The sequence below is a fragment of the Lampetra fluviatilis genome, chromosome 25, assembly GCF_964198595.1.
Source record: "Lampetra fluviatilis chromosome 25, kcLamFluv1.1, whole genome shotgun sequence".
NCBI classification, from domain to species: Eukaryota; Metazoa; Chordata; class Hyperoartia; order Petromyzontiformes; family Petromyzontidae; genus Lampetra; species Lampetra fluviatilis.
In genome coordinates, this window is record NC_136299.1 from 8,761,490 (window position 1) to 8,972,835 (window position 211,346).

At 53.7% G+C, this 211,346-nt stretch overlaps 3 protein-coding genes across 4 annotated transcripts; all 3 read right to left on the bottom strand.

Annotated features, from left to right (window-relative positions):
• Positions 1-31,229: 31,229 nt before the first annotated feature.
• On the bottom strand, positions 31,230-145,924 carry LOC144941770 (nidogen-1-like). Of its 2 annotated transcripts, none has more exons than XM_078868197.1 (23): positions 145,751-145,924; positions 143,014-143,254; positions 132,689-133,045; positions 127,588-127,826; positions 109,570-110,554; positions 102,765-102,852; positions 101,496-101,651; positions 100,631-100,900; positions 100,096-100,296; positions 86,423-86,520; positions 85,657-85,798; positions 81,154-81,288; positions 80,367-80,498; positions 60,658-60,801; positions 59,878-60,006; positions 58,964-59,203; positions 58,130-58,299; positions 56,912-57,038; positions 55,635-55,806; positions 53,452-53,609; positions 52,648-52,771; positions 40,202-40,308; positions 31,230-35,190 (listed from the first exon to the last, which is right to left on the bottom strand). In XM_078868197.1, the coding sequence occupies exons 2-23, from the start codon at positions 143,242-143,244 to the stop codon at positions 35,069-35,071; spliced, it is 4,527 nt and encodes a 1,508-aa protein (XP_078724323.1). In that variant the 5' UTR covers positions 143,245-143,254; positions 145,751-145,924; the 3' UTR covers positions 31,230-35,068. The 2 variants fall into 2 exon arrangements, with proteins under 2 accessions (XP_078724323.1, XP_078724324.1); XM_078868198.1 differs by lacking the exon at positions 145,751-145,924 and adding an exon at positions 145,175-145,308.
• An 8,728-nt stretch (positions 145,925-154,652) lies between these two features.
• Positions 154,653-161,181, bottom strand: LOC144941773 (guanine nucleotide-binding protein G(I)/G(S)/G(O) subunit gamma-2-like). Its single transcript, XM_078868206.1, has 3 exons — positions 160,903-161,181; positions 158,412-158,574; positions 154,653-157,551 (listed from the first exon to the last, which is right to left on the bottom strand). The coding sequence occupies exons 1-3, from the start codon at positions 160,911-160,913 to the stop codon at positions 157,423-157,425; spliced, it is 303 nt and encodes a 100-aa protein (XP_078724332.1). The 5' UTR covers positions 160,914-161,181; the 3' UTR covers positions 154,653-157,422.
• Positions 161,182-166,623: 5,442 nt separating this feature from the next.
• On the bottom strand, positions 166,624-186,934 carry LOC144941620 (uncharacterized). The gene is made up of 16 exons (XM_078867939.1): positions 186,916-186,934; positions 186,559-186,647; positions 184,617-184,790; positions 184,218-184,303; positions 181,326-181,405; positions 180,574-180,656; positions 179,177-179,465; positions 178,506-178,670; positions 177,810-177,872; positions 177,452-177,523; positions 175,768-175,939; positions 174,266-174,481; positions 172,121-172,174; positions 170,962-171,029; positions 169,185-169,830; positions 166,624-166,658 (listed from the first exon to the last, which is right to left on the bottom strand). The coding sequence occupies exons 3-16, from the start codon at positions 184,742-184,744 to the stop codon at positions 166,624-166,626; spliced, it is 2,157 nt and encodes a 718-aa protein (XP_078724065.1). The 5' UTR covers positions 184,745-184,790; positions 186,559-186,647; positions 186,916-186,934.
• Between the last annotated feature and the right edge of the window lie 24,412 nt (positions 186,935-211,346).

The window sequence follows — 211,346 nt, forward strand, 5'->3', positions numbered from 1 at the left end:
CTCCCGGCGGGGGCAGCTGAAGCAATGGGGGGTGGAGGGGGAGAGTTCCTTAACCCTTCTCCCCCCCCCACCCCGGCAACAGCTGATTAATAATAAGAACGGGCGAGACCCCATTGATTGGATTAATTAGGCACCATCGCAGATGTTGCGAACCTTTTAGACGCGGTAATTGCCAAACGGCACCGCCTCTGTCGCCTCCAATTACAAAATAACCCTGGCCACGTGCTCGCAGTGACGTAATACGTAATGTGTATTTTATTTCTTTATGAGTATTATCATCGGCAGCATCAGCAGCAGCATCGTCTTCGTCATAAGAACCATCATCATTATTGGTTCGGCCCTGGAGCTTTTGCACACCCAGAGGCCTTTGACCAACAACAAAAAAACCACTGGTTAATGTCGCCAGGAATCCACCCCCCCACCTCTCTTTCCTCACTCTCTCGTCAGATCTCCGAAGCTGAGCAGGCTTCGAGCCTTGGCAAACCTATCCACAGCTCCAGAACATCATCACCAGGCCGAGGCGCACAGTCTCATTCGCAAATGGAACATTTAAGAAACACCGTGGTGTGACTGTGGCCATGCTTCAAGTTTCAAGTTCATTTATTCGGCATAACCCTGTGAGCCATTCGGCTCTTGAATCGGGTGCAACCGCAACAAACAAAAAAAACATGAACAAGAAAACATCTTAAAGTGAATATGTGACTAAGTGCAAACAGAACATCCAAAAAAAGACAGCAAAATATTGCAGAAAAAACACTGTACACCAACGCTGTGTGCAAAAATCCCAGTGGGATGCAAGTCAAACAACAACAACCACAAGACAACTTAGATTAAGGCCATCAGTCCTACTCGGTACTACAACAAACAAACGTGGCCAAACCAGTAAACTTTTCGAAATCACCAAAATAAAGCAATGAAACAGTGATCATAGGAACTGACGGAATTTTCACAATAAACGACAAACAACATGGACTACCAAAACCCTGCAGCCCAAGCTATGGGACAGCACAGTAAACCCACAGAGACACGTAGACACCCACAGAGACACACACAGAGAGAGATGCATTCAATACAAGGCACGGTGGTGCGATTGTGACCGCATAGAGATGCGTAGGTCACGCTCCTTCAACGTAGACTTTTGACTATTAAACAACTTTTATTGCCGCCAGCAGCAAAAGCACTGGAGGCGATTTCAATATGAAATACACAAAGTCACCAGCAAACAAATGAAAATAAACGCTACAAATCGACGCGCTGTGGCGCTAAAAGCACCGCGCACAATACAAAAGAAAAGTCACGTGGTGGTGGTGGTCATCGCGCACGCCACGGTGACGAGCGAGCGCTTCAGAAGGTGAACATGAGGATGCCTTCAACGTAGAAGGAGGAACAGCAAGACGACACGAATTCTCTCTCTCTCTGCTGAAGCCCTCTCTTCGTGGCCAGCAGCTGCAAAAGTCGCGGCAGACCTCGAGATTGTCATCGAGCTCCTGAACCAGGTTGCCGTGCGTAAGAATAGAAGAGAAATTTAATATTTTCGATTTAAAGCTTTCGTGAGCGCAGGGATTCATCTTCTTGGTTCTTTCGGTAAAGTCACGTAGAATGGAAATAATAAAGTAATAAAAATAAAACATAATAAAATAATTCTCACGACGTTTCGGCCACAACGCAAGCAGCCGTCCTCAGGTGGAGAAGACAGAGTCTGAATGACTCTGCCGTTGTGGCCGAAACGTCGTGAGAATTATTTTATGTTTTATTTTTATTTTTTTATTATTTCCATTCTACGTGACTTTACCGAAAGAACCAAGAAAATAAATTCAATCTTGATTTGAAGCTTTCGTGACTGCAGGAATCCATACTCTTTGGTTCTTTCGGTAAAGTCACGTGGGTAGTAAAATAAAATAAATCACCACAATCATTATTGGTTCGTGACTTTACCGAAAGAACCAAAGAGTATCGAAGATAAGTCGTTACTCCAGACGGCCACACGGTGTTATTGGCGAAGGTGTTCATGTGTTTTCGTCCCCTTCTCGTTTGTCATCCGTGCACCACTGCAATACGCGACAGCATTGCCACCAGACGATTACAACGTCAGTTCAAACACGTCGTATCCATAATAGAGATTTTTGGGTTTGTGTCGCGTAAATATAGATGCGTCGTTAAACCCGCCACCACCCGACGCAGCCCTTTAGTAAGGTTTGTCACGTAAACAGAACGTGCTAATTCGTTACTAGTTCAGCACATCGCTTGTGTGTTGGAGAGTAAACTCACAACATTTACCATCCGACTACGACGTCTCGGCGGTAATTACAACCAGCCTCATCAGGCGGCAGCCAGAGTTGTGTAAATAACAGGCTGTGTCGGGTGGTGGCGGGTTTCACGACACATTTATATTTACGCAGTGTAACCCTCCAAAAAAGACTGTATTGTGGATTATAACACAACACAGTAAGAGATTATGGAAGTGAAATTAGGGGGGTATAAAGGTTAAACTTAAAACGATGAAAACATTTTTATTTTACCAGGTAACGCCCACTGAGCTGTGTAGATCTCTTACAGAAGCGTCCTGGCCACAAATGAGAGCCCAAAGAAGGAGCTCATCACGTGGACATTGACGGTAGCCAAATACATTTCGATTTAAAGCTTGCGTGACTGCAGGGATTCATATTCTTGGTTCTTTCGGTAAAGTCACGCACGACAAAAAATCCACGCGACCACGGGGACGGACACGCAAACTCCAAACGTACAGGCATCGTCAGGGTCGGGAACGAACCCACGACTTCCTGTCAACCAGGCGAGGTAGTTAACATCTCGCTTGGCTAGGCGCTCAAACCAGAGCGCCAACAGCACCCACGGTCCGAGACCACAGCAGAGATGGGAGTCGAGGAAGAGCAGCAACTAGCACGACATCCACCTCGCTCTCGCGGCTGATCTCAACCGCTCCATCTCCGCGGGCGGACGTTCTCTTTGGGAAGAGTCGGGTTTGTTATATATATTAGATTCTATAATATATATGTATTTATTTTAATTCTTCCCGCCACAGCATGCAAGGGATGGGATGGCGATTATAGCCATCGGCCATTAGCGTCGCCCAGGGAATGGTGATGATGCTGGCTGGTTCGGCACCCTCCGACTCAATTGCATTAGAGGCTAGGCATTTGGATGAGTGTAATGACATCTGGGGCCGGGAGGAGGGTGAGAGTGAGGGCTGGTTGTGGGGGAGTAATTACGGAGCCAACGAGGCTGTCATGTCAGGTGTGGAGTGGAGATATGGGGGGGGGGGGGCGGGAGATGGAGGAGAGAGAGGGGGTGGGGGCAGAGAAGGCTGGTGTGTGTGTGGGGGGCATATGCTTACTAACACAGGATATATAGATGCATGCGTGCACGTTCATTCACCACACCCGCAGACAGTGATGGATTTCAGCCGGAACATGCCGGAACGATATTCATATAATTATCGTTGATTACGCCGCGTCTCGCCTGATTTGTCCTCGTGATGCTTGCGGTGGTGGTGTCGTGCGGGGTTGTGTGCTGTGCGGTGGTGGGGTGTGTGGTGGTGGTGTGTTGTGTGGTGTGGTTAGGTGAGCGGTGGCGTCGGGGTTAGCTTCGCTGCGCTACGAAACCGGCGATGCGAGTTCGATTCCCGCTCACGGTCAACACCGGTGACGATTATCGAACCGGTCCTGGGCCCTCCCCTAGGTCGACTCGGCCTCAATTGAGTACCTGGTGCGGTGTGTAGTAAACATCGCCACTGGGGTGTGGTGCCACCCACCCCCCCCTCGTGTGCCGTGCCGGCCTTCATAGGTGCTACTCGCTAACAGCACTTGCCCAGACAGTCTGTTAAGGCTATACGGGAGATCTCTGTCTTTGGTTTGTTGTGCGGTGGTGGTGTGAGTTTGCTGTGTCTGCAAAACTAAATACGTTGAATGGTGGTTTTTCGTTGGAGGTTATCGGTTTCATTCATAATACCAATAATAGATTAATGGATAGACTCTAGTGGTAGTGCCTTACGCCGATAATTATACGTACTCGAAGACAGCCGACTAACTGCGGCAGCGCTCCAGATAATATTGAGTGGGAATTTAAGGCCTCAATATACACACGAGGATATATGCGGTCACACACAGGCTCGCACACATGTACAGGACATGCAACGGCTTTACCCCGGCGCTTAACTCTCTTGACGGTTCTGGGCCAAATGCTAGAAATTCCACATTAGTATGATGGCGACCGGGACACTCCATAGAACAATCACCGGCGAGTATCCACGAAATGGCACGAAATGTAGATACTTAAGTAGAGTGGTTCTTCTTATCCCGGGGTGCACGCAGACCCTGGTGAGATGCGAGATGCCCTTTCTGGCGGATGCGAGACACGGCAAGATTTGTTTTAGAAGGCAAATCATCGAAGCACAAATGAAACACGGGCACGTAAGTAATAACAACTTCCTTTGTTTAAGCAACCTATGCGTTTATTAACATTATGGATTTTCTTAACGCAAGGGCGCAGTAAAGGTTCAAGCACCACTGCCCTCGAGGGATGATGATCGTTGAGTGAGTGGACCGTTAGCCGGGTCCATCCTCGGGTCTTAGAGCGCCATCCGGTGGCATTAAGCGGTGAATCAAAGTGATTTTTACCTCCACCTCTGCAAGGTATCGCAACCACCACTAATTTGCAAATGAAAGTTTTCGCAGTGAGGGGGTGGCTCTGGAGGGGGTTGGGTGGAGGGCGATGATTGCCACTTATCGTACCAAAAAATAAGTAACATTAAAAAAAGTTTTTTTAAAACACGCTTTAATTAAATGTACCGTACTAGTAATGGGAGAACTTCACGATTCCAGAAGTGGCCCCGATGCTTTCCATAACGTAAGGGAGCGTGGCCATTTACAGCCAACGTCAGTTTACCGTGGACAATTAGAGCCAAGCCGAAACATTACATGTAAAAATTATGTTTTTTTTAGAGCTCATCAGGTGCCTCCGGCATTAATACTGATTCTGGGCTGGCGCGTTACAGCTGGGGCCGTGTCAGTCACCCCCCTCCCCCTCTATACGTCGCCAGGAGGCGCCACGGCATCGTTGAATGAACACGGGGCCGCTGTGATGTGGACGGATATTTAACACTAAAATACAGAGGCCACTCTCACTCTGAACTCCCCCCCCCCTCTCATCTATAGATCTCTAAATCAGCTGAAGCCTCCCGTGAACCACGTGACGTCTGTATGAGGCCACTCCCACTCTGAACCCCTATCCGAGAGCCGCATGGCTCACAGGGTTATCTCCAAATATATAAAAGGCAAAGTTGTGATTGTGTGTCTGTGCAAAATGTTTAGCGTACTTCCCGACATGCAACAAACTTGACATTTGCCATGCGGGTACTTTCCAGACTGTCCACCATGCAATAATTATAAAAAATAAAATTTTTAGGGGGGGGGCTCAATAATGCATATACTTTTTGCACGGCAAATGAGCTGTAACGTCAAATCTGTCACGTGACCCGCGCATGTGGAAGCGTAACGCATTGTAGTGTAGTGGTTAGCGCGCTGCGCTACGAACCCGGCGACACGAGTTCGATTCACGGCCACCACCGGTGACGATTATTTGAACCGGTCCTGGGCCCTCCCCTAGGTCGACTCAGCCTCAAACGAGTAACTGGTGTGTTAACATCGCCACTGGGGAGACAAAGGCGGCCGGGTAGTACAGCTAGTACCTAATGAATGAAACTGCTCTGTGCTGCTGCTGCTACTACTGCAGTAGCGTTGAGGCGCTGATGCAGCCTCCTCCTCCTCTCTCTCCTCATCTCAGAATCAGAGTATGGGAGGAATCCGATGAGCCATGAAGCGACTTGTTTCACAGATGTGCAGTAGGGGGGCACGGGGTCCGAACGTTACGACAACAAACGCAACACAACAAACGCAACAACAACAACAACACGATAGGAGTGCACAGTCTAGGAAAATTAAACAAATCGTTTAAAATATATGTACAAATAAAACAACAATTATATTCTTGGTTCTTTCGGTAAAGTCACGTAGAAGAGAAATAATAAAACAATAATTTTTTTTATTGTTTTATAATATAAAACAATAACATTGCATTGCTTTTATAAAGCAATACAATTTAATTGTTTGATATTTTTATTATTTCATTATTTCCCTTCTCCGTGACTTTACCGAAAGAACCAAGAATATAAATCTCTGCAGTCACTAAAGCTTTAAATCAAAACAGCAATTGTTTTTTTGTTTATCTTACCATGTAAAGCCCACTGGAGTATTAACTTACAATTTAGAAGCGACCAGATCACAAATGGTAGTTAAACAAAGTGGCAGAGGTGTGGACTCGAGTCATGTGACTTGGACTCGAGTCAGACTCGAGTCATGAATTTGATGACTTGCGACTCGACTTGGACTTGCATAACAATGACTTTGTCCCACCTATGAGATGTGGACTCGAGTCATGTGACTTGGACTCGAGTCAGACTCGAGTCATGAATTTGATGACTTGCGACTCGACTTGGACTTGCATAACAATGACTTTGTCCCACCTATGAGATGTGGACTCGAGTCATGTGACTTGGACTCGAGTCAGACTCGAGTCATGAATTTGATGACTTGCGACACGACTTGGACTTGCATAACAATGACTTTGTCCCACCTATGAGATGTGGACTCGAGTCATGTGACTTGGACTCGAGTCAGACTCGAGTCATGAATTTGATGACTTGCGACTCGACTTGGACTTGCATAACAATGACTTTGTCCCACCTATGAGATGTGGACTCGAGTCATGTGACTTGGACTCGAGTCAGACTCGAGTCATGAATTTGATGACTTGCGACACGACTTGGACTTGCATAACAATGACTTTGTCCCACCTATGAGATGTGGACTCGAGTCATGTGACTTGGACTCGAGTCAGACTCGAGTCATGAATTTGATGACTTGCGACTCGACTTGGACTTGCATAACAATGACTTTGTCCCACCTATGAGATGTGGACTCGAGTCATGTGACTTGGACTCGAGTCAGACTCGAGTCATGCATTTGATGACTTGCGACTCGACTTGGACTTGCATAACAATGACTTTGTCCCACCTATGAGATGTGGACTCGAGTCATCTGACTTGGACTCGAGTCAGACTCGAGTCATGAATTTGATGACTTGCGACTCGACTTGGACTTGCATAACAATGACTTTGTCCCACCTATGAGATGTGGACTCGAGTCATGTGACTTGGACTCGAGTCAGACTCGAGTCATGAATTTGATGACTTGCGACTCGACTTGGACTTGCATAACAATGACTTTGTCCCACCTATGAGATGTGGACTCGAGTCATGTGACTTGGACTCGAGTCAGACTCGAGTCATGCATTTGATGACTTGCGACTCGACTTGGACTTGCATAACAATGACTTTGTCCCACCTATGAGATGTGGACTCGAGTCATCTGACTTGGACTCGAGTCAGACTCGAGTCATGAATTTGATGACTTGCGACTCGACTTGGACTTGCATAACAATGACTTTGTCCCACCTATGAGATGTGGACTCGAGTCATGTGACTTGGACTCGAGTCAGACTCGAGTCATGAATTTGATGACTTGCGACTCGACTTGGACTTGCATAACAATGACTTTGTCCCACCTATGAGATGTGGACTCGAGTCATGTGACTTGGACTCGAGTCAGACTCGAGTCATGAATTTGATGACTTGCGACTCGACTTGGACTTGCATAACAATGACTTTGTCCCACCTCTGCAAAGTGGCATATCATTCTGAAATGTATAGCAGACAAATAATCTGCTGACCTTCATCCGTTCCCTCTCCATCCCATTAATCGTATTTCCCACTCCTCCTCACTTCATCTCTCTTGCCTGCCACGTTCCCTCTCCCCTTTCCCACCATCGCATCACATTCTGGACTCGCCTCACCTCCCCGTGGTGGTGGTGGTAGCGAGATGTTAACTCCCTCGCCTGCTATACAGAAGGTCGTGGGTTCGATCCCGATCCCGATCCCGACCCTGATGCCTGCTGTATATTTGGAGTTTGCAGTGTCTCTCTCCCGTGGTCGCGTGGATTTTTTTTCCGGGTCCTCCGGTTTTTCCCTCCATATTTAGAATCAACATCACGCGTTTAGAGTCTTTGGCTGCTGTCCACGCGATAAGCCACTTCCTTGAACTATTATTTGTGGCCAGATCGCTTCTGAATAAGAAGCTACATAGCTTCAGTGGGCCTTACCTGGTCAAATGAAAACTAGTTTATAGTTGAAATACTTTCCTTTAACCCAGCAAAGTCTCGCTGAGTTTCAAGGCCAATTTTCATCAAGGTCCTGCGAAACGATAATTGTGCCGCTTCACTTGTTCTTTGACACACACGGAGTGTTTGTGCTTTGTTTGTTTGCTTCGTGCAGCTCGTATAGCCGGGGTTGGTGGATCACGCGCGGATTAACGACTGACACCCACCATCCAACCCTGCTCTTACTACCAATGTCGGCCAGTAGGTGGCAGTACAGCAAGCGGGTTGGCTGCTACCGAATACACGCCCCGGGAGAGCAGCCACGGCAGGTAACTTATTCAAAACTATTTTTTTCTTCTTTATTTTACAAAGTACGGCCCACGGAATTAAATCTCTATCTTTCAGAAGCGACCTGGCCACAAATTATAGCTCAAGGAAGTGGCTTATCATGTGGAAATGTATTGTACTCTTAGGTTTTTTCATACTCTTAGGTTTTGTCGGTATAGTCACGTAGGTAAAAAATTGAAATTAAAATTAATAAAAGTAAAATAAAATAAAAATAAAAAATCACGACGTTTCGGTGGAAAATCTAGAAATGTATAGTGGCAGCCACATACTCTAAACTCGTGTCGATTCCAAATGTGGAGTGGAAACCCGGAGGACTCGGAGAAAAATCCACGCGACCACGGGAAGGGAGATAGAGACACCGAGCGTAAGGGTCGGGATCGAACCCACGACCTCCTGCATACCAGGCGAGGTCGTTAACATCTCCTAGCAACCGTAGCGCCGAATGGCCGGGCTCCACGTGGCATTTCGTCTCGGTCTTCCTACCCCCCCCGGGCCTCCAGGAATCTCTGGGCAGCCCTGGCGTTTGATGATGACGATGATGATGATGACGATGATGGTGATGATGATGACGACGATGATGATGATGACGATGATGGTGATGATGACGACGATGATGGTGATGATGACGACGATGGTGATGATGACGACGATGATGGTGATGATGACGACGGTGATGATGATGACGACGATGATGGTGATGATGACGACGATGATGATGACGACGATGATGGTGATGATGACGACGATGATGGTGATGACGACGATGATGGTGATGATGACGACGGTGATGATGATGACAACGACGATGACGACGAGGATGATGATCATCATCATCAGCAGCAGCATCGGGGCTGGGTGGGGCTGCTCGTGTTGGATATGATTGGCCGCGGCAAGAGACAAGAAGATCGTTCCCACGTGTGTCCTCCAAGAGAGAGCAAAGGAAAATGTGGAACGCGTTATCTTGGCCTCCGGGGTGAACGAGGAGAAAGAGTTCAGTGTTTAGTAGCGAAACCTGATGAGCATCTGCTTGGGGTCGGGGGTGGGGTAGGAGGGATAGGGGCTGGAGGGGAGGAGGGGTTGAGTGGTGGGGGGGGGTGACTTTTACAATCTCGAGTCTACGTGTGCGAGAATGAGGCGCCGTAGTGGCTAGGAGATGTTAACTACCTCGTCTGGTCTACAGGAGGTCGTGGGTTCGATCTCGACTCTGACGCCTGCTGCTATATATTTGGAGTTTGCGTCTCTGTCTCTCTCTCTCATCATCATCAGGGTGGCTAGGAGATGTTAACCACCTCGCCTGGTATGCAGGAGGACGTGGGTTCGATCCCGACTCTGACGATACCTGTATATTCGGAGTTAGCATTTCTCTCCCCTCGTTGGTTGCGTGGATTTTTCTCCGGCTCCTCTGGATTTTCTCTCCACATTTAGAATCAATGTCAAGGGTTTAGAGTACTGCAGTCGGCTGCTTTAAATGTCAACATGATTAAGCCACTTCGTTGAGCTATCATTTGTGGACATGTCGCTTCTGAAAAACAACTATATAGTTCAGTGGGCCTAACCTGGTAAAATATAAAAAATAGTTTATAATTTGCGGTGTAGAATTTGGCTCAGGATATATACATGGTGCTTCAAAAAAAATGTTAACACTTATATGGGACTGTCGTTTAAAAAAGAAAAAAATAACGTATAATACACAGTAACATGATAGCAAATGTATGTTAACAGCTTCAAAAAGAATAGGTTTTTTTCCCTTTTTTTGGCAACAAAACTGAAACCTTTTTTACGAGGAATCATGTCTGCATTAACCACAATACTTGTTGTCAGAATGCAAACAAAAAACACACTGATGTATAAGCTGTCTCTGGTGTGGACCAATCAGTTTAAAGGACAATGCATATATTATCAGAGTGTGTTTTTGTTAGCATTCTGACCACAAGTATTGTGGTTAATGCAGACATGATTCCTCGTAAAAATGGTTTCAGTTTTGTTGCCAAAAAAAGGGGAAAAACCTTTTCTTATATTTTGGTACTGTCAAAGGAGGTCTCATGATATAAAAGCTTCAAAAAGTCAAAGGGTCTCCACTTGTTCGCCATCGTTGTCAACGCGTGCCTGGAATCTTCTCCAGGTGATCTCCAGAGCCCGGAGGCACATCTCTTGTGAACATTTCACGGAGCGTTGTTTTTTAAAACGGCTTATCGGCAAACTCAGAGCGCAACTTCGTATCATCGTCTCGATCGTCTCACAGTTCCCAGCTGCAGTTTGACGTTTAAGCGTCAGGGGGGGGGCAGGGGCGGGGAGGTTGTGGGCACCCCGTGGGCAGCTGTCTCTGCACAAGTGGACAATGAGCCTGCCAGTACATTATGAACATAATATCACGTAGGCTTGCGCGACCAATATCATCGCGTAATGTATATAAATAACCCAAACGGCAATGGATATCCATTGTCATTTTTTGCATTCATGAATCCCCCCCCACTCTATTTAAGGGACGAAACAGGCGGATTTCTCCACAAATTTGGCTGTCGCCTGATGGAGCTGGTTGTAATTACTGGCGAAACGTCGTTACTCAGATTGTACATGTTGTGGCTTTGTTCTCCAACACGCTGGTTAGTGCTGTACTAGTACACTACACTATACACTCCACACTAATGCTGTACTCGTAACGATTTGGCACGTTCTGTTTACGTGACAAACCTTACTAATTGTTTGTGTCGGGTGGTGGCGGGTTTAACGACACATTTATATATTTACGCGATCAAACCCCCCTCCTAAAAAACCCAATCTGTATTATGGATATTTATTTATAATTATTTATACCATTTTGCCATTCCACTGCTGGATGAAGGCCTTCCACTCACCATGTCCGTCCTTGCAGTGGCTTGCCCCCCCCCCCACCTCCATCATCATCATCATCAGACACGCTATACTCTATCCACAGCTGGATGATAATTCCCTCCAATTCCATCGCTCAGCCATCTCTCACGGTCGCGCGACGCAACGATCCATCCAGCCCGGGCACGCGAGCTCACGCACGTGTGCGTGTGCGCGTGCGTTGAACTTCTTTCGCACCGTACGTGGCCCTCATCTCGCTGCCGCCGCTCCGTTTGGCAGGGTTGATACGTGCAGCGTTGAACGAAGTCGAACGGACTTACGTACGTTCGTCTCGACTACCTGGCCATCACCATCATCATCACCATCATCATCCCTTCTGCCCATGACGCTTTCCAAAGGGCAATGTCTCCGAACGCACGTGTCCTCTCGTCGCCTCGTCTCTCGGTGTAATTCCAAGCATGTTCCCCACCCCCCGCCCTCTCATTCTCTCATTATCCCGATGCTACTTTGGACATTTTTCATCCCTGTGTTGATGTTCTTCCATTTCCTTTGTCAGGTTCCCGTCGGCGTTGTCCGCCACCCATGTGTCATAGACCGGAAATGTTTCATTGATTAAAAGTCAACAGCCTCGTAATCCCGGAGCCCGATATTTCACGGTCACCTGCGCTGCATTATTACATTTCTTTTTTGCTGGAGAGATTAATGTCGTAAACAACGGAGGGTCATCACACGGGATCGCATCGCGTCTCCACGCCCCCCCCCCCCAGCTAGAACCAGTGGTGGAAATTCCACGTTCTTATGGCGGGGGGTCGAAGGATTTAATCCAGGGGTCGGCAATCAAAATAACCAGAAGAGCCACTTGTTTCGATTTCGGTAAAACAAAAAAACCCCTCGATATTTCCAGAGCCGCGCGATGCACTGCGCGGTGAGTACGAGACGGTGGTGATCCTTAATAAATAATTAAATCAAGTCACTAAGCAGCAGTCCTGAATAGAGCCTGCGGGTCCCGAGACCGCAGCTTTCCGAGCAACCCTGGCTCTGACAGAACGACAACCATCGTTGACTTTCCCCACAAAGTGGTCGCCACTTTATCGACCCTCGACGGATGATGTGCTTTGTTTGTGCTTTGTTCTCACCACTGCCAACGCAGCAGCAGCAGCAGCAGCGGCGGCGGCGGCGTCACGGAATAATTCACGCGAAAGACGCGCTCGGAAGCAGTTTGCCCTGTGATGGCAAAGCGTTTAAAGCGATTTAAAGTAATTCGCCGAACAGATGTCGACTGCTGCTTCGCCGCGTCTCCAATGGGACCGTCCCGAATGATGTTAAGGAACGCACCGGGCAGACGGTGGCCGCACGCTGCTGATTACATCCCGAGAGGTCGAAACCGGTGCGGGGGTTCGACTGCCGGGACGCATTTACGCGTCGAGTCCGTGCTGTCAATCGACCGCTGGGTGAGAGTTTCCGCATCCCGTACTCGGTTCCCCTGCCCCCTCAACCCCCCTCCCCCCTCCACTGTCGCTCACCCCGTCTCCACCACCGCTCCCCCCCCACCCACCACACACACCGGTCGCGTGGGTCAAGGACGCATATTTAGCCATACTTCACCACGCCGGTCAGCGGGATGGTGCGCGACTGCGATTGGTCGCGGTCGCGGGAGGGGCCAATGCACGCGGGAGCATAGAAGTGCGGTGCAGCAATTGATGTTTAGGAACGGGCTGCTTGCGTCGGAAATGTGATGTTTTGTTTTCTGTGTGGATGAGAACGCACACACACGCGCACACGCGCAAAAAAAAAAAACTGACCTTTTCCAGTTGGGATATCAATCCGCACGCTTCCCATTGCACGATATTTATGCATGGGCACGCCTGTCGACACGGGGCCCCGTTAATTCCACCCACACACACACACACAAATATTTGGTTACCCACGCCAGAATTTCCATTTTAATATTACAAAGGAAAAGGTTCCCCGCACCCACTCCCGTCCATATAGCCTTAACAGACTGTTGGGGCAAGTGCTGTTAGCGAGTAGCACCGACACGGCGCACGAGGGAGGGGGGGAGGGGCGGCCAGCACCACGCTCGGCCGCCTTTGTCTCCCCGGTGGCGACGTGTACCACACATCGCAGCAGGTAGTCATTTGAGGCTGAGCCGACCTAGGGGAGGCGCAGGACCGGTTCAGATAAGATGGCGACCTGCGTTGGTTGTTGTGAACGGGAATTCTAACTCGGGTGAAAGGGCACCCCCAGTGGTATCTGTCCCTGTGGGGCACGGTGCGACTCACACACCTGGCCTGCACGCTTGGAATTAGTCTGCCAGTCGTGGGAAGCGATGATGATAGCAGCTCTATGGTCTAGCATAGGGGGTACCGCCAGTGGCAGCTGTTCCCGTGTGGCACAGTGCCACTCAGCACATGGCCCGCAAGCGGGGCATGAGCCTGCCAGTAGGGAGAAGTCATGATTGCTGCTGCTGCTACTGCTGCTGTGTAAAATCCCAATCGAGTAATCTGGCGGTGTCATTTTCCAATTTGGCAAAAGTTGGATTCGGCCGCCGGTACGTAATGGCTCACTCTTGGGAGCGACATTCAGAGAAGGTCCTTAACGCCAACCGAGAGTGAAGCAGACAGAGCTTAGCCGTATTATTACGGTTAATACACAAACCGCAGGGCGGCCGCTGGATTCTAAAACTAAAGTTTCCAAGTCACGTGGAAATAAAATAATTAAATAAAACAATTTAATTTTTAAAAATGTGAAAATAATAAAAGCAAAAAAACTATTAAAAATAGTAAAATAAAATGTAAAAATCTTTAAAAATAATGAAAGCAAAAAAACCCATGACGTTTCGATCGCAACACAAGCGGTCTTCATCAGGCGGAGAGAAAAGAGGGGGGGGGGGGGGGCAAGCCTCCAAATGCAACTGCTTCTAGGGTTTTCCAAAGTGAGTGGGCGGGGGACGAGAGCTGGGAGGATGAGAGACCGTGCAGCGCGAACAGCAGGGGCGGGGCAGCCAGTCAGCCAGCCAGCGCTAATGCAGACAGCTTGTGTTGTGATCGAAACACCGTGGGGTTGTTGTTGTTGCTTTTATTATTTTCAATTGATTTGTATTTTCTTTTGATGTTTTTTTTCTTTTTTATTGTGGGTTTTTGCTTTTATTATTTTCAAAAAAAAATGTGTAATTTTTTTTTTCTATCTACGTGACTTTACCGAAAGAACCAAGAATATATGAATTCCTGCAGTCACGAAAGTTTTAAGTCAAAATCGAAAGTGTTAAAACTAAACTCTCTTTGTATTTTACCAGGTAAGCCCCACTGAGCTATGTAGATCTTTCGCAGAAGCGAGCTGGCCACAAATGGATCGCTCAGCGAAGTTGGCTCATCACGTGGATACTTCGAGCGGCCAAATACTCGAAACGCGTGACTTCGTTTCTAAACGCGGAGGGGAAAAAACCGGAGGACCCTGAGGAAAATCCACGCGGCCACGGAGAGATGCGAGAAACACCGCAAAAACTGCAAATATACAGCAGCAGGCGTCAGGGTCGGGACCGAACCCAAGACCTCCTCCACACCGAGCGAGGTAGTTAACATCTCCTAGCCACCGTGGCGAGATGTGAACGAATCCGTGAACCTGCTTGTACCCACAGGTTCACGGATTCGAACCGCGTGAACAGCTGCGCAACGACAAACGGCGGACATGGCTACCACGTGGGGCCGAGTCACCATTCATGTCACCTACCCCACATAACACGTGGGTGTTTTATTTTTTAAACCTGCTATGAAGAGCCATTGGCCGAAACGTCGGGCCACGTACGGTGCGAAAGAAGTTCAACATGCGCACATTTGTAAAACAAAATACTAATCCCCGTTTGAGGCAGCTTGGTTATCGAGAAATGCATTAAGTTATATATATATTTTTTACGTGTGTTTCGTATTATTCATGTCATCATGTTCCAGTTTTTTCGCTTTCCCGCTGCAGTGAAAAGCAACGTCTTTATGTCCTTTTGTAGAGCGGTTTGGCGTTTGTTCGCGGGCTATCGCCTAATGTGTAGGGTGCACGACGTATCCTCTCCCATTCCCATTCAGAATCAGGGCTCCGCTATTCGTCGAACGCAGAGAGGAACAATCTGCTATTCACAGCATGCGCATTAAGCCCCCCCACCACCCCCCCTCCCCCTTGTCTGCTCATGTGTGCAGGCAATATATTATTCATGAAACGTCGTTATTGCTTGTAACGCACAGGATTGTCGTTCCTAACACTGCACGCGTTGTGTGCGCGCGTGGCTTTCTTTTTGGGCGTTCTTGTTGTTATTGTTGTTGTTGTTATCATCCGTCGTCAACAAATAGCGGGATTACATTTACAGCCAGTGGCCGAGTGGGAGAGACGAGCGGAATATAGAATGAAGACGAGGCCAGCGCGTGCGGGACACACAGCAAGCGGCATTATTAATAACGGCAGCAGTAACAAGACACCCACAAACAGCAATAGCAGCAACATCTTCTTAGGTTTTTTCGGTAAAGTCACGTAGAAAGTAAAATAAAATAAAAACAAAATTCACGACGTTTCGGAGGCAACACAAGTCTCCGTCATCAGGTGGGACCGTCACAGCCAGATTAGCTGTATCAAGTGAGGCAATGATTCAAGATGTAATCCCTTAAAAGCGAGTTGAGGGGTGAGGGAGAGGGAGGGGGGAGCTCATCAGACTATGGTAGCCAATGAATGGAACGTATCGGGAGGGAGGGGGGGCGAGGCCAAAAGGGTGGGCGATGGACGTGGAAGCGCTTGTGCGCAAGCGGCCAATTACTGCACACGCCAACACAATGGAGCGATTGTGCGCAAGCGGCCAGCCACTGCACCTGCCAACACAATGGGCAGAGAGGAGGAGGGGAGGTCTAATACACATGATAGACAAAAGAACGAAAATGATTATGGGTACAAACTTAGGGGGAGCTCATCAGACTATGGTAGCCAATGAATGGAACGTATCGGGAGGGAGGGGGGGGGCGGGGGGGGGGCGAGGCCAAAAGGGTGGGCGACGGACGTGGAAGCGCTTGTGCGCAAGCGGCCAATTACTGCACACGTCAACACAATGGAGAGAGAGGGGGAGGGGGGGGTCTGATACACATGATAGACAAAAGAACGAAAATGCCCATGTTTATACCAATGCTGGCTGAACAATGAAGAGAGTACTGTTAAAATAACTGGGGATGTTAACACTCGGTAAAGTACAGTAAAATAGTGCCTGTCAGATAAGATGGTCCAAAAAATTTGTGATTAAGTCTTTTTTGCGTGGTTGATAACATCTTTCCAATGATTACTAAGTTTGTACCCATCATCACGGTTGAAATTATGTCTGTGTTTGTATATTTGTATGGCTTCGTGTACAAACCTTTGATGGTAGCCCGGAGGTTTGCAGAGAACCTTGGTCTCGGAAAAGACAATTTCATGAGAGCCCGCCGAGTTGTAGCAATGATCGGCAACGGCCGAAGAATCAGTTCTGCCGTGTTTCAGATCTGACTTGTGCTCGCGGACACGATCAGCAGCAACAGTTGCGTTAGCCCGTGTAGCAACAGCGACAATGGTAACAGCAGCAACAACAACGACGACGTTTTGAGGAGCTGTACGACCAAGCGACGATTTAACTCCCACCACGATTGACGGCCTTCAGCCAGCAGTGGAGAGAAAATGGCTGGTTCTGAATTACACCTCCACCCCCCTCTCCTCTGGGTGTGCCGCGGTGGTGAGATGTTAACTATCTCGCCTGGTATGCAGGAGGTCGTGGGTTCGCTCCTGAGCCTGACGCTTGCTGTATATTTGAGGTTTGCGGTGTCTCTCTCCCATCATCATCATCACGGTGGTGAGATGTGAACTACCTCGCCTGGTATGCAGGAGGTCGTGGGCTCGATCCTGACCCTGACGCCTGCTGCTGTATATTTGAGGTTTGCGGTGTCTCTCTCTCTCATCATCATCATCACGGTGGTGAGATGTGAACTACCTCGCCTGGTATGCAGGAGGTCGTGGGCTCGATCCTGACCCTGACGCCTGCTGCTGTATATTTGAGGTTTGCGGTGTCTCTCTCTCTCATCATCATCATCACGGTGGTGAGATGTTAACTACCTCGCCTGGTATACAGGAGGCCGTGGGCTCGATCCTGACCCTCACGCTTGCTGTATATTTAGAGTTTGCATGTCTTTCCCGGGGTTTCCCTCAACATCTAGCATCAATTTCGATTTAAAGCTTTCGCGACTGCAGGGATTCATATTTTTTCTTTCGGTAAAGTCACGTAAAATGGAAATAATAAAATAATAAAAATAATACAAATAAAACATAATAAAATAATTCTCACGACGTTTCGGCCACAACGCAAGCAGCCGTCCTCAGGTGGAGAACAGGTCTGTCGAGGAGACAGACCTGAGGACGGCTGCTTGCGTTGTGGCCGAAACGTCGTGAGAATTATTTTATTATGTTTTATTTTTATTATTTTATTACTTCCCTTCTACGTGACTTTACCGAAAGAACCAAGAAGATCTAGCATCAACATCGCGCGTTTAGAGGCTTTGGCTGCTGTACATTTCCACAGGACGATGATGATGATGATAAGCCACTTCGTTTAGCTGTTCATTTGTGATCGCCAGGTCGCTTCTGAAAACCAGCTCGACAGCTCCGTGGGCCTTACTTGGTCAAATAAAAATTAACCCGTAAAAACAAAGTTTTTCACTATAAATCCTTTATATGCGTGGCGGCTAGAGTCCTCTCGTCCTCTGGCTTGAGATGGCTGCCACCTATGGGTCAGATGATTGCCTGCCACCATTAAGCAATTGGTAATTAAATATAATTTATTTTTTCCTAAAAAGTGTAAAATTTTTGAATTTTTTTTCACGAAAATACATTGTCACGCACAACGAGTCTGTGTGCAAAATGTCGGCTCGATTGGATCACGGGAAGTGGGTTAAAAAACGACCGAAAGATTTGCACGGCCGTAAGCGCGCAAGCAAGCAAGTGAACTTAATATAAAGGATTTAAAAAATTGTTCATCACGAAGGCTTTCGCGACCAATATCATCGACGATATAGGATTTTGTTGGGGTTAGATGTGTCGTTAAAGCCGCCACCACCCGACACAGCCAATTAGTAAAGGTTTGTCACGTAAACAGAACATGGATATGTGTTACTAGTGCAGCACACCGGTGTGTCGGAGAGCAAATCCACAACGTTTGCTGTTAATGTGAATATTATTGAAAATAAAAAATAGTTTATAGTTTTTAAAATATATTTTTAAATGGTGCATGTTGTATATATATACACAGTACTGTACATGTGTTAAGAAGGAAACACCAATAACACCATCATCATCAACACCGAAGTCATTATGCAGAACAGATCCAGTGTCATTTGCATAATGATCCTCACTTTCCCCTCCAGCGAGCGGTGAGTGAGCGAGTGACTGGGAGCGAGAACGCGAGGGAGCACCCCTCCTGCTCCCCCCTCTCTCTCTCCCGTGCGTCTCTGTATCAACACGTGTGTTGAACTTCTGTCGCACCGCACGTAGCCAAATCGTGCTCGTCTATGGGTCTCTGTGTGAGTCTATGGGTCTCTGTGTGAGTCTATGGGTCTCCGTGTGAGTCTATGGGTCTCTGTGTGAGTCTATGGGTCTCTGTGTTAGTCTATGGGTCTCTGTGTGAGTCTGTGGGTCTCTGTGTGAGTCTATAAGTCTCTGTGTGAGTCTATGGGTCTCTGTGTGAGTCTGTGGGTCTCCGTGTGAGACTATGAGCCTCTGTGTGAGTCTGTGGGTCTCTGTGTGAGTCTGTGTGTCTCTCAGTGAATCTATGGGTCTTTGTGTGAGTCTATGAGTCTATGTGTGAGTCTGTGGGTCTCTGTGTGAGTCTATGGGTCTCTGTGTGAGTCTATGTGTATCTGTGTGAGTCTATGTGTCTCTGTGTGAGTCTATGGGTCTCTGTGTGAGTCTATGGGTCTCTGTGTGAGTCTATGGGTCTCTGTGTGAGTCTGTGGGTATCTGTGTGAGTCTATGGGTCTCTGTGTGAGTCTATGGGTCTCTGTGTGAGTCTATGGGTCTCTGTGTGAGTCTGTGGGTCTCTGTGTGAGTCTGTGGGTCTCCGTGTGAGTCTATGAGTCTATGTGTGAGTCTGTGGGTCTATGTGAGTCTATGGGTCTCTGTGTGGGTCTATGGGTCTCTGTGTGAGTCTATGTGTCTCTGTGTGAGTCTATGGGTCTCTGTGTGAGTCTGTGGGTCTCCGTGTGAGTCTATGAGTCTATGTGTGAGTCTGTGGGTCTCTGTGTGAGTCTATGTGTCTCTGTGAGTCTATGAGTCTCTGTGTGAGTCTATGGGTCTCTGTGTGAGTCTGTGGGTCTCCGTGTGAGTCTATGAGTCTATGTGTGAGTCTGTGGGTCTCTGTGTGAGTCTATGGGTCTCTGTGTGAGTCTATGTGTATCTGTGTGAGTCTATGTGTCTCTGTGTGAGTCTATGGGTCTCTGTGTGAGTCTATGGGTCTCTGTGTGAGTCTATGGGTCTCTGTGTGAGTCTGTGGGTATCTGTGTGAGTCTATGGGTCTCTGTGTGAGTCTATGGGTCTCTGTGTGAGTCTATGGGTCTCTGTGTGAGTCTGTGGGTCTCTGTGTGAGTCTGTGGGTCTCCGTGTGAGTCTATGAGTCTATGTGTGAGTCTGTGGGTCTATGTGAGTCTATGGGTCTCTGTGTGGGTCTATGGGTCTCTGTGTGAGTCTATGTGTCTCTGTGTGAGTCTGTGGGTCTCTGTGTGAGTATGTGGGTCTCTGTGTGAGTCTATGGGTCTCTATGTGAGTCTATGGGTCTCTGTGTGAGTCTGTGGGTCTCTGTGTGAGTCTGTGGGTCTCTGTGTGAGTCTATGGGTCTCTGTGTGAGTCTGTGGGTCTCTGTGTGAGTCTGTGGGTCTCTGTGTGAGTCTGTGGGTCTCTGTGTGAGTCTGTGGGTCTCTGTGTGAGTCTGTGGGTCTCTGTGTGAGTCTGTGGGTCTCTGTGTGAGTCTGTGGGTCTCTGTGTGAGTCTGTGGGTCTCTGTGTGAGTCTGTGGGTCTCTGTGTGAGTCCGTGTGTCTCTGTGTGAGTCTATGGGTCTCTGTGTGAGTCTGTGGGTCTCTGTGTGAGTCTGTGGGTCTCTGTGTGAGTCTGTGGGTCTCTGTGTGAGTCTATGTGTCTCTGTGTGAGTCTATGTGTCTCTGTGTGAGTCTATGGGTCTCTGTGTGAGTCTATGGGTCTCTGTGTGAGTCTATGGGTCTCTGTGTGAGTCTGTGCGTCTCTGTGTGAGTCTGTGGGTCTCTGTGTGAGTCTATGTGTCTCTGTGTGAGTCTATGTGTCTCTGTGTGAGTCTATGGGTCTCTGTGTGAGTCTATGGGTCTCTGTGTGAGTCTATGTGTCTCTGTGTGAGTCTATGTGTCTCTGTGTGAGTCTATGGGTCTCTGTGTGAGTCTATGGGTCTCTGTGTGAGTTTATGGGTCTCTGTGTGAGTCTGTGGGTCTCTGTGTGAGTCTATGTGTCTCTGTGTGAGTCTATGGGTCTCTGTGTGAGTCTGTGGGTCTCTGTGTGAGTCTGTGGGTCTCCGTGACGTAGCCCAACCGTGCTAATCGGCGGTGCGGTGGACGGGCAACAAACGAAACACGTGATCGATGAGACAAACGTCGGACAAGACGCCGATAAACAACAACAGCACGGGAGAGATGCGCTGATGGGGGACGGGGGGGGAGCTTTGTTATGATGGGGGGGGGGGGGGATAAATACGTCACGTTCTGTGGTAAACCAGGAACCCGAGCAAACGAATCCTACGCTTCTAAATAAGCTTAAATCTGTCCCTCCACATAAAACATATATAATTAGGGGTATATTTTGCACACATCAAGTCAACCACAAGGCCACCTCTGCAGCAGCAGCATTGCTTCAACGCAAGCAAAACAGCTCTAGGACGGGTTTCGACCACACGGCGTCTCATCAGCAAGGAGGCAGACTTCTCGTTTGCTTGGCTTTGCTCGAAACTGATCAATGCTCACGGTGAACTGCCAGGCGCTTTGGGGCAATGCGACAATGCACTATCAGAGCATTTATAGCTCGGAGTGAGCAGCTGTGTAGCTCTTTGTCAGAAGCGATCTGGCTATCACGTGATGATAGCTCAACGAAGTGGCTTATCGTCGTGTGGAAATTGTATAGCAGCCGTCAAAGAGTCGAAACGCGTGTTTCCAAATGCGGTGGGGGAGAAAAAAAACCGGAGGACCCGGAGGAAAAATCCACGGAGATCTACTGCTGGATGAACGCACCCCACTCCCCTCCCCCCCCACGCCGTGTCGGTCCTCGGGATTGTTTGACCATACTTCACCACGCTGGTCGAGGTGTGCACTTGGGTCGAGTTGGTGAGTAAACTTGAAACTCGAATTGGTCACCGTGACAGCGTCTCTACCTCGAGCCCCGTGGTTCTTAACCTGCGGGTGCACGCACCGCCTGGGGGTGTGAGATGCCCTCTCTGGGGGTGTGAGATGCCCTCTCTGGGGGTGTGAGATGCCCTGTCTGGGGTGTGAGATGCCCTGTCTGGGGTGTGAGATGCCCTCTCTGGGGGTGTGAGATGCCCTCTCTGGGGGTGTGAGATGCCCTGTCTGGGGTGTGAGATGCCCTGTCTGGGGTGTGAGATGCCCTCTCTGGGGGTGTGAGATGCCCTCTCTGGGGGTGTGAGATGCCCTCTCTGGGGGTGTGAGATGCCCTGTCTGGGGTGTGAGATGCCCTGTCTGGGGTGTGAGATGCCCTCTCTGGGGGTGTGAGATGCCCTCTCTGGGGGTGTGAGATGCCCTGTCTGGGGTGTGAGATGCCCTGTCTGGGGTGTGAGATGCCCTCTCTGGGGGTGTGAGATGCCCTGTCTGGGGTGTGAGATGCCCTCTCTGGGGGTGTGAGATGCCCTGTCTGGGGTGTGAGATGCCCTGTCTGGGGTGTGAGATGCCCTGACTGGGGGTGAGAGATGCCCTCTCTGGGGGTGTGAGATGCCCTGTCTGGGGCGTGAGATGCCCTGTCTGGGGTGTGAGATGCCCTCTCTGGGGGTGTGAGATGCCCTGTCTGGGGTGTGAGATGCCCTCTCTGGGGGTGTGAGATGCCCTCTCTGGGGGTGTGAGATGCCCTCTCTGGGGGTGAGAGATGCCCTCTCTGGGGGTGTGAGATGCCCTGTCTGGGGGTGTGAGATGCCCTGTCTGGGGTGTGAGATGCCCTCTCTGGGGGTGTGAGATGCCCTGTCTGGGGTGTGAGATGCCCTCTCTGGGGGTGTGAGATGCCCTCTCTGGGGGTGTGAGATGCCCTCTCTGGGGGTGAGAGATGCCCTCTCTGGGGGTGAGAGATGCCCTCTCTGGGGGTGTGAGATGCCCTGTCTGGGGGTGTGAGATGCCCTATCTGGGGGTGTGAGATGCCCTGTCTGGGGGTGTGAGATGTCCTGTCTGGGGGTGTGAGATGCCCTCTCTGGGGGTGTGAGATGCCCTCTCTGGGGGTGTGAGATGCCCTCTCTGGGGGTGAGAGATGCCCTCTCTGGGGGTGTGAGATGCCCTGTCTGGGGAGTGTGAGATGCCCTCTCTGGGGGTGTGAGATGCCCTGTCTGGGGGTGTGAGATGCCCTGTCTGGGGGTGTGAGATGCCCTGTCTGGGGGTGTGAGATGCCCTGTCTGGGGGTGTGAGATGCCCTGTCTGGTGGTGTGAGATGCCTTGTCTGGGGGTGTGAGATGCCCTGTCTGGGGGTGTGAGATGCCCTGTCTAGGGGTGTGAGATGCCCTGTCTGGGGGTGTGAGATGCCCTGTCTGGGGGTGAGAGATGCCCTGTCTGGGGGTGAGAGATGCCCTCTTTGGGGTGTGAGATGCCCTTTCTGGGGGTGTGAGATGCCCTTTCTGGGGGTGTGAGATGCCCTGTCTGGGGGTGTGAGATGCCCTCTCTGGGGGTACGAGATGCCCTCCCTGGGGGTGAGACACATGGCCAGATTGTGTTTTTAGAAGGTAAAGGATCGAAAAACACAAATTGAGTACGGGCACGTAAGTAACGACTTACTTTGTTTCATCAAACACTACGTATGTATTAATATTATATATTTATATATATATAGATTTTGAGAACCAAAGGGGTGCAAGGCTGCAGTCAAGGTTGAGAACCACTGCTCTGGAGCAAGGTCAAATTGTGCCAGAGTTCAAATGTCACGAGGTGTGTGAGCGTCACTTTTCAATCGCTCACCGTCGTTGGGTGGAGTAGAAGGGCAACATCGGTGGCAACAGTGGTGGCAGCAGTGATGGCAGCAGTGGTGGCAACAGGGGTGGCAACAGTGGTGGCAGCAGTGGTGGCAACAGTGGTGGCAGCAGTGGTGGCAACAGTGGTGGCAGCTGTGGTGGCAACAGTGGTGGCAGCAGTGGTGGCAGCAGTGGTGGCAACAGTGGTGGCAGCAGTGGTGGCAGCAGTGGTGGCAGCAGTGGTGGCAGCAGTGGTGGCAACAGTGGCAGCAGTGGTGGCAGCAGTGGTGGCAGCAGTGATGGCAGCAGTGGTGGCAACAGTGGCAGCAGTGGTGGCAGCAGTGATGGCAGCAGTGGCGGCAGTGGTGGCGGCAGTGGTGGCAGCAGTGGTGGGAGCAGTGGTGACAACAGTGGTGGCAGCAGTGGTGGCAGCAGTGGTGGCAACAGTGGTGGCAGCAGTGATGGCAACAGTGGTGGCAGCAGTGGTGGCAGCAGTGGTGGCAGCAGTGGTGGCAACAGTGGTGGCAGCAGTGGTGGCAGCAGTGGTGGCAGCAGTGGTGGCAGCAGTGGTGGCAACAGTGGTGGCAGCAGTGGTGGCAACAGTGGCAGCAGTGGTGGCAGCAGTGGTGGCAGCAGTGGTGGCAACAGTGGTGGCAGCAGTGGTGGCAGCAGTGGTGGCAGCAGTGATGGCAGCAGTGGTGGCAACAGTGGCAGCAGTGGTGGCAGCAGTGATGGCAGCAGTGGCGGCAGTGGTGGCGGCAGTGGTGGCAGCAGTGGTGGCAGCAGTGGTGACAACAGTGGTGGCAGCAGTGGTGGCAGCAGTGGTGGCAACAGTGGTGGCAGCAGTGATGGCAACAGTGGTGGCAGCAGTGGTGGCAACACTGGTGGCAGCAGTGGTGGCAACAGTGGTGGCAGCAGTGATGGCAGCAGTGGCGGCAGCAGTGATGGCAGCAGTAGTGGCAACAGTGGTGGCAACAGTGGCAGCAGTGGTGGCGGCAGTGGTGGCGGCAGTGGCGGCAGCAGTGGTGGCAGCAGTGGCAGCAGTGGTGGCAGGAGTGATGGCAGCAGTGGCGGCAGCGGTGGCGGCAGTGGTGGCGGCAGTGGTGGCAGCAGTGGTGGCAGCAGTGGTGTTGGAGTCTGCACGTCCTCTCCTCGTGCTCTGCCACAGGATTCCTCTCCAGCTTGCACCCCCCTCCTCCTCTCCCCCACCCATAGCTAAACAATAAGACGTACAAACTTTGTAATAATGGTGAATGAAAAAAACAATAAGAGTAGCTTTACCCTTTTCTGGAAATAAAACACGTGTGAAGATATTGATACTGGCAACAACAGCAGCAATAAAAACGACCCATATATATTGTAACCGGTAGTGACCAAAACAACATCGGCAATTTAACACGCAGGAGGGCTTTCGCGAACAATATCATCCATGATAGAGTTTTTTTTTGGGGTTATATCGCGTACATATAGAAATGTGTCGTTAAAACCCGCCGCCACCCGACACAGCCAACTCGTAGGGGTTGTCACGTAAACAGAACGCGCCAATTCGTCACGAGTCGCACGTTCGCTTCCGTAATATAAAGTAAAAGTCGTGGGTGCGTCTTGTCGTAATGATGATGATTATTATTTTAATGTATAAAGCGCCCTCAAACAACCGTCCTCAGGGCCCTACTGATCCGGTCAGTGTCTATTACGTTCAAGGTATTTACATGTTCAGATTTGTAATGACCTCCTTTGGATGGACGGTGGCCACAGATTCTGGGTTGCGTCTTGACTGTTCGGATCGTCCATATCATCCGAGGAGAGAGGACGACTCGTAGAGAGTCAGAGAGAGAGAGAGCGACTCGGGGAGAGTCAGAGAGAGGGCGACTCAGAGAGAGAGAGGACGACTCAGAGAGTTGAGAGATGACGACTCAGAAAGAGAAAGAGAGAGCACGACTCAGAGAGAGGGAGAGAGAGAGGACGACTCAGAGAGAGGACGACTCAGAAAGAGCACGACTCAGAGAGAGAGAGAGGACGACTCAGAGAGAGAGGACGACTCAAAGAGAGAGAGAGGACGACTCAGAGAGAGAGAGAGAGAGGACGACTCAGAGAGAGAGAGCACAACTCAGAGAGAGAGGACGACTCAGAGAGAGAGCACGACTCAGAGAGAGGACGACTCAGAAAGAGCACGACTCAGAGAGAGAGAGGACGACTCAGAGAGAGGACGACTCAGAGAGAGAGGACGACTCAAAGAGAGAGAGGACGACTCAGAAAGAGAAAGAGAGAGCGCGACTCAGAGAGAGGACGACTCAGAGAGAGGGAGAGAGAGAGGACGACTCAGAGAGAAGACGACTCAGAGAGAGAGGACGACTCAGAGAGAGAGAACGACTCAGAGAGGCCAGTACCACGCCCGGCCGCCTTTGTCTCTCCAGTAGCGATGTTTACACTCCCGACAGCAACAGCAGAAGCAGCAACGACAGCAGCAGCCACAACAGCAACCACAGCAGCAACCACAGCAACAACAGCAACAACAGCAGCAACAGCAACAACAGCAACACAGCAACAACAACAGCAGCAGCAGCGTGCATGCAGCATAGCCTACAACACTTGGCCCGGCTTTAAAACAAACACACAAAAGAATTCGAATCGATTGGCGAATCGAATCGTGACAGTTGTTTTTTTAACCGAGGAGGGGGGTAGAGAGAGAGAGGGGGGGGGGTGTTTGAAAGCATCGATCTCGCTCGATGAGCTTCAGGCGTCTGTGGGGGTGGCGGCGAGGACTTTTATTCACAACGAGCGCTGCCTGCGATTACAGCTTCGCCAAAAAAAAAGGAAAAGAGGCGATGCTTGTTGCTGGCCGCTGGGCGTTTTGGGCCCAGCAACCCGCGATTTAAACAAAAGCACGTGCTCAGCGAGTCCCCGGCGACTCCCCTCTCTCTAATCTCTCTCCGCCCCCACTCCTCAAACTCTCCCTTTGATCCCCTCCCCCCTCACCCTGCACCCTACCGATCCGCATCACGTTCCTCCCATTGCCCCTCCCACCTCTCATCTCTCTCACCATCTCTCTTCCAATCTCACGGCGATGAAGTGCATGAAGTACGCACCGCATCGCACGTGTTCATGTTACAGCCCGAGCTTTGTACCGTGTGTATGGTGAACTCCTGTCGCACCGTACCGAGTCAAACACGTGTGAGTCTGTGGATCTTTGTGTGAGTCAATGAGTCTCTGTATGAGTATATTTGTCTCTTTGTGAGTCTATGGGTCTCTGTGTGAGTCTATGGGTCTCTGTGTGAGTCTATGGGTCTCTGTGTGAGTCTATGGGTCTCTGTGTGTGCCTATGGGTCTATGTGTGAGTCTATGGGTCTCCGTGTGAGTCTATGAGTCTCTGTATGAGTCTATTGGTCTCTTTGTGAGTCTATGGGTCTCTGTGTGAGTCTATGGGTCTCTGTGTGTATGTATGTTGAACTTCTTTCGCGCCGTACGTAGCCAAACGCGCTAATCGGAGGTGCGGGGGCGAAGACACTAAACTAAATACAACAAACAAGCAGTTCTAAAGAAAAGAGCTTTCAATCGAGATGAAGCTTTGCTCAATCCACTGTTGGATGAGGGGCTTCCCCACGCCGTGCAGAGTAGTGGAGGGTCACTTGACCATACTTTAAACTATGAAACATGTTTTTATTTTACTAAGTAAGGCCCCACTGAGCTATGTAGCTCTTTTTCAGAAGCGACCTGGCTATCACAAATGATAGCAACCAACGACTCGAAACGCGTGACGTTGATTACACTGGTCAATACACTTTTTATGGCATAAGGTATTCCAACGGTTTTAAGGACATTTTCGGGGTGCTGATTCCAAATCTGGCATCAGTTTTTGTCTATCACATCAGGTTTTTGAGATATCAAATATTGCATTTTCAATAAAAACTGCGGAAGAAAAATATTAAATAAATGCGGATATCTACATAAAATGATATTATAAACATACAGCACCATATTTTAACACTAAAGCAGTCACTGACTCGCAACAACTTGCAATCATAAGTGACAGAGTTAATTTCGGGTAAAATCAATGAAAATGGGCTATGCCGATAGCATAACATGAGATGTGATAGAGCAAATCTGAGATCAGATTTGGAATCAGCACCCTGAAATTAGTCTAGAACAGCTGCAAAAGTCCAGGCCAGAAAAACATGTTTTCTTTGTTGACCAGTGTAATCAATGCGGAGGGGGAAACCGGAGGACCCGGAGAAGAATCTACGCGACCACATGGAGAGAGACACCGCAAACTCCAAAATATACAGCAGGCATCAGGGTCTGGATCGAACCCACGACATCCGAGGTAGTTAACATCTCGTCCCTGACGTTGGCCGTGGTCGGGAATCGAACCCGGGTGGTGCGTTAGCTACGGCGCCGTCGCTCCGTCCACACAAAAGACTAAGGCAAAGATTCCCGTATAGCCTTAACAGACTTTAGGGGCAAGTGCTGTTAGCGAGCACCTATAAAGGAAGGCACGGCACACGACGGGGTGGGTGGCCAACACCACGCTCGGCCGCCTTTGTTTCTCTAGTGGCGATGTTTACACATCGCAACCAGGTAGTTATTTGAGGCTGAGTCGACCTAGGGGAGGCCCAAGACTGGTTCAGATGATCGTCATTGGTGGTGGCCGTGTGCGGGAATGGAACCCGGGTCGCCAGGTTCATAGCGCAGCGCGCAAACCGCTACACTACCGCTCCCCAGACACACACACACACAGACACACAAACATCGCTTGAACAACACACATATTCATAATACAGTAATCGTAAAAAAAACGCGTAAACTAAAATCTAGAAACCAGGGTGTCATTTCAAATTAAATTCGGAATGAATACGACCACGGGAGTGATTTATGAGTGCGGGCATTGCGCGTGAGTCTTGAATACAAACCCAGGGTGCATGGGGAGGAACGTGAGTAGCAGTAGAGTTTAATTGCGTTTCGAATGGATAAGAATCGAAGTATCATCTTCCCTTGGAATAGCCCCGAGGCGCCATTGGGATGCAAAGTCCCTTCCAATTCCAAGCGAGGGCTTTGTGCGCCGCGGTGGTGAGATGTTGACTGCCTCGCGCGATATACAGGAGGTCGTGGGTTCGATCCCGACCCCGATTGCCTGCTGTATATTTTGGAGTTTGCGGTGTCTCTCTCTTTCTCTAATCATCATCATCACGTTGGTGAGATGTTAACTATCTTGCCTGGTATACAGGAGGTCGTGGGTTCGATCCCGACCCTGACGCTTGCTGTACGTTTGGAGTCCGCGTGCCTCTATCCCCGTGGTCGCGTGGATTTTTCTTCGGGTCCTCCGGTTTTTCCCTCCACATTTAGAATCAACGTTACGCCTTCAGAGTATTTGGCCGCTGTAAATCTGCAGCACGATGGCAAAGGGGCAGCCCTGCAACTGCCGGCTTCACGGCAGCGGCTGGCCGAAGGTCTCGGCCCCAGCTAGAAAGATCCAACTCCCCCCCGCCCCCCCAGTCTCGCTCACCCCATGAGATTACTTAGATTTCGATTTAAAGCTTTCGTGACTGCAGGGATTCATCTTCTTGATTCTTTCGGTAAAGTCACGTAGTAGGGAAATAATACAATAATAAAAATAGAACATAATAAAATAATTATCACGACGTTTCGGCCACAACGCAAGCAGCCGTCCTGAGGTGAAGAACAGGTCTTCCCGACAGCCCTGAGGACGGCTGCTTGCGTTGTGGCCGAAACGTCGTGAGAATTATTTTATTATGTTTTATTTTTATTATTTTATTATTTCCCTTCTACGTGACTTTACCGAAATAACCAAGAAGATTACTTAGATTGTTTTTGCTGCTGTCAATTTCCACGCGTTGACGGTTATTCCGGCTGCTGTAGAGATCCAACGTGACAAGCCACTTCGTTCAGCCGTCAATTTTGACGGCTCGGGTCGCTCCTGAAAAAAGGAGCGAAACGTAGCTGAGTGGGGGGCCTTACCGTTTGTAAAATAAAAAAAGCAGAATAGTTGAGTTTGTCGTTTTTTGGTCCCTGCGTTAACGCGAGGGAGAGGTGGACATGCCGATACGGCGATGGAATTCGGCCTACTGATGAATCACCGATTCACTGCGTTGGTTACCACTCCGTAGCGAGTCTCGACCATCAGACTTTCTCATCCCCCCTCCGCCCCCCCCCCCGGCCGCCGCCCCCCCCCCCCCCATTTAATTACGTAGACAGTAATATGCAATGGGTAAACATTTTTTTATAGTGTTAGGGGGTAAATTAATTGGCGGTCACGAGACATCTGGACCGCCCTGTACATCGCCCTTCTCCATCGCGCCCTTCGCATCTCCCACATCTCTCATCCCCCTCTGTCGCTCTCCCCTCACATAGCCCCCACTCTCATCTCCCTTCGTCTCTCTCTCGTCTGTCTCTCTGTGGAGACGAGAGGAGAGGAGAGCGAGTGAGAGAGAGGGGGAGAGAGTGATAGTTCTCCCCACCCCCTCTCTCAATACCCACCACCTCTCATCTCCCTCCCCCTCCCTCCCACCCGCCCACCTCGTCATCTTTCTTCATCATCCCAGTGTCTGAGAGACACCCCCCCCCACTCCCCCCGCACAAAAAAAGCTTTAATCGAAATTCCTCCCCGTGCTCTCTCGCTCGCTCTCTCGCTCTCCACGCGCTTAAGTCGAAACGCGCATCCTGTAGGCGTGGGCCACTCCTAGGTCACCGCGGCATGAAGGGAGCAGCTGCTTCGCCGTTTTCACGGTGCCCTGTTAATGGCATCGACGCCGGGCGGGTTCGGCACGGGTTCTGCACGGGCTCGGCACGGGTTCGGCACGGGTTCGGCACGGGCTCGGCACGGGTTCGGCACGGGCTCGGCACGGGCTCGGCACGGGTTCGGCACGGGCTCGGCACGGGTTCGGCACGGGCTCGGCACGGGCTCGGCACGGGTTCGGCACGGGTTCGGCACGGGCTCGGCACGGGTTCGGCACGGGTTCGGCACGGGCTCGGCACGGGCGCGCGCCGAGGGTGGTGGTCTCGAATCTACGGGCAGTCACCTCGCACGCCCAATTCATAGTTACGCGATCGAATAACGTTGGTCGCCGAAGGCCTACGTGTCAAACGCCGATGCTGTGCCCGACTTGATTGATCGCTCACTGACGCGTGTTGAGCTTCTTTTGCATCCGTACGTACGTAGCCCAACCGCGCTAATCGGAGATGCCCGTACAATGCTGTGCGTTCGGCCTTGCCCAGACCACCAGCTCGTCACTGGTGTCGTTGTTGTTGGTGGTGGTGGTGGTCGTGGCGGCGGCCTTCAGCGGGGAATCGAACTCGGGTGGCCCGGTTCGTGACTCCGCCGCGCTAACCGCTGCACCACCGCTCCCCATACCAACACAGCCGCCATTCGCCGCTAAGCGTCACCGCGGCGCCTGTGCCAGGCTAGGTGCACTTTGAGGCCGCGTGAAGTGTCGAAGGCTCGCTGACAGGAGGTCTCGGGACAGACCGAGAAGGTGCCATGGTATTGGCTGACTGAGATGACCGGTAGATGCGCACCAGCTGTACCCCCGTACCACAACCACCGCCATCACATCACCACCAGTCACTTGCATAGGCACACAAAACTCCAACACGGCACGTATTTCATATCTTTAATTTTTTTTTAAATGGCACTTTGATACGATAGAACACACCATAACGCAAAGGGGAAAACCACATAAATGTCACTCATTGTTACATACCGTATACGTGTGAATAGAGAAAACACGGTCCTTACTTTGTAGTACTTCACTTGACAGCACCGTTGTGTCAAGATCAGCCGACCAATTTGACGATTCAATGCACGAACTTGGGACGTTCACGTGTTTTCGGTTCGTTTTGACGTTGGTTTGGTGCAGCAATAACACGACCAGGGAGTTCACGCAGCTCTGTCTCGTCTCTCTCTCTCTCTCGCGCTGCTGGTCTCTCGGCAAGCTGACAGCAATGTACATGCAATGTGTGTGGCGGGGTCACATGACACATGACATGCATGCAAGGCAAGATGGGTAAGGGTTGCCACCCATTTTTGTCCACTGCAGACCAAACCCGGACCTCATTTCCCAGTCAGTACTTGGGTTACATTATTGTTATCGACACTGCGCGGTCGACTGTGATAAGGTTGAACTCGGCAACACTGATCTCGGTTACAAATCAATTCGTGCAGTCAGAACCGTCCCTAGGGTCACGGCGAATCGGGGCGACTGCCCCGGGCCCCTAACATTGGGGTCGGGGGGCCCACGCAGTCTGATTTGCCCCGGGTCCCATACCTCCCCCCACCCAACCCCATGGACGGCCCTGACTGTGTTAACCTGTCCGGGTCAAAGCCGGACAGGTGGCAACCGAGCGGCACGCCAAAATTAATACAACTTATCAATTGGTGGGTGGGTGAGTGAGTGAGTGGGTGAGTGAGTGAGTGAGTGGGTGAGTGAGTGGGCGAGTGAGTGGGTGAGTGAGTGGGTGGGTGGGTGAGTGAGTGGGTGGGTAGGTGAGTGAGTGGGTGAGTGAGTGAGTGGGTGAGTGGGTGGGTGAGTGATTGAGTGGGTGGGTGGGTGAGTGGGTGGGTGGGTGGGTGAGTGAGTGGGTGAGTGAGTGGGTGAATGAGTGGGTAGGTGTTGTGCATGGTAGAGATGCCACCTTAGCCACTGTAGACCGAACCCCGGCAATCTACGTCTCAATCAGCACGAGCGGCGAATTACCAAAACGCGTGCAGTAAGACGCAGTTTGAACACAACGGCGTGAGCAGATCTCGGTACACAGTATGCTGATTCCCGGACTGTGGCGGGTCAGACCGGGACAGGGTGGCAACCCTTAACGATGGGAGCTGTTCCCCTCCATCGTGTTGTTGAATCCATCACATTTTGACCACAGACGATTCGCCACATTTCCTTCACGTGTGAGTTATGGTCGAGATGTGCTTATTACTAAATATCCTAGCAATACTCTTTCGCTACACCACTACGATCTATCGAACGAAGTATCATTTTCATAGAGTCTCTCAAATAGCACCCGAATTAATTCAGCTCAATAGCTTTGTAAAGACACGCCACCGCTGACCGTAGAACAACGTCCTCACGCCGGCTGCACAGCGCACTCGCGACAACCACACGAAGGAGGTTCGATTTCCCGGCGCGGCAGTTTAAAGAGCGATCGATTTTATTAAATCCACCCCCCCCCCCCCCGCTGTGTCTGTCCACCCGACACTTATCTGCGGCAATACCACAGTCGATCGACGATTGACAGTTTCGCGTGTGGTGGTGGTGGGCAAAGTGTGGGTAACCCCCCACGCATTCCCCAATGTATCCGGCCAGCGTGGGAGAGTTAGACCAAGTTACGCTCCCTCCAGAGAGGAAGGTGGAGGGTTGGTGTGGGGGAGTGCAGTGCCGGATTATCCCCGCACTTTCAAGGGCCCCGCGCTAAATGCTTTCAAGCTATCAATTCCGGTTCAGCGATTCTGCACTTGCTCTATTACTATAGTACTATACCGCCTTCGACTTTTACGAACGACTGGGTGTTTAAGGTTAGCGATTTGTCGTGTTACATGGCTGTATAGCAAATGAAAAATTACAATAACTTTACTGTGCAAGTAAAAAATGTGTGTTTTAATATTTAAGTGTTTTAAAAAAAATGTAGGACCCCTTTATAACATATGCTACAGGCCCTGCATTAGCTTAATCCGGCACTGGGGGTGAGGGGTGGGGGTAGTTGGGGGGGGCGGTAGTTTGGGGGGGGGGGTCTCTTCAACTCTTTTCGAGTGGAGGCCCCATTTAGGACCAGCAAGGGGCGAGGTCGTGAGCCATTTGCAAGGGCGGTTACGAGCCTCCTCCATCTGCTGTGTCGAGCGGGGAAACAACCCCCCCACCCACCCCCCATGAATGTGGTCATCCTAGAAACGTGTTCTTTTTTTGTTAAACTTCAGCGCAAGTCTCTTACAGTGACATTAAACAATATAAATAATAACAGGCCCCATCGTCGTCATCGTAGTCATCGTCGTCGCCGTCCTCGTGAGAATACAAAAGTAAAGAATTCGACGGTGGCGCATCCGCCCTCAGCGGTTAACAACCGCCCGCACCCATTTGTCCACGTTGTGCGCGTCTGTCACGTTAATTTTAGTTTTTTTTTTTATCATTAAAGACGTTCACAGATCCGACCCGTTCACAGATCCGCCCACGCGAGTTGGACACGCGATGTCGCTGCAGCAGCAGCAACAGCAGAATAAATCAGTCGAAATTTCCTTCCCCGGGATCGTAACGGTGGGGGGGGGCGGCAGTGGCTCAGTGGTGGGCAATTCCACATTCCCATGGCGTGGATGAGTCTCTCGGCGAAGATGGTCAACGTTGACTTCTGCACGAGGCCGTACGGTACTGATTTTAGCGGCCACGGAGGGACTGATGGGCCGTGATGTTGTACTCGCGACTTTCCCCACCCCCCCCCCCTCCCCGAAATCGGGCCGGGTAGTAAATCAGAGACGTTGGGAGTCGGAAAAAAAGAAAACCGAGCCAAGGTTCAGTTTCCCCAAGAAACTAAAAGGGGCTCATGGTTGAAAAAAATATTATAATATTAGGGTGCGTTAAAATATCAGCTCAGACTCACGTGCTGAGAAAGCGAGTTCGTTAACATTTCAAACCAATGAATTTCTCTCACCTCCCAATCTTATCTGCAATCTCTCTTCTGCCAACGCGCTCGGAGTTTATAAATTGAAAAAGAAGAGGTGGGGGGGGGGGTGGAGGTGGGGCGGTTTGGAGGGCAACTCAAAACGGGATTAGCACCCACCGCTTGGCTACAATAATATTCATGACACACAACGATAATATTTGCAATTATAATAATAATAATCGTGATTATAATCAGGGTGATTGACGGGCGCACACGCGCACACGCACACATACCGCAGTCCGGACGTGGCCCGCCTAGAAGCCGTCATTCTGCAGAGTCATTCCCCGTTTCGTTCCCCCCCCCCCACCGAGTCTGTCATTCCCTCGAGTCGATAAGAGTGAGCGCCACCGTGCGAGCGAGTCGACAGCGGTTGCACCACCCAAGGGGAAGGGACTCGCCAGCCGCCATGGGAACGGTGGAATTTCCGCCACTGGGCTGAAGAGCGGGAGATGGGCGACGCGTCGATGCTCGTCTTGACCGCGGTGATCCCCGTGGGTCTCCGGGAGCATTGGGACGCGCCACGGGTGGCGACGGTCCCTTGAAACCTCCTCACCCTCCTCCTGCCCCCCCCCCCCCCCCCCCCACACTTTCTGACCAAAAAATCCCGGTCCAAAAAAATCAACGTAAAACGGCGGGCGAGGCTCGGAATGGGATCGTGTGTAAAAGAGGTTCATGGCTTTGAGGTCAAATTAAGGGGTCAGGGTCAAGTGATGATGGGGTGGGTGGGGGCGAGTTGAGAGGAGAGGGGTGGGGGGGGGGTCAGAGGGCATGACCGGTAGCTGCCTCTAGTTGCGCTCCTGACAGCTGACGCCAACGACGTTGTCAGGGCAACGGCAGGTGCGTCCGCCGGGCGTGGCCAGGCACAAGTGCGTGCAGCCGCCATTGTTTCCCGAGCAGTGGTTCTGACCTGTGGGGGGAGGGGAGGGGGGTCAGATGAGGTCACGGTGATTAATAGAGCGGTCGTTGTTGGTATCGGTTCCGTTGAAGCCACGGTAACAATGTCGAGTTTCCATCGAAGATGTTGTTTAGGTTGTTAATGGGATGTTTTGCTACTTATATTAGTTTCACCTAAACGTTTTGCGAAGAATAGTCTTCAGGCCCCCACCTGCTCAAGCCCCCACCTGGTCAGACCCTCACCTGGTTCAGGCTCTCACCTGGTCAGACCCCCACCTGGTTCAGGCTCTCACCTGGTTCAGACCCCCACCTGGTTCAGGCCCCCACCTGGTCAGACCTCACCTGGTTCAGACCTCCACCTGATTCAGGCTCTCACCTGGTCAGACCCTGACCTGGTTCAGGCCCCCACCTGGTCAGACCCTCACCTGGTTCAGGCTCTCACCTGGTCAGACCGCCACCTGGTTCAGGCCCCCACCTGGTCAGACCTCACCTGGTTCAGACCCTCACCTGGTTCAGGCTTTCACCTGGTCAGACCTCACCTGGTTCAGGCTCTCCCCAGTTTCAGGCCCTCACCTGGTTCAGGCTCTCACCTGGTTCAGGCTCTCACCTGGTTCAGGCCCTCACCTGGTTCAGACCCTCGTGTTTATTAATATTGTTATTATCGTCATCATTTAAGCAATGTAATTTTGTCCAGTTCTGGCAATGGCACCGCATGACCACATCACACCTAGTCCGCTATCAATATCATCACCACCATCATCATCATCATCACCATCATCGCAACAGTCGATATTTGGATCGGTGGTTTTCCATTCGGTTTGTCCTTCAAGGACCAATCTTACCGTCTTATCAGCACCATTTGTCCACAAATACACAAAAGACAAATATCCTCAGTATAGTCTCACCAGCCTTTTGGGGTAAGTGCTGTCTGCGAGCACCGACAAAGGCCGGTATGGGTGCCTGGTCGCCTTTGTCTCCCGAGTGGTTTTGTTTCAAATGCCACACCAGATACTCATTTGAGGCTGAGTCGACCTAGGAGAGGCCCAGGACCGGTTCAGATAATCGTCACTGCCGTTGGTCGTGAGCGGGAATCGAACTCGGGTCGCCGGGTTCATAGCGCACACGCGCGCACACGCACGCACACGCACGCACATGCGCGCACGCACACACACGCACACACACGCACACGCACGCACACACGCGCGTGCACCCAGCCTGGCGCATCCACTGCCAGGTCTCCTGTGTCATTTCTCGATTCCCCGTCTCGTCCGCTCGCCATGCTCTCTTTCTGCACCGGGGGGCTCCGAGCAAATTACATTCCGTGTCGGGGCCCAGCGGTTTGAAAATAAATAAAATGACAGCGTCTTCTCACCCCCGGGTTAAGCCCTGCCACCAGGTGGGAATTTCTTTTGACAAAAAATATGAAACAAGTAAAAAAGAAACTCAAATAAAAAAATTACTTTACAATTTAATACAAAAGTTACTTTTTTTTGTCCAAAAACAAAAAAAATACATTTTACCAATTTTTTCGATGAATATTCTTTTTTAAACGTACAAATAAAGAAGTCAATTTGCACAGCATTTAAAATGAATAAATTGTGACGGCTCTCGTGTAAAGATTTTGGGATGGAGGTTCATGAGGCCGTTGTGTTTCCCGTGGTTTGTGAGCCACGCCACAGGTGAGGGCGCCACGGTGACTAGGAGATGTTAACTCCCTCGCCTCGTGTACAGGAGGTCATGGGTTCGATCCCGACCCTGACGCCTGCTGTACCTTTGGAGTCCGCGTGCCTCTCTCCCCCTGGTCGCGTGGATTTTTCTCCGGGTCCTCCGGTTTTTCCCTCCACATTTAGAATCAACGTCACTTCTTCAGAGTATGTGGCCGCTATAAATTTGCAGCACGATGGCAAAGGGGCAGCCCTGCAGCTACCGGCTTCACGGCAGCTGCTGGCCGAAGGTCGCGGCCCCAGCTAGAAAGATCCAACTCCCCCCCGCCCCCCCCCCCCCAGTCTCGCTCACCCCATGAGATTATTTAAATTGTTTTGCTGCTGTCAATTTCCACATGAATACGTCACTTTGTTGAGCCATAATTTGTGGCCAGGTCACTTCTGAAAAAGAGCTGTACTGTTCATCTCAGAGGGCCTTACCTGGTAAACAAACAAAACATGCTCAGCATGTAGTTCAGTTTGTATCTGAACTTGAGATAAGACAACTTGGCTGAACCCCTCGATTTGAACCCAGTGGGAAACTCAGCGGGCACTGGCGCAAAAATAATAACTAAAAAAACAAAAAACTACGTAGCGCCAGTTCCGATCGTGCATTTCTTTGGCGGACGTGCCTTTGGCGGGAATTAAAAACGTCTCATTAAAACCGAGAGGTTTCGGCCGGTGAGCCTGCTGAACATCTGCTCGGCAGATGTGTGAACGTGGGCAAAATCACAACTCATCCGAGCGTGGCTTGTTTTGTACGTAATGAAATAATGGCTGCGGCGGGAGGGGGGGGATGTAATTAAAATTCGCGAGTGGCCTCTCGTTAAAAAAATATAAAAATATGTTAACGTGACTTTCATTCTTTTTACGATTCACAGCGACTCTCAACTGTATTAGGAGGTTCGCGCGAACTGGACGGGTGTTGGAACATCGATTCCCAACGGCGAAGCGACAGCGCTCCCTTCGGTCGCCGCGGTGGCTAGGAGATGTCAACTCTCTCGCCTGGTATGGAGGAGGTCGTGGGTTCGATCCCGACCCTGACGCCTGCTGTATATCTGGAGTTTACGTGTCTCTCTCTCTCATCATCATCACGGTGGCTAGGAGATGTTAACTCCCTCGCCTGGTATACAGGAGGTCGTGGGTTCGATCCCGACCCTGACGCCTGCTGTATATTTGTAGTTTGCATCTCCTTCTCTCCCCGTGGTCGCGTGGATTTTTTCTCTGGATCCTCCGGTTTCCCCTCCACATCCAGAATCAACGTCACGCGTTTAAAGCATTTGGCTGCTGCTATTATTTTCCACGTGATGATACGCCGCTTTAGTTGAGCTATCGTTCATGATAGCCAGGTCGCTTGTGAACACAACTAAACAGCTAACATGTTTGTCATCTATTTCAGCTTCCTAATCGTGCTGTTTGTCGCTGGCCGTTTGGCGTTTCAGTGATTTTTGTTTGTTTCTGGGACCCTGCGCTCAGCTTAAAAACCGCGGCCCATCTCCAATCCCGCACACACGAGGGATCATGTGGGACGTGCTTTTCCTTGGCACAAAGATGTTCTGTTTAATTATATTATTGTATTGTGTTTGTGTGTATATTTATTAAACGCTCTCTCTAAACAAAACGAGTCGACGGTACAAACAGTGAATTATAAACCGCAAAAGAGAGGCTCTGGTTTGTTAGGCGGATGTGGGTTTGGGGTCAGGGTTAGCTCATGATCTTCTCAAACGTGGATCTCGCTCTTGCGTTCTCTCTGTCACTCTCTCTCTCTCTGTTGCTCTCTCTCACTCTGTCGCTCTCTCTCGCTCCCTCCTACTCTCTCGCTCTCGCTCGCTCATGCCCTCTCACCCTCTCTTTCTCTCTCTTTTGCTCTCTCTCGCTCTCTCATCCTCTCTCGCTCTCTCTCGCTCCCTCCTACTCTCTCACTCTCTCATGCTCTCTCACCCTCTCTCGCTCTCTCTCACTCTCTCTTGCTCTCTCTCTCATCCGCTCTCTCTGTCTCACTCTCTCTCTCTCACACACTCTGGCCTTCTTATAGAAACGTCTTTTCTGCCAAATTCTGCGTCGCATGGATTTTACATAAATATTGCACTGTGGGAAGACAGTGGTGATGCTGTAGTACGGATGAAGAAAACAATGGTAATGATGATGATGATAATGAAGGCGACGATAATCGTGATGGTGATGACAATGCACGATGATTAAGAAGATAACGAATATGATGACAATGAAGATGATGCAACCAATGTAGATGATGTTGTTGGTGGTGGTGATGATGATGACGACAATTAAGAAGGCGATGACAACGATGGTGATATAATCAATGAAAAAACGACGATGATGACGATGATGATGGCAATGATTCCCAACGATTCAGGTGCTCCGTCGCAACAGGATGGCGCGCTGTGGGTATACGGCAGCGATGCTGTACGGGTGATCAAGACGATGGCAATGATGACAGTGCCGATGAATGCAATGACGATGACGGTGATGACTGTGGTGACGATGATCTCAACCGGTGTATGTGTCCTGCTGTACCTGGGGGGGGGGGGCACTCTGGGTCGACGGTGGTCATGCAGTACAGGCGATGAAAACAATGGCAATGATGACAATGATGATGACGACGACGATGACAATGATGATGACGACGATGATGACGATGAGGATGACGACGATGATGACGATGATCGTGAGGATGATCTCTGTCACCGTAGCCGTACCAGGGGGGGGCACTGTGGGTTGATGGTGGCGATGCCGTGAGGGTGGTGACACGATGCCAATGAGTATGAACTAAATGACAATGAATAATAGAATAATGACGACGATGATGATGACGATGGTCAGGATAACGATCATGACGACCATCATTACGACGATCATGACGATGATCGTGACGACGATCATGACGATGGTCGTGATGATCATCGTGACGTCGATCATGACGATGATCATGATGATGATCGTGATGATGATCATGAAGACGATCACGACAATGATGAAGATGACGATGTTCGGGACGATGATCATGATCATGATAACGATCATGACGACGATCACGACAATGATCATGATGATCGTGACGATGATCATGACGATGATCATGATGACCATCGTGACGACGATCGTGACGTCGATCATGATGATGATCGTGATGATGATCATGACGACAATCACGACAACGATGATGATGATCGTGACGATGATCATGATGATCATGACGACGATCATGATGATGGTCATGATGATGATGATGATCATGACGACAATGATGATGACGATCATGACGACGATCAAGACGATGATCCCCGGTCGCCGTAGCCGTACCTGGGGGGCACTGTGGGTAGACGGTAGCGATGCCGTAGGGGTGAGAGCGCTGCGTGGGCGTGTGCTCGTCCGTCTGCTGCCCCTGCGACGCCGCGACCACCGCGTCGCTGCGGTGATGTCACCATCGAGGGGAAGGGGTAGGGGCCAGGGGGGTGGCGGGGGGGAAGAAGAGGGGAGGGAGCAGTGGAAAAGTGGGAGTGTTAAAAAACATTATCACCGTTGTGATGATTGTGGGCAAAGAGATGACGATGGTGATGGCCATGACAGGATACAAGGAGACAACCTCACAATCCCGCACTCTCTCCTGTTGATAGCTTTGTAAGTAATTCTGTTTTAAATAACAAATGTTATTTCGTATAATTTTTCTACGCGTGAATCTTTGGTGACCTGTCTGAGAACATCAACTCATTACATTTAAGAACCCCTTTTAATCACAACGATGAGTCTACGAGTCTCTCCGTGAGTCTATGAGCCTCTCTGTGAGTCTATGAGTCTCTCTGTGAGTCTATGAGTCTCTATATAAGTAATTGGTGACCAGGCTGAGATAATCAACTCGCTATAAAACAGGTATATTAACCTGTCCACATCGCTAAATGCTATCGAAATTATGAAATTGATTACTTTTTGGGAAAAAGGCTTTCGCCGCGCAAAACTAAATATTTAATTCCGAGTAAAAAAATAATAATAACAGCAACAAACAACCCAATAACTCAACGCCAATTAAAATGCGAAAGTCGTTTCGTGAAACCAGCCTCCCAGGGCTGAATTTGGACAAAACGGCTTCTGTTTGGCAAAGCGAGCAAGTGGGGATATTGATCCAGAGCCCCCCCCCCCAGACACCCACTCCGCTGACCCCCCCCGCCCACACCCCACCCCCTCCCATCACTCCGCTCTCAGGAGTTTTTTTGTTGGTCTGAGCTCAAAGATGCCGGTGTCTGAAACACGGCGCGGACGCTCGCTCGCCCAGCGGAGCTCGAGACAAAGTCGTCAGATGTCGCCCGATTGAACCTTCTACACCGGTGCTTCTTAACCTTCGCTGCAGCCTTGCACCCCCCACCCCACCCCCCCCCTTGGTTCTCCATCGGGACAAAAATGTACAACGTTAATAAAATGCAGAGGGTTTGATGAAACAAAGCAAGTTGTCGCAACTGACGTGCCCGCGCGTGATTTGTGTTTTCGATTATTTACCTTCGAACAAAGAATCGGGCCATGTCCCGCACCTTCCCCCCTCCCCCAGAAAGGGCATCTCGCACCCCCAGGGAGTGCATGCACCCCAGGTTAAGAACCACCGGGCTATGCGGTAGACTCTCGATTATCCGTGTGAGCTTTGTCCGAATTACGGATAAACCGCGTGAGATTTTGACACTTAACTAATAACAACTCGTTGGCTTTACCCCCTCAAACCCAAATTAATTATATAAAAACGGCCGTGTATTTTTCTTCTTGGAAATGTTTATGACAAGTCACAGTGCTTAAACCGAACAAATACGTTGCTCCGGTTCATCCGAAATCCACGTGATCTCCTCTACAGTACAGTAGTTGCCATATCTTTACACACAGTGGGCGGAGTTTGATTGACGATGATTGGCGTGGCTCTGCTGCTGTCCACCTAGAGGGCCGGGTCGTCTGCGTGGGAGCAGGAAAGTGTCATTATCACCGAAAGTGCAATTATCACCGAGCAAGCGCATCGATCGACCTATTGTTTATTACAAATTTAATTTTGTTCATCAACGAAATTAATTTTCACAACTTAAACATAATTTGCACCTATGTCAGTGTTTTTTTTTATTAGCAAAGAGATCCGTGTAAATTTTTTATATTTTTGGATTATCCACGATTTTTTTTTTTATTATCCACGACTTTTTAATCATCCGCGGCAGTCCTCCCCGTCAATAGCGTGGACAATCGAGACTCGACTGCAGTTCGGATGTCCATCACACCGCCAGGCGAGATGACCCAAGTGTCCCACGGAGTGAGCCGGTAATGAAACGGTACCTCTACATACCTGCAGGCTATCACAACAGCAATCCGTTTGCATGCATGTATGTACGTTGAACTTCTTTCGCACCTTACGTAGCCAACCGCGCTAATCGGAGGTGCGGGGGGAAGGACAACAAACTAAACACACGAAATAAAAGCAATTCGCTGGGGAAGCCCAAAATAATGAAGTCGCTCGATCTGGCAGCGAAATCGCCGTTGTTGTTGTTACTTTCTGATTCGCCCCCTACTCGACATCTGTGAAAAAGAGCTTCATAGCTCATCGGATTCCTCCTCCTCCAATGTTAAATCCAGCTGCTGATTCCGAACACCGGAGCTCCGCGAGGGCTGCGTTTTTGAAGTGCCCCTCCCCCTCCATCCGCAGCCAACCCCCTCCTCCTCCCCAAGCCCCCCCCCCACCATCCCCCATCTCGTCACAGAGGCTTCACTATCCTGCAGCACTGGGGCGGTGTCAGTGGCTCCGAAAACCAAACCCTCAGTCTCGCTCCATGTCCCTAACCGGCGGGCACTCCTGGAAACACAAGCACGGGCAGCGGAGGCTTGAGGTGTGGAGAGTATTTATATTTGGCTGCTACTGCTGCTGCTGTACATTTTTCACGCGATCATAAAGCCACTTTCATTGAGCGATCATTTGTGAAAGCAAGGTCGCTTCTGAAAAAGAGCTATGGAAAGCTCAGTGGGCCTTACGTGGTAAAATACATTAAAATAAATAGTTTTAGTCGTTGTGTGCTGCTGAAGAAGCGATACATTCGCCGCGTTTGATTCTCTCCCCGTGGTCACGTGGATTTTTCTCCGGCTCCTCGGGGTTTTCCCTTTGAATCAACATGCGTTTGTGGAATGTTTGGCTGGGTCTCTGTGTGAGTCTATGGGTCTCTGTGTGAGTCTATAGGTGTCTGTGTGAGTCTATGGGTCTCTGTGTGAGTCTATGGGTCTCTGTGTGAGTCTATGGGTCTCTGTGTGAGTCTATGGGTCTCTGTGTGAGTCTATGGGTGTCTGTGTGAGTCTATGGGTCTCTGTGTGAGTCTATGGGTCTCTGTGTGAGTCTATGGGTCTCTGTGTGAGTCTATGGGTGTCTGTGTGAGTCTATGGGTCTCTGTGTGAGTATATGGGTCTCTGTGTGAGTCTATGGGTCTCTGTGTGAGTCTATGGGTGTCTGTGTGAGTCTATGGGTGTCTGTGTGAGTCTATGGGTCTCTGTGTGAGTCTATGGGTCTCTGTGTGAGTCTATGGGTCTCTGTGTGAGTCTATGGGTCTCTGTGTGAGTCTATGGGTCTCTGTGTGAGTCTATGGGTCTCTGTGTGAGTCTATGGGTCTCTGTGTGAGTCTATGGGTGTCTGTGTGAGTTTATGGGTCTCTGTGTGAGTCTATGGGTCTCTGTGTGAGTCGATGGGTCGCTGTGTGAGTCTATGGGTCTCTGTGTGGGTCTATGGGTCTCTGTGTGAGTCGATGTGTCGCTGTGTGGGTCTATGGGTCTCTGTGTGAGTCTATGGGTCTCTGTGTGAGTCTATGGGTCTCTGTGTGAGTCTATGGGTGTCTGTGTGAGTCTATGGGTGTCTGTGTGAGTCTATGGGTCTCTGCGTGAGTCTATGGGTCTCTGTGTGAGTCGATGGGTCGCTGTGTGGGTCTATGGGTCTCTGTGTGAGTCTATAGGTCTCTGTGTGAGTCTGTGGGTCTCTGTGTGAGTCGATGGGTCTGTGTGTGAGTCTATCTATGTTGAACTTTTTTCACACCGTACTTAGCAAACCATGCTCATTGGAGGTGCGGGGGTGGGGGGGTAAAACAAACTAAACACAAAAAGGAGTTCTAAAGAAATTAGTTTTTCAATCTGGATTCAAAAATGTGTCGCAGTCCATTACTCGTGGACTCTGCCACCCATCACAATGTGGCGGTGAAGCCTCCAGACAAAGTGGAGATACATTTTAAGATGCAATTTTATTGACGGGCTTGCTGTGCTCTGGGACTGTTGTTGTTGCTGTTGTTGTTGTATTGCTGCCTTGACCCAAGCTTGCATTTAGTGTCGGAAAATCGGCTGTAATTTACGCACTTAGCGCAATTTGTACTTATTTGTATTCATTCGTATTAGATTTATTTATTACAAATTATTCCCTTACCTTTACCCTACTTTGCACTCCTATCGATGTTTTGTCGCTGTATTGTTTGCTGCTTACAACTCGCCGACCCCCGCGGCCCCTCTACTGGACATCTGTGAAGTAAAAAGAGCTTTATAGCTCATCGGATTCCTTCCTGCAGTCTAAAAAATAAAGAGACTCCGTCTCTGAGTCCTGGGATTCAGCCAGGGTTTAATGGATATATATATACATAATGAACGTATTATTCTTATTACTATCTCTCGCGAGACAAACAGCCACGCTCTCTTTCACACACTCGCCTTGCCGCTGCTGCTGCTGTTGTTGTCTTTAATTGGCCTCTCGCTCTCACGCTTATTGCTTCGCCCTTTAAAAATGAGCTGCGCGGCTTTCCGCGTCGCCCCATTGGCACGGCCGACGCGCGCCCTGTCCTCTCTCTGTCGCTCTCAATCCAACGGCCGTCGAACCTTCCGCTATCTCAGCACGGACCGCGTGCCCTAACTACCGCCCCATCTGACCGTGTCCGTCTCGAGTGCTCGCCGAGCTGCAGCTGGCCCACGGCTCGTTGCACGAACGCGTGACGAGGTCGCGCCCGTTGCAACACAAAGTGCTTGCCACAAATGAACCACGATAACCTCGCGACGCCTCGTTTCCGGAGCATGAACCATCACGCGAACTCCGGTCATCCTCGCAGCAGCAGCAGCAGCGGCGGCGGCCTTTGGCTGGCCGTCAAAACAAAGACGGCGGTCACCGCACCGCGCGGCGCTTTCAGATGCACTTCTGTGGCCGTCTGGAACGCTCTTCCTTCCGATATTACGAAGCCACTGGGGGCTGTGCACTTGTAAATCACCTCGATTGAAAACGAATTTCTTTAGAACGGCTTGTTTGTTTGCGTTCAGTTAGAGAGATCCGGAGTGTGTTGTCCTTCCCCCGCACCTTCGATGAGCACGGCCGGCTACGCATGGTGCGAAAGAAGTTCAACATATATACGTACATACACAATAGCTCGAATCTCTCTTCTTTTCGCCAGGTCAAGCCCACTCGCTGAGCTCTGGTTAGCTCTTGCGCAGTGGCTACCTGCCCACTGTGAACCCTGGCAGCTCATCTCAGCCGCTGAACAACACACATTTGGGAATCGTGTTATTTTACTTCCCAAAACTCCCTTGACAAACGAGACGGCTGGTATTAATTGGCTCACGCAATTTTTGTTGTAAAAGTCACCTCTATAAGATATATATATACATAATATAATAAATTTATGTTTTACAACCCTTTGTAAAGCTACTGTTTACCTTTCCTACACTTTCCACTCCTATCGAGTGTGTTTGTACTGTTTGTTTGGTTTCACGTTCTGCCCCTACTGGACACCTGTGAAAATTAATATTCTGTTCCTGAAACTGCTGGGTGAAGGACTTCCCATGCCGCACATCAGCCAAATGGTCTAAACACACGTGTTGATTCTAAATGTAGAGGGAAAAAAACCGGAGGACCCGGAGAAAATCCACGTGACGGCGGGGAGAGAAAAGACGCAAACTTCAAATATACCGCAGGCGATAGAGTCGGGATCGAACCCACGACCTCCTGGATACCAGGCGAGGTAGTTAACATCTCCTAGCCACCGTGGCACCCGTGCTAGCGCTCCACCCCACCCATGCATATGAAATATCTTTTACATTTTATTTGATTTGAACCTCCGCGAAAAGTGGAACACGCGGAAGTGAGAGAAACCAAATTAAATCTGGTTGGGATTTAATTTTTTTAGGAGTGCAATTACTGGAACAGCTTTGGCGGAATCTCTTGGCTCACCAACTCCCCCCCCGCTCACTTTTCCTTCCCTCCATGGCTCCTTGCCACACCATCTGCATAACTGCCCCTCCCCCCAACTCGCCCCCCACCTCTGCACCAGAGGTCGCAACCGGGTACCCGATACCCGTACCCTACCCGATACCCGGCTACCCGTACCGGGCCGGGTACGTGTCTGTACCACGTGTCTGTGTACCACGTGTCTGCACCACGTGTCTGTGTCTGTGTACCACGTGTCTGTACCACGTGTCTATAACACGTGTCTGTACCACGTGTCTATACCACGTGTCTGTACCACGTGTCTATCTATACCACGTGTCTACCACGTGTCTATACCTACCACGTGTCTGTACCACGTGTCTATACCACGTGTCTGTGTACCACGTGTCTGTACCACCTGTCTATACCACGTGTCTGTGTCTGTGTACCACGTGTCTGTACCACGTGTCTATACCACCTATCTGTACCACCTGTCTGTACCACGTGTCTGTACCTACCACGTGTCTGTACCACGTGTCTGTACCACCTATCTATACCACCTGTCTATACCACCTGTCTGTACCACGTGTCTGTACCACCTGCCTATAACCACTGGGTTGAACAAAATTGCCCCACAGTTGCGCGCAAAAGCGCAACGTCAGCGCGGGTTGATGAGCCGCGATGACAGCGAACAGCAGGGGGCGCCACGCGGAATCAACTCAACGCACCACGTCCAGGCGACGTCGCGGGCACGCCCAGACTGGGGTTGCCAACCTGTCCACATTGTTTGTGTTTTACGAAGACAGTCACGCGGCCCGCCCGTCTGATTGTCATCTGTAACATGGATGGTGGGTGGGTGGGGGGGGGGGCGGTCACAATAACTCTCGTACGGGATGTCCGAAAAATGATGAACACTTATCAGTGCAGGGGACTCTCCCTATAAAGAAACCGACCAAATCAATGAGAATGCTTGCACCCCCCCACCCACGACCCCCCCCCCCAACCAAGACCCCCCCCCACCCACGACCCCCCCCCACCCACGACCCCCCCCCAACCACGACCCCCCCCAACCACGACCCCCCCCACCCACGACCCCCCCCCTGCGCCGCGGTCCCCCCCCCTCGTAAAAAAAACATTTATGGCGATGAAACTCCAGCGATAACGGGATTTCGTCGAAGCCTTTTCGGCCAAGGCATTAAGTGCCACGTGGCGACGGTGACGTCAGAGGGGAAAGGGCAACGTCACTATTCGGATGGTGACGTCATCGCCGCCGCCGTCTAATTAATTAAATACTTCTGAAGCGTGGGTGTGGTGCGGGGGGGGCTTCTGAAAACAATAACCAATATCTCAGTGGGCTTCACCTGGTCATTTAAACAAAAATAAGTTTGGGTTTCAGTCAAAAAAATAAACAAGACTTCCGAAGCGTGATTTTTATCCTGCCTCGTGGCTTTGTGTTGTCGTTGTTGGAGTGTTTATTATTATTTGTTTGATAGGGCCTCACCCCCCACCCCTGACTCTGTTGCGGAACGCGCTGGCAAACACACGCGGGGCGAACGATTCAATTTGACGGTCGCCTGAATCCGCGACTCAATTAGCCGGCGGAGTCCACGCGCAGCATCGCTGGAGATCTCTCATCAGTCCCCACGCGCCAGCCATTGATGGCTGCCGATGCCCCTCCCCGTCTGCTCCCCCCCCCGTCTGCTCCCCCCCCCGCCTGCCCCCCCCCCCCATCGGCGGGGGCACCGGCAGAGGACGCGACGTTATGGAGTGTGTGGAGTGTGTGTGTGTTGTGTGTGTGTGTTGTGTGTGTGTGGGGGTGTGTGTGGAGTGTGTGTGTTGTGTGTGGTGTGTTGTGTGTGTGTGGGGGTGTGTGTGGAGTGTGTGTGTGTTGTGTGTGTGTGTGTGGGGGTGTGGGGGTGTGTGTGGAGTGTGTGTGTTGTGTGTGGTGTGTGTGTGGGGGGTGTGTGTGGTGCGTATAGTGTGTGTGTGGAGTGCGTGGTGTGTGTGGTGTGGGCAGTGTGCGTGTGGGTGGAGTGGGTGGTGTGTGTGGGTGGAGTGGGTGGTGTGTGTAGTGTGTGGGTGGAGTGGGTGGTGTGTGGTGTGTGTAGTGTGCGTGTGTGTGGTGTGTGTGTGTGGTTTGTGGGTGTGTGGGTGTGTGGTGTGGGTGGAGTGGGTGTGTGGTGTGGGCAGTGTGTGGGTGTGTGTGTGTGGGTGGTGTGGTAGGGAGTGTGTGTGGTGTGTGTAGTGTGTGGGTGTAGTGGGTGGTGAGTGTGTGTGTGGAGTGGGTGGAGTGGGTGGTGTGTGTGTGGTGTGGGCAGTGTGTGGGTGGAGTGGGTGGTGTGTGTGTGTGGAGTGTGTGGTGTGTGGGTGGAGTGGGTGGCGTGTGTGGTGTGTGGGTGGAGTGTGTGGTGTGTGGGTGGAGTGGGTGGTGTGGAGTGGGTGGTGTGTGTGTCGAGTGGGTGGTGTGTGTGGGTGGAATGGGTGGTGTGTGTGTGGTGTGGGCAGTGTGTGTGTGGGTGAAATGTGTGGTGTGTGTGTGGTGTGGGCAGTGTGTGTGGGTGGAATGGGTGGTGTGTGTGTGGTGTGGGCAGTGTGTGTGGGTGGAGTGGGTGGTGTGTGTGGAGTGGGTGGTGTGTGTGGAGTGGGTGGTGTGTGTGGGTGTGTGGGTGGTGTGTGTGTGGTGTGAGTGGTGTGTGGTGTGTGGGTGGTGTGTGGGTAGTGTGAGTGGTGTGTGTGTGTGGTGTGGGCAGTGTGTGGGTGGAGTGTGTGGGTGGAGTGTGTGGTGTGGGCAGTGTGTGGGTGGAGTGTGTGGAGTGGGACCAGCCGTGCAGTGACTAAAGCGCTGCGCCATGAACCCAACCACCCGAGTTTGATTCCCGTTCACCACCAACACCAGTGACGATTATTGGAAACATTCATGGGCCTGCCCTAGGTTAACTCAGCCTCAAATGCACCACTGGTGCGGCGTGTAAACATCGTCACCGGGGAGACAAAGGCGACTGGGCGTGGTCCTAGCCAAACCACCGCCTCGTATACCGTGGCGGCCTTCATGCATGCTGCTCGCTAACAGCACTTGCCCCTACAGTCTGCAACAGCTATACAAGTTGGGGGGTGGTGGTCTTTGTGCAGTACGCATGGGTATTCACCCTCAAAGCTGCATGTTATGCGGGGCGCAGTGCGTGTGTGTGTGTCTGCGTGTGTGTGTCTGTGTGTGTGTGTCTGCGTGTGTGTGTGTGTGTCTGCGTGCGTGCGTGTGTGTGTCTGCGTGTGTGCATTGTTCATTGTGCGTGGCATTGCGTGGCGCATGGACCAATCAGTTGAATCGGAGCAACACAACCATCACGGGCATGCCGGGGACGTCCCGCTTTGCCTGGCATCTCTAGAATGTCCCCAGAATCCGCCTGGCATCTCTAGAATGTCCCCAGAATCCAGCCGCATCCCCCCTCCTCTCCTCCCCCACACGCCCCCCCCCCACCTCTCCTCCCACCCCTCTCCTCCCCCCTCTCCTCCCCCTCTCCTTCCCCACACGCCACCTCCTCTCCTCCCCCCTCTCCCCCCCCCCTCCTCCCCCACTCGCCCCCCCCCCTCTCCTCCCTCCTCCCCTCTCCTCCCCCCTCTCCTCCCCCTCTCCTCCCCCACACGCCCCCCCCCCTCTCCTCCCACCCCTCTCCCCCCCTCTCCTCCCCCACACGCCCCCCCCCCCTCTCCTCCCACCCCTCTCCTCCCCCATCTCCTCCCCCTCTCCTCCCCCACACGCCCCCTTCTCTCTCTCCTCCCGCGTGGAATTCTTTCCGCGCCGCTGAACTAGCCGCGCCCGGACACAAATCAAACTCATCGCCATCATCATCATCATTATTATTGATGAGTGATGCTGCTGCTGCTGTTGGTAGTCGTTAACAACAACAACGACGATGACGAACTCCAACACACGTTCGTCAATTGCACTGCGGCCTTGAAAGGAAATCGATTTCTACGTGAAATACATATAATAAGCGACGTTTCGGGCAATGGCACTCATTCTTTAAGAAGGACCATTTCCCCCAACATCACCAGCGGTTGCGAGGAGGTGTTTATCTCGCTCGCCCGGCACGCAGCATGAGCGTGGGGTTCGATCCCAGACCCTGGTGACGATGCCTGCTGCTGCTGCTGCCGTATATTTGTGTCCTCTCTCTCTCTCTCCCTCCCCGTGGTGACCCAGCGTGGATCGTTCTCCAGATTCATCCTCCGGGTTTGTTCCACCCCCCCCCCTCCTCCTCCTCCTCGTCCTCCACTATGATGATGTCGGCGATGGTGATGATGATGCTATCAGCCACTGCGATGATGAGCCATCGTCAAGTACGGCGCGGTCGCCTCTGAACAGCAACAACAGCAAGGGCTCATAGCCGAGTGGGCACTACCTGGTGCAACGAGTTTTGGCTTAGCCTAGTTTTTTTTAGTATATATATAAATACTTTTTTTTACGGTTTAAGGTCGCAGTGTTATTGAGCAAAGTGTTGAGTTCTTGTGTCAACGCGGATTACAATCATCGCCCTTCCCCCGCCCAGCCCCTCCACCACCCCCTCCTCCTCCCCGTCTCCTACGCCCCGCAGTCTCGCGCTAAGCTCCGAGCCCCCCACTCCACCAACAGCGGGGACCAGGGCTGCCGTGAGCGAGCACCAGCGCCGCGCAAGACGCGTTGACAGGTCGATTGGAACCGTGGGGAGGGGGTGGTGGGCAAACACCCCCCCCCCACCCCTCCCCCTTGCCTCCCCCCCCACCCCCCACCGTGTTTTACCACTGCCACTACTCAACCACTTTCCTTCACAGCGTGGGAACTCGTCTGCGGTGTACGGCTCGCTCTTCTCCCGGCAGGCTGTGGCTTGGCACGGCCCCGCTGGTGAGTTTCTACAGCGACGATGACGACTCAGCGTGGCGTGCCACCCCCCCCTCCCCCCCTCGGTGGCATTCTGCAGCCGGGCAAACCGATTTACCGATGAATTACGAGTGAGAAAGGAAAGAGAGGCGAGAACCGCTACGCGACCACGGCCGCAGTATTGACCGGGGCGTCCGCCAGGCTCGAACCGCCTGAGTAAACGTTCAGGTCCGCGTTTGCCTCAATAACGCGACAGACAACAAAACACTCCAACCCCCCGCCAACTGACATCACCACCCTCCTCTTCCTCCCTCCACGGATCAAATCCAACCACCCTCTCACCCTCTCACCCACTCACCCGCTCACTCGCTCACCCACTGACCCACTCACCCGCTCACTCGCTCACTCGCCCACCCACTCACCCGCTCACTCACTCACCCACCGACCCACTCACCCACTCACCCGCCCACTCGCTCACCCACTGACCCACACACCCACTTACCCGCCCACCCACTCACCCGCTCACTCGTTCACCCACCGACCCACTCACCCACTCACTCACTCACCCACCGACCCACTCACCCACTCACCCGCCCACCCACTCACCCTCTTACCCGCTCACCCGCCCACCCACTCACCCGCTCACTCGCTCACCCACCGACCCACTCACCCACTTACTCGCCCACCCACTCACCCGCTCACCCGCTCACCCACTCACCCGCTCACTCACTCACCCACCGACCCACTCACCCACTCACCCACTCACCCGCCCACCCGCTCACACGCCTACCCGCTCACCCGCCCGCCCACCCGCCCGCGATGACATCCAGCTCACATAATCCAGGCTGGGAATTGGACACAGATGTCCGATCAGACACACGGGGGTCGTACATCGTCCAGACGGGGAAGCGAAACAAAAAAATGCCCAACCCAGCCCCTGACACAAGGCGCTCTGTTCTCCTGCTGCCGCCGCCGCTGCTGCTGCTGTTTGCTGCCGCTCGCTGCGATTCGTTTGCCCCGAGTTGCTCGCGACAGCGGGAATGCGCGAGTAGCACAGGGCGCGAGCGCGGAACGTGAGCTGGGTGTGCGTCGGTGAGAGGGAGAGACAGAGAGAGAGAAGACAGCTTGGTAGCTTGAGTGTCACTCTTGCAGCTGCGACTATGCCCGTCTCTCCAGTTGCCACCTGGTCAAACTTAATGTCGCCGTCGTTGCTGCTGCTGCGGCTGCGGCTGCGGCTGCACGTGCATCGGCGAGTCTCGAGACTCCCCTTCAGGAGGGTCCTGCCCGAAGCACCTTTAAGAGAAAGAGTCTCTGCTAGAGGTGGGGTTGCCTATCCATTAAACGTGGAACGCTGAGCCAGCGTTGAGCGAACGTTGTTCCGATGTTCATGGGTAACCCCCGGTGCTACCAGTGGGGAGCGGTGGCGCAGCGGTTTGCGCGCTACGCCACCAACCCGGCGACCCGAGTTCGATTCCCGCCCGCCAGTTGACATCGGTGACGATTATCTGAACCGGCCCTGGACCCTCCCCAAGGTCGACTCAGCCTCAGATGAGCGCGTGGTGCGGCGCGCCGGCCTTCGCAGGTGCTGCTCGCTAACGGCACTTGCCCCCACGGTCTGCAAATGCTACGCGGGGGATCTTTGCCTTCGTCGCCGCGTCAACGGCGAGTCGGCGGTAGGGTTTGGAGGGAGCGGGGGGGGGGGAGGGCGGGGGGGGGGGGGTCCGTTACCGGCGCCAGTCGGTGTAGTAGAGGTGGTCGGCGTAGGCGGCGATGCCGAACGGGTACTGGAGGCCCTCGAGGAAGCGGCGCCGCGGGCCCTGGCCCCGGAGCATGCACTCGAGACGACGAGTGCCTGGGTCCGTGGGGGGGGGGGGGGGGGCACGGAGTGAGGGTCACGGGGGGGTCACACGGAGCGGGGGGGGGCACGGAGTGAGGGGTCACACGGAGCAGGAGACATGGTAGGGGGGCATGGGGGGATACGCTGGGAGACGTGGGGGTGGGGGGATATGGGGAGCACGCGGAGACACACAGACAGGGCGCGGTACAAGGAGGACACACAGGGATCGCACAAGACCCGGTGGCAGAGGGGCAGTGATGGGGGACACAGAGACAGAATGGGAGACAGGAGAACACCACTACCACCACCGCCACCACCATCACCACCAATCAACACCACCACCACTGCCTCCAACACCACCCCGCACTGCACCACCGATGCCATCATCACCACTGCCGCCATCTCCACTAAAAGGCAAAGATCCCCCTACACACCACACCAGGTACTCATTTGAGGCTGAGTCCACCTAGGGGAGGCCCACGACTGGTTCAGATAACCGTCACCGGTGTTGGCCGTGAGCGACAATCAAACTCGGGCCGGAGCGCAGCGCGCTAACCGCTGCACCACCGCTGCCCGCTATCTCAACCACCACCACCACCACTTTCACCACCACCACCACCACCACTTTCACCACCACCATCAACATCTTCATCATCATCATCATCATCGCCACGGCCACACAGTCCCCAGCGCACCGGCGTCGGCCCAGCACAGCTGGTGGGAGTAGGGGTCAAAGGTGAGTCCGTTGGGCAGTCCCAGGTCGTCTCCGACGAGCACCCGGCGCCCTGTGCCGTCCATGTTGGCCGTCTCGATCCTGGGGGACTCGCGATTCCAGTCGGTCCAGTACAGCAGCCTGGTGGCGAGCGGCGAGTAAGCGAGGGCACGGGGAGTGGGGGGGGGGTACGGGTGGGGCAGGTGAGGGGGGGGGGCAGCAGCGGAGAGAACGGCAAAACAACGTTGACAAACGAGGCCGGTCCCCCTTGTCCACCGCACGTGTAGCCTGGACCCGGCGCCACCCTGAGCACCCTCGCATCTCACGACGGCAGACAACCACCACGACGACGGCGAACGGTCGCCCCCGTGTCGTTAGTTTGTCGTCCTCCCGCCCGGAACGCTCGCGATGAGCACGGTTGGCTACGTACGGTGCGGAAGAAGTTCGACACAAAGACAAAGATTCCCCATATAGCCTTAACAGACTGTAGGGGCAAGTGCTGTTAGCGAGCACCTATGAATGCCTAAGTTCAACACACACACGCACGCGTGCCAATTGCCGGAGAGTTCCAGAGGTCAAATCCCCGGGCATTTGAACCCACCCTCGGCTGGTCACTGCAACCTCAGCGGCAGCGGCAGCAGCATCATCGTCACAAAAAGACAAAGATCGCCCGGATAGCCTTTCACAGACTGTAGGGGCAAGTGCTGTTAGCGAGCACCTATGAAGGCCGGAACGGTACACGAGGGGGTGGGTGGCCAGCACCACGCCCGACCGCCTTTGTCTCCCCAGTGACGATGTTTACACACCGCACCAGGTACTCATTTAAGGCTGAGTCGACCTACGGGAGGCCCAGGACCAGTTCAGATAATCGTCACCAGTGTTGACCGTGAGTGGGAATCGAACTCGGGTCGCCGGGTTTGGAGCGCATCGCGCTGACCGCTACACCACCGCTCACCCTACCGTCAGACACACACAGACACACACAGACAGAAACACACACACACAGACGCGCCATAGGCGTAGTTAACGATAATTGCTTTGCGTGTTTATAGGGACAACCGCTGCGCCGCCACTCCCTCACCCGGCGGGGAGACCCGGAGGAAGCGTAATTAGAGGCCGCGAGAGAGACGCAGAATTCCCCCGCCCGGTAAGGGGGGGGGGGGGCGCGTGGGGGGGGTAGAGAGGGGGGGGGGGGAATTGGGGGGATGTTATCGCGGCATTAGGGGTGGGGGTCCGCGGGGCACTTTGATGAGTGCGCCGTGGGAGCGCGCACCGGATGAGGCTCTGCTGGGCCGGACGTTGCAATTTAGATTCTCCCGATTGTTGCTGCCCGCGCTTTATTTTTAAACCTCGCTGCGTTCGCGGAGTGGCCGCGTTTGTCGGTTCACGTCCGGCACAAGCCCTCCGTGCGTCCTGCCGTCGCCGCTGTGACCTCGCCCGACTCGTGGTTTGCTTATATTTCTCTAAAAGCGTAAACGATCTCACCCGACCTGTGATCGCGAAGAACCCTCCACCACCCGACGCACCGGGTTGAACGGTCACGTGGCCGACTGACTCGCCGGGAGGCGATGAGGGACGATCCTCGCGACCACCACCAAAGTGAGCGGCCATCGGACAAAACGACGCTTCGATCCGGGGAAAGTCAGGATGGGACAATTACGGGTATTCTCCGTAGTATACGAGACGTCCGGAAAGTCAGATGGACGCCACCCCCATACCCCCCCCCCCGCCCTCTACGCTTGTATCCGGTATGTACGTGTGTGTGTGTCCGTGGAACTTCTTTCGCACAGTACATCGCACGTCCGTGGCTAACCGGAGGTGCGCGGGAAGGACGGCAAACTCAACGCGGACAGCGGCTCTCTAGAAGCGAGTTGTCATCCTCGAGTGAGCTTCGCTCGATCCGCTGCTGCATGAGAGTCTCCCACACGCCGTGCGGGCTGGTGGAGGGTCACTCGGGCGGAGGGCAGCAAAACACGCTTCGCATTTTTTTTCAAACAGTGCACCGTTGACGGCGGCGAACGTGGTGAGAAGCCGGGGGGAGGCGACCGGGAGACACCGCGAAACGCCGGGACGCGACCGGGAGATGTTGCGAGTCACCGGGCCACTCCGGCGGACGCTGGCAAAACGCGGGGAGTCGCACCGCGGGGGGAGGGAGGGGGCGCCTACCCTCGGCTGGGGTCGGCGACGATGGCCCGGGGGTTGACGAGCCCCGTGTCAAAGAGCACGCGGCGGTGGGAGCCGTCGAGGCGCGCCACCTCGATGCGGTCGGAGCCCGAGTCCGTCCAGAAGACATTGCGGCCCAGGTGGTCGATGGCGAGGCCCTCGGGACTCCGCAGATCTGCTCGCGGCACACGTGAGGGGGGGGGGGAGAGGGGGGAGATATACCGCGGATCGTGTATATATGTCTAATAATATAGTATGTTTCAGCCTAATTTTTTTTTAAATAATTTTGATTTCATTTTTGATTTTTTTATGTTTTATTTTTATTATTTCCCTTCTACGTGACTTCACCGAAAGAAACAAGAATATGAATCCCTGCAGTCACGAAAGCTTTAAATCGAAATATATATAAGCCGCGTGTGTATGTATGTTGAACTTTTTTCGCACCGTGCGTAGCCAACTAAAATAACCAGAGGCGCGCGATCTGGCACAGGGGATTTCGTGATAACCGAGCGATCCGGCACAGGGGGGAGAATCTGACGATAGCCGCGTGATCCTGCGTAGGTGAGTAGGCGAGCGACTTAATGAATGAGTGGGTGTGTGAATGAGTAAGTGAGTGATTCAGTTAGTGTGTGGGCGAGTAGTTGAGTATTGAGTGATCGAGTGAGTGCATGCGGTGAATGAGTGGTTGTGACCTGCAGCGCAGTGAGTGGGGTGAGCGAGAGAACGAGCGCGTGAGCGAGTGAGGCGGGTGCGTCGCCAGCGTCTTGGTAGACCAGAGGCATCAATTAACGTTCATTTCACGGGGGCCGAAAGAATTTCCGAGCTATTAGGCGAGCCGGATGTGAACGCACATTTCAAAAGCGAGCACCTGCGGCTGGCCAAGGCAGCCAGTTAAGCGAGTCTCCCAGATCCTCCAGCCCTCGCGAGGGCTGCGATTGCTGTTTACGCTCGAAGGGGGTTGAAGGGTGGGGAGAGGGTGGAGAACGGCCTCCCAGGGCCAAATGAGACTTTGAAATCCCATCGGCCGGTCGCCGCGCACGAATGCACACGTCCGAGCCACGGCAGGAGGAAAGGTGGAGGTAAAGGCGCAGCCCTGCAAACAGCCTGCAAGTGCCAGCGCTGGTGGAAGTGCCCCCCACCCCCCCCCCCCCGCCAGTCCACTTGAGAGCTGGGAGAGCCCCCCCCCCCTCTCTCCACGCTCCGCGTGCCGCCGTGCCGGTTAGCGGCGGCGCTCGTTGTGGGGGAACGCGACCGATACCGGCACCGCCGCCGGCGCTCACCGGTGCGGACGATGACCTCGGGCTCCCCGCCGTGCAGGCTGGCGCGGCTGATGGCGCGGGTGGCGATGTCCGTCCAGTAGACCTTGTTCTCCACGCAGTCGTGCGCGACGCCCACCACGATCGTGCCCTGGACGCGGCGGCGGCAGCAGCAGATTAAGAGGCAGCAGCGTCTCGTGATTGTGCACTCACTCATCTTGCTCACTCATCTCGCTCACTCGCCCGCTCGCTCGCTCGCTCTGCATTGCCGTGCTCGCTCACACTCTCGCTCGTGCGTTCGATCGAGTCGATGCCCTTAACATTGGTAGCGTTGACGTCCGCAGCAGCTGTGGGCTTGCGCGTGCGTATGTGCGTGTGTGTGCGTGTGTGTGTGCGTGTGTGTGTGTGTGTGCGTGTGTGTGTGCGTGTGTGTGTGCGTGTGTGTGCGTGTGGCGGCCGGGCGTGGTGCTAGCCACCCACCCCCTCGTGCGCCGTGTCGGCCTTCATAGGTGCTCGCTAACAGCACTTGCCCCAACAGTCTGCTAAGGCTACACGGGGGATCTTTGCCTTTGTTTGCACGGAAGTTTGCGCGCTGTGCTACGAACCAGGCCACGACCCCAAGTTCGATTCCTGTTCACAGCCACCAACACTAGTGACGATTATATGAACCGGTCCTGGGCCTCCCCTAGGTCCACTCAGCCTTAAATGAGTACCTGGCGCCACTTGGGAGCCCTGCGTGCTGGCCACCCCACGCCCCCGTGTGCCGCGCGGGGCCTTCCTAGGTGCTGCTGCTGCTGCTCCCTAACAGCACTTAACCCTGTGAAACGTCATCGGCTGAAGGCTACGCGTGTGGCGTGTGTGTGTGCGTGTGTGTGTGTACGTGTGTGTGCGTGTGTGTGTGTGTGCGTGTGTGTCGGAGCGCTAGTGTAGCGGTTAGCGAGCTGCGCTATGAACCCGGCGACACGGGTTCGATTCCCGCTCACGGCCAACACCAGTGACGATTATCTGAACCGGTCCCGGGCCTCCCCTAGGTCGACTCAGCCTCAAATGAGTACCTGGTGCGGTGTGTAAACATCGCCACTAGGGAGACAAAGGCTGTCGGGCGTGGTGCTGGCCACCCACCCCTTCGTGTACCGTTCCGGCTTTCATAAGTGCTCGCTAACAGCACTTACCCCTATAGTCTGTTAAGGCTATATGGGGGACCTTTGTTTTGTGTGCGCGTGCGTGGCGCTCCACACGTACGTGCAGCACGAGCACGGCGCGCGCCTGCTCCTTGCGCAGCGCCGTGCCGTCGAGCGGCACGCTGCTCAGCAGCTGCCCCTGCGCGAAGATCAGCGACGTGCCGGGAGGGGGCGGCACGACGTCCGGGCGGTGCGTCGGGCGCACCACGGGGGGGGCGGCCGTCGGGAGACCTGGGGTCAGGGGTCGGGGGGGGCAGCGGAGCGGGAAGCAGGAGAGGCAGGGAGCGAGCGGTTCAGGATGGATGCATCGCCGGTTCGGATCGTTCCGTTCGCCTGCCCACCCTCTCGGTCCACCACATACTCAAGCACGTACTCACCGCCTCCACTCACTCACTCAGCCACCCACTCACCCACTCACCCAACATCTCCACTCACTCACTCGCTCGCCCATTTTCCCACCCATGCATTCACTCACCTACCCACCCTACCACTCATCCACCCACTCACCCATCCACCCTACCACTAACCCACTCACCCATCCACCCTACCACTCACCCAGCCACCCTATCACTCACCCGCACACCCTACCACTCACCCACACACCCTACCACTCACCCACCCAACCTACCACTCACCCAGCCACCCTATCACTCACCCGCACACCCTACCACTCACCCACACACCCTACCACTCACCCACCCACCCACCCACCATACCACTCACCCACCCAACCTACCACTCACCCAGCCACCCTATCACTCACCCGCACACCCTACCACTCACCCACACACCCTACCACTCACCCACCCACCCACCCTACCACTCACCCACCCATTCCGCTTCCCCCCCCGCACCACCCCCACCCCCCCCCCCCCCGGGGTCCCCGTCCACTCACAGGGCGGCTCGGTGCCGGGCGGCGTGCGCGTGCCCGCCTGCTCCTGGCCCTCGGCGTCCACGCACCAGCAGTAGCCCGTGCCGTGGTGGCACTGCACGGGCAGGAAGGCGCCGTCGCCAGCGCACTGCGGCACGTAGTGGCCCACGGGGCGGGGCCCGCGGGGGAGCAGAGCGGCGCCCCCCGCGGAGCCCACGAGGCTGTCGCGCCACCGCTCGCATGTCGACTTCCCGCCGCCTCCGCCTGTCGATGAAAGGATCAAATCCTCGCTCGCTCGCTCCCCGTTATTATTATTTTTATTATTTTCTCTCTCTCGTCCACAACTCCCGATGGCCACTGGCAGAGGGAACTCGAGAGAGAGAGTTCAACTCTGGACGCTGTTGTTAGGCCTACTCCTCCACGCTGCCCGGATGTCTTGGAGGAGGTGCGAATCACGTGGGGATAAAGGCGCAGCCCGGCAACAGCTCACTCAATCCAGTGGGTACTGACGGAGCGGCCTCCGCTAAGAGACATTTTTCGGAGAGCACATCTCTATCTCGAGGGTGTTTTTGGCCTACTCTTCCAGGCTGGCCAGACCTCCTGCACGGAGCGGGGAGCACCCCACACTCTACCACCACCGACCACACGTGACCCTGCCCGATGGACCACAACCAACGGTTGGACCCATTCACAGCGCCGGGTGGGTAGAGGCGCCGGGGAGATTCAACGGAGCCGGGCGACCTCTTGGATTGCACGTCCGGGCGTCCTGACGCATTGCTACGCCGGCATTGAAAAAAATATATATACACAATAATAAAAATCATCCAATTGCATCCCAGTTGTGACACCACGTCCCCCTACCCACGTGCCGTAATGGAGCGCGGAGCGTGGACACCGCAGAACTACTACCGACGGCGGAGGAGGTGGCGGCGGCTCACCGTGCTGTGCGGGGCTGCACTGGAAGCCGTCGCCCTCGTAGCCCGGGTTGCAGCGGCACGAGAAGGAGCCGGGGGAGTTGTAGCAGACGCCGTGGGAGTCGCAGCGACTCGCGGCACACTCGTCCACGTCTGGGGGGCACGCGCGCACGCGGTCGGACGATGGCGGGGGGGGGGGGTGTTGGGGGGCGAGCGGGTGTGTTGGGGAGTGAATTGGTTGAGGGGTGAGTGGTTTGGGGCGTGATTGGGTTGGGGGGTGAAGGAGTGGGTGATTGGGCAAGTAAGATGGGTGAGTGGGTAAGTTAGGGATTGAGGGAGCATGCGTGAGTGAGTGAGTGAGTGGGTGAGTGGGTGAGTGGAATGGGAAAACGAGAGGGTCAAGTGAGTGGGCAGGTGAGAAGGTGAAAGGTTAGCAGCCAAGCAGGTGAATAGGTGAACAGGTGTACGTGTGTGGTGCATCAGCCAGTCATCTCAGTCAGCCAACCCATGGCACCTAAGTCTGTCCCGTGACCTTCTGCCAGCGAGCCTTCGACACTTCACGTGGCCTCAAAGTGCACCTGGCCTGGCACAAGCGCCGTGGTGACGAATGGCGGCTGTTTGTCGTTGTCGTCGTGCGTGTACGTACGAGCGCGTGTGCGGTGCACGCATGTGCGTACGAACGTGCGTGTGTGTTTCTTGCGTGCGTGTGCTTGCGTGCACGTGTGCTCACGCGCATGCTCATGCGCGTGCTCATGCGCGTGTGTTCACATGTGTGCGCGTGTCCACGTGTGCACGTGCACGTACCGGTGCACACCCGGCCGTTGCCCGTGTATCCTGCGAGGCACTCGCAGCGGAAGGCCGCGGGCCCCGTGGCGACGCAGCGCGAGCGGTCTGCGTAGTCGCAGTTGTGGCTCCCGTCGTCGCACGGGTTCACCGCCCGGTGGCTCGCTGGCTCACGGGGGTCACGGGGGTCACGGATGGCGGGGGGGGGCAGAGACACGCGGGGGGTTGGGAATAAACACAAAAGCTTTTGTATTGTTGGCGGTGATTTTGTTTTAAAATTACACGGTGGCTCAAGCGGTACAGCGAATGGAGTTGTTGACCCAGTCCATCGTCCTTCCAGGGAGGGTTCGATAAAATATGCAGCACTTTGTGGGGAAGTGGGGGGGGGGAGCGCGGGAATCAAAAAACCACCACGCCGGGAGATGGAATCGAGCCGGCGACGTGGGGATTGGCAAGTCCAGTGCACCGTCCGACGCACCGCTTTGGTGGCATTAACGCAGCTTTTATTGAAATTTTTAAATCAAATATATATTTATTTATTCTCGGTCTCAAATGAGCTCTCTCTGGTTTTGAAATAACGCGGTGCGCTGTAATCACTTAAAAACAGATTAACTATAAATGGCCAAAAAATTGTGCCGCGGGTGAATGAGCGAGCGAGGGATTTCAATGAGTGAGCGGAGGGAAAATGGGAAAATGAACGAGCGAGCAGAAATAAACGCGTGCGCTCGACTTCATTAAACGATGAATGAACGTGCGATGCGAGTCCATATACAGACTGACAAAGGCACAAAAGACAAAGATCCCCCTCCGTATAGCCTCAGCAGACTGTCGGGGCAAGTGCTGTTAGCGAACACCTATGACGGTCGGCACGGCACACGAGGGGGTGGGTGTAACAGCACCACGCCCGACCGCCGTTGTCTCCCGAGTGGCGATGTTTACACACCGCACCTGGTACTAATTTTGGGCTGAGTCGACCCATGGGAGACCCATGACCTGTTCAGACAATCGTCGCTGATGTTGGCCGTGAGCAGGAATCGAACGCGGGTCGCCAGGTTCATAGCGCAGCACAGCGCTAACTGCTACACTACCGCTCCCACCCACAGGTGCACACACAGACACACAAACACTCTCTGTATATTTCAATTTTAAGCTTTCGTGACTGCAGGGATTCATCTTCTTGGTTCTTTCGGTAAAGTCACGTAGAAGGAAAATAATAAGAATAAAACACAATAAAATAATTCTCACGACGTTTCGGCCACAACGCAAGCAGCCATCTTCAGGTGGAGAACAGGTCTGTCGAGAAGGCAGAGTCTGCCTTTATTTTCCTTCTACGTGACTTTACCGAAAGAACCAAGAAGATGACTCCCTGTATAGCCTTAACACACTGCTGGGGCAAGTGCTGTTAGCGAGCACCACGCGCGGCCGGAATCTAACTCGGGTCGCCGGGTTCGTAGCGCAGCGCAGCGCTAACAGCTCAGCACTACCGCTTCCCACAACAACAGTGCAACAACACAACACAACAACCGCCATTCGCCACTAAGTGGCGGTGACGTCACCACGACGCTTGTGCCAGGCCATGTGCACCTTGAGGCCACGTGAAGTGTCGAACGCCCGCTGGCAGGAGGTCACGGGGCAGACCCAGGTGCCACGGGTCGACTGACCGAGATGACCGAGATGACTGGCTGATGCACCACCTGTGCCCCCTACTGTGCCAACTTGCTGTGCTTTAGCCACCCGGCGCTCCGCTCGTTGTTGTGAGCGTCGCTCCTCCGCCCTCCGTTGTTGTTGGAGGGCGACTGCCTCCAACTGCCCAGTAGCGTCCTTCACGAGCCTCCTCCACTGAGGCCGATCTTGACACCGCTGGTACCAGTCATCGGCAAGTCCACTCAGCTCCACGTCCTCCTGTACCACATCACTCCATCTCTTCTCTAGCCCGTGCCGCGCCCGTTTAGCCCCCTCGATCCGGCCGAACAAAAGCAACAGTGCACACACACACAAACACACACAAACACACACTCACAAACAGCCCAACCCGCAACCACCCCCTCCCCCCCACCCTCAAATTGAATTCCTAACTCTATCCAGAAAATCACGTTCACGCTGCCTTTGTCGACAACGAAAGCGAATTCGACTCGGTGGAAATTGACGCAGGCAGCCACGCGCTCGCTCACCCGGGGCTTAAATAAAATAAATAAATAATAATTATTTACGTGTGAACCACCCACGTCACCCCCCCCCCCCGCCCCCATTTACAAGAGTGAGACAGCCACGCTGAGATTGCCCGCAGAGAGCGGCTGAACAAAAAGTCAGACAAGGACAATAACCAATCACATACATCACTCCACTAAACTGCTTTACGGAACTATTAACTATTTATTTTTTATTTTACCAGGTAAGGCTGAGCTGTGTAGCTCGTTTATCAGAAGCGACCTGGCGATCACAAACGATGGAGCAACGAAGTGGCTTAACGTCACGTGGACAGCAGGCAAACACTTCAAACGCCGTGGACGTGGATTGCAAATGCGGAGGGAAAACCCGGAGGACCCGGAGAAAAATCCACGCGAACGCGGGGAGAGAGAAAGAGACACCGCAAACTCCAAATATACAGCAGGCGTCAGGGTCGGGAGAAGATCCGAGGGCACTTTGTGAAATGTTCACCTCGTTCGGTCAACAGAGTTGGGAAACGGGAGGTTGGCGGTGCCACGTGTGCGCCCGTGTGTGTGTGCAGGTGTCTGTGTGTGTGTGCAGGTGTCTGTGTGTGTGTAGGTGTTTGTGTGTGTGTAGGTGTTTGTGTGTGTGTAGGTGTTTGTGTGTGTGCAGGTGTCTGTGTGTGTGCAGGTGTCTGTGTGTGTGTGCAGGTGTTTGTGTGTGTGCGCTAGTGTGTGTGTGTAGGTGTCTGTGTGTGTGTAGGTGTCTGTGTGTAGGTGTCTGTGTGTGTGTGCAGGTGTGTGTGTGTATGTGTCTGTGTGCAGGTGTTTGTGTGTGTGTGTAGGTGTCTGTGTGTGTGTGTGTGTAGGTGTGTGTGTGTAGGTGTTTGTGTATGTTTAGGTGTCTGTGTGTGTGCAGGTTTCTGTGTGTGCGCCTTTGTAGTCTCAGCGGTTAGCGCGCGCTGCGCTACGAACCCGGCGATCCGAGTTCGATTCCCGCTCACGGTCAACGCCGGTGACGATTATCTGAACCGGTCCTCGGCCTCCTTCCCTAGGTCCACTCAGCCTTAAATGAGTACCCGGTGTGTAAACATCGCCACTGGGGAGACAAAGGCGGCTGGGTGTGTTGCTGGCCACCCACCCCCTCGTGTGCCGTGCCGGCCTTCAATAGGTGCTCGCTAACTGCACTTGCCCCAAGAGGCTGTTAAGGCTACACGGGGGATCTTTTTTTGAGCGAATTGAGTTTGTTTAACCATCAGCGGGCCCTGACTCATTCTGCTTCCACCCCCCATCTCCTCCCAGCCGCCGATGAACATTTGCCAACGAGCGACAACCACAACGACCACATCAACCACGCAGCAAATCACAACAACCACAGCCAATCAGCGGCGAGAGAGAAGCTCACAAATCTCTGCCCCGTGCGCATTACCTCCCCCACCCCCACCGGGTCGCCAGGTGAACACTTCGAGTGGCGGCGGTGCCGGCAGCGCACTGCCGGCACCGCCACGCGGCCGACCCATCGGCGGCCACCCGACCACACGCACAGATAAAGATCCCCCATATAGCCTTAACAGACTGTAGGGGCAAGTGATGTTAGCGAACACACGCGCACACACGCACACGCACGCACGCAGACGCGCACACTCACGCACACACACACACGCACGCACGCACAGGCACGCACACACGCACACACGCACGCACACACAGGCACACGCACGCACACACACGCACACACGCACGCACACACACGCACGCACACACGCACACACGCACGCACACACAGGCACACGCACGCACGCACACACAGGCACACATACGCACGCACACACAGGCACACACACGCAGACGCGCACACACACACGCACACACACACACACGCACGCACACACGCACGCACACACGCACGCACACACGCACGCACACACGCACACAAATCATGCTGCGGGTTTAATCTCTCCTCTGCGTGCGTGCCGCTCTGATTTCCACTCCACGCCGCACGTTTTCACGGTCGCCGAGAGGAGCAAACTCAACCGCGTCTCTCGTTCGCGCGGAAAAATAAAATCGGCGCATCGAGCTGGTGCACGTGTCAGACACAGCCCGAGATGCCCGCAACACGGCCGCGTGCTGTCGAGATGAGGGGCCGCTTGCCCGAAACGTCGACCCTTTATGCCGTTTTTGTCAGGGAGAGAGGTCCCCACGCGAACACAGTTGGGCTAGTTTAGTTGCAGCACGCCAACTTGCTACAGCAACCTCATAACGGGTTGTATGGGAATGCCGTTGTTGCAGCAGCAGCAGTAGCAACAGCAGCAACCGCAGCCATAGCAACAGCAGCAGCCACAGCAGCCGCAGCAACAGCAGCAACCGCAGCCAAAGCAACAGCAGCCGCAGCAGCCGCAGCAGCCGCAGCCATAGCAACAGCAGCAGCCGAAGCAACAGCAGTCATAGCAACAGCAGCAGCAGCAACAGCAGCCATAGCAACAGCAGCAGCCGCAGCAGCAACAGCAGCAACCACAGCCACAGCAACAGCAGCAGCCGCAGCAGCAACCGCAGTCATAGCAACAGCAGCAGCCGCAGCAGCAACAGCAGCAACCACAGCCATAGCAACAGCAACCGCAGCAGCCGCAGCAGCAACCGCAGCCTAAGCAACAGCAGCAGCCGCAGCCACAGCAGCAACCGCAGCCTTAGCAACAGCAGCAGCCGCAGCAGCCACAGCAGCAACCGGAGCCATAGCAACAGCAGCAACCACAGTCATAGCAACAGCAGCAGGAACCGCAGCAGCCGCCGCAGCAACAGCTGCAGCCGCAGCCTCAGCCCTCGCCATCGGCCCCTTAGCTCATGAACTCGTTGTCATACACAAAGTGGAGGACCTGGAGAGAGAGAGAAACAACAACAACATCCACGCGTGCACCGGCACAGTCCACGACTTGTGGTGCAGCCGCCACCACCACGCAGGAACGTTTCGCAGAGACACAAACGCGCGGCGCGACATCCCCACTTGAAATTAAACGCACCTGGGTTTAATCCTCACCCAGCCCCCCCCCCCCCCCACTACTCTGCCACTCGTCAAGGGGACGAGATGTGCAAAGCGTCGGCAGCGCAAACGATCGATGCCCCGTGGATTGCTTGAAGCCACCGGATTTGTCAAAGTCGAGAGAAGGAGAGATGAGAGGGCAGAGAGAGAGAGAGAGAATGTGGGCGTCTGTTAAACTGATGCAGCTAAAAAGATGCGCTCCCGGAAGGCCGCGCGACTGATGGGATGGATCAAAAAATGCATACTTCTATACTTTCAATTTATTTTTTACGTGGAAAGACGAACGTGAGACAGAGGCGTTCCGTCGGCATATTTATTCTGACAAGGCAGGGTTAGAGAGATAGAGAGAGCACAAGGGTGGCACCATGATCATTTAGGTGATCCTCTCAGGGCGAGGCTTATCCATTGCACTGCGGGTGGGTTGACCTATGCAATTTCCCCAACTGCGGGAAACTCGACTGTAAAATTTGTGGTACTGGGGGAATTTTTTTTATATACAAAAACAACAGAGAGAGAGAGAGCGAGAGAGAGCGATTGGGGAGGGGTCGGAGGGGGGAGAGTAGAGAGAGAGGGAGAGAGAGAGAGTGAGCGAGAGGGGGGTGGTTACATAACGCAAAGCATAAAAAAAAATACGAAATGATGAACGAAGCAAAGTGCCGACTACACCGAGCATCTTCTTGTTTCCACTGATCGTAAAAAAAAGAGAGAGAGATGAGAGTAGAGAGGAGGGAGAGAGGCAGATGAGAGAGAGAGAGAGAGATAGAAAGAGATGAGAGGGTTCGGTTTTATCTCCCGGCGTGGCAGTGGAAGAATAACTCCCCCTGCAGAACGGTCAAGTCGATCTGCAGGTCGCGTTCGGTGGGGTAAGGAATGGGCACTCGCACATCTATCCACGAAAATCTGTCCAGCACGGGAAGAGTAGGCAAAATACATTCGAACAGGAGCTTTGTGCAACTCCTTCGAGTTAAGAACCCCTTTGGCCGGCAGCGGCACGAGAAAGCAAGCGCAGGGCTGAACCTTTGCCTTTGTAAATCTAAAACAATTTAAATTAAACTATTTATTTTATTTTACCAGGTATGACCGACTGAGTTATGTAGCTCTTTTTCAGAGGCGACCTGGCCACACATGACAGCTCAACGAAAGTGGCTTATCATCACGTGGACATTTCTAAATGTGGAGGGAAAAACCAGAGAACCCGGAGAAAAATCCACGCGACCACGGGGAGAGAGAGAGACCGCAAACTCCAAATATACAGCAGCAGGCGTCAGGGTCGGGATCGAACCCACGACCTCCTGCACACCAGGCGAGGTCTACAGGAGGCCGTGCAATGAACGAACCACAGAGTTCACAAAAATGACCGCAACAGAACAACAACAAAAAAACGCCACTAAGCGGAGCGATGAGACGGAGGGAGAAAGTGGCGAGACAGATGGAACGGGACGGACTCATCCCCAGCAACCCGCTCGCTCGCTCCGTGCTCCGTGCGAGCGAGAGACAGCAGTAATCCTCGCGAGCCGTAAAGAAAAAAAAAACCGAACAAGCAGCTCACTGCCGCTGTTGACAGAAAGCATTTTTTTGTAAACGTTATTATATACTTTTTTAAAAAATGAAAAATGAAGACTTCAAAAACACAAAAGCGTCCACTGGGGTACGCCCAAGCGGTCGATTGAGCGAGCGAGCGAGAGAGCGAGAGGCAACACGGCTCTTTAACGGACATGGTAAAGAGAGGGGGGGGGGCGCATAAGAGAGGCGATAGTCACGGAAAAGGCACACTAAGCAAGGATATATATATTTTAAATGATGGACGTTAAGGACAGACAGACGGGAAAAAATCTAAGTGGGGAGAAAAATGTCACCTCTGCTTTCAGGAGAAACGTGACGAATCGCCGATGGATGGCTCTCAAGAGCATTTGTCATCGCGGCTATTAGGGAGACCGCTGGTGGGGGTTGGGGTGTGGGGGGTGAGTGCCGACTGCTCTCAGCTAGAACGCGGGGAGGGCGATCAGACACGGTTCATATCCGTGCAGCCGCTTCTGATCCCCCCCCCCAAAAAAAAAAAACTAGTCAGTACTGATTTTATCGACCGCGCACAACGAAAGTGACGACGATGATGATGCAATTCGTAAATGGCCGTGGCTCTGAGACGTCGAGCCAGGCTGAAGCGTCGCTCGAAAGCTACGCAAAAAAAAGACACGTGGTGGCCTTTAAAGAAGAGGTGGGACCTTGAATAATGAGGTGGGGCCTTTAATAACGAGGTGGGAAATTTAATTACAAAGATGGGGCCAACATTGACGACCGGACCGAGGCCACCAACTCACTGCAACTTCTTGTCTCAAAGGGTCGCACGCGAGGAACCTTGAGAACATTTAACCGGTCACTCACTCACGCGCTCACACGCCCCCACCGCGCGCACACCCACGCACAGAGACAAAGATCCCCCGTGTAGCCTTAACAAGACTGCTGGGGCAAGTGATCTTAGCAAGCAGCTATGAAGGTCGGCACGGCACACGAGGGGGTGGGTGGCCAACACCACGCCCGGCCGCCTTTGTCTCCCCAGTGACGATGTTTGCACAACGCAACAGGTACTCGTTTAGAGGCCGAGTCGACCTTAGTACAGGCCCAGGACCGGTTCGATTAATCGCCACCGATGTTTGGTGCAGGACGTGAGCCGGGGGAATCGAACTCGGGTTCCCCGGGTTCGTAGCGCAGCGCGTCGACCGCTGCGCCACCACTCCCCTACACGCACACGCACGCAAGCACACACACGCATACACTCGCACACACACGCACAAAGATAAAGATCCCCCGTATAGCCTTAACAGACTGTAGGGGCAAGTGCTGTTAGCGAGCACCTATGAAGGCCGGAACGGCACACGAGGGGGTGGGTGGCCAGCACCACGCCCGACCGCCTTTGTCTCCCTAGTGGCAATGTTTACACACCGCACCAGGTACTCATTTGAGGCTGAGTCGACCTAGGGAAGGCCCGGGACCGGTTCAGATAATCGTCACTGGTGTTGGCCGTGAGCGGGAATCGAACCCGGGTCGCCGGGTTCATAGCGCAGCGCGCTAACCGCCAAACTACCGCTCCCCACACACACGCACGCACGCGCACGTACAACAACCGCCATTCGCCACTAAGTGGCGGTGACGTCACCACGACGCTTGTGCCAGGCCATGTGCACCCTGAGGCCACGTGAAGTGTCGAACGCCCGCTGACAGGAGGTCACGGGGCAGACCCAGGTGCCACGGGTCGACTGACCGAGATGACCGAGATGAGTGGCTGATGCACCACCTGTGCCCCCTACTGTGCCAACTTGCTGTGCTTTAGCCACCCGGCGCTCCGCTCGTTGTTGTGAGCGTCGCTTCTCCACCCTCCATTGTTGTTGGAGGGCGACTGCCTCCAACTGCCCAGTAGCGTCCTTCACGAGCCTCCTCCACTGAGGCCGATCTTGACACCGCTGGTACCAGTCATCGGCAAGTCCACTCAGCTCCACGTCCTCCTGTACCACATCACTCCATCTCTTTTCTAGCCCGTGCCGCGCCCGTTTAGCCCCCTCGATCCGGCCGAACAAAAGCTGTTTAGGCATGCGGTGGCTGGGCATGCGGGCTACATGACCCAGCCAACGCAGCCTTGCCTGCCGGAGGAGCTCACTGATGGGACTTTGCCCAGATCTTTCAAGGACTTGTGAGCTCCTCACACAATCCAGCCTGGTTAAACCCAGTGTGTGTACGCGCACGTACACACACGCACGCACACACACGCGCACACATGCACACACACACACACGCATACGCACGCACACACGCACACGCCACGCACACACACGCATACACACGCACACACACACACGCATACACACACGCGCACACGCACGCATACACACACGCATACACACGCACACACGCGCACGCAAGCACACACGCGCTCGCGGGATACCAAAAATAGCGCCACGGCAATTTCCTCCGAGTGGTGCCGTCACGCGAACACCGGAGCCCCCTTCCCCCCACATCACGGCCGCCGCTCCCTTTGACGTTTGAGCGGAAGTCGAACTTTTAGCGAGCAAGCGGCCGGTTTTAGATCGGTCGGCCGGTTTGTTTGTCCGTTTTGTTTGTTGGGGTTTTGTAGCGGGCAAGCGAGTTAATTGCGTTTGTTTACATCAAGGAGGGGGGGCAGGGGGAGGGCTGCAAAGTCGTCTTTCTCCTTCCCGTCCCACGGTTCACTGTTTTGCTTGAAACGCAGGCGATCCGTGAGTTGTTCTTGGGTTAGCCAACAGGTTAGTGGCGGTGGCTCTACGGCAAACATTGTTGTTACGAATCGCAACCTTCCCTCTCCTCCTCCACCACCCGACAATTCATTGTCACCGCCAATGAATTGTTAATCAAGGTGTCACGGGAATCAACCGCGGTGGATGTATCACTTCTTCAGCAGCACCCGACTGCTAAACTATGTTTTTTTATTTCAACAGGTAAGGCCCTACTGAGCTGCATAGCTCCTTTTCAGGAGCGATCTGGCCACAGCTGATAGACTCAACGAAGTGGCTTATCACGTGGAAATGTACGGCAGTCAAACGCTCTAAACGCGTGACGTTGATCATAAATGTGGAGGGAAAAACTGCAGGACCCGGACAAAAATCCACGCGACCACGGGGAGAGAGACGCACAAACTCCAAAATACAGCAGGAGTGAGGGTTGGGATCGAACCCACGACCTCCCGTGTACCGGGCGAGGTAGTTAACATCTCACTACGGACTACTACCGGGTGTTGCTGCTGTTGTTGTGGGGATGACTTTCACGACGTTTGCATTGGGAGTTGCGCGGACGTTTCTGCTGGAGACTACAACCAGCATCGTCAGGCTGTTCGCAGCAGCCGAGATCTCGACTCGAGATTATTATTAATTGGCCGCTGTGTTGGGTGGAGGAGGGTTTCACGACACATGTATTTTTTCTTCCGTTTACACGACGGCCTAACCCAACAGAAACAAAAATTACGACTCGAGGTATTGGGCCGTGAAAGTTCAACGTTGCCATGATTTTACAACAGATATATTTTACACGTGCCAACAACGCATTGGCGATATTCGTAATGCTTTAGAGAGCGCTGTTGAAGTGTGACACGTGGATTTTACAACAGATATTTTTTACAGGTGCCAACAATGCATTGGCGATATTCGTAATGCTTTAGAGAGCGCTGTTGAAGTGTGACACGTGGAACTGCCCCCTCTTCATCTGACACGGTCTCATTTCCCACACTGCATGAATAATAATAATAATGACAATCGTTATATATTTTTTTTACAGCCATAGAGATAGGCGTGAAATTCCGACACTCGCTTTCAGATTACATTTTTCTCTTCCGGGGAGTTAATAACAGTTTTCATCCATCACACTTCCCCAAAAAATATTGTCACAGTCCAATCTCTTGGAATATCTTTGCATCCCACATTGCACCTTGAGGCCATTTCCAACAGACTATGATTTAACATTTTATTATTATTATAAACACTCACCACCTCTCCGCCCCCCTCCTCCCCCCAATTCCGAATGCAATTAAACTCAACGGCTTCTGCACTTCTCTTCCCGTTCGCTGCGTTTGACAGCAACGACTCGTGCAACGGATCTGCATTGACGCTTCACTCGGGAGTGCCGTGCATTCCGATGTGAATTTAGCAATTTCGCCTTTGCTCGAACGGAATTGCGTTCCCGTCCATGTCGACAGACCGTCGCGTTTTGCCCGTTGTGCCCACCGCTGTTTTGAAAGCCTCCGTCGGGCGGAGCGACTGGCGCTCCCGATGACCCCGAGTTCGATTCCCGGCCACGGTCAAACATTACCGGACATCTGTAAAAAGGAGCCCTGAAGGTCAGCGGATTCCTCCAGTATAAATAAAGATTCTAGATTCAAACGTCAGTGTCCGGGTGACCTCTGACCCTAGTCCTTGTTGCCACCCTACCCCCCTCTCACCTAACCGCATTAAACCAGCGTGGAGAAGTATGGTCAAACAACACCCACAGGAGATATTGCATGGAGAGGCCTTCGTCCACAAGTGGATTGACAAATACATTAAAAGTATTATTACTTTTTTTCAAAATCACGTGCGATTTTTTTTCTCATGAAAAAGAACCATTGCCTGAAACGACGCATATATATTTCTGTTTTTTAAAATCAAAGTAGTGCATGTGAAGAATAAGTCGAGTGCCTTTTTGCACACGTTGATTTACATCTCCTGGCAAAACAATTTAGATTGTTGTTGTTGTTACCATCGCCTACAGGAGGGATGTCAGAGTAATATATGTTTTCTATTCATCCGAGCAAGCGGGCAGGCAAGGGGAGGCGCTGCATGGGTCTCGGCTTGCCAGCGCCACCTTCCTGGTGCCGCCAAAGGGCGCCTCAGCGGCGGAGCGAGCCAGCGGCCGGCAAACGCAAAGGCTACGAGTTCAACTCCTCGACGCATTCGTGGGTGGTGGGGGCGAGAGGGGGAATCAACAGCGTGTTGGCCGTACAGATAGGCTCGCCTCCTGCCACAGAAACGTGGAATGTCCGCAACTGGCTCAGCGCTGTAGGCGGAAAGGAAAAGCACCGCGGACTTGAGGTGCGGTCAGATTGTCAGTAGAACAACCTCAGAACGGTTTCTGGAAGAAAATAAATCACAGTCGTGTTGTTTCCCAATCCGTTATGCTTGGCGAGATGTTAACTACCTCGCCTGGTATACAGGAGGTCGTGGGTTCGATCTCGACCCTGACGCTGCTGTATATTTGGAGTTTGCGTGCCTCTCTCTCTCTCATCATTATCACGGTGGCTAGGAAATGTTAACTACCTCGCCTGGTATGCAGGAGGTCGTGGGTTCGATCTTGAACCTGACGCCTGCTGTATATTTGGGGTTAGCGTGTCTCTCTCTCTCTCCCCATGGTCGCGTGGATTTTTCTCCGGGTCCCTCCGGGTTTCCCCCCCCCCACCTTCCACATGTATAATCAACGTCACCCGCTGTAGAGTATTTGGCTGAAAAAAAAAAGAATGTCCACGCGAGGCTAAGCCACTTCTTCGTTGAGCTACCATTGGCGATGGTCCGGGTCGCTTCTGTAATAGAGCTACACAGCTCAGTGGGGCCTTGCACCTGGTCAAAACAATCGTTTTCGTTGAGCTTTAAGGGCGTCCCGTATCAACTGGTGGGGGGTCCGATACCGAATTGACGCGCGTGAATTATTGAGATATGTTTGTTCCCTATCTCCCCCGTTGCGTGACCTCTTGTCCAGCGACCAAACGTTAGGCCAGGTCATCTCCTCGGGGTTAAGATTAACATTGGGCAAAGCCACATGGGTGGGGGGGGGGGGCAAGGGGGGGTGGTGGTGATGCATGATCAAAAAAGTTTTAGGTGTAAAAATAAAAAAAAACCGACACCGAATGGGAGAGAGAAGCACATGTTTGAGAGTGAACGTTACGATGGGAAGTTAAAACATAAATAAATACACAGTAGGTCGGGCCAAGGACCACGATCCTTTTTTCTCTCTCTCTCTCCTTCGATTGTGTGGACTGAGATTCCATTTAACACGCGCGGAGCTCAAGGCCGCTCGGTGAGTTGTTGGGTGAAGTTTTAACTGGGCAGTACTTTGAAGGAGGGCGGGTGGCGGGTGGAAGAGGGAGGGGGTCAGGGGGTCCGGGGGGAAGGAGGGAGGGAGATGAGGGGGACGAGGAGGAGAACGGAGCAAGGGAGGAGGGGGGAAGGGGAAGAGGAGGAGGAGTTTAATTTGAACCACAGTCGCGACACCTCGCACCGGAGACACCACACAGCGACTGACCGCCAGGCAGCTGCACAAACCCACCTGAGAAAACAGGAACGGGCGTCGCTCCCACCGCAGGCGCGCCACCCACCCCGCACCGCCTCACCGCGTCGATGCGTTACCGTCCCTCTTTGTCCCGTGCGTTACACATCCACTCCTCCACTCCCCTTGCTCGTCCCACGCCATTCCATGCCATCCCACTCCACCCCACACCACCCACCCCATCCCACTCCACCCCACATCATCCTACACCATCCCACTCCATCCCTAACCACCCCACACCACCCCACACTACCTCACACCACCCCACACCACCCACACCATCCCATCCCACACCACCTCACACCACCCCACACCATCTCACTCCACCCCACACCATCCCACACCACCCCAGACCACCCCACACCACCCCACACCATCCCACACCACCCCAGACCATCACACACCACCCCACACCATCACACACCACCCCACACCATCCCACACCACCCCAGACCACCCCACACCACCCCACACCATCCCACACCACCCCAGACCATCACACACCACCCCACACCATCACACACCACCCCACACCATCCCACACCACCCCAGACCACCCCACACCACCCCACACCATCCCACATCATCCAACACCATCCCACCCCACACCATCCCACACCATCCCACACCACCCCACACCACCCCAGACCACCCCACACCACCCTACACCATCCCATCCCACACCACCCCACACCACCCCACTCCATCCTACACCACTCCACCCCATCCCACACCACCCCACACCATCCCACACCACTCCACCCCATCCCACACCACCCCACGCCGTCCCACGCCGTGAATCCCACGATTGGACCTCCCCATTCCCGGCGCAAGCTGTTCACGCGAGACGAAAGTGTGGGCAATTAGAGAGGAGTTGTAATTTCCTCAGTTGCTCAAGCGCGGAGGAAGAAGTACAATAAAGCATGATAATGAAGGTCCCAGGGTGGGATAGCAGAGCGCTCCTCACACATTCTTCACCGTCTCAAAACATGTTTAAGGTTCCTCAAAGACGTCGGAGCCTGCAGGGCAATCGCGGGCGCTGGGAGACAAGTCCAGCGACCATCTGCCGGCGGGGAGACCTCGGCGAGAGAGCGAGGGAGCGAGAGAATGAGGGAGCGAGAGAATGAGGGATGCGAGAGAATGAGGGAACGAGAGAGCGAGAGAATGAGGGAGCGAGAGAATGAGGGAGTGAGAGAATGAGGGAGTGAGAGAATGAGGGAGCGGGAGAATGAGGGAGCGAGGGAGCGAGAGAATGAGGGAGCGAGAGAATGAGGGAGCGAGAGAATGAGGGAGCGAGAGAATGAGGGAGCGGGAGAATGAGGGATGCGAGAGAATGAGGGAGCGAGAGAGCGAGAGAATGAGGGAGCGAGAGAATGAGGGAGTGAGAGAATGAGGGAGTGAGAGAATGAGGGAGCGGGAGAATGAGGGAGCGAGAGAATGAGGGATGCGAGAGAATGAGGGAGCGAGAGAGCGAGAGAATGAGGGAGCGAGAGAATGAGGGAGTGAGAGAATGAGGGAGTGAGAGAATGAGGGAGCGGGAGAATGAGGGAGCGAGGGAGCGAGAGAATGAGGGAGCGAGAGAATGAGGGAGCGAGAGAATGAGGGAGCGAGAGAATGAGGGAGCGAGAGAATGAGGGAGCGAGAGAATGAGGGAGCGAGAGAATGAGGGAGTGAGAGAATGAGGGAGCGAGAGAATGAGGGAGCGAGAGAATGAGGGAGCGAGAGAATGAGAGAGCGAGAGAATGAGGGAGCGAGAGAATGAGGGAGCGAGAGAATGAGGGAGTGAGAGAATGAGGGAGCGGGAGAATGAGGGAGCGAGGGAGCGAGAGAATGAGGGAGTGAGAGAATGAGGGAGTGAGAGAATGAGGGAGCGGGAGAATGAGGGAGCGAGGGAGCGAGAGAATGAGGGAGCGAGAGAATGAGGGAGCGAGAGAATGAGGGAGCGAGAGAATGAGGGAGCGAGAGAATGAGGGAGCGAGAGAATGAGGGAGCGAGAGAATGAGGGAGTGAGAGAATGAGGGAGCGAGAGAATGAGGGAGCGAGAGAATGAGGGAGCGAGAGAATGAGGGAGCGAGAGAATGAGGGAGCGAGAGAATGAGGGAGCGAGAGAATGAGGGAGTGAGAGAATGAGGGATGCGAGAGAATGAGGGAGTGAGAGAATGAGGGAGCGAGAGAATGAGGGAGCGAGAGAATGAGGGAGCGAGAGAATGAGGGAGCGAGAGAATGAGGGAGCGAGAGAATGAGGGAGCGAGAGAATGAGGGAGTGAGAGAATGAGGGATGCGAGAGAATGAGGGAGCGAGAGAATGAGGGAGCGGGAGAATGAGGGAGCGAGGGAGCGAGAGAATGAGGGAGCGAGAGAATGAGGGAGCGAGAAAATGAGAGAGCGAATGAGTGAGAGAATGAGGGAGCGAGAGAATGAGGGAGCGAGAGAATGAGGGAGCGAGAAAATGAGGGAGCGAGGGGAGCGAGAGAATGAGGGAGCGAGAGAATGAGGGAGCGAGAAAATGAGAGAGCGAATGAGTGAGAGAATGAGGGAGCGAGGGAGCGAGAGAATGAGGGAGCGAGAGAATGAGGGAGCGAGAGAGCGAGAGAATGAGGGAGCGAGAGAATGAGGGAGTGAGAGAATGAGGGAGCGAGAGAGCGAGAGAATGAGGGAGCGAGAGAATGAGGGAGCGAGAGAATGAGGGAGCGAGAGAGCGAGAGAATGAGGGAGTGAGAGAATGAGGGAGCGGGAGAATGAGGGAGCGAGAGAATGAGGGAGTGAGAGAATGAGGGAGCGAGGGAGTGAGAGAATGAGGGAGTGAGAGAATGAGGGAGCGGGAGAATGAGGGAGCGAGGGAGCGAGAGAATGAGGGAGCGAGAGAATGAGGGAGCGAGAGAATGAGGGAGCGAGAGAATGAGGGAGTGAGAGAATGAGGGAGCGGGAGAATGAGGGAGCGGGAGAATGAGGGAGCGAGGGAGCGAGAGAATGAGGGAGCGAGAGAATGAGGGAGCGAGAGAGCGAGAGAATGAGGGAGTGAGAGAATGAGGGAGTGAGAGAATGAGGGAGCGGGAGAATGAGGGAGCGAGGGAGCGAGAGAATGAGGGAGCGAGAGAATGAGGGAGCGAGAGAATGAGGGAGCGAGAGAATGAGGGAGTGAGAGAATGAGGGAGCGGGAGAATGAGGGAGCGGGAGAATGAGGGAGCGAGAGAATGAGGGAGCGAGAGAATGAGGGAGCGGGAGAATGAGGGAGCGAGGGAGCGAGAGAATGAGGGAGCGAGAGAATGAGGGATGCGAGAGAATGAGGGAGCGAGAGAATGAGGGAGCGAGAGAATGAGGGAGCGAGAGAATGAGGGAGCGGGAGAATGAGGGAGCGAGGGAGCGAGAGAATGAGGGAGCGAGAGAATGAGAGAGCGAATGAGTGAGAGAATGAGGGAGGAAGAGAATGAGGAAGCGAGTGAGCGAGAGAATGAGGGATGGAGAGAATGAGGGAGCGAGGGAGCGAGAGAATGAGGGAGGGAGAGAATGAGGGAGCGAGTGAATGAGGGAGCGAGAAAATGAGGGAGCGAGAGAATGAGGGAGCGAGAGAATGAGGGAGCGAGTGAATGAGGGAGCGAGAGAATGAGGGAGCGAGTGAATGAGGGAGCGAGAGAATGAGGGAGCGAGTGAATGAGGGAGCGAGAGAATGAGGGAGCGAGAGAATGAGGGAGCGAGTGAATGAGGGAGCGAGTGAATGAGGGAGCGAGAGAATGAGGGAGCGAGAGAATGAGGGAGCGAGAGAATGAGGGAGCGAGAGAATGAGGGAGCGAGAGAATGAGGGAGCGAGGGAGCGAGAGAATGAGGGAGCGAGAGAATGAGGGAGCGAGTGAATGAGGGAGCTAGAGAATGAGGGAGCGAGAGAATGAGGGAGCGAGGGAGCGAGAGAATGAGGGAGCGAGAGAATGAGGGAGCGGGAGAATGAGGGAGCGAGAGAATGAGGGAGCGAGAGAACGAGGGAGCGAGAGAACGAGAGAGGGAGAGAGCGAGTGCGCGGACAGAGAGACATTAGACAGTTGTTATTGTTGTTGCTGCTGCTGTTGTTGTTTTTAGCGGATCCCCATTAATTTAAATCTCTCTGGCTAAATGGCTCCTGCTGGGGGAAATATAAAAATAAATAGATGCGGCTGGCGCAGCGCGGGCGCCCGGTTTGTGAGCGCCCGCGTCTCGGCGTTGGTGCCAGCGTGGCGAGCGGTCGCTGGGACGTGCAGAGCGGTGGCTCAGAGGCCCTTGCTTGGGCCGTGCGTACGACGCGCAGTGTGGAGTGTGTGTGTGTGCTGCAGTGTGGTGTGTGTGTGTGTGCTGCAGTGTGGTGTGGTGTGCTGCAGTGTGGAGTGTGTGTGTGTGCTGCAGTGTGGAGGGTGTGTGTGTGCTGCAGTGTGGAGTGTGTGTGTGTGCTGCAGTGTGGAGTGTGTGTGTGTGTGCAGTGTGGTGTGCTGCAGTGTGGTGTGTGTGTGTGCAGTGTGCAGTGTGGTGTGCTGCAGTGTGGTGTGTGCGTGTGTGCTGCAGTGTGGTGTGCTGCAGTGTGGTGTGTGTGTGTGTGCAGTGTGAAGTGTGTGTGTGCTGCAGTGTGTGTGTGCTGCAGTGTGTTGTGTGCGTGTGTGCTGCAGTGTGGAGTGTGTGCTGCAGTGTGGTGTGCTGCAGTGTGGAGTGTGTGTGTGTGCTGCAGTGTGGTGTGCTGCAGTGTGGTGTGTGTGTGTGTGCTGCAGTGTGTGTGCTGCAGTGTGGTGTGTGTGTGTGTGTGCTGCAGTGTGGTGTGTGTGCTGCAGTGTGGTGTGTGTGTGTGCTGCAGTGTGGTGTGCTGCAATGTGGTGTGTGTGTGTGTGCTGCAATGTGGTGTTCTGCAGTGTGGTGTGTGTACTGCAGTGTGGTGTGCTGCAGTGTGGTGTGCTGCACTGTGGTGTGTGTGTGCGGTGCAGTGTGTGTGTGCTGCAGTGTGGTGTGCTGCAGTGTGGAGGGTGTGTGTGTGCAGTGTAGCATAGTGTCCTGCAGTGTGGAGTGTGTGTGTGCAGTGCAGTGTGGCCTGCAGTGTGGAGTGTGTGTGTGCGGTGCAGTGTGGAGTGTGTGTGTGTGCTGCAGTGTCGTGTGCTGCAATGCAGTGTAGCGTAGTGTCCTGTAGTGTGGAGTGTGTTTGTGTGCGGTGCAGTGTGTTGTGGTGGCCTGCAGTGTGGAGTGTGTGTGTGTGCGGTGCAGTGTGGTGGGCTGCAGTGTGGAGGGTGTGTGTGTGCAGTGTGGTGGGCTGCAGTGTGGAGTGTGTGTGCGGTGCAGTGTGTTGGGAACGAGTGTGGAGTGTGTGTGCGGTGCAGTGTGGTGGGCTGCAGTGTGGAGTGTGTGTGTGCGGTGCAGTGTGGTGGGCTGCAGTGTGGAGTGTGTGTGTGCGGTGCAGTGTGGTGGGCTGCAGTGTGGAGTGTGTGTGTGCGGTGCAGTGTGGTGGGCTGCAGTGTGGAGTGTGTGTGTGCGGTGCAGTGTGGTGGGCTGCAGTGTGGAGTGTGTGTGTGCGGTGCAGTGTGGTGGGCTGCAGTGTGGAGTGTGTGTGTGCGGTGCAGTGTGGTGGGCTGCAGTGTGGAGTGTGTGTGTGCGGTGCAGTGTGGTGGGCTGCAGTGTGGAGTGTGTGTGTGCGGTGCAGTGTGGTGGGCTGCAGTGTGGAGTGTGTGTGTGCGGTGCAGTGTGGTGGGCTGCAGTGTGGAGTGTGTGTGTGCGGTGCAGTGTGGTGTCCTGCAGTGGGGAGTGTGTGTGTAGAGGGCGGGCGGGCACCTGCCAGCTGTACCACGTGCCCCGTTCGACCCTAAGCCGGCACGCGTTTGACCCCACGGCAGGACCGCTAAGCGTGCGCGCTCTCAAACGAGTAGATGAGCGCACCGCGATAGGAACAAAGACGGATGAGCAGGGGGAGAAAGACCATCGTTCTTCAACAGATGGGTCGTGATCCCGAGAACGCGTGCATTTGTCACTGGAGGCAGCCAGGGGGAGGACTGGTCACAGGCCTCCTGGCTGATGACAGATAAACAAAAACAGCGTCTGCGTTGAATTTCCGGAACAAATCATGTCGAAGGCCATTGACCGTCAGCTTCACTTACGGGCGTATCTCTCACGTCTCAAGGCCGCGTCGTCCCAACGTAAACCTCTCGGCCGAGGCTATGACACCGTCAATCATCGCTTATCAGCAGCCGCAAGCACGAGCCATGAGCTATCCACTGCTGGATGAAGGGGACGGCTCCATCTCCGCGCAGGACGCACTCGGGGGCGCTTGCGAACCCGGCGACCCGAGTTCGATTCCAACTCACGGCCACCGGCACCGGTGACAGTTTTATCTGAGCCGGTACTGGGCCTCCCCTAGGTCGGCTCAGCCTCAGAATGAGCAGCTGATGCGTTGTGTAAACATCGCCACTCGGGAGACAAAGGCGTCCGGGCGCGTGCGTTGCTGGCCACCCACCACCTCGCGTGCCGTGCCGGACTTCACAGGTGCTCGCGAGGGTTACGTTGCCCCCAGTCTCCTCCTCGTCGCGGGTGACGAGGTGAGCTGAGGGTTGTGCCACCCTCTCGTCGCGGCCGCTGGTGCGTCTGGGGTTAAGCTGCCCCCCTCCCCCCTCTCCCCAGCCGTTCACCTCGTCGCGGGCTAAGTGGCGTGCTCAGCGTCGGGCGGGGGGGGGGGGGGGCGATCCACCTCGTCGCGGGGCAAGGGGGGAGAGGAGGTGGGGGGGGTGTGCGGTGACTCACGGACGCAGGAGCGGCCGTCGTCGGAGAAGACGTGACCCTCGTCACACTCGCAGCGGAAGGTGCCGGGGAGGTTGACGCAGCGAGCGTGGGGCCCGCAGCGCCCGCCCGGGTGTTCCGCACACTCGTCCTGGTCTAGCGCACAAAGACACAGAGACAAAGATCCCCCCGCGTGGCCTTTTAACAGGCTGGTTGGGGCAAGTGCTGTGAGCGAGCAGCACCCACGAAGGGGGTGAAATATTCACGCGACCACGAGGAGAGAAACACGGAAACTCAAAAATGTCCAGCAGCGGGCGTCAGGGTCGGGATCGAACCCACGACCTCCTGCATACCGGGCGAGTTAGTTAACGGGGCTGGGGCTAGGGGGCGGGGCAGGGGCTGGGCTGGGGCTAGGGGGGGAGTCGTGGGGTGGGTGGAGGAGGGGTGGAGGGGGGTGGTGGGGGGTGGTGGGGGGTGGGGGGGTGGAGGGGGATGGGGGCGTGGAGGGGGGGTGGAGGGGGGTGGAGGGGGGTGGAGGGTGGGTGGAGGGAGGTGGAGGGAGGGGGGTGGAGGGGGGTGGAGGGGGGTGGAGGGGGTGGAGGGGGGGTGGGGGGGGGGTGGAGGGAGTTGGAGGGAGGGGGGGTGGAGGGGGGTGGAGGGAGGGGGGGGTGGAGGAGGGTGGAGGGAGGGGGGGTGGAGGGGGGGGTGGTGGGGGGTGGGGGGGGTGGAGGGGGGGTGGTAGAGGGAGGGGGGGTAGAGGGGGGTGGAGGGAGGGGGGGTGGAGGGGGGGTGGAGGGGGGGTGGGCCTCACCGTAGCAAACGCGTCCGTCTCCCGTGAAGCCGGCGGCGCATTCGCAGGTGAAGTCGGCGCCCCGACCTGGGCGGCACTGCGCGTTGCTGTCGCAGTCGTGAGTGCCGTCGTAGCAGGGGCTTTGGTCCGCTTCGTCTACACGGACAAAGGTCCCAACCCACCCACCCCGGAACAACGTCACGAACACAGCCATAGAGAGAACGCGGGGGGCAAAAGTGGTGTTGGCGAGTAAGCAGCGCCTGTGATGGGGGGGGGGCGCGTAACGCGGCACACGAGGGGATGGTGCGGCCGGGTATAGAAAATAAAAACACGCGTGGCCACCTTTGCCGAGAGAGATGTTGACTACCTCGCCTGGTGTACAGGAGGTCGTGGGTTCGCCTGTAAACTTGGAGTCCGCATGTCTTTCTCTCCCCGTGGTCGCTTGGATTTGTCTCCACATTTATCCACGAACACGCGTTTAGAGAATTTTGCTGCTGCGATACATTTCCACGTGACGAAAAGCCACTTCGTTGAGCTTCCATTTGTGGCCTGGTCGCTTCTGATAAAGAGCAATGGATAGTTTAGTGGGGTCTTACCTGGTAAAATAAAATACAGATTGTTTAGTGGACCTTTCATAGCCTCCCCAGTGCTGATGTTGATAAACTGCACCGGGTACTCGTTAAAGGCCGAGACCACCTCGGGGAAGCCCGGCACCGGCTTCGAATATTCGCCACTCGCCTAGTGATCTTTAGAGCCAGCAGCCATCAACACTCGGACAAGCTGCCTACATTGAGCGCCTTTGCATGAGAGTCAACTCACGGGTGGGGAGTGAGAGGGAGGGGGGAGGGAGGGAGGGCGACGAGGGAGAGAGGAGAGGGAGGGAGGATGAATGGGGAGAGATGGAGGGGGGGGAATGGGGGGAGAGACGGAGGGAGGGGAGGTATGGAGGAGTGGGAGGGAGGGGAGGATGAATGGAAGGGGTGGAGGAGAGATGGAGGGGGGGGAGTAGGGGAAGGATGCGAGGGGGGGAATGGGGGGAGAGACGGAGGGAGGGGAGGTATGGAGGAGAGGGAGGGAGGGGAGGATGAATGGAAGGGGGGGGAGAGATGGAGGGGGGTGTAGGGAAGGGATGCGAGGGGGGGGGGATGGGGGGGGGGAGACGGAGGGAGGGGAGGTATGGAGGAGCGGGAGGGAGGGGAGGATGAATGGGGGGGGGGGAAGAGATGGAGGGGGGTGTAGGGGAGGGATGCGAGGGGGGAATGATGCGGGGGGGGGAGACGGAGGGAGGGGAGGTATGGAGGAGAGGGAGGGAGGGGAGGAATGGGGGTGGTGGGGAGCAGTTCACTGCTGGCTCATACTTAATTCTCTGTCACTGAGCCAGGCAATCATTTCGAGCTGAGTTGACCAAAAGGGCCCTCGAACGCGATCAACGTGTGCGGCGAGAGGGAGCGTTTCGACCAGCGGCGCACCGCACTGAACGCTGCGCGGCCGCTCGGCAGAGACGTTTAGAATCCCCCTCGTAGCCTGTGCAGAGGCCGCCGGGGCAAGGGTGGCGAGCGAGCGGGACACGGTGGCACACGAGGGCGGACAGCACCGGGCTCAGGCCGCCCCTGTCTCCGAGATGGGTTCTTTTTTGGCGATGTTTAAAAAAAAAAACACGTGGCACCCAGGTGCTCATTCGAGGCCGAGTCGACCTAGGCGGGGCCCAGGAACGGTTCAGGGAGGGGAAGCCGTGAGCGGGTATCGAACGGGGGGGGGGGCGGGGGGTCGACCGGTTCGTCGCACGGCGTGCTAACCGCTGCGCGACCGCTCAGCCAGAGACGCACACACGCACACAGACACACGCGCACACACACACGCGCACACAGACACGCGCACACAGACACACACACACACGCGCAAACAGACACGCGCGCACACAGACACACGCGCACACACACACGCGCACACAGACACACGCGCACACACACACGCGCACACAGACACACGCGCACAGACACACGCGCACACAGACGCGCGCGCGCAGTAACAACCACAGAGACACGCAGAAACACGCGCACTCACGTCGGACCAAAGTGGGACAGGCGATCGAACACGCAGATTGAGAATAATAACAGAAGCCACGTGCTTGTGCATTGCTACCCCCAATCGATGGGCTTCAACAAACAGGGAGCTCCCCCCCCTCCCCCCCCCCGTACAGCCTCTAACAGACTGTAGGGGCAAGTGCTGTTAGCGAGCATCTATGAAGGCCGCAACGGTACACGAGGGGGTGGGTGGCCAGCACCACGCACGACCGCCTTTGTCTCCCCAGTGTCGATGTTTACACACCGCACCAGGTACTAATTTGAGGCTGAGTCGACCTAGGGGAGGCCCAGGACCGGTTCAGATAATCGTCACTGGTGTTGGCCGTGAGCGGGAATCGAACCCGTGTCGCCGGGTTCGTAGCGCAGCGCGCTAACCGCTACACCACCGCTCCCCGCACACACACAAACACGCGCACACACACGCGCGCGCACACACGCGCGCACACAGACACGCTGACAGTGAAAACAGAACTTGAAGAAATAAATATTAAATATATAAATATATATCGCTCTCTTTCCACCTCCCCCCCACGCCACCCCCGGGGTTTCAGCCGCAGAGGGACCGAGCAGACATCGATGTAAAAACAAAAAAAAATCCCGCTGGCATTTTAAAAAGTGGAGCTGGGATTCGTATTCGAGTTATTTTATTTATTGTTTAGTTCCGGGGGAGGGGGCGGGGTGGAGGGGGGCAATGGGGGGAGGGGGAGGAGAGAGATTATTCTTCTTATTATATATTTTTTGCCGCGCCAAGCAACCGGCAGAATCGTGTTGACAGGGCCTCATTGTGATGACGGTGACCTTTGACCCTCGGGGCAAATGCCCGCGCTGAGCTGGACGATTGTTTTGATTTATTGCCCAGTCCGTCTTCCACTCCCCCGCCACCCCCTCCCCCACACCCCCCACCCCCATGTAACCTGCTGACATCCCCCCTAATGGACATCTGTCACAAAGAGCTTCATAGCTCATCGGATTCCTCCTCCGGTCTAAGTAAAGATTCTGCGGCTGTGATTCTGCATGCGTGTCGCTGTACCTTGTAGATGTTCACGATACATAGCTGGTAAATCCCCTCCCCCCCCGGCCCCCGCCCCCCACCCGCGAATGAATTCCCATCGACGTCGAGTCGTCACACGCGTCTCTCGCAGAGCGTTGCATCCCCGCCGCCCCCCCACCCCGCCCCGTCTCCGTCGTCTTACAGGACGGCCGAAGTGGATGTCATAATTGTTTTTATTACCCTTTTATCTGGCAACAAAACTGACACCTTTTTTACGAGGAGTCATGTTTGCATAGACCACAATACCTGCAGTCATAATGCAAACAAAACACATAACTCTGATAATATATGCACTGTCCTTGAAGTTGATTGGTCCACACCCGAGACAGCTTTCCTTAGAGCCTAGTCTCACATGGTGTTGGACCAGATGACGCCAAAAGGCGCACAACTCAAAGACAATGCACCATCAGAGTATGAGAGCTCGGGGTAAGCATGGTGAGGTGGATGTCCTAGAGCTACCTCCGAGATCACTCTCCAGCGAGCTCTGCCGTGCGAGGGCGGCGCCCAAGCCGAGTGCGAGCGTCAGATGGTGGCGATGGCTTGTGGGAGGAGGCCTCCGTCCAGCGGCGGACAGACCATGGCAGCTGATGATTATGATGATGATGAAGACGAATTGTGTTTGCGCACTGTACGCCTTGCCATCTATCGTTGACCAGGGCCTTCGTCAGCTATGAGCAATATCTGAACCAATCCCTGGCCCTCCCTGAGCTCGCCCCCCTCCTTCGCCAACTCACACTGAACCAGCGTGGTGAAGTATGGTGGAGCGACAACCCCACCCCGTCCCTCACCCCACCTTGATGTAAACAAGCCCAATGAATTCACTTGCCCGTCGCAATACCTCAAACGAACGAACAAGCAAAGCAAACCCACCGTCCGATCTCAAACTGGCCGGCCGCTCGCAAAAAAGCTTTGACTTCCGCTCGAACTTCAAAGTGAGATAGGGGCCCCTGCGTTCACGTAACGGAGTTGCCTGTTTGTGTGTCATCTCTCTCCTCTCCTCCTTTCTCTCTTCTCTCTCTCTCTCTCATACCACACAAATGTCGGTGATGTGCACGTCTTCTTCGAACGCTGGAGAGCCGGAAAAGCCCCTCTCTGCACCAGCGTGGACGGCACCCTCGTGGTGTTCACCTTCTGAAGCGCTCGCTCGTCACCGTGGCGTGCGCGATGACCACCACCACCACCACGTAACTTTTCTTTCGCGTTGTGCGCGGTGCTTTTAGCGCCACAGCGCGTGGATTTGTAGCGTTTATTTTCATTTGTTTGCTGGTGACTTTGTGTATTTCACATCGAAATCGCCTCCAGTGCTTTTGCTGCTGGCGGCAATAAAAGTTGTTTAAAAGTCAAAAAGTCTCTCTCTGTCCTCGCTCGCCCGCTCGCTCTCCCTCTCACCGGTGATGGAGCCGATCTTGTTGGTGGTGGCGTAGCGCAGGATGAGGCCGCTGGCGTCGTACAGAGTGAAGATTCGCCCGACGCTCAGCCTCTGCGTGTGTGGCACCTGGACGCCGCCCTCCCCGCCATCGTGGGGGCAACTCTGTTGGGGGGGGGAGGGGGGGGGGGGAGTTGGTGGGGTGTAGCGAAGAAGCGACTGGTTGTGTGGATACCCAGGGGGGGGGGGGGTGGCACGGGGGTGTGGGGGGGGTTACGGGGGAACTGGGAGTGGTGGGGAGGTTGGCGTGGTGAGGCTCAACGCGGAGGGCACCGATACGAAGGCTGCTATCGCCATGACGACGGTGGTGATGACGAAGATGGCAATGATGATGACGCTGCCGAGGATGACGGTGATAATTACGGTGATAAGGATGACCATAATGATGATTACGATGACAATGGTGATATCAACCACGAAGGCACAGCCATCATGAAGGAAAAGACCGCGATGATGATGAGGATGATGATGGTAATGATGAGGATGATGGCAATGATGATGTTAATGATGAGGATGATGACCTATGACGATTACGATGACGATAACGACCAAGACGGCAATGTTGATGACGCTGACGAGGATGATGTTCGCGATGACGATGACCACAATGATGATTTGAATGACGATGATGACGACGACGCCCCTGAGGACAATGCCAATGATGACGATCACAACGACGACGATGATGACGATAATGATGTAGAGGAGATGGAGAAGAGAGAGCAGCACCTGGTAAGTGATGTTCTGCTTCCACATCTGCCTGAAGGTCTCGGTGCGGCCACCGCCGTAGTCCACGACGTACTCCCGCAACGACGTGGACGTCACCACTGCAACGGCAACGTGAGATGCGCACCTCGTCACAAGGTCGTGGCAACGTCGTGGCAACGTTGTGGCAACGTCGTCGTGACGTCGTCAACAACGTCGTCTCTCGCGCGGCCCTTCTCGGACGCACGGGGGTTTCTAAATGGATTCTTCGTTTCGTTTCGCGACGTCCGTAGCACGTTGGGGGGGGGGGGGGGGCGGAAACAACCAAAACGAACTATATATACGCGCACGCGCGCAATACTCATCATCATCAACAGCATCATCATCATCAGCAGCAGCGAACCCAGTAATTCGCCTCGCGTGGAAGACGCCGCTCAAGCCGATTGAACGTGCACCAAGCCGCTGCCGGTGACTCGTACAGAAACGAAAGCCTCGATACGAAAATACCAAACAGGAGTCAGGATTAGGGGCCGTCCATAAATGAGCGATTTGAAGCATGTTTTATTTTGGGGGGGTTGGGGGGCAGAGCTTTGTGATGTCATATTTGAGGGTGGGGTCTGACTTTTTGTGACGCCGTGTGACGAAGGGGGGGGGGGGGGTAAAAAATCGTAAAAAATCGCGTGACGTCATTTATGAACGGCCCCTTATGGGGTACCGCACGAACCCAGACGATGTCGCTTCCCAAGTGAACGGGCATTGGCCGTGGATAACGCCCAAACCCGCATGACGTCACTTCACAATAAGAATATTCATGTTGACACCGGAGGAATCGGACGAGCCATGAAGCTGTTGCCACTGCTCAGGGCGGCACCACATCCGACGTTCCGCTCCACGTTGCCGGGAAGCTTTTTCAGGAGGCACACTGTTTTATTATAATTCCTGAAGCTGGGGGGGGGGGGGAGCCCCCTCCGTTCGTCTGAGAATGCGGGAGTTAATTAAGATGTCGATTTCAAATTCAACACACCAATCGCCCCACTCGAACGGGCGTCCAGGCTGGGCCAGGTCGGCGGAATTCACACGCAGAGAGAGAAAGAAAGAGGGAGAGGCGGTGAAGCCCCCACACCAATAGCACATCCATCACGCCCAGCCTGATGATGATGAAGTGCCTGGCGTGAGCAACAACACTCAGCCAGCACAGCCAGCATCGCCACCCCCCCCTTAACCACCCTGGCCCCCACCGAAACGAAAACTGCAAATACGGAACGGATAAACAAGACTCACTCGCTCGACTCCGTACATGGTGAGATAAGTGCTGGAGGTGAAGATGGGGCGGGGGGGGAAGGAGCAGCCTCCGCCTACGGCACGAGGGTTGTTTGGCCTACTCTTCCATACTCACCACAAAGACAAAAGATCTCCCTATAACAGGCTGTTGGGACAAGTGCTGTTAGCGAGTAGCATCTGCGAAGGCCGGCACGGCACACGGGAGCAGGTGGGTGGGTGGCCAGCAGCACGCCCGCTCGCCCGCCCGTCTTTGTCTCCCCAGTGGCGATGTTTTTAAACGCTACACGATCGCTCGTGGCCTTCGCAGAGACCGCCGAGGCAAGGGCTGTGAGCGAGCAGCACTGTGGCACACAAGGCGGTGGGCGGACAGCATCAAGCTCGGCCGCCTTTGTCTCCCGATGAAAAAAAAACACGTGGCACCAGGTGCTCATTTGAGGCCGAGTCGACCTAGGGGAGGCCCGGGACCCGGTTGCGATAATCCGTCACTGGTGTTGGCCGATCGAGCTGCCTTGCCTGCCTGCCTGCCGATCGATCGACTGACTGACTTGCTGGGTGGACTGAGGTCTGGGTGACGAGGAGTGGGGAGTTGGTGGGGGTGATGTCGGATTATTTTTTTTTTTATATTTTTGTCACCCGGGAGATCGAATCAAACCGTGAGGTCGCAACGTCTGGCGCGTTCACCTTCTTCACTGCAGCGGCGGCAGCGGCAGCAGCGGCTGCTCTGCCCATGAATGGCGAAGACGAAAAATTACGTGGCACCAAATTAATAGGGGCACTGTAAGCGATCATTTTAGAAGCCGAGACGTCTATTCCGCACTGGCAAAGCACGTGTCCACACGCGTGTGAGCGCGCACCAGCCCACGTAGGTCGACTCAGCCTTAAATGAGTACCCCGGTGCGGTGTGTGTAAAAAAAAATAAGACACCGCCACCGGGGAGACAAAGGCGGCCGGGGCGTATTGCTGGCCTCCCAACCCCTTCGCGTGCCACAGTGACGGCCGTCTGTCATCGGCGCCTCTCGCTCGCAGCCCTTGCGCCGACAGTCCTGCTGCAGGCTACACGGGCCATCTTTGTCTTTGTACACAGCAGCCCGGCGCGGTTTGTAGCCGGCGATTTATTTACTTGTTTACTGCCCCTCCCCCTCTACCCCCCCACCCCACCCCCCAGCCCCCACCTTGCTCCCCCCTCCCCGCGCCCCCCCCCCCGTGCTCCCCCTGCAACTTGTCAGGCTGAGTGAGCGACCGACGCAGCCCGCGAAAAAATAAACCCGGCGGGAAAGAAAATAAACCCAGGGCGGGGGGGTCGGGGGTGGGGGGGCGGGGGGGTCGGGGGGGGCGGTGGGTGGGCGGGGCGGGGGGGGCGGGGGTGGGGGGCGGGGGGGGGCGGGGGGTGGGGCCGCTTCTGCCATTGCTGCTGTGGCTCGTGGAGCGTGGACGAGGGAGGGTGGACGAGGGGAGGGTGGACGAGGGAGGGTGGAGGTGGGAAGGTGGACGAGAAGGGTGGATGAGGGAGGGTGGAGGTGGGAGGGTGAACGAGGGAGGGGTGGAGGTGGGAGGGTGGAGGTGGGAGGGTGGATGATGGAGGGTGGGATGATGGGAGGGTGGACGATGGGAGGGTGGTATGAGGGAGGGTGGAGGTGGGAAGGTGGATGATGGAGGGTGGATGAGGGAGGGTGGATGAGGGAGGGTGGACGAGGGAGGGTGGATGAGGGAGGGTGGATGAGGGAGGGTGGATGAGGGAGGGTGGAGGCGGGAGGGTGGAGGCGGGAGGGTGGATGAGGGAGGGTGGATGAGGGAGGGTGGATGAGGGAGGGTGGACGAGGGAGGGTGGATGAGGGAGGGGTGGATGAGGGAGGGTGGATGAGGGAGGGTGGACGAGGGAGGGTGGATGAGGGAGGGTGGATGAGGGAGGGTGGATGAGGGAGGGTGGAGGCGGGAGGGTGGAGGCGGGAGGGTGGAGGCGGGAGGGTGGATGAGGGAGGGTGGATGTGGGAGGGTGGATGAGGGAGGGTGGAGGCGGGAGGGTGGAGGCGAAAGGGTGGAGCGGGAGGGTGGATGAGGGAGGGGTGAACGAGGGAGGGTACAAATGGGTGGGTGGAGGTGGAGGGGCCGGGGCTGCTCTTTCCACGACACTTGCAGACCCCGCATCTGCTTTTCATCAGCAGCCTCAACTGTCCAATTACCCCCCCACCACCACTACCCCCCCCCCGCTCTCTTCGTCCGGGCGCCTGGGCCACTCCTGCCCCTGGTGGACGCAGTTTCACCGCCTGCGCGCTCGCTGGCTGGGATTGATTGGGGTCAGCGGACGGGCTCCTCGGAGAGCCGAGTTGCGTCAACCTCCAAGCGCTTCGAGTTTCCGATTTCAAATGTCACTGGGCCCAGAGTTCAAATTGCTTAGACCCCGGCCGGGATGGTTGGTGTGAATTTTATTTTATTTTGCAGAGTGAATTTTTACATCTCTCTTACTTGCCCGTGTGTCCGTCAACGCGGGGAGCATAGTACGGTACAGCGTCGGGGTTTGACCAAACGCCACCACTTTCTCTATTGGCCCCCTCCGCTCTTGACGGATCGTCGCTGACCAGCGCGGGGAAGTATGTCTCTGTAGCTTTACCCGTTTTTCGTTGTTGTTGTTGTGCTACACGGTTTGCACAGCGCAGTAAGCCCACAGGCCCCACAACGTCAAGCGGTCAGCAACCAATCTACATTGTAAACTCATTTCTCTGAACTGATTTTTGTCTTTAGATTGTTGTCCTTCCCCTGCACCTCCGATTAGCACGGTTGGGCTACGTATGGTGCGAAAGAAGTTCAAAATACATAGACTCACACAGAGACCCATAGACTCACACAGAGACCCATAGACTCACACAGAGACCCATAGATGCATACAGAGACCCACAGACTCACACAAAGACCCATAGACTCACACAGAGACCCCATAGATTCACACAGAGACCCATAGACTCACACAGAGACCCATAGACTCACACAGATACCCATAAATTCACACAGAGACCCATAGATTCACACCGAGACCCACAGACTCACACAAAGACCCATAGACTCACACAGATACCCATAAATTCACACAGAGACCCATAGATTCACACAGAGACCCATAGATTCACACAGAGACCCATAGACTCACATAGATACCCATAAATTCACACAGAGACCCATAGACTCACACAGATACCCATAAATTCACACAGATACCCATAAATTCACACAGAGACCCATAGACTCACACAAAGACCCATAGACTCACACAGAGACCCATAGATTCACACAGAGACCCATAGACTCACACAGAGACCGATAGATTCACACAGATACCCATAGATTCACACAGATACCCATAGACTCACACAGAGACCAGATAGATTCACACAGATACCCATAGATTCACACAGAGACCCATAGACTCACACAGAGACCGATAGATTCACAAAGATACCCATAGATTCACACAGATACCCATAGACTCACACAGAGACCGATAGATTCACACAGATACCCATAGATTCACACAGAGACCCATAGACTCACACAGAGACCGATAGATTCACACAGATACCCATAGATTTTTTTTCTTCTTGGTTCTTTCGGTAAAGTCACGTAGAAGGGAAGTAATAAAATAATAAAAATAAAACATAATAAAACAATTCTCACGACGTTTCGGCCACAACGCAAGCAGCCGTCCTCAGGCGAAGAATGAAACACCACCAAGTTTGGAGCGTATATTTAAGCTGGGTTAGAGGGGGGGAGGTGGGAAGAAGAGCGCCAAAACAAAGTAATTTGCATATCAAGAGGAATTCAGCATATGGAAAATGCGTAGGAGGTGGGCGGGGGGGGGTTCCAAATCAATACTATGCCCGTGCATTATGCAGGATTAGCAGCATCAAAGGGGGGGGGGAGGGGGGTAGCATTAACAAAGGAAAGGAATGTTAATAGTATGTAGCTGCAGTTACTAAACAACACGTAAAAAACTAAAGTCTAAACTGCATAACAAACTAAAGTATAAACTACACAGCATCATCAGTATACTTACTAAACTCTACAATAAGCTGAGTTACTAACAGCAAGTAATACATTACAATTCTACGTCGTAAAAATTATATAATATGCTTCCATCTAAACTTTATTCTCTTACATAACACGAGCATTTACCGTACTATATACTGCCATAGATAAACCCAACATTAAATTATATACTATATTGCTATAAACCACCCCTATACCTTATACATTTTAATATAACACTATGTATTATTCTACCCACCCTAATGTGTATCGAAATGGTTTATTACGTCCTTCCAGTGATTGCTAAGCCAGAATCCATCTTCTCGGTTAAAATTGTCTCTGTGTTTGTATATGTGGATCGCCTCATGAACGAATCTCTCATGATAGCCAGATGGCTTGCAGAGAACCTCTGTCTTGGAGAAGTCAATGTCATGTGAGCCCACTGAGTTGTAACAGTGATCTGCCACGGCTGAGGGTGTTTGTCCTACCGTGTTTCAGGTCAGCTTTATGTTCACGGATGCGGTCTGAGACATGTCGTTTGGTTTCCCCAATGTAACTGCTACCACAGAGGCAACTTAGTTTGTAGACACCAGGGTACTGTATGTCTGGAACCACATCTTTTACAGACGGGACCAGATCACGGATTTTATATACTGTGTTGAATCGGACCTGGATCTTGTGTTTAATCAGGATTTTGGAGATCTTTTTTGTGACCCCAGCAATGTAGGGTAAGGTGATGGTCTTGAAAGGCTCCTCAACAGGATCCTTCTTGATGGTTGGAGTGATGGCTTTGCGGATTGTGTAGTCGGAGTAACCATTAGCCTTAAGAGCTTGGCGTACGTGTTTGAGTTCACTGGAAATGTGTTCATGGTCGGAGATGCATTGGGCTCTATGATATAGAGTCTTGATGAGGGAATTCTTCTGGGATGGATGGTGGTGGGAATCCGGTTTTAGATAAGCATCAAGAAGGATCCTGTTGAGGAGCCTTTCAAGACCATCACCTTACCCTACATTGCTGGGGTCACAAAAAAGATCTCCAAAATCCTGATTAAACACAAGATCCAGGTCCGATTCAACACAGTACATAAAATCCGCGATCTGGTCCCGTCTGTAAAAGATGTGGTTCCAGACATACAGTACCCTGGTGTCTACAAACTAAGTTGCCTCTGTGGTAGCAGTTACATTGGGGAAACCAAACGACATGTCTCAGACCGCATCCGTGAACATAAAGCTGACCTGAAACACGGTAGGACAAACACCTTAGCCGTGGCAGATCACTGTTACAACTCAGTGGGCTCACATGACATTGACTTCTCCAAGACAGAGGTTCTCTGCAAGCCATCTGGCTATCATGAGAGATTCGTTCATGAGGCGATCCACATATACAAACACAGAGACAATTTTAACCGAGAAGATGGATTCTGGCTTAGCAATCACTGGAAGGACGTAATAAACCATTTCGATACACATTAGGGTGGGTAGAATAATACATAGTGTTATATTAAAATGTATAAGGTATAGGGTGGTTTATAGCAATATAGTATATAATTTAATGTTGGGTTTATCTATGGCAGTATATAGTACGGTAAATGCTCGTGTTATGTAAGAGAATAAAGTTTAGATGGAAGCATATTATATAATTTTTACGACGTAGAATTGTAGTGTATTACTTGCTGTTAGTAACTCAGCTTATTGTAGAGTTTAGTAAGTATACTGATGATGCTGTGTAGTTTATACTTTAGTTTGTTATGCAGTTTAGACTTTAGTTTTTTACGTGTTGTTTAGTAACTGCAGCTACATACTATTAACATTCCTTTCCTTTGTTAATGCTACCCCCCTCCCCCCCCCTTTGATGCTGCTAATCCTGCATAATGCACGGGCATAGTATTGATTTGGAACCCCCCCCGCCCACCTCCTACGCATTTTCCATATGCTGAATTCCTCTTGATATGCAAATTACTTTGTTTTGGCGCTCTTCTTCCCACCTCCCCCCCTCTAACCCAGCTTAAATATACGCTCCAAACTTGGTGGTGTTTCATTCTTCGCCTGAGGACGGCTGCTTGCGTTGTGGCCGAAACGTCGTGAGAATTGTTTTATTATGTTTTATTTTTATTATTTTATTACTTCCCTTCTACGTGACTTTACCGAAAGAACCAAGAAGATGGATCCCTGCAGTCACGAAAGCTTTAAATCGAAATATACCCATAGATTCTCACAGATACCCATAGACTCACACAGCGACCCATAGACTCACGCAGAGACACATTGACTCGCAGAGAGACCCATAGTTTGTTGCCCTTCCCCCGGACCTCCAATAACCTTCTTCGAAGGGCGTCACGGGATCTATTGACGCGAGCATTGTTTTTCTATATAGATAGATATGTCTATTTTGTTGTTTTCCACGTTCGCTCACAGCGGCGGCGATAACCAGGGCGCCCCGTCGGATCGCCACCGCGAGGGAACCTCTGGAACGAGAGTGCGGGAGCGAAGCGAGCGTGCGCGTGCGACGCCCATGACCCCCAAACCCCCTGACACTTTGCGGGGAAGTATGTTTATTGTTCTCTCATCCGCCCGGCGCCATCCACGGTTACAATCCTCGGGACATTCCACCGCCCTGCCCCCCACCCACCCACCCACCCCCCAAAGACAAAGACCCGAAATCCCAGTATAGCCTTGGCAGACTGTTGGGGCAAGTGCTGTTCGCGAGCAGCACCTGATGAAGGTTGGAACGGTGCACGAGGAGGGGGGGGGGTGTGACCAGCGCCACGCCCCGCCGCCTTTGTCTCGCGAGTGGCGATATTTAGACACTGCACCAGGCGATCATTTGAGGCTGAGTCGACCTAGGGGAGGCCCAGGCCCGGTTCAGATATAATCGTCACCGGTGTTGAGAGGTCAACGACCTCAGGTCGCCGGGGTTCGTAGCGCAGCGTAGCGCGCTAACCGCTACACCACCGCTCCCCATAACACATGCAAAGCATATATTGCACATCCAACAATAACCACGGCGCTTGTGCCAGGCTAGGTGCATCTTGAAGGCAGCTGGCGAATGTTCTCAGGCAGGAGGAGGTAACGGTCCCAGATGTTTCGGCTTAAATGCAGCAACTGGAAAGTGCACACGCACATTCCCCAAAGACGAAGATCCCCCGTATAGCCTTAACATACTGTGGGGACAAGTGCTGTTGGCGAGCACCTCTGAAGGCATGCACGGCACACGAGGCCGCCTTTGTCTCCCCAGTGGCGATGTTTAGTATACGCACTGCACCGGGTACTCAGTGAATTGTTAGGTTGAGTCGACCTCGCGGATTCCCAGGACTGGTTCAGGTATTTGTCAAAGATGTTGGCCGAGAGTGTGAATCGAACTCGGGTCGCCGGGTTTGTGGCGCAGCGCGCTAACCACTGCGCCACCGCTCAAGCATCAGACACACACGCAGACACACACGCATACACACGCAGACACACACGCAGACACACACGCAGACACACGCAGACACACACGCAGACACACACGCGGACACTAAGACAAAGAACCCCCCATATAGCCTTAACAGACTGTTGGGGCAAGTGCTGTTAGCGAGCACCTATTAAGGCCAGAACGGCACACGTGGGGGTGGGTAGCCAGCAGAGGTGTGGACTCGAGTCATGTGACTTGGACTCGAGTCAGACTCGAGTCATGAATTTGATGACTTGCGATTCGACTTGGACTTGCATAACAATGACTTTGTCCCACCTATGAGATGTGGACTCGAGTCATGTGACTTGGACTCGAGTCAGACTCGAGTCATGAATTTGATGACTTGCGACTCGACTTGGACTTGCATAACAATGACTTTGTCCCACCTCTGGTAGCCAGCACCACGCCAGGCCGCCTTTGTCTCCCCAGAAGCGATGTTTTCACACCGCACCAGGTACTCATTTCAAGCTGAGTCGATCTAGGGGAGGCCCAGGACCGGTTCAGATAATCGTCACTGGGTGTTGGCCGTGAGCGGGAATCGAACTCGGTCGGGTCGCCAGGTTCGTAGCGCAGCGCGCTAACCGCTACAGCACCGCTCTCACACACAGACACACACACACACACGTACACACGCGCACACACGTACACGCACACACAGACGTGCACACACACAAGCATAACTGCCCCCCCCCCCCACGATTGCCCGTGGTTGTGGGTGAGTGAGCGGGCGAGCGAGCCGGTGGGGGGGACGAGGTGCAGGCGAAAGTAACTGCTTGCAGAGATCGTTAATCAAAGCGCTCACATCCTCAAAGCGCCGGTTATCATTGTGATGTGGTTAAGGTTGAATGTTCATTACGTGCGCGCGTCTGTGTGTGCGTGCCGACGTGCTCGCGTGTTTGTGTGTGTCCTTGCATGCCTAACCCTGTGCGTGAGTGTGTGTGTGCGTGTGTGTGTGTGCGTGTGTGCGTGTGTGTGCATTAATGTGTGTGTGTGCGTGTGTGTGTGCGTGAGTGTGTGTGTGTGCATGAGTGTGTGTGTGTGTGTGTGCGTGTGTGTGTGCATGAGTGTGTGTGTGTGCGTGAGTGTGTGTGTGCATGAGTGTGTGTGTGTGTACGTGTGTGTGTGCGTGAGTGTGTGTGTGTGCATGAGTGTGTGTGTGTGTGCGTGTGTGTGTGCATGAGTGTGTGTGTGTGCGTGAGTGTGTGTGTGCATGAGTGTGTGTGTGCGTGTGTGTGTACGTTTGTGTGCCTGTGTCCCCGGTAGCGGTGGTGTAGCGGTCAGCGCTACGAACCCGACGACCCGAGTTCAATTTCCGCTCACGGCCAACACCGGTGACGATTAACTGAACCGGTCATGGGCCTCCCCTAGGTCGACTCAGCCTCGAATGAGCACTTGTTGCGGTTTGTAAACATCGCCACTGGGAAGACAAAGGTGGCCGGGCGTGGTGTTGGCCACCCACCCCCTCGTGTGCCGTGCCGGCCTTCATAGGTGCTCGCTAACAGCACTTGCCCCTATAGTCTGTTAAGGCTATACGGGGGGGGGGGGGTCGTTGTCTTTATTATGTGTTCTGTATGTGTCTCTATTTGTATGCGTGTGTGCCCTGCATGCGTGCGTACGTCAACATCCGTCCATTACAAGAATAACCCCCGAATCACTCTCTCGTTTACCCAACAAAATCCCCGTCGGTGAGTCTCAAGGCCCCTCCTCAGGAGGGCTCCCCGCCTTGGCGATGTTTGCCACTAAACGCCACGCTGCGTCGATACGCAACTGCGAGACGGAGACTGCGGCGGAGTAAGCCGGAGAAAAACCGCAGCCACCACCACCACCACTCAACGTGGCGCGAGACGCGGACGCGCTGTGGATGGATCGCGCGTCTCGGATGGGGTGGGAGAAGATAAGAAACCATTAGGGTCGGCATTTTCTCCGGGCACGGGGGTTTCAAGGTGGAGTCGTGCAAATGAATTGAGGCACAATTAAAAAAAAATATCTATCAAGCCATTTTAATTCATCATCAAAATGACCCGGGGGTCTCGAGAATTATTAATCAATCGCTCAGTCAACCAGTCCCGTCGATAATTGTTACGGCCACGGTCGCGCAAGATGAGAGGCGACTGTCCGACAATGGACACGCGTGCGGGAGAGAGCCACACAGAGAGAGACAGATGGAGAGAGACAGATGGAGAGAGACACACACAGAACGAGACAGAGTGGGAGAAAGACAGAACAACAGAGAGAAAGCGAGAGCAACAGAGAGAGAGAGGGACACACAGAAGGAGATACACTGGGAGAGAGTGAGAGACGGAGAGAGACACACACATAGAGGACGAGACAGGGAGAGAGAGAGAGAGAGCGATGTGAAGATAAAAAACAATATTCTTCTCTCCGTCCGTAATTCTGTCGTCTTTGCCGTTCCGTTTCATTTAACCGGGAGATTGAAGAAGCCCCAACCCGGTCCAGACACAGCACGCAAATGCCCCCCCCACCCCCTAGCCCCCACACCCCCCACCCCCCATCCCCCTACCCCCACCCCCCATCCCCCTACCCCATCCCATCCCTCTCGCCCCCCAATGCCCTAGCCCACCCCGCCCCCCCATAACCCCGACCCCAACCCATCCCCCCCACCCCATCCCCTCCACCCCCCCCCCCACCTCCCCATCCCCCCACCCTCCCAGACCCCCCCATCCCCCCCCCCACCAGTCCCCCACCCCCTAGGCCCCCCTCACCCACACCCCCTCCATCACCCCCACCCCACCCCATCCATCACCCCCACCCTATCCCCCCCACCCCCCCCCCCCGGGTTACACTTCCAGGCTCCGCGGCTCTTTAGCGGCGAGTGCGCAGGCGGTGTGACTGCACCGGGAGCTTACATCAGGCGCTGGGTTACGAATGAATAAAGGGGGAAGTGGGGGGTCGGGGGGGGGGGTCAATTGGACAGAGGTGGTGAGGAGGAGGAGAAGTGGGGGGGCTAAGTCCTTGGTGTGTGTGCGTGCGTGCGTGTGCGCGTGTCTCGTAACAATGTTAATCGGTGCTCGCTGACAACGCTTGCCCCAGCAAAACAATCTGCTGAAAGGCTGTGGGGGGGGATCTGGGTCTTTGTATGTGGATCAGTCTCTCAACTGGCTCTGTGCATCATCGAATCAATTGGTTGTTTGTGTGTATGTCAAGCAAAGGTGGGGAGCGGTGGGGAGCGGTGGCGCAGCGGTGAGCGCACCGCGCTACAAACACGCCGCGACAAGATCTATTCCGGGTGCCTCCCCCTAGGTCAACTCAGCCTCAAATGAGTACCCGGTGCCAACCCCACGCAAGCGCAGGGCCGGCCTCCACCGGTGCTCGCGAACAGCCCCCTGCCCCGAAGGGCCTGTTCATCTCATCGGATTCATATTCACGTCAGAATCGGGGTGCTTATTGTGAGCCACGTCAAGGCGCTTGACACCCGCTTACACATCGGTGGCACGGAACGGAATGATGGAGTTTGCAAGGGAGGGGGGGTGGGTGGGGGGGCGCGCTTACAAGGTATTGAGGAACGAGCGACAGCGGCGTTAGCGGGGGGACACTTGGACACTTTCACGGAAGGGCTATAGGGGAGGGACGGGAGGAAGTGGAGGACCCAGCGGATAGCGGAGGATGAGAATGGGCAGTGGAGAAGAGGTGAGGCTTGAAGATAGGAACGGAAGGAGGTGAAGGAGGGGGGCCGCTTCATGTGCATTGGCTACCACATTCTGATAAGCCCCTCCCCCCCTCTCCTCCCCCTCTTAACTGGTACTTAAGAGCTTACATCTTGAATCCCTCCCTCACTGTGACGGTCCCACCTGATGACGGAGACTTGTGTTGCCTCCGAAACGTCGTGATTTTATTGTTCTATTTTTTATTTATTTTCATTTCATTATTTACCTACGTGACTTTACCGAAAGAACTAAGAGTATCTATGGGTAGTGTTGAGTCTATGGTGCAGTGTCGAGTCTATGGTTCAGTGTTGAGTCTATGGGCAGTGTTGAGTCTATGGGTAGTGTTGAGTCTATGAGTAGTGTTGAGTCTATGGTGCAGTGTTAAGTCTATGGTGCAGTGTTGAGTCTATGGGCAGTGTTGAGTCTATGGGTAGTGTTGAGTCTATTGGTAGTGTTGAGTCTATGGTGCAGTGTTGAGTCTATGGTGCAGTGTTGAGTCTATGGGCAGTGTTGAGTCTATGGTGCAGTGCTGAGTCTATGGTGCAGTGTTGAGTCTACGGGCAGTGTTGAATCTATGGGTAGTGTTGAGTCTATGACAGTGTTGAGTCTATGGGCAGTGTTGAGTCTATGGTGCAGTGTTGAATCTATGATGCAGTGTTGAGTCTATGGGTAGTGTTGAGTCTATGGCGCAGTGTTGAGTCTATGGGTAGTGTTGAGGCTATGGGCAGTGTTGAATCTATGGGCAGTGTTGAGTCCATGGGCAGTGTTGAGTCTATGGACAGTGTTGAGTCCATGGGCAGTGTTGAGTCTTTGGTGCAGTGTTGAGTTTATGGGCAGTGCTGAGTCTATGGTGCAATGTTGAGTCTACGGGCAGTGTTGAGTCTACGGGCAGTGTTGAGTCTACGGGCAGTGTTGAATCTATGGGCAGTGTTGAGTCAATGGTGCAGTGCTGAGTCTATGGACAGTGTTGAGTCCATGGGCAGTGTTGAGTCTTTGGTGCAGTGTTGAGTTTATGGGCAGTGCTGAGTCTATGGTGCAATGTTGAGTCTACGGGCAGTGTTGAGTCTACGGGCACTGCTCAATGTCCAGGTGGAGTTGATTCGAGTGCAGGCGTGCAAGGAGAGTGAAGGGTCGACAATGGAGATTGGGCACAGGTAGAAGGAGGGACAGAGACAGAGAGAGAGGATTGGGAACGAGGAGGACGAGAGGAGGGGACATGGGAGGAGACGAGAGAGGCGAGACAGAGACCACTCGGGTTGATCGTTGTCTGTGCGCGTGCGTACCGTTGCGCGTGTACTGGTAGAGCTCCTCGTAGGGCTCCACCGACACCTTGGAGTCGGGCGGCAGGCGGGGCAGGCTGCCCGAGAGGCGCGTGTCGATCACGAGGTGGCCGTGCTCGTCCATGCCGTCGAGGCGCTGCGTCACGACCACTCTCTCGCGGCCCGGCAGGAAGGTCACCTCAGAGGTTCGCACGAAGCGCCCGCCTGCGCGCGCACGCACAATACGCACGTCAGCGCACGCGCACGCGTAGGGACGCAGGCACGCACACGCGCGCATAGCCTCCCCGTATAGCTATTTACCATCGGATGAATCACAATAAATTATTGTATCTGACCGTACTTCACCACGCCGGTCAACAACAAGAATGAAAAAGTAAAAAAAAATTATCCATAAAAATAAATTGTGAATTAAAAACACAAAAACACGCGAGATATTTCAACATTTAAAAAACAGATTCATAACATTTATTTATATTTATCTATTTGACTATTTATTTATGTTTAGCCCCCTTCCCCCCACCCCCAGCGCGCTCATCACCTGTGATGCTGAAGCCGTTCTGGAAGCCCGGCTGCTCGAGGGCCAGCATCCACCCCACGGCCGTGCCGAGGCTGTAGAGCGGCAGCATGGACCAGCCCAGCTCGACGGGGACTTGGCTGACGGCGGCGTACGCTCGCCCGTCGTTCACCACCACGTACGAGTGCAGGTCCGAGCCGCTCAGCTCCACCGTCTCGGACGAGGAGGCCGATGATGAGGAGTCGCCCAACACCAGCCGCCCGCTCACCTTGCCGTTGACGCGCTGCGGTGCGCCTGGTCGCGCGCGACAAAGCGGAAAGATCCCCCCCCAGTGTAGCCTTAGCGGACTGTTGGGGCGAGTGCTGTTTAGCGAGCACTTACGCAAGGCTCTACAGGCGAGGTTCGATCCCGAACTCTGGTGACGATGCCTGGAGCCCGCGTGTTCTCTCTCTCTCTCTGTCCCCGTGATGGTCCCAGCGTGGATCGTTCTCCCGGTTCCTCCTCCGGTTTTGTCCCCCTCCTACACGATGATGATGTGGTGATGATGATGATATCAGTCACTGCGATGATGAGCCATCGTCACGTGCGGCCAGGTCGTCTCTGAGCAGCAAACACAATTACAACAAGAGCTCATAGCTTAGTGGGCACTACCTGGCGAAATAAAGCAGCTTGGTTTATTTTCGTGACACCGTGGCTCCTCGTATGACACCACATGGCCCCGTGTGGCCTTCCCACCCACCGCACCCCCGCCGGCATGACTCCGCGTGACCCCACGTGTGTGACCCCACGTGCATGACCCCACATGCGTGACCCCACGTGAACCTACGAGCGTGACCCCGCGTGAACCCACAAGCGTGATCCCACCTGACCCCGCGCGCGTGACCCCCACCTTCGGGCAGGCACAGCTTGCCGTCCCCGTAGTACCCCGTGCCGCAGTGGCAGCACGGCCCCGTCGCGTGGTCGCGGCACGTGGCGTGCGGGGAGCAGCGGGGCCCACCGCCCACGTCGCACCGCTCAGCCCCCCGCTCCGGCCCGTACACAAACACTGGGGAGGTGTGGGGGGGGGGGGCAAGGGCGAGGGGGGCAGCAAGGCATTCATAACACTGCGAGAAGGGCATTGTGAGAAGGACATTGTGATAACGGTATTAGAAGGGCATTGCAAGGAGGGCGATGTGAAGAGGGCGATGTGAAGAGGGCATTGTGAAGAGGGCGATGTGACGAGGGCGACGTGAAGAGGGCGATGTGAAGAGGGCGACGTGAAGAGGGCGATGTGAAGAGGGCGATGTGAAGAGGGCATTGTGAAGAGGGCGATGTGAAGAGGGCACTGTGAAGAGGGCGATGTGAAGAGGGCGATGTGAAGAGGGCGATGTGAAGAGGGCACTGTGAAGAGGGCGATGTGAAGAGGGCATTGTGAAGAGGGCGATGTGAAGAGGGCATTGTGAAGAGGGCGATGTGAAGAGGGTGATGTGAAGAGGGCATTGTGAAGAGGGCGATGTGAAGAGGGCGATGTGAAGAGGGCGATGTGAAGAGGGCACTGTGAAGAGGGCGATGTGAAGAGGGCATTGTGAAGAGGGCGATGTGAAGAGGGCACTGTGAAGAGGGCATTGTGAAGAGGGCGATGTGAAGAGGGCGATGTGAAGAGGGCGATGTGAAGAGGGCGATGTGAAGAGGGCACTGTGAAGAGGGCGATGTGAAGAGGGCGACGTGAAGAGGGCATTGTGAAGAGGGCGATGTGAAGAGGGCGATGTGAAGAGGGCACTGTGAAGAGGGCGATGTGAAGAGGGCATTGTGAAGAGGGCGATGTGAAGAGGGCACTGTGAAGAGGGCATTGTGAAGAGGGCGATGTGAAGAGGGCGATGTGAAGAAGGCGATGTGAAGAGGGCGATGTGAAGAGGGCACTGTGAAGAGGGCGATGTGAAGAGGGCGACGTGAAGAGGGCATTGTGAAGAGGGCGATGTGAAGAGGGCGATGTGAAGAGGGCGATGTGAAGAGGGCGACGTGAAGAGGGCGATGTGAAGAGGGCGATGTGAAGAGGGCACTGTGAAGAGGGCGATGTGAAGAGGGCGACGTGAAGAGGGCATTGTGAAGAGGGCGATGTGAAGAGGGCGATGTGAAGAGGGCGATGTGAAGAGGGCAGGTCCGGCGGGGTGCGCCTGACCGTTGGTGCCGAGGCCAGGCTCGGGCTCGTCCACGTGCAGCACCGCGCGGCCCGCGTCCTCGTGGCGTGGAGGAGGAGGGGGCACCTCCTGGAAGCAGCAGCAGTATCAGTAACATCATCAGCAGCAGCAGTATCATCATCAGCAGCAGCATCAGCATCATCATCAGCAGCAGCAGTATCAGTAACATCATCATCGGCATCAGCAGCATCAGTATCATCTTCATCAGCATCATCAGCAGCATCATCAGTAACATCTTCATCAGCATCATCAGCAGCAATATCAGCAACATCATCATCAGCAGCAGCATCAGTAAACTGATGAACCCGTTCAGACTGTGACTCGCCACTGATGTTAGCCGGCCAGTTGCCAGGAATCGAACCCAGCTGGCCGGACCTATAGCGTTGTGGAGTGCAGCGAGCGCTAACCACTGCGCCACCACTCACCCCTCGTGTGGCATCCGTGGGTACGATACAAGTCAACAGTAAGAGAAATAAAAGTGTTCAGAGACGGCACGTGCCAAGAGAGTTCGCACTCTTAAATCTCACCCAGGACGGAAAGTGAAACGTGAAAGATCGTATAAATAAAAAACACATTAAAAGTAAAAAAAAAACGTTTTGCAAAAAGCGAGAAAGTTTTATTTCCACAGTGCGCTGTCGAGTTTAAACTTTTATTGAGATTTATCTCGGGCGGAATAAATATGCGTACATGTTTGTTGTGCCGCAAATGTCCATGGCAAGCACGTGAATTCTACAGCGTGAAGGGGCTTAAATCTCCCGCGATATTATGATACGTGTTAGTAATAACAACCACAATTCATAACGAGCGCGCATACCGATCCATAACAAATCCTTTATTATTGTACCCTGTATTCCAATGATCTTGAACTCGAAGGCGCGGAGTCAGAACGCTACTGCTGCTACTAGGCTAGCTAGGAGTAATGGCTTATTGGCGTAAGGCACTACCACGAGATTAGGAGATACGTGACGCCTATCCATAACAAATCCTTCATTATTATTATTATTGTACCCTGTATGCCAATGACCGATGCGTGTTATATAAGTTGTAGGCCCTCCTTTAGGCTCCCCAATCCACGTTGAGGTTGAACAGCTGAGCAATGGCAGCAGGGGCGATGCATTCGCTTTGCCTCTGAATTACGGTGCCATCACTCGTGACATCGCCACAGGTAACGCGGGGAGGAATAAAAGAAATGTAGGAAGGAATGAGAAGTTAGATACATATTCTTGGTTCTTTTGGTAAAGTTACGTAGAAGGGAAGCAATAAAATAATACAAATATAAAACGATAAATTTCTCACGACGTTTTGACTGCAACACAAGCAATCATCATTAGGTGGGAAATCCACAGCAAGAAAATTAGAAAATTCAAAAAAAAAAATTTGTTGTTATTTTCTTGTTTTCCTTCTACGTAACTTTACCTAAAAAATCCAAGAATATGAATCCCTGCAGTCACGAAAGTTTTTAATCAAAAGTTAGATACACTATAGATTTTTATTATTATTTTCTGTACGGCCCTCCAAAGCCCTGAGTTGGCTCTGCTGTGTCCTATAAAACGTCAAATATATATTTGCTATCTTAATTATTAGTCGAGTGAGTGATATATATTTGAAGAATTCACTCTTCGAGTCGAACGAGATGTGAAACTTTTTACGACGGTAAAGACCAACATGAATAGGTTTGATCACTTCGATTAAAAAAATAGAAACCTTTTTCCTCGAGATCGGCCTTGGGCACCTCGTGGCCTCAATCTGACCCTGGCCCCCGTGTAGCCTTAACAAATTGTAGGGGCAAGTGCTGTTAGCGAACAACTGTGAAGGCCGGAACGGTACACGAGGGGGTCGGTGGCCAGCACCACGCCCGACCGCCTTTGTCTCCCCAGTGGCGATGTTTACACGCCACACCAGGTACTCATTTGAGGCTGAGTCGACCTGGGGGAAGCCCCGGACCGGTTCAGATAATCGTCACTGGTGTTGACCATGAGCGGGATTCGAACCCGGGTCGCCAGGTTCGTAGCGCAGCGTAGCACTAACCGCGACACCACCGCTTCTCTCCACACGAACACACACACAACAACAACCGCCATTCGCCACTAAGTGGCGGTGACGTCACCACGACGCTTGTGCCAGGCCATGTGCAACTTGAGGCCACACACACATACACACACACTGCAACCTCCGCGTCTCTACCGCTGTCGAGCTCGCAGATCAATGTTCATCAGCAGCTGCCACCGTTGATGTAAGAATAAGAATAATGGGTGAGCGCATTGGGCTTGCGATCCAGGCGTCACTGGTGCGATTCCATCTCAAACGGATCGGCGACTTTCCTGAATCCCTTCCCAGCGCCGCTGCCCAGCAGCCACTGCTTGTCAGTCGATGGGCAAGGCCGCGTGTGGTGTGGGGTAAAGTGTGGGTACTCCTGCACCCTTCCAACACAAACGTCTCCAAAGTGCCCTTTGAGGAAGGAGAGCCTCCCGGTTCGATTCGAATCTCCAGGCGCGGAAGTTGGAACGATGAGAGCCAGGGTTCAATCTTAACTTAAAGCTTTCGTGACTGCAGGAATTCATATTCTTTAGGGTCTTTCGGTAAAAGTCACGTAGATAGGTTCAAATAAGATGACGACCGCTCGTGTTGTGATCGAAACGTCGCCGTTTTTTGTTATTTTTCTTTGAACCTATCAACGTGACTTTACCGAAAGACCCCAAAGAATATGAGAGCGAGGATTCTTGAACCCATCCACCGGTATCTCGTGCACCCCGCAGTGTGAATGGGTCCAACCGCAGCTGAGTCGCTCAGCGGTGTGGCGTGAGGTGGTGGCAAGGCCGTAATTATAATATTTATATATTCAAATAAGCTCAAAATGTCCCCCCCCAAATATATTCCTATAAAATAGAATTCTAAATTTGGATTTAATGCTTTCGTGACTGCAGGGATTCATCGCCTTGGTTCTTTCGGTAAAGTCACGTAGAAGGAAAATAATACAATAATAAAAATAAAACATAATAAAATAATTCTCACGACGTTCCGGCCACAACGCAAGCAGCCGCCTTCAGGTGGAGAACAGGGCTGTCAAGTAGACAGGTGGAGAACAGGTCTGTCTACTTGACAGACATGTTTTCCACCTGAAGACGGCTGCTTGCGTTGTGGCCGAAACGTCGTGAGAATTATTTTATTATGTTTTATTTTTATTTTATTATTTTCCTTCTACGTGACTTTACCGAAAGAACCAAGAAAATAGAATTCTGTTGAAATGATTGCGGTGATGGTTGTAATTTTTTAATCCCGAATCTTTGCCATTACATAAAATGAAACAAGAAAAAGTAAAAAAATTAAAAACAGAGCAATGTAATACAATACACTATTAGACATTATTGTAAAAAAAAAAGTCCATCCTGTGTGTTAGTGAATTTTTTAATATTTTAGGCAAAAAATTAGTTTTAAAATTTCGATTTTTTTTCTGGCGGGGGGGGGGGGCGTCCAGACCCCCTGGACGATTTGGTCCCCCCCAATATTGACTCCATGGCTACGGCCTTGGGTGGTTGGAGGTAAAGTGTGGGTAACTCCCAACTCCCCCGTCACGTCGAGCCGACGTGGAAGAGTAGGCCCAGAATGCCCTCTGAGGATTGGCTTCCCCCAGTGGAGATTTCTGCCGCCCGTTGCAGTCGGGGCCATGCGGCAACTTGCAGGGGCTGCGCCTCTAGCTCCACGTATCTTTAACACCTTGTAGATGGAGACTCTTAATTGATAGTTATTCATAACGTGCGGGATAGTGGTGGGAAGCAGGAGATTAAAGTGGTGACGGGCAGAGAGACAGTGGCGTCAAGGTGTGATCTTATTAGGGACAGAGATTCAGGCATCCCCCCATCTTCTATATTGTCGGTCTAGCGTGCAAGATCAGACCAAGGTTTATAAAAAAATGTATTCATACTGGAGAAATCCGATGAGCTATGAAGCTCTTTTTCACAGATGTTCAGTCGGGGCATGGGGTCGAAACGTTACAACAGCGAGCAATACAAAAAACACGGCAGGAGCGCATAGTTTAGGAATTGATAAACAAATCACTTGAAAAAAATTAATACAAATAAAACTAAACGATGTTTTTTTTATCTTACCAAGTAAAGCCCACTGAGCTATTAACTTCTTTTTTCCGAAGCGACCTGGTAACAAACGATAGCTGAACAAATGTGGCGTATCATGTGGACATTTACAGCGGCAAAGCAATTTAAGTAATCTCTCGGGGTGGGCGAGACTGGGAGGGCGCGGGGTGGTGTGTGTGGATCTTTCTAGCCGGGGCCGAGACCTTCGGCCAACAGCCGCCGTGAGGCCGGCAGTTGCAGGGCTGCCCCTTTGCCATCGCCACCGCCCTCGACTCACAGCGATGCTGCGCGAATCTGCGACCGGCGGTCCCCGCAGCGAGGTTCGTGCCGCGCCGAATTCAATCGCCGGCTCCAAAAACAAAAGACCCGCACAGGTTTGTGGCCACACGCACCCCTCCCTCTGCACGTTTATCCCCCACCTCTCCCACCCAACTCCCACCTCCCACTCACCTCCCCCACCTCACCCACCTCACCACCTCCCCACCTCCCCCAATTCCCCATCTTCCCCAACCTCCCCAACCTCCCCCCACCCACCCCCTGGGGATGTCGCAGCCCAGACGTAGTGAGTGAGCGAGTGAGTGATTGAGTGAGTGAGCGAGCGAGCGAGTGATTGAGCGAGTGATTGAGCGAGTGAGTGAGTGAGTGATTGAGTGAGTGAGTGAGCGAGTGAGTGAGTGATTGAGTGATTGAGTGAGTGAGTGAGCGAGTGAGTGATTGAGTGAGTGAGTGATTGAGTGATTGAGCGAGTGAGTGAGTGAGTGATTGAGTGAGTGAGTGAGCGAGTGAGTGAGTGAGTGAGTGATTGAGCGAGCGAGTGAGTGAGTGAGTGATTGAGTGATTGAGCGAGTGAGTGAGTGAGTGATTGAGTGAGTGAGTGAGTGAGCGAGTGAGCGAGCGAGCGAGTGAGTGATTGAGTGAATGATTGAGTGAGTGATTGAGTGATTGAGCGAGTGAGTGAGTGAGTGAGTGATTGAGTGATTGAGCGAGTGAGTGAGTGATTGAGTGAGTGAGTGAGCGAGTGAGCGAGCGAGCGAGTGAGTGAGCGAGTGAGTGAGTGAGTGATTGAGTGATTGAGCGAGTGAGTGAGTGAGTGATTGAGTGAGTGAGTGAGCGAGTGAGTGAGTGAGTGATTGAGTGATTGAGCGAGCGAGTGAGTGAGTGAGTGATTGAGTGATTGAGCGAGTGAGTGAGTGAGTGATTGAGTGAGTGAGTGATTGAGTGATTGAGCGAGCGAGTGAGTGAGTGAGTGATTGAGTGATTGAGCGAGTGAGTGAGTGAGTGATTGAGTGAGTGAGTGATTGAGTGATTGAGCGAGTGAGTGAGTGAGTGATTGAGTGAGTGATTGAGTGAGTGATTGAGCGAGTGAGTGAGTGAGTGATCGAGTGAGTGAGTGATTGAGTGATTGAGCGAGTGAGTGAGTGATTGAGTGATTGAGCGAGTGAGTGATTGAGTGAGTGATTGAGTGAGTGATTGAGCGAGTGATTGAGTGAGTGATTGAGTGAGTGATTGAGCGAGTGAGTGAGTGAGTGAGTGATTGAGTGAGTGATTGAGTGAGCAAGCATCGCCGCGCGCGCGCATGGTGACGACCACCGTGACAGCTCAATTTAGGCACCGCGATGTCTCTATGTATCTCCATGTGTCTCTATGTATCTCCATGTGTCTCTATGTATCTCCATGTGTCTCTATGTATCTCCATGGGTCTCTATGTATCTCAATGGGTCTCTGTGTATATCAATGTGTCTCTATGTATCCCCATGGGTCTCTATGTATCTCCGTGGGTCTCTATGTATATCCATGTGTCTCTATGTATCTCCATGGGTCTCTATGTATCTCCATGTGTCTCTATGTATATCCATGTGTCTCTATGTATCTCAATGGGTCTCTGTGTATATCAATGTGTCTCTATGTATCCCCATAGGTCTCTATGTATCTCCGTGGGTCTCTATGTATATCCATGTGTCTATATGTATCTCCATGTGTCTCTTTGTATCTCCATGGGTCTCTATGTATCTCAATGGGTCTCTGTGTATATCAATGTGTCTCTATGTATCCCCATGGGTCTCTATGTATCTCCGTGGGTCTCTATGTATATCCATGTGTCTCTATGTATCTCCATGGGTCTCTATGTATCTCCATGTGTCTCTATGTATATCCATGTGTCTCTATGTATCTCAATGGGTCTCTGTGTATATCAATGTGTCTCTATGTATCCCCATGGGTCTCTATGTATCTCCGTGGGTCTCTATGTATATCCATGTGTCTCTATGTATCTCCATGTGTCTCTATGTATCTCCATGGGTCTCTATGTATCTCAATGGGTCTCTGTGTATATCAATGTGTCTCTATGTATCCCCATGGGTCTCTATGAATCTCCGTGGGTCTCCATATATCACCATGAGTCTCTGTGTATATCCATGGACGTCTATGTATATCCATGTGTCTCCATGTGTCTCTATGGGTCTCTAAGAGTCTCTACGGGTAGCTATTCGTAGCTAAAAAGCGACCGGCACTTGGTGCTGGCCACTCGGCCGCCCCCATCGCGTGCCGTGCCGGCCTTCATCGGCGCCACTCGCTTAACGGCACTTGCCCCAACAGCCTGTTGTTGCCTTTGTGATCTGCTGCGTCATCCGGAACCACAAGCGTGGGACATCGACGGGGGCAGACTTGGCGCCATCATCTCGAGAGCGTCTCTCACCTGCGGACGCTGATGGTGGACGTGCGGATCCTCTTCCGGCCGGGGCTGCGGCTGCCGGTAATCCGGTTCCGGCTGCTGCGGGTAATGGTAGCGCTCTTGGTCCGGCGGCTGGGGGGTGCGGTGAGCCGGTTCCGGATGATGCGGGTGCTGGTAATCCGGTTGCCGCGGGTGGTAGCTGTCCGCTTCCGGATGCTGTGGGGTGAATTGGCCAGGTTCCGGTTGGCGCGGGAGTGCGTGGTCCGGTTCCGGCTGATGGGGGTGCCGGTAATCCGGATGATGGGGGTGATAGTTATCTGGTTCTGGCTCCTGCGGTGTGAATTGCTCCGGTTCCGGCTGATGAGGGTGCCGGTAATCCGGATGATGGGGGTGATAGTTATCTGGTTCCGGCAGCTGCGGGGTGAATTGCTCTGGCTCCGGCTGATGGGGGTGCCGGTAATCCGGATGATGGGGGTGATAGTTATCCGGTTGCGGCTCCTGCGGTGTGAATTGCTCCGGTTCTGGCTGTTGTGGGTGCCGGTAATCCGGATGATGGGGGTGATAGTTATCTGGTTCCGGCTCCTGCGGTGTGAATTGCTCTGGTTCCGGCTGATGGGGGTGCCGGTAATCCGGATGATGGGGGTGATAGTTATCTGGTTCTGGCTGCTGCGGTGTGAATTGCTCCGGTTCCGGCTCCTGCGGGTGGCCGAAATCCGGTGCGGGCTCGCCCTCCCGGTGGTGGCCGGCGCCTCCGGGCCGCCCGTCGTAGTCCGGTCCGGGCGGTCGTGGCCGCTCCTCAGCCCCGTCGCCGTACTCGGGCTCCTCGGTGTTGTACTCCTCCTCGTCGTCGTCGTCGTCGACGTCGTCGTCGTCGTCGTCGTAGCTCAGGTCGAAGGCCCCTGGGGTCGGCGGTTCCGCGTCCACCTCGGCCGCCTCCACGCCGGAGAAGGCCGAGCGCGAGCTGCCGATGTGGAAGGCCCACACGCCGCGCCGGCCCGAGTTGCTGCGCCTGAGACCGCGGTGGGGGGGGGGGGGGAGAAGCGTTCAAGCGAGAGTCGTGAGCCGCGGCGGGACGGGCACTGGGCACGGCATCGTCGTCCCGGCCCCGGCGCAGACACCGGGTGATGATTAAAACGACCCTCTCGCCTTCCGACGTGAGGAAGCCACGGGAAGCTGTGCACTTTTTTGACCATCGAGATTGGAAACTCACTCTGCTTTCCAGCTGAGCGTCATCGTGGTAAGTTTCGTTGTCCTCCGCCGCCCGCCCGCACCTCCGATTAGCACGGTTAGCTAAGTACGGCGCGAAAGAAGTTGAACATGCGTGCGTTTCATTCCCCTCTCTCGGTCATCAGCAACAGTGCTGCGTGGCCCTGAAGAGGTTGGCCATTATAATCGGCGACGTTTCGGGCAATGGCCCTTCTTCGCAGCAGAGAGGTTATCTCTCTTTCTCTGGTCACAGTCCTTAAAATGTAAATACATTCAAAAACTCCTGAGCAGTCGTCCTGTTCTTATGCAGCATTTATTCTGTAAGGATGCACAGGCATTTTATGCATTTAAAACAAACACTGACTAAAATTTACATTTTATAAATCATGAATTGGAGGTGGCCGTGTGGCCCAGGGTGGTCAGAACCTGGGTTCGAATCCCGGGTTCGTGATTCAACCCCAGCTCTCGGCCAGGTCATCCGATGACCACAATACACACAAACACAAAGATACCCTTCTATAGCCGGAGTAGACTGTTAGTAAGGGGCACAGGTGGTGCATCAGCCAGTCATCTCAGTCAGTCGAGCCGTGGCACCTGGGTCTGCCCCGTGACCTCCTGCCAGCGGGCGTTCGACACTTCACGTGGCCTCAAGGTGCACATGGCCTGGCACAAGCGTCGTGGTGATGTCACCGCCACTTAGTGGCGAATGGCGGTTGTTGTTGTATGTTGAACTTCTTTCGCACCGTACGTAGGAGCAAGTGCTGTTAGCGAGCACTTACAAAGGCCGGCACGGCACACGAAGGGTGTTTGCGTGGCCAGCACCACACCCGGCCGCCTTTGTCTTCCCAGTTTTGATATTTACACACCGCGCTAGGCCCTCATTTCAGGCGACCTATGAGCTGAGTCATTACATACAGTAGGCTACTGTACACACACAGTGCCAACAATATCGGCGTGCTCACCGCGACCCCCCCCCACGGGCGTAACCTCTTGACCCCCCACTTTACCCCCCCCCGCCTCCTCCCGGCAAAATCAATCAAAAATAAATTGACGCGTACTATTATGAAGGGCATAAAAAAACTACATTTGAAAAAATGAAGAAAATTAACAACTACGACAACGGTAACACTGTGTAGCACGGTTTTTGTCCCTGGGTAATGTTATGTTTTCATTGCTTATGCCTCAAAAGTACAGAAAATGGCTATTATTCCCCACAAACTTTGCTTTTGTGATCATTGAAAATAGGTACATTTCACAATGTCACCGTGCTGGTCACAAAAGCAAAGTTTTTGTGGAATAATAGCCATTTTCTGTACTTTTTGAGGCATAAGCAATTAGGATATTATACTTCCTACCCAGGACCAAAACTAGTTTTTGTTATACAGTGTAATAATACATCTAAATATAAATCCGCACTGCAAAAAAACAACAATCTCGCGGCGCTTTGTGGCCGTAAGCGATGCAGGCGGTGAGCGGGGGAGCGCACGGTGGGAGATGGAACCGGAGAACTGCGGCGTTCCACCCGAACGGGGCCCGTGGGATTTACTCGCGAGCGGAAGCGCCGAGGAAGGGGAACTTCCCCGGACCTTCATCCCCCTCTCTGGAGGGTGGTGGCGGGGGGGGGCGAGAGCCCCAAGGACGATTTTTATCCGTCAAAAGATCCGTAAGAAATCTGCGGAAGCACGTGGGGCTGCGACCGAAATCAACCTCTCGGTGGAATTGACCGGCGATGATGATGGTGGTGGTGGTGGTGATGACGGTGGTGATGGTGGTGACGGCCTCCATAGAGTGCTGCTCGCTAACAGCACTTGTCCCAACAAAGGCTTATTCCTAACAGCGTGCTTCAGCCGCACCGAACCTCACAAAAAAAATATATATATTCAGAGCCTACCTTGGCTCCTCCCACCCTCAACCAGTATATATGCAAGGACTTTTCTTGGAATTTCTCTCACTTGATACAGCTATCGTGCTGTGACGGTTCCACCTGAAGACGGAAGCTTGTGTTGCCTCCGAAACGTCGTGATTTTTATTTTATTAGTATTTTATTTTACTTTTATTAATTATTATTTTTTTGCCTACGTGACTTTACCGAAAAAACCTAAGAATATAGTCTGTCAAGGCTATACGGGGCATCTCTTTCTTTGGTGGTGACGGAGAGTGACGGATAAGAGATGGAAGGCTCACGGGAGGATGCCCTTCCACCGTTGTGATCAGCTCGCGTGCAGGTGCCAGGCGGAGTATCACTCCGCAGGATACAGAGGAGATGCCGGCAGCGTTGGTAAAGGCACCTTCCATCCAGCAGTGATTTAATCGTGGCCCATGCTGACTCTCCATCGATTGAATGAGTTATTATTGTTGTTGTTACGTTGCAAGAAATCGATTCGGGATTTCGCGTTTTTCGTGCACGCCTCCTTTGACTGCGACTCTGACGCAAGTCTCGACCACCGCATTCACCCTCTACAGTGATATATCTAAAAGTATAAAATGTATCTGAATTTTTTTTTTTATTTTACCAGGTAAGGCCTCACTGAGCTATATTGCTCTTTTTCAGGCGCGACCTGGCTATCACCAATGATAGCTCAACGAAGTGCCTTATCATAATGTGGAAATTCCTTGCAGCCAAATGCTCCAAAGGCGTGATGTTGATTCTAAATTTTAACGGGAAAACCAGAGGACGTAGAAAACAATCCACTCGACCACGGGGAGAGACATGCACACTCCAAATATACAGCTGTCGGGGGTCGGGAACGGACCCACATCCAGCTGTATACGAGGCGAGGGAGTCAACATCTCGCTACCACGCACCCCAATATCTGTGGGTTACCGTGGCTGTAACTGCTCAAGCCGAGCTAGTTAAGCTGTGAAAGAGGCGAAACAGCTCTCCGTGCTGTTTCGCCTCTTTCCATTATTGTCGGGTCGAGCACCGGCGGCGAGACGAAGCCATTAAGGAGGCTGCAAGTGGTAAGTGCAGTCCAATCAGTTTCAAGGACGATGCGGACACGAGTATCGAAATCCGTGTGTGTGTTTGCATCGTCCTTGTAACTGATCACCGATTTGGCGTTGCTCTCTGGCCTCTCACCGGCGTTGAGACAGGGGGCGGTGGAGGTGGCTGCACCTCTGGCGGAGGCCAGTCAGTCCCGACGACAACGTGTCGCATTCATCAAAGCACGTGCGCATGTTTTATTGGTTCTTTCGGTGAAGTCACGTAGAAGGGAAATAATAAATGATAAAAATTAAACATAATAAAATACAATTCTCACGACGTTTCGGCCGCAACGCAAGCAGCCGTCCTCAGGTGAAGAACAGGTCTGTCGGGAAGACAGCGTCTGAATGGGCACCACCAGGCTTGGCAGCGTATATTTAAGCTGGATTGGAGGGGGGAAGGGGCGCCTTGACAAAGGAATGTGCATATCAAGAGGAATTTAGCCTATTTATGGGAAATGCAGATATGGGATTAGTGCGCATGTTTTAGGGGACGTCCATAAATGGCGTCACGAGATTTTGGACGATTTTTGAACCCCCTCCCCCCCTCGTCACACGGCGTCACAAAAAGTCAGACCCCCCCCCCCTCAAATATGACGTCACAAAGCTCTGCCCCCCCCCCAAAAAAAATAAAACATGCTTCAAATCGCTTTAAACTATTATCATTGTAGTGCGTATGTAATGTGGCGCTGCACTCTGATGTTGTAGGAGAAAACATTTATAAAAAAAGTCTATTTTATTAAGTAGAACGTGTTGTCTATATTTATTTAAAGTTGCGCATTTTGATGTGACGTCACATTTCTCAAACCCCCCCCCCTCGTCACAAATGTCTGACCCCCCCCCTGTGCGTGACGTCATTTATGGACGGCCCCTGACCACAAGGGCAGCGGCGTAGCAATCAGCCCACCGATTGAGGCAATCGGTCAAGCGGGGAGCCCCCAATGACGGTCAAAACGAATTTCATGGTGGTTGTCAAGTGGGGCCGAACTCGTAGCTTTGGCAAACGCGGGGGTGGTGTGGGGGGGGGGTAAGGCCCCCCCTGCCCCCCCCCCCACTCTCGTTACGCTACTGCCACGAGTGTGGTTCACGCACACCTTGATGATGGCTTGCAAGAGGCGTCTGTTCGGTGTTGGAACATCTTAAACACTTTAATACAGGTTTTTTTTTTGGGTTCGATCGCGTCAATATATAAACGACACTTTTATATATTTACGCGATCCAACCCAAAGACACCTGCATTATGGTTGATATTGGTCGCGACAGCCTGCAACGTGTTCATCTTAATCACCTCCTGCAGTATTATTATTATTTTACGCGAAGGGTTGAAGCCTGCTCCCTTCCACCTCGACGCCCGGGCCTTGCCATCATTAATCGCGAGTCGCTATCGATCGGTGAAATTATAACGGCCCCACGATTGTGGAAGAGGACCTTTCAATTATCGACGAATAAGACCGCCGCATGTGGCTAGGGGCCGCTCTCAAGTGCACGACCCAAGTTCAATTCCCGGCCACAGCGAACGTTGCTTGTGCTGCCTTGCCCAAGCTTGATAAATGGGACTTTTATCATTAATCTAGTTAACATTTATGCAATCATAGTTTCGTGGCCTGCTTACCGTTTTCTCAAATGTTGCACTCTAATTGATTTTTTTATGTATTTTTTTTTGCCGCTGTAACTTGTTCACCTGGACATCTCTTGGGAAGGGAGGGGGGGGGGCTTCATAGCTCATCGGATTCCTCAGAATCAGAATCTAAATAAATGAACGATCCTGATTTTGAGAGATTATCCGAACTGATGTACTGCCGGCCTTGAGACATCTGCGCAATAGCCAGCGCCGTCAAAGTATAATAAATCTACCCCCTGGTACAGCATGGAGGAGGGGGGTGGAGGGGATTACAGAAGGCTGGGAGTTCCATTCCTAGCTGGAGGGGTGGGGGGAGGTGGAATTGACTCAGACCATCATCTCTCCGTGGTCGATAAAAGCGTTACAAAAAAAACCGAGCACCACTTTGCGATGCGTACGGTGTGAAAGAAGTTCAGCATGCCGCACCAAGTACGCACGCACGCACGGAAGATGAGCGCGCGCGTGAACGAATCGCGTTCACGCCGAGCGCGGATCGGTGCGTGAACGAAACGGTGAGGGGTGGGGGTGGAGGGGCGATCGGGAAGGAGGCAGGGGGGTGACCCAGTTGCTGTTGTGTAACGGGGGGAGGTGGTGGGCGTGGAGACTGAGAGGTGGACATAAGGTAGACACAACAACAACAGCGGTCGTGTGTGTGCGTGTGCGTGTGCGAGTGAGTGTGTGTGTGTGCGTGTGTGTGCGTGTTTGTGTGAGTGCGTGTGTGTGTGTGCGTGTGTGTGCGTGTGTGTGTGTGCGTGTGTGTGTGCGTGTGCGTGTGTGAGTGCGTGTGTGTGTGTGTGTGTGCGTGTGTGCATGTGTGCGTGTGTGTGTGCGTGTGTGTGTGCGTGTGTGTGTGTGTGCGTGTGTGCGTGCGCGAGTGAGTGTGTGTGTGTGCATGTGTGCGTGCGTGTGTGTGTGTGTGTGCGTGTGTGTGTGTGTGCGTGTGTGTGTTTCGCTGTAATTGGGGTGTAGCGGTTAGCGCGCTGCGCTACGAACCCGGCGAGTCGGGTTCCATTCCCGCTCACGGCCAACACCGGTAACGGATTATCTGAACCGGTCCTGGGCCTCCCCTAGATCGACTCAGCCTCAAATGAGTACCCTGGCGCGGTGCGTAGTAAACATCGCCACTGGGGAGACAAAGGCGGTCGGGCGTGGTGCTGGCCACCCACCCCGTTGTGCGCTGTGCCGCCTTTCATAGGTTTCTGCAACTGGCTAACAGCACTTGCCCGAGCAATCTGTTGAAGGCCCTGCGGGGGATCTTTGTCTTTGTGTGTGGGAGTGTGTGGGAGTGTGTGCACGTGTGCGCGATGTGAATGCTCACAGTATGTAACAGATACAACGAAAAATATGCGCGCAAACATTTCTGAAACCCAAAACTTTCCCACCACTGACAATCTCTGAGTCTACCCCCCCCAACTCACCACCACTCCCCTCCACTCACCACCCCACCCACCCAACCCACCGCCCTTCCATTCAACCCCCACATCCACTCATCCCAGCCTCGTCCGATGAGATTCCGTAACCTCACCACCGCTCTCCCTGCTGTTCACCCACCAACCACAACCACTCACCACACACAACCACAACCCACTCACCACACACAACCACTCCCCACTCACCACACACAACCACAACCCACTCACCACACACAACCACAACCCACTCACCACACACAACCACTCCCACTCAAGACACACAACCACAACCCACTCACCACACACAACCACAACCACTCACCATCCAGTTATTTTTGTTAATTTCAGTTAGGGACTTTTTTTGATGATCAAAATAATCGTGTTGATTGTAGCGGCATCTAGTGGCTGCAAGGTGTCAGATGAACCAATGAATGATAACACACAGGCCAATGCTAAACACACAGATAGATGTACCCCCCCCCCCTGCACTGTGAGTTGCCGGAGTTGTTTGACCATACTTCACCACGCCGGTCAGTGCCGGACATCGTACGATGGTAAATACATTCATTGGTCCTTACACACGCGTTGGTCTTGACGCGTGTATCGTGGGATTAAGAATCTATTTCCATCGATCAACGGTCGCAATGTTACACCCCAACTCCGCCTTGTAATTAGTCATCCGTGATGAATTAATTTCCGTAATTATAATATCGATCCTCACGCGCACGGTGCGATTATAATTCAGTGCGCTCACCAATGCGCCACCACTCCATCCTCGTATTCACGAATTAACTCGCTCACCGAAATGCAAAGCCCGCTATCCTTACTGACGCTGCTACCACAGCGGAGTAATGGTCCTCACACCACCGCACTTGCAATGCCCGAGCGCGCCGGTTCGATTCCATCTCCCGGCCCGTGCAGTTGGAACAATGGGAGCCAGGGTTCAATCTTGACTTAAGGCTTTCGTGACCCATTCACCGGCATCTCCTGCACCCAGCAGTGTTGAATGGGTCCAACCGCAGCTGAGTCGCTCAGCGGCGTGGCGTGAAGTGGTGGGGTATAGTGTGGGCAACTTCCACCTCTCCCGTCACGTCGAGCCGACGTGGAAGAGTAGGCCCAGAATGCCCTCCGAGGATTGGCTTCCCCCAGTGGAGATTTTTGCCGCCCGGTGCAGTCGGGGCCAGCGGCCACTTGCAGGGGCTGCGCCTCTAGCTCCACGTATCCTTACCATCTTGTAGACGAAGACTCTTAATTAATAGTTATTCATAACGTGCGGGACAGTGGTGGGAAGCAGTCGATTAATCCGGTGGTGGCCGACAGACCAGTGCCGTTAAAGGTGTGATCTCATTAAGGACGGAGAGCGTTATGCAAATCGCGTCAAAGAAAATTGAACGGACCTTTTCTTTTCGCAGGACCAGTGCTGGGATTGGGTGACCAGGAGAAGCAATCAGCTGCGCTGTCTGTTGCCTTCCAGTAAACGCAGACTGCATTAATCACCCCTCGTGTATGCGCGAGGCTGTAGTTTAGAGAGTCACTGAGCCGGCATTGGTACGGGGAGCTGGGTTCAAATCCGGGGTTCAGCAAGGCGACTGTGATCAAACCGCGGTTCTCAGATGCGGCGAGTTGATGATGGTGGTGGTGGTTGTCTGTGTGGTCACAAAATAGCTGCACCGATAGGAAAAATAAGAAAATTGTATTTCATCACCGACCACCCTATTCATAGGAAACACATTATTTGGTGGTGTGATGCTGCTGCTGCTGCTGGTGCGCTGCCAGTGGTGCACAATAACGAAAGGCTCGCCACATTCGTCAATAACTCCGCGTGCAAGTGTGTACTTGTGTGTGTGTGGGTACTTGTGTGTGTGTGTGTGGGTACGTGTGTGGGGAGCGGTAGTGAAGCGGTTAGCGCTACGCTGCGCTGCGTCACCTGGTGTTGGCTCACGGCCAACACCAGGTGACGATTATCTAAACCGGTCCTGGGCCTCCCCTAGATCGACTCAGCCTCAAATGAGTACCTGGTGTGATGTGCATCGCCACTAGAGAAACAAAGGCGGCCGGGCGTGGTGTTGGCCACCCACCTGCTCGTGTGCCGTCTCGGCCTTCATAGGTGCTCGCAAACAGCACTTGCCCCAACAGTCTATTAAGGCTACACGGGGGATCTTTGTCTTTTGTGTGCGCGTGTACGAGTGGCCTTGGGAGAGCGGTGGCACGGTGGTTATTGCGCTGCGCTACGAACCCAGCGGCGACTCCGAGTTCGATTCCCGCTCGCGGCCAACACCATTGATGATGATTATGTGAGCCGGTACTGAGCCTCTCTGAGGTCGACTCAGCCTCAAATAAGCACCTGGTGCGGTGTGTAAACATCGCCACTGGGGAAACAAAGGCGGCCGGGCGTCGTGCTGGCCACCCGCCCCCTCGTGCTACGTCCCAGCCTTCACAGTTGTTCGCTAACGGCACTTGCTCCTACAGTCTGTTAAGACTTCTCCGATTAGCACGATTGGCTGTGTACGGTCTGACAAGTTCTGTGTACATACAAGGTTATGGGGGAGGGGGGGGGGGGGTCTTTGTTTATGTTTATAGCCTTTAAAAAATGTGTAACAGGCGACGTTTCAGGCGACGGCCCTTCTTCACAAGCTCACGAATTATGCAATGGTGTGATGTTTGCACGTCACTGCGCTTTCAAGTTTAAATCAGGAGGACAATTGTGACCTCACTTCCTGTGCACGAGGTCGACTTTCTGTGCACGAGGTCACGGCGGCGAGACGATGCCAGGAGTGCTCCGTATTGCACTGTACGACGAACACTAGCTGCCAGGAATGCAAACTGTGACCGTCAATTGAAGCAACGACAACAGCAATAGAGGCCAACTATGCAATCCTGAGCCGCAGAAATTACAGCATTAGTGATCTCGGTGTCGAATGGTTAAACGCGACTGCATTTTTTGTCTGGACTTTCTGTTGCGTTCCAACACCACCGGTTGCCCGTGGTTGCAGACGCTAACATTGCCCCGGTCGTCACGACTTTACAAAAATAATAGTTTAGGCACTCCACCCCCCCCCCCCCAATTGTATTGTGATTGTGCATTCAGTGTCGCGTGAAGAGAGTTACCTCTGAGATCCCTTATTCAAGTGACCTCTGGCCCATAAGCAGTAAAGGACAGCCCGCGGAAGCGGATACGACAGAGCTACCTTTGAGATCTCTGATTCAAGTGACCTTTGGTCCACAATCAGTAAAAGACGGCTCACAGAAGCGGATATCACAGAGCTACCTCCGAGATCCCTTATTCAAGTGACCTCTGGTCCACACAAAGGAAAGAAAAACGCATTTTTGTGCTGGAGCGGACGGGGTATGCTAAGGGGCAGGGGTTATGGAGGGGGGCTTGGTGGTTGGGGTAGATTTCGGTTGAGTAAGTGTGGGTGTGTGAGCAGAGCCGGATTAAGATGTTGTAGGCCCCTGGGCTACGGGTGTTGTGAGGCCCCCAGTAATATTTTCAAAAGGAAAACAAAGTTAAACGAAAATGTTAATTACATTTTACAAGGCTAACAACAAATAAAATTCAGAATTCACAAATCTCTCGAGGCCCTCCAGCTGGCGTGTGAGTGGCGGTGCGTGATTGGCGGTGCAGTAGTTAGCGCACCGCACTACAAACCCCCGAGTCCGATTCCTACTCACGGCCAACACCAGTGACGACCATCTGAACCGGGTCACTGGGCCTCCCCGCCTGAAATGACTACCTGGTGCGGTGTGTTTAAACCACACCACCCCCTCGTGCCGGCTTTTCACAGCTGCTACTCGCTAATAACAGCACTTGCCCCCTTAGCCTGTTAAGTAAAAGGCTAAAAAGGGGGGGGGGAGGTCTTTATCTTTGTGTGTGGAGGAGGGGGTGGTGTGGGCTGTTAATGCAGGGGCTCGAGGGCATCACGGCAGAATGTATCGCAAAGGACAGAGAGCCACGCTCATTGACTCTGCGGCTCAGCTGAGCTATCGAGCGTGTTAACAACGCTCGGTCAAAGCCGACACCAGTGCAGCTCGACTCACGGTTCAATTATCACCGTCTCCCCCGCCCCCTCCCCCCCCTCCCCGATACTCCCCCCCCTCCACCCACGCCACCCTCCCTCCATGTGCCTGCCCTGCGACCGTCTCCCTGAAATTCCATCGCCAGCGATTGATTCCCCACTTGAGATCGCGAGGATGGGGATTGCATCGCTATTTGCCGGAGACAAAATTGCATTCAAGGGTCTCATCATATTATGTCGAGCCATATTTAAAATATTGAAATGTTGGGTCCTCCCCAAACCCCAACTGCCACTGCCCTCCCCCCTCAACTGCCACTGCCACCCCCCAACTGCCACTGCCCCCAACTGTCACTGCCCCCCCCCCCGCTCAACTGCCACTGCCCCCCCTCCCTCAACTGCCACTGCCCCCAACTGCCACTGCACCCCCCCCCCCGCTCAACTGCCACTGCCCCCCCAACTGCCACTACCCCATACCCCCAACTGCCACTGCCCCCCCCCCAACTGCCACTGCCCCCCCCCCAATTGCCACTACCCCACACCCCCAACTGCCACTGGCTCCCCCACAAATGCCATTGCCCCCTCCCCCCATACCTCCACTCTCCCTCCATGTGCCTGCCCTGCCACCATCTCTCCGAAATTCTATCGCCAACGATTAATCCCCACTTGAGATCGCTAGGATTGGATTTGCATCGCTATTTGCTGGAGACAAAATTGCATTCAAGGGTCTCATTATATTACGATGTTGTCGAGCCAAATTTAAAATATTGGAATGTTGGGTCCTCCCCAAACCCCAACTGCCATTGCCCCCCCCCCTTCAACTGCCATTGCCCCCCCACCCCCATCTGCCATTGCCCCCCCTCAACTGCCACTGCCCCCCACAACTGCCACTGCCCCCCACAACTGACACTGCCCCACCCAAATGCCATTGCCCCCCCACCCCCAACTGCCACTACCCCGCCCACCCATCCACCTCCCTCGGTTTCACTCGACGTGGTTTTCGGATTGTGATCCCTCGCGTTGCTTGCTACCCAATGTCTGACCTTTCTCTCCTCGTGACTGCGAACTTCTCCATTCAACGCTTTCTTTTTCTATTACCAACCTTCACACTCCCTGCGGCATTTCTATCTCTGTCGCGAATCACATTTCACTTATGCATCCAGGACAGGGCACACGGAGTCGTTTCGGAGAATATTTTAGGAGGACATTGTTTCCTGCTGCTTACATTGGGTCGTCTTTTATTTATTTATTTTAAAGATGTTTTCAGCCCAACTAATGATGACGAGCGTTTTGCTTACACAAAGCGGGAGGAGGAAAGCGGAGCACGCGGAGACAACCCACGCCTTGCGCGAGGGGGCAACACTCGATCCCCGTACAGATGGTTCCAACAGATGGCGGTCAGGCTCACTTGCTGCGCCTTCACGACGCCCCCAGAAATGACGGTACCTCCGCGGAGATGGAGCGACGAAATGATCGGCTCTGGGTGCGAAAGCAGTGACGGCTCGATCGTGTGGTGGTTGGGACATTGTCGACAGAGCGTGATGGCGTGGGGAGCCAGGCACCCCAGCAGTGGATAGACGACTGATGTTGGATGATAATGGTGATGACATCACTGCTGTTTCTCTTGCTGCTGCTCATGATGCCCTAATGGCCTTTGAGCACTCTACTGCTGATGCTGATGATGTTGTTTCAGCACTTACTACTGCTGCTGATGACGATGCTTACGCTGATAGTAACGATGGCCATGATAATGTAAATGCTGCTGATATATTTCTGCCGGCGACAGCTTCGACTGCCGATGATTATGCTGCTGATGATGATGAAAATGCTTCTTCTGCTGCTGCTATTGCCTCTGACATAGCTTCTGCTTATGATGATGACAATGCTAATGCTGATGATTTAATATTACGGACCCACCCATCCGCTGTGAAACTGACACACACACGGCACACACACACGGCACACACACCACACGTCACACACATACACACCGCACACACACCATACGTCACACACACACCGCACACACACACACATGGCACGCACACACACACATAGCACGCACACACACGGCACACACACGGCACACACCGCACACACACACACACAAGTCACACACACACGGCACACACACACGGCACACACACACGGCACACACACGCAAGTCACACACACACGGCACACACACGGCACACACACACACACGGCACACACACACGACACACACACACACGGCACACACACACGGCATACACACACACACGGTACACACACACACACGGCACACACAGCTCTGGGGCCGTGTTTATTCAATGGCTACACTTCACAGGCATTCCTGTAAGCCAACAATTAGAGCCGCCTTCCTCCATCAAATAAACATCGGCGCTCGAGTGGGGGGTCCGCCTCCGTCCTGTGCGTCAAGCACAGCAGCGTGCGTGTCTGCGTGCTGCCGTGCCGGCCTTCACAGGTGCTCCTCTCGCTGACAGCACTTGCCCCAGCAGTCTGTTAAGGCTATACGGGGGACCTTTGTCTTTGTGGTGATGGCCACCCACCGCCCCCACGTGCCACAGTGCCGACCCTTCGTCGGTGACATTCGATCACAGCACTTGCCCCAACAGTCTGCTAAGGGCTACACGGGGGAGCTTTGTCTTCTACTTACGCACGCGCGCGTGGGCTGCTGTCGCGTGAACTCGCTGATGCAGCGATGTTATAGTGGCACTGTTGTTGAACAATCCCCCCAACTCCACTCACCCCCTACCCCAAACTCACCCCTCTTCCCCACCCAACTCCATCCCCCCCCCAACTCCACTCACCCTTTCCCCAAACTCACCCCTCTACCCCACCCAACTTCACCCCCCAACTCCACTCACCCCCTACCCCAAACTCACCCCTCTTCCCCCTCCCAAATCCACTCCCGCGCCACCCCACCTTTCCATGAGCCACCCTCTCCTCTCAAACGCCACAATTTACTCAACAACCGCTCTTCTCCCCCCACCCACCCGCTCACCCACTCCCCTCACCCACCTCACCCCTCACCCACCCCCCTCACCCACCCCTTCACCCACCCCTTCACCCACCCCTTCACCCACCCCCTCACCCACCCCGCTCACCCCGCAGTGGCCACGTCTCGCGCTCTAATCTCCGCGTCCATCTCCGTGTCAACACGATCCTGGGTCAACGCGCGGGCATCGGAGATCCACAGAGAGCCCTCTGCTCCCACGCCTCATCCCCCTCACCCCCCTAACCCCCCTCACCCACCCCTCACCCACCTCACCCACCCCTCACCCACCTAACCCACCCTCATCCCCCTCACCCACCTCACCCACCCCTCACCCACCCCTCACCCACTTAACTCACCCTCACCCCCCCTCACCCACCTCACCCCATAACCCACCTCACCCCCCTCACCCCCTCCCCCACCCTCACCCCCCTCACCCCCCTCACCCACCTCACCCCCTTCCCCACCCTCACCCCCCTCACCCCCCTCACCCCCCTCACCCACCTCACCCCCTTCCCCACCCTCACCCTCCTCACCCACCTCACCCCCTCACCCCCTTCCCCACCCTCACCCCCCTCACCCACCTCACCCCCTTCCCAACCCTCACCCACCTCACCCCCTCACCCACGCAAGGACCCCCCCCCCCCGTGTTGGGACAAGTGCCGTGAGCAGCAGCATCATCAGCAGCACCTGACGAAGGGCGGCACGGCACACGAGGGTGCTGGGTGGCCAGTACCACGCTCTCCCGATTGCTGACGTTCACACATTGCAACAAGTACTAACTTGAGGCTGAGTCTACCTAGGGGAGGACCACGACCCGCTATACGCTCACTGCCACATACCCCCCCACCACCCCCACACACTCCATCAACCTCGTTAGATCTCAGAAAGCTGAGCAGGTAACAGCCTGGGCAGCGCTGGGATTGGTTGCATCCACCATGCATAACAGGTGGTATAGGCTGCTGCGGAGTTATACGTTTGTGGGCCGCAGAATGAATCGTTGTACTGCACTCTTATGCTCCCACCTCTACGCTCACCGCCTTCAACAAACCCGCAGAGGCGCTTGGTCACATAACAGACTACCCTGTAGCAGTCGATTTACAAAGGGCTGTGTGTTATTAGAATGACAATATGAGCATTATTACATGGCAATTTTTATTCATGAAAGTAAATATTAAAAATACGATTGTGATTATGACCAACCTAGCTACCCACTCATCTATTAGTCCACCTACTCTATCTATCCACCTACCCACTCCTATATCGATCCACATACCCACTCCTCAATCTACCTACCCACCCCTTTCGCTGTCTACACATCACGCCCATCGCGTCCACAAACGTCGTCACGTGCTGGTAATGCCAGCTCGCATCCACGCAGAACACGGGTGGTGAATAGGCGATAGAAATCCGCGGAAGCAAACGTCTTCGGCTTGGCCACCTTTAGATTTGACAGCGCGTGGCTCTACCACGCCTCCGCCGGGGCAATGAGAGACGGAGACGATTGACGATGCGAGTGCGGGCGAGGAATGGAAAGGCAACGCGTCCCGGGGGCACGTCCACTCAGGAGGGAGACGGATCGACCAAATCAGTTCGTGCGCGCTTTGACAAAGAAAGATGAGCTCAAAGTGATTTCCTGCTGAGCATTTTTTTTTTATAGCATCGAGGATGTGAACTCGCGACCTTTGCGAGCCAGGATCACGTCGACGCAGCGGCGCAAGATTGGCGATGTCCTCCATCCAGCAGCGGAATGACCATGGCCGCAGAGGCCTGCGACGGTGATGACGATGACGCGAGTGGAGGAGGAACCGCCGCGGATTTGCAACATCGCTGCCACCCACCCCGCCGACACCAAACATCGCCACCCATCGCCACCCACCCCTCCACCACGTGCGCACACAAAATCCATTCCGTGTCACGCGGAGAGGAGACTGGCGGGCTGAGGGACAGTGAAACTGACTTGGTGAGACTGACTGACAGTGGCGATAGACTCACAACAGATACCGAAGCAGACAGACGGACCAAGGGTGGCTGACCGCCGGACTGACTGACTGCCTGCTCGAGTCAGACTGACTCACCGACTGACAGTGAGACTGACAGGCAGTGAGATCGACTGACGGACAGACACACGGATTGGATGTGAGACTCACTCAGAGGCAGACAGATAGACTCACGGACTGACAGCGTTACCAAGAGACAGACAGACTGACTAAGAGGCAGACGGACAGACTGACAGCGAGACTGACTAAGAGGCAGACGGACAGACTCACGCACTGACAGCGTTACCAAGAGACAGACAGACTGACTAAGAGGCAGACGGACAGAGACATGCAGACAATATTAGACGCCACCACATACACCACCCGCCCGTAGTATTGTTACGACTGTGCGTGCGCTTTAAAAATATTTTCCTGCATTTCACGATTGTGTTATTTGTTATCACAGGTCACATTATTATTACGACTATCTTCATACCGCAGCATCCCAAGGCATGCGTACGGCAAACATTTATATATTTATTTGCATAAATAAACTGTGAGATTGACAGCGAGACCGACCGAGTAAATATATAAATATGGGCCAACAAGAAATATATTTATACATTTGTGTACGCGTATAAATATATATATTTTAAAACAACCACGGGCGCGTATTTACGTATTTATCTTCTGCCAATATATTCATCTATTTATTTCTACAAATAAATATATAAATATACATGCATGCTTGCTTTTATGCACTGTATATCCATAATAGAGGTTTTCGGGTGAGATCGCGTAAATATAAATGTGTGTCGTTAAACCCGCCACCACCACGCGCCACAGCCAATCAGTAAGGGCTTCGTCGCGTAAACAAAACGTGGCCATTTCGTGACAACGACGCCGCTCGCCGGCTACGTGTAGGCGAATAAAAAACTCCACGACAGCATTGACATGTCGAGACGCCGTGACGTTCCTCCGGTGATCGCAACCACCGACATCATCAGGCGACGGGCCGGAGTTGTGGAGAAAGCCTTCGCGTGAAACTGCATGTAGGTGTCACGAGCAACTAGCGTGGGGCCTGCAGCATTGTGTTATAAAGGGGCCCTAAATTAATAAATAAACAGTTAAATGTTGAAACACGAATGTTTTACTTGCACAGTAAAGTCATTGTATTTTTTCATTTCATATACAGCCAGATAATACGACAAATCGCTAACCTTAAACACCCAGTCGTTCATAAAGGTCGAAGGCGGTATAGTACTATAGTAATAGAGCAAGTGCAGAATCACTGAACCGTAATTGATAGCTTGAAAGCCTTTAGCGCGGGGCCCTTGAAAGTGCGGGACCCGTAGCTACTACTTCTGTAGCTACTTCTGCTACTACTGGTCATGAGGCCCTCTTTTTGCGAGTATCAAAATATATGAAATAGCTGCTCACCCCGAGCTTTCAATGCTTCCATGCGTGCACTGGCTCTGTTACTGCTCGCCTTTTGGCGTTGTTCCCTTGCCTGACGCTGGTGAGACAGGCCAGGAAGAAGGCTGCTGCTGTCTCTGCTGTAGGACAATCAGTTTCGAAGACAATGCCCATTCATTATAACACTGTGTAACAAAAACGAAATTTGTCCCTGGGTAGTAAGTGTTATTTCCTAATTGCTTATGCCTCAAAAGTATCGAAAATGGCTGTTATTCCCCAAAAACGTTGCTTTTGTGACCAGGCCATTGATATTTTGAAATGTGCGTAAACACCGATTCATTCATTTAAAAAACATTTACGTGCTCTTACTACCCCGCGCATCCGGGGGGGGCGGAGGGGGGGGGGGTGGCCTCACCGGGGCATGGAGGTGGCGGGCACTCCACCGTGGGTCACGTGGTAGGAGGGGCCCTCGGTGCTGAAGATGAAGACGACCTTGGGTCCCCGGCTGAAGCCCACGCGGGCCGGCACCTCGGAGCGATCCCCGCGGGCCTCCTTCGGAGCCGTGCCCGACACGCTGAGCCCCCCCTCGGGGTAGAGGAACACGGCGTACGTGTCTTCCTCGTCAGACACGATCACCGCTTGGAAGGTGTTCACCTGGGGGAGGGATGGGGAAGGGGGGCGGCTTGAAGTTGAGCCAGTCAAGCAATCGTCTCGCCCGAACCTTTTGCAAACAGGCTCCAGTGCTAGCACTAACCCACCCAGCCACTCGCACTTTAGCCATCATCCAAGCAGCCACGAGCCCTATAGCCATAATCCAACCACCCTCCAGCGCTAGCCCGAACCCTGACCCAACCATCTACTGGCGCTGAAGCCGTGATTCAAGCAGCCACTCGCGCTATCACCCTAACCCGAACCTAACCAGCCACTAGCGCGCTCTAACTCTAACCCAGGCAAGTCAACTGAGCGAAAGTAATCTCGGTTGACTGCCTGACCTCGTGGAGGGTAGGCGTGGGGCAAGCGAGATGGAACTGGGTGTCGATCAAGGTGTCTCAGGGTCACAGGTTGGGGGTGGGTTTTCCCAACGGGGGGTGTAGAGGGGGTGTAGAGGGGGTGTAGAGGGGGTGTAGAGGGGGGCAGGGGACAGTCTTCAAATGTCAGTCTTTTGAACTCGGTCCCTACGTTAATAAAATGAAAGATTCAACGTTATATATTTCGCTGGTAAATATCAATAAAACATCAATTATTGGTGCTGAGAGGGGGAGGGTCTCAAGAGAGGCTCGGTGGGGGGGGGGGCGATGGAACGTGGGGAGGGGGGGCAATTGCCTCCCGTCGCACCCCCCCCCCCCCCCGATTATCGGATAGCCGCCATCGTCACGGGGCGACGCTGGGCGGGAACCCCACAGCGCGTGAGCGGTTCCTGCTCCTGCGGTGTCTATCAGCACGTGGTGGTGGGGGGGTGGGAGGGGTGGTGGTGGGGGTGGTGGGGGTGGTGGGGGGGATGGTGGGGGGGATGGTGGTGGTGGGGGGGGCGGGGGGGGTGGTGGGGGTGGTGGGGGGGGTGGTGGTGGGGGGGGGTGGTGGTGGTGGGGGTGGTGGGGGGGATGGTGGGGGGGATGGTGGTGGTGGGGGGGGCGGGGGGGTGGTGGGGGTGGTGGGGGGGGGTGGTGGGGGGGGGTGGTGGAGGGGGGGTTGGTGGTGGGGGTGGTGGTGGGGGGGGGGTGGTGGGGGTGGTGGTGGGGGGGGGTGGTGGGGGGGTTGGTGGTGGGGGGTGTTGGGTGGTGGGGGAGTGGTGGGGGTGGTGGTGGGGGGGGGGGGTGGTGGGGGGGGGGTGGTGGTAGGGGGTGGTGGTGGGGGGATGGTGGTGGGGGTGATCGTGTGGGGGGTGGTGGTGGGGGTATTGGTGGTGGGGGGTGGTAGTGGATGTGTGGGCTACACAGCGCGAATATGTTCCATAGCGGGGCTACGAAGCCTGCAGCATCAGAATCTTTATTTACGCTGGAGGAGGAGGAATCCGATGAGCTATGAAGTAACGAGCTGCTACCACAACAACACACAACGCAACAAACACGACAATGGGTGCGAAACAGCGAGAATGGTCAGCAGGTCTCTGGCCTGGGGTCGGCGTGGGGGCGAATTGTGATCAACGTCACCGATCGGCTTCCTTCTAAATCGTCGTCGTCGTCATTTTAGTTGATTTCATCGTGATCATCGCTGTCGTAACCGTAGATTTTATCGTCGTTATCGTGATTGTCATTGCCATTGCGACCCCCGTTCATGTCACCGTCATCGTCATCATAGCCGTCATAGTCGTTGTCGTCGTCGTCATCATCGTTATCATCAGCGTTATTATGACAGCAGCGGCGTCATCATCTGCCACCATCACTGCCATCGTTCCGACCTCCCACGGCGCCGATGGGTGCGGTTAAACCGCTTCGGGCGTGATCGGGGAGCGTGCGCGCGCGTGTTTGCTGCTTCTGAACATCGCTGGGGCCGTGCGAGGAGACGACACTGCGCACTTGGAGTGCGTCAAGGGCGAGGCGTGCGGACCGGTGGCCCTGCACGTGCTGCGGGAGGAGGAGGCTGCAAAGTGGCGCAGTGGCTACGTGCGGCGCGGGGTGGCCGTGCACTCAAAGAGCATTTATTTATTCGTCGTAAATGTATCTGGTGTCTTGACTGTGGGAAGTTGCGTGCGTCAGCATTCGCTGAATTAAACCAATATTTCCATCATCGTCATTATCATCGCCCTGAAGCCATCACCTAGCCCTGGGCTGGCTCCCTCTCTTTCTCTTTCTCCTAATCTCCAACCTCCCGTGTCCGACGGGGTCACTCCAACACGATCCTTATTTTTGTCTCCAATTCTAACGAAATCACTCCACATCCATTCCCCAGCAACCTCCCGCCGCCCGCCCCCCTTATTTCTCTCTCCCTCCCCACCCCCGTCCCTCCCTCTCCCCTCTACCGCCCCCCACCGCACCACCCCAGCCGCATCCTCCCTTTGGACAGAGACGCTCAACTGCAGAATCAGAAACGCATGAGTGAAATTGTTGGTCAGTGTCCCACCCAGCATCAAAATCCTCAGCAGCACTGGCAGCACCATTTGCAGCAGCGTCGTCACCATCGTGATTAGCAACAGCATCGTCATCAGCCATGGTCAATCCGCTGCTGGATGAGAGCCTTGCCAAGCTGTCGTCGCCACCTCCCACGATCCTGCGGTGCGACAATCCATCCAGCGACCTGCGCACGGCCCCATCTCTCATCGGCGGACGTCCCCTCGGACGCGTTCCGTCCTTTGGCCTTCACTCCGTTGTGAGTCTCGACCATCGGCCGTCCATCAAACCCCTTCCACCGAACGACGCGCCCTGCACGAGCATTCATTTGAATTCCGTCGTTCAACCCGCGTGCCCTTCTCCAATCCGCGCGCTCCCCCTCTCCGCCTCGCGCTGCGAATTCCATGGGGAGCGGAACCGGAAGAAGAACCGACGACGACGTGCACACGTACGTCGTCGGAACGGGAAAGGGAGTTTAACGGGACAATCGGACGCGCGCGTCGCGGATTTTAAGGATTTCCCAGGGGTAACGAACCGCGCTTATGATGGTGCCAGCTGGTACCAGGGTTGGCGTTGCCCTCCGTCCACCCCCATCCCCCTCCCCTCCGAGGGCTGCCCGACAGACGACGCTATCATGGCTATGGATTGTTGACGGGCGCCAGGAGGCACGAGGAATCCATGGAGCGCACGAGCTGTCTGCCGTGAGAATTAGCCAATGGGAAGGCATCGATCGGCAGCGCCCGTTACGTACGCGTTGATTGCCTTTTAAAGAGTAGGGGGGGGAGAGAAAAACACGTCTCACGCGTGGTCGTCAAGTCAGTGGTGGAAATTCCACATTCCCATGGCGAGGATGTGTTTTTGTACCAGACGTGTAACGATTCAGCCTCTGCAACCCCCCCCCCCTCAACTCACCCTCAACCACGGAGACAAAGACACAGACCGCCATCCCCTTCTGCAGTGATTCGACGAATTTTCGTGACCAACTGACTCCACCTTGCGACAACGCAGTCCATGTAAGCCCACGGGTGTCTCCGCGAGTTTATCCCTCTCTGTGTCCGCCTATGAGCCTCTACGCGAGTCATTTCGTGACCGGACCAAAACCACACATCCCGGATTTCACGAACCCGCGACCCTCGACTGTGCCAGCTCAGTGACCCCCTGACCCCTTGACCCCATCCGGCCACTTCCAGACCGGCCTGAGACCCGTCAACTAACTACTCCGGTGGCTGCCCGTGGGTGTCCGCACCAAGTCGACGGTGGGGACCGCCGGGCTAGAGGCCATCAACTTAACGGACCCGGATTCGAACCCGTGCGTCGGCGTTGGTATTGGCCGCCCAGCGGTCCGTGACCGACTGACTCTGGGTCACGGGGTGGGGGTAGGGGTGGGGGGTAGGGAGGCTGGAGGGTGGAGGGGGCAGGCGGGCGGGGCTGGGGGGAGCAGGGAGAAGAGGCAAGGGCGCGGGGTGGGGGGCTTATTAACGCCGTTTCCCGTCGGCAAAGACAAAGTGACATTTCATTTGGCCGTGGGTGCCGGGGAAAGAGAGAGAGCGAGAGAGCGCGCGACTGCTGCTGCTGCGGCTGCTGCTGCTGCTGCGGCTGCTGCTGCGGCTGCTGCTGCTCTAACCCGGCAGGGGTAGCCGCAGCGTCGACGTCGCCTGGCTCTGACCGGTGCCGGTATCGACGCGCCCTAATCAACACCACGGAAAGGGCGCGTCAAGCGGGGAAGGAGAACGCTGGGGGGGGGGGGCGGTGAGAGGGGGGGGGCTCGAAGCATCTTTGATGGAACCGAGCGCTCGTCAGAGAGACGACAGAGAGGGAGAGAGAGGAGAGAGGGGGAGAGGCAGAGAGAGAGAAGAATGTGCGCTGTCGGCACCGATAGATCGGCCGAGTTTGGACGGGCTGAGCCGAGAGACGGGATACGCACCCGAGGGGGGCGGTGGTTGTTTGTGTTGTGGCGGTTGTTTGTGTTGTGGCGGTTGTTTGTGTTGTGGCGGTTGTTTGTGTTGTTGTGGTTGTTTGTGGTGTCGTGGTTGTTTGTGTTGTGGCGGTTGTTTGTGTTGTGCAGGTTGTTTGTGTTGTGGCGGTTGCTTGTGTTGCGGCGGTTGTTTGTGTTGTGGCGGTTGTTTGTGTTGTGGCGGTTGTTTGTGTTGTGCAGGTTGTTTGTGTTGTGGCGGTTGTTTGTGTTGTGGTGGTTGTTTGTGTTGTGGCGGTTGTTTGTGTTGCGGCGGTTGTTTGTGTTGTGGCGGTTGTTTGTGTTGTGGTGGTTGTTTGTGTTGTGGCGGTTGTTTGTGTTGCGGTGGTTGTTTGTGTTGTGGCGGTTGTTTGTGTTGCGGCGGTTGTTTGTGTTGTGGTGGTTGTTTGTGTTGCGGCGGTTGTTTGTGTTGCGGTGGTTGTTTGTGTTGCGGCGGTTGTTTACGGCGTCGTGGCGATTTGTGCCGCCCCTCTCCCGCGGAACCCGCCGGCACCCACCTGCCCGGGGTTGGCGTGCACTGCTACCCGGTCCCACGTGGCCAGGAATCCGGCGATCGGAGCGAAATTTCCGGCCGCCGGGAACGCGCGGCGGACGTGGGCGGCCGCAGCGTCGAGCACGGCGCGGTCGGAACCGGCGGCGCCGGCGGCGTCGTCGTCGTCGCCCCGGCTCCTCCCGTCGAGCGCGCGGAAGAAGACGTTCCCCCCGGCGTGGCCTGGCGGGCCCCCGTTCAGCTCTTGGGTCTCGAGGTCGGCGAGGAAGGGGGCGATGACCCCGAACTTCGTGGGCAGCGGCCCGTCCACGTAGGAGCCCTCCTCCGGCACATCGTGCGGGGTCACGAAGCCGTTCACGCTCACCTGCCGGGCGGGGGGGGGGGGTAAGGGAGGGGTAAAGGGGGTTAGGGGGAGGGGAGGGGGGTGGGATGTATGATGGATATTCGGTCGAACTTCTTTGGCACCGTACGTAGCCAACCGCGCCAATCGTAGGTGCAGGTGAAAGGGCAACAAACCAGACACACAAAGCAGTTCTATAAAATATCGTTTTCAATCGAGATTTAGGTGGCGCAGTCGGTTAGCGCGATGCCCTCCGAACCCGGCGACCCGAGTTCGAATCCCGCTCGCAGCCACCAACACCAGTGATGATTATCTGAACCAGTTCTGGGACTCCCCTAGGTCGACTCAGCCTCAAACCAGTAGTTGCTGCGGTGTGTAGTAAACATCGCCACTAGGGAGACAAAGGCGGCCGGTCGTGGTGTTGGCCACCCACCCCCTCGTGTACCGTGCCGGCCTTCATAGGTGATCGCTAATGGCACTTGCCCCAACAGTCTCTTAAGGCTATATGAGGGATCTTTGTCTTTGGGGTGAGGGGGGGACACGGCGATTCGCTCGACAGTTCGGTCGTATGTTTGGCCGTTCAGCTGATCCGTTAACCGACATTCGTTTGGTCAGCCAATCATTCACTCAGTTGCAGATAGAGTCATTCGGTCATTCGGTCATTAATTTGGCAGTTAATTTTCTTTGGTCCATCCAACTGATCGGGCGCTCGTTCATTCCCTTGGTCCATTCGTTCACTCATGCCTCAGCCACGCTGGTCAGTGCGGGGAGGTTGAGCTCAGAGGTGCGAGCATAGAAGTAAAGCACGGAGTGAAGTGCTGCTGGCCTGCCCCTTCGCTGCCCACAGCCTAGCCCCGGGGGCAGCCCATAGCACCTTGCGATGCACGATCATCCAGCCTCAACAACTGCTAAGCGTGCCGAGGTGCGCGACGTTTTGGCCACCGCGGTCGGGTGGACGGGGGGCTCTGTGAACACTCGTGGGACGTCGCGCGAGATCGGCAAGAAGAGCTTAGCGGCTCATCGGGTTTCTCCAGCCTCAATCGAGATTCGTGACTCGTCAATGTCACGCGAGCGCTGACCCCAGCGCCCGTCGAGGTGTGAGCGAGTGGCTCGGTTTGTTTCTTGACGAGCGATCGTTGTCACCCGTTCCACACTAAGAATCACATTTTCACATTATGCCTTCCTACCAAATAATAATATTAATAACTGTTTTTGTTTAACACCTCCGCGGTTTTCCATTATTAGTTCCATCCGATTATGGGTGAGTGCGCGAGCGCGCGTGTGTATGTGTGTGTGTGTGAGGTCTCGAAGTGCACCTAGCCTGGCACGAGCGTCGTGGCGACGTCAACCGGCACGTAGTGACGAGTGGCGGTTGTCGTTCTGCGGACTTGCGCTGTGAACCCGGCGAACAACGAGTTCGATTCCCGCTCGCGGCCCAACTTCTGTGACGACTATCTGAGCCAGGCCCTGTCCTTAGATTAGCATTGGGGAGACAAATACGGCCGGGCAGGCGAGGCGCTGGCCACTCCATGCCCCTCTGACAAATTAGTCCGATGTGTAAACATCGCCACTGGGGAGACAAAGGCGGTCGGGCGTGGTGCTGGCCACCCACCCCCTCGTGTGCCGTTCCGGCCTTCATAGGTGCTACTCGCTAACAGCACTTGCCCCAACAGTCTGCTAAAGGCTGTATGGGGTATATTTGTCGTGTGTGTGTGTGTATGCACGCTATGTGAGTTAAGCGATGCGGGCAGGTGTGAGACATTTATCCGCGAAAGTTGCCATCAATCACGATTTGCGTACAAATTGGGCTCGGATTCAATGCGTCGCAAACAATTCAGAACTTTACCGCGGTGAAATAATGGAACAGGATAATCTGCATGTAAACTATCATGGGATTGTGTTGTCGCGACAACGCATCGCGACGCTGCATACCCCCCACAAATTACAGCTATTCCTCAAAGTTCGTCAATTACACCGTGGCCCTGAATGGAAAACAAAACAAAACAGTACATATATAAACTATACTCTTCTTGGTTCTTTCGGTAAGGTCACGTAGAAGGGAAGTAATAAAATAATGAAAATAAAACATAATAAAATAATTCTCACGACGTTTCGGCCACAACGCAAGCAGCCGTCCTCAGGTGAAACCAGGTCTGTCGAGGCGACAGCGTCTGAAACGTCGTGAGAATTATTTTATTGTGTTTTATTTTTATTATTTTATTACTTCCCTTCTACGTGACTTTACCGAAAGAACCAAGAAGATGAATCCCTGCAGTCACGAAAGCATTACATCGAAATTCAAACTATACTCGTTGGTTATTTCGGTAAAGTCACGTAGTTAGAAATAAAACAAATCACGACGTTTCGATTGCAACACAAGTAACCTTCAAAAATGTGCAGCTCTCTCGCCCACTTCAGCAAATGTTTTCTTGCCGTGAGTGTTCCCACCTGATGAAGGTTGCTTGTGTTTGCAATCGAAACGTCGTGATTTGTTTTATTTTATTTCTACCTACGTGACTTTACCGAACGAACCAAAGAGTATGAATTCCTGCAGTCACGAAAGCTTCAAATCTAGATATGTATAAACTGTATATATTATATATAATGTAATGTTATTACTGAAGTATTACTGTATTACAAAAGGGCGACGTTTCAGGCAATGACGCTTCTTCGTAACACTTGTTTGAATGCGTTATGAAGGAAGGACCATTCCCCGAAGCGTCCTTTTTTATCACAAATTTTCCCCCGGGTACCCTTAACAGACTGTTGGGGCAAGTGCTGTTAGCGAGCACCTATGAAGGCCGGAACGGCACACGAGGGGGTGGGTGGCCAGCACCACGCCCGACCGCCTTTGTCTCCCCAGCGGCGATGTCACTGAGGGAGACAAAGGCGGTCGGGCGTGGTGCTGGCCACCCACCCCCTCGTGTGTCGTCATAGGTGCTCCATAACAGCCCTTGCCCCTGCAGTCTGTTAAGGCTATACGGGGGGAGGTATCTTTGTCTTTGGTGGTCGTGTAATGATGAGTGGTCATAAATTGAAAATGCGAAACTTTGTAATGGGGTGTATGGCGAGCGGATTGTGGATTGGGAGGGAGGGGGGAGGAAGGGGGGTGGGTGATCCAGTCATGCAAACGCTAATCTCGAACCCAACCAGCCACGTAACCAACACTAATCCGGCCAGAGGTGTGGACTCGAGTCATGCGACTTGGACTCGAGTCAGACTCGAGTCATGATTTTGATGACTTCAGACTCGACTTGGACTTGCCTCATCTTTGACTCGACTTGACTCGGGACTCGAGAGCAAAGACTTGAGACTTACTTGTGACTTGCATAACAATGACTTTGTCCCACCTCTGCTAATCCCTAACCCAACCCAAGCGACGAGTGTTAAGCCTCTAAACCCGAACCAGCCAGTCGACTGGGCATATATGGGCAGAACGCTCCATTCTCAGTGTCCTAGTGCTGCAAGCGTAAATATACTCGGGATATATTTTAGACCATGGCCTGTTGGCATGCAGCCCCCCAGTGTGATCCAGCGGCGCGTGTTGACGCAAGTAAAACGATGGGGGGGGGTGGTGAGTTTTCACGTTCTGGTTATCGTCAGCAGAGTGAGGATTGTAAGTAGAAAAAATTGCTTCTGGGTTGCCAGATGTTGTTGGCCAAAGCACTCCCTCAAAATCAGTGGTTCTTAACCTGTACTGCAGCTTTGGTTTGCAATGTTTATTTATCTAACGTAAAAAAAAATTCATAGGGTTTGATGAAACAGAGTGCCCGTGCTTAATTTGTGTTTTCGATGATTTACCTTCGAAAAACAAATGTGGCCACGTCTCGCACCCCCAGAAGGGGCATCTCGCACTCCCAGGGGGTGCGCGCACCCCAGGTGAAGGAGAGCCACCGCTCTAGACGAACGGAGGGGGGCCTCTTCTTGAACACAGGCTCACCAACGAGCGCAACCGGTATCTATGTTGATCTTCTTTCGCGCAGTACGTAGCCAACCGTGAGACTGGTCACGAACACGAGCCGCCAAGGCGAGTTGGGAATGCAAAATGACAAGATTGAGATATTTTGTCGTTTCGAAATTCGGTCAATTAACAATTTTTTTATTCAGAAAAATCGATATTTCAAGGGCGGCAAAATGCATTTGGTGAATACGGGACGGGCGCGTCCTGAATAATTAACGGAGGGGGAGGGGGGGCAAGGTTTAACAACCCGCCCACCACATTGGGTGGCACGTGTTGTTATTTTAATTGTTGTTGTTGTTGTTGACGTCAACCGCTGCCCCACCGGGGGGGGGGGCGGGGGATTGGTGCGCGGGTCGGGCGGGCGCCATCGAACGCACGCTCGATCGGTCGCGTGCGCAATAATCAACACATTGATCTGCTCGCTAATTGCGTCGAGTTAAAACGAGCGTGATGGGGCCAGTGGGGGGGGGGGGTTGTGGGGGGGGTTGGGTGGTTGTGTTTTTTTGGGGGGGGAGGGGGGTGCGTGTGGGTCAGCCTGTGCGACGGATTTGGGTGTGTGTGGTCGGGGTAGCGGTTAGCGCTACGCTGCGCTACGAACCCGGCGACCCGGGTTCGATTCCCGCTCACGGCCAACACCGGTGACGATTTTCTGAACCGGCCCTGGGCCTCCCCTAGGTCGACTCAGCATCAAATGAGTACTTGGTACGGTGTGTAAACATCGCCACTAGGGAGACAAAGGCGGTCGGGCGTGGTGCTGGCCACCCACCCCCTCGTGTGCCGTTCCGGCCTTCATAGGTGCTCGCTAACAGCACTTGCCCCTACAGTCTGTTCAAGGCTATACGGGGGATCTTTGTCTCTTTGCACTCTGTGTCAAACTTCTTTCGCACCGTACAGTAGCCAACAGCGGTGGTGTGAAGGGGTTCGTCGCAATGCGCTACGATCCCCAGCGACCCGAGTTCGATTCCCGCTCACGGTTCAACACCAGCGGCGATCGTCTGAACCCGGTCCTGGTCCTCCCCTAGGTCGACTCGGCCTCAAATTACTCCGATGTGTAAACATCGCCACTGGGGGAGACAAAGGCGGTCGGCCGTGGTGCCGGCCACGCAACCCCCTCGTGCGCCGTGCCGGCCTTCGTCGGTGCTACCCTCTAACAGCACTTGCCCCAACAGTCTGTTACAGGCTACACGGGGGATCTTTGTAATTGGGGGGGTGGGAGCAGAGAGCTCGCTTAGCGCCCCCCCCACCCGAAACACCACATCGGGATGTCTCCGCTGGACGCTACAGCGCCGCCTTCTCCGCGGGGAGACCAATCCCCATCGCCGGCACGATTTACTCGGGCAGCCCCCGCGATGATTGAGGGCGACGCGAGCCGGGCGGGGGGTTGTGGTGGGAGGGGATGGGATCCGTCGCGGGATAACGAGGTCGTGGGGATCACGCGGCGGGGATGGAGACTCTGGGGAGGAGGGCTCCGCTACACCCACCCCCCTACCCAGGCCACCACTCCCCCCCCACACACTGCACAGCGAATTCCTCGGCTGAAAACTCGACTCGGGCGAGTTGCAACGGCCGGCGATCCGCGGCTCTTCAAGGAACTGCTTCGTGACGTCATTCATTAAGGAGCCACCACCACCGTCTCGCCACGCAGTGCGAGCCTTGATGTCCCCCTGGGTCTAGGGTTAGACTATGGTTCGGGCTCGGGCAGGTGTTAGGTTAAGGTTAAGGCGAGGGTTAGGGCTAGGCTAGGGTTAGATAACACTGGTCAACAAAAAAAATACTTTTTTTTCTGGCCTGGATTTTTGCAGCTGTTGTAGACTAATTTCAGGGTGCTGATTCCAAATCTGATCTCAGATTTGCTCTATCACATCTCATTTTTATGCTATCGGCATACCCCATTTTCATTGATTTTACCCGAAATTAACTCTGTCACTTATGATTGCAAGTTGTTGCGAGTCAGTGACTGCTTTAGTGTTAAAATATGGTGCTGTATTTTTAGGATAGTGTGTTTATAATATCATTTTATGTAGATATCCACATTTATTTAATATTTTTCTTCCGCAGTTTTTATTGAAAATGCAATATTTGATATCTCAAAAACCTGATGTGATAGACAAAACTGATGCCAGATTTGGAATCAGCACCCCAAAATTACCTTAAAACCGTTGGAATACCTTATGCCAGAAAAAGTGCGTTGACCAGTGTTAGTCTCGTGCTAGTGCTAGGGTTAGTACGAGACTTACTCTGCTACTACGGTACGCCAAGGCTTTGCCGGGCTATCCCATTGCGAGGGAGGGGGGGGTATCCACATCTATCTTAAAAAAAAACCCTACTCACGATATTTCGATAGCCGCACAATGCGCACGCGGGTGAATTCGAGACGGCGGTGGTCCTCAATACAAAACTGTCACGAAGCGGCAGTCCTTTAAAGAGCCGCACGCGGCTTCCAGAGCCCCAAGGGGGGTTCCTGACCCCTGCCTTGGACCAAACTGCTGGGTTCACAGAAACGTCGGCTGGCGGCGAGGGGGGTGGTGGGGAGGGGTCGATGTGGATTTTAAGAAGCTGGTTTTTTTTTAGTTTTTACAACTGGCGCGCCAGGAAATGGAATTGAACCGGTGACCTCCGGTGGCAATGATGATCGTCAGACCGCTGGTGGCTGCATCTCGCGCGCGCGCTGAAATGTCCCTTCCCCTCCACAATCACCCCCGCCTCCAAAGAACCCGCTTGCATTCTGCTCACCTCCAGAGAGAGAGAGAGAGGGCGCGCCAGAGAGAGAGACGCGAGAGACGGGAGAGAGAGACGAGAGGGATTTTGACAAAACCAATGTCGCAGCTAAATTTGGAGAAGACGGCTCGCGCGACTAAATTACCCCCGGCCCGAAGCGCTCAGCTTGGCCACAGAGATGTCCCAGAGGATCAAAGTGCCACAATGCAACAGTTGGCACGTCCATGAGGCTGTATGCAGCGCTGTTCAACTGATGCACGTGCGCGCGTGGGTGGGCTGGTGTGTGTGTGTGTGTCTCTTTGTTTTTGTACGCGCGTCTATGTGGATGTGCGTCTGTGTGTGTGTGCGTGTGTGTCTCCGTGTGTCCCTGTGTTTCTGAGTGGGGGTGAATGGTCGGTGTGTACACGTGGGTGTGTGTACGTGTGTCAGTGTGTGTCCCTGTCTCTCTGAGTGGGAGTGAAGGGTCGGTGTGTGTACACGTGGGTGTGTGTACGCGTGTCTCTGTGTGTCCCTGTCTTTCTGAGCGGGGGTGAATGGTCGGTGTGTACACGTGGGTGTGTGTACGCGTGTCTCTGTGTGTCCCTGTCTTTCTGAGTGGGGGTGAAGGGTCGGTGTGTACACGTGGGTGTGTGTGTGTCAGTGTGTGTCCCTGTCTCTCTGAGTGTGGGTGAATGGTGGGTGTGTGTACATGTGGGTGTGTGTACGCGTGTCTGTGTGTGTCCCTGTCTCTCTGAGTGTGGGTGAATGGTGGGTGTGTACACGTGGGTGTGTGTACGCGTGTCTATGTGTGTCCATGTCTTTCTGAGTGTAAGTGAATGGTGGGTGTGTACACGTGGGTGTGTGTACGCGTGTCTCTGTGTGTCCCTGTGTTTCTGAGCGGGGGTGAATGAATCCGAGCCCGGCGAACCCGAGTCAGATTCCTGCTCACAGCCGCCAATACCAGTGACGATTATTTTGAACCGGTCCTGGGCCTCCCCAAGGTGCGCTACTCCGTGCGGTGTGTAAACAGCGCCACTGGGGAAACAAAGGCGGCCGGGCGTCGTGTTGGCCACCCACCCCTTCGTGTGCCATACCGGCCTTCGAAGATGCTCGCTGACAACACTTTGCCCAAACAGTCTATACAAGGCTATACGGGGGATTTTAGTCTTTGTGCTACTGGACATGGCAATCTCTCTCACTCGCTGTGTATATAACGGCAGTGTGCACGCAGCATTGCGTAAACGCAGCGCTCAATAAAATCAATAGCGCTACACTCGAGACGATGGCAGTGCGGACAAAATAACTGTTGTAATGTACTTCTATGGCTCAGCCGCTACATTCTTGACAACAACGTGCGCCGCGATGGAAAGATGTTAACTCCCTCGCCTGGTATGCAGGAGGTCGTGGGTTCGATCCCGACCCTGACGCCTGCTGTATATTTGGAGTCTGCGTGTCTCTCTCTCATCATAAACATCACGGTGGCTAAGGAGATGTTTACTACCTCGCCTGGTATGCAGGAGGCCGTGGGTTCGATCCCGACCCTGACGCCTGCTCTATATTTGGAGTCTGCGTGTCTCTCTCTCATCATAAACATCACGGTGGCTAGGAGATGTTAACTACCTCGCCTGGTATGCAGGAGGCCGTGGGTTCGATCCCGATCCCGACCCTGACGCCTGCTGCTGTATATGTGGAGTCTGAGTGTCTCTCTCTCTCTCCCCGTGGCCGCGTGGATTTTTCTCCGGGTCCTCCGGTTTTCCCCCTCCACATTTAGAAACAACGTCACGGCGTTCAGAGTATTTGGCTGCTGCTATACATTTCCACGTGGTAATCCACTTCCACGAGCTATCATTGGTGGCCAGGTCGCTTCTGAAAAAAGAGCTACATAGCTCAGCGATGCCTTAAATGGTAAAATAACATTAGTTTAGTTCGTATAACTGCCGTCGTCCAGCAATGGAATAACAGAGGGGCCGTGCAGAGCCCATTGCAGGCTTCTGCTGTCTCCACACTCCCGCGTGTCACTCACGGGATGTGTCGGCCCATCGGCTCTGCTGCTTGGCTCCACAGAGAACGTTTTATACTGGTAGGAACCTCCTGGTTACACCAGCCCACAGGGGATTATTGTGTCCGTCCGTCGTGCATCCAAAAATGGGACGGGTGGGGCTGGGTGGAGAGGGGAGGATGGGGAGGGGCTGGGTGGGGAGGGGCTGGGTGGGGAGGGTGGGGCTGGGTGGTGGGTGGGAGGGGTGGGGCTGGGTGGGGTGGGGCTGGGTGGGGAGGGGCTGGGTGGGGTGGGGCTGGGTGGGGAGGGGCTGGGTGGGGAGGGGCTGGTCACCCCGTGGTGCCCTTATAAAACTCAACGTTTAACCTACTCACGCCGGCTTGTGCCCGCCCTCACAGTCGGGCATATTTGCGGAATACACCACGCCGCCGTTGACCCTGGCCATTGACCGAGCAACCCAACGTTCCTACCAGCTCCCTCCGCAAGGAATGTGTTTATCCGACAGCGTTTGGTTTCGGAGAGTGGACCTCTGGACCGGTTTCCACCTCCCGGGTCTCATCAGCAGAGCACGACCGTGTAGTCGTTCTGTAGTAGTAGTCGTAGCAGCATCGTGGCGATACCGATGAGGGTTGAATTTTTTTGATAGAATATTTCCAGGGGGGGGCACGCCCCTCATTCTCACACCAGCCCCCCCCCGCGTTAGAGGGGACGGGATGGGTGAGGGGGGAGGGGGGAGGGGCGGGGTTAGTGGGGGGGGGGGGTGAGACAGGCGCGTAACGAGCGTGGGGGGCAGGGGGGGTGCCTTCCCTCCCCCCCCCGCCCCCCCCCCGCCCCCCCCGGTGGCCAAAGCTCCGAGTTGGGGGGGGGGGACCTTGACAACCACAATGAGATATGATTTCAACAACAGTCAAAAGAATAACAACAACTTATTTACAACGCGGTTTAAATGTTTTTTTTTAATGAAAATTCTTACCGGTTCAGACGATTATCTGAACCGTTCCTGAGCCTCCCCCCTAGGTCGACTCAGCCTCAAATGAGTACCTGGTGCGGTGTGTAAACAGAGCCACTTGGGAGACAAAGGCGGCCGGGCGTGACAAGAGGAGCCGCGGTATACAAATATACTCCAGGTGCGCCCGACCGTGGTGCGAGAGACAGATCAAATATTGGGTGACCTCCCCCCCGCCCACCACCTGACCCACTGCCGCACCCACTGAGCTGATGATATCTTTGCTGAGCTACCAGGGGCTGGCAGGTGTCGGGGTGGCCGGGGGTGGCACGAATATATTACAAATTTTCTGCCCCCCACCCCCAGCTCCGCATGATGAGTTCTCTCACCCGGAACGCTTCTGCGGTCGTCTCAAAGAAGGGGATGGGCACGGCGAGGTTGACGGGCCACGAGGTGATGTCGTCTCCCCCGGGCAGCACCTCGTCGCCCGTGGCCGAGCCGTACGACAGCAGCTCTCCCCGCGAGAGGCACCGCACCCTGGGCAGCAGAGACACCGCCAGGAGGGCAGCCAGGGGCAGCCAACGCAGCAGCAGCAGCGGCGGCGACGGAGGGGACCCCATGGCACCGGGTCTGGTGGTCAGGGGAAGGAGGAAGGTTTTAGTTGCATTTATTAGGTATAGCCCTGTGAGCCATGCGGCTCTTGACTCGGGTGCAACCGCAACAAAAAAAAACATTGAACAAGGAACATCTTAAAGTGACGACGCGCAACAGAAAAATCCAGGAAAAAACAGCAAAGTCTTCCAGAAAAAGCACCGTACATCAACGCTGTGTGCAAACATCGCAGTGGGATGCAAGTCAAACAATAACAACCATAAGACAATTTTGATTAAAGTTATCAGGCTAACTCTGTACTACAACAAACACACATGGTGGGTGAAGAGGTTGTGAAGGAGGTGCTGGAAGGGATGATGGTTTTGGTGGTGGTGGTGGTGGAAGTATTACTTGTGGTGGTTGGGTATTGGTGGTGATGTTGGTGGTGGAGTTATTTGCGGGGAGCGGTGGTGTAGCGGTTAGCGCGCTGCGCTATGAACCCGGCGACCCGGGTTCGATTCCCGATCAAATGATTACCTGGTGCGATGTGTAAACATCGCCACTAGGGAGACAAAGGCGGCCGGGCGTGGTGCTGGCCACCCACCCCCCTCGTGTGCCGTGCCAGCCTTTATAAGTGCTCGCTAACAGCACTTGCCCCTACAGTATGTTAAGGCTATATGGGGGAACTTTGTGAGTTGCTGAGTGACTTGGTAAATGAAGGTGCAAATGAACGAGCGAGTGAGATAACGGGCGGGTGGGTGGCTGAGATTGCTACGGTTGCCACTTTTACCACAGTACTGTCGACCAAAACCGGGACAGATTTCTCAGTCAGCGCCAGGGTTCTATCCAAAGAAACCGTGCAGTTTCACGCCCCAGAGTCCCACACAGCAGAGGTCGCAACCGGGTACCCGATATCCGTACCCTACCCGATACCCGGCTACCCGTACCCGGCCGGCCGGGTACGGGTACGGGTACCCGTTTGCGACCCTGGTGCGGCCGGGTACGGGTAGGCCGTGAGTCACTGGTGAGTAACTGTTTGACACTCATTTCCCAACGTCTTGTCTCGTCTCACAATTCAAGTTCCTAGAATCAACCCACCCGCGCCTGCAACATGGCTTCATCCCAGAGGTCGCAATCAGGTACCCGATACCCGTACCCTACCCGTACCCGGCCGGGTACGGGTAGGGTACGGGTACGGCCGGGTATGGGTACGGGTACCCGTTTGCGACCCTGGTGCGGCCGGGTACGGGTACGGGTAAGGAATCAAAACCCGTTTGCGACCTCTGCCACACAGCAACACCGGCACCGCATCTCGGTTACGAATCAAGCCCCTTGCCACCCGAAGCACAGCAGTCAAATCCGGGACTATTTGGGACTATCCGGGATCATCCGGGTTAAATCCGGACTGGTGGCAACCCGCCTCGTGTCTACAATGCACGACCGCTCGTTTATTTCTCGGCGTGGCACTCGCAGCGCACGCGGCACACACGGCTCGCTCACTTTTCACAAATAATCATCGTAATAATTCAATGTCGCCACGCATCTACTCTATTCACGTGTGTACACGCGCACACACACATATTTTGTACAGATCATTTGCTCGCAGGCAATAACGCAGAGGTTTATAGCGCGCGCGCGTGTGTGTGTGTGTTCCGTAGCGAGGTGCAATGTCTCTTCGAGTTACAAAGACAAAGATCCCCCGTGTAGCCTTTAACAGACTGTTGGGGGGTGGGGTGGGTTGGAGGGGCAAGTGCTGATATTGACACACCGTACCAGGTTAACCCATTGAAGGCTGAGTCGACCTAAAGGAGGCACATGCTGGGTTCATATATTCGCCACCCGTGTTGGTCGTGAGCAGAGAATCTTCACTGGGGTCGCAGGATTAGCGGCGCAGTGCGCTAGCCGCTGCACCACCGCTCCCCACACACTCACACAAAAGACAAAGGTTCCCCTGCCTACCGTATAGCTCTTTCACAGACTGTTGGGGCAAGTGCTGTGAGCGAGCACCTATGTGAAGGCCGGCACGGCACACGCCCGGCCGCCTTTGTCTCCCCAGTGTGTCGATGTTCACAACACCGCGCCAAGGACTCATGTAAGGCTGAGTTGACACACGCACACAAAAGGGACAGATACCCCGTATAGCCTTAACAGACTGTTGCGGGCAAGTGCTTTTCGCGAGCACACACATAAAAACTCAAGACACACACGCAAGAACACGCGAATTGTAAAAGCTGGCCAAATGCACACACACACAAACACATGCACTGACACACACATACACATACTCCGACCCACACACACACACACTCAATCCTACACACACACACTTCGTCGAACATGGAATGTGTAAGAAGCGCACAAAAGCGGACACACGCACCAGACGCACCAGACGCACGCACACACACACGGCCGGACACGGGATTCCTAAAAACAACACAAAAGATCAGACACACCAGCGCACATGAGACACGCAGACACACACACACACACGCAGACACACACACAGACACACGCCTGATCGCCACCTCCACTTACCAGCAGACTGCAAGGAACGGAATGAGTGGAGGGAGGGAGGGAAGCCTTCTGCTCCCCGTCGCCTTCCCGGCCGAGGCAGAGGACGAAAGAGAAAGGAGAAGAGAGAGAGAGAGACGGCGAGGGTGTACAGAGGAAGCGGCGGGGAGAATAATGGGAGCGTGGTGGTGAGGTGGGAGGGATGGAGAGGAGGAAAGCGCAATGGGGGGGTGGGTGGCGTGGGGGCGAATGGAGAGAGACACGGGGGAGAGGAGGGGGGGTGGGTGGTTGGTTGGTGGTGGTTGGGTGGAAAGGCGGTGGGTGGGTGGGTTGCGGGTGGCGTGTCGTGGTTGTAAGTGCTGGATGGTGGTAGGGTGGTGGTGGAGTGGTGGGTGTGGTGTGGTATGTTGAAATGATGCGTGGCGGGGTCGAGGAGTGGGTGTGGGTGGTGCGTGTTGGTAGCGTGGTGGGTGGGTAGGGGTGGTGTATTGTGGTCGTAGCTGTGTATGAAAGTGATCGTGATGGTGGTGGGTATAGTGGTTGGTAGAGTTGGTGAAGGTGGTGCTGATAAGATGGTTAGTGACAGCAGCGGTTGTGGTTGGTGGTAGTGAGTGGTTAGAGAGTTTTGGTGGTTATTGATGTCGGGTGGTGGTGCTGAGTGATGGAAGTGAGTGCATGGTGGTAATGGTGAGTGGTCGTGGTGAATGACGATGGCAAGTGTATGTCTATGGCAGTGAGTGGCTGGTCGTGGAAGATGGCCAGTGGTTGGTGAGTACTCGTCTTCCCAGTTACACACCGCACCAGGTCTACCCATTTAAGGCTGAGTCGACCTACCGCTCCCCACAAATACTTACACATCACCCACGGACTCACTTCTATCACAGGATACTGCGCAGTGACAATAGGCCGAGCGCCGACTGAGACATTTGTCCGGGTTTTGGTCGACCGTGAAAATCGTGGCAGCCCCTGGACGTGAACATTGCCAGATGCGATTCAAGCCGAGCCATTTCAATCTGGGCGATCCGCAACCACCCCCAGCTCCACGTGGTCGGTTCAGATATTCGCCAATTGAACTCGGTCGTGAGCGGAGAATCTTTAAGTCAGGTCGCCGGATTCGTGGCGCAGCGCGTTGACCACTGCACCACAACTCCCCCCCCCGACAAACAAACCAACATTCTCAAGGTCCCCGCACCCCGTATAGCCTTGACAAACTTTTAGGGGAGGCTCAGGACCTGTTCAGATAATCGTCTGAACCGCTGCCCAAAATACAAAGACAAAGATCCCCCGTGTAGCCTTAACAGACTGTAGGGACAAGTGCTGTTAGCGAGGAGCACCTATGAAGGCCGGAACGGCACATGAGCGGGTGGGTGGCCAACATCACGCCCGGCTACCTTTGTCTCCCTATCGTGGTGGTGAGTGAGAGGGTGATAGTGGTAATCATGAGTGGCCGTTGTGAATGCATGGTAGGTGTTTTGACGACGATGATGGTGGTGGTGGAGCTATTTATCGTGACGAGTAGCTGGTCGTAGTTAATCACCGTGGATGAAGATTCTGCTGAGAGTGGTGTTGGTGGTGGTGGTGGTGAATGTGGCGCCATGGTGGCTAGGAGATGCTAACTACCTCGCCTGGTATACAGGAGGTCGTGGGTTCGATCCCGACCATGACGCCTGCTGTATATTTGGAGTTTGCGTGTCTCTCTCTCCGTGGTCGCGTGGATTTTTCTCCGGGTCCTCCGTTTCCCCCTCCACATTTAGAATCGATATCACACGTTTACAGTATTTGGCTGCGATACATTTCCGCACGATGATAAGCCCACTTCGTTGAGCTATCATTTGTGCCCAGGTCGTTTCTGGAAAAAAAAACAGCTCTGTAGCTCAGTGGTACCTTATCTGGTGAAACAAACAAAAAAGTTTAGTTTATAGTTTAGATTGGGTGGCTAGTGCGTTGTGAGTGTCTGGAGTCAGTGATGGTACCCGTGAGTGCGAAGATATATTCACAAGGCAGGCATTAGCTGTCTAGACATATTCACAAGGCAGACAGTCACTGTCTCTATATATTCACAAGACATGCATTCACTCTATAGTTATCTTCACAAGGCAGGCATTCACTGTCTAGATATCTTCACAAGGCAGGCCGGCACTGTCTGCCGGCCTGCCCTTGACGAGGAACACACAGGCGATGGAACTCTGCCCGTGGGCGGTTCGTAGCCAGCTTTCTCCTTCTGCGTTTCAACTTTCCCTAATAAACGATTACGGACACACACACACACACACAAATTACACATTTCAATAAGCGTATTTGTCTCGCACGGAACCCCAGGGATTGATGTTTGTGGCCAGAGACAGTACGCGCGTGCGTGTGGAGGGAGGGAGGGAGCGGTGGCGCAGCGGTTGTGAGCGCGGCGTGGCCACCCGAGTTCGATTCCCGCTCACGGCCACCAAAACCGGTCACGATTATCCGAACCGGTCACTGGGCGTCCCCTAACCTAGGTCGACTCAGCCTTGAATGTGCACCCGGGTGCGGTGTTTGGACATCAGCGCTGGGGAGACAAAGGCGGGTGTTGTGCGTGTGCCGTGCCCACCATAATAGGTGCTCGCTAACAGCACTTGCCCCAATATTAAAAGATTGTCTATCTGAGCAACTTTGCCTTTTGTCTTTTGTTCCCGCAGAGCGCTTTTGCAAATCCACTTCTGGATGAGGCCCCCTTACCACGCCCCTTCCCCCGACACCGTTCGCGTCGTGGGGGGTTCATTGACCATACTTCACCACGCTGGGGCAAGAACTGGGACTCCTCTACTTACGAGCATTCGACGTACGAACTTTCAGAGATACGAACAAACCTGGTCCGTATGTCCAGTTGCCCGTTCGGACCGAGAGTCGTAAGTTCAACCGTCGCGCAACAGATGGCGGTGGTAGCGTCTAGATCTAAAGAACGTGAAGAACCAGTGGCATCTACATCTGCAGAACGTGAAGAACCAGTGGCGTCTAGATTTACAAAACATGAACAACCAGTGGCATCTACATCTGCAGAACGTGAAGAACCAGTGGCATCTACATCTGCAGAACGTGAAGAACCAGTGGCATCTACATCTGCAGAACGTGAAGAAACAGTGGCATCTACATCTGCAGAACGTGAAGAAACAGTGGCATCTACATCTGCAGAACGTGAAGAACCAGTGGCATCTACATCTGCAGAACGTGAAGAAACAGTGGCATCTACATCTGCAGAACGTGAAGAAACAGTGGCATCTATATCTGCAGAACGTGAAGAACCATTGAGATCTACATCTGCAGAACGTGAAGAACCAGTGGCATCTACCGAACACCAAAACACCAGTGTGCATCTACATCTGCAGGATATAATTATGCAACTTTTAAAGCCATTCCCCGTGTTTAGTGTACACGCCGTACAGCATGTTTGGAATCGACAGGAGTAAAGTTGTAAGCTGCACACTGCCCTCTGCTGCCGTCCAACAGCGATGCGTGGCGGTCGCCCATCCGAGAAATATCGAGGCTCGCCACTGCTGAGTACATTACCAATCGACATTCTGAAGGAACGAGACTCTGAAGAATAGAATGTGTGTCTTGCAATTAGTGCAAAGTACCGGCTTTGTATTAAAAGCACAGGCACTGATAAAGGAAATGGAACGAGAGTTGAAAAGTGTGCACAGAAGCATGGGGAAGAGGGCTGCCACGCTTGGAATGCCATTGAAAGAACTGGGAGAGGAACACGTGGATCAGAATCAGAATCTGAATTTATACTGGAGGAATCCCATGAGCGATTAAGCTTTTTTTTACAATAGATGCCCACTAGTGGCGGATCAAAACGTTACAACGACAAACAAAATACAAAAAGACGATAGCAGTGAAAGGAATAGGTCAAGCAAATAACTTTTTTTAATCTATATTGAAAAATATGTTTTTTTCCACATCCTTCCCCAAATCGTACATTGCAACATCCTGACGTTCTGGACGGCACTACCAGTTGCATCGACGCTTTCGGGCACACGGGACTCATCAGAGCAGGCGGGGTGAGGGAGAAGGCTTGGCCAGGTCATTGCCCTTCTGGGCTCAAGTATTTAAGACGCTTCGAAGGGTCAGGGATGGACCCCATGCACGCTGTGCATTCTTCTTCCTTGTCTCTGAGATTACAGCTCAGATTTTGCAGTGCTGACATTGGGCTCTCATGAATACAATGTGAGAAAATCACTTTAAAAATAAAATTAGAGATCCGGCAGAAGTATAAGAATAGGCACTTAAAGCTTTCGTGACTGCAGGAATTAATATTTGACTTGCATCCCACTGGGATTTTTGCACACAGCGTTGGTGTACGGTGCTTTTTCTGCAATATTTCGCCGTCTTTTTTTGGATGTTCTGTTTGCACTTAGTCACATAATCACTTTAAGATGTTTTCTTGTTCATGTTTTAGTTTTTTGTTTGTTGCGGTTGCACCCGATTCAAGAGCCGAATGGCTCACAGGGCTATACCAAATAAATGAAACTGAAATATTATTTGCGTCTTTCGGTAAAGTCACGTAGATAGACTCAAAAAAAAATAACCAAAAATAAGAAAAAAAACGACGACGTTTCGATCACAACTCTAGCGATCGTCATCAGGAGGAAAGAAACAAACGGGATGACGACCGATTGAGTTGTGATCGTAACGTCGTCGTTTTTTTTCTTATTTTTTTGTTGTTTTCTTTGAACCTATCTACGTGACTTCACCGAAAGACTCAAAGAATATAAGAATAGGAAATAAAACAGCTGTGTTAAGATTTCGATGTAAAGCTTTCGTGACTGCAGGGATTCATCTTCTTGGTTCTTTCGGTAAAGTCACGTATAAGGGAAATAATAAACTAATAAAAACAAAACATAATAAAATACAATTCTCACGACGTTTCGGCCACAAAGCAAGACGCTGTCTTTCCGACAGACCTGTTCTTCACCTGAGGACGGCTGCTTGCGTTGTGGCCGAAACGTCGTGAGAATTATTTTATAATGTTTTATTTTTATTATTTTATTATTTCCCTTCTACGTGACTTTACCGAAAGAACCAAGAAGAGGTGTTAAGATGTTCAAACACCAAACAAAAAACTTTTTTGCACGGAATCATGTCTGCATTAACCACACATGCTTGTGTTGAGCATGCAAACACAAACATGCTCTGGCAATGTGCGGCATTGTTTTTGAAGCTGGCTGGTCGACAGCGACGATGACAGCCTTCTTTAGGGCCTGGTCTCAATCAGTGTTAGACCAGTGGATGCCAAAAGGCGAATAGCACAAAGACAATGCACATTGTGACACCGGTTTTATTGCCAGAAAGGGTAAAACCCTATTCGGGCACTTTGATACTTTGCAAGAAATGTCCCCACGACACGGCAGAAGGTTAGAGACAACGTCACCGTGATTGTGAAGGAAAGTCACCAGCGGGCTTGGGTTCGAAACGTCGTTGGATTGGACGAGGACGACGATGATGATGACGACGGCGATGGCCGATGGTCGAGACCAATGACGGAACGGCGGCCAAGGGAGGGAACGCGCCCGAGAGAAAGTCCAGCGTCGATGCTGGACGCGCGTTGGCATCGCGAGACGGTGAGAGATGGCGACGGCTATGAGTTGACTTCTTCCAGCAGTGGATTGACCATGGCTGCTGCCGATGATTATCGTCGCAGGTCGAGCGGGCGAGGTCTGGTCCACGTCGAACGAGCGCCGTCTCAACAAGCGACCCTGAGCAGCCAGCGGTGGAAATTCCACGTTCCGACTGTGGCAAAAACTTGAGTTGCCACGAATATCGAAGGGACCCCGCGAACATGAAACCGTTCCCCGTTATTTTTACCCTCTTCGGAGACGACTGACCAGCGTGGAAGAGCAGGCCAAGTGCCCTCTCGCAAGAGGCTTTCTAGAAGCTCCCTCTTAGTGGAGGCCCCCCCTTCCGCCGGCGGTGGCGTGAGCGGGCAATTGCATGTGCTGCGCCTTTACCACGTTTTTTTTGTCAGTTTAACACGTGATGAGTTGATGAGTTAATGATGACGTCACCCTGCTGCTGCTCTATATAAGACCGGGAGCCAGAGCAGAGCCTCACCATTCTGGCGAATTGCCCGATGATGCTGGGTGCAATTACCAGCGAAACGTCGTACTCAAAAATTGTAAATGTTGTGGTTTCACGCTTCAACACACCGGTGGGCTAAAGCAGTGAACTATTTGTCTTTTGTCAACGTGACACTTTTTTGCTTATTGGCCGTGTCGGGTGGTGGAGGGTTACGACACATTTATAAATAACGCGATCTAAACCCAAAAACGTTGATTATGAACCCTTATTGTCTGTGACAGGGGGCTCGGCAAACAAAACGACAAGACGATCCATTTATTCAGAATTTGTTTAAAAAAAAGATAAACCACCAATATTGCAAGAGGCGCAATGCACACGCGCGGTGAGTACGAGACGATGGCTCCTGAATAAAGAACTGCGAGAAAACAGTCGTTCATGGGCCACATGCGGCTCCGGGGTGGCAGGTTGTCGACCTCTGGCCCATGGTAAACTGGATTCCAATGGTGAACTGGACTTCCATGGTAAACTGGACTTTCACGGTGAACTGGACTCCCATAGTGAACTGGACTTCCATGGTGAACTGGACTTACATGGTGAACTGGACTTTAATGGTGAACTGGACTCCCATGGCGAACTGGACTTCTATGGTAAACTGGACTTCCATGGTGAACTGGACTTCCATGGTGAATTGGACTTCCATGGTGAACTGGACTTTCATGGTAAACTGGACTTCCATGGTGAACTGGACTTCCATGGAGAACTGGATTTCCATGGTGAACTAGACTTCCATAGTGAACGGGACTTCCATGGTGAACTGGACTTTCATGGTAAACTGGACTTCCATGCTGAACTGGACTTCCATGGTAAACTGGACTTCCATGGTGAACTGGACTTCCATGGTGAACTGGACTCCCACGGTGAACTGGACTTCCACGGTCAGGGGTCGGCAACGAAGCATATCAAGAAGAACCATTTTTTTCCACAAAAATAATCCGCCACCGCAGCCCTTAAAGAGCCACCGCATGTGGCCCCGGTAACCGCATGCGGCGGCCCAAGCCTGGCCGACTCACAAGTGGGTCTCACCAAGAATCCCCAACCACGTGCAGAGTCGATAGCGCGTATTTAATGTGGCGCTGCACTCTGATGTTGTATGAGTGTTGTTATAACAATTCTATATTTATTTAAAGTTGCGCATTTTGATGTGACGTCACATTTCTCACCCCCCCCCCTCCTCGTCACACATCGTCATAAATGTCTGATCCCCCCCCCATCCCTAGGTGCGTGACGTCATTTATGGACGGCCCCTTATCACGCCACTAAAATTGCGAGCAATCCGCCTCGAGGAAACACACACAGACACACACGCGCCACTGTTCAATACGATGGTGAGTGTGCGGCTGGGAGTCGCGTGGGGGATGTTTGTTGTGTTGTCTCTGGCGTTGGACTGCCCTCTGGTGGCGCCGTTAGTCGACGCAGTGCCGGATGATCCTCGTAGCAAAAGTAGCTAGTAATAGCTTCTACATATGTAATAGCTACTACATATGTAGTAGCTATTACATATGTAGTAGCTACTACTACATACGTAGTAGCTACTACATATGTAGTAGCTACGGGCCCCGCACTTTCAAGGGCTCCCGCGCTAAATGCTTTCGAGCTATCAATCCCGGTTCGGTGATTCTGCACTTGCTCTATTACTATAGTACTAAACCGCCTTCAACTTTTATGAACGAATGGGTGTTTACGGTTAGCGATTTGTCGTATTATCTGGCTGCATAGCACATAAAAAAAATACGATAACTTTACTATGCTTGTAAAAAAGATTGTGTTCTAATATTTAAGTTTTTGTTTAACTTTAGGGCCCCTTCAATACATATGCTACCGGCCCTGCACTCGCTTCATCCGGCACTGAGTCGACTCCGTTGTGAATGTAGCCGCCGCTGGTGGCTGCGGGGATCACGCGTGAGCGTTCAGGGGGGCACGCGTTGTATGTGCGCGCGTGTGTGAGTGAACTTACCGTTGACTGGTACCAGCGGTGTCAAGATCGGCCTCTGTGGAGGAGGCTCGTGAAGGACGCTACTGGGCAGTTGGAGGCAGTCGACCTCCAACAACAACGGAGGGCGGAGGAGCGACGCTCACAACAACGAGCGGAGCGCCGGGTGGCTAAAGCACAGCAAGTTGGCACAGTAGGGGGCAGAGGTGGTGCATCAGCCAGTCATCTCGGTCATCTCAGTCAGTCGACCCGTGGCACCTGGTTCTGCCCCGTGACCTCCTGTCAGCGGGCGTTCGACACTTCACGTGGCCTCAAGGTGCACATGGCCTGGCACAAGCGTCGTGGTGACGGCACCGCCACTTATTGACGAATGGCAGTTGTTGTTGTTGAACTTCTTTCGCGCCGTACGTAGCCAACCGCGGCTAATCGGAGGTGCGAGGACAGGACAGCAATCAAACGTGCAGAAGAGAAAAAAAAGCAGTTCTAAAGAAATTCGTTTTCAATGGAGATGCGCGTGGCGCTGCGCTACGAAACCCGGCGACCCGAGTTCGATTCCCGCTCGCGGCCACCACCGACACCAATAACGATGATCTGGACCAGTCCTGGGCCTCATGTAGGTCGGCTCAGCCTCAAATGGGTACTTTTTGTGCGGTGTGTAAACATCGCCACTGGGGGGGGACAAAGGCGGTCGGGGGTGGCGCTAGCCACGGGCCCCCTCGTGTGCTCGCTCACAGCACTTACCCCAACAGTCTGATAAAAAAGAATGCGATACGGGTGATCTTTGTAATCGTTCATGAAACCTACAAATATATGCAGTATTCGCATGAACAGAAATGTTTTCCTCGTAAACTTTACCCCAAGGCAAATTCATTCGTAACAAAAAAACCATTTAAAAAGAAAAAAAGTGCGCTTTATTAATTTAGTTCAACTTTACCACCCATATAATAACAATACAGTAAAAGGCAATTGAGATGTGTCTTATATAAATAATGCTCAAATAATAACACACTCATTATACGCGGTAAGCCCTCGCTATAACGCGGTGCGCGCGCCCCCGTCATAACGCGGTTTCTGATGCGGTCGACGGCGAACTACTTTCTTGACATGCGCGGCTCAGCGGTGCAATGATACAGCACGTGGAACGACACAGTGACGCGGCGGCGATCCCTCAGTTATTTGGCCCGCCACATCACTGCGTGGTGTGCGTGAGAGTTGTAGTAGTGCTACATTGTACCTGGCCACATTTTATCGTTACATTGCATATCTCTTAAACGCGTTTTCCGCTTAACGTGGCACTTTCTCGGAACGCATCCACTGCGTTAAACGAGGACTTACCTATAGACTCGGTGGCGGGGGGGGGGGTTTAGCGCACTGCGCTAGCAACTTTGCCAAACCGGCTGGGGTGAGTGCCATTCCCAGTCACGACTAACATCAGTGGCGGGCGATGCCTGAAACGGGCCGTGAAAATGTCCACCACCTTCACGAACCCGCACCGACCGGCGTGGTGAAGTATGGTCAAACAACCTCCACGAACGACGCAGCGTGGGGGGAGACCATCGAACAGTGGATTGACAAAGGGCTGTGCGTCTGTTGTTGCTATCAAAGAGAGCGGTCTGGGTTGGATTTTCTGTTTGCACTTAGTCACTTTAAGATGTTTTCTTGTTCATGTTTTTGTTTTTTGTTTGTTGCGGTTGCACCCGATTCAAGAGCCGAATGGCTCACAGGGCTATACCTAATAAATTAACTTTGAACTTTGGGTCAGTGCTAGGGTTCGGGCTAGAGTTTTGGATGGTGGTCAGAGTCTGAGCGTGTGGGTCCTCTGGGTTTTCCCTCCACATTAAGAAACATGCATTGAGATGATTTTGCCGCTGTCAATTTCCACTTTTCTTGGTTCTTTCGGTAAAGTCACATAGAAGGGAAATAATAAAATAATAAAAATAAAACAATACAATTCTCACGTCGTTTCGATTGCAACACAAGCAATCATCATCAGGTGTGAAACCCACAACAAGCAAATTTGAAAAAACGCCACTGTTTTCAATTACTTTTGATGATGATTGCTTGTGTTGCAATCGAAACGTCGTGAGAATCTTATAGTTAAAATTCTATTATTTAATTATTTCCTTTGTACGTGACTTTACCGAAAGAACCAAGAATATGAATCCCTGCAGTCACGACAGCTTTAAATCGATCATTTGTGGCCAGGCCGCGTCTGAAAAATAAGTGAATGCCCCAGTGGGCTTCAACTCGTCAGATAAAAAAAGAGGAAATTCGCTTTTATTTGTATATTTTTGTGAAAGCGATTTGCTTGTCTTTCATATACGTCACCCTGCTATCGTGTGTGTTGTGTTGCTTGTTGTTGTAACGTTCTGACCCGCCTCTGCCGGACGTCTGATTCTTCCAGTCTAAAAACCGATTCTGATAATCCCTCTCTGACTCGAGATTACGGGCCAACGGAAAGGACTGGACGAAACACGTGACCACGAGTAGCCACAGCGAGATACAATATATACTACTGCTGGACATCTGGGAAGCTACTGGACATCTTTTGATTCGAATATATAAACATTCAAGTTGGTGTACCGGGAAACGTTTTGCAGGTCACCAGACCCAGAGTTTCAGGGTCAGGGTGAAGTTTTCAGCGATTCAGTTGATGGGTGCGGGGTGTGTGAAGGCGTGGCTATAAAATGTTAAGATTTGGGGTTTTGGCACAGGTGAGAGTTCTGTAAGAGGGATGTGGCTACAATGCGGGGATATTGGAGTTGTGGGGGTTGATTGTTATGGGTTATAGATACATATAAAGTCAGGGTTAAAGTGCTGTTGGAGTCAGGGTCATAGTGTCCGGGTTGGTGCTGGGGGCAGGATCTCAGCGTTGGAGGTGTCGATTTACGGATAATGCCCCGGTGAGATGGTAACTGGGTTCGCGTTAGAGTTAGGGTCAGGGTCCTACAATTGAAATTAGGGTCAGGATTCATGGTCACCTTGTCTTATATTTATATAGCGCCTTTACCCAAGGCGCTTTACACGGGGTTATGAGTGGTACAATGAGGGTAGCTAAAGGTGAAATGGTGAATAGGGATGGGGGTATGGGAAGGGAGTTTCAGTGGGTACGGGAATCACGGCGGGTACCCGGGGTGATGGAGGGAAGGATGGGGCCAGGGAGAAGAGTATTCTTAGGTTTTTTCGGTAAAGTCACTTAGGTAAAAAATTAATAAAAGTAAAATTAATTTACATTTTATTTTTTTACCTACGTGACTTTACCGAAAAAACCTAAGAATATGAATCCTTGCAGTCACGAAAGCTCCAAATCTAGAACCAAGGAGAAGAGATTGGGGAGTCTTGAAGGAGTAGCGAAAACTCGACGGGAAGAGAGGAGTGCTTCTCGCTCCACGTGGAGCGGAGGTTTGCTCCGGTGCAAGGGGGGCGAGTCGGGAAAAGGAGCGAAAAGGGTGGATTGTGCACAAGGAGAGGGGGGGGCGGTGAGGAGTGGGAGGAGAGAGATCGGAGCAGGCGGGAGGGGAAATCAAACGAGACGAGGGAAGCGAGGCACGGCAGACATTTGGGTCAGAGTCGCAGCATTCGAGACTGGGAGTTTTAAGGTCAGGGTCGCGTGCTGCCCGGTGCCGGGGGTCAAGGTCAGAGGGTCGCAGGGTCAACGTCACACGATGGAGCAGAAGAACTTCTTCTCGCGGAACGGATTCTCCGAGGACGGCACCGGCGTGAGCATCGGGTCCTCCTGCGCATGCGCGGTGCAGTACTCCATGAGGTCCGCAGCGGCCTTGGACACCTATGGGGGGGTGAGTGGGTCGGGTCAGTGGGTAGGTGAGTGAGTGAGTGGGTGAGTGAGTGGGTGACTGAGTGGGTGGGCGAGCGAATGGGTGCCTGAGTGAGTGTGCGAGTGGGTGAATGAGTGAGTGGGTGAGTGAGTGAGCAGGTGACTGAGTGGGTGGGTGGGTGAGCGAATGGGTGCCTGAGTGAGTGGGTGGGTGAGTGGGTGACTGAGTGGGTGGCTGGGTGAGTGAGTTAGTGAGTGTGCGAGTGGGTGAATGAGTGAGTGGGTGAGTGAGTGAGCAGGTGACTGAGTGGGTGGGTGGGTGAGCGAATGGGTGCCTGAGTGAGTGGGTGGGTGAGTGGGTGACTGAGTGGGTGGCTGGGTGAGTGAGTGAGTGAGTGTGCGAGTGGGTGAACGAATGGTTGGCTGGGTGAGTAGTTGACCGAGTGGGTTCATGAATGGGTGGCTGGGTGAGTGAGTGGGTGAATGAATGGGTGGCTGCGTGAGTGAGTGTGCGAGTGGGTGAATGAATGGGTGCGTGCGTGAGTGGTTGACCGAGTGGGTTCATGAATGGGTGGCTGGGTGAGTGAGTGTGTGAATGAATGGGTGGCTGGGTGAGTGAGTGTGCGAGTGAGTGGGTGAATGAATGGGTGACTGCGTGAGTGAGTGTGCGAGTGGGTGAATGAATGGGTGGCTGGGTGCGTGAATGAAATACGATATAACTTAGCGGGGTTTGTGGGTCAGTTGTATGGGGGGGGGGGTCACCCTGCCACCCCCACTATCAACGCCCCTGCAAATACCCCCCCCCCCACCAGCCTATGCCTTGTACTGCGGGGGCCCTGTATGGCCCTGGGGGGGGCCCAAGGGCTACGCACGTTCATACGCTGGATGTTGGCCTCCAGCTTCAGCTGCTCCAGGGCCTCCCGCGCCTGCGCGACTCCCCCCGCCGCACCGCCGCTGTTGTGCGCCGAGGCCTCGCCACCTCGCCTGGGGGGCCCTCCCCCCCCGTCCGGGTCCCCGCGGCCCCGAGCCACTGAGCTGCGGCGGGAGAGGGGGGCGGGGTGATGAGGGAGGGGGGGGGTTGAGGTGGGGGGTGGGTTGAGGTCTTGCTGGGAGTGTGCACTCGCCCCCCACCCATCTCTCCCCTCCCGCTTCACTAAGTGTGTTGAACTTCTTCTTGGTTCTTTCGGTAAAGTCACGTAGAATGGAAATAATAAAATAATAAAAATTCAACGAAAATTAAATTATTCTCACGATGTTTCGGCCACAACGCAAGCAGCCGTCCTCAGGTGAAGAACAGGTCTGTCGGAAAGACAGCGTCTGGATGACGCTGTCTTTCCGACAGACATTTTCGGCCACAACGCAAGCAGCCGTCCTCAGGTGAAGAACAGATCTGTCGAGAATTAGTTTATTATGTTTTATTTTTTATTATTTTATTATTTCCCTTCTACGTGACTTTACCGAAAGAACCAAGAAGATGAATCCCTGCAGTCACGAAAGCTTTAAATCTAAATTTGTGTTGAACTTCTTTCGCACCGTACGTGGCCAACAGTGCTAATGTGAGGAGCGGTGGCGCAGCGGTCAGCGCGCTGAGCTATGCGAACCCCGAGATCGATTCCCGCTCACGGCCACCAAAGTCAGTGAGCGGGTTCTGGACGTACACGTGTCTGTGTGTTTATATATAACAACAAGATGTCAGGATGGGTTCATGAAGCCGTGGATGGGTACGAATCGAAGTCAAACCCGGCCGTGTCCGGGACGCGCAGGGCATTTAAATACGTGGATGCATTAGTGGTCCATAAAAGCCAATGTAAGAAAAAAATTGCAGAATGGCCATCAAGAAAGACGTTTTTAATTACAATTCAAATCGAGGCCACCCCACCCCGTGGTGTAAAACGCATGCTGACAACTATTACAAATCCACTAAATATATCTTTGTCCTCTCTGTTCAAGTGCCGTTAAGGGAGGGTGGGGGATGGTTTGACTTCATCCACACATGTAAACAAACACATTCCTGCTGCGGAGGGAGCTGGTAGGAACGTTGGGTTGCTCGGTCAATGGCCAGAGTCAACGGCGGCGTGGTGTATTCCGCAAACATGGCCGACTGTGAGGGCGGGCACAAGCCGGCGTGAGTAGGTTAAACGTTGAGTTTAATAAGGGCACCACGGGGTGACCAGCCCTTCCCCACCCAGCCCCACCCCTCCCATCCCCCACCCAGCCCCTCCCCACCCTCCCCTATCCACCCATCCCCTCCCCACCCAGCCCCTCTCCACCCAGCCCCTCCCCATCCTCCCCACTCCACCCAGCCCCACCCCTCCCATTTTTGGATGCACGATGGACGGACGGACGGACACAATAATCCCCTGTGGGCTGGTGTAACCAGGAGGTTCCTACCAGTATTAGCCCCGTTATTTGACGAGCGCGCTGAGAGTGCGGTTTAAAAGCGAACAGCAACGAGGGAGTCGTTGAAAGTTCTCTTTGAAGCGGCGCGCGACAAGCGGAAATGGCACGCGCACTTTAAAGAGATTCATTATTTCACATCCACACAGATCCACGCCAGCGCGTGAATATTCTCCCTTTTCAATATTTCATCACAATTCAGAGAAGAAGAAGAAGACGACGAAGACGACGTCGTCACGGATGATTGAACGAACGAAAGATGCCAACATTTGGCGAAATCAACTCGTGTGCAGATTATATCACACAAATTGCAAAGACAAAGATTCCACCCTGCCCCCCCCCCCCCTCCGTATAGCCTCAACAGCCTCTTTGAGGCAAGTGCTGTTAGCGAGCACTTATGTAGGCCGTGATGGCACACGAGGGGGGGGGGGTGGTGGTGTGTTTATCACCACGCCCGGCCGCCTTTGTCTCCCGAGTGGCGATGTTTACACACCGCACCAGGTATTGATTTGAGGCCGAGTCGACCTATGGGAGGCTCAGGACCGGCTCAGACAATCGTCGCTGGCGTTGGCCGTGAGCGAGAATCGAACTCGGGTCGCTGGGTCCGTAGCGCAGTGCGCTAACCATTGTGCCACCGCTCTCCTCCACCCCTCCCCACCCACACGCTCACCCCACACGCTCAACCCCTGCTCACCTTCTTTGGGTCTTTCGGCAAAGTCACGGAGATAGCTTCCAAAAAACATGTTTCATTGCACCTATCGACGCGACTTTACCGAATGACCCAAAGAATACGAATTCCTGCAGTGACGAAAGCTTTAAGTCGAGATCTTCCTGGTTCTTTCGATAAAGTCACGTAGAAGGGAAGTAATAAAATAATAAAAATAAAACATAATAAAATAATTCTCCCTGCAGTCACGAAAGCTTTAAGTCGAGATTTAGCCCTGCTCACCTGGTGAACACACTCACCTGATGTACATGGCACACGTCGCCTCGCTCCCCGTCGGCCGCGCGCGGTGCAACTCCAGCAGGGAGGTCGCGGCCGCGTCCACCCTGTGCCGAGTCGATGTCCACCCTGTGCCGAGTCGATGTCCACCCTGTACCGAGTAGGTGTCCAGGTGTCCACCCGCCGTCTCCGCTTCACCGCGGCCGCCGCCGCCGCTCGAGTCGTGTTACAAGTGAGAGTCAATTTGAAGTCTTCCCTGCAGTGGGAGATGGGAGGAGGGTGATGTCGCCTTTCCCGCTGCGCTTCTGCATTTCGTCGCGTTGCACCGCGTTCGTTTCCTCTCCCCCCCACCTTTCCCCCCGCTCTTTGGAACGATGTCCGACGTTTCGCACCTGCAGGAAGTTGGATTGCGTGCAGGTGGAACTTGTATGGATTCGTCCACTGGAACCCATTCGATTCGTTGTCCCGATTCCTTTCATTGTAATTATAATTATCGGGGTTTCTTTTTTTTTTCGACGGTATTTACATCGATTGTATAAATCATAGAACGATGAAAATAATAATTGTGTTGATTCAAAATCATTATCTATCACTCGTTTCAGTCATTCATCATTATAATCAATAATAATTATCATTCATTGTCATCCCTATAATCATCGTCCGGCAGTCAGTTCTAAATAACCTTGCTCAATAATGAGTCGTAATCATCATCATCATCATCACCCATTAAATAGTCATCACCTTCCATCGATCATGTCATTCATCCGTCAATAATCTCAAGCAATAAAAAAATAAAAAATCATTATCAATCCAGCTTCTCATCCATAATCAATTAATTATAATCATCATTAATAATAATACTCATCACCGAATCATTACGATCCATCAATAAATTGTTTATCCTCATTGGTCAATCAAATAAATCATCAATAAGGATGAGTTATGCAATGCATCATTTAGCCCAACGTCTTAGGAATTGTTTAATTAGGAGTACGGGAGCCGACGGCTTAGCTGTCATAGCGAAACGCGATTGTATATTGGCAATGTCCCCTCTAGGGTGTGCCTCGTGTGTCTCTGCCAACGCATCGCAATCAGCTGTACTAATTTGAGGCTGAGTCGACCCAGGGGAAGCCCAGGACCGGTTCGGATATTCGCCACTGTTTTCATACCAAAGATGAATTCGTATTGGATCGTCCTTACGAGAGAAATATGGTTGCGTACCCGGTACGGACAGGCAGACAGAGCAAGTGCTTACACGCCTTGAGACCTTGAATGGACAATGTTAAAGTAATCGATAAATACAACCAATGATCTCTACCATAATGATGATGATCATCATAATAATAGAGATCATTGTTTGATCATCACCATTATTTCTACCATTATGATGATGATCATCATAATGATAGAGATAATTGATTGTATTTATCGATTATAATTATCATTGATTGTATGTATCGATGATGCTCATCATCACTCCTTAACGAGGAGTCGGCCAAATCGCAATGTAGCAGGATCCTCCTGCGCAAAGAGCCGTACTACTCTTCTTGGAGGTGACATAATCCGTAGTCATTATAATCACGCAACCTTATAATAGTAGTCATTAATTAATCGATTGTCGTCATCATCATCCACTCATTCATATCGACAACACAAGGATGCAGGCACACCCCGCTTAGCCGCTCAGAATGCGTTCGTGGAGAAACGAGCGCTAATCGAATCGGCGCTAAAAGGGGGGGGGGGGGGGGGTGATTATACCATTGTATACTGTATCATAATTTGTGAGTTGCGTCTCTTACACATGGTTCACGTGTACTGCTGTACGCGTGAACCATGTGTCAGAGACGACAACCGCATCACCATCGTCTCCGCCATCATCATTAATCATGAATCATTGGTCAATGAATTAAATCATCAATCATAGCGGCGTTGTGAAATGCATTTTTATTTGCCCATCCGGTGGATTGCGTGAGCAGGCTTCACCGAACCTGCGGCTCTCTTGGCCGTGCCGACGAGGAAGCTGGCAAGGGCGATCTCCACATTCTAAATATAGTCCACTCATTTTTCGATTTAAAGCTTTCGTGACTGCAGGGATTCATCTTCTTGGTTCTTTCGGTAAAGTCACGTAGAATGGAAAAAAAACTAAAAACAAAAAAAACATAATAAAATATTGAATTATGGAATTAATTTATTATGTTTTATTTTTATTATTTTATTATTTCCATTCTACGTGACTTTACCGAAAGAACCAAGAAGATAGTCCACTCACTCAAGATAACGATCATCATGACACCTGATGACGGACGCTTGTGTTGCGCCCGAAACGTCGTGATTTCATTTATTTTGTTTTATTTTATAGCTACGTGACTTTACCGAAAGAACCAACGAGAAACGATGACATTACATCAACATCATTACGACGACGATGATTTGTACGACGCGTATAATACCGCGAGCTTCACGAAACGAAGTCAACTCAAATCTAATCCTGTAGACGCGACCCCTAATGAGATAACAGGTGGCGTGGCATTCATTAATCATTCATGGGGAGTTGGTGGGGTGAGGAGGTGGTGGAGGGGGGTAATTTTGAGATGGCTTAGCCACGCGGTAAAAGGTCTCGCGATTGAGGTAGGGGTGGTGGTGGGGGTGGTGGGGGTGGTGGTGGTGGTGGTGGGGGTGGTGGGGGTGGTGGGGGTTGTGGGCTCCTGCAGGGTAATTAACGCGCTGCGTGAGGCCAGGGAGAAGGGGGTGGTGACACCACCCGTGCCCCCCCCCCAATTTAATTTAACCCAGATCTAAATGGCGTGACCATTATATTTAAGATCGTAACTGGAGGAGGATTCCTCCGCAATTCTGGCTGTTGCCTGATGAGGCTGGTTGGAATTTACCGACGAAACGTCGAATTGGACATGGAGCAAAAACGCGCGTTGTGTGATCACCGCGCGTTAAGCGAGGACTTGCCGTGCCCAATTGGGTAAAGTCACAGAGCGGACATCGCCCTCAATGTTGTGTTGGGTTCGATCGCGTACAGGCAAGTACTCATAACTCATATTATTGGTTCTTTCGGTAAAGTTACGTGACTTTACCGAAAGAACCAAGAATATGAATCCCTGCAGTCACGAAAGCTTTAAATCGAAAAAGTACTCGAATTGTAAATGTTGTGGGGTTTACTCCCCAACACAGCGGTGTACTGAACTCGTAACGAATCTGGCACGTTTTGTTAACGTGACAACCCTTACTAATTGGTTGTGTCGGGTGGTGGCGGGTTTAACGACACATTTATACTTACGCGATCTAACCAAATTAATTAAAAACCTCTTATCGATAATGTCACTCCTATTCCTGCACTTTTCTACTTTTGTACGGCTGCTGACGTCGATGTATAGAACAACAGCTACAATGTCACATTCGGGTGGTCGACCCGAGACAAACCGGGTCAGGAGCAGTGGAGTTGTCCATCGCTGCGATGTCTCCTTCGTAGTGGTGGATGGGGGCATTGCGTCGTGACGCGTTGCACGGTCTCTGTTCTGGATGACCACCAAAGTCGCGCACCGCTGGAGAGTTTCTAATTTCACCATTGGTGCACCATCAGGTGTCCGCATCCACTGCCATGGTTTGTGCAACGGATGCTGTTCAGGGTGGACAATGAGCTTCATGCAACACCAAACGTAGGGATTGTCTAGACACTGACTCCCTGTGAAGTACAACATCGACCTTTAAGATTCTTCTTCGCCTTGAATGCGCTGCCTCCTATAAACATCTCACCGCCGATCTTCTTAACTCGTTACAATTCCGACACCTGCTGGTCTTCTCGTGCCACTCCGCCGTTATTCCAGGCTCCGCGATCGTGGATCTGAGTCCGTTACACTTTTTAAATCTCGTATTAAAACCCACCTGATTGAGATGTTTTTTTTACTACATGCATTCTCCGTGACTTAAGCAGCTTTTATGTAAAGTTCTTGGAGACCTTCTACCAATTGCCCTATTATAGAAAACCAAGTGAACTGTTATTATTATTTTGCTAGCTTACCGGAGCTGAGCTTACTCGCGCAGTCACCCACCGACTGGATCACTCAACTACCCACTCACTCACCTACCAACTAGCTCGCCTTCCAATTCACGCGCTCACCTACTCGATCATTCACTCACCTGCTTAACCACTCTCACTCATCTAATCACTCATCCACTCACTCATCCACTCACTCACCTACTCGATCATTCAGTCACCTACTGAACCACTCGCCTACCGAAACACTCCTCACTCTCTCACTCATCCACTCACTCACTCACCTAAACGATCATTCAATCACCTACTGAACCACTCATTCACTCACTCTCCCACACTCCCACTCACTCACCTAATAGACACCTCACTTACACACATTACCCACTACATCATTCACCAACCTACCACATCACTCACCTCAAATGTATTCACTCGGCCATTCACGCACGCATCCACATACATTAACATACACACACAAATATCTCCCGTATAGCCTTCAACTGGCTTTTGGGGCAAGTGCTGTCACAGGGAGGACCTATGGAGACTGGCACGGCCAGTGCTGATTTTATTACGCACCGTACCAGGTACTCATTTGAGTCTGAGTCGACCTAGGGGAGGCCCAGGACCGGTTCAGATAATCGTCACTGGTGTTGGCCGTCAGAGAAAATCCAACTTGGGTCGCTGGGCTCGTAGCGCAGCGCGCTAACTGCTACACCACCGCTCCCCACACGAATACAAACACAAGACAAAGATCCCCCGCGTAGCCTTAACGGACTTTCGAGGCAAGTGCCGTTAACGAGTAGCACCTATGAAGGCCAGGCACGGCACACGAGGGGAGGGGGTATGGGTGCCCAACAAACCACGCCCGGCCGCCTTTGTCTCTCTACTGGCACACACAAGCACAGGTTCAAGACAAAGATCCCCCGCATAGCCTTAACGGACTTTCGAGGCAAGTGCCGTTAGCGAGTAGCACCTATGAAGGCCAGGCACGGCACACGAGGGGGAGAGGAGAGGGGGGGGGTAGCAAACCACGCCCGGCCGCCTTTGTCTCCCTAGTTGGGGTGCACACACACACACACACAAACGCAGAAGATACACACACGCTCGCGCGCGCTTGTGGAAAGAACGGATGGATGGACGGGTGTTCGACTCTCACGCTAATGAAATCCGTCAACTCCGCGTGGCCTCCGCCGTTGTTTCAGATTCCGCGAGACGCGCGCGAGACGCGCTCGCCGCACGCGGCACCCGGGGAGGAGGGGGGGGGAGTCTCAATTAAATATAAAAATGAACTATCCCTAAATATTTAATGATGCGTGAATATTATAGATGCAAAATCGTTCATAAATCCGTTCATCTTCAGGCGCCCCCGTTCGCAGTTTGAAGTCGTTTCCTGTGACTGCGAGGTTAATGGCACGGAATGTATTTAATTAGAATCATCCGAAGTTATCGTTATTGTTGTCGTTGGCTCGGCGGTAGAGAGCCGCTCCTCGCAACCCCAATGTTGCTCATTCAAGCCCTTGTTGATGGGGGTCGCGTCGGGGATGAGGGCGGAGGTTTGGAGCGTCCATGACTGGATCAGATTTAACTCGCCACTGATGTGAGCCGTGGTCGGGTAAATTGATCTCAAGTTCGGAGGTCAGGGGGTGCACTGCGCTAACCACTGCGCCACCGTTCCCCCCTCCAAATTTAGAGTGCGATCCATTTAAAGATAAAAAATCGCCAGTTCACCGTCACCGATTCAAGCGAAGACCGACTCGGGCTGCTGATGAGACACTGCGTGGCGAAACCGGACCAAAGCGGTTTGCTCGTCTTGATTCAACGCTGCTGCAATTGGGCACTCACAAAACGCCGTGTGTGCGGTTGATGGGATGTGTAAACAAACACTTTGATTTGTGTTGTCACGTGCAGACGGACACGTGAATGAGACATTGTCTGCTCATCTGTTGTCAGTATGCGACCGATTTCGTACGACCCAATCGTACTGCCTTCTCGACGGCCGATTGAGTGCTAGAAAAGCGATGGTACGCACGGCGCAGAGAGCGGTTACGATGTTTAACGAGTTGTATTGAGATTGATAGCAGGTGCGTGGTCGAGAGGGCTTAGCAGGTCACGTATTTATTTATAGCAGGGCTGGGGAACCTTTTTTCTGCCAAGGGCCATTTGGATATTTATATAACATCTTTCGCGGGCCATACAAAATGATCAACTTAAATATTTTGCCCGTTATATTTGGTCAAACATTGAATTAACTCGCCCCTAATGCGATGGGCTGGAACTGCTTCTCTTTGGTGAGGCGTGTGATGTTAGCTGGTATTGATGATGTTGCTGCTACTCGCAACTGCTTTTCCAGGTTTGCTCCGAGATTTATTGAATTTCGAGTCCCGCCTGCGGTTGCCTTGGCAGGGCCACACCAAATGATTTCGCGAGACTTATACGGCCCGCGGGCCGGACGTTCCCCACCCCTGATTTAAAGTATTTAAATGGCGCATCTGTAAATGGATCACTCTGTTCTATTTAATTTTCAAAAGACATCGCAGTGATTGTAAAACAACGTTTACGCGATGATGACGTATTGGATTGTACTCAAATATGTGGCCATGATGATGATGATCATGATGATGGCATCATCATCATTGCAGTCAATTATACTGGTAGGAACCTCCTGGTTACACCAGCCCACAGGGGATTATTGTGTCCGTCGTGCAGGGAGGGGCTGGGTGGGGAGGGGCTGGGTGGGGAGGGTGGGGCTGGGTGGGGAGGGGAGGGTGGGGAGCGGCTGGGTAGGGAGGGTGGGGAGAGGCTGGGTGGGGAGGGTGAGGAGGGGCTGGGTGGGGAGGGTGGGGCTGGGTGAGGGGTGGGAGGGGTGGGGCTGGGTGGGGAGGGGCTGGTCACCCCGTGGTGCCCTTATAAAACTCAAAGTTTAACCTACTCATGCCGGCTTGTGCCCGCCCTCACAGTCGGGCATATTTGCGGAATACACCACGCCGCTGTTGACCCTGGCCATTGACCGAGCAACCCGACATTCCTACCAGCTCCCTCCGCAGGAATGTGTTAGTTTCACCATCATTACTCTGGTGACATCATCACTATCAGCACAAATCACCATCATCATGCCATTATCATCATGAGATGCGGTATCAGTTTCATCGATATAATCTATAACTCCAATAGCCATCGTCATCAAGTAATATTCATGTCACCATGATCATTATGTACTTTTCATATCATGTATTTTTCATACCATCATCATGTAGTGTACATATCATCGTCATCACGTACTGTTCATATAATCGTCATCATTACACTCATAATGATAAATGATTTTATTCCCGAATCATTCACGGCTATTTACTATAATCATCCATTGCAATTCTAGATTAATTCCCTGGAGTCGTTCAATGTCACGATGTCCAAAGATGCTGTCGTTCACGAGACTTTCCCATTCCCTGGACGCTCGCCATCATTCCCCTCTCATTCATTGCTATCGAGCCCAGGGTCAGTGATGCACTGGGGATCCCTGTCGACTCGTTCTACATCGTTCTGTTAGTCACTCGGACTCCACCATCTCCACCACCACCTCCACCACCTCAACCACCATCTCCACCACCAACCCAACCACCACCTCCACCACCACCACCTCCACCACCACCACCTCCACCACCACCACCTCCACCACCTTCACCACCTCCACATCAACCACCACCTCCACCACCAACCCAACCACCACCACCACCACCACCATCACCTCCACCACCACCACCTCCACCATCACCTCCATCACCTCCACCACCACCACCTCTACTAGCACTTCCACCATCACCTCCACTAACACCTCCACCACCACCTCCACCATCACCTCCATCACCTCCACCACCACCTCCTCTACTAGCACTTCCACCATCACCACCACCACCTCCACTAACACCTCCACCACCTCCACCACCTCCACCACCACCACCACCTCCAAAGATCCCCCCCGTACAGCCTAAACAGACTGTTGGGGCAGGTACCGCTAGCGAGCAGCAACCTATGAAGGCCGATACGCTCCACGAGGGGGTGGGGGCGGCCAGTGCCACGCCGGGCCGCCTTTGTCTCCCTAGTGGCGATGTTTGCTGCACACCGCACCAGCTACTCATTTGAGGCCGAGTCGACCTAGGGGAGGAGGCCCAGGACCGGTTTGGATCATCGTCATCGGCGGTTGTGAGCGCGAAATCGGATTCGGGTCGCCGGGTTCGTGGCGTGGCTCAGGTCGCTAACCGCTACCGCCGCCACCACCACCACCACCGCCACCACCACCACCATCGCCACCACCACCACCACCACCGCCACCACCATCGCCACCACCGCCACCACCACCGCCACCACCACCACCACTGCCACCACCGCCAGCCTCTCCTCCACCGCTGCGGTAGCCCCGATCGCGGCGCCGCTGGGCGGTGGCGCAGTGCGAGTGGTAGCCGCTGTCCCGGTACCGCGGCGTCTCCGGGAATCGCCACTCGCCGGCGTCGCCGGGGTCGCTGGGGTCACCGGGGTCGCCGGGGTCGTTGGGGAAGTGGAGATTAGGAGAGACGGTGGCTTCTGGGAGGAAGATGATGGTGCTGATGGTGCTGGTGGTGATGGTGGGGATTGTGGGGATGGTGGTCATTGTGGGATTGATGGTAGTGGGGATTATAGTGGTGGGGGTGATGGTGGTGGAGATTATGGTGGTCGTGGTGGCAAGGATACTGGTGATAGTAGTGGTGATAGTAGTGTTGGTCAGAGTGGTGTTGGTTTTGGTGGGAATTATGGTGGCGACGGTGGTGGTGATGACGGTAGCGGTGGTGGGGATGGTGGTGCTGATGGTGGTGGTGGTGATGGGGGAGCGATGTTCGTCCAAGCTGCGGCTCCTGGGTCGTGAGGTCCGGCCAACAAGAGGAGGATACGCCAAAGATGACGTGCACAAACCCTGTGGCCACGAGAGGATGGGGAGAGATCAGGTGGATGATGATGATGATCATGACGAGGGTTGTGATGGTCGTGGTGAATATGATGGAGGTTATCATTATGATGGTAGTGATAGTGCTGATGATGATGAACAAATCTCCTTTGTTCAATGAACAATGGGCATTAGGGTTGCAGAGGTCCACTCTTCCAGACAGTGAATGAGTGGGCGAATCTGTGTGTGAGCAGTTGAGCGAGTGAGTGAGTGGGCCAGCAAACAAGCAAGCGGATGGGTTGGTGATTGAGTGGGTGGGTGGGTGAGTGGGTGGGTGAGTGGGTGGGTGGGTGAGCGAGCGAGCGAGCGAGCGAGCGGGTGGATGGATGAGTAAGAGAGCGAACGAGTGAGTGAGTGATTAAGCGGCTGAGTAAGTGAGCCAGCGAGTGGACGAGTGAGTGAGCAAGTAAGCAGCTGAGTGAGTGTTCGAATATGTGAGTGAGTGAGTAATCGGGTGTCAGTGAAGTGAGTAATTGAGTGAGTGAGTATGTAAATGCGAAAGTGAGTGGGTGAGTAAGTGAGTGACTCGGTGAGTGGTTGGGTGAGTTTGCGGGGTGAAATCGTGAGTGAGTGATTGGGTGAATGGGCGTGTAAATGAATGAGTGGGTGAGTGACTGAGTAAGTTGGATTGTACGTGAATAATTGGTTTAGTGAGTGAGTGGATGAATGAGCGAGTGGGTGAGTGAATGGCCAAGTGGTTGAACGAGTAGGTGAGTGAGTGAGTCAGTGAGCAAGTGGTTGAGTGAATGAATGAGTGAGCGAGCGAGTGAGTGAGTAAGCGAGTGTGTGAGTGGGTGAGTAAGCCAGCCAGCAAGCGGATGGGTTGGTGATTGAGGGGGTGGGTGCGGTGTTGGGTAAGTGGGTGAGCGAGCGAGCAGGTGGGTGGATGAGTAAGCAAATGAACGAGCGAGCGAGCGGCTGAGTGAGCGAGCGAGTGACTGAGTGAGCGAGCGAGCGACTGAGTGAGCGAGTGAGCGAGCGAGCGAGTGAGTGAGCGAGTGAGCAATCAGCTGAGTGAGCGAGCGAGCAAGCGAGCGACTGAGTGAGCGAGCGAGTGAGCGAGTGAGCAATCAGCTGAGTGAGCGAGCGAGCAGTCGGCACCTGCAAGCTGTGTCTCCGGGCTGTCGTGCCTTCCACACAGGGGCGCTTGTGTGACGTCTCCTGCACGACTACAAACAAAACGAGACCAGCTATACTTCACCATGAATCAACAACACATGTCTGGCATAGGCCGGGTCGAGGCATGGATTCAGCATCGTGATCATCAACAGAAGCAGTGGTCTTTTTCTATCAACTGCTATGTTGATGACTTTCTGTCCCACTCTCACATATTTTGGATCGAATCATCATCGATCAGCTTCAGCACCAATAGCTATAATCATCATCAGCTGCAGTAGCAATAGCTACAATCATCATTGTCACCCTCATCATCATCAGCTGCAACACCAATAGCTACAATCATTCTAGATTTGAAGTTTTCGTGACTGCGAGGGTCCATACTTTTAGTTTTTTTTCGGTAAAGTCACGAAGGTAAAAAATAAAATAAAAATAAATTAAATCACGACGTTTCGGAGGCAACACAAGCTTCCATCTTCAGGTGGCACCGTCACAGCAAAATTGCTGTATCAAGTGTTGCCTCCGAAACGTCGTGATTTATTTTTATTTTTTACCTACGTGACTTTACCGAAAAAACCAAAGAGGAGCTACAATCATCATTTTCATCATCATCATCATCAGCACCCATAGCTACAATCATCATTGTCATCATCATCATCAGCTTCAGCACCCATAGCTACAATCATCATTGTCATCATCACTATCAGCACCCATAGCTACAATCATCATTGTCATAATCACCATCATCATCAGCACCCATAGCTACAATCATCATTGTCATCATCATCATCATCAGCACCCATAGCTACAATCATCATTGTCATCATCACTATCATCATCAGCTTCAGCACCCATAGCTACAATCATCATTGTCATCATCACTATCAGCACCCATAGCTACAATCATCATTGTCATCATCACCATCATCATCAGCTTCAGCACCTATAGCTACAATCATCATTGTCATCATCACCATCATCATCAGCACCCATAGCTACAATCATCATTGTCATCATCATCACCATCAACTGCAACAGTGTCAGCAGCAACAACTATAATCATCATCGCCATCAATAGCAGTAATAGCAACATCAGCCATTATCTATCTACTGCTGGATTAATCTCCCCATCCTCCCCCCCCACCTTGTGAACGTGCGCGTCTGAGCGTGACCCCGCGTGGACCCCGAGGCGGCTCCTCTGCAGCCGCCCACGAGATGAAACACAAACAGACGCCACGCGGCAACACACAACGGAGGCAATGAACGACCAAGCCGAATTATTAAAAATCAACAGCGGCGTTATATTAATTCCGTCCGGTTATTTTTCGTTGTTGTTGTCATTGTCGCCGTCGTCGATCGAGGCATCTCGGTGGTGCTCACATCTCGCGGTTTTACAAGCCCCATGAAAAGAGCCAGCGGGTGGGAAATTCCACGTTACCATGGCGGAGAACGTCGCTCCAAAGTGGCACTCGTTTTATCGCCTCCACCCCCACCCCCCCCCCGGAGGGACATTCGATTGCACATTCACGTGGCGCGAGCGAGTATCATCTCTCTCCGTCCACAGAAGGGAACACTCAACGCTGACTTCCACGCAAAGTGGTAGGTGCTTTATCGACCCCCGAAAGGATGATGGGCCGCCGAGTCAAAAAAAAGTGTCTTTCTTTTTTCTTCTTGGTTCTTTCGGTAAAGTCACGCAGAAGGGAAGTAATAAAATAACAAAAATAATTATTTTATTATTTTTATTTTTGTTATTTTATTACTTCCCTTCTGCGTGACTTTACCGAAAGAACCAAGAAGATGAATCCCTGCAGTCACGAAAGCTTTAAATCGAAAAGTGTCTTTCTATCTTTCTTTGCTCAAAACAAAATTCTCCGCTCAGGGCACAGGTGCAAGCAATCGAGCGGCCGGGATGGCATGCCTGGGGAGAACGCCAGGACGCCGCTCGCGTCTTTTATAGCGCACACCTGGCAGAGGTGGGGGGGGGGGGGCAAAACGTGTGAGACACATCACCGCGCTATGCTCGCTATTCTCGCTATTCGGCGATTCAAGCCAGAGCGCAGCACGCGGAACCGCTCACCGCCTGCACGCCACCCGCCACTCGCCCCCCTGCTGCGGAATCGATTCGTGAATTGTTGTTGTTGTAGTCGTTGTTGTAGTCGTTGTTGTTGTCGTTGTTGTTGTCGTTGTTGTTGTCGTTATCGTTATGAGTGCATCGGGGGCGACTGGCGCCTCGCGATCGGAATGTTGCGAGTTCAAGACCCGGTTTGTGGGGTGGTGTGGGGGGAGGGAGTGGTGGGGGGAGGAGGGGGTGGAGGGGGGGTGGGGGAGGAGGGGGGGTGGGGGGGGGGAGGACGGGGTGTGGGGGAGGAGGGAGGGGGGTGGGGGAGGAGGAGGGGGGGTAGGTGGAGGGGTGGGGGAGGAGGACGGGGTGGGGGGAGGAGGAGGGGGTGTGGGGGAGGAGGAGGGGGGTGGGGGAGGAGGGGGGGTGGGGGGGGGGGGAGGAGGGGGGAGGAGGAGGGGGGGTAGGTGGAGGGGTAGGGGGAGGAGGAGGGGGAAGAGGAGGGGGAGGGGGGGGGAGGTGGAGGGGGGGGTTGGGGGAGGGTGTTGACTGCGCAATCATACCGACGGAGTGACGTCACAATCGGTCCTGGGGCCCCAGTGACCGACTGACCGGCGTGGTGAAGTATGGTCAAGGAACCCCAGTGAAGGACGTGGCGTGGAGATGAAGCCTTCATCCATCCGCCAGTCGGTTTATAAAGTGCCTATGCTGTGCGTGCATGTGTGCACGTGTGTGTGCACGTGTGTGTGCACGTGTGTGTGTGCGTGCGTGTGTGTGTTGCACGTGTGTGTGCACGTGTGCGTGTGTGCGTGCGTGTGTGTGCACGTGTGTGTGTGCGTGCGTGTGTGTGCACGTGTGTGTGTGCGTGCGTGTGCGCGTGTGCGTGTGTCACGGTTGACGTTGGTGTGAGCGGTGGTGCATCGGTTAGCGCGCTGTGCTACAAACTCGGCGACCGAGGTTCGATTCCCACTGATGGCCACCAACATCAGTGATAGCGATTATTAGAACCGGTCCTGGGCCTCCCCTAGATCGACTCGGCCTCAAATGAGTACCTGGTGCGGTGTGTAAACATCGCCACTTGGGAGACAAAGGCGGCCGGGTGTGGTGCTGGCCACCCACCCCCTCGTGTACCCTCCTGGCCTCCATAGGGTCCTACTCACTAACAGCACTTGCCCCAACAGTCTGTTAAGGCTATAGGGGTTGGGGGGGGACCTTTGTCTCTGTCATCACCTTGAGTCTCGTCTTGTCCGACGTCCCCCGCTCCTCCTCCGAGGGGGTCCCCACCGTCCCCTCGCTGCTGCCGCTGCTGCTGCCGCTGCTGGTGCTGCTGGTGCTGGTGCTGCTGGACCCCCTGCGGTCTGGCGGGGTCAAGGTCGGCGCTGGGGGGCTCCGTGGGGCTCGGGTCGGGGTAGTCGCTGATGAAGCATTCTCGGTAGGGGAGGACGTCTGCAATCGGGGGGAGACGGAGCAAGCCATTGGACCCCCCCACTAGGGGAGACTGAGCAAGCCATTGGACCCCCTACTAGGGGGGATACGGAGCAAGCCATTGTACCCCCTCAGCGATTTTACCTTTATTTGCAAATTCTATCTCTAGCCCCGCCCACTTACCCACCTCAAACCTATAACACATTCCTGCGGAGGGAGCTGGTAGGAACGTTGGGTTGCTCGGTCAACGGCCAGGGTCAACGGCGGCGTGGTGTATTCCGCAAATATGCCCGACTGTGAGGGCGGGCACAAGCCGGCGTGAGTAGGTTAAACGTTGAGTTTTATAAGGGCACCACGGGGTGACCAGCCCCTCCCCACCCAGCCCCCACCCAGCCCCGCTCCCCACCCAGCCCCACCCTCCCCACCCAGCCCCTCCCCACGCAGCCCCTCCCCACCCTCCCCTCCCCACCCAGCCCCACCCTCCCCAGCCCAGCCCCACCCTCCCCACCCAGCCCCTCCCCACCTTCCCCACCCAGCCCTTCCCCACCCTCGCCTCCCCACCCAGCCCCTCCCTCCCTACCCAGCCCCTCCCTGCACGACGGACGGACACAATAATCCCCTGTGGGCTGGTGTAACCAGGAGGTTCCTACCAGTATAACCTTTGGCTGCGGTAGCTCTCTCGCCATATTTCTCCCTGCCTCAGCAGTCTGCCTGTTCTATTTTTCCCCCTGAAGATGATTGCTTGTGTTGCGATCGAAACGTCGTTGTTTTATTATTTTTCTATCTACGTGACCCAAAGAATCATCTTATATATGCACAAACATGTTGATGGGCCACTTAAAATCGAGATTTGTGGACCTTGAAATGAAAAATCTCGGATTTTCAGATTTTTCCTGTTGTGTGTATCATCCTAAAAGCTACCTGTGCACCACATTTCAGCTTTCTACCTTGTCGGCAAGTCCCCTAGATGTCTTCAAGACACACAGATGAAGGTTTTAATTTGTATAAATTCTGAACAACGTGACCACCGATTAGGCGAGTCGCCGTCTGTGTCAAACAGATCACCCCCCCCGCCTCCCTCCCTCCCTCCGCGTGGCGCTCACGCCTTGAGAACAGTCGGCGGCGATGCCAAACGCGCGCAATTGACTTGTGATCATTATCACCACCATCACGAATTACCAGCGACGAGTCTCAAGAGGCTCATTCGCACGCGGGCTCCTGCCTTGGGGATCTTTGGCAAAATTCTGGAGGGAGGTGGTGGGGGGAGGGTCAGTCAGTCCGCGCGTCCGTCGCTCCGATCCACCCACCCTGCTCCCGCGCCCGCATCCTCGCTAGCAGCGGCTGCAGCTGCACGTGCAGCTGGTGGCAGCGGCGCACGTGGTGCAGCAGGCTGCTCGCGTGCTGCGGGTGTGCGGTGCGCAGCGTCAGGCGACCGCCCGCGGACGCCCGGCCCTCGAGGCGGACCTCGAACCGTGAACCCTGCGGGGGGAGGGGGGGGGGGGCAGGTAGAGGAGGGGGGGGGGGCAGGAGGTGCTGTACACTTGTGTGTGTGTGTAGGTTGAACTTCTTTCGCGCCGTACGTAGCCCACCGTGTTAATCGCAGGTGCGGGGGAAGGTGGCGGGCAGTGGACAGAAGAATAATAATAAGAAGACGTCACAGTCGTCATCATCATCTCTCTGTGTGTCTCAATCGGCTCAAGCCTCCACGTGACTCCCGTGTGTGCCCCCCCCCCCCACTCTGAGTCCCCCCCCCCCTCCCCCTCCCCCTCTCCTCCTTGCCCACTGTGAGAACAGGAGACACTGCTCCTCCTGATGAAAAATAAGGATAGGTTTGATAATTGTTTTTTTACCCTTCTATCTGGCAACAAAACTGACACCTTTTTTACAAGGAGTCATGTTTGCATAGACCACAATACCTGCAGCCATAATGCAAACAAAAAACACAACTCTGATAATTGTTTTGTTTGCATTATGACTGCAGGTATCGTGGTCTATGCAAACATGACTCCTTGTAAAAAAAGGTGTCAGTTTTGTTGCCAGAAAAAAGGGTAAAAAACCAATTATCATATTTTTTACTGGCAAATGAGGTTCCAATGGTGTAAAGGATAGGTTTTTTTTACCCTTTCTGGCAATAAAACAGGGCATGCATAATGTTCGTTGATTACCATGTGAATAACTCAAGCGGAAATGGACACCCATTGTAATTTATTTGCATTCATTAATCCCCCCCCCTCACTTCACACGTGAAGGGCTCAAAAGTGACGTCATCGCGTCTACCCACTCTATTTAAGGAACTAAACGGGAGGATTTCTCCACAAATCTGGCTATCCACCTGATGAAGCTGGTTGTAATTACTGGCGAAACGTCGTACTCGGATTGTAAATGTTGTGGCTTTGCTCTCCAACACACTGGTGTGCTGTACTAGTAAATAATTGGCACGTTCTGTTTTAAACCTCACTAATCATATTGTCTGTGTCTGGTGGTGGCGGGTTTAACGACGCATTCATATTTACGCGATCTCACCCAAAACACCGATATTATGAATAAAACAGGCGTTAAGATGTTCAAACACCAAATAGAAACGTTTTGCAAGGCGTCAAGTCTGCATTGACGACACAAAGTACTTGTGATGAACATACAAACAAAACAAGCTCTGATAATAATACCATATTGTCTTTGAAATTGAATGGCCGACACCGGACAACTTTCTTTAGGGCCTAGTCTCACGCTCTCTCTCTCAACTCTCACTTTCCATTCTCTCTCCCTCCTCTCTCACCTCGTGCCCCCCCCCCCCCCTCTCTCACCTGCACCCCCTCTCTCACCTGCGCCCCCTCTCTCACCTGTGCCCTCCTCTCTCTCCCCCCTCTCTCACCTGTGCCACCCTCTCTCTCCCCCCTCTCTCACCTGCGCCCCCTCTCTCACCTGTGCCCTCCTCTCTCTCCCCCCTCTCTCACCTGCGCCCCCTCTCTCACCTGTGCCCTCCTCTCTCACCTGCGCCGATATCTTCCCGATGTTCGTCCACGGCACCGCGTAGAGAAATTCCCCCTGGTGCTTCCCCGGTCCCTGAGAGAGAGGAGAGTGAGGGAGAGTGCGAGGGAGAGGGGGCAAGATATTTATATACCGTGGCTATTAAAGTTCCCATTCACAGGCGTTCGTCACTCCACTGCTGGATGAAGGCCGTCATGCTCAAGGGGGGTTGTTTTGACCATACTTCACCACAGTGCTCACCGCTGATGATTGTGTGAAGGATGTGGAACCCGGGACCAGTTCAAATTGTCCAGGTGATCGGTGGGGTGAGTGATGTGGCGAGCGATGTGGCAAGCGATGTGCTGAGTGTATCACCACTCACCTGAAAAATCTGAAGTCCGTCGAACGATACTCCTAGAATGAGTTCCCGGTCCACGTGTTTATCCTGCGGAGACGGTCAACTCATTCGTTGTTTCAGTCGCTCACTTCACTCCTTTCTCCTGAATCATTCAGTTCACTCTCACCTACACACTCTTCAACTATAACTCATTCACTCATCCAACCACCCACTCACTCACGTACTCTTTAACTTACTCACCCACTCACCTACTCTATTACTTACTCATCCACTCACTTACCAACTCTCCCACTCATTCAATCACTCATCAACTCTCCCACTCATTTAATCACTCATCAACTCTCTCACTCATTCAATCACTCACTTACCAACTCTCCCACTCATTCAATCACTCACTTACCAACTCTCTCACTCATTCATCCACGATGTTGATGATGATGACGATGGTGATGATGATGACGATGGTGATGATGATAATAATGATGATGACGATGTTGACAATGGTGACCATGGTGATGAAGACGACTATGAAGATGGTGATGTAGACGACGACGATGAAGATGATGATGGAGATGACATCCGGTGCACTCATCACGTGGAGCAGCAGCAGGTGGTAGCACGTGATGGGCACGTGATAACGATAGTGACGACGACGACAATGACGACGACGACGACGATGAAGACAATGATGACGGTGATGACGTGCGGTGCGCTCGTCACGTGGAGCAGCAGGTGGTAGCGCGTGACGGGGACGTCGTCGGCGAGCCGCGTGCACGCCTCGCGCACGAAGCGCAACAGCGCGCGGCCCCGCGCCAGCCCCGCCAGCTCGGCGTGGGCGCGCGGCGCGTGACGCAGCACGAAGCCGCGGCCCCGGCGGGACAGCACCTGGCACGCGCCCACATCGCCACCCATCGTCGTCATCGTCGTCGTCATCGTCGTCGTCATCATCGTCGTCATTGTCGTCGTCGTCATCGTCATCGTCGTCATCATCATCATCATCGTCATCATCATCATCATCGTCGTCGTCGTCGTCGTCGTCATCATCGTCGTCATCGTCGTCGTCGTCGTCATCGTCGTCGTCGTCGTCATCGTTGTCGTCGTCATCATCATCGTCGTCGTCGTCGTCGTCATCATCGTCGTCGTCGTCATCGTCGTCGTCATTGTCGTCGTCGTCGTCATCGTCGTCATCGTCATCATCGTCGTCACTGTCACCATCATCTACATTAATTCCTAGCACGTGCGACACCAGCTTCATCACCGCCACCATCAAAGACAAAGACCCCCCCCCTCCGTGTAGCCTGATCAGACTGTTGGGGCAAGTGCTGTTAGCGAGCACCTAGAAAGGCCGGAAACTTTCCCCACCCCTGCGTCTCCTTCTCCTCGCTGCGTACCCACGCGGGGAAGTAATCGCTGGGGTCGAAGTACTCCTCGTCGCCGTGGCGAGGAAGCAGCGGCGTCGGTTCCTCCTGGTCCCCACCTCGCCCCGTCGGGTCCCCGTGCGCCTCCTCCCGCGTCGTCTTCCTCGCGGCAGCCCCGGCCGGCCCCGTCGCGAGGTCCCCGAAGTCGCACTGCAGCGCGAGCGCGGCGAGCGAGAAGAAGGCCTCCTCCCTCCCCGCGCAGCGCGACGCGCGCACCTGGGCGCGCACCTGCGCGTAGTACCAGTGCCTCGAGACCGGGTCACTGGGGACGGGGAGCAGGGGGTGGGGGCGGTGCGGGGATACGGGAGGCACAACGCGCGCGCACCGCAGGTGAGAGACGCTCGTCACGATGACGGTGAAGCGGCCAGGTGGCTCCAGGGCACGGCGATCGGCTCGCGATGGGAAGGCCGCGAGGTCCAATTCTGGATGTCGACTCGGTCCCGCGTCTCCACGGCACGGCACGTGGGAGGGTGGGTGGGCAGCGCCACAGCGGCTCCGCGACACGTGTGTGCGTGTGTGCGTGTGTGTGCGTGCGTGCGTGCGTGTGTGTGTGCGTGCGTGCGTGTGTGCGTGTGCGTGTGTGTGCGCGTGTGTGTGCGGGTGTGTATGTGTGCGTGTGTGTGTGCGTGTGTGTATGTGTGCGTGTGCGCTCGCTCGCTAACTTGCCCCGATGGTTTGTTAAAGGCTGTACACGGGGTTCTCTGAACCGTTCCTGGGCCTCTTTTGGTGTCGTGGTTCGTGTTCTGCGCTACGAACCCGGCGACCCGAGTTCGATTCCCGCTCACGGCCAACACCCGGTGACGATTATCTCAACCGGTCCTGGGCCTCCCCTAGGTCGACTCAGCCTCAAATGCGCACCTGGTTACGGTGTGTAAACATCGCCACTAGGGAAGACAAAGGCGGCCGTGCGTGGGGCTGGCCACTCACCCCCTCGTGTGCCGTGCCTGCACTTCATAGGCACTCGCTAACACCACTTGCCCCGACAGTCTGTTAACGGCTCTAACGGGTGTGATCTTTGTGTGCGTGTAGGCAGCGGTAGTTTAGCAGGTAGCGCGCCGCACTACGAACCCGGCGACCCAAGTTTAAAACCCACTCAGGTCTCCCAACGTCAGTGACGACTTTTTGAATCGGTTTAAATGAGTCACCCGGTGCCGTGAGTAAGGCGGCCGGACGTGGTGCTGTCCACGCACCCTCATGAACACGTGTTGAACTTCTTTCGCACCATACGTAGCCAACCGCGCTAAATTGGAGGTGCGATACCATGGCCTTCATGGATGCTGCTCGCAAACAACACTTGCCCCCACGGTCTATTGAGGCTATACGGGGGGGGGGAGTGAACCTTTGTATGTGTGTCTGTACCGTGCACGCACCGGATGGCGCGGGCCAAGTCCACGTAGCACTGGGCTCGGAAGAAGACGGTGAGGGGGGGCCCACTCCTCCCGGCAGCCTGCGCCTGGGGCGGGGGGCGGGGGGCGGCAAGGGTTGGGGAGGAGTTTGAATGTTGGTGAGAGGTGAGGATTGGGGGAGGGTGAAGATGGGCGAGGTAAGGGTTGGGTCAGGGTCAGGGTTGGGTCAGGGTCAGGTCAGGGTTGGGTCAGGGTCAGAGTTGGGTCAGGGTTGGGGCAGGGTCAGGGTTGGGGCAGGGTCAGGGTTGGGGCAGGGTTGGGGCAGTGGTGGGGTCAGGGTTGGGTCAGGGTTGGGGCAGGGTCAGGGTTGGATCAGGGTCAGGGTTGGGGCAGGGTCAGGGGCAGGGTCAGAGTCAGGGCAGGGTCAGGGGCAGGGTTGGGGCAGGGTCAGGGGCAGTGGTGGGGTCAGGGTTGGGTCAGGGTTGGGGCAGGGTCAGGGTTGGGTCAGGGTCAGGGTTGGGGCAGGGTCAGGGGCAGGGTCAGAGTCGGGGCAGGGTCAGGGGCAGGGTTGGGGCAGGGGTGGGGCAGGGGCAGGGTTGGGTCAGGGTCAGGGTTGGGACAGGGTCAGTGTTGAGTCGCGTCTGCGAGTTAGGTTAATCTGCGTTAGGTTTCCCCCAAAAACACCACAAGAAGGGGGTGCACGTGCGGGTAGTGGGGGGGGGTCGTGGAGGGAGTCTGTGGATGTGCGGGGGCCGCGGGGGTATCCCCACACAAACCTGGGCCACCTCCCGGAGCCACTGCTTGGGGCAGTACTTTCCGAGTTTGCCCTGGGGCTCCATGAACACGTGCTCGTTCCCTGCAGCGCGCACACACACACGCACGCGCACGGGCACACGCGCGCATTGCACGTGTGTATAGAGGCACAGGCACCGGATAGCCTGCACATGCTTTTGGGGCAAGTGCTGCTAGCGAGCAGCGCCCATGCCAGCCGCAACCGCGCTCAGAGAGAGGGTGGGTGGCCAGTCTAAAACTACGCGCCGGTGAGGGCAACTCTTTTAAGTTCTACACTGCAACTCTCCAAGGCAGACATGTGGTCTGAGTTTGGGATGGGGTTTTCAAGGTGGGGAGAGGTGGTGGGGGGGGTCAGAGGGGGGAGGGGGGGTGCGGGGGGAAGAGACAATGTGCACGAGAGAGTGAGTGTGTTCTTAATTTTGGAGCTTTCGTGACTGCAGGAATTATTCTTTGGTTCTTTATCTTTAGACGTGACTTAACCGAAAGAACCAAAGAATAAGAGTGAGTGTGTGTTAGGGCGTTGGAGTTTGATGGGCTAGAGAAGATATGGACTAATGCGGTACAGAAGGATTGTAGAGCTGAGTGGACTTTCCCATAACCGGTACCAGCAGTGTCAAGATCGGCCTCTGTGAAAGAGGCTCCTCATGGAGGAGTTGGAGGCTGTCGCCCTCCAACAACAACAGAGAGGGGAGGAGTGACGCTCACAACAGCGAGCAGAGCTCCGGGCGGCTAAAACACGGAAAGTTGGGGAGCAGAGCTGGTGCATCTGCCAGTCGTCTCAGTCAGTCAACCCACGGCACCTGGTTGTGTGTTCCGTGACCTCCTGCCAGTGGGCCTTCGACACTTCAGGTGGCCGCTAGCATGGCACGATCGCTCTGGTGACATCACCGCCACTTGGTGGTGGTTGTTGTTGTTGAGTGGAGTGTGAGAGTGTAGTGTGAGAGTTTAGTGAGTGAATGCGAGTAAGAGTGTCGTGAGTGTGAGAGAGTCAGCGTGCAAGGGTGAACGTACGAGCGTGTGAATGAGCGAGTGAATGAGTGTCAGTGAGTTTTCATGCATGTGCGTGTGACTGAGAGGGTGTGGTAGGTGTGAGTGCTAGTGTGTGTGGTGTCGTGGTTAGTACGCAACGCTATGAACCTGGTGATTCGAGTTGGATTCCTGCACACGGCCGCCAACACCAGTGACGATTATCTCAACCGGTCCTGGGACCTCCCCTAGGTCGACTCAGCCTCAAATGAGTACCTGGTGCGGTGTGTAAACATCACCACTGGGGAGGCAAAGGCGGCCGGGCGTGGTGCTGGCCACCCACGCCTCGTGTCCCGTGCCGGCCTTCATAGGGGCTCGCTAACAGCAATTGCCCCAAAAGTATGTTTAGGAATATACGGGGGATCATTGTCTTTGTGTGAATAAGTAGGTGTGAGTGTGTGTGTGAGAGTAAGGAGTGTGTGTGAAAGAAAACCTGTGCGTATGACGAAGTGCATGTGAGTGTAGGAGTGGGTGTTAAACTATCGCAGAATTAGGCTATATTGAGGGTGTAACCATGCAGGGTGTGGGTGTAAACACGTGGAGTGCAGGGCACGAGTCACAGTGCAGGGTGTGTGGGTGTGAACACAGCGAGTGCAGGGCACGAGTCACAGTGCAGTGTGTGTGGGTGTAAACACAGCGAGTGCAGGGCACGTGTGACAGTGCAGGGTGTGTGGGTGTAAACACAGCGAGTGCAGGGCACGTGTGACAGTGCAGGGTGTGTGGGTGTGAACACAGCGAGTGCAGGACACGTGTGACAGTGCAGGGTGTGTGGGTGTGAACACAGCGAGTGCAGGGCACGTGTGACAGTGCAGGGTGTGTGGGTGTAAACACAGCGAGTGCAGGGCACGTGTGACAGTGCAGGGTGTGTGGGTGTGAACACAGCGAGTGTAGGTCACGTGTGACAGTGCAGGGTGTGTGGGTGTGAACACAGCGAGTGCAGGACACGTGTGACAGTGCAGGGTGTGTGGGTGTGAACACAGCGAGTGTAGGTCACGTGTGACAGTGCAGGGTGCGTGGGTGTAAACACAGCGAGTGCAGGGCACGTGTGACAGTGCAGGGTGCGTGGGTGTAAACACAGCGAGTGCAGGACACGTGTCGCAGTGCAGGGTGTGTGGGTGTGAACACAGCGAGTGTAGGTCACGTGTGACAGTGCAGGGTGTGTGGGTGTAAACACAGCGAGTGTAGGTCACGTGTGACAGTGCAGGGTGCGTGGGTGTAAACACAGCGAGTGTAGGTCACGTGTGACAGTGCAGGGTGTGTGGGTGTGAACACAGCGAGTGCAGGGCACGTGTGACAGTGCAGGGTGTGTGGGTGTGAACACAGCGAGTGCAGGACACGTGTCGCAGTGCAGGGTGTGTGGGTGTGAACACAGCGAGTGCAGGGCACGTGTGACAGTGCAGGGTGTGTGGGTGTGAACACAGCGAGTGCAGGGCACGTGTCGCAGTGCAGGGTGTGTGGGTGTGAACACAGCGAGTGCAGGGCACGTGTCGCAGTGCAGGGTGTGTGGGTGTGAACACAGCGAGTGCAGGGCACGTGTGACAGTGCAGGGTGTGTGGGTGTGAGCACAGCGAGTGCAGGGCACGTGTGACAGTGCAGGGTGTGTGGGTGTGAACACAGCGAGTGCAGGACACGTGTCGCAGTGCAGGGTGTGTGGGTGTGAACACAGCGAGTGCAGGGCACGTGTCGCAGTGCAGGGTGTGTGGGTGTGAACACAGCGAGTGCAGGGCACGTGTGACAGTGCAGGGTGTGTGGGTGTGAGCACAGCGAGTGCAGGGCACGTGTGACAGTGCAGGGTGTGTGGGTGTAAACACAGCGAGTGCAGGGCACGTGTCACAGTGCAGGGCGCTCACGGATTGAGATGCTGATTCCAAAAAACCTGGAATCTCGGACCCGCAGCAGCGTACACACCTGCGCCAGCAGCTCCTGCCCGGTCACACTCACCTGCGCCGCTCAGGGTCACGGGCCAGGTAACAAACAAAAAAGAAATCACAGCCGGTTAACGGTCACGGTCGCGGGTCAGAGAGCGAGTGGCGGAAGGGTCAGGGGTTCGCGCTCGTGGCGGAAGGGTCAGGGGTCGCGCTCGTGGTGGAAGGGTCAGGGTTCGCGCTCGTGGTGGAAGGGTCAGGGGTCGCGCTCGTGGCGGAAGGGTCAGGGGTCGCGCTCGTGGCGGAAGGGTCAGGGTTCGCGCTCGTGGTGGAAGGGTCAGGGGTCGCGCTCGTGGCGGAAGGGTCAGGGGTCGCGCTCGTGACCTCACCGCGGCGGCCAGCTCCAGCGCCCGCCCGTCAGGCAGCGCCACGCGCAGAGCGCAGAGAGGCGCCGATCCTCGTCGCCGCGACTTGGCCCCTGGCACGCAGCTCGCCGGGGTCGGCAGGGACATGGCGGGGTCTGGGGAGGGGTCGGATAAGGTGGGAGGAGGAGAGGGGCTAGGGAGAGAAACACACACACACACCGTCGCCGTCGTTGTCAGGTGTTTATGTTGAACATCTTTTTCGCCGTACGTAGCCAACCGCTGTGGTGGAAAGACAATAAATTTAACACAAAGAGCAGTTCTAAAGGAATTAGTTTTCAATGTAGATGATTTAAAAGTGCACAGCTCCTGTGGCTTCCTAATATCGGAAGGGAGAGCGTTCCAGACGGCCGCAGAAGCGCATCTGAAAGCGCGCTGACGCAGTGGCCACCGTCTTTGTTTGGTGGTCAGCCAAAAGTCGCTGCTTCGAGGATGACCAGAGTTCGCGCGATGGTTTATGCTCATCATCATCACCATCGTCGCCATCAACGCCATTGTCATCATCACCATCGTCGTCATTGTCGTCATCATCGTCGGCGAGTCTCCGTTGATGCGGGGGTTCATACGGCCCGGTGGATCGTAGCGGCAGAGCGAGCGGCTCACAATGGGAAAGGTCGCGAGGTCAAATCCCGGTTGGGCGGTTGACTCAGCCCATCACAGCTTTGGGAGGTGGGGTAAATAAAAGGAGCACCACGTTGTGGGGAAGTCGAACGGTAGATGTCCAAGAGAGACAATGGACTCGTCAACCGTCCACAATAGGGAATGGGGAATTTCCACCACGGGTTCAGCAGAGAGATGATCATTGCGTTCAATGGTCGTTTGAGTGGGAACTTCCTTCGACTTCCCTTGAAACAGTTCAACCCCCCTAACGCCAGTATGAGCCTTGGATTCTTCCAGTCAAAGTGAAGATTCTGATTCTGACATGGCTGCCTGGCTGGCTGGGAGGCTCAACGGGGACACACGGCGAGGCTCCTGCCACACAGAAGCCCCGCCCACCTTTACATAGCCACGCCCACATCTACTAAACCCCACCCACATCAACACTCGGTCCCATCGACACTAGGACCCATCAACACTCGGTCCCATCAACACTCGGACCCATCGACACTCGGACCCATCAACACTCGGACCCATCAACACTCGGTCTCGTCGACACTCGGACCCATCGACACTCGGACCCATCGACACTCGGTCCCATCGACACTCAGACCCATCAACACTCGGACCCATCAACACTCGGCTCCGTCATCACGTGGACCCATCAACACTCGGACCCATCAACACTCGGACCCATCAACACGAGGTCCGATGAACACTCGAACCCATCAACACTCGGACCCATCAACACTCGGCCCCATCAACACTCGGACCCATCAACACTCGGCTCCGTCATCACGTGGACCCATCAACACTCGGACCCATCAACACGAGGTCCGATGAACACTCGGACCCATCAACACTCGGCCCCATCAACACTCGGACCCATCAACACTCGGACCCATCAACACTCGGTCCCGTCGACACTCGGTCCCGTCGACACTCGGACCCATCAACACTCGGTCCCATCAACACTCGGACCCATCGACACTCGGACCCATCAACACTCGGACCCATCAACACTCGGTCCCATCAACACTCGGACCCATCGACACTCGGACCCATCAACACTCGAGCCGGTGAACATTCGGCTCCCTCTGCACCACCACCGTGTTCACACGCGCGTGACTCACCACCTGTGCGAGTTTTTCGCTGGGCACGGAGGCCCGCGTCTCTCGCTCTTCCCACCCACGCCGCGGTGTTAGCGAGCACCTATCACTGCATCACCTGCGCCATGACCACGTGGTTTGCGAGTCGCCCCCCACCCCTCCCCTCTCCTCTCCTCTCCTCCGTCGCCCCCGACTCACCTGTGGAACTTGAACCACCAAACGAACAAGTCGAGAGAGCGATTCACAGCGGTCCTCGTCGTCAGGACCAGGGATCAGCCCTTCTGAGCCTGCAGCGGGGGACGGGGAGGGAGGGACGGAGGGAGGGGGCGGGAGGGAGGGAGGAGGGGGTGGGAGGGGTGGAGGAGGGGGTGGGAGGGGTGGAGGGGGAGGGAGGGAGGGAGGAGGGGGTGGGAGGGAGGGATGGAGGAGGGGGTGGGGGGTGGGAGGGGAGGGAGGAGGGGGAGGGAGGAGAGGGAGGGAGGGAGTGGGTACGCATCTCAACCAGATAAAATGTCCACACCACGTACACGTGTCGCTCAGACTTTCATACTTTACCGTTTTGTAGCGCGGGGATGATGTCTCCTTTTCCTAAAAAAAAAATGAAATAAACGCTTGTGGCGGTAGTGGTGGTGGCGGCATCAGCAGCAACCCGCTTGTAAATATTACACTTACGACTGAGAGGCAGAGAGTGAGATGGGAGGTGGGGTGGGAGGGGTGGGTGTGGATGGGAGGGAGGGATCTTTCGGGTAGGTGGGAATTTTTTTGTAGAAATATGTGCCTCAACCGCTTTCACTTCTCCGATATGGCACTGCGAAATGTGTTTTGATTTATAAGATAATAACAAAAAAATTTCATATGTTAAAAAAAAACTCAACACATGCGTCAATAACACTGTGGGCTTTACAAAATACGTAAGAAAAGCGACATTTCTGGAAATGGTCCCTCTCTTTATGTGCTGTTATAGAAGGACCATTGTCCGAAACGTTGGCTATTATTATTTGTTCTCTTGAAGGCTACGGTGTGTGTTTACGAATGTGTGGAGTGTTGTTGTTGTTGTTGTTATTTGTGATTGTGCACCCACTGCCAACGCAGCAGCAGCAGCATCGCCAAAATTATTTTATTATTTTGTATGGCTTCGCGTAACTCACACAGCCACCAGAGGTCGTATTTGTGTAGGTACGTGTTTGTGTATGTGCGTATTTGTGTAGGTACGTGTTTGTGTATGTACGTATTTGTGTATGTACGTATTTGTGTATGTACGTATTTGTGTAGGTACGTATTTGTGTATGCATGTATTTGTGTAGGTACGTACTTGTGTAGGTACGTGTTTGTGTATGTACGTATTTGTGTATGTGCGTATTTGTGTATGTACGTATTTGTGTATGTACGTATTTGTGTAGGTACGTACTTGTGTAGGTACGTGTTTGTGTATGTACGTATTTGTGTATGTACGTATTTGTGTATGTACGTATTTGTGTAGGTACGTATTTGTGTAGGTACGTATTTGTGTATGTACGTGTTTGTGTATGTACGTATTTGTGTATGTACGTATTTGTGTATGTACGTATTTGTGTATGTACGTATTTGTGTAGGTACGTATTTGTGTATGCATGTATTTGTGTAGGTACGTATTTGTGTATGCATGTATTTGTGTATGTACGTATTTGTGTATGTGCGTATTTGTGTATGTACGTATTTGTGTATGTACGTATTTGTGTAGGTACGTACTTGTGTAGGTACGTGTTTGTGTATGTACGTATTTGTGTATGTACGTATTTGTGTAGGTACGTATTTGTGTAGGTACGTATTTGTGTATGTACGTGTTTGTGTATGTACGTATTTGTGTATGCGTGTATTTGTGTATGTACGTATTTGTGTATGTACGTATTTGTGTATGTACGTATTTGTGTATGTACGTATTTGTGTATGTACGTATTTGTGTATGCATGTTGAACATTTTCGCACGGTACGTAGCCAACCGTGATAATCGGAGGTGCGGGGGCAGGACAACACGCAACACCAAAACATTGAATTCATGAAGTGACCAAATTTGTGTCGCTCGGAATCCCTCCGCCACCCGACCCAGCCAAAACCAAGTTAAATTGTCACGTGGCGTGCACGAGTTTAACCACGCGGCCGAATTACCGAATTACTTTCGTCCCAGCTTCGCTCACCTGGTGAGCGGAAGAACAATTCTCAGATTTCAGAATACATGGACTCCTCGATTTACGAGCATTCGACTTACGAACTTTCAGAGATACGAACAAACCTGTTCGGACCGAGAGTCGTAAGTTCAACCGCCGCGCAATAGATGGCGGTGGTGGCATCTACATCTGCATAACGTGAAGAACCAGTGGCATCTACATCTGCAGAACATGTAGAACCAGTGACATCTACAGCTGCAGAACATTTAAAACCAGTTGCATATACATCTGCAGAACGTGAAGAACCAGTGGCATCTACATGAGATTAAACAACTTTTAAAGACATGCCCCGTGTTTAGTGTACACGCCGTACAACACGTTTGGAATCGACAAGAGTAAATTTGGACTTACGAACAAATCGACTTATGAACAGACCTCTGGAACCTACCTCGTTCGTAAGTAGAGGAGTCCCTAGATCAGAATTTTCATGTGGACTGGAGGAAGGTATGAATCTCTTTATCACAGATGTGCAGTCAGGGATTAGGGCTCAGCAAGGTTCATCAACAAAGAATACAATAAATGATATCAGGGTAAGATAGAGGAAAACCAAGCAGGTCACTTAAAAAAAAATCAACGTTTAATAAAGCGTGGAAGTACCGTGCAAAATGTCCTCTTGCAAACATTCTTACAGATCTGTCAACACCAAATGCCACATTTGGGCAAGGCAGCAAAACCACAACAAACAATAGTCCAAGACACAATAATAACCGAGTAAGTCAACATCGACGTCTCGATGTTGACTTACTCCTAGCGCCATCAGGTGGTCAATCAAGCTCCGGGAAGTCAGAACGACGTTGAGGAATTCACAATTCCGACATTCAAGGAGGAGGCTGTTTCATTTAACTTTGGTTTCGTGAATATTCCCCCGCTCATCTGTCCCCCTCCGGTGAGTGAGACGATCGAATCGAAATCGACGATTTGGTCAGATGCGCCACGGCAGCTAGGAGATGTTAACTACCTCGCCTGGTACGCAGGAGGTCCTGGGTTCGACCCCGACCCTGGCGCCTGCTGCTGTATATTTGGAGGTTGCGGTATCTCTCTCTCTCATCATCATCGCGGTGGCTAGGAGATGTTAACTCCCTCGCCTGGTATGCAGGAGGTCCTGGGTTCGACCCCGATCCTGACGCCTGCTGCTGTATATTTGGAGGTTGCGGTATCTCTCTTGCCGTGGTCGTGTGGACTTTTCTCCCCTCTACATTTTAGAATCGATGTCACCACGCGTTCAGGGTATTCGGCTGCTGTTATAAATGTCCACACCATGATAAGCCCACTTCGTTTGACTATCATTTGTGATAGCCAGATCGCTTCTGAACAGAACTATACAGCTCAGTGGGCATTAGCTGGTCAAATACAAAAACAATGTTAAGTTTAATATGTTATTCGTGTCGGGTGGTGGAGGTTTTCACAACACAAATTAGGAATTTGGCCAGAATCGTAACGTGGCCCATATCAAATGTCAATTTTAACACATCTAACATTGCCTGCGAAATCCTTCTCGTTAAAGCCACCACAATGAATATTTTAACAACGACGACGATAATGATGATGATGATACTAGTAATCGATTGCTTGATCGAATCGCGGGGGATGGAGGAGGGTAATTGTTGCATGGCTCTCTTCTCTCCCTCGTGCACCCTTCCTGCACACTTCACAAGCATCGCCTCCCCCTGGATCTCGCTCCCCCCACCTCTCTCTCTCTCTTCGCACGGCAGTGGTGGCACCGTGTGCTCTGATGCGTAAAATATGCACTGTGCGTGTGTGTGTGTCAGTGTGTGTGTCAGTGTGTGTGTGTGAGAGTGTCAGAAAGTATGTCTGTGTGTGTGAGAGTGTCAGAAAGTATGTCTGTGTGTGTGTGTTGGAGAGCGGTGGTGTAGCGGTTAATGCGCTGCGCCATGAACGCGGTCGACCGGAGTTCGATTCCCGCTCACGGCCAACACCGGTGACGATTATCTGAATCGGTCCTGGGCCTATTCCTAGGACGACTCAGCCTCAATTGAGTACCTGGTGCGATGTGTAAACATCGCCAATTTGAAAGACAAAGGCGGCCGGGCGTGGTGTTGGCCACCCACCCCCTCGCGTGCCGTGCCGGCTTTCACTAACAGCACTTGCCCCGACAGTCTGTTACAGGCTACACGGGGGATCTTTGTGTGTGTCTGTGTGGATTGCGTATGGAGCTCGCAGATCCTTGCAAAAATCTGGACACCGTTCCATCAGATGAGCTCTTGCTGGAAGGCGAGGGATGCTGCGTTGGCTGGGTCGTGTAGCCCGCATGCCCAGCCACCGCATGCCCAGCCACCGCATGCCCAGCCACCGCATGCCCAGCCACCGCATGCCCAGCCACCGCATGCCCAGCCACCGCATGCCCAGCCACCGCATGCCCAGCCACCGCATGCCCAGCCACCGCATGCCCAGCCACCGCATGCCCAGCCACCGCATGCCCAGCCACCGCATGCCCAGCCACCGCATGCCCAGCCACCGCATGCCCAGCCACCGCATGCCCAGCCACCGCATGCCCAGCCACCGCATGCCCAGCCACCGCATGCCCAGCCACCGCATGCCCAGCCACCGCATGCCCAGCCACCGCATGCCCAGCCACCGCATGCCCTCCCACCGCATGCCCTCCCACCGCATGCCCAGCCACCGCATGCCCAGCCACCGCATGCCCAGCCACCGCATGCCCAGCCACCGCATGCCCTCCCACCGCATGCCCAGCCACCGCATGCCCAGCCACGGCATGCCCAGCCACGGCATGCCCAGCCACCGCATGCCCAGCCACCGCATGCCCAGCCACCGCATGCCCAGCCACCGCATGCCCAGCCACCGCATGCCCAGCCACCGCATGCCCAGCCACGGCATGCCCAGCCACCGCATGCCCAGCCACCGCATGCCCAGCCACCGCATGCCCAGCCACCGCATGCCCTCCGACCGCATGCCCAGCCACCGCATGCCCAGCCACGGCATGCCCAGCCACGGCATGCCCAGCCACCGCATGCCCAGCCACCGCATGCCCAGCCACCGCATACCCAGCCACCGCATGCCCAGCCACCGCATGCCCAGCCACGGCATGCCCAGCCACCGCATGCCCTCCGACCGCATGCCCAGCCACCGCATGCCCAGCCACGGCATGCCCAGCCACGGCATGCCCAGCCACGGCATGCCCAGCCACCGCATGCCCAGCCACCGCATGCCCAGCCACCGCATGCCCAGCCACCGCATGCCCAGCCACCGCATGCCCAGCCACCGCATGCCCTCCGACCGCATGCCCTCCCACCGCATGCCCAGCCACCGCATGCCCAGCCACCGCATGCCCTCCCACCGCATGCCCAGCCACCGCATGCCCTCCCACCGCATGCCCAGCCACCGCATGCCCTAGCAGCTTCTGCTTTGGCCGGATATAAGGGGGGCTAAACGGGCTCAGCGCGGGCTGGAGAGGCGATGGAATGAGATGCGGTACAAACGAGATCGTCTCTCTTGTTTGGTTTGAGTTGAGGAGGCTCAAAAGTTCGTCAAATATGTGGTGATTTAATATTAGCAAATATATTCTTTATTCGTACAAAATGGCTAGTGACGAGAAGTGAAAAGTGTCCAAAGTAGCAAGGAGAGGTCAGAGTCTCACGCGTGGATGTTTCACTGAGCGAGCAGAATCGTGTACATGAGGGTGGTGGTAGGTGCGTTGGGGCGCGTCGACCATCATCAATCAATCATCATCATAATCATCAATCAATCATCATCATGATTTCGCTTTATTTTTGGTGATTTTGAAAACGTTTTAGTTTTGGCATGTTTCGATTTAAACCTTTCGTGACTGCAGGGATTCATCTTCTACGTGACTTTACCGAAAGAACAAAGAAGATGATTAGCCATGTTTGTTTGTTGTAGTACAGAATTAGCCTGATAACTTTAATCTAAATTGTATTATTGTTGTTTTTGTTTGACTTGCATCCCACTGCGATGTTTGCACACAGCGTTGAAGTACGGTGCTTTTTCTGGAAGACTTTGCTGCTGTTTTTTCCTGGATTTTTCTGTTGCGTGTCGTCACTTTAAGATGTTCCTTGTTCATGTTTTTGTTTGTTGCGGTTGCACCCGAGTCAAGAGCCGCATGGCTCACAGGGCTATACCTCATTAATGCAACTGAACTGAATCATCATGATCACCATTCATCTTTATTTATCATCATAAATCATAATCATTCATCACCATCAATTATCATCGTAAATCATCATCATTGCCATTCATCATCATCAATCACCATCATCATAAATTATCATCATTCATCATCAATCATTATAATTCATCATCATTCATCATCATAAATCATCATCAATCATGATCATAAATCATCATCATTCATCGTCAATCATCACCACCACCGCCGCCATCATCAGCATCAGCAGAACCATCATCATCAGCAGCATCGATGAATACAAAAAAACACTGTGCAAGGTCGACAGTGTTAGGCATATGGAGAGACTCGCCCCTGTCATGGGAATGTGGAATTTCAACGACGAGTTCTCAATACAGATGGTCACCGGTGGCTACGGACTTGCCCCGCAGTCCAGCACTGTAGAGGTCGCGAGGGTTGGTGGAACACACACAGACCTCGTGGCGCACTCTGTCCCCGTGTGCGTCCAAGTTTCAAGTTAATTTATTAGGTATAGCCCTGTGAGCCATTCGGCTCTTGAATCGGGTGCAACCGCAACAAACAAACAAAAAACATGAACAAGAAAACATCTTAAAGTGACTATGTCCAGGAGTTTGCCATACCCTGGCTCGCCAGGAGAAGGTGAGACAGAGAAAACAACAATGCGAACTCCACCTGTTCCATCTGCGTGGAATCGAGTGTTGTCCCCTCGCACGCGTGGATTCCCTCCGGTTTCCTCCCACGTGTACAAACACTCATTGATTGGCTGAAAACATCTGAATGTACAGAGAATCGCAGAACTTAGGGAGGGGGGGGTGGGATTTAGCGCCAGCTCATCACCGCGTGGCTGCTGCTGCTTTCTCGCTCCTCGTATGCGGTTCGTCTTCCTGGCGCCTCTGAGTGGCCCCCTCTCTCTCCTGACGAGAGCGAGTGAACTCTATGCGGCGGCGGGGGCCGGCGTGTTACGAGTTAAGACCATTACACCGGGGGAGTGAAGTGACGGTGGATAGCCACCAGAGGTCGCTATTGCCCCGCGTGTGCTACCACTGGTGATGCATACACTCATGGTGATGATGGTCATGATGATGATGATGCTCATGATGATGAAGACGCTCATGATGATGATGCTCATGATGATGATGATGCTCATGATGATAATCCTGCTATTGACGATGCCTCTGCTACTGATGATGACGCTGATGCTAATGCTGCTGTTACTACTGATGATGATCATCATCATGATGATGCTGCTCCTTTCGATTTAAAGCTTTCGTGACTGCAGGGATTCATCTTCTTGGTTCGTTCGGTAAAGTCACGTAGAAGGGAAGTAATAAAATAATGAAAATAAAACATAATAAAACAATTCTCACGACGTTTCGGCCACAACGCAAGCAGCCGTCCTCAGGTGAAGAATGAAACACCACCAAGCTTGGAGCGTATATTTAAGCTTGGTTGGAGGGTGGGAGGACTGAATGTTGGGGTATCCCCCCTGGTGAGACACTGCTTAACCAATACATACTTCACCTGGAATGGAACTTTCTACAAGCAAATTGAGGGCACCCCAATGGGCTCCCCCCTATCTCCGGTTGTAGCCAACATCTTCATGGAGAAATTTGAGACTGACGGCATCCAGACTGCCACTCTACGCCCGACCTTATGGAAGAGGTACGTAGACGACACTTTTGTCATCTGGCCACATGGCCGGCCTGCTCTAGACCAATTTCTCGACCACATCAATTCCATACACCCAGCCATCAGATTCACCATGGAAGTCGAAAAGATGGCAAGCTACCCTTTTGGATGTCCTAATTAAAAGGAGACCTGATGGTTCAATGAGCCACTCTGACTACAGGAAAGCCACCCATACGGATGCTTACCTAAAACCGGATTCCCACCACCATCCATCCCAGAAGAATTCCCTCATCAAGACTCTATACCATAGAGCCCAATGCATCTCCGACCAGGAACACATTGCCAGTGAACTCAAACACGTACGCCAAGCTCTTAAGGCTAATGGTTACTCCGACTACACAATCCGCAAAGCCATCACTCCAACCATCAAGAAGGATCCTGTTGAGGAGCCTTTCAAGACCATCACCTTACCCTACATTGCTGGGGTCACAAAAAAGATCTCCAAAATCCTGATTAAACACAAGATCCAGGTCCGATTCAACACAGTACATAAAATCCGTGATCTGGTCCCGTCTGTAAAAGATGTGGTTCCAGACATACAGTACCCTGGCGTCTACAAACTAAGTTGCCTCTGTGGTAGCAGTTACATTGGAGAAACCAAACGACATGTCTCGGACCGCATCCGTGAACATAAAGCTGACCTGAAACACGGTAGGACAAACACCTCAGCCGTGGCAGATCACTGTTACAACTCAGTGGGCTCACATGACATTGACTTTTCCAAGACAGAGGTTCTCTGCAAGCCATCTGGCTATCATGAGAGATTCGTTCATGAGGCGATCCACATATACAAACACAGAGACAATTTCAACCGAGAAGATGGATTCTGGCTTAGCAATCATTGGAAGGACGTAATAAACCATTTCGGATCTTAACTGATTGTGTTCACGTTTACGGTGACTTTCAGACCGCGTTCCACTCACTGGCATTGTATTCTCCGCAGGGAATGGATTCTTTGCTCCGCTGCAAGTTTCCCCCCACGACTCACCCATTGACACGACGGTCAATGGTACAGTGCATGATAACAAATAGTATAACATTTATATGCTTAATACAATGTACAAAGTAATATATAGTATCGTAATTGTATAGTAAACATATAGCAGTGTGATACACATTAGGGTGGGTAGAATAATACATAGTGTTATATTATAATGTATAAGGTTTATAGCAATACAGTATATAATTTAATGTTGGGTTTGTCTACGGCAGTATATAGTACGGTGTAGACTCGTGTGATGTAAGAGAATAAAGTTTAGATGGAAGCATATTATATAATTTTTACGACGTAGAATTGTAATGTATTACTTACTGTTAGTAACTCAGCTTATTGTAGAGTATAGTAAGTATACTGATGATGCTATGTAGTTTATACTTTAGTTGTTTATGTAGTTTATACTTTAGTTTTTTACGTGGTTGTTTAGTAACTGCAGCTACATACTATTAACATTCCTTTCCTTTGTTAATGCAACCCTCCTTCCCCCTCCCTTTGATGCTGCTAATCCTGCATAATGCACGGGCATAATATTAATTTGAAACCCCCCCGCCCACCTCCGACGCATTTTCCATATGCTAAATTCCTCTTGATATGCAAATTATTTTGTCAAGGCGCTCTTCTTCCCACCTCCCACCCTCCAACCAAGCTTAAATATACGCTCCAAGCTTGGTGGTGTTTCATTCTTCACCTGAGGACGGCTGCTTGCGTTGTGGCCGAAACGTCGTGAGAATTGTTTTATTATGTTTTATTTGTATTATTTTATTACTTCCCTTCTACGTGACTTTACCGAAAGAACCAAGAAGATGCTGCTCCTACTGATGATGATGCTCATGATGCTGATGTTCATCATGATGATGATGATCCTCATGATGATTATTCTGCTTATGATGCTAATGCTGCTGCTACTACTGATGATGATCATCATGATGATGCTGATCCTACTGATGATGATGCTGCTCATGATTATTCGAATGCTCATCATGATATTACTGCTCCTGCTACTCATAATGATGCTCATGATGATGATGATGTTTCTGCTGTTGGTGAGAACCTGTGTCAAAGAGAACGAGAGTGTTCGTGAGATTCGACGAGTAATATAGATTTACGTTTGGAATATAGTGAGGGGTAGGGGTAGAGGGTAGCGCTAAAGGGTAGGGAGTAGGTGAGACCCTGAGTCAGGCGGTAGCGAATGGGTTAGACACTCAGTTAAAGTTAGGGTTAGATTGAGATTTAAAAAAATAATAGAAATAATAATATTAAATAAAATTATTATTTTATTTCTATGATCATTGCTATTAATTTTATAATGGATAATTGTTTATTTATTTTTACCTACGTCACTTTACCAAAAAAAAACCTAAGAGTATGAATCCTTGCGGTCACGAAAGCTTCAAATCGAGAGTTATATTGAGAGTTTGGGGTTAGGAGTTATGGATAACCGCTGAGTTCAGAGTTAGGGGTATGGTTAACTTTAGGGGTTTCGATTCGAGACGCTGAGCTGGGGTGTAGGGGTAAGGTAAGAGTTAGGGGGTTAGACCCTGATTTGTTACAGAGGTGCACCTTTATTTGGGGGGTACGCGTCGGGATAAGGGGTAGGACCCCCGCGTAAGGAGCGGGGGAGGGGGCGATGAGTGGCTAGCGGGAAACTTGTAAACAGGAAGCCGCCTGCTGGGTTTGAGGTCTGTTTCTCGTCACTCCTGACGACATCCTGAGCTGCTGCTCATGACGACGACGACGATGATGATGGTGTTGGTTCAATGGGTTTCATGTGTGCGTTTAAATGTGCGCGCGCGTGTGTGTGTCTGTGTGTGTGTCTGTGTGCGGTAGTGTAGCGGTTAGCGCGCTGCGCTATGAACCTGGCGACACGGGATCTATTCCCGCTCACGGCTAACACCAGTGACGAATTTCTGAACCGGTCCTGGGCCTCCCCTAGGTCGACTCAGTCTTAAATAAGTACCTGGTGCGGTGTGTAAACATCGCCACTGGGGAGACAAAGGCGGTCGGGCGTGGTGCTGGCCAACCACCCCCTCGTTCGTGTACCGTTCCGGCCTTCATAGGTGCTCGCTAACAGCACTTACCCTACCCCTACAGTCTGTTAAGGCTATACGGGGATCTTTGTCTTTGTCTGTGTGCGGTGTGTAAACTTCGCCACTAGGGAGACAAAGGCGGTCGGGCGTGGTGCTGGCCACCCACCCCCCTCGTGTGCCGTGCCGGCCTTCACCTGGTCGCTAACAGCACTTTCCCCTACAGTCTGTTAAGGCTACACTGGGGATCCCTCCGCAAGGAATGTGTTATCCAGGCACTGGTTTTGACGTTCAGTATCTCATCATCATCATCAACAGTGCCAGTCTCTGCTCCAATGCTGTTGAACTGCCAAGATGTTTGTAGGCAAGCCCCCCCCACCCCCCCTGTTAGACACGGGTCCTTAGCTGGACGCACGCCCCCTGCAGCACACGAACACAGGGGCCTGTGTGGCGAGCGAGCGAGTGCTGGTGGTGGTGGGTGACATCATTTGGGTGTTTTCGCGAGTCGCATTTTGACGTCCCGCCAAGGAAGACAGCCAATCGGAGCGAGCCTGCCACAACAAAGACAGAGATCAAACACCCCCCCACCACCCTCCGGTAGCCTTCACAGAATCTAGGGGCAAGTGCTGTGAGCGAGCAACGGCCTTCATAGGGGGTGTGGGTGGTCAGCACCACGCCCGGCCGCCTTTGTCTCCCCACTGGCGATGTTTACACACCGCACCAGGTCCTCATTTGAGGCTGAGTCGACCTAGCGGAGATCCCAGGACCGGTTCTGAGAATGGTCACTGGGTGTTGGCCGTGAGCGGGCATCGAACTCGGGTCGCCGGGTTCGCAGCGCAGCGCGCTAACCACTACACCACACAAAGACAAAGGTCCCCCGTATAGCCTTGACAGGCTGTAGGGGCAAGTGGTGAGCACGGCACACGAGGGGTTGGTGTGTCCGAGTGTGGCCCAGCCGCCTCAATGCTGGTATGTACACACCGCAAATAGTACTCGTTTAAGGCTGAGCCTACCTAGAGGGAGGCAAGGCAAAGATCCGACGTTACTGTGTAGCCTTCATGGACTGTTGGAGCAAGTTCCTCGAGGCACACGCACACAGCCTCACGCACTTACACACAACTCATGCACACACACACACACCATTATCACTTACACACACCTCATGCACACACACACACACCATTATCACACACACACACCATTAGCATGCACACACACGCCATGTACACACACCTCATGCACGCACACACACACACACCATTATCATGCACACACACCTCATGCACACACACACATTATCATGCACACACACCTCATGCACACACACCATTAAAATGCACACACACCATTATCACACACACACACACACCATGATCACACACACACCATGATCACACACACACACCACATGCACACACACACGCCCTGCTCACACGCACAGCCCCGAACCGCAGAACTTCCAAGCGGAAGAGGCCGTTCCACCGCTGTCGCTTTCAGAAGTGAATTTACAGCAGCAGCAGCACCAACAACAGCAGCAACACGTGTGTGGGGTGACACAGAGATAAAGATCCCCCGTGTCGCCTTAACGGACTGCTGGGGCAAGTGCTGCGAGCGTAGCGCCTATGAAGGCCGGCACGGCACACGAGGGGTGGGTGGCCAGCACCACGCCTGGCTGCCTTTGTCTCCCCCAGTGGCGATGTTTACACACCGCACCAGGTACTCAATTGAGGCTGAGTCGACCTAGGGGGTCGACCTAGGGGAGGCCCAGGATCGGTTCAGATATTCCTCACCGGTGTTGGCTGTGAGCGGGAATTGTAGGTGTCAGTTTTGTTGCCAGATAAAAGGGTAAAAAGAACAATTATCAGAACACTTACTCTACAAGCCCTCGCTTATAACAGGCATGAATTTCGATTTAAAGCTTTCGTGACTGCAGGGATTCATCTTCTTGGTTCTTTCGGTAAAGTCACGTAGAAGGGAAATAATAAAATAATAAAAATAAAACATAATAAAATAATTCTCAAGACGTTTCGGCCACAACGCAAGCAACCGTCCTCAGGTGAAGACCAGGTCTGTCGGGGAGACAGCGTCTGAATGTTTCAGACGCTGTCTCCCCGACAGACGCTGTCTCCCCGACAGACCTGGTCTTCACCTGAGGACTGCTGCTTGCGTTGTGGCTGAAACGTCGTGATAATTATTTAATTATGTTTTATTTTTATTATGTTATTATTTCCCTTCTATATTACAGGCATCTCACAATCGTCAAAGTTATTTATTCATTTCTCAAGTGACCATCGAGGAGGTTGTTCATCTCCTATTTTCCAGCTCTGAGCCAGCGGTGGAAATTCCACATTCCTCTGGTCGGGGGGCGGAGGGGAGGGCGGTGAATCTAAACCCATGCCCCAAAAATAGCTCGACTCCTAGCTTCAATCGTAGCGCTTGACCGTAACCCGAGCACACACACACACACCGATTAATTATTCCATTAATTCCCTTGTCTCAACTTATTTTCAGCCAAAGTGTTGCCTCCTCGTGTGCCATTGCCATGGAGACAGATGGGTGGGGGTGCGGGGAGGACCGGAGTGGGGGGGGAGGGTGAAGAGGGGTGGGGGTAGGGTATCAACCGTTGCTATGGCAACCCCATCATCATCATCGTTACCACCACCCCTCGGGGTATAGCTGGCGGGCAACTGATTTTATCGAGAGCTGTCGCTGAGGATGCCTCGGCACAGAGAGGGAGAGAGACAAAGGCGGACGGGACGACTGTAGCGTCAAGACGCACGGCGTCGCGACCTCTAAGTGGCTGGAGGGAGGTCACATTAACATGCTTACTGCACAATATATATATATTTTTTAATTAAAGCAATCCACTGCTGGATGAAGGGTCGGCACAGAGCAGTGTCAGTCATGGGGAGTTGTCTGTGCATACTTCACCGCGCTGGTCAGTGCGGGTTTGTGAAGTTTGAGGGGGGGGGTGGTTGGGTGCGGGGTAGGGGGGGGGGGCTGCCTGTGGACTCCTGTGCAGTTGCACCGCCTGCTCACTTGACTTTATTTCCCCACTACCACGCGCGTGTGTTTATACATAGCGAGGAGCACGTGTGAAGGCCGGCACGGCCCACGAGGGGGTGGGTGGCCAACACCACGCCCGACCGCCTTTGTCTCCCAAGTGGCGATATTTTTTACACACCGCACCAGGTAATCATCTGGGGCTGAGTCGACCTAGGGGAGGCCCATGACCGGTTCAGATAATCATTACTGATGTTGGTGGCCGTGAGCGGGAATCGAACTCGGGCCGCCAGGTTCGAAGAGCAGCGCGCTAACCACTCTACCACCGCTCCCCCTTCTGCATGTACATATGCATGTTGACCTTCTTTCGCACCGCACGTAGCCAACCGTGCTAATTGGAGATGCGGGGGAAGGACAACAAACTAAAATGCAGTTGTAAAGAATGAGTTTGCAATGTAACCCACAGGGTAAAACATAGCAGCTCTACACACTCACTCATGCTCACACTGCCACTGCAGTACAGGGTGGAACATACAAACTCTACTCACTCATTCACACACACTCACTCTGCAGTGCCTGGTGGAACATACAAACTCTACTCACTCACTCATTCACACTCACTCACTCTGCAGGACAGGGGAGAACATAAAACTCTACTCACTCACTCATTCACACACTCACTCTGCAGAACAGCGGGAGTGCATACCAACTCCACTCATTCACACACACTCACTCTGCAGAACAGGGTAGAATATACAAACTCCACTCACTCATTCACACACGCTCACTCTGCATAACAGGGGTGGGAGAGACATACAAATTCCACGCAGAAATGCGCCCGAGTCGGGAGCCGAAATCCAGGCCCTTCTGTTGCCGCGCGTCGTTCCACTGCACAACTCTCACTGGCGAGGCGAGTTGGCCAATCTCCCTCGTCACTGCGGCAACGTCCACGACCTGGATGCGCGATTCTTGGGCCACGGCCTTCAACATGCGAACCGATCGCAAATGCCGAAGGAGCGGCTCAGATGTCCCACGGCCACTCACTGGCGTTCAGCCCCCGGCGGGGAATCCAACGTCAGATTTGGTGACGCTCTTGCCTGCGTTTGGCATTGGTGTGCACGGGCAAAGATCACATGACAACAGTGTGTGTCGGACAATGACCCTTTCACGCGAAGAAGGACCATTGCCCGACACGTCGCCTATTATGCATTTCCCTTTCAAGGCCACGCACGCGGTGTTCGTGACGAACGTCACTGTTTAATTTTCCGGCCCCGAGTCTGCAAGGCTCGATTTCAAAAGGGTCCTGCCGCTATATTAACCAGGGTGGTGAAGTATGGCCAAACAACCCCCCCCGGTGACCGACACGCTATGCCGTGTGGGGTGGTGTGGGGTGGTGTGGGGAGCGGTGGTGTAGCAGTTAGCACGCTGCGCTATGAACCCGGCGACACGGGTTCGATTCCCGCTCACGGCCAACACCAGTGTATGATTATCTTAACCGGTCCAGGGCCTCCCCTGTGTCGACTCAGCCTCAAATGAGTACCTGGTGCGGTGTGTAGTAACATCGCCACTGGGGAGACAAAGGCGGCCGGGCGTGGTGCTGGCCACACGCCCCCTCGTGTACCGTTCAGCCCTTCACAGGTGCTCGCTAACAGCACTTGCCCCTACAGTCTATTAAGGCTACACGGGGGGATCTTTGCCTATTTTTTTTCGCGTGGCCTGGAGAGGGGAGGGTGACGTACTCCCAACGGCGGTGCTCTTACATCAATCTAAACAAACATTGTCTTAGCACATTGAATGTGAGCAGGTGAGCTCGGGTGAGCAGCAGGTGATGGCTGGAGGGTGAGTAAGGAGGGGCGGGTGGCGGAGGTGGGGGGGGGTTGGGGGGGACGGGGGGGGTGTAACGTGTCCGCACAAGCGCCGCCTTTCATTGCGAGCCATTCCAAGGGCGGCTATATTAAACTATTAAACTTTGGGGGGTGTTTTTATTTTATTTTACCAGGTATAAAGGTACCACTGAGCTGTATAGCTCTTTTTTTCCAGAAGCGTCCTAGGCCACAAATTATATGTGAACGAAGTGGCTGATCGTGTGGACATTGAGAGCAGCCGAAAACTCTAAACGCGTGACGTTGATTCTAAATGTGGTACGCAGAGACCCGGAGAAAAATCCACGACGAGGACATGCACCTCCGATTACGTGCGGTGCGAAAGAAGTTCAACATACACGCGCCATCCATAATCGATTAAATATGGTCGCGAAAGCCTCCGTGTTAAACATACACACTCCAAGTATATACAACAGGCGTCAGGGTCGGGATCGAACCCACGACCTCCTGTACACCAGGCGAGGTAGTTAACATCTCGCCAAGGCACTCCTCCCCCCTTATATCATATCACATTCATCGCTCCATCTCCACGTGGCCGACTTTGTTTTACACCTCGTTTTGGGCTACCACTCCCGTCCGTCGCCTCGACACTCTTAAGTCGAGCACACGACACGACACTTGCGATGGAATCTCCCTCCCCGCCACCAAACCCTCTCACACCCCCCCCCCATCTCGCCACCGCCAGGCTCGTCATCAGCAGTTTCACCTCCGCCTACAAACGCGGCCGGTTGAGGAATTGTTTTTTTCTCATCTCTCGACGGGGAGGGAGGGAAGGGAGGGGGAAGGAGGCGGGTGATGATGGTGGTGGTGGTGATGATGACGATGGCAGTAGACGGTGGTTGGTTGGCGATGAGGGAGGTGGATGTTCCGGGGTTGTGCAACTCCATTCCACAGTTGAGCCTCTTGCTAGAAACTACAGCAAGCTTGACGTCACCTCGCATACCCCCCCACCCCCCCACTGATCCCCCTCCCCGTGATCCCTTCACAACCCACCCACACCCCGCTGCAACATCAACCCCTCCCCCTGATCCCTTCTCCGCCCTTACATAAATACCCCTCCCACTGATCCCCCACAACCCCTCCCCCTGATCCCTTCCCCCCTCCGCTTACACAAATACCCCTCCCCCTGATCCTCTCCCCTCACACCAACCCCCGTTCCTTGATCCCCCCCACCCCATACACACCCCTCCCCCTGATCCCTCCCCCCCAACCCCACACATACCCTTCCCCCTGATTCCCCCCCTACCCCAAAAACACCCCTCCCCATGACCCCCCCCTACCCCACACACACCCCTCCCCCTGATCCCCCCTACCCCACACACACTCCTCCCCCTGACCCCACACACATCCCTCCCCCTGACCCCCCCCCTACCAACACACACCCCTCCCGCTGACCCCCCCCCCTACCACGCACACCCCTCCCGCTGACCCCCCCCCCTACCCCACACACACCCCTCCCCATGACCCCCCCCTACCACGCACACCCCTCCCCCTGATCCCCCCCCCCTACCATACACACCCCTCCCCCTGACCCCCCCTACCCCCACCGCGTGGTGCCACGCGGGCGAATGAGTCGCTTCCGTCTGCCAAGAGGCGCCATTCGCCAGCCTCGAGGCAGGTGACGTCACCGCGGCGGCTGTGCCAGGCTGGGTGCACCTTGAGGTCATCACGTGATGTGCGGACGGCTCGCGGTGCAGCTGCCCACGTGGTGTGGGCTTTGACTTCTTCACTGGCAGACGTGTACCACCGTCACCTTATCACGACCAGTCGAGATGTTTGCAGGTTAGATTTAAGAAATGCATTCATTGTTTTGATTGCATCATATGTAGCGACATCTAGTGGCCGGCTGGAAATCCCCGGTCGAACCCATTGCATTAAAAGTGACGAAATTAAAAAATAATAAGCGAATGTTCCTCGTGATATTTCAATGCTGCGTATCGTGAGCTGAAGAATCGATGTTGATCGCGATTCGCTGACTGCTGTCGTGAAGACGCCACAGTGCCTCCAATGAGCCCCACGCGCAAGTATTCAAGAGGGCCTTGAAGCGTCGATTCATCAGCGTGGAATCCCAATTCCCAATGAACCGCTTGCCATAGGAGGGCGGTGTGGGGGGGGAGAGTCGTGACGCACCAATAACACAGAGCGCAGGGTTGGCCGAGTGCGTGTTGGCAGTGATGGAGGGAGCGGGGGAGGAGGCGAGTTAGGGGGGTTGATGGCTGGAGGGGGTAGGCGATCTCGCGTGATACGTAGGGGGTTATGGATGGTGGTGAGGGTGTGTGTGTTGAGAGTGGGGAGCGGTAGTGTAGTGGTTAGCGCTACGCTGCGCTACAAACCTGGCGACCCGGGTTCGATTCCCGCTCACGGCCAACACCAGTGACGATTATCTGAACCGGTCCTGGGCCTCCCCTAGGTCGACTCAGCCTCAAATGAGTACCTGGTGCGCTGTGTAAACATCGCCACTGGGGAGACAAACGTGGCCAGATGTGGTGCTGGCCACCGACCCGCTCGTGTGGCTTGTCAACCTTCATAGGTGCTGCTCGCGAACAGCACTTGCCCCAATGGTCTGTTAAGGCTACACGGGGGATCTTTGTCTTTGTGTTGAGAGTAGGCGCGTGGTTCGCGGGATTGACAGCGCAGCCCACACACTCCGCTGCACCATCGCCGACCACGACCCCTGACAGGAGTCGTCGCGACCCCACGGACCTGCTACGTCATCACGGGGGAGCGGTGGCGCAGCGGTTAGCGCACTGGCCTATGAACCCGATAACACCTCGTTTATGCTGAGTCTACCGCTGCTGCTGCTGGTTCTTCCCCTGCTGCTGCTGCTGCCGCTGCTGCTGCTGGTTCTTCCCCTGCTGCTGCTGCTGCCGCTGCTGCTGCTGCCGCTGCTGCTGCTGGTTCTTCTCCTGCTGTTGCTGCCGCTGCTGCTGCTGCTGGTTCTTCCCCTGCTGCTGTTGCCGCTGCTGCTACTGCTGCCGCTGCTGCTGCTGGTTCTTCTCCTGCTGCTGCCGCTGCTGCTGCTGGTTCTTCTCCTGCTGCTGCTGCCGCTGCTGCTATTATGGCCCCACGTGTTTTTCTTTTGCCGCTGCGGATGATGATTCTGCTGAAGGCGACGCTGACGATATTGATCGGGGTCCCTTCCGAACACCCGTCACTGCGGAATGGGAGACGTGGATTAGTGGGATGCCGAGAGAGAGGGGAGGAGGGAGAAGGCAGAGGAGGTCTTTTGTAAGAGTATCTGTACCGTACGTACGTGTGTGCTCGCGCCCGTGAGCGGATCCGGTATAAAAATCGGCGATCGCTAACTGCACTTGCCCGAGCAGGCTACGCGGGGGGACCTTTGTCATTGGTTGCAGAAGTGGCGGTGGGGAGGGGCCGTTTGTTGACGCGGCTCAGGAATGTGAATGTTCTGACAGCGAGAGAGGATGTGGTGATGGTGGTGGTCGTGGTGGTTGTTGGTCAGTAGCCTAGCGATCGAGTGCGCAGGTGGTGCAACTGCACAGGGGCGCACAGGCCGGAGAGAGGGGGGCCCGAGAGGTGAGGGGTGGGGGGCTACTGCGAATGGGGGAGGGGTAAAATTCGACAGTGGGGGACCCCGTTTCATCCATTCACCACGGCCCATGCCAATGACCCCAACCCACTGAGACCCATAGACTTACAAAGAGACCCATAGACTTAGAATGCAACCATAGACTTGTATTCAGACCCATAGACTCACAAGACACCCATAGACTTCCATGGAGACCCATGGACTTGCATAGCGGCCCGTAGACTTACACAGGACCCAGAGACGAGGGCACATGCTCGCCACGCTCCATCGCCGGTGGTGCTATTGTTGTTGCTGACGATAGTGGTGGTAAGGATAACGATGGAGATGAGAGAATTGTAGTGGTGGTGGTAATAGTTGGTGGTGAGGATGACTATAGTGGAGAGGCGATGATGGTAGTGGTGATAGTGGTTGTGGTGGTGGCGATGATGATGGTCGTGGTGGTAGTGGTGATACGTGGTGGTGGCGATGATGGTAGTGGTGGTAGTGGTGATAGTGGTTGTGGTGGTGGTGGCGATGATGATGGTCGTGGCGGTAGTGGTGCTAGGTGGTGGTGGCGATGATGGTAGTGGTGATAGTGGTTGTGGTGGTGGCGATGATGGTGGTCGTGGTGGTAGTGGTGATACGTGGTGGTGGCGATGATGGTAGTGGTGGTAGTGGTGATAGTGGTTGTGGTGGTGGTGGCGATGATGATGGTCGTGGCGGTAGTGGTGCTAGGTGGTGGTGGCGATGATAGTGCTTTTCGACAGAGACAGACAGGGAGATAAGACTAAGTGCAGAAAATGACACGGCGATAGGAAGAGACACATTCAAAGACACAAAAGACAAAGATCCCCCGTATAGCATTTAAAGACTGCAGGAGCAAGTGCTGTTAGCGCGCACCTACGAAGGCCGGCACGGCACACGAGGGGGTGGTTGGTCAGCACCACGTCCGACCTCCTTTGTCTCCCCAGTGGCGATGTTTTTTTCTACACACCGCACCAGGTACTCATTTAAGGCTGAGTCGACCTCGGGGAGGCCCGGGACCGGTTCGGATAATCGTCACTGATGTTGGCCGTGAGCGGGAATCGAACTCGGGTGGCCGGAACCGGAATCACTCCCGCTCCCCAGACACGGAAAAACAGACACGGACACACACGAAGACAACAACAACAACAACCGCCATTCGCCACTAAGTGGCGGTGACGTCACCACGACGCTTGTGCCAGGCTATGTGCACGTTGAGGCCACGTGAAGTGTCGAACGCCCGCTGACAAGAGGTCACGAGGCAGACCCAGGTGCCATGGGTCGACTGACTGAGATGACTGGCCGATGCACCACCTGTGCCCCCTACTGTGCCAACTTGCTGTGCTTTAGCCACCCGGCGCTCCGCTTGTTGTTGTGAGCGTCGCTCCTCCGCCCTCCGTTGTTGTTGGAGGGCGACTGCCTCCAACTATCCAGTAGCAGCAGCAGCGTCCTGCACGAGCCTCCTCCACAGAGGCCGATCTTGACACCGCTGGTACCAGTCATCGGCAAGTCCACTCAGCTGCACGTCCTCCTGTACCACATCACTCCATCTCCTCGCTAGCCCGTGCCGCGCCCGTTTAGCCCCCTCGATCCGGCCGAACAAAAGCTATTTAGGCATGCGGTGACTGGGCATGCGGGCTACATAACCCAGCCAACGAAGCATTGCCTACCGGAGGAGCTCACCAATGGGACTTTGTCCAGATCTTTAAAGGATTTGTGAGCTCCTCACATAATCCAGCCTGGTTAAACCCAGGATGGATCGTAGGCAGGCCAGCCTAAATGTGTCTGACCGGCGAATATGCGTACAGAATGGAAGGGCATTACTGGCCGAGAAGACCTGAAGCTTCGTGTGGAGCGGCAGACCAGGTAGCTTCCACACAGCGTTACGCAACCGAGACACACATACACGTAGACAGACACACACGGAAACACACACACACACGGACACACACGGCAATCTGCGCGTCAAAGTTACGTGCTATTCATATTTTGATTTGAGTAGAGAGAGCGAGGAGGGAGAGGGGGAGAGAGCAACTGAAACAAACAACACGAGGCTTGAGCGAGCGAATAACACGAGAGGGTAGGCGGGGGCGGACGGACGGACGGAGGGGAATGAGGGCAGAGAGGGAGGGTGGGTGGGAGTGAAACAGGCAGGGGGAGAGAGGGAGAGACACGAACTCTCTCTGCTCTTCGGTCAGCCCGTGCTAAATACAGTGGCCATGGCGCTGACTCCGCATCCTCACTCAGCCTGGCACCGCGTGACGTGACGGGGATCTTCCAGAGAGAGAGATGGGAGGTGGGAGGGTGATGGAGAGGGAGGGGAGAGTCAAGAGAGTCAAGCAGAAGGGGAGAGGGGGGGCTGGCGATTCGGGGTGCGTCCGATCGTACGTGCCACACCCCCCCCCCCTCGTGCGCAGTGCCCGCAATAATAGATGCTCGCGAACAGCACTTGCCTCCAACAGTCTGTTAAGCCTACACGGGGGATCTTTGTCTTTGTAGTGAACGTGTGTGCAAGGTGGTGTGGAGTTGAAGGTCGGCGCACTGCGCCATGAACGCGGCGATTTTTTGAAAACTGGACACGGCCCGCCCCTAGGTCGACTCAGCCCGAAATGAGTAGAGGAGTAGCCGGTGCGTCGATGCGTCAGCGCTGGGGAGAGACAAAGGCGACCGGGCGTGGTGCAGTACAGCCACATGCGCGCTCCTGCGTGCGGCCGCATCTGCTCGCAGCGAACTTGCCCCGACAGCCTTTGTCAAGGCGCTCGCTGGGCTCCCTTTGTCTCGAGTGCGCGGCCATTCGTCGGCTGCTTTGCGTGGCCGCCGTGCGCGCTGCGTGGCCGTGCGCTCGGTGACGCTATCGGAACGTACCCGACGAGTCCCACCCCTCGCCACTCACTCACTCTCTCTCCCTCCCGGCGTGTGCATATTTATTTATACCTCGTACGCGTGACGGCGTCTCTCCTTCTTCCTCGCCCCGTGGGGGGGTGGGTGGGCGGTGGTGTGGACATGCATAAGCATGCGACTCTTTTCTGCGCGTTATGCATATGCATGCGCGACTGTACCCGTCTGTGCGTGACGCGTCGGGGAGTTTGCGGCTGGCTGGCTGGGTGGGTTTGGTTTGAACGCGGGGTGCTGAGTTGTCTGGGCACGGGGATGGACGTGGCAGCTTTCCCGACAGCGACAGAGGGAGGGGTTGAGATGTGGGGGGGGCGGTGGGTAGGAGTGGAGATGTGTGATGGTGACTACGGATGAGGAGCAGGAGGAGGGGGGAGGTGGGGGGGGTTACGGAGATGACGCGAGCGAGGGAGAGAGATGGCGATGGAGGGGAGGGCTGGGGCTTGTGGTGGTGGTGGTGTGTCGGGAGAGAGAGAGGAGAATGATGACGCTTACGAGCGAGAGAAAGGGAGGGCTGCTGCTGCTGCTACTGGAGGTGGCGCTGATGATGATGATGGTGGTGATGGGTAGGGAGGGAGGGAGAGCGGGAGAGGAATGAGGGCGGGGAGGAGGATGAGGGGGAGGAGGAGGAGGTTACGCGGCTCCACACACTGAGGGCCGTCGTCACAGTGCGCACTCAGACGCCACTCTGTACGCCGTCACGTCTCTTGCTATTGTTGATCTCATCGTCGTATCGGTAGTACGATGTTTTAAGCATATTTATTCATCCGTATGTTACTTTTACTCGTATTAAACTTGCGTCTTACGCTTTGTTCTCGCCGCTCCTGTAAGTTTGTTATGTTGGTTTAGTGGGGTTTTTTTTTTCAAGATTGTAAACAAGCCCAAAACCGTCTCTGCAGCAGAGCGAGGATTCCTGTTCCCGGGCTGGTTGACCCCTCCCCTCTCATCCCCCCCACCCCTCCCCTCTCATCCCCCCCACCCCTCCCCTCTCATCCCCCCCCCCACCACCCATCGAAGCCCCCCCACCCCTCCCCTCTCATCCCCCCCCACCACCCATCGAAGCCCCCCACCCCACCCCTCATTCAACCCCCGCCACAGAACAGATTCCTTTGCCCCCCACCACACCAGCCCCTCCCTTCCTGCCTCTCACCCCACCCAGACCTCGACTCCCTTAGCTCCTCCTCCCTCCATCCCACCACCCTCCTCCTTCCCCCCCACCAACCCCCCCTACCCTGTTCCACCACCACCACACTCCCTCCTACTCCTCCTCCCACCCTTGCTCCCCTCCTCGATTCTCCGCGCGTCCGCTGTGCTCAAGGCGAGAGTTGAACTGACTTGACTCGGGAGTTGGGAAGGCGAGAGAGTAGAGGAGAGAGGGGGGGTGGGGCGTTGTTGTTGTTGTTGCAGCAGCGAGACTTGGAAGTGCGTCGTAGTGGTTACGATAACAACAACATCACCTGCACCGCAACAACAGCTCCAGCCGAAAACAAACGGCGACGAACGCAGCGACCGACCATGGCTTCGGCGGCCACGTCACGTCGACAGTCGTGCTAATCTGTGCGACCTTCCCCGCATGCCGTGGGCCATCATATGGGACTTCTCGGAGCCCGTGTGCCGCGGCTGCGTGAACTACGAGGGCGGAGACCGCATCGAGTTGGTCATCGAGGCCACGCGGACCATGAAGCGATCCCACGGCTTCCAGGATCACCGGCGGTCGCCTGGACCCATCGCTCAGCATTCGGGACCCAAAATCGCCAAAGAGCTGTCGGTCACTTCCGCGGACTTGCGTCCAGCCACGTGGATTGTAGAGGTGGCAGCTTGCAGCAGCAGCAGCAGCATCATCAGCAGCACCAGCAACACCAACAACACCAGCAGCAGCATCAGCACCAGCAGCATCAGCAGCAGCAGCATCAGCAGCATCAACAACACGAGAGGTACGCGCGCATGCTCGAGTACCAGCCCGTGTCGCTGAGCCGCATGCAGCAGGCGAACGGTTTGGCCGCGGCTGTCGTGGGATGTCAACGGACTGGGTCACGGTTCGCACGGCTCTTCGCACGGCAGCAGCAGCAGCAACAACAACGGCGGCGGCGGTAAAGCGTCGAACAATGAAGATCCACCCGAGCTGAACCGACAAAGTCCCACTCCGCCGCGCAGGGCAGTGTCCATCGCTGCAGTAGCCGCCGCCGCCGCGGCCGCCGCTGCCGCAGCCGGGCAGCCGCCGAACCTGTTGCCCCACGGGCTCATGAACGGCCCCGGGGGCACACAGCTTGCCGTGCACCCGTTGCTGGCTGGTGGCGGTGGCGTGGTGCCCGTCAACAAGCGCGTGTCGGTGGAGCACGAGCACAAGGGGTTGCCCCCCGAGATGGTGGGTGGAGGAGACGGGATGCACGCGCGCGGAGGGCACCGCGTGGAGGATCCGTGGGTCATGGCGAGCGGGGTCGGGAAGCCCAAGACGGTGCGCGAGACGCTCATCTCGCTCAACGGGTGCTTCGAGAGCAGGTTGCGGAAGGAGCACTCGCTCCTCGGCAGAGTCCTTTCCCTTCGACGGAGGTGCTAAGCAAGGTGAGGTGGGGCGTGGGGGTGCGAGCGTGTGTGTA

Excerpts from the sequence above, each read along its gene's own strand:
- LOC144941770 (XM_078868197.1), bottom strand. The coding sequence starts at position 143,244 with ATGGGGTCCCCTCCGTCGCCGCCGCTGCTGCTGCTGCGTTGGCTGCCC. Across the intron at positions 133,046-143,013 it reads CGACCGCAGAAGCGTTCCGG|GTGAGCGTGAACGGCTTCGT; the intron begins GTGAGAGAACTC and ends CCCGCCCGGCAG. Across the intron at positions 80,499-81,153 it reads AGACGGACGCGTTTGCTACG|ACCAGGACGAGTGTGCGGAA; the intron begins GTGAGGCCCACC and ends TTTGTGCGCTAG.
- LOC144941773 (XM_078868206.1), bottom strand. Across the intron at positions 157,552-158,411 it reads CCAACATCCAGCGTATGAAC|GTGTCCAAGGCCGCTGCGGA; the intron begins GTGCGTAGCCCT and ends ACCCCCCCATAG.
- LOC144941620 (XM_078867939.1), bottom strand. The coding sequence starts at position 184,744 with ATGTCCCTGCCGACCCCGGCGAGCTGCGTGCCAGGGGCCAAGTCGCGG. Across the intron at positions 181,406-184,217 it reads TGGAATCAGCATCTCAATCC|GGAACGAGCACGTGTTCATG; the intron begins GTGAGCGCCCTG and ends TGCGCGCTGCAG. Across the intron at positions 174,482-175,767 it reads GATGCGGGCGCGGGAGCAGG|ACGTCCTCCCCTACCGAGAA; the intron begins GTGGGTGGATCG and ends CCCCGATTGCAG.